This window comes from Zosterops lateralis (assembly GCF_965231275.1).
Source record: "Zosterops lateralis genome assembly, chromosome: W".
Lineage (NCBI taxonomy): Eukaryota > Metazoa > Chordata > Aves > Passeriformes > Zosteropidae > Zosterops > Zosterops lateralis.
This window is the reverse complement of record NC_139801.1, coordinates 14,308,058-14,596,415: the sequence shown is the minus strand read 5'-3', so window position 1 is coordinate 14,596,415 and position 288,358 is coordinate 14,308,058. Positions and strand designations below refer to the sequence as shown.

The 288,358-nt window shown below is 41.1% G+C and overlaps 1 protein-coding gene and 1 long non-coding RNA gene across 7 annotated transcripts; one reads left to right on the top strand and one right to left on the bottom strand.

Annotated features, from left to right (window-relative positions):
- Positions 1-30,824: 30,824 nt before the first annotated feature.
- On the bottom strand, positions 30,825-43,746 carry LOC310922230. Of its 2 annotated transcripts, none has more exons than XR_014592352.1 (3): positions 43,452-43,746; positions 34,111-34,288; positions 30,825-32,315 (listed from the first exon to the last, which is right to left on the bottom strand). It is a non-coding gene; the product is annotated as an uncharacterized lncRNA (long non-coding RNA). The 2 variants fall into 2 exon arrangements; XR_014592353.1 differs by having other exon boundaries at positions 34,111-34,209; positions 43,452-43,741.
- Positions 43,747-113,196: 69,450 nt separating this feature from the next.
- Positions 113,197-266,939, top strand: LOC310922087 (nipped-B-like protein). 5 transcript variants are annotated; one of them, XM_083882406.1, is made up of 47 exons: positions 113,197-113,550; positions 138,491-138,634; positions 140,294-140,459; positions 141,580-141,710; positions 148,217-148,316; positions 149,253-149,404; positions 150,472-150,632; positions 157,254-157,347; positions 177,975-178,607; positions 200,473-201,975; positions 216,546-216,728; positions 219,047-219,244; positions 219,391-219,462; positions 219,547-219,636; positions 222,319-222,422; positions 223,927-224,013; positions 225,166-225,397; positions 225,682-225,833; positions 226,189-226,269; positions 227,342-227,442; positions 230,770-230,908; positions 231,116-231,198; positions 232,225-232,357; positions 234,167-234,310; positions 237,735-237,824; positions 238,069-238,283; positions 238,380-238,482; positions 239,245-239,343; positions 239,444-239,590; positions 241,331-241,465; positions 242,889-242,987; positions 244,187-244,240; positions 245,393-245,501; positions 246,068-246,204; positions 247,511-247,651; positions 247,978-248,071; positions 248,201-248,355; positions 248,620-248,710; positions 254,411-254,584; positions 255,120-255,310; positions 257,093-257,200; positions 261,401-261,601; positions 262,009-262,155; positions 264,075-264,370; positions 264,684-264,858; positions 265,490-265,716; positions 266,234-266,348. In XM_083882406.1, the coding sequence occupies exons 2-47, from the start codon at positions 138,571-138,573 to the stop codon at positions 266,238-266,240; spliced, it is 7,998 nt and encodes a 2,665-aa protein (XP_083738532.1). In that variant the 5' UTR covers positions 113,197-113,550; positions 138,491-138,570; the 3' UTR covers positions 266,241-266,348. The 5 variants fall into 5 exon arrangements, with proteins under 5 accessions (XP_083738532.1, XP_083738531.1, XP_083738529.1 ...); XM_083882403.1 differs by having other exon boundaries at positions 113,199-113,550; positions 265,490-265,675; positions 266,234-266,939; XM_083882404.1 differs by lacking the exon at positions 113,197-113,550 and adding an exon at positions 134,746-134,767 and having other exon boundaries at positions 265,490-265,675; positions 266,234-266,939.
- The last annotated feature ends 21,419 nt before the right edge of the window (positions 266,940-288,358 follow it).

Genomic DNA, 288,358 nt, shown 5'->3' with positions numbered 1-288,358 from the left:
CCATTGGGAAAGGGAGTGATAGAGCAGCTTAGTGGACACCTGGCATCCAGCCGAGGTCAACCTGCTAGTCATTTTGGCGCCCAAATGTGGGATGAGATAAAAGTAGTTTTATATATATATATATGTATGTATGTATGTATGTATTGCATGCTCTAGTAAACTGTCAGTAGTAGTTCTCAAATAGTAAACTACTGTGTGGCACAAGGCATTTGGCAGCCACACTGCTTATCTTTATTTTGCTGAGCTCAGGAACATGTTGAAACAATGACTATGAATGAATATAACTCCTTATCCCTACCCAGGGTGAATTTGAATATGGATGATTTTTTACTGCAGATTCCCACAGTCATTGCCAATCATTATATAAATTGTCTGATACTGTTAATAATATTAGCCAATACCGTTGTTATGCTATGGAACTCGTGGAATTTGTCATCCTGGTGCAAGAGAAAACAGCCTTTAGGTGAGGAGCTCTTAAAATCTGCCCTGAGGCATCTAGTTTCTGGGTAGAAAGGTGTGTGGAGGGATCATGGCAGATTCCTAGGGCAGTTATCACCTCCCGTTGCCTGAGACTTTACTCCTGAAGAGGTAAACAACCCTAACAAACTGGCCCATCACTGGGGTCTGGCCTGGGCCTACTGAGCCTCTGTTCAATACTCTCAGAGGACTGTAACTGAGGCAGGAACCCAGACTGTGTTTGAGGGCACTGTGGCTGAGGCAGGGACTCAAACCACAACAACTATGGCTGAGATGGGGACTAAGACCACAGCAACTACAGTAATTGCCACAGTAGTGAAAAAGAAAAAAAAAAGGCACAAATCAAGTTACAGGCCCATACCACCAATTAGTAAGGGAGGAAGATGGAGGAGAGGAAGTAAAAGTAGGAAAGGAGGGGTTAGATCAAGGGGAAGGCCCTTCAACAAAGAAATCTAAGGGAGTGAGGCAAGTCAAACATGAAACTGAAGTTACTCAGTCCCTGTCATGTCATAAGTTTTAGTTGTCATATTTTTCAGATTCTGTACTGCATTAGTATATAACTCTCAACTTCATATAGAGTGTTAGCAAATTCTCTTCACAGTTTAGTTAGACAAACCAATCTTTTTGAAGCCTGAGAACCAAGGTCACCGTCACATCTTCAAGCCCAAGAAAGTATAAACAACAGTGAATTGAGGAGAGCAAACTGGGAGGAGAGGACTCCATTACCTGAAGTTGTAATTGGACAATTAACCCCAATATGTAAATGGACCAAACTTATAAAAGTGTGAAAACTCGTGACCCATTGTCCATCTTGGGTGTAGCCTCACCCAGGCTCCTGTACTGCCCAAGGTGTATCCCTTGAAGGCCTTTTACTAAATACCTACTTTATTCCTTTAACTCTGTCTAGCCTCTGTTCTAGGTAGCCTCTCAAGGCATCACCTGACCTCATCAGAACTTTGAGACTTGCAAAAAGATTAGAGCCGCCAGCCAGGTGAGTGGATTTCTGCCTGGCTGCTTTGATGGTGGGATAATGGGGTCGACAGTCAGCAGTTAGAAGGTCATGAAACCCAACAGCTGTGGTCCCTTGCTAAAGAACAGGAAATTGAAAGACTAATTGGAAAGGAAGGGGCAATTTTCAGCCTCTGGAGATATCCTCTCTCAAGCATGAGGGCAAGATATACATTTAAGGAAGATCTAGTGAAATCCTCATGGAAGTGGACCACTGCAGATGAAGGTATCCAGTACTTGAGAAAATTAGCAGTGCTGGAAGTTGTCTATAGTGATCTAAAAAATAACAGTCTCTAAAGATCCAGAGAACGTCCCTTCCACACATCATGAGGAGGAAGGCGATTCAAAGTGCCCCTGCATCATATTCCAGCAGCTTGGAAGCACTGTATTGCCTGTAAATGGATACACCAACTGTAGAGATGGCATCCTCCAGGCTCTGAAATGTAGAAGAAATTCTGGGTACTTCCTCATCCCTATGCCAAATGTTATGAATGGATATGGGAGCTTAAAAAAGTCTCTGCCCTTTTCCTAGGCCTTTAGCAGCAGGCAATAGCTTTATTGGGGTGGCCAGCATCCCAAGACCCACTCTCATTTGCAAGTTCTTTAATAATGGCTGATTAGGTCTATTACAAAATGAATTATTTATTTAATAGACAAAAAAATTAACAGACATAAGACTTTAAACAGACTATTTACTACACAGGAATGAAACAAAAAAGAACTACTAGTAGATTACATACAGTGCACGATTAATCAATTCCTTTACATGCCTAGCTCCCCTCAACCATTGCTGGGAAGGGACTTGCTAGAGAGATTGGAAGCAGAAATTAAATTTAAAAAAGGGGGAGGTGTACAAGTTATAATTTCTGAATCTAAATTTGTCCAAGTTGCTGCACTTTTTATACAGGAAAATTTTGATTAAATCCCTGCTGAAGTCGGAAATGTGGTAAATCCGATAATATGGGCCAGTGATATCCGAAGAAGATCCAAATGAGCAGAACCAGTGAGTATTGCACTCAAACCAGGAGCCACACCAGTAAGGCAAAAACAATAGCCTTTGAAATTAGAATTTAGAAAGGGATTGGCATCTGTAATTGAAAAATTCCTGCAACATGGTCGATTAGTGCAATGTGAGTCCAAATTCAAAACTCCAATTCTAGCAGTTAAGAAAGCAGATGGCAAGAGTTATCGATTAGTACAAGATTTAAGAGTGATTAACAAAATTACCGAGGACATACACCCAGTGGTAGCCAATCCCTACACCCCCCTTCTGACCGCACAGACAGACAAATTAGGGTGGTTTACTGTGGTAGACCTGAAGGATGCCTTTTTCTGCATTCCTGTGCATAAAAGCAGCCAAGAGCTCTTTGCTTTTGAGAGGGAAAATCACGAGACAGGGACGAAAACTCAGCTCACTTGGACAGTTCTAACCCAAGGTTTCCACAATAGTCCAACAATATTTGGAAACCAGCTAGCAAAGGAATTAGAGGACTGGAGAAGACAAGGAGCCAGAAGGAATTATTCTTCAATATGTGGATGACATCCTGGTCACAACCAAAACTAGAGATAATTGCATACAACTTACCATAAGTTTATTAAACTTTTTGGGATTGAGTGGGTACAAAGTTTCTAAAGACAAAGCACAGATTGCCAAAGAAGCAGTAGTTTATTTGGGGCTTGAGATCTTCTGTGGACACTGATGGCTCAGCAAAGAACAGAAAGAAGCCATCTGTCGACTCCCAGAGCCCTATACTGTGAGAGAGATGCAAGCTTTCCTGGGAATGGTGGGTTGGTATCGTTTGTGGATAGCAAATTATGGACTGCTGGTAAAACCACTGTATGGGGTACTAAAAGCAGCTGAAAAAGGAATTATCATATGGACTGAAAACGCTACACCAGCTTTTAAACAGCTGAAACACTCTCTAATGTCAGCCCCAGCACTGGGACTACCAGACTTAACTAAGCCTTTTAAACTTCTTACATATGAAAGACTGAATATGGCTTTGTGGGTACTAGCACAACACCTTAGGAATCAACGGAGAGTTGTGGCCTACTTTTCCAAACAGCTAGACAGTGTTGCCCAGGGCTGGCCAGGATGCCTGAAGGCTGTGGCAGCCGCTGTCCTCCTGATCCAGGAAGCCTGAAAACTCACCCTTGGGCAACACATTGTAGTATATGTACCCCATGTTGTGGCAGCTGTACTGGAACAAAAGGGGAGGCATTGGCTATCTGGTAACCAGATGCTTAAATATCAAGCACTGTTATTAGAACAGGATGATGTTACCCTGAAAACAACCTCTGTTGTTAACCCTGACATGTTTTTGTCCTCCACCTTAATTGACAATGAGCCTGAGCATGACTGTTTGCAGACAATTGAAGAGGTCTATTCCAGTCGACATGACCTGAAAGACATGCTCCTGGAAAATCCAGATTGGGAGCTTTTTACAGATGGGAGCAGCTTTATGAAAAATGACAAAAGGATGGCAGGTTATGCAGTCACCACACAAGATAAGGTGATCGAGGCAAAGGCCCTGCCAGCATGTGTGTCGTCACAGAAAGCCAAACTGATTGCACTAATGAGAACCTTAGACCTGAGCAAAGGGAAAAAGGTAAATATATGGACTGACTCTAAATATGCATTTAGTGTTGTCCACACCAATGGAGAGATCTGGAGAGAGGCCCTCTGCACACTCAAGGTAATCAAATCAAACATGCTGAACAAATACTTGCCCTCTTAGAGAGCATTAAAAAACCTATAGAAGCAGCTATCATGCATTGCAAAAGTCACCAAAAAGGGAAAACCACTCCAGAATTAGGAAATTGCTTTGCTGATAAAGCAGCAAGAGGGATTGCAGAAAAAGGTATACTCGCAGTAATTACACAAAAGGAGATTGATTTGTAGGGATTCACCCCAAAATATGACCAAGCAGACCACAGACTAGTATGCTTCTTAAAGCTGAGATCACAGAAAGTGGGTGGACTGTTACGCCAGAAAATCAAGTTGTAGCGCCACCACCAATCCTGCGAGAAGTAGCCCAAAGACAACATGAAAACACGCACTTTGGGGTGGAAAACCTCCTAAAACATCTAAAGAAGGTAGTAATAGGAAAGGGAATGACTGACATTATGCAATCAGTGGTGAGCAAACATGAAATCTGCTGTAAAAACAACCCTTACACGAGGAAAAGAGTTGTATTAGAAGTAACAAAAGCAGGGGATCTTCCTGGAGATTACTGGCTGTAGTAGTTTCCGTGGATGGTGGGGACAAGGAACTCTGCAGACCTGAGATGTTCTAGAAACACGTGGCTTTATTACAAGGGTCGTGGGCAAAGAGGGCCTGCCTTCAGCCACCAGCCTCTGCTGAAGCAAAGCCCTAAAGAGAGAAGGGGGAGAGAGAGAGTAGAAGAGAACTAAGGGGTAGAAACGGAGTAAGAGCAGGGGAAAAGTGTGGGGAGAAAGCAGGAGCAGGAGAGAGAGAGGGGAAGAGAGGGGAGAAACAAGAGCAGGAGCGTAAGCGTAAGAGAGGGGCGAAGCAAGAGAGCGATCACCTTGTTACAATACATTTTATCTCTTTTTGTGTTGAATATTCTAATTTACAGTGACCAACCCATGCAAGATACAAAACCTACAAACTTTGCATGCAGCCTATAAGAACTACTACATTACCATGTCATTTTATATTCTAAACTCTAAAGACTACTTTTCTTATCTGTTTTCTCCCTGATGCCTTTGACAGGGTGGAAAGGCAACATTCTTGAGTCCTTTTGTTTTCCTGTCTTTCAACCCATCTTCAGCTAATCACCGTTTTCCTGCCAGCCATGCTTACATCTCAAAGCTGGCTTTCATTTCTATTTCATTCACAGGTTTTACATCTGCAGTATTTCTTACCATACAATCATATCCATAAGTCCTTCCTGTCCCATCTTTCCCAACAACTGGCAAATAGATTTTGTGCTGTTACCATGCAAAGAGGGATAACATTAGTCCCAATGAAATACTATATAGCAGACCATATCAGATCCCACGTATTTTTGGTGAAATTCACATAAAGGGGAAATGATTTATAGAGATGTCTAATGATTTTAGATTCTACTGTCCAGAATATCCAGACTTACATCATGCTAACCACACCCATAGGACTCGACACACCTGCGTATCCATACCAACCTGGAGACTGGGTCTATGTTAAGTGGTGAGACAATGATCCTCTACAAGCTAGGTGGAGAGAACCATTCCAAGTTCTGTTGACCACTCTCACCATGGTCAAAATTGCTGGGAAAGGACCCTGGATTCACTATTCCAGAGTTAAGAGAGCTTCTGCTCCTGAAACAACTGTGAAAACAGAAACTGAGACTGATGCAGACAAAAACATGCTTTAAGTGATTTCTCCTCTGTACTTAAAGAACTGTGCACAATAATCATTATTCTTCTTTGCATGAAACCTAACTGTACAAGACAATACTACTGTTAGATGTTTATTACTGGTGTTTAGTATTTTTTTGTTGCTAGATATTTATCTATGGTTAAATGTTCATTACTGCTTGCTGTTTACTATTGTTAGTTACTTATTTGTTATTGAATACCTATTATTAGTAGATATTTAGGTGTTGTGGTTTGAAAGCAAAACGAGTGAGAGGCTCCAAGTCAGAGATATAATTTAATAAGAAGAAAGGTAAAAAGGTAAAAACAAAATAAAATAAATGCAATAACACAAAGGATCACTGACAAGGTCAGAATACAACCTGAGCAGGATGGTGGAAGCAGTCCAGGTGAAGTGCTCTTCCTGAAGCAGTGATCCTGTAGAAAGGTCTGGGAGCTCTGGTCCTCTGGGAATCCAGTGGGTAAGTGCTACCTGCACTGTCCCACATACCAGCTTATATCCAGGTGAGAATGCTTGGCTCCTCCCCCTGGGCAGAGCATCTCACAATAGCATGAGAAGTGTGAAATGGGTCCTTGATGGCCCATTAACAGAGATAACCCCTGGAGGGAGTTACCCGTGACTCATGGGCCATTAGCAGAAGACACCCCCAAAGGCGTTAATGGGCCATTAGCAGAAGCCACTCCAAAGGCCATTAGCAGAAAAGGCAGGGGGCTTGGGAAAACACTAGCCCACCTGGTTTCAAAAGTTCATGAAGATGGTGATAGAATAAATACTTTGTGTACATCCTACACTGCAACCCAGGACATTAGGATAGAGACTTGACAAGGAAAAGGCCTTGTCAAGCCTCTAAAGGGGTGAAATGATGCCTTAAGTTTTAGTTTTCATGTTTGCAGATTCTGTGCTGCCTGGGGATGTAGTTCTGAGTCTCATATTAAGTGCCAGTAAGCTCTCTTCACAGAATAGGTAGACAAAACAAATCCTTTTTCTGTGGAGAACCAAGGACACTTTTCAGGCCCAAAAGCATAAACAACGGTGGACTGAAGGGAGGAACAAGAAGGATGAGACCTTACAGCTTGAAGATGTAATTGGACAATTAAACCCCAATATGCAAATGGACCAAAACTTATAAAAGTGTGGGATCTTGTGACTGGAGGACCACTTTTTTGTAACTATTCTTGGTCCACCTGGGGTGCAGCCTTGGTCGGGATCCTGTCCTGCCCAGGGTGGATCCTGGAGGCCTTTCAATAAATACCTAGTTTATTCTCTAGCTCCGTCCAGTCTCTGTTTCAAGTCAGCCTTCCAGGCAACATTTTGCTGGCTGGTTCAGCATTTTCTGCTGACAATAGGTTTTGTTTCTCTTATCTTGACAAGGTGCATTCTGTTTCTCTTATCTTGATGCCTTGGGAAGGCAGATCTGGAACAGAGACTGGACAGAGCTAGAGAACAAAGTAGATAATTATTAAAAGGCCTTTATGGATACACCTTGTGCAGTACAAGAGCCTGACCAGGGCTATACTTAAGATGGACCCAAAATGGTCACAAAATGGATGACTGGTCACGAGGTCTCACACTTTTATAAGTTTTGGTCTATTTGCATATTGAGTTTAGTTGTCCAATTACAGCTTCAGATCATGAGGTCCCATCCTTCTTTTTTTCTCTCTTCAGTCCTCCTGTGTATATGCTTTTGGGCATGAAAACTTGTAACCATTTTCCTTGGTCTCCAGCGGGAAAATGACTTGTTTTGTCTACCTACTCTGAGAAGAGAGCTTACTAACACTTAATATGGGGCTCAGAACTATACCCCTAGGCAGCACAGAATCTGAAAAACATGAAAGCTAAAACTGAAGACATAAATCTTGAAAAGGCTAAGGCGCATCCTGCTTCTTAGGCTTGTGATTAATATTTGCTGACTCTTAATAATTAACTCATGCTAACATGAGTTAACTATTGATCAACTCCTTTCTCAACTGACTCTACCAGCTAACAAGAAGAAAACACAAGCTTTCCTAGGCCTTGTGGGGTTCTTCAGAATGCACATTCCAGGTTATAGACAGCTTGTGAACCCCTTTTATCAAGTGACCTGGAAGATAAACCACTTAAAGTGGCCTTCAGCAACAACAGGCCTTTGAGCAGATCAAACAGGAAATAGCTTGTGGAGTAGCTCTTGGGCTTGTTCGGACAGGACCAACCATGCAAAATATACTCTCCACTGCAGCTGGGGAACAGGGTCTCACCTGGAGCCTCTGGCAAAGGACCTAAGGAGAAACCCAAAGGTCTACCAAGATCGTACAAGGGTTTTGGAGCAAGAGTTATCAAGGATCAGAAGCCCACTATACTCCAACTGAAAAAGAGATACTAACAGCTTATGAGGGGGTTCCAGCCACCTCAGAAGTTGTTGGGACAGAAGAGTGTCTCTTTGTTGGGGTTTAGGACTTCTCCTTGTGTTTCTTTCTCTTAAGAGAATTTTCTCCCATTTTTTGTTGCTAAGAGACAATAACGACCAAGTACTTAGGAGACACAAAAGAAGTTGCTCCAGGAAGGGTGAAGATGGCTGCCCTCTTTTCTGGGGGGGGGACAGACAGAGATACCGCAAGAATTGGGCTGGGAAAAGGGGTTGGGTGCAACTCCTAGGTCTCTTTTGCTCTCTCAGCATTCAGAGGGGAAGGAGGCTGCAGTCGCTGTGGGAAGAATTCACCACCACCATGGGGAGAATTCACCACCACTGTGGGGTTCTGTCTTATGCTGCCTTCTCCTACCATGAGTGGAGCTCTGCTCATAAGAATGGCCATTGCACTGGGACCTTTTTAACACCCTACCTCACTGAACAAAGGACCCCTCACCATCTGCTTGGGTCCCTCAGGGGAAAACCCTGGGATCACTGAGTCCCTTTCTCCTCTCAGGGAGTCTCTCTCTTTGCTGTGTTCCAAAGCCAGGCTACTGCTGCCCAGCCCTCCTGCCATTTTCTTCAGCACTGCTCTGGGTTTTTGCTACACTGTAGCCCCTGCACCCCCTGCCTGCCTGTCATGTGGTTCCAGCTACAGCTGCCGAGTTTCTGCTACAGCTCATCTACCACTCCAGGACTTTGCTCATCCCTGCCTTCTCAGCTTGCTACTCCGAGGTCCCTGCTACATCTCCTTTTGCTCTCCAGAGGGGGCACTGGGATCAACTGCCCCTGTGAGTTTGTAAAGGAAGCCCTCCGTCCCTCTCTGCCAGCTTGTCTGTCATTGTCCATGTGGAGAAAGATGGCTGGACTCGAACCACAGCACCCGCTGCAGCTGAGGGGGCATCATCACACCTGCCCTGCCCAGCCAGGAGCCTGCCAGCACCCCTGCCGGCTGTGACCATAACTACACCAAAGGGGAAACTGCTTAAAGAGCAGGAAGAAACTGTTTTTAGGGTTTCTGGTTGTGTTTGTTGTTGCTGCCACTGTTGTTGTTTGTTTGCCCTGTTATACATACTAGTAAAGAACTGTTATTCCTTTTCCCATATCTTTGCCTGAAAACCCCTTAATTTCAAAATTATAACAATTCTGAGGGAAGGGGGTCATATTTTCCATTCCAGGGATGGTCCCTACCTTCCTTAGCAGACACTTGTCTTTCAAATCAAGACACTCCTCTTGGCGCCACGACTGCCCATCCTACACTGGATGTTCAAAGGAAACTTCCCCTCAACACATCACGCAACTAGCGCTACATAAAGTAAGTGGGTAGCATTAAATATACAATGAGTCTGAATGGGAAAACCTAATTTCCCAGGAATCCTAGAAGAGATTTTGGACTGGCCAGAAGCCAGAGATTTTGGAGCACTGCCTGAGAAGATGACTCATGCCCAAGAAGCACCACCATAAAATGAGTTACCAGAAAACAAGAGGCTATGCTTTATTTACTGATATATCCTGCCAAGTGATAGGAAACCATCAGCAGTGGAAGGCTGCTGTGTAGAGTCCCACACAACAAGTCATTGAAGTTGCTGAAGGGAAAGGCAAATCAAGGCAATTTTCAGTGGTGAAAGCCATTCAACTAGCCCTAGGGACTGCTGAGCGAGAAAAGTGGCCCGCACTTTATACCGACTTGTATAGATGCTCTCCGTCCTCCTCCGGGGGCTTTAGCTAGCTCAGTTATTAGGAGGATTTGGAGAGAATTATACCAAGGATGAGATAAAGATATCAGAAGAGACCCTTTCCCCGGGACGTTTGTCCCAGGCATTTATTGTTCAAAATTCCAGGGGGGAAAGAGAGAGAACAAAGGAGGGGGAGGCATTATATAGCCCCCTGCTCAGGGAAGAGATAGCTGGACCACAGCCAATGGGGTCAAAGAAGGAAGGAAGGAAGGAAGGAAGGAAGGAAGGAAGGAAGGAAGGAAGGAAGGAAGGAAGGAAGGGTCACTCTATGTGGTAAGGAACTCCAGGGGGTCAGAAGGGAGAAACCATTCCCCAGGAGAGTTACAACAATTCCCCCTTTTTTGTTTAACAAAGTTACAAGAAAAACATTAGGTTCATTTTGACAAGGGATGTGAGCTTTCCCATCACTTACGATTGGTGGGGAAGTCAGACTGCTTTAGGTTTGCCAACTCTATGTGGTTGACTTCTGAGGTAGAAAGTATGAGGCCATGGATAGCCTTGAAAGCCAAATGACGTAGGATCCCGAACGCAATTGTTACAAGGAAAGGAATAACAAGAAATAACAAAATTGTTTTAACTATAGAAATCCACCACCCTGTGACTCCTCAGCCCTTGAACAGTTCTTGGACCCAATCCTCAGATTCTTGTTTCACTTGTCCGATCAAGCTGTTCATGCTCCGAAGGGCAGCACGGACATCTGGAGCCTTCAAGGTCAGGTTCATGCAACAGAGTCCTTCAAATTCCTGGCATTCATGTCCATGCAGGAGCAAGAGGAAGTCGATGGCAGCACGGTTCTGAAGTGTGACCTGTCTGGTAATTTTCTCATCCTCTAGGAGAGAACTGATGGCGGTGGACATCAAGTATGCCTGTTTGACCACCCAGCACTCTAGATGGCCCAATTCACCTAGAGCTTTGGCTGCTGCAACCCACGGAAGGAACAGGAACACAGCAACTCTTTTTGACTTGGCCCAATGAAAAATTTCTGAGTTACAATTTGGGTCAAATTTGTCAGCACTCCTCTTCTGAATTTTGGTTGTCAATTTGGTTTTGTGAGTCCATTCACCAATTAGAGTTTGGTTGGGTGTCAATACGGACAACTGCCCTATGGTACATGGCCCTCCTAGAAGTCGAGATGGAATTCTTGCCCACGCCCAATCCCCACAAATCAAGAACAACCCCTTAGGGAGGCTTTTGGGACTTGAGTGAGATGGGTTAGCTGCAATATGGCTTATATTATGACATCACCTTCTTGCAGTGAACTCCCCATGATATTGTCTTATATAGTGATACTCGTCAGTGCTATGAGGTTTTGGGACAACAGAGAAATGTATGCACTAGGACACAGGGGAGGAACCCAACAACTCTAACTCTTGGGGTTCCTGAGCTACCTTTGGCAAACTTCGCAACCACTCCTCTAAGGGGTTCACGATCACCACAGCTTGCTGCTGATGATCTTTGTGTGGTCAGGGCATGCGTGATTCTGGGATTTCATTGGACCTATATTTGTCCAAACCCGCTGGAAATTCTCCACCCTGCAATGGAATTCCTACCAGACAGGTGGACATAGGATTCTCTGCTGCTGCAGTGGACAAACATATGTTTTCCTGCTGAAGTGTCTGTGCCAGGGTCACCCAGACGTTTTGACGCAGCTGAGGCACGATCCACGCCGTTACCAGATTGTTTAGCATTACCAAGGTGGTCACATGGATGGGGTTCATCACAGGGTTGAGTGTGAAGTAGGTTTTCTCTAAAAGGGAGAAACAAACTTTTTTAAAAACATGTTTAAAGCTTCTGTTTCTGCTGGAAGGAATCCACACCTAGGAAGATTCTTTTTCCTTCATCCAGTGGCATCTTCTTGTTGAAGCAACAGCTACGTGCCTCTCATCCCCTTCTGTTGGAGCTGGATTTTTGGAGACAAAAGGTTTCACCCACTTCTGGGGAATCCACCAAGGGCCTGAGGGAGTAGCCACACATGCATAGCCATGACTCCAGGTCACGAGCTCATAGGGACCTTTGGTTTCCCAAGTTTCAGGGTCCCTAATCAAGACTGGCAGACAGTGAGACAATTTGAACTGATTGCCACTGTTAAAATGGCGTACCACAGGTGGACTCGTGTTTTCAAATGAACAGTTCAGAAAACTGATGGTAAACATGGCTTTGCAGAGCTTCTGCTGTGGAGACATCCACGCAGTTGAATCGCTCTGTCTAGCCAAGACCTGCTTGAGCGTCTGGTGTGCACGCTCAACCACAGCTTGACCTGTGGGGGAGTGAGGGATGCCAGTTTTACGTTCCACTCCCCACTGCTGGATGAATTCCAGGAACTCCTTGGACACATACGCTGGGCCGTTATCAGTTTTGATTTCTTTTGGAATCCCCAACACTGAAAAAGCTTGCACTAGGTGCTTCTTGGCATGCGCAGACTTTTCTCCTGTGTGGGCAGAGGCATAGACTGCACCTGAATATGTGTCAATGCTCACATGAACATATTTGAGGCAACCAAAACTAGGAAGGTGTGTGATGTCTGTCTGCCACACTTCACAACTGCCAAGGCCCCGGGGGTTAACCCCTATGCCCATTGATGGTATGGCCTGGAGCTGGCAATTGGGACAGGTGGCGACAATGGCTTGAGCCTGACTCCGTGTTAGCTGAAACTGACAGATCAGACCTGGCACATTTTGATGGTATTGTTGGTGACTCAGCTTTGCCTGTTGGAAGACGTCAGGGAGACGTGCCTTTTCAACTGGGGCAGCAAGGGTGTCGGCAGTACAATTCCCTTCTGCACTTTCACCTGGCAAATCAGTGTGTGACCTTACATGCATCACATCGAATGGATGTTCTTGATGAGAGATTAAATAAATTAGCCTGGAAAGCAACCTGAAGAGATGCTCATTCTCTATTTCTTTGAGCACAGCCTGCTCCGCTCTGGACACTACCCCCACCAGGTAAGCAGAGTCAGTCACCAAGTTCATTGGCTCTGAGAACTTCTCAAAAGCTCTTACCACGGCAGCTAGTTTAGCCACTTGGGGTGATCCCTCCACAAACTCAACATCAGCTTCCCAAAGCTGTGTTTGTGGATTTATCCATGTCATCAGTGACTTGTGGGAAGCCTCAGATGCATCTGTGTACACTGTGAGAGCCTTGAGTGGTCTTCGACTCCTCACAAGGAATGAGGTGGAATTCCTCATTGAACAACTTGTGGGATGAGGCATGGACTGATATTTGCCCCTGTAGCTGTCCAGAGATAACTGGAGACTGGCATTGCCCTGAAGCAAATGCTCAAACATCTCTTTGGTCAATCTCTCAGGAGAGTTCCTTCCCTCCTCAGAAAGTTTGACTGGGAGGTGGATACATGCAAAATCACAACCCGCCAATTCACACAGTCTCACCCTGGCCTTCCAAATCAGCTGAGCTATCAACTCTTGTGGCTCTGTGATGGTCTTGGATCTTTGGTGAGAGAGGAAGACCCACTCTATGATCAAGAGCGAATCTCTCTGCCCCTCGATCCATTGGAAAACCAAACCATGCAAATGTGGCAGCTTTCCTAGAACAATGAAATGGAAAGGCACGTTTGGCTCACACCAATGAGCCTGCCTCTCTGACAGGGCCTTCTGTACCTTTTCGATTGTCGTCTTTGCCTCTGGGGTCAGTTCCCTGGGAGAAATCAGCTCCCTCTCCCCCTTCAATAAATTGAAGAGGGAGGCTAGATCCTCATTTGTGAGGCCTAGCCAGGGTCTTACCCAATTCAAAGACCACACAAGGAGTGGAGATCTGCTAGGGTTTTGAGATTGCACTGAATTTTCAATTTCTGCGGAACAACAGTCCTTGCAGTGATTTCCAAGCCCAGGTACTTCCAAGGCAGCATCCTTTGAACTTTATCTTCCTGCAATTGAAATCCAGCAGAGGTTAAAACCTTAACCACTAGGTCAAGCGTGTGTTGGAGTATTGAGTCATTGGGGGCACACACAAGCAAATCATCCATGTAGTGAATGATGATGGCATCATTTCTCTTGGCATGTACTGGGGACAGCAATGAGGCTACAAATTGTTGGCATATAAAAGGACTCACTTTAAGACCTTGTGGTAAAACTTTCCAGTGATAGCATTTCATTGATGCTTCTCGCTTAATAGAAGGAACTGAGAATGCAAACCTTGGGGCATCTTCTGGGTGTAAAGGAACTTGGAAAAAACAATCTTTGATATCTAGGACAGCCAATTTCCGATCTCAAGGAAGCATTGTTGGAGTAGGCATCCCTGGTTGGAGTGATCCCATGTCCTCTATAACTTTGTTTATTTCTCTGAGATCATGGAGAAGTCTCCACCTGTCCTTCCCTGGTTTCTTTATTACAAAGACTGGGGAATTCCAAGGACTTGTTGTCTCTTCTATGTGTCCTTGAGCCAATTGCTCCTCCACAAGCTCCTCAAGTGCCTTGAGGTTCTCTTTGCTTAGCAGCCACTGTGCTACCCATTTTGGGGTATTATCCAACCAGGTTAACTTTTGGGTAGGGCGCTCCACAGTGGCTATTTTCAAAAATCCTAGGGTGTCTTAGGAATGACAAATTGGACTCCCCATTGGGACATGGTGTCTCTCCCCCACAGGGGGGCCTTGTATTCAGCAACGAACGGATGGACGCTTGCCAATTTTCCATCAGGTCCCTCAATTTGCACTATGTTTTTTGAAATTTTTGCCAATGTGATTCCTCCTATGCCCTGAAGTTTGCCCGCTACAGGTTGCAATTCCAAATGCGATGGCCACATGATCTTAGGTATAACTGTGAAGTCTGCTGCCGTGTCTAACATGTCGTCCACATAGAGGCGCTCTGAGCCACAGGCTATGTTGCACGACATAGAGGGTCTATCTTCTCCCACCACCTCCGTCCAGTAGACTTCTGATGATTTTCCATCTGCTGTGATCTCTGCTGGAACAGGAATGGCCTGGGCAAAAATTTGCCCCTCTGCCAGGTAAAATGATGGGTGCATGTGATTTATTAAAAAACTATGGATATTGATCTAATACCAATATCCAACTATGACGGACAAAGACTCTCTAACAGTTTAAAGTTAGAAAGTGTATGTTTATTACGACGCCGGGCAGCGTGCGGGATAGCTCCCAAAAACACACGCGCCATTTACAGATCATCACAGGGTCTTTTATGTACAGGAGTATTGAATACACAAACTACAAATGCATATTCATAGCTCTGGTACCTCCCATTCCCCGCTTCGTATGGTAATTAGCCCAAAAATCCATCAAGCATGCGTAGTTTGTTCTTTGAAATGGGTCGGTGGTCTTTTTTATAGGGTGGGGTCCCAAAATGATGAAGTAAGATGGGTCTTCCTCCCTTGACTTTTTAACCTTTAGTGTTCGTGACAGCTAAATCCTGTTTTTTCCAGGACTGTTTGATTTATGATTGTATTGTATTCATGGGGTCTATTGATTATTCAGGATGCAAAAGCCTAGTTTGACAGCTTCCCTGATTTATCAGTTCCTTATCAGTTCCTTCAGTCTGGCTTCTGTTAGCAAAAGGGAAGTCCTAGCTACATTATCTCAGCACTATCTATTTTGACTACAGTCTTTAATTCTTCTAAATCAATGCCTCATTTTCCCCCCTTCTCTTTTTTAAAGTGAGTAAATTCTTTTACTCAAAAGAGTCTTCCTCATCAATCTAATCTGTACAGCTATTGTCTCTCAAGACCAAGCCATACGCTTTTGATAATGAGGTTAAGGCTGCTATTCGTCGTAGCATCCTCCAATTCCAAACAAGCATCACAACAGGTAAAACTAAACTTATACTAACCAGAATAAGCAACACAACTATAGGGTGGACTAAGGCATTTAGTATACCAGTTGCTGTTGGAGACCACCCAAAAAGCACATCCCACCAATGATGGGACAAATGTTCCTCAAGCCTCTTAAATACTCCTTTGATGGTTTCTGTGTCATGGTGAATTGTAATTAATGTCTTTCTTCCCCTTTCTTTAATTTCCTTTAAGATCTCTTTCAATCTGGGATGTTTCATCAATTGAGCGACTAAAGTCAAATTCATTCCTATGGGTACAGGCAGTATATTCTGCACGGTAGTTAGGTTAGCCTTTATATATTGATGTGATATTACAGGTGCTTGATAGGAAAAATCACATCCCTTAATTCTGACATAATTGCAAATACACAAATTGAATTTGGTCTCATTTACAATTTGGTTGTCTATTTTTATGATGCGGCATGCTGTCCTTAGACAGACACAACCTTGCCCTGTATACAACAGTGAAGTTTTCTGTTTGCCTGGATGCGTTTCAAAGTGACAGATATTCTGGTCTGTATCCAAGCAAGTGTCTTTGTCACCTTCTAATGTCCCTTCACATATGTATCCTAACTGTCTTCTCACAGTACAGGGCTCTAGATTAACAGTTCGCCATTTTCCTTCAATTTCTCGTGCCCACATCCGGTGTTCAGAAGGGTACAATACAGTTCCCTCATGATTTAATCCTAAGGGGACGATTGGATGTATTAGGTCCACTGAGGCATCATGTATAGTTAAAACAAAGGCTGTCACTACACTAGTCACAGGGTTATAAATGAAATTGACCATCACCCACCAAGACTGGAGTTCCCTCTCCATATCAGAGGCATTATCCCAAACAATTTGGCAAATTTCAGCAGGAAATGTTCCCTCTCCGCCTTCCCTGATAACTGCGGCAGCCATTGATTGCATCCACAATTGTGCCTGAGTACATCCTAGAGCCAGAGAAATGTTTTCACTAGCTGTACCTAGTGCATTAATTATTACCTCATGATCTCGCTCTTCTGTGTTTTCCCATTCTGGTAGTATTTGGGTCAATTTCCAATGATTGTTACCCAATGCAAGTAGAGAGGATTGCAAAGGTTGCTGTAGTTGGACTAGATCATTCCCTACTGAGACTAATTTATTCATCAGTACCTCTGAATCTATTGTATTTAGTACTCCCAACCCTGTTCCTAACACCCCAGTGAGATCTCTCTTACTTCTAAAATTAGGAGGCATACTTTTTTGGAGCCAAGTGGTCCAGTCCATAAAGGGGTTTTTGAGAAATGGAGCACATTCTGGACGAACGTGAGAAGCATTTACCTGTACTCCCATTTCTACTCGTTTTAAACACCACTTTGGGTTAATTATCAGCCTCTGAACTCCTGTCTTTTTAATAGCATATGGCCCAATTTTGGTAATTACAGAAGTTATGTGTTCCTCTACTTTTCGGATAGATGGCACCTGGGGGATCACGGCCTTTCTTGGCACTGGTGGAATAATCTTGGTTTGGTTCTTATGGAGCTCAGTACATACTTGAGTAATGTTAAAGTTGATGTCATACCCTCTTATTGCACACCCCTCTATTTTGAGTCTAAATTGAGGACATTTACTCAAGCATTTGTCACAGCATTCAGGACTAATCCGGATGGGTCTCATGGGCGGGTGGTAAGCCTCATGGAACCCATCCTGTACGAATGCATACTTACACCCCCAAACATTTCTTCCTTCCCATAAGCTTGCATTCGTAACTCTTAGCATCTTATTCAAAGCCTTACGAGAGTAAGTATCATAAGCTTTTCCTTGACATCTGTTTATCTCAGTCACATTGTACCTACGTGGTATTGCGTTGACCCTTGCTATAGTTATTACTGCAATAATTACAACTTTCCACATAATGTCCATAATAATTATTAGTCCTTCTATTCGTGGTTCCGAGTGAGCTTCAGTTTCAGTTCGTCATCACCTGGTGTGATCTTCCAGATTCCTTCTGGGGCTTTCTTCACTCGGGAGTGATGGATCCAGGCCTTTTGTTCTTTAATTTTGATTGCAGTGAAGGTGGTGAGAAGCACCTGGAATGGTCCTTCCCACTGTGGTTCCAAGGTCTTTTCTGCAAAAGACTTAACATATACATAATCCCCAGGTTGTATATCATGTACTGGCCCATCTAATTCCCTGTTTTGAGCTCCAGCCACATATTTCTCAATTTCTCTAAGTTGTCTATTTAGGGCCACCATATACTTGTGTAGGATTTCCTCCCCTACTTGCATGGGTGCTGTTCCATCTTGAACTGCATACGGCCTTCCGTACAATATTTCAAAAGGACTTAGTTTTTCTTTTGCCCTTGGTTTTGTCCGAATTTGTAATAATGCCAATGGGAGAGCCTGGGGCCAGGGCAAATTAACTTCTTGTCCCAACCTCACAATTTGTAATTTAATCAAGTGGTTCATTTTTTCCACTTGGCCACTAGATTGTGGATGGTATGGAGTATGCAATTCCCAGTCTATTCCCAGGTGGTTACTTATTTGTTGTACAATTTTTGAAACAAAGTGTGGCCCTCTATCTGAGGATATGGTGGCTGGAACTCCAAACCTCGGTATTATTTTTTGCAACAGTGCTTTGGTCACTTCTCGGGCCTTAGCTGTCCTGGCAGGAAATGCTTCTGGCCATCCTGAAAAGGTATCAGTTAACACCAATAGGTAACGATATCCCCCCTTCCTGGGCAGCTCTGTAAAATCAATTTGCCATTGTTGCCCAGGCCCACAGCCTTTTCCAATTTGTCCCATTTTTGGCTTTGGGGTATTTTTGGGATTAGTTCGGAGGCAAAGACTACACTGACGGGTTACCTGTATTACTGTACCTTGTAATTTTCTGGCCATAATTCTTTCTTTCAAATAACTATACAAGGCATCTATTCCCCAGTGTGTTTTCTCATGTTCCCTTTGCACTAATGACCATAACAAATAGGAGGGTACTACAAGTTTCCCTTCCTCTGTCACAGCCCACCCTTCCTGATTATAATTTGCTTTCTCTGCTTTAATAAGTTTCTTATCCTTCTTATTGTATACTGGTTAACCTTCAATTTAAATTTTTCCATCTGGGATAAGTGCTGCCTCAATTGTCTCATTGGGCACCTCACCTTTAGCTGCGTCTTTTGCCTCTCTGTCTGCCAGCATGTTCCCTTCCTCTAATTCAGAGCTCACTTTTTGATGCGATCTGATGTGCATGATTGCTACTCTCTCAGGAAGCTGCACAGCATCTATCAGCTTTAGGATTTCTTGTGAGTGTTTAATGCTTTTCCCATGGGAATTTAATAGTCCTCTCTCCTTCCAAATGGCTCCGTGTGCATGGACTACCCCAAACGCGTATCTTGAATCCGTATAGATGTTAATTTCTTTGCCTTTTGCTAGCTCCAAGGCTCGGATCAAGGCGATGATTTCAGCCTTCTGTGCAGAGGTGTTGATGGGCAATGGTCCGGACTCTATTACCTCTCTGCTGGTGGTAACTGCATACCCAGCATGCCGCTTTCCACTGACAACGTAGCTGCTTCCGTCAGCAAACCAGGTCTCAGCATCCTCAATAGGAGTGTCCTTCACGTCCGGGCGACTGGAATAGGTGGCTTCAATGGTCTCCAGGCAATCGTGGATCACTGATTCTCCCATACTCCCACTGAGGAAGGAAGCTGGGTTCACAATGTTAGTTACCACAATCCCAACATCATCTTGTTCTACCAGTATAGCTTGGTACTTTAGGAATCTCTGTGGGGAGAGCCAATGCCCCCCTTTTGCTTCAAGGACTGCAGACACTGTATGGGACACTAGCACCGTCATCTTCTGGCCTAGGGTGAACTTGCGTGCTTCCTGAATATTCACAGCCACTGCTGCAACAGCTCTGAGGCACCCTGGCCATCCTTTAGCAGCCGTGTCTATTTGTTTGGAAAGATAGGCCACTGCCCTCCGATATGGGCCGAGGTTCTGTGCCAATATTCCCAAGGCAATTCCTTGCTTTTCGTGAGAGAACAAGAAGAATGGTTTGCTCACATCTGGAAGTCCTAAGGCTGGAGCTGACATGAGGACTTGCTTTAGCTGGTCAAAGGCTCGAGTAGCTTCCTTTGTCCACTGAAGTTCTCTGATTCCATCCATGATCAAGGCATATAGAGGTTTAACAAGCAATCCATAATTATAGATCCACAGTCTACACCACCCCGTCATGCCCAAAAAGGTTCTAAGTTCTTTCACTGTTTGAGGCTTTGGAGTCTGGCATATCTCCTCTTTGCGGTCCTGCCCCAAAGTCCTTTGTCCAGCGCTCACTTCATAACCCAGGTAAATGACTGTTTGCCTCACCAGCTGGGCTTTCTTTTGGGATACTCGATACCCCTGTAGGCCCAAGAAGTTTAGGAGGCTTACCGTCCAGTCCACACATGTTTCCTGGGTCTGTGTGGCTATCAGCAGGTCATCCACGTACTGGAGTAGCTGTCCTTCTCCTGGTGGGGGTTCCCAAGACTCCAAATCCTTTGCAAGCTGTTCCCCAAATATGGTGGGGGAGTTCTTGTAACCTTGGGGAAGAACGCACCATGTGAGCTGAGTTCTTCATCCAGTTTTGGGGTTTTCCCACTCAAATGCGAAAATTTTCTGGCTGGCTTCATGGAGAGGGAGGCAAAAGAAGGCATCCTTCAAATCTAAAACGGTAAACCAGGTTAACTCAGGTGTTAAGCGAGTCAGCAGTGTATAAGGATTGGCAACTACTGGGTACAGATCTTCAGTTATTTTGTTGACAGCTCTTAAGTCCTGTACTAGCCTGTATGACCCGTCAGGCTTCTTCACTGGCAAGATAGGAGTGTTGAAATCAGACTGACACTCCCTCAATAGTCCTATCTTCAAAAATTTTTCAATAATTGGACTAATCCCTCTCCTATCTTCTCTTTTTAGGGGATATTGTTTAACCCTTACTGGCTGTCCTCCTTCCTTAAGTTTGATCTGTACTGGTAGTGCATTCTTTGCCCGGCCTGGTATGTCAGAGGCCCACACTCCTGGAAACACCTGATCTATTATTTTACTGAAATTCTTTTCTTTATTTGCAACTTCGATTTCCTTGGTTACCATCATTAAACTTAATAGTTCTACATATTGTTGATCCTTTACCTCCAAAATAATTTCCCCATTCTTAAATATTATTTTTGCTTCCAGCTGCTCTAGCAGATCTCTGCCCAAAAGTGCAGATGGAGCATTAGGCATATATAAAAATCGATGGATTCCCCATTGTTTCCCCAATTTAAACTTCAATGGTTTGCAAAAGTAAGCCCTCTCAGGTTGGCCAGTCGCTCCTCTTACCATAACACAGTCATTGGTTACAGGTATTAGGGCCTTATTCAGCACTGAAAATGTTGCCTCTGTGTCTATTAAGAATTTCACCTCCTTTTCTCTGTCCCCTAGTTTGACTATAACCAGAGGGTCCCCTAGGGTGGGGCCCTCCGGTCCTCCTCAGTCCTCTTTGACATGAGCAATCACCTTTTCCCCTTTTTGACCGCCTTTTCTATGTTCATCACCCTTTCTTAATTCTGGGCACTGGTTCTTCCAGTGCTCAGTTTTCCTGCAGAAGGCACACTGGTTCTTTCCCAGTTGGGATGGTCCCTGTTTCGGTGGACCATGTCCATGTTTTCCTTTTTCCCTCTCTTTTGCTTCTGCTACTAATTTTTTCATCCCTTGTTTATATCCTTCTTCCCGATTACTAAAAACTCTCCAGGCCTCATCCAGTAAAGCTTCTAAATTCCGGCTGTCTGGACCCTGGATCTTCTGGAGTTTCCGCCTGATGTCTCCTGTAGACTGTCCTAAATATAAATTTATTAATTGCTGTGTTCCTTCATTAGATCCAGGATCCAGGGTGGTGTGTCGCCGCATTGCGTCTCGCAGGTGATCTAGAAATTCAGAAGGTGTTTGGGAGGGGCCTTGTTTGACAGCATATAGGGCTGACCAATTTATGGTTTTGGGGATGGCTCTTTCTAGCCCTTTTATCTCGGGGTTTAGTCGGTTGTTTCCTCACCCGAGATTCCAAGGCTGGCTGGTGGTTCGTGTGGGCACGAAGGGAGGGATTTTCCCTCTGGACCTCTGAAGGATTTAGGGTCTGCTGTCTGACTCTGTGTCTCTGTGTTCTGTGCTGAGCTCGGTGCTCGGTGTTCGGCACGAGAATGATGAGGAGTCTCAAGGTCTTGGTTTTCTGGTTTCTCGCGTTGTTTATTAGTTCTTATCTTACAATTCTCTGTGTCCGGCCATGGTGTTCACAGCAGCCTGGACACGAGGTGACTCCCCTTCCCCTGTGTCCTGCCATGATGTCCACTGCAGCTCGGACACAAGGCGACTCCCCTCCTGTGTCCGGCCATGGTGTTCTCAGCAGCTCGGACACAAGGCGACTCCCCCCTGTGATGGGAGGTCGCTACCTCTTATACAGATAACTACGTACCCATTGTTTACAATTCTGTGCCAATGCCTATCACCTATACTAACACGGTCATTTCTACTTTGATCCAATCCACTGAAACTATTTTGTGCCCACGTCACTGCAGAAGATGGATGCCAAGGGAGAAGAAGAAGAACCCAGGGCACTGCCCTAAAATCACCATCTTGTCCCTTTGCATCTACATTCTAAAAATCCATAACTACAAAATCTTCTGCACAGTGATAACTACACTACTCTCAGTAACACCTTTGTGACTTGCAATTCTTCTCTCTGTTGGATGTTTTTCTCATGGACCAAAATCAAAGACTGTGTCTTCCTGGGCTCTGTGCCAGGCAAACCCCCCTGCACAGACCCCAGACCCTCTTTTTTGGGTCCCAGGCCTCTCTACCGAGGTCTGTGACTTCCCAGGGCGCCCAGAGGGATGCCCTGGACTCCAACATCTCCCCCCTTTGTTTTCACAAAAAACACCTCTTTGGCTGCTCTGTCCATGGCTTGCTGTATGCATTAAAGCAAACACGACTCGATCATGAGAAGAATTACAAGTCTCAATAAAATACATACAATTGTTTTCAAAATTTTCTTCCACAACCGTGAAAGGTTGAAGAAATCAAACATGCCATTTATCCGTGATCTGGTTTCTTCTCTGAGTTTGTTCACTCCATTTCCCAACCGCTCTGTGCTCTCGTGAATTGATTCTGAACCATCTGACAAATTCATGCAATACAGAATGAAAAGAAAACCCAAGCCATAACTCCTTGCACGCAGATTGAAAGACGTCTGCAGTCTTGACACTGGTTCACATCTGCATGCTCTCTTTTCCACTCTTGAAGCCGTCAGAGCTTCTGCGCTTGACATGATGTCCCCATTCTTTGCAGAAATTCACTTATGTTCTGTATCTGCAGAAACAAAAGCTACTTCTTTGCCATAGGTTAGTTAAAACTGTACTTTGATGGAAAATGCACAACTCTTGTTAAAACCTGAAATCTATCAGGAAGTTTCAAATGCAACATCTGTGCTTGTTGATGAACACATCTCTCCTCTAGTTAAAGTCAAGGTGTGGCCAAAACCCTGACCTTACCTAGAGTAATATCCTTTAATACATTTTTGGAACAAAGCTCTTAACAACAATTATGAAATGCTTAAACAACTAAAGAACATAAAGGAGAATTTTGAAATGTATCATGATACAATTAACAATACTTATTACTTAAAACTTATTATCTTAAACTTATCTTATTTTACCAACTTATCTTACTTATTACCTTATTATTTTAACTTATTTATTATCTTAACTTTAACTTACTTAACTTAAAACTTATCTTAAAACTTATTTTCTTAACTTATTTATTTTATCTTAAAACTTAATATACTCAACTTATTTAACTTATCTTAACATAAAATACACTTAAAACTTACATACAATAAAACTTTAAATTTATAAAATATAAATCTATCACTTAAACTTTATCAATCCTTATCTTAAATTCAACTTTACTTACTTAACAAATCTTGAACTTAAAACCTCATAGAAATCACTTCTAATGTCAATACAATACTAAAACACAAATCAACTTGGATCCAAATACATCAACACTATAATCAAAAATCCTTTTCCATGTCATGACAATAAGTCTTTTGCTCCTGATCATGCAGCTGCTTTGCAAACATCCAATGATTTCTGGATCTCTGCTTCTGAATTCAGAAAACCTGTAACTTTAACTGAATTATTATTTTGCCTGAATGCAGCCCCTCCTAACCCCGAGGGTTACTGCCTTCCCCGGCATCCCTCCCTCTCCTGGATGAGGAGTGGAGACTTTAAAACTCTTGTTGCTGCACATGATCCCTGTGCAGCACTGCTTAAGAAAAACCCTTCCCTCTCCTGGATGAGGAGTGGGAACCTTAAAACTCTAAGAAAAGGGTAAAGCCAGCATGTAGCCGAAGGATAAATGAAGAAAGGGTGTGTGCAGTGAATTTAAGGGAAACCTGGCTACCTTTTGCTGAAAGGAAAAGTTGAGGGAACTGGACTGACAATATCGAAATGCCGCTTGTGGGCGGGGTCAGGCTCACAGCGCTCGCTCTGAGGGGGTGGCGCCTTGGAGAAACTCTCCGCCCTGGCCACGCCTCCTCCCTGCTTGCTCTGCCTTTGCCTGCCCCGGTCCTGCCTGCGCTGGCACCGCCTGCCTCGGCACTGCCTGTGCCGCCCCGGCGCTGCCCGCGTCTCGCTCTCTGTCGGGGTTTGTCCCGCCTGGAGCGATCCCACTGCTCCAGCTGCATCCCACTCGCTCTCTGCCTGCCGCAAGGCCTTCTGGGATTTGTAGTTTCTAGCTTTGCACTTGCGCCGTCCATCTTGGCTCTGTCACTGCGCATGCACCAACCGCAAGGCTTTCTGGGGTTTGTAGTTTCCAACTCTGTACTTTCTTTGCCTGTCCCGGCTCCTCATTCGCGCTCCGCGACACAGGCCCTGCTCCGCCCGCGCCGCCCCCGCAGCCCGCGCTGTCCCGACACGGGGCACTCCCCGGCTGCCCCCAGTCGCGATCGCTTTCGTGCGCACACGCCGCAGTGTTATCTCTCACCACTGACGCGATCTGGGCTTGTTTTCCCTGTTTTCCCGGTGTCTCCTCCACTCCCCCTTCCCCCCTCTCTCTGTCTGTCCCTGCGCTGAAGGGGAAAGGGCAGTGGAAAACTTTCAGGCTGTGTCTGAACGCGCTGTATCTGAGGGGGGCTGCAAAGACTCCTGGATGCACTTTGTCTCACCTCTCCCTCCCCCACTGCTGCGGCAAGTGTCCCGTGCTCACGGAACATGCCTCAAAAACAAGCATGTCCTTATCTCGGGATGGATTAGAAGTTTTGACTTTCCCGAGACGAATTTCTGGGACTGAATTCCTGAGGATTGTGGCAAACCCAGGGAAAGTTGTTGGCTTTTCTGTGCTAAACTCAAGGAGACCTGCTGACTCTCCTGTCTCGAGGGTTTTTTTACCTCCCTGCGGTAATCCTGAGGGTGCTGGTATCTCTCCTTTCCTATTAAATCCCAGAGGAGGCTGATGGCTCTCCCCTTCCCCACCTCCTGTAAGAGGTGTATGAGACCCGTCTGCTGATAACAGACGACAGGACCTGCTTGGCTGCCGGCCAGCAAAAGAACCCGCTGCTCGCTGCTGGCCACAGACAAACCCGGTGCTGGCTGCAGGCCAGCGGGTAAGGTGTTTCTTTCCTCCCTCCCCGCTACTCTGCTGCTGCTACGGAGAAGGTTTTTCCCTTATTTTTCCCGGGAGAGGGTCTCCTCCCGTGTTCTAAATTTAACTGTTCTTACCAAAATTGAAGAATGCAGTGCAGGTGTTCTCAAATTCAGTTCGGAGGTTTCCTGATCACCGACCTGCAGATTTCAGGAGACGAGTCCTGGGCCCTTGGAACTCGTCGGTCCGAGGTGAATTTGCAATCAGCTGCCGTCTCTGGTTAGAGATTTCTTCCCGTCTTCTCAGCTTGTCTTCTTTCCTTCAGAGGTCTTGCTGTGTCCACTGGAAAGCACCGATTCTGCCCACACCGGTGTCCATTCGTGCCCGTTCGTGCCCATCCATGTGCCCACTCGTGTGCCCACCCAGGGACGCCAATTCTCGGGGTTTAGTCGGTTGTTTCCTCACCCGAGATTCCAAGGCTGGCTGGTGGTTCGTGTGGGCACGAAGGGAGGGATTTTCCCTCTGGACCTCTGAAGGATTTAGGGTCTGCTGTCTGACTCTGTGTCTCTGTGTTCTGTGCTGAGCTCGGTGCTCGGTGTTCGGCACGAGAATGATGAGGAGTCTCAAGGTCTTGGTTTTCTGGTTTCTCGCGTTGTTTATTAGTTCTTATCTTACAATTCTCTGTGTCCGGCCATGGTGTTCACAGCAGCCTGGACACGAGGTGACTCCCCTTCCCCTGTGTCCTGCCATGATGTCCACTGCAGCTCGGACACAAGGCGACTCCCCTCCTGTGTCCGGCCATGGTGTTCTCAGCAGCTCGGACACAAGGCGACTCCCCCCTGTGATGGGAGGTCGCTACCTCTTATACAGATAACTACGTACCCATTGTTTACAATTCTGTGCCAATGCCTATCACCTATACTAACACGGTCATTTCTACTTTGATCCAATCCACTGAAACTATTTTGTGCCCACGTCACTGCAGAAGATGGATGCCAAGGGAGAAGAAGAAGAACCCAGGGCACTGCCCTAAAATCACCATCTTGTCCCTTTGCATCTACATTCTAAAAATCCATAACTACAAAATCTTCTGCACAGTGATAACTACACTACTCTCAGTAACACCTTTGTGACTTGCAATTCTTCTCTCTGTTGGATGTTTTTCTCATGGACCAAAATCAAAGACTGTGTCTTCCTGGGCTCTGTGCCAGGCAAACCCCCCTGCACAGACCCCAGACCCTCTTTTTTGGGTCCCAGGCCTCTCTACCGAGGTCTGTGACTTCCCAGGGCGCCCAGAGGGATGCCCTGGACTCCAACACTTTTACTATCAATTCCTGGTATCTCCTTAACTGTCCCAGCTCCTCATCCTCATTAGGATCCCAGCCTGGGTCCTGCAGGGGAAATACATCTTTGGCATCTTCCTGTGTTGTTCTACAATCATCCTCGGCTAGATCCTTAGCTACTTTCAAAACTAATTGCTTTTCAGTTTCTCTTAAGGCATCAAGCAGCAATTGGAGATCTGCCCAATCGGGTAAATGCTGCTTGATTATAAACTTCATTTTCTTAGCAACCCCTATTGGATCACTTCGATAGCCCTTGGCACTCTTTTCCCAAATCTCTAAATCAATTGAGGAAAAGGGGACCTTAATCAGTTTTGTCTCTCCATCAGAGGTCATTGCTTGTCTTAGAGGTGCTTGTATGACCTCTGTGGTTTGTTTTCGGGTTCTTGATGCTATAGGCCCTTGTGGGGGAAGTTTGGGAGCTGACAGGGGAGGTTCAGGTTCATCCCACTCACTGTCACTACTAGGTAGTGGTGGATATAGTTTAGTTGCTGTGGAAGATGAAGTGAGGGAGGTTGGAGTCAATGGTGGTCCTGAATCTGCATTTTCCACCACCCTCCTCCTTTCCTGTCTTTTTGGGGGTGGTTTAAGTATGTCTGCTGTCTCTTGTTCCAAAGCCTCTACTTGGTATATCTTGTTGGGATGTGTGCACCTCTGATTTATCGAGCAGGTGCTGCAACAACGTTTTGGTTTCCCTTTAGTAGCTTTATTGTCCTTTTCAAGGGCCAATACTAAAGGATCAGATGGTGGTCTCATTCCACAATCCCTTTGCCACTCAGGGTGATTTCGGAGGCTGAAAAACATATCTGCATAAGTCACCTCTGACCACTTTTGTTCCTGCCGCAGGAAAAGCATTAACTGTAATAGTGTCTCATAGTCCAGTGTACCATTCGCTGGCCACTTCACTCCCTCATCAAGTTTATAGAGTGGCCACCACTGTGTACATAACTTAACCAGCTCTCTCTTGGTTTCTGCACCATCATAGCCTGCCAGCTCTTTCCAGTGTGTTAAAATGCACCCCAAAGGGCTCCCTTTAGGGACCTCTTTACTCTCATTTGCCCCCATGCTTAGAGGTTTGTTTTTTTTTTTTTTTTTTTTTGTTTTGTTTTGTTTTGTTTTGTTTTTTGTTTTTTGTTGTTTTTTTTTTTTTTTTTTTAAAGTTTCTGAAATTCTGTCCCTGGGCAGAGGGAGCTCTCCTGAACCAGCTTTTCACTTCTTGTGCTTCCTATTCCTGGGCATATAGTTTAACCAGAAAAAAGGAAAAAAAAAACCCAGCTTGTTACTCTTAAAACAAAAAGTTAGCAATATATATTCTTTAAAACAAGGCCTGAAGCACCAGCTGTTGAAGAAAGAATTTATGTTTACATAAAAAAGAAAAATTATTTTTATTTAAAAGAAAAACCCTACACAATTACCCAGACACTTAATTCAAATTACTGGTTATTAATTTTTAGGGTTTCTGAAATTTCATCCCTGGGAAGGGGAACTCTTTGAACCAGCTTTTCAATTCTTGTGCTTCCTATTCCTAGGCATATAGTTTAACCAGAAAAAGGGAAAGAACATCTTGTTAATCTTAAAACAAAAAGTTAACAATTGAAGAAAAATTGCAATCAACTTCTTATACACTGTAGTAAGGTGTAGCCGAGAACTAGTCTGGGTTCTCTGCTTTTCTTGCACAAAACTACCGGACTAGGTCCTTTCCCCCTTCACCAAAACCTGTTTGTGTGATAGCAATTTTTTAAGCTCACAAAACAATGGGTTCTGACGACTTCAAACTCACTTAGTTTCTGCACTGAGGAAAAAAAAGGGGGGGTTTTCCCGATCAGGCAGTTCTGGCTCTTTTTACAATTAAAACTGCATTCCACAAACAAACAACAGTTAAAACAAACACATCAGGCTTTTTCAGAATTTCAAAGACACAGCCTGAGGCTACAAATCCCGGCTCCCTGCCGGTCACCAAGGCAACTCAGATTCCTGCCCGATCCCTGTGATATGTCAGGAATAGGCTTGCAAAAAGCACAAAAGAACACCCAAAACTCTTTTACACTTGCTTGTTTTTCTAATAAACAATAAACAGTTTATTCACCCACAGATGTTTTTCTATTGAACAACACACTGATTAAAATCACACTATCAGTTATGCAGTCAGAACTCACAGCACCCTCCGTGACACCCTCCAGTCACGGCCCAAGCACATCTCCCCGAATTCCTCTGCTTTTCAAACAGAGGTATTTTCTGTGGATCGGCACGGGGGTTTTAAAATCTCTTACAACTTTAAATTTATAACACTTACAAGGGTTAGTAACACACTTTAAAAACAAAAACACTTACAACACAAACTTTCACAATTCACACACATACGGTACACAAATTATTCTCTTTGTAAGCACGCAATTACAAAGAAAACCCAAACAGACACAAATACCCACACACATCCAGCGCTCGCGACCGCAACTCAAAACGGGACCCTGTTCACCTCAAAAATTCAGGCTAGCCTCTCAGATTATGAATTACTAAAGTGCACCTTTAAACTACAAACCAAAATTGGAGCCACTATGCTCCTACAACCAATACAGCAGCTCTGTGCCGCTGCTGCTCCCCTCCCCGGGATGCAGCCAACAGTGACCAGCGTTACCTGGACAAACCAAAATTGGAGCCACTACGCTCCCAATACCAGCAGCTCTGTGTCACTGCTGCTCCCCTCCCCGGGATGCAGCCAACAAGTGACCAGCTTTACCTGGAACACAACAACCATACAACACTCCTCGGAGATTCCAAAACCCAGTCAGGCCTCTGCTTTGCATAAGATGTCTCTTATGACTTATAAGCCGCCTCTATTCAAAGGTACCTGCATTCAATACGTTTTTCTTTAAACATACCTTTTGTCCGTAGTTCCAGGAGGTTCTGGTCTTTCCCCGGGTGGACGATAAGGTCTTAGGAGCCCTCACCCTGAAAACTTCGGGCAGGCGCCTCGAGGGGGTCCTAGACCCCACCAGCCCCACGGCCAGAAAGAGCAGTTCTCCTGGCTGGCTCGCCAAAATGATTTATTAAAAAACTATGGATATTGATCTAATACCAATATCCAACTATGACGGACAAAGACTCTCTAACAGTTTAAAGTTAGAAAGTGTATGTTTATTACGACGCCGGGCAGCGTGCGGGATAGCTCCCAAAAACACACGCGCCATTTACAGATCATCACAGGGTCTTTTATGTACAGGAGTATTGAATACACAAACTACAAATGCATATTCATAGCTCTGGTACCTCCCATTCCCCGCTTCGTATGGTAATTAGCCCAAAAATCCATCAAGCATGCGTAGTTTGTTCTTTGAAATGGGTCAGTGGTCTTTTTTATAGGGTGGGGTCCCAAAATGATGAAGTAAGATGGGTCTTCCTCCCTTGACTTTTTAACCTTTAGTGTTCGTGACAGCTAAATCCTGTTTTTTCCAGGACTGTTTGATTTATGATTGTATTGTATTCATGGGGTCTATTGATTACTCAGGATGCAAAAGCCTAGTTTGACAGCTTCCCTGATTTATTAGTTCCTTATCAGTTCCTTCAGTCTGGCTTCTGTTAGCAAAAGGGAAGTCCTAGCTACATTATCTCAGCACTATCTATTTTGACTACAGTCTTTAATTCTTCTAAATCAATGCCTCACATGCAACGTGCCAACAGCATCAGGCCTGTTATCTTTCCCTTAAATCTGTAGGGGTGTGTGTGCTGTGTCCCCAATAACAAAATACTCACTGTCCAGTCCCATGTCGTGAACCGTCAGGTCCTGTGAGGTATTTGACAGGTCCACTGTAACAACAGTCCAATAAGTAGACCTCAAATGAAAACCTTTGGTAGTCACGAGTCTAAATCGGCTTCGTGGCTGCCAAAGCTTGATAGTTGAGCATTTGGCATTTTTTGGTTTTTGCACCCTCACACCGCGTGTCCCTTCCTCCCCCTTTTTATTTTAAGAGAGAGGCTTTAGTATGTGTAGGTCCTGCTATATTTGTATCTTTGCGCGTAAGGATATGAACTGCGGGTGCGTGCTGTTATGAATAAAAATGGGCGGAGAAAATATTAATCTCCATAAACGCCTTTATTAATCAGCTCTTATTAATATTTGCCCGAGGGGTTTTTGGCTGCCTGTAGTCGCCGTGGAGGAGGAGGGCTTTATCAGCTCTGCTGCAGGCAATTCAACAGAGCTGGAGGACTGGCCCTCGCTCGGAAGCAATCCCAGAGTCCTGACAGTTCTTTGTTTTCTCCTGTGGTCTCATCTCTGGTTTGGTCTTTTTAACTTACGGCTAGTAAGCAAAACCGGAGAAATTAGCTCTTCTGATTCTCTAGGGTCCACACGGCTGAGCATTAGTTCTTATCTGTTTTAATTTTACTTGGTTTTTATTTGATAAGGGTTTTTTTATGTTAGATTTCATCCCGAGACGCTCTCGGAGTTCTTAATTTGCATGCGGGATCACCGGGGCGGGCGCTTGAAGCTCTTTACGGCCGCGTGGTAGTCTTTGCCGCAGCAATGGCGTTTCGGTCTCACGCTGCTTCACAGCGGCGGCAACGTTGTGGGGGTTTGGGCCGGGGCTTGTGCGGTGGGAGGTGGAACGTGGCACGTGGCAGGCGTGGGTTTCTTTCTTTTGAAACGGTGCAGCTGCGGCGGCCCGGGGATGCGTCATCTGGCCGAGGCGGCTGACCGCGTGGCGGCTGCGGGCGGACGGGCGGCTGGGGCTCTTTTCTCCGCTCCGGCACGGGGAACGGCTGGGGCTTGGGGAGAGGCTGCTCCGCGGCTGCGGGCGGGGGCGGCCGGGGTTTCTCTGCGCTGGACCGGCGGCGCCTGACTGCGGGCGGCTCCGTGGGCTGGACGGCCGGGGAGCATGGCAGCTGCGGGCGGCTCCGCAGACCCTGGGTTTTCCCCCCCGCCGGCTCCCGGCCGCGGACGGGGCTGGAGAGGGGCTTTTCCGCGGCGAACCGGGGTGGGGACGGGACGGCCGGCTCTCTCCTCTCTCCCTGTCGGTGGCAGAGCCGGCGGCTCCGCCGCGGCTCCCCCGCCCCGTCTCCGACCTGGGATGGGGGGGCGCGGCGCCCGAGAGTTTCTCTACGGGAACGGGCTCCCTGTTTTTAAGGTGGTCTGGGAGGAAAGGTGCCATGTGCCACTGAGGTGGCTTTTTACTATTAAATTTTATTTTTATCACGTGCTGTGAACTCAGTTTTTTTGTTTGTTGAATTTCTTCTGCTTCTGGTTCTGTGGACAGGCCCTGGCAAAGTGTCCTGGCTTTTTGCAGCGAAGGCAGATGATGCACTGCAGCCGTTCTGATGACATTGGTTGCTTCCTTGGTCCTGGCACTCCAGCTGCTGCAGTCTGTGGCTGTGCCAGTCCTGCATTCCTTTCAGGTGCATTAAAAAATTCTGCTTTTCTCGTGCATGCTTCTATTATATATGCAAGGCTGGGGGCTGGCTCCAGCGGAAGACTGAGGATAATTCTACAACACGTTTCATTGGCATTCCTCTGAGCCATCTCTTTTATCAATTCAGCCTGCACCAGTGGGTCTTGCACATGTCTTTCCACCTGTGTCCGTAGCCGATTGAAAAACTGTAAGAAAGGCTCAGAAGGAGACTGAGTTACATTGACATAGCTGCCTTTAACTTCAATTGTTGGTAACTGGTAAAACGTTTTCTCTGCAGCATTACAGATCTTATCTAAAACTGACTTGCGTAATAATCGAGTTTGTTGTTCTGGGCTGTAAAAGGCACTCTCACCACAATGATGGTAATGAGTTATATCATAGCCATCGTTGTCTTTGGTTTCACCAGGTGCTTGGTGGATCTCATGTAATAGTGTATCTAAAGCTCTTTTCCACCTACTGTCCCATAGATCATATTCTGAGGGGGTTAACAGGCATCTGAATAAATCATTTATGTCAGTTGGTACCAATTCATTAGAATTTAAGGTTGCCCTCATAAAGCCTTTAAAAATCTCACTCGATCTTCCAAATTCTCTCTGTATTTTGCAAATTTCCTTTTTATCTTGGTAGGATAATGGCTGATAAATTCTCTTGGTATTTCTCCTTCCAAGATAAACAACGAGAGTTACAGAGGGGATGCTCTCATCCACATTGGTCTGAGTTGTTAGAATTTCTGCAGCTCTTTCAGTGCCCAGGGAAGGAGGAAGTATCTGCTCTCCCACCCCCTGGGGTCTGGCAAGGGGCAGCCTCCCCGCTCCGTCCGAGATCTCACGGGAAGCCGTTCCTGTCCCCCCGCCGCGGGGGAAATCCACCCCCCGCCGGGGCTGTGGGCTGCGGAGGGCCCGCCCCTGTTACCGTAGTAACTCGGAGGGAGAGGTAGGCAGTGGGAGGAAGGATGGGGCGGGGCAGGCAAAGGAATGCATGGGTTGGGTGGGGGATATGGGGTAAGGGCAGGAAATAGGGAGGAGAAGGGATTCTGGGGAGGGGGAGCAAGCACGTGGATTTGGCCATGGTTCCCCCCCACGTGTTTCTGTGGGTGAGTCAGCAGTTCTGTGCCAATATGGTCTATACCAGGGTCCTGATTCTGGGAGAGGGGCTTAAGCCCCTCCAGGTCAGCCACAGAGGAGTTTGGAAAAAAAGAAGGGTTATTTGGATGGTTTATCTGTGGCTTACTGCTGTTCTCTGCATCCAGCAACTTTTTTTCCTAGTTTGTAGGAATACTGGAATAAGTAAAGAAACCTTTTTATCACCATTTTCAACTTTTAGAGTTAGTAATTGTCCAATATTATCCCAAAATTAAACAGAATTTAAATCCTGCAAATCAGAATCTGGAATTTCAGTGATTAGCCAGCGGACAAATGTTATTAGTAGCTTTTTAGGTATTTTAACATCGCCTTAAATATTTCTAAGGTGTGATAGTGTTCTCTTCTGAGGGACAGATAGCCACATGCCCATATTTCTTGATGTTTTAAAGGCTATTTGTCCGAAATATCGACCTCCTGACACAAGAAAAACACAGCACAAATGTCCCAATCCCGGCTCTCTGCCGAGAGAACGGAGCCGGGCGGGGGGGAACCCACGGTGCCGGGAGACAGCATCAGCGCCGCTTCCCGCCAGCTCCGTGGGCATGGGGGGGGGGGGGGGGGGGGTGTCTCAGCTGCCTTATTCTTGTTTCTGGGACCCGCTCTGTGCTGGCAAAACTTAGGAAACGCAGTCAGTGCCGGTCAGGGCGACCCTGCGCACCGCGCAGCGCTCCAGCCAGCAAAAACCCAAAGGAAAAAAAGAAAACAAAACGCGATTTATGCAAAGAGGCGTCTTCCAGGTCCTAGCGCCCTCAGACAGCCGCCTTCCCTGATCTAGTGGCAAGGACTCCATCCAGCTAGGAGCTCTACCCTTGTCAACCGCGACACGGTGGAGTCTTACCTGTCCCGTGGACCGTGGGGCAGTGTCAGGAGTTCTCGTCCTGGGGCCGCTCACATGGCGTGGCACGAGTTCTCAGCCCCTTCCCCCAAGCACTCACAGCTGAGAGAGGTGTGGGGGTAGTTGAATCATCTCAAAGGCTTTTGAGACCCTTAGAAAAGGGCTCCAGCCATAGCGTGGGCTTTTAATATTTCAAAAAAACCAGCGATGAGTGCCAACTGTATAGATGCTCTCCGCCCTCCTCCGGGGGCTTTAGCTAGCTCAGTTATTAGGAGGATTTGGAGACAATTATACCAAGGATGAGATAAAGATATCAGAAGAGGGCCTTTCCCCGGGACCTTTGTCCCAGGCGTTTATTGTTCAAAATTCCAGGGGGGAAAGAGAGAGAACAAGGAAGGGCGGGGCATTATATAGCCGCCCAGCCGCCCCCCCCCCCCCCCCCCCGCTCAGGGAAAAGATGGCTGGACCACAGCCAATGAGGTCAGGGAAGAAAGGAAGGGTCACTCTATGTGGTAAGGAATTCCAGGGAGTCAGAAGGGAGAAACCATTCCCCTAGAGAATTACAATAAAGCATTAAGTATACCGGTTGCTGTGGGTGACCATCCAAAAAGCACATCCCACCAATGATGAGACACGTGTTCTTCAAATCGCTTAAAGACCCCTTTAATGGTCTCTGTGTCATGGTGTATTGTGATCAAAGTCTTTTTCCCTGCATCTCTAATTTCTTTTAGAATTTCTTTCAGAATTTCCTTCAGATTTTTTTTCAATTCATGATTCTTCAATAATTGAGCAACTAAGGTCAAATTCATTCCTATGGGCACTATTTCTTGCACAGTATCTAGGTTGGCCTTTATATATTGATGTGATATTATAGGTGTCCAGTAGGAAAAGTCACATCCTTCAATTTTAACAAAATTATAGACACACAGATTAAGATGACTCTCATTCATGATTAGATTGTCATTATGGTGGGGCATGCAGTCCTGAGACAGACGCAACCTTGTCCTATATACACAAGCAAAGTTATCTGATTGCCTGAATGCATTTCATAGTGGCAAATGCTTTGGTCCATATCAAAGCATGTCCATATCCCCTTCTATTTTCCCTTCACATATGTACCCTAGTTGTTTCCTCATGGATCAGGGCTCTAGGTTAATGGTTTGCCACTTCCCCTCAATTTCTCGTGCCCACGTTCTGTGTGCAGAAGGGTACAATACAGTCTCCTCGTCATTTAATCCTAAGGGTGAGGCATAGATTTAGAAGAATTAAAGACTGTAGTCAAAATAAATAGTGCTGAAATAATGTAGCTAGGACTTCCCTTTTGCTAACAGAAGCCAGACTGAAAGAACTGATAATCCTTGGAAGGAACCAATCAATCAGAGGAGCTGTCAAACTAGGGCTTCTGCATCCTGAATAATCAATAGACCCCATGAATACAATACAATCATAAATCAAACAGTCCTGAGAAAAACAGAATTTAGCTGTCACAAACACTAAAGGTTAAAAAGTCAGAGCTGAGGAAGACAATCTTACTTCATCATTTTAAGACCCCACCCCATTAAAAAGACCACCGACCCATTTCAAAGAACAAACTACGCATGCTTGGTGGCTTTTTGGGCTAATTACCATACGAAGCAGGGAATGGGAGGTATCAGAGCTATGAATATGCATTTGTAGTTTGTGTATTCAATACTTCTGTAGATAAAAGGCCCTGTGATGATCTGTAAATTGCGCGTGTGTTTCTGGGAGCTATCCCGCACGCTGCCCGGCGTCGTAATAAACATACACTTTCTAACCTTAAACTGTTAGAGAGTCTTTGTCCGTCATAGTTGGATATTGGTATTAGATCAATGTCCATAGTTTTTTTAATAAATCATTTTGGCGAGCCAGGCAGGAGAACTGCTCTTTCTGGCCGTGGGGCCGGTGGGGTCTAGGACCCCTCAAGGCGCCTGCCCGGAGTTTTCAGGGTGAGGGCTCCTCAGACCTTACCGTCCACCCGGGGAAAGACCTGAACCTCCTGGAACTTCGGACAAAAGGTATGTTTAAAGAAAAATTTATTGAATGAAGGTACCTTTGAATAGAGGCGGCTTATAAGTCATAAGAGACGTCTTATGCAAAGCAGAGGCCTGGGTTTTGGAATCTCCGAGGAGTATTGTTGTTGTGTTGTTGTGTTCCAGGTAGAGCTGGTCACTTGTTGGCTGCATTCCAGGGGAGGAAAGCAGCAGCAGCATAGAGATGCTGGTATTGGGAGCGTAGTGGCTCCATCTTTGGTTTGTCCAGGTAAAGCTGGTCACCTGTAGGCTGCATTCAAGGAGGAAAGCAGCAGCAGCACAGAGCTATTGTATTGGTTCCAATTTGGCTTGTAGTTTAAAGGTGCACTTTGGTGATTCATAATCTGAGAGGCTAGCCTGAATTTTTAAGGTGAACAGGGTCCCGTTTTGAGTTGCGGTCGCGAACGCTGGATGTGTGTGTATTCGTGTCTGTTTGGGTTTTCTTTGTGATTGAGTGACCGTATGTGTGTGAATTGTGAAAGTTTGTGTTGTAAGTGTTTTTGTTTTTAAGTTTGTGTTGTAAGTGTTTTTGTTTTTAAGAGATTTTAAAACCCCCGCCGATCTGCGGAAGGATATCTCTGCTGAAAAGCAGAAGAATTCAGGGGGGATGTGCTTGGGCCGTGACTGGAGGGTGTCACGGAGAGCGCTGTAATTTCTGACCGCATAACTGATAGTGTGATTTTAATCAGTGTGCTGTTCAATAGAAAAACATCTGTGGGTGAATAGGCTGTTTGTTGTTTATAAGAAAAAAAAAAAAAAAGTTTTGGGTGGTTTTTTGTGACATATCACAGTGATCAGGCAGGAATCTGGGTTGTCCCGGTAACCGGCAGGGAGCCGGGATTTGTCGCCTCCGGCTGTATCTTTGAAATTCTGAAAAGCCTGATGTGTTTGTTTTAACTATTGTTTGTTTGTAGAATACAGTTTTAATTGTAAAAAGAGCCAAAACTGCCTGACCGAGAAACCCCCCCGCTTTTTCCTCAGTGCAAAAATTTGTGGAGTGTTTTTGAACCCATTGTTTTGTGAGCCTAAAAAAATTGCTATCCCATAAACAGGTTTTGGTGAAGGGGGACAGTGTATAAGAAGTTGATTGCAAATTTTCTTCAATTGTTAACTTTTTGTTTTAAGCACAAGAATTGGAAAGCTGGTTCAAAGAGTTCCCCTGCCCAGAGATGGAATTTCAGAAACCCTAAAAATTAATAACCAGTAATTTGAATTATGTGTCTGGGTAATCGCGTGGGTTTTTCTTTTAAATAAAAAAAAATTTTCCTTTTTTATGTAAACACAAATTCTTTCTTCAACAGCTGGTGCTTCGAGCCTTGTTTTAAAGAATACATATTGCTAACTTTTTGTTTTAAGAATAGAAGGAACAAGAATTGAAAAGCTGGTTCAAAAAGTTCCCCTGCCCAGAAACGGAATTTCAGAAACCCTAAAAATTAATAACCAGTAATTTGGATTAAGTGTCTAGGCAATTGTATGGGGTTTTTCTTTTAAGTACCTCTGATGGAGAGTGATTTAGAGATTTGGGAAAAGGGTTGCTAAGAAAATGAAGTTTGTAATCAAGCAGCATTTACCAGATCCCAATTGTTGCTTGATGCCATAACAGAAAAAAAAAAGAAATAAAATTCTTGATAAGACACCGGGGCAATAAAACCCTAACACCTGTAACCAGTAACTATGTAATAATAAAAGAAGCGGCTGGCCAACCTAAAAAAGGCTTACATTTACAAACCATTGAAGTTTAAATTGAGGAAACAATAGAGAATCCATCGATTTTTATATGCCTAATGCTCCATCTGCACTTTTGGGCAGAAATCTGCTAAAGCAGCTGGAGGCAAAAGTAATATTTAAAAATAGAAAAATTATTTTGGAGGTAAAGAATGTAAAACTGTTAAGTTTAATGTAAAAAAAAAAAAAAAAAAAAAAAAAAAGAAAAAAAATAATAATAAAAAAGAAAATAGATTAGGTGTTTCCTGGAGTGTAGGCTCCTGACATGCTGGCAGGGCAAAGAAAACTTTTTAAAGATACTGAAGGAGTGTCAGTTTAATTTCAACACTCCTATCGTGCCAGTAAAGAAGCCTGACAAGTCATAACTTAGCTGTTGACAAGATAACTGAAGGCTTGTATTCAGTAGTTGCTAACCCTTATATCTTAACTCATTTACTGTTTTAGATGTGCAGATGCTTTCTTTTGCCTCCCTCTCCATAAAGCCAGCCAGAAAATCTTTTCATTTGAGTCCTTTGAAGTGGTCCTTGCACAGGAGAACCTCAAAGTGGAAGATATTTGGGGAGCAGCTTGCAAACAATTGCTCCAGTATGCAGAAGACCTCCTAATAACTACCCAGATCCAGAGAACATGAGTGGACCGGACGGTAAGCCTCCTAAACTTTTTGGGCTTGCAGATCCCAGAAGAAAGCCCAGCTGATGAGGCAAATAGTCATTTACCTGGGTTAAAAAAGCTATTCAGGCCTTTGACCAGCTAAAGAAGGCCGTCATGTCAGCTCCAGCCCTAGGACTTCCAGACGTGAGTACACGGCTCCTAAAGGATGGCCAGAGTGCCTCAGAATTCACTCTAGGCCAGAAGATGCCTATGCTAGTGTCCTATACAATGTCTGCAGTCCTTGAAGAAAAGGAGGACATTAGATCTCCCCACAGAGATTCCTAACAAGACGATGTTAAGATTGTGGTAACTAACATTGTGAACCCAGCTTCCTTCCTCAGCGGGAGTATAGGAGAACCAGTGATCCACGACCGCCTGGAGACCATCGAAACCACCTACTCCAGTCACCCGGATCTGAAGGACACTCCGATTGAGAATGCTGAGACCTGGTTTACTGACAAAAGCAGCTACGTTGTCAGTGGAAAGAGGCATGCTGGGTATGCAGTTACCATCAGCAGAGAGGTAATAGAGTCTGGACCATTGCCCACCAACACCTCTGCACAGAAGGCTGGACATTTACTCAAGGTATGCCTTTGAGGTAGTCCTTGCACACAGAGTCATTTGGAAAAAAAATCCTAAAGCTGCTAGATGCTGTGTAGCTACTTGAGAGGATGGCACGGATCGCATCAAAAAGTGAGCTCTAATTAGAAGAATATGCTGGCGGACAGAGAGGCAAAAGACGCAGCTAAAGGTGAGGTACCCGATGAGACAATTGAGGTAGCACTTATCCCAGATGGAAAAAATTTTCAATTAAAGGTAAGCCAGTATATAATATAAAGGGTAAGAAACTTATTAAAGCAGAAAAAGCAAATTATAATCAGGAAGGGTGGGCCATGACAGAGAAAGAGAAGCTTGTAGTACCATCCTATTTGTTGTAGCCATTAGTGCAAAGAGAACATGGGAAAACACACTGGGGAATAGACATCTTGTATAATTATTTAAAAGAAAGAATTGTGGCCAGAAAGTTACAAGGTACAGTGATACAGGTAACCCGTCAGTGTAGTCTTTGCCTCCAAATTAATTCCAAAAATACACCAAAGCTTAAAATGAGACAAATTGGGAAAGGCTGTGGACCTGGGCAACAATAACAAATTGATTTTACAGAGCTGCCCGGGAAGGGAGGATACCGTTACCTATTGGTGTTAACTGATACCTTTTCAGGATGGCCAGAAGCCTTGCCTACTAGAATGGCTAAAGCCTGAGAAGTAACCAAAGCACAGTTGCAAAAGTACTGGGGGTAGAGTTCCAGCCACCATATCCCCAGATAAAGGACCACAAGTATATGGTGGCCCTAAATAGACAATTTAAGAAATATGTCGCTGGAGCTCAAAACAAAAAATTAGACAACCTAGAAATTAAGTCTTTTGCAGAAAAGTTCTTGGAACCACAGTGAGAAGGAGCATTCCAGATGCTTCTTACTACTTTCACTACAATCAAGATCAAAGAACAGAAGGCCTGGATCCATCACTCCCGAGTGAAGAAAGCTCCAAAAGGAATCTGGAAGATCACACCAGGCGACGATGAACTAAAAGACCACCGTGAAACTCACTCGGAACCACAAATAGATGGACTAATAGTTATTATAGACACTATGTGGAAAGTTGTAATTATTGCTGTAATAAGCTTAACCATAACAAGGGTCAATGCAATACTGCGTAGGTACAATGTGACTGAGATAAACAGGTGCCAAAGAAAAGCTTATGATGCTTACTCTCGTAAGGCTTTAAATAAGATGCTAAAGGTTATGGGAAGGAAATGTCCTCCATTTAGACTCAAAATAGAGGGGTGTGCAATAAAAGAGTATGACTCAAATACCTGTAATAGAAAGGCTGTAATCCCCAGGTGCCATCTAGAGATCTCTCACTGGGGTGCTAAGAACAAGGTTGAGAGTATTTCACCTATAACCCTGTGTCTAGTACAGTGACAGCCTTTGTTTTAACTATACATGCCAATAGTCCCCTAAAGATTAAATCATGAGGGAACTGTATTGTACTCTTCTGAACACCGAATGTGAGCACAAGAAATTGAAAGAAAATAGCAAACTGTTAATCTAGAGCCCTGTACTGCAAGAAGAAACTTCACTGGTGTATACAGGGCAAGGTTGTGTCTGTCCAAAGACAGCATGCTGCATTACCCAATTCAATTTGTGTGTTTGCAATTTTGTCAGAATTAAGGGATGTGATTTTTACTATCGGGCACCTGTAAGATACTGCCTGTACCCATAGGAACATCCCAGATTGAAAGAAATCTTAAAGGAAATTAAAGAAGAGGGAAGAAGGACATTAATTACAATTCACTATGACACAGAAACCATCAAAGGAGTATTTAAGAGGCTTAAGGAACATTTGTCTCATCACTGGTGGGATGTGCTTTTTGAGTGGTCTCCAACAGCAACTGGTATACTAAATGCCTTACTCCACCCTATAGTTGTGTTGCTTATTCTAGTTAGTATAAGTCTAGTTTTATCTGTTGCGATGCTTGTTTGGAATTGAAAGATGCTACGACAAATAGCAGCCTTAACCTCATTATCAAAAGCGTATGGCTTGATCTTAAGAGACACTAGCTGTACAGATTGGATTGATGAAAAAGACACTTTCGAGTAAAAGAATTTACTCACTTTAAAAGGAGAAGTGGGGAAAATGAGGCATAGATTTAGAAGAATTAAAGACTGTAGTCAAAATAAATAGTGCTGAAATAATGTAGCTAGGACTTCCCTTTTGCTAACAGAAGCCAGACTGAAAGAACTGATAATCCTTGGAAGGAACCAATCAATCAGAGGAGCTGTCAAACTAGGGCTTCTGCATCCTGAATAATCAATAGACCCCATGAATACAATACAATCATAAATCAAACAGTCCTGAGAAAAACAGAATTTAGCTGTCACAAACACTAAAGGTTAAAAAGTCAGAGCTGAGGAAGACAATCTTACTTCATCATTTTAAGACCCCACCCCATTAAAAAGACCACCGACCCATTTCAAAGAACAAACTACGCATGCTTGGTGGCTTTTTGGGCTAATTACCATACGAAGCAGGGAATGGGAGGTATCAGAGCTATGAATATGCATTTGTAGTTTGTGTATTCAATACTTCTGTAGATAAAAGGCCCTGTGATGATCTGTAAATTGCGCGTGTGTTTCTGGGAGCTATCCCGCACGCTGCCCGGCGTCGTAATAAACATACACTTTCTAACCTTAAACTGTTAGAGAGTCTTTGTCCGTCATAGTTGGATATTGGTATTAGATCAATGTCCATAGTTTTTTTAATAAATCAAGGGGACTATTGGGTGAATTAAGCTTACTGATGCGTTGTGTATAGGTAAAACAAAGGCTGTCACCATACTAGTCATAGGGTTATAGGTGAAATTGACTCAAACCCACCAGACTGAAGTTCCCTTTCCATATCAGATGCATTATCCCAAACAATTTTGCAGATTTCAGCAGGGAATGTTCCTTCTCCACCTTCCCTTATGACTGGGGCAGTCACTGATTACATCCATAGTTGTGCTTGAGTACATCAAAGAGCCAGTGCGATGTTTTCACTGGCTGTGCCTAGCACATTGATTATTACCTCATGATCCTGTTCTGTGTTTTCCCTTTCTGGTAATATTTTTGACAACTTCCAATGACTGTTACCTAGGGCTAGTAAAGAAGATTGTATAGGTTGCTGTAATTTAACTAAACCACTCCCCACGGTGGTCAATTTATTCATTAACACTTCTGAATCTATGTTACAGATTTCCTCAGGGCAGGAGGTCATAATTTATATCAGGACTTTGAACTACCCTGACCTGAGGCCTGACTGAGGCCTGACCTGAGGCCTTGGTGAGGCCTTGAAGCCATGACGCAGTTAAAATTCCTTTAGGTTTGTGGCGCAGTTAGAAATAGCTATTCAGGTGTTTGGGAAAAGTACTGGAGTTTGAAGGTCACTGAGTAGAGTAGTTAACAAGCACATGATAAGCCACCTTAACTGTAAGTTAAATAATGTATGTTTGCATTCTTTCCCTCGCTGTGTGCCAATGACTGAGCTATCCAGAGTGTAAACTATATAGAAATATATAAAAGACGCCATTTCAGTTGAAATAAAGGAGTTGCGCAGTTTTAATCACGCTGATCGAATCTGCGTGTCTCTGTCCAGTCCTCTCTTTTATCTTGGTAGCCCTGGCAAGATCTGGTGCCTGGATCCCAGGGATAACCTTTCACTTAAATGGTTGGGGGTTTTTTTGTCGCGACAGAATTTTGCTCAATTTTGAAAACGTCTAGACGTGGTGCGGGAACCCCGGTTTAAATACATACAGGGTTCTCAGAGGATTCTAGCCTAAACGCATGTGAATCCTCCGGACGATTCTAGCCTAAACGCGTGTGAATCGTCCAGAGTCCTAGCCTGAACGTGTGTGGACTCGGGAGTCCTAGCCTGAACTCATGTGAACTCCCTTGGAAGACTCCGTGCTTGGATCTGCCTCGGGATCAGTGTGAGACAGGACAGACTGAGCGACACAGAGCGGAGGACTGGGTGTTGTTTGACTCGTGAGCAAAGCGTCAGCGTCACCCCATGGACAAAGGTAAGCCGCATCGGAGAGAGAAAGAAAGACAAAGAAAAATGGTATTGATTTAGGCGCAGCGGTGCGGCTGCTTCTGAATATACTCTCCAAGAGAGGTGAAAAAATTAAGGAAAGTGAGCTAGAGCAGTTGGCCCTATGGGCGAGAAAAAAAGGACAGTTGCAAAAACCTTCCCTGATGTTTAGTACTACCGAATGGAGAGAAATCAGTGATTTACTCTGGAGCACAGTAATACCCGGAGGGAAGGAAGGGAAGATTGCCCAAGAGCTTGGTGCAGTGTGGGAAAAGGTGTTCCGTACCTTGCAATTTGTCTCGGCAGAGAAAAAAGCGGCTGCGGCAGCCATCCAGGCTTTCGAGGGGTCAGCGCAGGGAAAACCAGAGCCCCCCCCATTGCGAAAGCCCAAACCTGTGAAAATTCTCAGTCTTTGTAATCAGGCGATTCGTGGTTTGAGCGCGTTCGTCAGCCGTACTCCCCAGGACATCCTTAATCAAGTGACCCAGGCAGAGGACTTGTCTCCTCCGCCTCCGACACAGACTGAGAGCGAACCAGAAGTGTCGCGGTCGCCTCGCTTGGTGGGCGTGGAGACAGGCAGAGACTCAGGCGGAGCCGAGGGCAGGGATGGGCAGAGCCAAGTGACGTAGAGCCGAGGCGGAGCTCAGGGCAGAATGAGAGGCGGAGACCGAAATGATGTGGCAGTGCAGGCAGAGCCCATTTACTGTCAGCGCGCGCGGGTGCATAGCGACCCGGAAATCAACGTCATTTCTTGGTGCGCGGCGGCGCCTGGCAACACAGCGCAGTTCCCGTCCCCCAGGGGGGAAGAGCCAGCATCGCATCGCCTGGCAACCACGGCTCGCATGGCAACGGTGGCAAGAGCGGCTGCAGTGAATGATATACCAGCACAGCCACGCAGCCTTGAACCAGCGCAGCATCCACTGCCCCCTGATTCTGATTCAGACTCATAAGCCGTGGACAACAATCAAGTATCAGCTTTTGCAGCCCGTGACAGATGACAATCACAAGAACAGCCACAGCATGTCACTGCCTCACAAAACAAACAGCATTCATCAGAATTGCAGCAAATAATTTCCAAACTTCTTCAAATGTCCAACAGACAAGAACAACAAACATTTACAAGTCGTCAATCCATTCCTTCAGCAGGAATGCCACCAATTTCTGATGTTCCAATGCCAGCTTTTTCAAGTAATCCAATTGCAGAACGTAAGGCTGCAGCAGTGAGAGCGGCAATCATGGATGGGAACTGGGATGCAGCCGGTGCCGTTTCCTGCCCTGTTGTAATTGAGAACAACTGCAAGGTGGCAGCCTTACGATTGGAAAATTTGACAAAAAGCAAAAGACACTGTGACAAATTATGAACTCAGGTCAGAGGCTGCAAGAAACATTTTATAGTACATCTACACTGCTGATCTGCTTTGTCCATCTGACTGTTCAAACATTGCTACGTTGCTTCTCACACCATCACAGCTTCTCATTTTTGAGCGAGAATGGAAGCGTCTGGCTGCAGAAGAAGCCAGCAATCATCAACAAGTGGGGGATCCATTTTATGCCATCCAGCCCAACATGTTAACTGGGCATGGCACATATGCATCATCTGCTGTTCAGCTCACCTATCCTGTCAAGATGCATCAATTATCGCAATCACTGGCACTCAAAGCTATGCTATTGATTCCAGACAAGAAAAAGGCATTACCCTATGCCTCCATCAAACAAGGCCCAGGTGAATCATACTCTCAATTTATTGATAGGTTGGCAGCAGCTTTGAAAGATGCTCCAGACTTGACAGAATAGGTGCAAGATAAACTGTTTTGTACCTTGGCTTTTGACAACGCCAACTCATGCACCAAAACCATTCTAACTACACTTCCCCAGGGAAGTCCTGTTGATGAGATGCTTGTGAGAGCAACTCGGGCAGAACAAAATAGCCAAAATGCAGCTTTCATGGCGACCATGCACAATGCCATCAAACAGCAAGGCCATATCCTTGCTGCTGCTTTGACAAAAGGTAAATCAAAGGACAAGTCTTCATGCCGCAACAAGCCACACAACGTGACTTGCTTCCGGTGTGGTCAGACAGGTCATGTCAAGCAGTCATGCCAAAAGCCTGTGTGGTGCCAAAGGTGTAACATTGACAATCATGCCACCGAAGCTTGCAAAAAGTTGTGAAACTCCAAGAACAGCGTGTCGCGGCAGCGCGCGAAGACACAAGTTGATGCCTTGTCCCAAAGGACGCCAGTGATGGATTTTTAGTTAAAAACAAACCTGCCACTTGAGGGAGTCTTGGTGTGGACGTGGAAACAGCTAAAGAAGTTACTCTACATGACAAAGAAGTTTCCTTGATTCCCACCAATGTCTGTGGCCCATTGTATAGTGTCAAGTCTCTCGTGGGAGGTTTGCTTCTTTGCTTCTCCACGAGCAAACGAGGAATGATTGTCATTCCAGGACTCATTGATGCGGACTTTACTGGTCAGGTTCAGATTCTAGCGTATGCCCTGCAACCACCTGTGACCATTCCAAAGGGCAGCAGAATCGCTCAGATTGTGGCTCTTGAAAGCTTTTTGCCACATCGCTGACAATCAAGGGAGCCACACCAAAAAGAGAGACTGGATAGAAGTTTTGGCTTCACTGGCCATGAAGTCTTTTTTACTGTGGATTTGGATGATCATCCAATCAGAACTGTGATATTACGACGTGGTTCTCAGCAAATCCAGCGACAGCTTCTTCTTGACACAGGATCGGATGTTTCGATTCTGAACCAATTGTATTGGCCTTCTGACTGGCCTTTGCAGACTCCGACCAACCACATCATCGGAGTGGGCGGAATGAGGATTCCTTCAATCAGCACGGATCCCATTTGCATCACTTTCGAGGATGGTCAAGTCATTGTGGCACGACCGTACGTCATGCCCTTACATGTCAAGATTCGAGGACTGTTGGGCAGAGACGTACTGTCCCAGCTTGGCTTGGTGTTGACCACGGATCAGCATTTTTCTTAGTGGCCACTGCAGAGCAGCCACCCATCCTGAAAATCACCTGGTTGACTGACAACTCTGTATGGATCGAGCAGTGGCCCATGACTGGCACAAGACTGCTAATTGCAGAACAGCTGATCCAAGAAATACTTGATGCAGGACACATTCGACAATCTGTTAGTCCATGGAACACATGCGATTTTCGTCATCCCAAAAAAGTCAGGCAAGTGGAGACTGCTGCATGACTTGCGGAAAGTGAATGCGCAGATGCAGTCCATGGGTGCCTTGCAACCAGGTCTGCCAGCACCAACCATGATTCCACAGGGATGGAGCATTGTTGTCATCAATTTGAAGGACTGTTTCTTTACCATTCCGCTCCACCCACAGGACACTCAACGTTTTGCCTTCACAGTTCCATCAATGAATCAAATGGCTCCAACGAAAATATATGAATGGGTGGTTTTGCCACAAGGAATGCGAAATTCTCCATGCATGTTTCAGCTGTTTGTTGACTGGGCTTTGCAACCAATTCATCGACAGCTCTCTGATGCATTGATTTACCATTACATGGACGACATTTTGATTGCGAGAAAGAGCCCATTGCCAAAGACAAAAATTGACTGGTTGATTTCACAATTAGAGCATCAGGGACTGAAAGTTGCACCTGAGAAGATACAGCGATCAGGTCCTTGGAAATATCTAGGATGGCTGATCACAGATGCGCAGATTCGTCTCCAGAAGATCACTTTACATGACAACATTTCCACCTTGCATGATGCTCAGAAACTTTTTGGTGACCTACTGTAGATATTTTGGAATTAGGTTTGAACTACCCAGCCTGGGCCCCACACCAAGGCCAACTGTGAAATCTGTGGCACAGCTAAAAATTAGATGTTAAGGTGTTAATGGGAGATAGTGGGTTTTCCAGGTGTTAATAGGTATAGTTATTAGTGTGAATCTTTTAGCCACCTTAAGAAACAAGTGAAACAATATCTATTTACATTCTTTCTGTGCTGTGTGCCAATGGAAATGTGTCTGCATTTGTAAACTATCTAGAAGAGTATATAACCTGCCATTTTAGATTAAATAGAGGGACTTCGTAGAATTAACCATAGTGGTCGTATCTACGTCTGTCTCAGTCCAACCTGCTCTTATTATCGGTATCCCTGGCTTCAACCTACAATGGATTAGAACCATTGTTGACATCACCAATGATGACTTGCAACCGTTCCTGCCATGGCTTTGTGGCAGTGATGCTGACAGTTTGCGAGTTTGTACCCCTGAGCAATGGAAAGCTTTGTTGACAGTGTCAGAAAAGCTTCAACGTGGTTGGAGTGCATGTCGTGTGGAACTTCTTCCGTTGTCGTTTTTTCTGTCCAATGCTGAAGCTTTTCCGCTTGCCATTGTCTTTCAATGGCAAAAGAAAAAGGGAACCGCTCTGAACAAAAACTTGACTCTGACCAAAAAATAGACTCTGATTCCACAGCAATTGTCATTGAGTGGGTGTTTCTGCCTGTGCAGCCAAAGTGTCGTGTCATGAGCAGGACAGACGCTTTTGCTGCCTTGATAAAGAAAGGCAGAGACAGAATTGTTGAAATAGACGGGAGAGAACCAGCAGACATCAGCATTCCCACAAGAGATGAAGACTTGGAATGGCTGTTGAGGCACTCAGTTGCGTTGCAGGAAGCATTGTTGGGATTTGCAAGTGTGGTTCACAACAGACAGCCAAAAGGTCCAATGTGGCATCTGATCACGCATCACCGTTGGTTGGAGAGGCCTTTGTGTTCACTGAAACCAGTGAAAGGCGAGACGGTGTTCACAGATGCTGGCCAGAAAATGAAAAAGGCCGCGTGTGTCTGGCAGCAAAAAGGAGAATGGCTGCAACATGTAATTAAGGGTGAAGTAGGAGATATGCTGCAAAACCTTGAATTGAAAGCCCTCTGTTGGGCTTTGCAGACCTGGAACAAGGAACCACTCAACGTTTTGTCCGATTCTTTGTATGTGGTTGGAGTTGTGCAGAGAATCGAGGATGCACTCCTCAGGCAAACCCAGAATCAACATCTTGGAGAACTGTTCCTGCAACTGAGAAACGTGCTGAGGCAACATCGTCATGTATTCTGTGTGATGCACATTTGGAGTCATCAGTGCAACAGAGGCTTGGGAGAAGGCAACGCACGAGCTGATGCTGCAGTCAGCTGAGTTGTCCATGTTCCTCCCGAGAACAAGTTTGAAAAGGCTCGCAACAGCCATGAGACATTTCATCAAAATGCACGAGCCTTGCACCGACAATTTCAGATTACTTTGAGTGATGCACAAGGAATTGTGCCTGCCTGCCCTCAATGCAGTCATCACGGGCCCGGACTGGGGCTGGGCACAAACCCAAAGGACTGAAAGCTTTAGAGTTGTAGCAAATGGACGTAACTCATGTCCCAGAGTTTGGGAGATTGAAATACGTCCACGTCACTGTTGATACTTATTCAAAATTTATTTGGGTGACAGCACAGCCAGGGGAAAAAAGTTTGCATGTAGAGAGGCATCTGTCTGTTTGTTTTGCAGTCATGGGTGTGCCTGTGGAAATCAAGACCGACAATGGTCCGGCCTATGTTGGTCAATGAGTTGCTAGATTCATGCAGAAATGAGGGGTGAAGCATACCACAGGGATCCCTCATTCTCCCACAAGTCAAGCTATTGTTGAAAGAGCAAATCACACCCTGAAAGAGTATCTCGCAAAACAAAAGCAGACCAATGACACTGATGTAGTTAGTAGATTGTTGAAAGTATTGTTTACTTTAAATTACTTGTGTTTAGCAGAAGGTTGGGAGGAACCTGCGGTCGTGATACATCATCACGCAGTAAAAGAGGGAAGGCCGCAGACAATTCCAGGACTTTATGTTTACTATAAAAATATGCGGACGAGTGAATGGCAAGGACCGAGCCAAGTGTTGTTTAATGGTCATGGAAATATGTGTGTATCCACAGAAGCTGGTCCTGTCTGGGGGCCAAATCAATTTACCCGTGCGTGTCCTCCGGCAAGAATGCCGTCGGACAGTGAAAATAATCAAGAGGACAACGATCTACCTGGAACACCTTCAGACAATTCTGAACCTTCTGAACCTTCCGAACCTTCCGAACCTGATCAAAATTAGTTTTAAACTGTGTGAATTTAGTAGTTTGTATAATTATTTGGCAGAAGTTATTTTAAGTTATTGTTATTTTAAGTTATTATAATTTAAGATTTTTTTTACAGAGAAACTGGAAAAGGGGACCAAAGGTACCAGCGAAATGTTGTGGATTGAACTGCTTGTCCTCAACATTGTTTTGACACAAGGTGTGAATGGAGTGCTCGACGTTGACCAAAGAGAGAACATGTGGGTCACATGGGCCAATTAAACTGGGCAAGATTCATTCTGTTCGTCTTTAGCGACACCATCCAGTCCGTTTCGCACCTAATTGGAGTTCCATTGCTTTTGATGACAGAGTTCAAAAAGTGGACTCAAGCAAAAATCTATTCTAATTTGTCGGAAACTTGGAACGCATGGTGTGATCGGCCCATTGGGTCCACTTGCATTCACTCTGAAAACTGGTGTGAAGTCCATGAAATTCAACGAAATGATTTAGGAGCGCAAGTTGTTGCCATCGCACAAGATCTAAAAGTAATAAGTATTGAGCCACAAGAATTCAATCTCCTTGTCTCTGTATCAGGCAATTATTGTCTGATGTTTGGACATGCAAGACAGTCCAAGGCAGGCAACACTTGGTTGTTTCCTAAATCCCCATTGTATTATAGTTATGCAGAGTACTGCAACAAATGGACTCAACTTATAGCACCACCACAAGATGCTGCAAGAAAATTACCACCAGGAATTTTCCTCATCTGTGGGGATTGAGCCTGGTCTGCAGTACCCAAGAGAGCTGCAGGGGAGCCATGTTATTTTGGGAAATTAACCCTGTTTGCTCCTTCTCTTCATCAAATCACAAGATTCTCAAAAGCACCCCGACAATCTAAACGCGATGCTCTTGAATTAGGTCCCAGATGTAAATCCACAGTATCACTGTGGGGACCTCAAACTGTAATAGTAGCATCGATTTTTGCCCCAGGAGTTGCATCAGCACAAGCTCTCACCTAGTTACGAACCTTAGCATGTTGAACATCAAAACAAATTAACATAACATCTAACTTGTTAAGTGAACATGCTGTGGATGTTGGAACTGTCCACCATACGGTGCTTCAAAACAGAGCTGCCACTGACTTCTTGCTCCTTGCTCAAGGGCATGGATGTGAGGAGTTCAAAGGCATGTGCTGCATGAATTTTTCAGATTGCTCACGTTCAATCTATGAACAACTCAACCAGCTAAGACGTAACATGGGACAGATTGTGGTTGTGGATTCTCCTTTTGACAAGTGGATCAGTTCATTTGGTTTTGCTGGTTGGATCAAAGATTTGATTCGTTTTGGGACCATTTTGCTCATCATTATCATAGTTGTATTAATAGTAGTGCTTTGTGTGTTGGAGTGTATGCGAAGTGCAATTAGTCGCGCCTTTGACTCAGTCTGGGTAGTTCAAAAAGAAAAAGGGGGATATGTAACAGATTTCCTCAGGGCAGGAGGTCATGATTTATATCAGGACTTTGAACTACCCTGACCTGAGGCCTTGAAGCCATGACGCAGTTAAAATTCCTTTAGGTTTGTGGCGCAGTTAGAAATAGCTATTCAGGTGTTTGGGAAAAGTATTGGAGTTTGAAGGTCACTGAGTAGAGTAGTTAATAAGCACATGTTAAGCCACCTTAACTGTAAGTTAAATAATGTATGTTTGCATTCTTTCCCTCGCTGTGTGCCAATGACTGAGCTATCCAAAGTGTAAACTATTGTCGTGGTTTGAAAGCAAAACGAGTGAGAGGCTCCAAGTCAGAAATATAATTTAATAAGAAAAAAGGTAAAAAAGGTAAAAATAGAATAAATGTGCTAACACAAAGGACCACTGACAGAGTCAGAATACAACCTGAGCAGGATAGTGGAAGCAGTCCAGATGAGATGGTCTTCCTGAAGCAGTGATCCTGTAGAAAGGTCTGGTAGCTCTGCTCCTCTGGGAATCCAGTGGGTAAGGGCTACTTGCACTGTCCCACATACCAGCTTATATCCAGGTGATAATGCTTGGCTCCTCCCCCTGGGCAGAGCATCTCACAATAGGATGAGGAGTTGTGAAGTGGGTCCTTGATGGCCCATTAAACAGAGATAACTCCTGGAGGGAGTTACCTGTGAGTCATGGGCCAGGCGTTGATGGGCCATTAGCAGAAGACACCCCAAAGGCAGGGGCTTGGTAAAACACTAGCCCACCTGGTTTCAACAGTTCATGAAGATGGTGATAGAATAAATACTTTGTGTACATCCTACACTGCAACCCAGGACAACTATATAGAAATGTATAAAAGACGCCATTTCAGTTGAAATAAAGGAGTTGCGCAGTTTTAATCACACTGATCGGATCTGTGTGTCTCTGTCCAGTCCTCTCTTTTATCTTGGTAGCCCTGGCAAGAAATCTATTGTGATTAACACTCCCAATCCTGTCCCTAGCAATCCAGTGAAATCTCTCTTGCTCCTGAAATTGGAGGGCATACATTTTTGGAGCTAAGTAGTCCAATCCATAAAGGAGTTCCTGAGAAATGGGGCACACTCTGGCCCGATGTCAAAGCATTTATTTGCATTCCCATTTCTACTCGTTTCAGAGACCATTCTGGGTTAATCAATAGTCTTTGATTTCCTGTTTTCTTAATAGCATATGATCCAATTCTAGTAACCACAAGAACTATAGGCTCTTCTTCCTCCTCTGGAATAGCTGGCATTTGAGTGGTCACAATCTTTCTTGGCACTATTGGGGTAGTCTTAGCCTTGTCCTCATGATACTCAGTACATACTTGAGTAATGTTAAAGTCAAGATCATACCCCCTTATTGCACACCCCTCTATTTTGAGTCTAAACTCAGGACACTTGGTCAAGCATTTGTCACAGCATTCAGGACTAATCCAGATGAGTTTCATGGGTGGATGGTAGGCCTCATTAAACCCATCTTGTATGAATGCATAGTTGCAGCCCCAAACATCTCTTCCTTCCCACAGACTTGCATTTGTGATCTTTAGTAACTTGTTCAAGGCTTTACGAGAATGAGAATCATAAACCTTCCCTTGGCACCGGTATATCCCAGTTACATTACACTTGCGCGGTATTGCATTAGCTCCTGCTATGACTACAACAATGACTACAACACCTACAACTTTCCTTATCATATTCATGACTACTATAAGTCCATCTATTCACTGTTCCGAGTGAGTTTCAATTTCAGTTCACCATCGCCTAGTATAGCTTTCCAAAGTCCTTCGGGGACTTTCTTCACTTGGGAGTGATGGATCCAGGCTTTCTGTTCTTTGATCTTGACTGCAGTTGTAGTGTTTTTAGGTTTGCTGAATTCAGTGTTTGCTTTTTTTTACTTCTGGGAGATAGGATTTTGGAGAAAAAGGCAAAACAGGCCCCAACTTAAGGTAAACAGTTTATTAACACACACTAAGGAAAAAGAGAAAAAAGAGAAGAAAAAAAAAAACAACTTTCAAAACCATTCTCTTCCTACAAGTGTTTACTTTTTTACGAACAACATAGACACAAAACTCGTGATTTTTAGTCAGTTTTACTATTTAAATACAGTCTTTTATTAATTTTTAAGGAGAGGAGTCTCTCTTAGTTTACTATGGAATTTTTCTCTACTGGCAACTTAGAACAGTTTTTGTGGGTTGGAATTCTCACAGAAACAGCCACCCAGGGAAACCTGCTTCCATGTGGTCTTTTTTTATTAGCAGTTTCCCAAGCTGCTTATGGGTCATGAGAACTCAGGCATCTGGGGTGTTACCTTTTAAAAATGTGTAACTTCAAAGGCAAAGGATTCTTTATTTCAAGGAACAGAGATGGTTTTTTACTTTTTTCACTGGTGCAGGGGGGGTTCCCTTTTTTTTTTTTTTTCTGTTCAGGCATCTCATGGGACTACAAGAATCACAGATTCTAATGCAATATTATTCAGTTTATTGCAAACACTTTAGCTCAAAACTTTACAAATCATCTCCTCAAATGGATTTTTTTAATGCTTTAAAGGATAATTTATTTATAGAGTTTATTTTTATAGCTCAAACAAGAAAGTCCAACCAGAAGGCAACTCTTTTATCCTTCCTCTAAATTATTTTTTTACTCTTTTTATCTGATTTGTATGCTGAATCTTTTCTATGTTTAATTACTTTGTCTGTTCTCACTTTGAAAGTTCCATTTGCTGGCAGGAAAGAGTCAAAACTTGCCCAGGCCTGCGGTGATCATGTGATCTCTGCCAGGCGGCAGCTACGAATATTTCAAAGCCATGCCAGTGGGGGGAAGGCTGGTGGATGTTTTTTTTTTACTCTCGATCTCATGGCCTGGGCTGCTCAGAGCTGCTCCTGGGAGTGGAAGCAGGGGAAGAAGGATCCCATCCTCCCCCGGGCCAGCAGCGCTGGCAGCCAGGGCTGGGCCACGGCCCAACCATGGCCTGGTCTTCTCCGCCCCATCCCATGGCACTGGAGCACTGCTGCCGGCTGCCGGGGGAAAAGAGGCTCAGCCAACCTGGATTGGTCCTCTGTGGGCAGCGGTTCCCAGAAGCCCGGCCGGGCCTGGCCGCCCTGGGGCAGTGGGACCTAAGCCGAGCCCTCCTCGGCTGCTCATGATGTTACTTGGTAGCCAGCTGGGAGGAAGAGAGGACCCTCTAACTCAGGCTCAGATTTATATGGATATTGCCAAAAGTAGCATTCAACTTTCTCAGTGGTCAAACTACTTGCCAATCTAAGAACTGGCCCCTGATAGGTCCTTGTCTTTTCCAAACAATTCTAAGGTTCTGGCAGGACAATATTCTATTAACCAAAAACTAAACTGTGTTAACCTATGACAGCAGTGAAGGTAGTAAGGAGCACCTGAAATGGTGCTTCCCACTGTGGTTCCAGGGTCTTCTCTGCAAAAGACTTAACATATACATAATCCCCAGGTTGTACATCATGTACTGGTCCATCTAATTCTGTTTTGAGCCCCAGACACACATTTTTCAATTTTTTTCAGTTGTTTGTACAGGGCCACTATATATCTGTATAGGGTTTCCTCTCCTACTTGAACAGATGTTGTTCCTTCTTGAACTGCATATGGCCTCCCATATAATATTTCAAAAGGGCTTAGTTTCTCTTTTGTCCTTGATTTTGTCTGAATTCGCAATAATGCCAATGGGAGAGCTTGAGGCCAAGGTAAATTTGCTTCTTGTCCCAATCTCACAATTTGTTGCTTAATCAAATGATTCATCTTTTCCACCTGGCCACTGGATTGAGAATGATACGGGGTATGCAGTTCCCAATCTATCCCCAGGTGGTGGCTAATTTGCTGAACAATTTTTTGAATAAAATGTGGCCCTCTATCTGAGGATATAGCGGCTGGAACTCCAAAACGTGGTATTATCTCTTGTAACAGGGCTTTAGTTACCTCTCGTGCCTTAGCTGTCCTAGTGGGGAAAGCTTCTGGCCATCCTGAAAAGGTATCAGTTAATACCAAAAGGTAACGATAACCCCCCTTTCCTGGGTAATTCCGTGAAATCAATTTGCCACTGTTGCCCAGGCCCATAGCCTTTTCCAATTTGTCCAATCATTGCTTTTGGAGTGTTTTTAGGGTTAGTTCGGAGGCAAAGACTACACTGACAAGTAACCTGTATCAATGTACCTTTTAATTTTCTAGTCATAATCCTTTCTCTCAGATGGTTATACAAGGCATCTATTCCCCGATGTGTTTTCTCATGTTCTTTTTGCACTGACCATAACAAATAGGAGGGTACTAAAAGTTTCCCTTCTTCTGTCACAGCCCATCCTTCCTCTTATAACTTGCCTTCTCTGCTTTAATAAGTTTCTTGTCCTTATTGTATACTGGCTTACCTTCAATTGAAATTTTTCCATCTGGGATCAGTGCTGCCTCAACTGTCTCATCAGGTACCTCACCTTTGGCTGCATCTTTTGCCTCTCTGTCCACCAGCATGTTCCCTTCTTCCAATTCAGAGCTCACCTTTCGGTGTGCCTTGATGTGCATGATTGCTACCCTCTCAGGTAGCTGCACTGCATCCAACAGTCTCAGTATTTCCTGTTGTCCTGGGTTGCAGTGTAGGATGTACACAAAGTATTTATTCTATCACCATCTTCATGAACTGTTGAAACCAGGTGGGCTAGTGTTTTACCAAGCCCCTGCCTTTGGGGTGTCTTCTGCTAATGGCCCATCAACGCCTGGCCCATGACTCACAGGTAACTCCCTCCAGGAGTTATCTCTGTTTAATGGGCCATCAAGGACCCACTTCACAACTCCTCATCCTATTGTGAGATGCTCTGCCCAGGGGGAGGAGCCAAGCATTATCACCTGGATATAAGCTGGTATGTGGGACAGTGCAAGTAGCCCTTACCCACTGGATTCCCAGAGGAGCAGAGCTACCAGACCTTTCTACAGGATCACTGCTTCAGGAAGACCATCTCATCTGGACTGCTTCCACTATCCTGCTCAGGTTGTATTCTGACTCTGTCAGTGGTCCTTTGTGTTATCGCATTTATTTTATTTTTACCTTTTTACCTTTTTTCTTATTAAATTATATTTCTGACTTGGAGCCTCTCACTCGTTTTGCTTTAAAACCACAACACCTGTGCATGCTTAATATTTTTCCCTTGTGAGTTCAGTAGTCCTCTCTCCTTCCAAATGGCTCCATGTGCATGAACTACCCCAAATGCGTACCTTGAGTCTGTATAGATGTTAATTTCTTTTCCTTTTGCCAACTCTAAGGCTCGGATTAAGGTGATTATTTCAGACTTCTGCACAGAGGTGTTGGTTGGTAATGGTCTAGACTCTATTACCTTTCTGCTCATGGTAACTGCATACCCAGCATGCCTCTTCCCAGTGATGACTTTAACATCTTCTAGCATTGTTCTACAATCATTCTCAGCTAAATCCTTAGCTACCTTCAAAACTAACAGCTTCTCTGGTTCTTTTAAGGCATCAAGTAGTAACTGTAAATCAGCCCAATCAGATACATGCTGCCTAACCATAAACCTCAACCTCTTAGCAACCCCTATTGGGTCACTCTGATAACCCCTAGCAGTCTTTTCCCAGGCCTCCAAATCCATTGAGAAAAAGGGGACCTTAATTATCTTTGATTCCCTGTCAGAGGTTATAGCCTTGTTTATGGGTATTTGTATGGCTCCTTTAGTCTGTTTTCTTGTTCTTAGTGGGGGAGGTTTGGGACTCAGTGGGGAAGGTTCAGGTTTATCCCATTCACTGTCACTACTGGGCAATGGTGGGTAAAACCTTGATGGTTCCCTTGATCCAGGAGTTGGTGGGGAAACTTCTACCTCAATTGCCATTTTTTCAAAGGTAGATGAAGTAGAGGATGAGGAAGGGGAGGCTGGAGTCAATGGGGGTTCTGATTTTACTTCTTCTTCCACCCTCCCTCTTTCCTGTTTTCTAGGGAGTGATAGAAGTGCCTCTACTGTTTATTGTTCCAGGCTCTGCTTGATACTGATTTATTTAAAAAATATGGATATTGATCTAATATCAATATCCAACTGTGACGGACAAAAACTGTCTAACAGTTTAAAGTTAGAAAGTGTATGTTTATTACGATGCCGGGCAGCGTGTGGGATAGCTCCCAAATACACACTGCAATTTACAGATGATCACAGAGTCCTTTTATTTACAAAAGTATTGAATACCCAAAACACAAATGCATATTCATAACCCTGGTATGTCCCATTCTCCACTTTGTATGGTAATTAGCTAAAAAAAGGTATTAAGCATTCGTAGTTTGTCCTTTGAAATGGGTCGGTGGTCTCTTTCAAGGGAAGGGTTCCTGAAAAGAAGAAGTAAATGAAGTCTTCCTCACTCTGACCTTTTTACCTTTTCAATGCAAATGTGACAAATGAACCCTTGGTAGAACTCCCATTTCCTGGCTGCATGACTTTCAATGGGTTTCTGGGCATGGGAGGTTCTGTAATTGTCTTGTGTTCCTAAATCTATTTATCAGATTCTCTATTCCTCATTACAAACACAGCTAAACAAACATAAAGTTGACAAGCAATCAGTTATTCAGATCCAGGAGGGCTAATCCAAATCCGGTTTCTCTCAACTACTAACTTTTAATTTTAGCAAAGCCTGTCTATCTAGTTTAATTAATTCCAGCAAAGCTTATCTTTAACTAAAATCCTAACTTCTCTAAAATTCTTAATTCTTTGAAGTCTATGTCTTCATTCCCTGGTTGTCCTGCACATGTCATGTGATCACACTCAAAATGATTCGTTCCATAACCTTCCCAGGTACTGAGGTCAGGCTGACAGGCCTGTAGCTCCCTGGAACCTCCTTTTAGCCCTTCTTGTTTATGGCTGTCACACTGGCAGCTCCAGTCACCTGGGACCTCCTCAGTTGGCCAGGACTGCTGGTAAATAATGGACAGTACCTTGGTGACCTCTTCTTCCAGCTCTCTCAGTGCTTTGGGGTGAATCCCACCCGTCCCCATAAACTTGTGTCTAAGTGGCTCCACAAGTCACCAACTGCCTCCTCCTGGATTGCAGGGGGTCTATTCTGCTCCCTGTCTACCAGCTCAGGGGCCAGTTGCTCTGAGGATAACTGGTCTTTCTCTTAAAGACTGAGGCAAAGAAGGTGTTAAGTACCTCAGCCTTTTTCTCATCTCTGTTGACAATGTTCTCCCCTGCATCCAATAAAGGATGGAGATTTTCCTTGGCCCTCCTTTTGTTGTTAATGCATTTATAGACACTTTTTATTATCTTTCACAGCAGAGGCCAGATTAAGTTCTAGCTGAGCTTTTGCCTTTCTAATTTTGTTTCTATATGACCTCACGACATCCCTGTACTCTTCCCAAGCTGCCTGCCTCTTCTTTGAAAGTTTGTACACGCTCTCTTTTTGCCCTTGAGTTCCATTCAAAGCTCTCTCTTCAGCCAGGCCAGTCATCTTCCCTGCCTGCTCATCTTTTGGCACATGGGGATAGCCTGCTCTTGTGCCTTTAACGTTTCCTTCTTAAAGCACATCCAGCCTTTCTGGAGCCATTTGATTTTCAGGACTGTTTCCCAGGGGAGTCTGAACCAATGCTCTGAAGAGGTGTCTTGGTTTAGAAAGACAGGTGTCCACCAGGGAAAGCTGGAGCTTTCCTTGGAATGGAGAATGTAACCCCCTCTCCCTCCAAATTATTATAAATTTTCAATTAGGGGCTTTCAGGCAAAGATATGGGAATAGGAATAACAGTTCTTTACTAGGAATATTAAAAATACAAATGTAGTGGTACAGAAAAAACAAGCAAACAAACAAAGATCTTAGAAACCCTGACAGTCAGAAATACGACCTGACACCCTGTTGGTGAGGATGTTGATAGCAGTCCAAATAAGTCCTCCTGGAGTAACAGATATGGTTCTGTTGGAGTATAGATAATCGTGTAGAAGGGTCCAGTGGTGGCGAGAAGGGTTTGGTCTTCCTGTGGGAAATCCAGTGGAAAAACAGGCTGCCTTGGTGTTGTGAATTGCAAGTTTTATACAGGTAGAAATGCTTGGCTCCACCCACTGGGTGGAGCATCTCACAATGGGGTGATGTAATTTTATCAGTCATGTGGTGAGCCTTAATGGCCCATTAACAGAAGATATCCCCCAGAGGAAGGATGGGCCGTGGAAGAGAAAAGGAACATTGCTCCACCTGGTTTTAACAGCCAGTCCATTAACAGAAGGCCCCTGCCCTCTCCCCGCTGGAGTTATGCCCCATGGCCTCTCCCTTTATTCAAATAAAGTTACAGGACTCTTCTGTCTCCTTTTTGGACATAAATCTCTGACATCACGAATTTTTCCACACAACCAAGTTTTGAAAACTCCATCATTTCATGATCACTGTGCCCAAGATGGCTCTGACCACCTCACCCCCTATCAGCCCTTCTCTGTCTATAAACAGCAAATCCAGCTGGGCACTACCCCTGGTAGGCTTGCTTACCAGCTGTGTCAGGAAGTTCTCTTCCACACACTCCAGGAAACTCCTAGACTGTTTCCTTTCTGCTGTGTTGAGTTTCCAGCAAACATCTGGCAGGGTAATTTTTTGAAGTTGTACAGCATGTTAAATTCAGAATAAGCTATTGTTTAATTATTAAAATATTTGGTTCAGGCTTAAACTATTTTACAAATTCAGTATATGCTTGTTACAAACAGCATTGTAAATACAAAAATTACAGAAACACAGATGTAACAACAAATATTAGCTATTAATCTTATTTTAGAGACACTGAACTACTGCAGAGTAGCATCTCACATGTTCTTGCCCATGACTTGCAAAATTTCTGAGATTCATTTGAAAAAAAAAATATTATGAATGCTATCCTTGTCTCAGGGACAACTATAGTGCCCTTTGACTATAATAAGCTCTCAATTTCAACCTGTATTTAGAGATTTCTCCTCTACTTGGATTATTTACATAGATGCAAGATTCTCTTTCTGGCCCAAACCCCAATCTTTCCAAACTATTTTTATTATTCTATGCTCCTATATACTATGTTATATTTTCATGGGTGTAGCCTGCATCTCAGATAACCAAAATCCTTTTAGAAGTATTAGGCCCTGAGAATAAGCACTTAGATAACATGTAGAGGATCAGAGGAAGGAGAAGAGAAACTATTGGGGAATAAGAGCTGTGGAGTAAATCTTTTGTATGCAGCCCACACTTATAAAAGTGCTCAGGTGAAGAGGATTTTTGTCTGTTTATTTTAAAGAAACTGAAGTTCCACATGAGAGAAAAAAGTGTCATGTTTTGAATTGTTGCCAGTTACTTTCCATATGTACCATTACTTTCCCACAGTTCTGTAACATCCAGTTGCCTAATGTTTATACTATATTTTTTTTGTTGTCACAAATGCCTATCTTTCTAAATATACATTCGTAGCTCCAGTTTCTGCTGCTGTCTTGACATACCTAAGTCCCTGTATGACAAGCAGTTCCACACACTGCTCTAAGTCCCTTTCATGCAATCATTCATGCCGCATGGGCTGATAGATTGCTATGTGCTGAATGAAGCCATTCTTTTTTAGTTGGGCAAAAGATTATGATTGATGTAATTTATATTGTCAGATTTATAAAATATATCTTCCTCCAGTGTCTCAATATGTTCTACACATTAGTATTTTCATCACACATATTTACACATTATTTTATTATTCAGACTCAAATACCTCCTCTCTTGAGCAAGTTTATCCTTCTTTATAATCTTATAGATTGCTCTTTCTACAAAACAGGAAAAAAGTTTGTTTGAAAGTACTTTTAATTGTCTGCTTACATCCAAGAGACTATGCATGAGTGAGAATGTATTGCTTTTTGCTAGCCCATAGATTAACCAGCTGTCTTACAAATAGGGAAACCAGAGCTTTTCCTCTATCACCATCTAGTGGAGAAGAAGCAGGAAGGACTGGAGGGCTGTCCGATGGCTGTTTACCAGCAGTCAAGCGATTACTTTCTATTGACTGCTCCTGTGAAGAGCGCTTGGGAATACGCTCGGTTGCCCACTTTCCACAGACATGCACATAACATATCTAAATTTCATGAGTATTAAAGCAGGTTCTTGACTGAATGCCCTAACTGATGGATTACACATTACCTGTTTTATCATAATCTTTATATCCTGACATCGGATAATTCTCAAATAGGAGATTGAACTGAACAAAAAGACCCAACAACTCTGGGTACATCACCTTTTTAACCTTTTTACCATTTTGGACAGCAGCAATCAGAGTATTTTGGAATGCCATAAATTCCATGCATGTATATTAAAAATTACAAAGTGTTCCCTAGTTGTTATGGGGAGTAAACATTCACTACAAATAATGGGTTTCTTGAAAAATAATGATCCATAAAATTGACATGATAATTTTAAGGAAATAAAACAACTGGACATAATTTGCTTAATCCAGGAAAAAAGGACGAGAGGAAGACACTATGAAAAAACATGTGTTTGGAGTAAAAATTCAAAGACTAGAGGAAGACTTGCAATGCTTATTTCCCTTTTTGTAACTTTAAAGCAATAACTCTAACAAAGTGGTAAAGGAAAAAATGGATTTCAGGACAAAATTTATTTCAAATGGGGCTAAGAATTAAATGATTTATTGATATTTTCATAGATATTAGAGGGACATGATAATTATTCAGAAAACTTTACTTGGGTTAGGGGGATTTTAGTGAACACGTTCCAAACTAGATTAAAACTCTTAAAAGGGGTCATTTCTCTCTTCATATGTCAATATAGAGTTGAGAGTTCCTTTTCTGACCTAGCTATGTATTTCCAGACCTAAATTTCTTTCAAATTTATTCTTAATTCTGAATTTCTTGACATGAGAATGAGACTGAAGCTGACAGATGCCATAAGGAACATTCGATGTAAACCACTGCAAAAAAGCATTAATATGGACAACCTTAAATATCTAGCAATGCCAAAGGTGGCCTGCCCAAATTTCCCTCGCTGCTACAGTCTAGCCCTGGCTAGCTGTGGACCTCGGGGGAAAAGCTGGGCTAGGATGAAGGTAAAAAACAAAAAGATGCTCTTAATCCTCACGGGACACAGTCCCACAGTTTTAATGTAGAACCTACACCATTGAGCCCAGGAGGAGAAAGAGAGCGAGACCCCCCTGTGCGGGGAGTTTTAAGCCCTAGGGAAGAGGGGGATGGGAGGGGAGGGGGTCTGTTGAGCAATGGGGACTGACCCAGGGGGAGGGGAGAGATAGGGGGTATCAGATGAAGGAGATTCAAAGATCCATGGGAAGGTGCAACCAAAAAACACCCAGTGCAATATAACAAACAAACTAACTATTTAGGGCAATACAACATCTCACCCTTGTGTGTTATAATAAAGTTGAAAGAAAGGCGTCAGGCCTACTCGGATGCAGACTAAGTATTTGCCTACCACTTTTGATTTGCAGGCAGTTTTGGCTGGTCTTGGCCTGTAAGCTCTGCATGGCAGACTTCTGAGGTAGTAGGGATTAAACCATTGAGGGCTTTTAAAACTAAGCAGCGCAGGATTATGAACGCAAACACAATTAAAAACAAAACAACAAAAAACAACAAGATTGTCTTAATTATCGAAGTCCACCACCCCGAGAGTCCTCAGCCTTTGAACATTCTGCCGAACCAGTCCTTGGATTCTTGCTTTATCTGTCCAACCATGCTTTTCAGTTCTTTGAGGGCAGTGTGGACGTTGGGTTCTTTTAATGTTAAATTCATGCAACAGAGTCCTTCAAATTCCTGGCATTCATGTCCATGCAGCAGCAGGAGGAAGTCTATGGCAGCATGGTTTGGGAGGGTTGCCTGCCTGGTAATTTCCTTGTCTTCTAGGAGGGAGCTGATGGCAGTGGATGTTAAGTTTGCCTGTTTGACTACCCAGCACTCTAGATGGCCCAATTAACCTAGAGCTTTGGCTGCTGCGACCCAGGGAAGGAAGAGGGACGCAGCGACTCTTTTTGACTTCAACCAATGAAAGACTTCTGAATTACAATTTGGGTCCAAATTGTCAACGTTTCTCTTATGAATTTTGTTAGCCGAATTGTTTTTCTGAGTCCATTCACCAATCAAGGTTTGGTTGGGTGCCAACAGAGACAACCACCCGATGGTATACGGCCCTCCTAAAAGCCGGGATGGGATGCCTGCTCATGCCTGATCTCCACAAATTAGGAACAGACCTTTAGGGACGCTTTTGGGGTGTGAATGGTATGGATTGTCTGCTGTAACATGGCTCAGAATATTACACCAATTTCTTGCAGTGAACTCTTCTTGATATTGTAGTATGTTGTGAAAAGCTTTAATGCTAGATAGTGGGGTGAAGACAAAATGAATGCAGTATGGTGCTGGAGAGGAACCCAATAATTCTAAGTCTCGGGGTTCTTGAGCTGCTCTGGGCAATTTTGGTCACCACTCTTCTATGGGATTTTTTATCATTACAGCCCGCTGACGGCAGATTTCGTTTGGTTGTGTGTTGTGTGATTTTGGATTTGGATAGGGCACATGTGTGTCAAACCTGTCTGGATACTCTCCAGCTTGCAGGGGAATCCCTACCAGGCAGGTAGACATTGGGTCTTTTGCTGCTGCTGTAGACAGGCATATATTTTCTTGTTCAAGTGTCTGTGCCAGGGTCACCCAGATATTTTGGCGTGGCTGAGGGACAATCCATGCAGCTGTCAGACTGCTCAGTGCAAAAAGGATGACAATTTGGACAAGGCTCGTCGCAAAGCTGAGTGGGAGGTAGGGGTTTTTTTTCTCTAAAAGGAAACAAACATGTTTAAAGCATATTAACAATCTGAGGCTCTGTACCAGGCAATTATAGGGGCTGTGGGGCAGCCGGGGCTAAGCGCCTGGCAGTGCCTGACCCCACCACCTCTGGGAAGGGGTGGCAGTAGCTGCTGGCTCCCATGAGACTGCGGGACCCCCTGGCCACCTGTGATGCTGCTGGCTGTGCCTGTCGGGAGCACCAAGGGAGTGGGAGAAGCCACATTTAGACACTGTGGCAGGACAGAGACTGACTGGTATATGGTGTGTGATAAAAAGAGTGAGCTCAAGGAGGAGGAGGAAGACCTGTCTGGGAAATGCAGATTGTATGTGGAAGGATTAGGATTTTCTTTTAAGGATTTTGTTTAGTTCACTGGAAAAAATGAATCATTTTAAGCTGTGGGAAAATGAGTACCCACAGGCAGTAGCAGAGGGGACTAGAGGAAGAACAGAAGTCCTTAGACAAACTGGTTAGAAAGATACGGCAAGTGTATGTAAGAAGGGATGAGGAAAAAGTGAAAGCAAAGGCAAAGGCAGAGTTTTTACGGTCCCAGACAGATAAACCGCAGGACCCAAGGGGTTCCCCAGGATAGAAGGGACAGGGTCAGCCACAAGGATGTGGTAGAGACATTCCCTCCTCAGCAGGGGAGAGCCAAATCAAACAGAGGATGGGAAGGAATCAGTGTGCTATCTGCAGGGCAGAGGGATGCTGGAAGCAGGAATGTCTGCAGAGACATCTGGATCCTCAGGAGGAGGAAGTCCAGAGGATAATGGAGATGGATTGTTAGGAGTGTCAGGGGCTCTCATTATACCAGGGACCCACCACACTGGAGCCCTTGGTAACTTTTAAGGTGGGTCCAGATTGAGAGGAGGCGTGTTTCCTGATAGACACAGGGGCCTCTCGAGCCACCTTGAATTTTATCCCTAAGGGGGGAAAATTGTCAAAAAGATCTTTGATTATTCAAGGGGTGAGTGGAAAGGATGAGCAGGTGCATTTTATTCAACTGCTATTAGTAGATGTGGAGGATAGGTTTGAAATGCATGAATTCCTGTTTGTTCCTAATTGTGATTGTAATTTACTGGGAAGGTATTTGATGGCTAAAGTGGGAATGCAAATTAGTATTGTGAAAAATGAAACAGAATCTAACACTGGTAACTTTGTGAAAAATGTCTGAGAAGGTTTATGCTGAAATAGACCCAGAAGTTTGGACAGCTCAAGGGAAATATAGAAAATTAGACACAGAGCCTCTACAAATTACTTTGAAGCAACCAGGACAAGTGGTGTCTAAAAAGCAATACCCTATTTCAAGGGAAGGAAGGGGTTACAGCCTGTCATTGAGTCCCTGCTAAAGGCAGGTCTTTTGGAGCCATGTATGTCTCCCTATAACACTCCTATCCTGACAGTTAAGAAACCAGATGGAACCTACAGAATGGTGCAGGATTTAAGAATAATAAATGAAATTGTCAAACCAAGACATCCCTCAGTTCCAGATCCCTATACCATCCTGAATCAAATCCCTTATTCACATCAGTATTATTCAGTACTGGATTTGAAGGATGCTTTCTGGGGGTGTCTGATTACAGAGGACAGTAAACAGTATTCTACCTTTTGAGTGGGAACAGGAGGAAGGAGGAAAAATGGTAAAACAACACTTGACATGGACAGTCCTCCTGCAGGGATATACAGAGTCACCAGTTTTGTTTGGGCAAGCCTTGCAGAAAATATTAAGAGAGATTACTCCATCCTCAGGAGTCAGGTTGTTGCAGTATATGGATGATTTGCTTTTATCAGGGGAACAGGTGGTTGAAGAGGCTACTGTGAAGCTGCTTAATTTTCTTGCTAAAAAGAGATTTAGAGTGTCTGAAAAGAAAGCACAGTTGGTAGAGAAAAAGGTAAAATATTTGGGACACATTTTGACTGGAGGGTTGCAGTGTATTGATCCAGAAAGAATACAAGGAATTTTAAATACCATTACCCCAGACAAAAAAGGATTTACAGCAGTTTTTAGGGTTGGCGGGGTACTGCAGAGTATGGATTGAGGATTTTTTTGTCTTAGACAGACCTTTATATGACTTTTTAACCCAAGACAGTCCTAATGTTGTGGTATGGACACCAGAAGGACAGCAAAGCTTTAAGAAATTAAGACAAATTGGTAAATGCCCTAGTCTTATCTCTGCCAGACTCAGAAAAGGAATTTGAGTTATATGTGGATGTTAAGCAGGGCCATGCTAAAGGAATTTGGGTACAAGAGCAAGAGGGGACACGGCAGCCTGTTGCTTATTTTTCTAAGCTCTTAGGCCCAGTGTCCAGAGGCTGGCCCCATTGTCTGCAGATCTGTGCAGCCACAGCCTTGATGGTAACAGAGGCCTGAAAACTGACAATAGGAGGACATCTGATTGTTAAAGTTTCACATCAAGTTAAAGCTTTGTTAACAGAAAGAGCCTCTAAGTGGATGACCAGCGCTCGGTTATTACAGTATGAATCTTGTTTAATGGAACAGGAGGATTTAGAATTGAAAAGTGGGGAAGGGTTTAACCCAGCCTCCTGTCTGAACTGCCCTGAAGAGGGGGGCCAGGAAGAAACCCATGACTGCATTCAAGTGATAGATCTCCAGACCCGGGCTAGGGAAGATTTATGAGACACTCCCTGGCCTGAGGGAGAAAATGTGTTTGTTGATGGGTCTTCAAGGGTGGTAGAAGGGAAGCGATTTACAAGATATGCTATCATTAATGGAGGGGAATTAAAGGAAGGGGGGAGATTGCCACCCACATGGTCAGCTCAGACAGCAGAGCTGTATGTACTTGTGAGAGCCTGTGAATTATATCGGGACAAAATAGTGACTATTTTTACTGGTTCTAAATATGCATATGGAGTGATACATGCATTTGGGAAATTATGGGAAGAAAGAGGTTTATTAACCTGCAGGGGGAAAACATTAGCTCATGAGAGCCTAATTTCCCTCCTATTTGAGGTGGTGAATTTACCAAAAGGGGTGGCAATAATTCACATTAGGGGACACCAGGCGAGGTGCTCAGAAGAGGCAGTAGGAAACCGACCGGCTGATGAAGAAGCTCGGAAAGCTGCATTGTTGCCAGAAATCTCTAAGATCCTCCCTTTGCTCCCAGTAGTCCCACCACTGCCAGAGAAACTGTCTTTTCCACCAGAGGAGGTTCAGATAATTAAAAAGAGTGGGGCAGAGGAAAGAGGGGATAACTGATTTACAAGGGATGGTAAGCAGTGGATACCAAAAGCTCTGGCCTTACAGATATTAAAACAACTTCATGAAGGACATCATTGGGGCTCTCGAGGATTGGCAGAAGCCTTCTGTTTGTAGGAATAGGGTAAAAGCTAGACTGTCATTTCTTCTAAGTGCTGCTAACAAGGAATCTGTAAGTTCCCATATGAAGTTATTTTGAGAATGAGTTCCTTTAACACAACCATCTATTCTGAGGGTGAAAAATAAGTGCACCTGTAATAACAAGGGATTTGTCCCATGAGAATCAGTAAAGAAAATATGTAAACAATCTGAGAATACATCGATTTGCTGGACAAGTAAAACAGCTTTTACTAACCAATAGAATAATTAACAAGAAAGCTATTAACCAATTAGAAGTTACCCTCGAGGTTTGTAAAAACTGTATAAAAGACAGCATGCAGCCATAATAAAGAAGCCTTCTGAACTTTTATGGTGTCACTCTGTGTCGTGACCATCCTAAACACATATGCTACTGTGTGTCTTTTTACTTTGGCAAAGCAAGCTATTGAGGATTGTTTGATTTGTGCTAAAACCAATAACAGGGTTACAAAGAAAACTGCCAGGGGAGGAAGGCCTTGGGCTGTGCATCCCTTACAGAGATGCCAGGTGGATTTTACTGAAATGCCCTGAGTGGCAAGGTTTAAATATCTTCTGGTCATAGTATGTCAGTTAACAGGGTGGACAGAAGCATTTCCAACTGTTTCAGCAACTACAGGAACAGTTATTAAAGTATTTTTGGAACAAATAAATCCAAGATATGGGATTGTGGAAGCAATAGACTCAGATAGAGAAACTCATTTTACTGGAAATTTTTTTCAAGGGGTTATGACTGCTTTAGAAATACAATGGAACCTCCATGCCCCCTGGCAACCCCAGAGGTCGGGCCAGATTAAAAGAATTAATGGAGAAATAAAAGAACTCACACCTTTTGAAGCTGGCGATAGAAACTGATGCCATGGGTATCGCTCTTGCCATTAGTTTTGGCAAGAATAAGAGCTAGACCAAGAGGGGATATTCAATTATCTCCCTTTGAATTGATGTTTGGAATTCCTTAAACTTATAATTCTCAGTCTAGTGGAGGGGTGGAAATAAGTGATGTATATTTAAAAGAATATGTGTTGGAGTCCAGGGCATCCCTCTGGGCGCCCTGGGAAGTCACAGACCTCGGTAGAGAGGCCTGGGACCCAAAAAAGAGGGTCTGGGGTCTGTGCAGGGGGATTTGCCTGGCACAGAGCCCAGGAAGACACAGTCTTTGATTTTGGTCCATGAGAAAAACATCTAACACAGAGAAGAATTGCAAGTCACAAAGGTGTTACTGAGAGTAGTGTAGTTATCACTGTGCAGAAGATTTTGTAGTTATGGATTTTTAGAATGTAGATGCAAAGGGACAAGATGGTGATTTTAGGGCAGTGCCCTGGGTTCTTCTTCTTCTCCCTTGGCATCCATCTTCTGCAGTGACGTGGGCACAAAATAGTTTCAGTGGATTGGATCAAAGTAGAAATGACCGTGTTAGTATAGGTGATAGGCATTGGCACAGAATTGTAAACAATGGGTACGTAGTTATCTGTATAAGAGGTAGCGACCTCCCATCACAGGGGGAGTCGCCTTGTGTCCGAGCTGCTGAGAACACCATGGCCGGACACAGGGGAGTCGCCTTGTGTCCGAGCTGCAGTGGACATCATGGCAGGACACAGGGGAAGGGGAGTCACCTCGTGTCCAGGCTGCTGTGAACATCTTGGCCGGACACAGAGAATTGTAAGATAAGAACTAATAAACAACGCGAGAAACCAGAAAACCAAGACCTTGAGACTCCTCTTCATTCTCGCGCCGAACACCGAGCTCAGCACAGAACACAGAGACACAGAGTCAGACAGCAGACCTAAATCCTTCAGAGGTCAAGAGGGAAAATCACTCCCTTCGTGCCCACACGAGCCACCAGCCAGCCTTGGAATCTCGGGTGAGGAAACAACCGACTAAACCCCGAGAATTGGCGTCCCTGGGTGGGCACACGAGTGGGCACATGGATGGGCATGAACGGGCACGAATGGACACCGGTGTGGGCAGAATCGGTGCTTTCCAGTGGACACAGCAAGACCTCTGAAGGAAAGAAGACAAGCTGAGAAGACAGGGGAAGAAATCTCTAACCAGAGACGGCAGCTGATTGCAAATTCACCTCGGACGGACGAGTTCCAAGGGCCCAGGACTCGTCATCCTGAAATCTGCAGGTCGGTGATCAGGAAACCTCCGAACTGAATTTGAGAACACCTGCACTGCATTCTTCAATTTTGGTAAGAACAGTTAAATTTAGAACACGGGAGGAGACCCTCTCCCGGGAAAAATAAGGGAAAAACCTTCTCCGTAGCAGCAGTGTAGCGGGGAGGGAGGAAGAAACACTTTACCAGCTGGCCTGCAGCCAGCACCGGGTTTGTCTGTGGCCAGCAGCGAGCAGCGGGTTCTTTTGCTGGCCGGCAGCCAAGCAGGTCCTGTCGTCTGTTATCAGCAGACGGGTCTCATACACCTCTTACAGGAGGTGGGGAAGGGGAGAGCCATCAGCCTCCTCTGAGTTTTAATAGGAAAGGAGAGATACCAGCACCCTCAGGATTACCGCAGATAGGTCAAAAAACCCTCGAGACAGGAGAGTCAGCAGGTCTCCTTGAGTTTAGCACAGAAAAGCCAACAACTTTCCCTGGGTTTGCCACAGTCCTCAGGAATTCAGTCCCAGAAATTCGTCTCGGGAAAGTCAAAACTACTAATCCATCCCGAGATAAGGACATGCTTGTTTTCGAGGCATGTTCCGTGAGCACGGGACACTTGCCGCAGCAGTGGGGGAGGGAGAAGTGAGACAAAGTGCATCCAGGAGTTTTTTCAGCCCCCCTCAGACACAGCGCGTTCAGACACAGCGTGAAAGTTTTCCACTGCCCTTTCCCCTTCAGCCCAGGGACAGACAGAGAGAGGGGGGAAGGGGGAGTGGAGGAGACACCAGGAAAACAGGGAAAACAAGCCCAGATCGCGTCAGTGGTGAGAGATAACACTGCGGCGTGTGCGCGCGAAAGCGATCGCGATGGGGGCGGCCGGGGAGTGCCCCGTGTCGGGACAGCGCGGGCTGCGGGGGGCGGCGCGGGCGGAGCAGGGCCTGTGTCGCGGAGCGCGAGTGAGGAGCCGGAACAGGCAGAGTTGGAAACTACAAATCCCAGAAAGCCTTGCGGTTGGTGCATGCGCAGTGACAGAGCCAAGATGGACGGCGCAAGTGCAAAGCTAGAAACTACAAATCCCAGAAGGCCTTGCGGCAGGCAGAGAGCGAGTGGGATGCAGCTGGAGCAGTGGGATCGCTCCAGGCGGGACAAACCCCGACAGAGAGCGAGACGCGAGCAGCGCCGGGGCGGCACAGGCAGTGCCGAGGCAGGTGGTGCCAGCGCAGGCAGGACCGGGGCAGGCAAAGGCAGAGCAAGCAGGGAGGAGGCGTGGCCAGGGCGGAGAGTTTCTCCAAGGCGCCACCCCCTCAGAGCAAGTGCTGCAGAGCCTGACCCCGCCCACAAGCGGCACTTTGACATTGTCAGTCCAGTTCCCTCAAGTTTTCCTTTCAGCAAAAGGTAGCCAAGTTTCCCTTGAATCCACTGCACACACCCTTTCTTCATTTATCCTTCGGCTACATGCTGGGTTTACCCTTTTCTTAGAGTTTTAAGGTTCCCACTCCTCATCCAGGAGAGGGAGGGTTTTTCTTAAGCAGTGCTGCACAGGGATCATGTGCAGCAACAAGAGTTTTAAAGTCTCCACTCCTCATCCAGGAGAGGGAGGGATGCCGGGGAAGGCAGTAACCCTCGGGGTTAGGAGGGGCTGCATTCAGGCAAAATAATAATTCAATTAAAGTTACAGGTTTTGTGAATTCAGAAGCAGAGATCTGGAAATCATTGGATGTTTGCAAAGCAGCTGCATGATCAGGAGCAAAAGACTTATTGTCATGACATGGAAAAGGATTTTTGATTATAGTGTTGATGTATTTGGATCCAAGTTGATTTGTGTTTTAGTATTGTATTGACATTAGAAGGGATTTCTATGTGGTTTTAAGATTTGTTAAGTAAGTAAAGTTGAATTTAAGATAAGGATTGATAAAGTTTAAGTGATAGATTTATATTTTATAAATTTAAAGTTTTATTGTATGTAAGTTTTAAGTGTATTTTATGTTAAGATAAGTTAAATAAGTTGAGTATATTAAGTTTTAAGATAAGATAAATAAGAGAAGGAGTTTTAAGATAATAAGTTAAGTTTTAAGTTAAGTAGGTTAAAGTTAAGATAATAAATAAGTTAAAATAATAAGGTAATAAGTAAGATAAGTTGGTAAAATAAGATAAGTTTAAGATAATAAGTTTTAAGTAATAAGTATTGTTAATTGTATCATGATACATTTCAAAATTCTTCTTTATGTTCTTTAGTTGTTTAAGCATTTCATAATTGTTGTTGTTAAGAGCTTTGTTCCAAAAATGTATTAAAGGATATTACTCTAGGTAAGGCCAGGGTTTTGGCCACACCTTGACTTTAACTAGAGGAGAGATGTGTTCATCAACAAGCACAGATGTTGCATGTGAAACTTTTCCTGATGGATTTCAGGTTTTAACAAGAGTTGTGCATTTTCCATCAAAGTACAGTATTAACTAACCTATGGCAAAGAAGTAGCTTTTGTTTCTGCAGATACAAAACACAAGTGAATTTCTGCAAAGAGTGTGGAAATCATGTCAAGCGCAGAAGCTCTGACGGCTTCAAGAGTAGAGGAGAGAGCATGCAGATGTGAACCAGTGTCAAGACTGCAGACATCTTTCATTCTGCATGCAAGGACTTATATCTTGGGTTTTCTTTTCATTCTGTATTGCATGAATTTGTCAGATGGTTCAGAATCAATTCACGAGAGCCCAGAGAGGTTGGGAAATGGAGTGAACAAACTCAGAGAAGAAACCAGATCACGGATGAATGGCATGTTTGATTTCTTCAATCTTTCACGGTTGTGGAAGAAAATTTTGAAAAAAATTGTATGTATTTTATTGAGACTTGTAATTCTTCTCATGATCGAGTCGTGTTTGCTTTAATGCGTACGGCAAGCCATGGACAGAGCAGCCAAAAAGGTGTTTTTTGTGAAAACAAAGGGGGGAGATGTTGGAGTCCAGGGCATCCCTCTGGGCGCCCTGGGAAGTCACAGACCTCGGTAGAGAGGCCTGGGACCCAAAAAAGAGGGTCTGGGGTCTGTGCAGGGGGATTTGCCTGGCACAGAGCCCAGGAAGACACAGTCTTTGATTTTGGTCCATGAGAAAAACATCTAACACAGAGAAGAATTGCAAGTCACAAAGGTGTTACTGAGAGTAGTGTAGTTATCACTGTGCAGAAGATTTTGTAGTTATGGATTTTTAGAATGTAGATGCAAAGGGACAAGATGGTGATTTTAGGGCAGTGCCCTGGGTTCTTCTTCTTCTCCCTTGGCATCCATCTTCTGCAGTGACGTGGGCACAAAATAGTTTCAGTGGATTGGATCAAAGTAGAAATGACCGTGTTAGTATAGGTGATAGGCATTGGCACAGAATTGTAAACAATGGGTACGTAGTTATCTGTATAAGAGGTAGCGACCTCCCATCACAGGGGGAGTCGCCTTGTGTCCGAGCTGCTGAGAACACCATGGCCGGACACAGGGGAGTCGCCTTGTGTCCGAGCTGCAGTGGACATCATGGCAGGACACAGGGGAAGGGGAGTCACCTCGTGTCCAGGCTGCTGTGAACATCTTGGCCGGACACAGAGAATTGTAAGATAAGAACTAATAAACAACGCGAGAAACCAGAAAACCAAGACCTTGAGACTCCTCTTCATTCTCGCGCCGAACACCGAGCTCAGCACAGAACACAGAGACACAGAGTCAGACAGCAGACCTAAATCCTTCAGAGGTCAAGAGGGAAAATCACTCCCTTCGTGCCCACACGAGCCACCAGCCAGCCTTGGAATCTCGGGTGAGGAAACAACCGACTAAACCCCGAGAAATATGTGGCCAGGATACTGTCTCTTGTGAAATCTCTTTGACAGGAAGCTCAGCTGGCAGACCCTGCCTTTGGACTTTGCTGTTCACAACATCCAACCAGGAGACTGGGTCCTAGTTAAGGAGTGAGAAAAAAAAAAAAAAAGAAAGAAAAAGCACCAATAGTGGCGAAGTGGCGTGGACCTTTCCAAGTGTTACTGACCACAGAAACAGCCGTCAAAACACTTTGTGATAAATTTGGTGTAAAAATTCGTGTATAAAATAATAATCCAATGTATAATAAGAATGATGTTAATAAAATGTAAAGTCTAGTAGGTAGCAATCTGCATCCCCAGCCTGCACGGCTTCAGTTGTGAAACAGGACAAGGACCATCAGACTGAACAAAGACGCTAGCCAGCCCCGATAAGAATCGCACCCTTTCCAATGCAAGGAGAATTCCTTCTTGACGACAATGCAGATTTCATCAACGCCCTGGCACAATGTGCACACTGAAATCAACATAAGACTGACTGGTACAATTGGCATAAGAAAAGACCTTCCCGGAATGGATCAACGGGACTTAACAAGATCCGAGAAGGCCATCGAAAAGAAATTTGGACTATTTGGCCCACCCTGGACACCTGGAATGCCTCAGGGCAGAAAAATCCTATAAAACGGTGGACTGAGGACCGTTCGGCGTGGATTTGGGTGTCCTGTACCCTGGCATGCAGACCCCTATCCACCCGGCGCGGCGCTGCTAATTTCCTATTTTGTGGTTTTCTCTTTTTGTTGATGATCGATATTGTGTTATTAATAAATTGTTTCTTTATTAATCCGATATTTGCCATTGCATTTATAACAGATTTGGTGCCGTGACTCGGATTCGGAGGAAGCTGCGGAGACCTGCGATCCAGGAGGGTACCCCCGCTGATTTTGGCAGCCTGGTGAGTGAGGAGACCCCGCAGCTCCACCCGAACCACCGAACCAAATTTAGGACAAGAAAACCACAAAAAGGACAGGGGAGAGGACGGATCCGGGGGCAAAGAGAGCTCGGGAAGGCAAAGGGCCTTCAAAAAGCCGCGGCTGACATTGCTCATAAAACGTCTATGTGCACGAAGACATCCACGCAGGAAAAGGAGCTGTAAGTACTGCTGGTTGAGCGGGTGATCGGGCGAGTGTGTGAGACGTGATCTGATCACGAAGCGAGTGTGGACTTCAAGGTCGCATTTCCGTCTTCCCGCGAGGGGAACGGTCGGCCGCGAAGGAAGCGATTTCGTGTGAAAACTCTCTCATATTGCTTGTCAAAACTGGGACTAGGAAAGTCACAGGGACCGATCACGGAGTGGGCAAAAAGGGGAAGGATACGTCCTGTAGAGCTCGGGAATTGGTAAACCCTTTTTGCCAGCGGACCAAGGTAAGGGTCCAAATAGAATCCAGGAAAGGATTGAGTACCAATCAGGGACCCCTCGGCACAGCTCGCTGGAGGGGTGAGTGATCGGAAAAGCCCCCATCCCCTGAGAAAGAACCAGAGACACAACGCACAGGCAGAAAGTCGACTTGCAGAGAATTTTGCAGACTTGGTAAGAAAGATTTGTGAAACATGGGACAGAGGAAGAGCAAACCCCAGAAAAAGACCGCAGAAAAACTCCTCTCTAGTAAGGGAAAGGGAACTATGAAAATCCTTCGAAACAGTCCTTTAGGGTGGATGTTAGAACATTGGGGAGATTGCCCTCAGAGAAAAGGGAAATCCAAAGAAAAGATGGTGTACTATTGCATGGATGTGTGGGGTGGTGAAGAGTTGAGGAGCCACCTTACGTGGCCAGTGTTAGGATCATTTGAAAGTTGGACATGCAGTGAACTGAATTGCTATGTGGAAAACAAGAGCCCCTCAGACCCTGAAAGGAGGGAATATGCTCGGCTCTGGCTGAACACTCGAGCAGGATTATTCCCGATGAAACAGAAAGGGCAGCCCGGAACTGGGACTGAGCCCTGGGACCCTCTAGACCATCTCCCACCCCCTTACAATGGGCCAAACTCACCACCCTTTTCGGATCAAGTGGTGCCCACGGCTCCCTTGGACCCCCAAAACCAACTTATGGGGGCACAAGCATCCCAAGTAGGGAGCCCTATGGCTTCCCATCCCTTATCCCGCTGGCAGTCCCTCTGCTGCCACCCCCTCTCCTACCTCTTCCGTCCGGTCTGGGTCCGTCAGCGGCGCCCTCGTCGATAGACGCTATGACCGCGGGGACCCCCTCTGAGATCCCGTCTGCGCAAACATGGGAACGGCCTCACTCACCCTTTCCGCCGCAACCAGGGTTGGCACGGGCGGAGGAGAGAATCCCCTCTGCCGCACAGGCGGCAGTTCCACCCCCGCAGCCTGCAAAAGGGAGACAACCCACTGCCACCAGTTCTCCCCCTGCTAGCAGGACCCGTTTGAAAGCAAGGGTGATGGGTGATGAATGGAGAGAGAATGAAAATGAGGGACGGAGTTTACTTCCATTAAGGGAAGTTCCGACGGCCCCCGGGGTTATCGGGTTTGTGAATGTTCCCCTCAACACAGGAGATGTAAGAGCTTTTAAAAAGGAAATGGGACGATTGTTGGATGATCCTTTTGGTGTGGCAGACAGGTTGGATGAGTTCTTAGGAAGTAGTATCTATACCTATGAGGATCTGATGGCAATCCTAAGGTCTCTGTTTAACAATGAGGAAAGAGAAATGATAAAGCAGGCGGGTATTAGAGACTGGGACAGGCGCAATCCACAGGGGACACCTGGTGATCAAAAATGGCCCAGCTCTAGTCCGAGCTGGAACGCTCAGACAGAGGACGGGAGAAGGAGCATGATAGACCTGAGGAATATCATAATCCAAGGTATTCGGGAAGCCGTCCCAAGGGGTCAGAATATCAGTAAAGCCTTCAATGAATGTCAAGGGAAAGAGGAGTCCCCCACTGAATGGATTGAGCGATTGAGGCGAAGTCTGCAGATATATTCTGGGACGGACCCTAATTCCCCTGTAGGGGAAGTGTTGCTCAAGACACAATTTGTGGCAAAATCTTGGGAGGATATCCGGAGAAAGTTGGAAAAGATGGATGGCTGGCAAGATAAGAGCTTGCAAGAGTTGCTAAGGGAAGCACAGAAGGTGTACATGAGGAGGGAGGATGAAAAACAGAAAGTACAGGCTAAGGTTTTGGTAGCAGCTGTAAAGGAGGTCCAAAGACAGGAGCAGGCATCGGGTAAGTATAAAACTTTACCCCGAAAGCCTCAGGGCCCCCGTAAGACGGCCCCAGTCACAAGGAGGGAACTGCCGGAATGTTACTATTGCAAAAAGGCAGGACACCTTCGGAGGGATTGCAAGAAAAGAATGAAAGATGAAAAGATCTTCCAGGAGGATTAGGGGTGTCAGGGGCTCTTCACCTTGGGGACCAGAACATCTAACAAGCCCCTGGTAAAATTGAAAGTAGGTCCCCAGCGACGAGAAACAGTTTTTCTGGTAGATATCGGGGCAGAAAGGAACACTTTACAGCATTTACCAAAGGGGTGTACAGCCTGTGAGGAGAGAGTTATGGTGGTGGGTGCAAAAGGGGACCCCTTTAGAGTGCCGGTGATAGAGAATGTGGAAATTGAGTCGGAAAACAAAGTCTGTTTGGGAAACTTGTTGTTAGTGGAGGAAGCTGATTACAACTTGTTAGGGAGAGATATGATTATCGCCCTAGGAATTAGCATAGTTGTAAAAAGTTCCGATCTGGTGGTGAAAATGTTTAAGCTCACTGAGAAGGACGAAGCAGACATCAATCCGGAGGTATGGCACTCTAAAGGAGAGGTGGGGAGACTAGAAATTGACCCCATTCACATCGCAATTGAGAACCCCGAGGACCCTATACGGGTCAAACAGTATCCCATTCCCCTGGAAGGGAGAAAGGGGCTGAAACAGGTAATCGATGACCTCTTGAAGGGAGGAACCCTAGAACCATGCATGTCCCCCCATAACACCCCTATACTGGCTGTGAAAAAGGGAGATGGAAGTTATCGGCTAGTTCAGGATTTAAGGGCGGTGAACGCTTGAACCAGGACTAGATTTCCGGTAGTGGCCAATCCATATACTTCATTGAATCGGCTCACACCCGAGGACGTGTGGTATAGTGTGATTGACCTAAAGGATGCTTTTTGGACTTGCCCCTTAGATGAGAAAAGTAGAGATTACTTTGCTTTTCAGTGGGAGGACCCTGATACCAACAGAAAGCAACAGTTAAGATGGACAGTGCTTCCCCAAGGATTTGTGGAATCCCCTAATCTGTTCGGACAGGCTCTGGAACACCTATTAACTCAATTCACCCCGAAGGAAGGGACAAAACTTTTGCAGTACGTAGACGATCTGCTAATAGCTGGGCCCACTGAGGAAAGAGTGAGGGAATGTACTGTGGCATTGCTGAATTTCATTGGAGATAAGGGTTTGAAAGTTTCTAAATCCAAACTGCAGTTCACGGAGCCCGAAGTGAAATATTTGAGTCATTGGCTAACCCAGGGGAAAAAGAAATTAGACCCTGAGAGGGTGGCGGGAATTATAGCATTACCCGCTCCAAAAACTAAAAGACAGATACGTCAAGTGTTGGGGCTCCTGGGATACTGTAGGCAATGGATTGAAGGTTTCAGTGAGAAGATGAAATTTCTTTATGAAAGGTTAAACACCGATAGAGTGAAGTGGACTGATCAGGATGAATTGGACTTGCAAAAATTAAAAGACGTTCTCATGACTGCCCCAGTACTGACCCTCTCGGACGTAAATAAAGAATTCCAGTTGTTTGTAGATATTAGTGAGCAAACAGCACAAGGAGTCCTAACTCAGGAATGGGCAGGAAAAAGAAAACCCATAGGTTTTCTATCAAAAATCCTAGATCCTGTGAGCCGGGGATGGCCTACGTGCTTACAGGCCATAGTAGCGGTGGCGCTCCTGGTAGAGGAGACGAGGAAAATTACCTTTGGGGCCTCTTTGGTAGTTTACACCCCTCACGATGTGAGAAATATTCTGCAACAAAAGGCAGAAAAGTGGTTGACTGACTCTCAGCTTCTGAAATATGAAGCCATCCTGATCAGGTCCCCCGGCTTGGAGTTAAAAACCACCTCTGCACAGAACTCTGCTCAGTTCATGTTTGGAGACACCTCCGAGAAATTGTTGCATGACTGTGCTGAGATCGTGGAACTCCAGGCAAAAGTAAGACCTGATTTGGAGGATCAGGAATTGGAGGGGGGAGAGAAATGGTTTGTGGATGAGTCTGCAAAGGTAGTAGAAGGGAAGAGAAAGTCGAGTTATGCAGTGGTGGATGGTGGAACGGGAAAGGTGGTGGAATCGGGCCCTCTGAGACCCGAATGGTCGGCCCAGGCTTGTGAGCTTTATGCTCTCCTAAGGGCTCTCAGAAGGTTGAAAGGGAAAAGGGGGACCGTGTTCACAGATTCCTGTTATGCATTTGGGGTGGTCCATACGTTTGGGAAAATTTGGGAAGAAAGAGGTTTGATAAATACGAAGGGAAAGAGTCTGATCCACGGGGAAATAATTCGGCAAATCTTGGAGGCAATCAGGGAACCCAAAGAGATTGCGGTAGTCCATGTGAAAGGACATCAGGCCGGACTACAATTCCAAACCCATGGTAATAACCTGGCTGATCAGGAGGCAAAAAGGGCAGCATTGCTCACGGTGAGCGTTCCTGAGGTGATCGGGGAGGAGGACCCCGAGATCCAAATATGCCCCTCCAAGAAGGACATTGAGGGATTCAAAGAGATGGGAGGGGTCTTGGAAATGGGAAAATGGAAATTACCCGATGGGAGGGAATTGGTTCCAAAAAGTGCAGCCAGAGGAATCCTGAGACGTTTGCATGAACAGACTCACTGGGGAACACGGGCATTGGCTGACCAGTTCTTGAAGTTTTTCAGGTGCAAGGGAATTTTTGAATTAGCTAAACAGGAGGTACAGGGGTGTGTGACTTGCCAGAAGGTGAATCGATCTAGATCCAGACAAACGGCCTGGGGAGGCCGTCCTCTTTCATATAGGCCGTTTGAAAGGATCCAGATGGACTTCACCGATTTACCAAAAGTTGGGAGGTGTAAATACCTATTAGTAATAGTGGACAAATTAACGCATTGGGTAGAGGCATATCCAAGGGCAAAAGCTACAGCCCAAACGGTTTCCAAAGTGTTATTGGAGGAAATAGTCCCTAGATATGGAATTGTGGATTGCATAGATTCGGACCAGGGGACTCATTTCACATCAAAAATCATAAAACAATTATCAGAGGCTTTGGGAATCAGATGGCAATATCACACCCCCTGGCATCCTCAAAGTTCGGGACAAGTGGAGAGAATGAATCAAACCTTGAAATCACAACTGGCAAAACTCATGCTGGAAACAAAAATGTGTTGGGTAAAATGCCTCCCCCTTGCTCTGCTTAATATAAGAACCATGCCACACTCCGAAACCATGCCACACTCCGATTCGGGGCTGTCCTCCTTTGAAATGTTGTATGGAATGCCATACAAGCACGGAATGCTGGTGGGACATCCCCGAGTCGAGGATGTGCAATTACAGCCTTACTATAAACAAAAATTTACAGGAGCTCCGAAGGCATGGACTTATTCCCCAAAGTGCCCCTCTCGGATTTGCAATCCATCAGATTCAGCCAGGAGACAAAGTGCTGATCAGGACTTGGAAGGAACTTCCTCTCGCCCCGCATTGAGAAGGACCATTCCTAGTACTGCTAACCACCGACACCGCAGTTCGAACCACAGAAAAGGTTTGGACTCACTCGTCAAGGGTGAAAAAGATCGAAGATCCAAAAACCTCGGATTGGAAGGTCACCACTCCTCCAGGAGAACTAAAGATCAAGCTTTGGCGTCAACCTAAATGACCAGTCAGATAAATTGTATCACCCCAGACTGCGAATGTTTTCCTTTTATTCATTTTGAATGAGTGTACTGTAAGCAAGTTTGGGTCACCCATTGTTGGGGAGGGAATCGACCAAGGGGTCTGTGTACTAACTGTTTGACTGAGGAGCAGGAGAACACAAGCCGTCTCTTAATACTTGCCACTCGGGCCGGACTTTTGGAGTTAGATTCTCCTGAGTGGTACCAAATTTACAAAAAGGGAATAAGGGGAAAATTGGACGCTAAAGCAGAGGCTTTGGCAATTGAGTTCCGGAGGACCATCAAGGTACCTTGCCGAAGGGACACAATCAAATTATCCCGGTGGGCAACCTACAAAAGAAGGTTTGCCATCAGGACTACACGGGCCCCTGAAGCACACCCTTGCTGCCGAGAAGATGGTTTACCCTGCCGTATGTTCACATACAGGCGAAGGGCAAGGCAGAGGGGTATATCGGTGGGGAATCCTGATAGTCCTGAGTCTAGCCGTGTGCTGGACCAAGGGGGCCCTTCCAGGGGCGCCCCTGGGGGAGAATCCTCCCGCAAAGTGTGAGTGGTGCTTAACAGCCTCAGAGACCGGACCGATAATGAACTGTCCCCTGGAGAAGCAGCTAGGTGATTGTTGGGCCAATGGCACTCGATTTCATCTCTGTAAATTGGAAGGAGGGGTCCGGTGCCAACACTCAGGGGCAAGTTTTAAGGACGGACAGTTCAGGGTCCCTGCTAACTCACACATTAGACAAAGGCGTGAACTTGAGATTCCGCACCCGGAACAAACATGTGGTCAATGTAATAAAACTGTCTGGGTTGGAGGAAAAAGGCAATCTACCTTCCTCGCCTATTTTAAAGTAAATTCTCTGTGCTACGACAGGGCAAAATTAAGAATATGCAACATGGGTGGAAAGCTGTACTGGGAGGGAAGGAACCTCAAACACGAGGAAGTAGGTTCCTTTAATAGCGAACCCATTGTTTTCGACCTATTGCCACAGGGTGATAATCGTGTGTGTTTACAGTTTGATCAGACCTTTTGTTTTTCAAAGGACGAGGAGGGGATGGACCCTGAGAGTAAAATGAAGCAGGTAACTTTGGAACTAAGGAGACAGGAAGCGGAGGCCAGAAAGAGGAGGATTGAACAAGAAAGATTGAAATCGCTTAGTGAGCAGTATGAACAATTGGAAAACCAGTAGGGTGATGGGGGATTTCCAGCTCCTAACCAAAACCTCTTTATAGAATTAATGCAGGAAATAGCCACTGAACTAGAACTAACGAATTGTTGGATCTGTGGGGGATTGAAATCAGCTGAAAGGTGGCCTTGGAAAGGAGAAGGACTAGCCCCGGAACAACTCCTAACATGGGAAGGTTCAAAAATATCAAAAATTATAAAAAGGCCGGAGGGATGGATTCTAGAAAAAAGAATAGTCGGCACTATATGTATTAGCCGGGAAGGGAAGGAGTTTACCAATCTGGTAGGTTATACTCCATGTATAAACACCCTAACGGTAAATGATAAATCAAGGATCTGGCAACCTGAGCCACCCTCCGGATATTGGAGTAAAATTCGAGAAAAGAATTGTGAGTGGTTCAAGACCATGGAACTTTGCTGGCACAAGAGTCCCGGGGCTAATCCTTTCCAAGCCTTAGTAGGCCTGAAAGAATACTGGGATGAACCATGTAGAACAAATGTAGGCTGGAAAGCACCAGATGGAATATATTGGATTTGTGGGAAGAAGGCATACAGTGAACTTCCCAGGAAATGGAAGGGGTCCTGCACCTTAGGCATGATTAGGCCCTTTTTCTTTACCTTGCCCAGAGCCAAAAGTAATTTGTTAGGGGCACCTCTCTTTGAGACATTGAACTGAAAGAGAAGGGAGATAAGGCGAGAACTACCTGTAGCTGGAGGCAACCAAAAGTGGGGGGAGGAGGAGTGGCCCGCGGAAAGAATCATTAAGTATTATGGGCCGGCCACCTGGGCAAACGATGGTAGTTGGGGATATCGGACGCCCATTTACCTCCTGAATAGGTTGATACGGCTGCAAGCAGTGGTAGAGGTGGTTTCAAACCACACCTCGGATGGCTTAGAACTCCTAGCCAAACAACATTCACAGATGAGGGCTTTTGTGTACCAAAATCGGCTTGCCCTTGATTATCTATTGGTGGAGGAAGGAGGGGTTTGCGGCAGATTTAATGAATCAGAATGCTGCATTGAGATCGATGACTATGGGGAAACAATCAAAGGACTAGCCCAAGAGATTAAAAAGGTGGCTCATGTACGGGTCCAGAAGTGGAATTCCATTCTTCAAGCCTCATGGTGGGATCAGCTATTCGGGCAAGGGGAATGGTGGAAGAAATTAGTGTTCTTCATAACCTGTTCCATTGCAGGCATTATTTTCCTCCCATGTTTGATCCCCTGTTTCATCCGACTGATTCATTCAGTCGTCCAAGGGACGCAGATAGCCTCCCTTCCCATAGACCCGGAAGCCGCACAAGGGAAAACAGTGTCCAAGTTAATGAAGCTAGAGGAGGAAAAAGGGAAAGGGAGAGCTGCAGCAGCTTAGAGGAGATTTGAAGAGGGACAAAAACTTCAACCAGGTGATGAATCCTCACAAGAGGACTGGGAAGAATGTGACCTCAATTGGAGTTGAGGTCAAAATAAATAAAGGATACGAATTTTTAATTTGATGAATTATTAGGCGGGGGACTGTGATAAATTTGGTGTAAAAATTCGTGTATAAAATAATAATCCAATGTATAATAAGAATGATGTTAATAAAATGTAAAGTCTAGTAGGTAGCAATCTGCATCCCCAGCCTGCACGGCTCCAGTTGCGAAACAGGACAAGGACCATCAGACTGAACAAAGACGCTAGCCAGCCCCGATAAGAATCGCACCCTTTCCAATGCAAGGAGAATTCCTTCTTGACGACAATGCAGATTTCATCAACGCCCTGGCACAATGTGCACACTGAAATCAACATAAGACTGACTGGTACAATTGGCATAAGAAAAGACCTTCCCGGAATGGATCAACGGGACTTAACAAGATCCGAGAAGGCCATCGAAAAGAAATTTGGACTATTTGGCCCACCCTGGACACCTGGAATGCCTCAGGGCAGAAAAATCCTATAAAACGGTGGACTGAGGACCGTTCGGTGTGGATTTGGGCGTCCTGTACCCTGGCATGCAGACCCCTATCCACCCGGCACGGCGCTGCTAATTTCCGATTTTGTGGTTTTCTCTTTTTGTTGATGATCGATATCGTGTTATTAATAAACTGTTTCTTTATTAATCTGATATTTGCCATTGCATTTATAACAACTTTGTTATAAATGATTAGAAGACAATCCAAAATAAAAGAATTTATTTAGCAATTTTCCAAGATTAATTTAAAAAGCCACAATAAAATCGTACAACATCGATCGAATGCTGGGTGGACAGGTTAACAGCAGCAACAGTGCCATCCAACCTTGCCCAAGAATGCTGGGTCTCGGAGTACAGCTTTTATACAGTTTTTCTGTCCAGAGGCTAAGTCTATTGAAAAGTCCGAATATTCATGTATTTCTTTATTCCTGAGTAAGGTTTTGAAAGGGTTTCTCCCATAAGTATGAAAGACATCTCAAGAGTCTTCCCGGACTCTTCCTTTGGGGTGCTGATTTGATCATCCTCTGGATCCTCCACCAAGATTGATATCAGGTCTTGAGTAGCAGTGAAGTGGAAGTCCATCCTTGATGAATGGGCCATTTCCAGTCCAGCCTTGTCGTTTCTGTTGCAAATTTTGTGGTTTCACAGCTGCACAATGGGCCTTGGAATCCCAGAGACGCCCTCGAGTAGCTTTTAATAGTCCAAGCTTTTAATACAATATTTTATACATGAATTTATACATTACATCTATCACAACTTGAACACGGGTGGACCCATCACACTTGGGTCAAGGTCTCTGAAGCCCCAAAAATTTGGACATCTCAGCTGGAGGAGGACAGGAGGCCGCGACTGACACTCCGCAGGAGTGGACCAGAGCAGTAGCCAGTGCGCCGACACTAGGGGAAGCCTCATGTGCCTACTCACAGACTGGCTGCTTAAATAGTCTTTATGGGCATCCCTCCTTTTGGATCTCCAGTCACTGAGGGGCCAATCCTTGCTGTCATTGTTTTCTTTATGTTGTTTCTGTGCCTTCGCTTGCCACAGTGGTGTGAAAGACAATGTGAGAATTAGATTAGGAAATCAGATTACAGCATTAGAATTTTTTTCTTAATGATCTTACCTTTATATTGTCAGTTAGGTTCGGGCCAGAGGTGGGAGAATCATTTTCTAGTCCTAGGAGAAGTAGCTGTCTTGTGTTTGCCTTAATTGAGTCTTTTTGGTAAAGAAAAGGAAGTGACCTTCCCTGTGGAAATATTACAGTTTCTTCCGTGGCTGACAGAACCAATAGCCAGCTAGAATCGCCCTACGAATCTATATATTTAAGAAAAGAGGAGCGAGAAAAGCTCTTTCTTGCTTCCAGCTTTTGAAGAGAGAAGCTCCCCCCCCCCTCCCCCCCCCACCCCGGTCCTGGTACGACGGAGACTGGGCAAGGGAGGGGAGGCCGCGGCTGCTAACATCCTGCTGCCACTAAGCCCTGCCCCGCCGCCGGCCCGGGCCGAGTCGGGCCCCGGGAGCAGCTTCGGGCCGGCCCGGGTTGGGCCGCGGCGCGGGCTGCTGAGATTCTGCCTGGCCGTTTCTTGCTTCCGCTGGGTTCCCGCGCAGCCCCCTCAGCGTGGCCGCCGGAATCATGCTGCTAAAAGATCCATCCAGGTGCCGCAGGAAATTATGCAGCCGAAATGAACGCAGCGAGCCTCGGTGGCCGCTACCAGGCAGAGATCATGTGACCAACAGCAAAAGGGCATTACCTAATGCAAGGCCCGGGTAAAATTAACTCTTTCAGTGCTGTAGAATTCCATTTAAAAACAAATAAACCTGCGGGCACAACTTCTTCCGAATCAGGGAAAAGGAAAGGTGAAGGCACGTGAAGAGAACAACATAGAGACACCAATGTCAGTAAAGAAGAGCCAAATCCCAGATGGGAGGAGAATGAGGAGATGCCTTAATCTTGGACTGAAATTCTCTTAAAAGACCATGGTAATGGACTTTAATACACTAAAATCTCCCTGTAATTCATTAAAAGCATGGGGGGATGGAGTATTCAAATTGTAAATATGAGCAAAGGCATTCATGCTGAAACAAGCAGATGTTGAAGTAGCTGTGATCCGATGAAAAGTTTGAACAGAGAGAGAAAAAAATGAAGACCCTTTGCACCCAGGGAAGAAGAAGATTTCTGTTCCCAGAGATGAAGATAATTTCAGAGATGTATGAAGAGAACCTCTGCTTCTGAACAGCTCATCCTTAAAAGTGTACCCAATTAGCTAAAGATTGGGCCCTTGAAAACAGTTGTGGGGAAATCTTTAGGTCGAGGGGAGGGACTTTAACACTGCAAACAGATTTCCATCTCCTGGGCAGCTGCTTTGCTGTGACACTGAAGCCATGAGAGAACTGTTTCTTGTGGAGGTCTCCATGGCATGGCAAGATTGACTCCTCTCCCTAAGTGAACTGAAAAAAGACTATTCTAGAGGTGGTAAACTGACTGAAAGTCCCAAGTTTTGTCTCTACATTGTCAGTGGGAAAGAAAAGAGTTGGGGAGAGAAAAAGTGTTTAAAAAGTTTAGTCTGATTTATTATTATTATTTTTCTTTTAGTTCTGTTAATAAAGGTTTCTTTATACCTTTTAAATTTCTGAGCCTGCTTTTGCCCTTCTCCTAATCTTTATCTCACAGCAGAAAATGAATAAATAATTCTAGTAAGTGCATTGGCATTTGGCCAGCGTTCAACTCACCATATGGAATTGGTGCCGTGACTCAGATTGGTGAACCAAAACCACTACAGTAGCAGAAACCTTTAACCTTAGCAATTGTTGGATCTGCAGAAGGCCAGGAGGATCTGACGACACACCATGGGTGGCCAACAGGCCTATTGCAGGTTACCTCCAAACTAATCAGGGATATGTTATGTAAAGTGTATTAAATCATTGTTCTTTCTTGCTACCACATGTTCAGGGAAGTCAGTTAGGATTCAAGATATATAATGATCTAATTAAAAAAAAAAAAAGCAGTCAATTGATGCATCCCTGGTTGGAGGGAGCACCCAAAAGTAGGAAAAAGATGAATGGCCACCTGAGAGAATCATACAACACTATGGACCAGACACTTGGAATCCTAATGAATCAATATCAGGTGCCAGATAACCCATTTATAATTTAAATTGGATAATTAGGTTACAAGCTGTCTTTGAAATAATAACCAACCAGACAGCTACAGCTCTTTATGTTCTTGCTGACCAGTCCACTCAGATGAAGAATGCAATATTTCAACATTGGATTGTATTAGATTATCTATTACCAGAAGAAGGGGGAATGTGTGGAAAATTAAATTACCTAAACTGCTGTTTGCAAATAGATGACAATGGAAAAGTGGTGAAACAAATAACAAAGGGAATAAGAAAGTTACCTCATACACCAGTCCAAACAGGGAAAGGATGAGAATGGGACACGTTTTCATGGTTCCCTGGTAGACTATGGGTTAAACAAATGCTTTTTCCCCCAATTTGTGCTGTAGCAACTCTAATCATTTTACCATACATTATCCTTTGCTTAGTGCAACTTATTCAACATGTGATCAAGGGGATGCAGGTAGTAGCCATGCCTACAGATCCGGAAATGGCTACAAAAGGACAGAAAATGATGTCACTGTGTCCTGGGTTGCAGTGTAGGATGTACACAAAGTATTTATTCTATCACCATCTTCATGAACTGTTGAAACCAGGTGGGCTAGTGTTTTCCCAAGCCCCCTGCCTCTTCTGCTAATGGCCTTTGGAGTGTCTTCTGCTAATGGCCCATTAACGCCTTGCCCATGAGTCACAGGTAACTGCCCCCTGCCTCTTCTGCTAATGGCCTTTGGGGTGTCTTCTGCTAATGGCCCATTAACGCCTTGCCCATGAGTCACAGGTAACTCCCTCCAGGGGTTATCTCTGTTTAATGGGCCATCAAGGACCCACTTCACACTCCTCATGCTATTTGTGAGATGCTCTGCCCAGGGGGAGGAGCCAAGCATTCTCACCTGGATATAAGCTGGTATGTGGGACAGTGCAAGGAGCACTTATCCACAGGATTCCCAGAGGAGCAGGGCTAGCAGACCTTTCTACAGGATCACTGCTTCAGGAAGAGCACCTCACCTGGACTGCTTCCACCATCCTGCTCAGGTTGTATTCTGACTCTGTCAGCGATCCTTTGTATTATTGCATTTATTTTATTTTACTTTTACCTTTTTACCTTTCTTTTTTATTAAATTATATCTCTGACTTGGAGCCTCTCATTCATTTTGCTTTCAAACCACAACACACTGCAAATAATTGCAAAACCAAAAAAGACCCAGGAACAGAAAATTAAGTAGATGATAGCTAAGGTTTATAAAGACAGTTATTGAGAAAATAAGAATAGGAGGGATTGAAAAGAATGCGAAGGTGTCTTTAGAAACAAACCGTGGTCCTGATGGTAGATAAGGCCAGATACAGAGAAGTGAAAGAAGCAATGGAGAGAACTATGAATTCCATAGGAATTCCACTGATTGACACAGACTTACTCACTCAAGACTGGGCTAAATCTCCAGATTTAGAGAAAAAGAACAAAGACATAGGGTAAAAGAAAAAGGGAGGGAGGTATACAGTAGAAGGGGATCTCAGGTATTAGGCGTTTAGGGAAGTCTGTACCTCTCAAGTACCTCAGCCAATGGGGGAAGAGAGAGGGAAACATGGCCAGGAAATCAGGATAAGAAGGAGGCTGCATCCTCTAACAATTTGAGAGATGCCATGGGGAAATGCCCCATGGCCTCTCCTTTCATTTGAATAAAGTTAGAGGACTCCTCTGTCTCCTTTTTGGACATAAACCTCTGGTGTTTGTGGATTAATTTTCCTGACACCTCGTGTCCGCCCAGACTCCTGCAGTTTCTGCACAGCTTCGGAGTTTTTGCTATGCTTTGTTTGCCACCCCAGGTGTGCTCACCTCTGCTGTTCCAGCCTGCTGCTCCAAGGTTCCTGCTACAGTCCATTCAGCTTCCCGAACGGCAGTGAGAGCAGCTGCTTCATGTGAGTTTGCAAAAAAAGCCCCTCCTCTCTCTCTCTCCCACTGTCTGAGCTGCCATTACCACCTGAAGAGGAGGCTGAGCTCGCACCACAGCACCCACTGCAGCCATGGGGGAATCATCACACCTGCCCTGCCTGGCTGGGAGCCAACAGTGCCCCTGCTGGCTGTGACTGTAACTACACCAACGGGGAAAGTCCTTGATGGCTGAGAGAAGGCTCATTTTGGGGCTTTTTGTTTGTTGATGCTGCCGTTGTTTTTGGTTGTCTTGTTATACATATACATATATATCAGTAAAGAACTGCATTTCTTTTCCCAATCTTTGCCTGAAAGCCCTGTAATTTCAAAGTTATAATAATTTGGAGAGAAGGGAGTAATATTTTCTATTCCTAAGGAAGTTCCTGCCTTCCTTGGCAGGCACCTGTCTTTCAATCCAAGACAGTATCTTCTTTGCATCTGTTTCTATGGCATGTTATTTCTTTTTTTCTCACACATGCCTATCCTCAATATATTTAGTAAAACACATGCCATGTACATATGCCTTTCTTTTGGATGGTGACATGTATCTATGTTCTCATGAAGGCTGTTCTTGTTCCAAGAAGTTTAACAATTTATAGTGATTTTAAAGAACATTGTCTATGATAATTAGCTGTAATATGTTTTCTCTAACAACAAATTATGGACAACAGGCCTTCTTATTACATTGAACTCTGCATGGAAAACATACTAGCAAAAGCACAGGTATACATATTACAGCCTCTTTAAAAGAGTCACTATATGATCTTTCATGAGTACTTGCACTGTATTGAAATATTTACTGGAAATACAGTAAAGGATGTCGGCAAACCTACAAAATGTTCAATAGGTAATCTATATATTAACATAAATTAACAATGCTGTGCACACTACTGTTCTTTTATTATAGTCAAGATTTGTAAACAATTTCTACTTACCTATCCAAAACTAAGAAAACTGCTCAGGTTTATTCCATTATTTCTCAAAATATATACCTCTTAGGCCAAGGTTTTCTATGCTGTTCTTTTCGTCAAAGGTTAATTATGTTTAGGGAATCTGAGGGAAGTCATGCAGGATTTTAAATCAGTGGGAGGACAAATAGAGAAATTTAAACATCGAAACCTAGACTTTAAATACATCATAGTACAGAAAAGGTCAATTTTCATTAATAGATCATTTTGATTTGATTTTTAAGTTATGGTGTTATGAGCAAAAAGCAGGTGCAGTTTCCCCAGGGATGAGGCACAACACTCAGCAATTGAAATCATTGGCTTTAATGAAAGTGCAGCATTACCATGGTGGGAGCCCTGAGACACTGATGCTAATCAAATGTGGATCTGTCACAGTGGAGCCCTGCTAGGAAGTGAAGCTCAAAGGAAATCACCACAGGGGTGGATAAGAAAACTTGCACTGATTAACATATCATATATATGCAATGTCTTTTTTTGCTCATTAGCAAACTGATGTAATGCAGGTGCTGTTGTCCAAATTCCAAGATCCCCAGCTGGCTGCCAGGTTGGCACCCATACAAGGATATTGTTGTGGTTTGAAAGCAAAACAAATGAGAGGCTCCAAGTCAGAGATATAATTTAATAAGAAGAAAGGTAAAAAGGTAAAAATAAAATAAAATAAATGCAATAACACAAAGGATCACGGACAGAGTCAGAATACAACCTGAGCAGGATGGTGGAAGCAGTCTAGGTGAAGTGCTCTTCCTGAAGCAGTGATCCTGTAGAAAGGTCTGGGAGCTCTGGTCCTCTGGGAATTCAGTGGGTAAGTGCCCCTTGCACTGTCTCACATACTAGCTTATATTTAGGTGAGAATGCTTGGCTCCTCCCCCTGGGCAGAGCATCTTACAATAGGATGAGGAGTGTGAAGTGGGTCTTTGATGGCCCATTAAACAGAGATAACCCCTGGAGGGAGTTACTTGTGACTCATGGGTCAGGCGTTGATGGGCCATTAGCAGAAGACACCCCCAAAGGTCATTAGCAGAAGAGGCAGGGGCTTGGGAAAACACTAGCCCATCTGGTTTTAACAGTTCATGAAGATGGTGATAGAATAAATACTTTGTGTACATCCTACACTGCAACCCAGGACATAATCCACCCCTTATTCTATTACCATCTACATCATATCCAAATCAATACATTCTTACAAAGATATGCATACACATAGAGAATAAAATATTACACACTGTTCTTACTTTAAATTAAGTCTCTTTGTGGTACACAATGGGTTTCTTTATCTTTCTGCATTACCCACCAAGTGTGACCAGGTCCTTGAGCAAAGACAATCCCACGGATGGGTTTGCCTTTTCCTGAGGCGGGATTAATCCAAACAGTCTTCCCTAAAATACTTTTTATATGTACTGCAGGGACTTTATCTTCATCTACTGTGTGCAAGGGTTCAGACTGGGCAGGACCACTTTGATAAATAGACTTTCGGGTGTTGACCATCTAGGTAGATTTGGCTAAGTTTATTTTTTAATTCTTGAAGGTCCCCTGGCCAAGTGCCTTCAGGGTAGTCTTTAGTAGTCTATTGCATTGTTTAACTTTTCCGGCAGCTGGTGCATGATAAGGAATGTGATATATCCATTCAATACTATGTTCTTTGGCTTAGGTGTTTATAAGGCTGTTTTTGAAATGGGTCTCATTGTCTGACTTAATTCTTTCAGGGGTGCTGTGTCTCTACAGGACTTGTTTTTTCAGGCTCAGGATGGTGTTCCGGGCAGTGGCATGAGGCACAGGGTAGGTTTCCAGCTATCCAGTGGTGGCTTCCACCATGGTCAGCACGTAGCGCTTTCCTTGGCGGGTTTGGGGAAGGGTGATGTAGCCAATTTGCCAGGCTTCCCCATACCTGTACTTCAGCCATCGTCCACCATACCGCAGAGGCTTCACTCGCTTGGCTTGTTTGATTGCAGCGCAGGTCTCACAGTTGTGGATGACCTGTGAGATGCTGTTCATAGTAAGGTCTACTCTATGGTCACGGGCCCATTGGTATGTTGCATTTTTTTCCTTGATGACCAGAGGCATCATGGGCCCAACGAGCTAAGAACAGTTCTCTCTTGTGCTGCCAGTCTAGATCTACTTGTGATACTTTCACTTTGGCAGCTTTGTCTACTTGCTCGTTGCTGTGATGCTCTTCATTAGCCCGGCTCTTGGGTACGTGCGCGTCCACGTGTCGAACTTTCAGGGTCAGTTTCTCTACTCGGGCAGCGATGTCTTGCCAAATGTCAGCGGCCCAGATGGGTTTTTCTTTGCGCTGCCAGTTGATCTTTTTCTAGCGATTCAGCCATCCCCACAGAGCATTAGCTACCATCCATGAGTCAGTGTGTTGCCATTTGATTCAATAAACTGTATTTAGATAGTAGTAAACCTTAATAGTTAACATTTAATTGACATTAGTAGTAGTCATGCTAAGGCTTGGTAGGCCGCATGTAACCTGTAGATGAACTGTTATAGCAGATTTTGTAATGTAAGCAGTGTAGCTAAGAGATAATCACTTATCTAAGGAGTGTATCCATTTATCTAAGGAATGTACCTTTTGGCAGAAACTTAAATGTCAGAGAGATTATTGTACCAGGTAATGAAAATGAAGTAAGAATTTGTGATGATGAAGAAATCATGTACAGAAACATATAAAAACCCTGTGATTTTTCTGTGAAATGGGGCTCTGTCTTTGGACGCTAGTCCATAGGCTCCTGGGCCCTCAATAAAGCACCGCATAAACGACTTTGGTTGTTTGTGTCTTCTTCGGATCAGGCAACAGTTTTCTGGCGACAGCGGCAGGACTTCGAAGGTGGCTGGGGCGGTTCGCGTTCTGATCCACTCCACGCCGGCACCGAGTAATTCTTGGGGAGTCATCGGTTCGTGCCCGACCCCTGCGCCTGGCGGACGACTGCAAAAGGTAAGCCTGAAGGTGCTTTATTTTCTGGTTCTGGTTTGGGTGCCTGCCCATAAGACGAGGCGGCGATCCTCGCAGGGTTGGGCTAAGATGTCTGGTTGGTCTGGTAAGCCTAGGCGCCGGCTGTCAGACGCGGCGAAAGCTGCGCAGGTCCGGCACTTGCCCCTCGCGGCGTCGAGAAGCGGCAAGTTGGATTGGTCTGGTATTTATCTGGTATTTATTTATTTTTGTTGTGTAAGTATGTGGTATGATTGATTCTGTTAAACTGTCAATATTGATTGTGGTTATCATTGTTTTGTACGTCGCTGCATATTGGTTGTTGTGCTGTTGTACAGTTGTAAGTGAAACCGGTTCAAAATGCCATTCAAGGCACTTAAGTCTATGGTTCAGTTCAATAAGGGTATACCCGGAAATACTCCGCTAGGATGTTTATTGAAGAGGTGGAAAAGTGAAGGGTTTTTCCAGGAGATGAGTAAGGATAAGATGATTGATTATTGTAATCATTGGTGGCCAGAATATGAGCGAGAAGGGCCGTCATGGCCAGAAAATGGTACTGTGGATTATGATACCCTGAATTCATTAATGCAGTATTTAAAGGAAAATGAAAAATGGGATGAGGTACAGTATTTAGACTTGTTTTATTTACTGCGCCGTAAAAAGGAGTGGCAGACTGAATGTGGAATAATGGTATTGAAAATTCCAGAGTGCGGGGGTTGTAAAGAGAAATCTAAATGTGTTCAGTGCTTAGCCTTGACCTCTCGACCAGAAGAGGATTTGTCTTTAATGGTGTCACCCGGTGCGCCTCCCGCTTCACCCCCTCCTGCTGTTTCACCCCCTCCTGCTGTCTCACCCCTCCCCTCTGTCTCACCCCATTCCTCTTTGTATCCACCGTTACCAGAAAGCAGTACAGAGGAGGAGGAGGAGGAAGAGGAGATGGCAAACATAACAGTGGCATCAGGGAATGCTAAAAAGGTTGTTATGCATCCTCCAACCCCCTCCCCTGTTTCTCCCCAAAATCGGCGAAATACTCCACTCGCGGCACAAACCAGACAGGGATGTAAGAATCATGGGGAACCCCAGCTTATTGCCCCTTTAAGGGAAGCTATGGGACCCCAAGGAGAGAAAGTGCTTGTGAAAGTGCCTTTCTCCCCAGGAGATTTGGTGATTTGGAAGCAGTCAGCAGGCAGTTACCGTGAGAATCCTGAAAGAGTGGCGCGGGTGGTCAAAATGATCATTAAAACCCAAAATCCAGATTGGAATGACATGCAGGTTTTGTTAGATACCTTAATGGATTCCACTGAAAAAGAGATGGTGTTGCGGGCAATGAAAGAACGTGCTCGAGAAATGATTAGACTGCGTTTAGCTGGAGGGACTGTGAATGACTTGGTACCGACTGATGATCCGGGATGGGATCCGAACAGGGGTGAAGGAATGGAATCTATCAGAGAATATCAGGAGTTGTTAGTAGAAGGAATCAGGACTGGAATGCCTAAAACACTAAATTGGTCAAAATTGTATTCAGTTAGACAAGATAAGAATGAATCACCTTCAGCGTTTTTAGAGCGACTTAAGGAAACTGCTAGACGCTTCACTGATTTGGAAATCAACAGTGAAGCAGGAAAATTGCAGCTTGCTTTAATCTTTTTAGGTCAGACACAGGAAGATATACGTAAGAAACTGCAGAAATTGGAGGGACAAGATACTCGAGATTTAGATAAAATGTTAGAAGTGGCTTGGAAAGTTTATAATAATAGAGAAAAAGAAACTGCCAAGAAACAGCAGGCGAATATATTAGCTATAATGCAGCAAGCCGGTGATAGAGGAAGGGGCAGAGGTGGCTTTGGGCGTGGTCGTGGCTTTGGACGCGGTAGGGCAGGATTCCAGAATGTTGGATTTGGAGGACGGGGGATGGCCCCTCCCGGTCCCCAGCAAGGAGGGATTGCTCCCAATCAGTGCGCGTTCTGTCGTCAGATAGGACACTGGAAAAATGAGTGCCCAGTGAAAGCTGGACTGGGAGGAGTGCCAGGAGGAGTACCAGTGAATAGCCCAGCAGGTTACCCCATGAATCCAGAAGGTGTCGCCCAAGCATTAGTTTTGGGAAACTATCAGACTCAAAGCTGACTAGAACAGGACTTGAAGGTTAGAATTGATATTGATGGGAAAGAACAAGAATTTACTGTGGATACGGGGGCAATGTATTCGGTTTTAAATAAAAGATTTGGACCTATTAGTAATACTACCATACAGGTAGTAGGGGCTACAGGACAATTGGAAGAAAGACCCTTTTTACAACCATTAAATTTGAAATTTGGAGGGAAGGAATTAGACCATCAGTTCTTGTATATGCCTAATTGCCCCAAGCCATTGCTGGGCAGAGATTTATTGTCATTATTGAATGTCAAAATTATATTCGAACATGGAAGGGTAAAATTAGAAGTTCCGGGAGAAGAAATTGCTAAATTGTTTGTAATAAAGGAAATTGATCCCTCTCCTATTCCCATCGAAGTGGATCAAGCTGTAGTGCCTTGGGTATGGGAGACGGGGAACCCTGGTAAATCAAAGGCTGCCCAGCCAGTGGTAGTAGAATTAAAAGAAGGGGCTCAGCCAGTCAGAATAAAACAATACCCAATTAAATTAGAGGCTAAGAAGGGTGTTGCTCCTTTGATAACTCAGTTTCTAGCACAAGGGATTCTGCAGGAATGTGAATCAGAATTTAACACTCCTATTTTTCCAGTTAAGAAATCAAATGGTAAGTATCGGTTAGTGCAAGATCTAAGGGCAATTAATAATATTGTTAAAGACATTCACCCAGTGGTTGCCAATCCGTATACTTTATTACATCTGTGTCAGAAAAATTTAAATGGTTTTCTGTTATTGATTTAAAAGATGCTTTCTTCTGCATCCCTTTGGCATTAGAAAGTAGGAAATACTTTGCGTTCGAATGGGAAAGCCCTGATACTGGAAGAAAAAGGCAGCTCACCTGGTCTCGGTTGCCGCAAGGTTTTAAAAACAGTCCTACAATATTTGGAAATCAATTGGCAAAAGAATTAGAAGAGTGGAAGACTGCTGAGGTAAGAGAGTCACCTTTCTCTTATGTCATTCTCCAGTACATGGATGATATCTTTCTAGCAACAGAAGAAAAAGGAATGTGTCTGAAATTGACTATTGCTTTGTTGAATATGCTGGGTCAGGCTGGCTACCAAGTGTCAAAAGAAAAAGCACAGTTAATAAAAGAAAGTGTAATATATTTGGGATGTGAAATCACCCAAGGCCAGAGACGGTTGGGAGTCAATCGAGTGGAAGCTATTTGTGCTATTCCCCTTCTCAGGAACCATCAGGAATTAAGGTCTTTTCTGGGAATGGTGGGATGGTGCAGGTTGTGGATTCTGAATTTTGGACTTCTAGCTAAACCATTATATGAAGCTTTGAAAGAACCGCAGCTGAACTGGGATCGACAAAGGAAAAAGGCCTTTGAAGACTTGAAACAGGCCTTGAAAGAAGCTCCGGCATTAGGCCTTCCAGATTTAAATAAAGACTTTCAGTTATATGTGAATGAGAGACAGAAATTAACACTGGGAGTGCTAGCTCAGAGACTTGGTTCTTGGAAACGCCCCGTAGGGTATTTTTCAAAGCAACTAGATGCAGTAAGTGCTGGTTGGCCGTCATGCTTGCAGGCAGTTACGGCCACAGTGATCCTCATCCAGGAGGCCAGAAAATTGACTTTGGGGAGGAAAATAGAGATATTTGTGCCTCATATGGTACTGGCAGTTCTGGAACAAAAGGGGGGTCACTGGCTTTCATCCAGCAGAATGCTACAATACCAAGCAATTCTGAGAGAACAGGATGATGTGGATCTGAAAATAACTAATCATGTTAACCCAGCAGAATTTCTCCGCAGTGAGCAGGAAGAAGGAGAACTAGCACATGACTGCATGGAGGTGATTGAACAGGTGTATGCCAGCCGAATTGATTTGAAAGATGTCCCAATGGAAAACCTGGATTGGGAACTGTTTACCGACGGGTCCAGCTTTGTGGAAAATGGTACCAGGTATGCGGGATATGCAGTGGTGACAGTTACAACCGTAGTAGAGGCAAAGGCCTTGACCCCTGGAACTTCAGCTCAGTGAGCCGAGATCATTGGACTCACCAGGGCCCTAATGCTAAGCTCAGGAAGGAAAGTGAATATATGGACTGATTCTAAATATGCTTTTGGAGTTGTGCACATTCATGGCGCCTTGTGGAAAGAACGAGGATTGCTGAACTCTCAAGGAACTACTATCAAATATAGAACTGAAATTCTAGCCTTGCTAGATGCAGTACACCAACCTGAAAAAGTTGCTGTAATGCATGTGAGAGGTCATCAGAAGGAAGAAGGAAAAATATATCAAGGAAACAGGTTGGCTGATATCACAGCACGAGAAGTGGCCAGAGAAGTATGGACCCAAATGGCTTTGATACCCACTAAGGTGAGTCCTGTAACTCCACATTTGATCCAGGAACTGAAGTATTCTCCAGATGATGAAAAACTAGCATCACTACTGCAAGCGCAAAAGAATGCAACTGGATGGTATGTAACAGCCATGGGACAAGTTGTAGTTCCCACCCGAATCATGAAAGCTATCTTAGAAACTGAACATAATAAATGCCATTGGGGAGCAGAAGCATTAGTAAAATTTCTAAAAAGAGAAGTAATTTCTAACCAGATGTTAATGTTGGCAAAACGGGTGAATGCCATGTGTTCAACTTGTTTGAAGAATAACCCAATAGTTAGGAAACAGATCCAGTTAGGGAAATTACAAGTGGGGCCCGAACCAGGAGATTACTGGCAAGTAGATTTCTCAGAATTACCGAAAGCACAGAACTTTAAGTATCTTTTAGTGTATGTATGCACTTTTTCAGGCTGGCCTGAAGCCTTTCCTTGTCGAACAAATCAAGCAAAGGAAGTAGTCAAAACACTGTTGAAGGAAATTATTCCTAGATTTGGGGTACCGTTAGGATTGTCATCAGATAGAGGCCCACACTTTATAGCAGGAATAGTACAAGAGGTGGCTAAGATGTTAGATATATCTTGGGACTTACACACCCCTTGGCGACCTCAATCGAGTGGTCAGGTAGAGCGGATGAATCAAACAATTAAGGGACAAATTAAGAAAATTTGCCAAGAGGCAAAAATACAGTGGCCACAGGCATTGCCATTAGCATTGCTCAGAATTAGAATCAAACCCAGGGAGCGATTAGGAGTTAGCCCATATGAAATCCTATATGGGAAGCCATACCATGCTAATGTGTTGAAAGGGGATTTGCATGTGCAAGGTGATCAGACAATATTTGGTTATGTCATGTCATTAAACAAAACTCTTAATGCCTTAAGGGGAGCCCTGCAGTGGAACCGACCTATGCCACTAGAAAATCCGGTGCATGACATCCAACCAGGAGACCGAGTGTATGTGAAAAATTGGTCCACCCACCCCTTAAAAGAAACATGGGACGGCCCACGTCAAGTGATCCTGACAACCTACACTGCTGTAAAGGTCGAAGGAATCGATTCATGGATCCATTATACTCGGGTCAAGAAAGTCCCTGCACAATGGGAGACTCAGTCTCTCCAACACGGATGATTTTTCGCGGAAAGTAGCATTTTTAATTATATTGTTACTGGTAATAACGAAACCAATTCTTGTTAATGGTTCTGTTGTAGTTGCAGTTACCGAACCAGTGGTTGGTGTTATGGATGGAATGGATGTGAATCTGACCTGTTTTATAACGAATGACCAGAAAACTGAAATCCAGAATGTACGGGCAACCTGGAAGAAAGGTGCTGATTATCCAGAAGCAAATATTGTCACAGTTTGGGATAAGGATGCACAAAGAGGAAATACCACATTACAACTGAAGCAAGTCAGGCAAGAGGATATGGAAGGATACATGTGCATTGTAAAATCCCAAAAAAACTTTGATTATAAGCAAATTAAATTGAGAGTAGTGCCCTGGAAATTGAGGAAAGACACTCCATCCCAGGAATCTGTAGAGATAAAACCCCCCTGGACTGTACAAGGTATGTGGGATGGACTTCCTTTGCAGGTAAACTGTTCATTTGTGTTAAAACAAGAATGTAATCAGACATTGCAAGTTAAATGGTGGAAAGAAAACAATCAGAAATTATGGGAGAAAATAGACCAAGGAATTAGCTGGTGGGAAAAGTCTGGAAAAGGTATAGGATGGTTGAATATTAGTAACCCTCAAATTGGCTCTACAGAAGGAAAATACTTGTGTTTAGTGATATGTGAATTCGATGCTGATTATGGAATAAGAATAGTAGAAGTTGGACAAGGAACCAGGCCCACTCACATAGGATCCCTAATAGAAAAGAAGCATAGAGAGCTGAGAGATACAGAAGTAGCTGTACATCAAAGTCACGAACAGGAGAATTTGGTAGTAGGATTAATTAGAGATTTTGGGATAGTGCAAAACGTATCCCGAATCACAGCATGCTTGCCACTCCCACAAGCGGCAGGAGAACCAATTCCGTGGGGAATAATTCCTATTCCATTACCGCCTAAAGCGACAGAAAATACATCTACTGTATGTCAAATTGAAAGAAAAGAAAAAGAAATTGTGACTGATAAAAAAGAATACTCCCTGACACCGCAATATTCATCCATTTGGAAATGTAATGAAAAAGGTGGCAAATATGAAGCAAAACCTGGGCTATATGGAGGACTCGGGAATTATGGTTGGTGCTATGAAGCTACAGTAACAAAAATTAAAACAAAACAACCTTACCAGGAAGTTAAGTGTCAAAACATAAGCCAGCAGCATGTGATTTGGGATGATTGGAAAACCGTATGGGGTCCGAGCTTATTGGAACATTACAGCTATATTGGAACAGTGAACTGGTGTATGCAATGGACAGGAAGTAAAAATCAAACCCTGGTGGAAGTCTATAAGACAGAAACCTCTACAAGAGAAATTAAAGCAACTAGGGAAAGCTGGAATTGTACTAAAGTCATTACATGTGATACCCCTGAAAGTCAGATCAGTCTAGCTCCTCTTAGAGTATTACTTAAGTGGGGATGTGAATGTAGGAAAATTAATCATACAATTATGGGAGAAGTAGCCGCACTGAGCAGAAACAATGGAATTAAAAGAGCTGTAAGTTGTAGAGATACTACAATCAGAAGTCCAGGAAATCTAGTTTGGGTAATGGGACATGGGCAATGGACTACACATATTCCTATAGATGGGCCTGTGACACAAATCACTCTAGGAGTCCCCACCCTTTGCCCTCTGTGGAAACAATCAAAATTAAAATATAACCAAAAGAAAAGAGAAGTAGATGCATTCACTGAGCTAGAAAATGAATGGCATGAGCCTGATGGTGGAGTTAAATTTGGGTGGGCTTTGGAATCACTATTTGCACCTGTAGCCACCTATAGGAACAGAGAAATGCTGTACAAACTGCTAGGGCAGACTGAGAGATTAGCAGCAGCCACTAAGAAAGGATTCAAAGATATGGATTTGCAATTGCAAGCCACATCCCGAATGACTTTGCAAAATAGAATGGCATTAGATATGCTATTGTTAAAAGAGCATGGTGTATGTCAGTATCTAAAAACAAAAATTGACCATTGCTGCATCCATATTCCAAACATGACTATTGAAGTGGAAAAAGACATCTCTCAATTAGAAACAATTGAATCCAAAACAAAAGAAATTGAAAAAAGAAGCACAACATAATTGGATCGGAGAAATTTTTGAATCTTTAGGACTTCAGGTTTCTGGATGGGTTTCGTCAGCAATACAGTACATTCTGTTGTTTGCAGTTCTATTATTAATTATTTGGTTAATGTATAAGTGTGTTTTAAGAGTCATCGAAAAGGAAACAAACCGTACCAGAAGAGTGATGAAAGCCTTGACAAGAACTAACGAAATGTACCTGCCTCCTCCGAAATATGAAGTAGCTATCGGGCAAGAAAATCCAGCGTATGAAGGACCCGATGATAATTAAGAGTTGAGCATCCTTGCAGAAGACTGAAGAATGCTCAAAAGAGGGGAATTGTTGCCATTTGATTCAATAAACTGTATTAAGATAGTAGCAAACCTTAATAGTTGACATTTAATTGACATTAGTAGTAGTCATGCTAAGGCTTGGTAGGCCGCATGTAACCTGTAGATGAACTGTTATAGAAGATTTTGTAATGTAAGCAGTGTAGCTAAGAGATAATCACTTATCTAAGGAGTGTATCCATTTATCTAAGGAATGTACCTTTTGGCAGAAACTTAAATGTCAGAGAGATTATTGTACCAGGTAATGAAAATGAAGTAAGAATTTGTGATGATGAAGAAATCATGTAAAGAAACATATAAAAACTCTGTGATTTTTCTGTGAAATGGGGCTCTGTCTTTGGACGCTAGTCCACAGGCTCCCGGGCCCTCAATAAAGCACCGCATAAACGACTTTGGTTGTTTGTGTCTTCTTCGGATCGGGCAACAAGTGTAGAGATAGAGCCTTGGCCATTTCTCTCGTTCAGCAATATCCAAAGCCAGCTGGACAGCTTTAAGCTCTGCAACCTGACTTGACTTACCTTGTCTTTCGGTAGCCTGTGCAACTTGTCGTGTGGGGCTTCAAACTGCAGCTTTCCATTTCCAGTTAGCGCCTACAATTTGACAGGAGCCATCAGTGAAGAGAGCGTATCGTCTTTCAGTCTCTGGTAGCTCATTATATGGTGGGGCTTCCTCGGCACGTGTTACTTGCTTTTTTTTTTCTTCAGATGATAATCCAAAATTCTCACTTTCTGGCCAGTTTGTTATAACTTCCAGAATCCCAGGGCGATTTGGGTTTCCAATACGGGCGCGCTGTGTGATGAGAGCAATCCATTTGCTCCATGTGGTGTCAGTGGCGTGATGTGTGGAGGGAACCTTTTCTTTAAACATCCACCCCAGCACTGGTAATCGGGGTGCCAGAAGCAGCTGTGTTTCAGTGCCAGTTACTTCTGAGGCAGCTTGAACTTTTTCATAGGTGGCCAAGATTTCTTTCTCTGTGGGAGTGTAGTTGGCTTCGGAGCCTTTGTAACTTTGGCTCCAGAATTTTAATGGTCAGCCTCAAGTCTCTCCAGGCATCTTCTGCCACAGGCTTTAGGACAGATCGTTGTTCCCGGCTGCAGAGTAAAGCACATTCTTCACATCTGGTCCCGTCTTGACTGGGCCAAGGGCTACTGCGTGAGCAATCTCTTGTTTGATCTGAACAAAGGCTTCTTGCTGTTCAGGGCCCCAGTGGAAATCGTTCTTCTTGCGGGTAGCTAGATAGAGAGGGCTCACGATCTGATTGTACTCAGGAATGTGCATCCTCCAGAAGCCTATGGCACCTAGGAAAGCTTGTGTTTCCTTCTTGTTGGTAGGTGGGGACATGGCAGTGATCTTGTTTATTATCTCTGTGGGGATTTGGCGACGTCCATCTTGCCACTTGACTCTTAGGAACTGGATTTCTTGAGCTGGTCTCTTAACTTTACTTCGTTTAATGGCAAAACCAGCTTTCAACAGAATTTGGATAATTTTCTCTGTTTTCTCAACGACCTCCCCTGGGGCGTTCTCTCATACGATGATGTCGTCGATGTACTGCAGATGTTCCGGAGCCTCACCTTTCTCCAGTGCAGCCTGGATCAGCCCATGGCAGATGGTGGGGCTGTGTTTCCACCCCTGGGGCAGTCGGTTCCAGGTGTACTGCACGCCCCTCCAGGTGAAAGCAAACTGGGGCCTGCACTGTGCTACCAAAGGAATGGAGAAGAAGGCATTGGCAATATCAGTGGTCGCATACCACTTTGCTGCCTTGGACTCCAGCTCATATTGAAGCTCTAACATGTCTGGCACAGCAGCGCTCAGTGGTGGCGTGACTTCATTCAGAGCACGGTAATCTACCGTCAGTCTCTATTTTTCACTGGACTTACGCACGGGCCATATTGGGCTGTTGAAAGGTGAATGAGTTTTACTGACCACCCCTTGGCTCTCTAGTTTACGAATCATCTTATGTATGGGAATCACAGAGTCTCTGTTAGTGCAGTATTGGCGGCGGTGTACTGTTGTTGTGGCAGTTGGTACCTGTTGTTCTTTGACTCTCAGCAGTCCCACAGCAGAGGGGTCATCTGAGAGACTAGGCAAAGTAGTCAACTGTCTGATGTTTTTTTTCTCAACTGCGGCTATCTTTGAAATATTCATTCTTGAGATAGTCCATGCCGAGAATGCATAGCGCCTCTGGACTAGTTGCGATGGGGTGTTTTTGCCACTCGTTCTCAGTTAAACTCACTTCAGCCTCTAATACAGTCAGTTTCTGGGACCCTCTTGTCACCCCAGAAATAGAGATGGATTTTGTTCTTACATACTTTGATGGCATCATGGTACATTGGGCCCCAGTGTCAACCAACGCCGTATATTTTTGTGGGTCAGATGTGCCAGGCCATCAGATCCACACAGTTCAGTAGATTTGATTATCCCTTTTTTCTTCTTGGCTAGAGGCAGGGCCTCCCTATTCCTGGTCATGGCATATATTGTTCTCCTCTTGTACGTATGTTTCTGAGGTCCTTTCCAGAGGATCAGTCATATCATCATTCCTGTACCGTCTGGAGTTCTGAGAGACTGGGGCAACCTTGATTTTAGATGGGCTTCTTGTGGTAGGTGTTCCTCTTTTCAGTTCACGTACCCGGGCTGCTAAGGCGGAAGTGGGTTTTCCATCCCACTTCTTCATATCTTCTCCATGCTCTCGAAGAAAAGACCAGAGGTTACCCCGTGGTGTGTATCCTTTCTCCCTGGCTGGGGGACGCTTGCTCCTAATGGCAGAGACTCTCGTTGGCTCTGGTGAGATATAGTAAATTTCTTTTTTAAGTTCTTTTAATTTCTGATGGCCTTCTTCAATCAAGCTCCAGACTTGCTCACCTAGTCGTGTTTCCACAGATGAGACATGGGTGCGAACTAGGGCGGTGACAGTGTCCTCGTAAATTCTTAATTTATTAGCCAAGACACCCACTTTGTCTTCATCTTCCCTCCATTGCAGTGTTGCCAGGTAACGTGAGTGCATCTCTGGTCTAAGCCGTGCAATTCTTACCCACATCCATGATGTGCACTGGACATCATCTGGGCTTTTAGGAAATTTCTCGTCTTTTGAAAAAATGATCTCCAGCACAGCCAATTCCTTCAGGCGTTGGATACCTTGTTCTATTGTGCTCCATTTGCCTTGGTGCACTTGGAGGTCTTCTTTACAAAGGTATCTGTCTTTCACACTTGTTAGCAGTCGCTGCCAGAGGCTGAGAGGTTCTTGGGTTTTCCCAATCCCCTGGTCAATGACCACATCCCGGGACAGCGATCTCAGTTGCCTGGCCTCAATTCCATCCAGAATGGTGTCATTGGCTGCAGCGTCCCAGATGCGGAGCAGCCAGGTCAGGATGGACTCGTTGGTCTGGTGAGTGAATTTCTTTTGTAGGTTACGCAGCTCACTCAGGGATAGAGAGCGAGTGATGATCTCTATCTCCGTCTCTTCTGCTGGCTGCGAAGGTCTTGCTGCATTTTCGTCAGTCACTACGTGGACTGATTTGCTCCTTGACTTCTTCTTCTGAGTGGTGGCAACTGCTACTGGTTTAGGTGATTCTAGTTTAGTGACGGTTTGTGTGGAGATGCTGACAGCACCTTTGGTTTCTTTCTCTTCTGTGACAGTCTGCGTAGATGTGGACACTGTTGCCTCACTTTTGGCTTCTTTCTCCTCTCTGATGGTCTGTGTAGATGAGGACACTGTTGTCTTGCCTTTGGTTCCCTTTTCTGTATTGGTCTGTGTAGACGTGGACACTGTTGATTCACTTTTGGCTTCTTTCTCCTCTGCGATGGTCTGTGTAGATGAGGACACTGTTGTTTTGCCTTTGGTTCTCTTCTTCTTTGTGATGGTCCGTGTAGATGCTGATGCTGTTGTTTTGCTTCTCTTTCCCTCTTCCTTAAGAACACGCTGTATCACACCATGTAGTGTTTTGATTCTAAGCATGGTACGGGCTGTGCAGAGGAGAGAAAGCAGGACTAACAACAACATCATACTGTCCTTGGTATCAAGATGGTACTCAATATTTTCAAAAACTGCTGTGTGATACCTGAAAAGCTGGAAAAAATCATTCTTTACTCCTCCCCACAGGGGCTGGGTAAGATTGTTGAGGCCTCAGATGTAGCATCCTAGACTAGAAAACGAATCCAAAACTGGGTATATATTTTGAATGCTGTTCATTGCCTCGGAGTTTATCAAGCAATGGACATAATAGACCAATAAGGCAATTTTAGTACCATACTCTGGTCTATGCAGGAGCATTAAGACTGGCAGATAGTACCCCATGTGTGGAAAAATATAGAGAGATAGGTATAAGACACATGTAAGCATGTTGAGCATCATAGCAAACAGGTGTCTTCTCAAATACAAAACTGTAGTTTTGACTTTTCTCAGTGCCTCTGCCCCACGTGGGGCACCAAAAAAATGTTGTGGTTTGAAAGCAAAACAAATGAGAGGCTCCAAGTCAGAGATATAATTTAATAAGAAGAAAGGTAAAAAGGTAAAAATAAAATAAAATAAATGCAATAACACAAAGGATCACGGACAGAGTCAGAATACAACCTGAGCAGGATGGTGGAAGCAGTCCAGATGAGATGGTCTTCCTGAAGCAGTGATCCTGTAGGAAGGTCTGGGAGCTCTGGTCCTCTGGGAATTCAGTGGGTAAGTGTCCCTTGCACTGTCCCACATACCAGCTTATATCTAGGTGAGAATGCTTGGCTCCTCCCCCTGGGCAGAGCATCTCACTGTAGGATGAGGAGTGTGAAGTGGGTCCTTGATGGCCCATTAAACAGAGATAATCCCTGGAGGGAGTTACCTGTGACTCATGGGTCAGGCATTAATGGGCCATTAGCAGAAGACACCCCAAAGGTCATTAGCAGAAGAGGCAGGGGGCTTGGGAAAACGCTAGCCCACCTGGTTTTAACAGTTCATGAAGATGGTGATAGAATAAATACTTTGTGTACATCTTACACTGCAACCCAGGACAGATATATACAATTGTGGAGGGCTGGAAAGTGAACTCTCTTAGGTTACCGTGACGATGAGATAGGATGTGCTCGGGACTCTTACATACTTGTGCAGGGGAGGCGAACTATCCTGACCTACCATAACAAATCTCACACCTGACATATGGCTATTTGAAAATTTCATGCTAAGCATTCCTAAAAGGTGTATTCTTGACTCAATCCTTTTTTTTTTTTTACACTATAACTGAGTTGCATCACCCAGGCAGAGACATTTATCTGTATTTAATTGCACTGTAAAACCATGGGCAGCTTCTCTGAGTCAATAATTCAATTTTATGGACCAGTTATTGTCCCTATCAAAAGTTTTTTTAAAAAAGGCTTTGTGCATCAGAATACATGCTATTTCAAGTCTGTAAGAAATTAAATCACAATACTGGTTTCTGGCTCACTAATGGAGCATCCACACATCTGAAGTGCTGACAAAGTAGATAGACTGATGTTTGTCCCTATGACCACACTGAGAAACAAGTTGTAAATATGTGTCCAGGTAGAAAATAGAATTTTGTTTTAAGAAGTTATAAGAGGAGTACTCAACATTTAGAAAACATCCACTGATTTTATATTTATCCTTATTCCTATTCTATGGGAATGCACAAGACAGAGAGTAAGACAGACTTAATTAGCACGTCTGTTTTGATAACCAGGATGCCATGGCAGGAACAAACAGAACTTTGAAGATTACAGAAGATGGGATTAAACTTGCTTACAGGAAGAAGAGAGATTCGCTCAGTCCCCTGTGAGAAAGATGTTGTAAAATGGATGAGTTGTTTGTATGATCTTTTAACTTAATTATTGTAGTAGAAATTATTAACCTTCCTGAAATGGTATATAAGCTTTTGAAAAACCTGAGTAAAATCGAATTCTGATCACTGAATCAGTCTCTATCAATCGTCAATACTATTCTTTTTTTATTTGATAATCAATAAATTACATTTCATTACAAATTTATGTTAACAACCATAATTTAAAGGAGTTACTTGTGTTTATTTCATTTTATTGCTCATGTATTTTCTGTTTTCACTGTACTATCTTTTCATGAGGGCCACAGGATGTCTAAAAGAAAGAGGGCTATCTGCTGCAGGTTAGAAGGCTGGTTTAGCCACTATAGAGGACTTTCTAAAATGTTTTCACATGGAAAAATATCTAACTTGATTGGAAATTTCCAATCAACTTTCTTTTGTCAGGTTTCTGGATTTAAAAAAGGTGACTAATTGCTTCAATAAAGAATTAATTTGAAATGTGAATGCGATTTATCTCTAGGTAGGTGTGTTGGTTTTGCATGGCCTGGTTTTTGGTAGCGAGGAGGGGCATAGAGGTGGTTTTCTGTGAGAATCTGCTGGAAGCTTCCATCATGTCTGGCAGAGCCAATCCCTGATGGCTCTGAAGATGGACATGCTGCTGGCCAAACTGGGCCAATTAGAGAGGTTGGCAACACCTCTGTGATACCATATTTAAGAAGAAAATCAGAACAGTGGGCACAGTTTTTTTTTCTTCTAGTCAGAGAAGAGGAGGAGGTAAGAACATGTGAGGGAAACAACATGGAGACACCAAGGTCAGTGGAGAGGGAGGGGGTGGAGATGCTCCAGGTGCCAGAGTCGAGGTTCCTCTGCAGGTTGTCGTGATGACCATGGTGAAGCAGGTTGTGCCCCTGCAGCCCACGGGTCCACTGGGGATGCAGAGATCCACCCGTAGCCCATGCAAGAGGTGCTCACGCCAGAGCGGGTGGATGTCTGGAGGAGGCTGTGGTCCGGTGGGAGACCCAGTGGAGAGAGGGGGGCCTGCTTCCAGGCTGGAGCAGCCTCTCCTTGGAGGACTGCACCCCGTGGAAGAGTGACCCATGCTGCAGCAGTTTTGGTAGAACTGCTGCTCGTGAGAGTGGACACATGCTGGAGAAGTTCATGGAGAACTGTCTTCCATGGAAGGGACCCCATGGTGTAGTGTACAATGCGTGTGCAGTAACACAGTCCTAAAGAGCGACTCCACGTCTCTAAGCCCAGAGCACAGGACTGTAATGGCACTGACAATACGGCAAAGGGACAGGTTCTCGTTTGGATATCCAAAGACTTTATTCAGGGACACAAACAGGAATAGCGAAGGGGTCCTGGGATGCAGAATAGAGGTTCAGGGATGAGAACAGCTTCAAATAGAATCGGGGATGAGAACAGCCTCAAATAGGATCAGGGACGAGAACCAGGATCAGGCCGAGGGCATAGGGTTATATACGAGACAAAAGGGGCAGATCTGAGGGTCAAGGGCCAATAGGGATAAAGGGAAGTGGTGCAGGGGTGAAAGAAATAAAGTTAAAAAGATTCCTGGTTATATGTTGAAAGTTTAAAGTGTTAAAATCCTCTTAATTGTTGTGCAATAAGTATATTAATGTTTCAAATAGTTTGTAATTATAAAACCCTGTGGTGTGGCAGTGGGGGCCACCTCCGTGGTCTCCCTGCAAAGGCAGGGAGCATGTTTGCTTTTTGAAAACCAACGGCCCCGCTCCCCACGGGAAAGCAGCGGGCGCAGGTCCTCCAACCACTGCCGGCCACCACGTGCGCTCCGTCTGCATTTCTACCTGCGTGCGACCCGTTGGCATTTCCTGCTGGCATGGAAATTAGTAGAACACCCATGAATCCTGCTGTAAGCCAGAACATAATCGGCACCAAAAATCCCCAGCCGAGACAAACCGATGCAAAATCCGGACCCACAAAAGACAGTACTGAACTTGCTATGCTCTAAAGTGTTGGCAAACAGTTTTTTTGTATCTCGCTGTAACTTAAAGAGTGCCCGAGAAGGGGGGGATACCCCTGGATCGGGCCGGCCTGGGTGAGCTCTAGGAATACCTGCGAGGGCGGGCTCCCGGCTCTGCAGTGACCAAAGCTGCAAAGTCGAATCGCACCTCCTCCTCAAAGGTGAACCAGGAAGAGCAGCGAGGGCTCAGACCATCCCTCGAGCTACCCCTTTAAGAGCTGATCAATAAAGGCATTTTAAAGATAAAACATTGTCTCCTGCCCATTTTTAACAGGGGGGTAAATCGGAACCGGGGGGAACCAACAGGGTAACAGGGGTGGAGTACTGTGGCAAAAATAAGCCAATGGGGGGTTAAAGGAGGGAAGAACAATCTGGAAAGGGTACATACATGGTGAACAGGGGCTGAACAGGGGTGACATCAACTAACCAATCATGTAACAGAGCTTAAAAGATATTATCACGTGGCTGCAAAGGCCCATGGGAGGGAGGCTTTTCTCACCATAACCTAGAGGGGTTTTTCTGCCTGTTTGCATCAGCCCCTCCACAGTTGTGGCATAGCTGCCCTGGTGGTAGGCCCCTGGGCCCCCACAGCGTAGCAGGGGAAGGACTCCTCTCCCTGAACAGTGGAAGATCATCTGGGGTGGCGAACTGACCAAACCCCCACGCCCTGTCTCCCTGCGCTGTTGGTGGAAGGGAAGGGCTGGGGTGAAAAAAGGTGTTTTAAGGGTTTATTTTACTTCTCGTTATCCTCCTTTGATTCTGTTAGTAATAAATTCATTTTGTACCTTTAAGCTGAGCTTGTTTTGCCCTTGGAGTGTTTTCTCCCAGTCATTATCTCAACTCATGAACCCTTCCTTAGTTTTTTTTTTTTTTCCTTTCTTCTGCTCAGCTGTGGCAGGGGAGGGTGAGCGAGTGACTCTTTTGGGTGCCTGGTGTTTGGCTGGTGTCCAACTACAACAGTAGGGGACCAGTTTCCTCTTACTTACCTTCCTTTTGGCTAATTGCTCCAAGAAGACTATTAGGTGTATCTGTAAAATGGAATGCAAATGTTTTGTGGCGGTTTCATTCACAGAGAAATGGAAATAATTTGTCTAAAAAATGTGTATTAAAATGTTCAAACAGACCTTGACACAGGCTAAAAGCATGCCAGCTAGCATTTTCTCAAACAATTTCTGGGCATAGCTTGGGAGTTTGAGTCAGGAACCATTCCGGATAGGCAGTAGATGCATGTGACTATCCTGTTTTGAAGAATAAAAGGTTTTAAGAATAAAGGAATAAAACATTGTGTGACTACCAGCCCCAATGCCAGAGAACAGTCCTAGGCATGGACTGTTTATATGTGGCTATTGAATCTTTTAGTTAAGATGGTTAATATTTAAGTATCTGAAAAATGGAATGGAAGCTGTTTTTAAAGGAAGCTCTTTTAAAAGGCTTAAGCCCAAGAAGCTCTTTTAACATATATGATTTTGATAATTCTCAGTCTTAAATCTTCTTTTTACTGGCAAGTCCATTAAAAAGGGAGTGACAAGGCATTTTAAGTATGATATGATGTTTTCAGGTTTCTTTAATCCATAGAAGTATGGCTTTCATCAGCTTGTGCTGAATGCAGCAGTCCATTAGGCCATTTTTAAATTTCTGTCCTTTGCCAGAAGAATGTTCAAATTAACTTTCTGGCCTATGAAGCTGTATCAATTTACCTTTACACCTTAAAAACTGAAAAATAAAAATACCCAAATACTTTTATATTGATCTTCTAAATTAATCCATAGCGGTCCTCCCAGCTCTTGTATGAAATTGCACAGCATTTGTTATGTAACTGACATGCAGTTCTATATCTGTATTATAAAACATGACAGTAAGTTGCTTTCCCAGCATCTGTCCAAAAAAAGACTTTTGAGAGGATAGTCATATGAGGCTCAGATTAAATACAAAAATAATTGTGGGAAGTTCAGGGAGTTATAGTAGGAATAGTACCTGCTTCCTTTCTGGAGTTCACCAATAGTGAACCTGTAGAAAAGAGCCTAAGGAGCATCTTTAGCCAGATTTCAAATTTGTTTCAATTATAACATATAACTCATAATTTATCTTCTCTACAAAAACAATTGTTATTAGGTCTGTTCTTACAGCCCTTATATAACAACACTAGGACAATCTACTTGCCCAGCAGAGTAATCATAATCTATCACTGATTTCTTTTCCTGTTATATAATGTATTTCATTGTTATTTTATAGCCTAAATTAATTAATTCAAATTTTCTATATTTTAAATTTACTCAGAATCCCTAGTGCCTTGCATAATCAAAAACTGACTGTAACATTTAAATGAAAATACTAGAGCTTTGCCTTCTATAATTTTTCTTCCAGAGAACTGTTTTTTACAAGTATACATTTTAAAAGATATATCTGCCATAGAATACATATCCCTTTTTCATACAAACAGAAGCACATTTTTAACATAGTAGAGATAATGCAAGTTTATCACTTAGCAAAAATTAAATTAAATAGTATAATTTCATTCCATATTAAATTCTTGTTGCTAAAGAATTAGAATAAGAAAAAAATCCACAAATCTCCATCTTGCTTACCAGGGAAAAAAAAATCCATAGTCACCATCAAGTTGTAAACTTAGAGCAAGTACCTATACAAATATTTTACTCCTTAATCTTCAGGCTTCCTCAGCTTTTTTTTTTTTTTTTTTTTTTTTAATTTTACCTATACCACTGAAGGCTTCATCTGATAGTTAGGTTGCTTTCTTTTAACAATGAATATTCCCCAGTGAATTAATTACATGGTGTTATTGTTTGTTCCTTTGAACTAAAGTCAGTGCAGAGAACAACTTTCATCTTGTTATACAGCATTCATCATTACATTCTTTCTATTCACTGTTGTAGTTCAGGCTTAACACCAGATTCCCAGTTATTTGAATACTTTAATTTAGGATGATAGTTAAATGTTGCATTGCTATATTACATTCAGATAAGAATCTGATTTCCTTTCAATTATTTTGAAAAACATATATCATCATGATGTTAATTTTTAAAAATATTTTACTGACACATCACTTTTATTTTAAAATCCTGCACAGAAGTACATACTGCCTATAAATTACTAGCGGGCAAATAAAAGATTGTGCATCCCATTAACAAAATTACAGGTACCTGTATATTATACCAGTCCTTATGAAACAAGCAACCTCTAAGAAAACATGGTGTCAGGTGTGAAGAATTTGCACTTTGCTTCTTAAAAGCGGATTACAGTAATACCTAATGGAGTAAAACATATGAAGTATTTAATTTCCCTTAATGAAAAAAAAATCCCGATTTGCTCGTGTGTTATAACACCAACTTCTAAAACAATTAATGACTTAAATGAGTTGTTTTCTTGTGCAGGTAATAATATAATACTCAGACAAAATAGTCATTTCTACAAATTCTTTTAGTTGAACAAGACTTTAAAAACATAAAATGGTCCAGTGAGGTTTTCATTGGAAAATTCCAACAGAAACAAAGTAGTCAAATGTGTTATGTTTTACCATGATGTTTGAACTGAATAAAGCATATTTGATATAGAAGACACCTAGCATTTGAAAAGCAAAATTTCAGTATTTACATTTTATTTACACACTAAATCATCAATTAAGAAAATAAATTGTTATATAAATAAGTTACTAAAATCACCTATAGACTCCATCAACATGAATTGGTAACAATCAGTTAGAAGCAGATTAAGTAGTATCCCTAGGCAAATTTTGTCATTTTAGAATCCCATTTTCCTTTGAATTCATAGTTGTATATGTCCACATACATATAGGTATGTGAACCCTAAAAAGGTAGTTTATTAAACGTCAGTTTTTTACCAAAAAATGATAAATATTTTCCCCCTTGACTTACAGAGTTGCACTTTATTAAATTAAGCACAAAGACTTACAAATATACTTCATTTACTACATCAATTATTTATCTTTATTTCAAATTGATAGCTTGAAGTTGTGAATGAATAAATAATTATAGGATTTGGACCTTTTGCATTAACTTGGAACAGGGGTATATAATACATTTCTTTCAGAGCCTAGTTTACTCTGTCTTCATCAAACTTACATGACTATGTATCCATTAGATATTAATATCTCCAGTACTGAATTACTGTATTCTCCAGTACTATCTTCATTTCTGTGCTTTCAAAAAAACCCACATACACTTGTAAAACAAACTTTCATTCATCCAACATCATAGATTTAATAGCTCTTTAAGCTTGAGAGAAGCATTTTAAATCTGTATTAAAGACGGTTATTCAGGAAATCTTAAGACTTGAAAAGATTTAAGTGCATTGGTGCAAGATATTATCCATTTGTGCAAATAATATCGATCCAACGCTAAAAGAGTGTGTTTATATGTCACAGGGTATTTAAAGCTAGCTGTGTTTAACTGTATGGCTGAATCCTGAAGTCCACAGATAAGGAAGGCATCCACTAAAAATCAAAGGATTTTTGTCCAAGTACTGATGAGAAAAACGAGTAGGAAAAGACATAGTTAATTAATCAGATAGAAATGCTATTAAGCCGTTTTGTCACTGTTCACAGTTTTACCTGTACAGAGAAAAACCAGAAACTTTTAGACTAGGACATTCTCTTTCACCAAACACTTCTTCACAATACACAATTAAAATATTTTCAGTAGGTCTGGTGATGGCAGAGAGCATCAGCCTCCAGCAAAGGGCCCTTCATCCAAACATCAGCATTTCCCCCTGTGCTGGTCCAAAAAGGTTGTTTTTAAAAGCCACTCCACTTCGGTACGTCCACTTGTAAATTCCTCACCCCGGCAACGTTTTCAGCATCGGGTGTTTCAGTTCCTGCGATATGGCCTATTTACACCCACACAGACGAACACGAGCGGTAACAGTAACTCCAGGAAGCGTCTCAGGTCTGACACATCCGCGGGGGCAAGGAGATAAAGGAGGACGGGACTGCCACCTTTGTGAGTTCATTCTAAGACGCCTTTTTAAGCCCGCCTCCTAGGTGGTGTTATTTTGCAGTTCTCCTTCATATCATCCTTAAGGAAGGCAAAAATAAAACCCAAACCGTGTTTTTTTTCAACAGTCAATTCATCACAAATCACTAGCTGCCTTTCCTCTCAGTGCAAGCTTAACCATAAACTCCGGTTTTCTTTACCAGAAGGGGAGAGAAGAAAGAAACTGAGGCAGTAGTTGAAGCGGTGGGGAAGGGGAGAGTCACGCAGCGGAGACTCAGTTGTGCCCGCTGCTGCTAGGCGAAGCAAGGCGGAGGGCACCACTCCAGCTGTAGCAGAGCTAGGAAGGGAGCGGCAGGCAGCAGCGCAGTAACGGCTGCGGAAGCGACGCTAGGTGAGTAAGAAAGGGGAAGTTGTTGGTGTTTGGCGCCGGTGGAGGGAGTAATTCCTGCAGCTGCACTTCCGGTCGGCATTTTGTTCTGAGGGAGCGAGAGACACACAGGATCCTTTCCTTTTCTTTCCCCCTCTCCTCCTCTTCTTCTTCTTCCCGCCCCTTCCCCCCGCCCCCCCCCCCCCCCCCGGTACCGGTTCACGGCTTACTCCGCTCAGGCCGTTCCCTCCCCCATCCTCCTGCACTCGCATGTACAGAGGGAGCAGCGGCCCCTTGGCAGCTGCCCTGCCCTCCCCTCCCCCCACCCCTACCCCGCGGCTTGGAATGTGTCTCGGAACCGGTTTGGTTCGGCCCGTGTTGATGCTGTGAAGCAGACTCGGGGAAAAAGGGATTTGTCTTGGCCGCTCACCCCCTGGCTCTACATGTTCGCTGCACTGAGGAGACGGAAGAGGAGACAGCCCCCCTCCCGGCCCGGATTATTGTTGTTATATTATCTCCCATCCTCCTCCTGCTCCGCGGTGGCGGCGGCCGCGGCCTAGCAGCGGCGACAGCTCCTCTGAGGAGGGAGGGGGCGGATTTTTCCCCCCTCTCTCGGATTCTCGTCGGATTCGGACGCCGATTTGCTCAGGTAATCCCCCTTCATCTCCCCTTCCTCTCTCTGCCCTCTCTAGCAGCGGCCCGGGCCTCCCGGCCCAGCACTGCCGGGAGCAAAGGGGATTACCTGTTATCCATGATAGAGGGGAATAAGTGGTGACCAGAGGTATTTATTTAGCAGCCCTCCTTCCTCCTCGGTCGGGTCTGAGGGAGGAGATTAGTCCTTTTCGGGCTACCGGGAGGCCCAGGCCCGGCGGAGGGCGCAGGCCCGTCGGCCAGCGCATTTACTCCAGTTCGGGGATTAGAAAGACGAAGCGGTTTCTCAGTAACAGGCCTCAATCTGGAGAGGAGCAGCAGGAGGAGGAAACAATACAATTAACCGCAAATGTGCACTGATCCTTTGCCATATTTACAACTTCTGAAGTCGAGGGCGAAGTAAGTGGAGGAGCAGGGAAAGAGAGGCAATGTAAATACCCAGGAACAAAAATGCTAGCTCTCTTTGCTATTACCTTCTCTTTTTAACCATCTCTGTTCTGAACATTCAAAACTTCGAAGGCACATGGATTTATAATGTAGAGGTTTAATTTCTACATAATGTAGCAATTGATTAGTGTGTTAATCACTGACTATTTATAGCATAAAACTAGCGCTTGTGACATGATTGACACAACACGGATGCCCGCAGACCTAGAAAATAGAGATAGACAAGCATATTGTGTCAGGTACTCCACACATTCTCCATGTGCGTGTGCTGTATACATTACAGGAATATGTATTAAATGCAGATTAAATACTATTTTATACTCTTAACAAACAGAAAATGGGAGAGGGGTCATGTGTAGAGTGCTATGTTTATGACGTTTCAGGGGTCAAGGTGAAGATGAGATCTTAGCCTAAGTATTTGAGAATCAGTAGTAAATTTAATTAAGTGAAACGTGAGGAACGTTTAAAACGTGTCATTATTTCTTATCAGGCTATATTCCTTTGAGATCCTGAGGTCGTTATTGGCTTTTTGTGTCCATGATGTTTAAGTATGTAATTAGTTGTCATTTTAACAGGTCAAATGTGTTTTGTAAATTACGATTAAGTGTCAGCTCTTTATTTATAAACGGTATCTAATTTAGAGTAAGGTAAATCTTGGACTTACTATGTGGTAGAGTTCAGAGTGTTATTAAAAGTTGAGGTAGATTTAAAATAAACACCCTGCGAACTAATAAAAATAGTCATACAGAAATTACATAATTGAGAAAAATTTTAGGATACCAAGTTTCATATAGAAAAGAAATTTGTAAATGGCAAACAAGTATCAACATTACAGAATTTTTCTATTTTTCAGTAGTTCTTTTAGTTGTTTAGACAGATCTTGTAATAAGTGGTAATGAATTTCTGGTATATTGTGTTTAGAGTCTTATAAACTCTGCTATCCTGTCTTTGAGTGCCATGATACTTGTTTAAAAGGCTGAAGTCAGTATAGCTGTCACGTAGAAGGTGTGTTTTTAATGCTGTAGATCCGTGTACTACTTAGTAGCGTGTCCGTGATTTGTATTGGTCAGGGAGCAGTTTGAATTTTAAAAAGCCTGAAGATCCTGCTGAGCCCCAATCCTTTTCCTTCCTTCCTTCCTTCCTTCCTTCCTTCCTTCCTTCCTTCCTTCCTTCCTTCCTTCCTTCCTTCCTTCCTTCCTTCCTTCCTTCCTTCCTTCCTTCCTCCCCTCCCCCCCTCCCCGATCTCCCATTCCTGTCTTTGTGCTGCCTGGTCCTGTTGAACACTGCTACAGGGCCTCAGGCCTATGTGTGTGGAGAGGAACCATTTACACTTTGAAAAAGCAGCTTTTTAATTTTAAACTTTGTGAATTGCAGAGGGAGCCATTAGTCGTCTCTAACCGCCTCTATCTCTGTGTGTAGCCGCATTGCTATTTTCTTTTGGTCCGTGGCATGCATAGAGGCCGAGTGTAACTGCTTTACCAGAAAGAAAGTAGTTGTAGTTCTTGGGTAGTTTCAAGAAGGGATATGAGCTCATTTGTTTCTTTTGTCCACCCTTCATTTTAATAAAAATAGGTTAGCTAAGCCATTGTTTGAACTTTTCTGACTTATGACGTTTGCTTTAAATATATATAAGAGCAGGAAATAAACTACTGTAGTTATGCAGTTCCTGTCAAGTTTATCTTGCCTGGGTTATGTTTATGATGTGCTCTTTTTTTTCTTAAATCAGAAAACATGCACTTTTCTGGTATGAAAAATAGGTGCATTTGTAGAGGGAAACCTAAGATGATGCCTATTTGTAATGAGGGATTTTTTTTTGTTTGTTTGTTTTATTTGTTCTGAGATGTGATTAATCCTGAATTAGTTGCACCATCACAGTTTATGTAGTTGTAAATTTTTTGTCATAAAATATATTTAGCATGCAGAAATACTTAATGTGGAAATGTTTATGACTTACTTTTTGTTTAGATCATATTTTTAGCACATTATAGAGTGTGTGTGTATCAGAAGCAAGAGCCATCACTTTCATACTCCTTTTGCCCTAGTGTTAGGAGTTTATATTGGTCTACTGTTTATCACAAAAGCTAACTGCTTAAGGAGGATGTAGTTATTTTATTCATGTTATGGAAATAAAAAGTAATTATTCTTAAGGTGTTAGTTGTAGCAATTATTTCAATTAAAAGAGGAAAATATTTTCTTGTAGTTATTTTTAATTTATGCTTTTGACTACCTTGTACAGTTTGAATGTTTCCTGTGTACAGATTTTATTTCTTTACTTTTTTAAAACTTTCTTTTGAAGCTGTTTTTATACTTCTTTTTTTTAAAATAATTTTTTAACATTTTGATTTCGGAGAAACAGAACAGCATTAGAGAAGCAAAATTACACCTCTAAATAACTAAAAAAGTAAACATTGACAAACTTTTTTTCAAATTAAACTCTCTAAGTTGGGAAAATTATAGAAAAAAAATTATTGCTTTTAGTATGTGTATCAGTCGATTCTAAGTGGTTTTCCAATTGGAAATCTCACAATTCTTTAAATGGTTAGATATTTTCTTTTTCAGATTATTTCTCTGTCTTGATTTGAAGCACTTTATTTCTTGAAGGCGTGTATATGTGTAGACAGGCAATGCATTTTACAAGAGCAGTTAAAAAATGGTGGGCTGCAGTCAGGGACTCTGATAAGGAAGCAGCAGACTAAAATTGCAGAAACATTTAATCCAGCTCCCTTCCCCATAGACTAGGCTTTTAATTACATTACTGTATTTCCCCCTCACCCTTCTGGTCCCAATTCAATGCTTCATACAGTGCATGGGAAATCATAGCTGACTGATATACTGTTATAACCCGCTTGATATATTTGTTTTTCTTCGTAATTATGCAGCCTACTGCTTTACCTGCTGTATGCCATCCAAATAGTTCATGAATGCTGAAGTGTTTAAATCTATGAATTTGTAGGAATTATCTCAAAATACATATCTGTACTTTACAAACATTGGAGGGGTTTTTTTGCACATCTGTTAAATATTTTCATTTTGCAGATGGAAGATGAAACTGAGTCAAATAGCAAGTTAACACAAGATTTATAAGCAATTTTCAATTTGATATGCTTTATTCTTGAGATTTGTAGAGTTATTTTACAGCACTTAGAAACTTCATAGCATTGTTTTCTTTGACTTTGTGGTTGTGAATGCCCTGCATTTCAACATATCAAGCTCATTGTTTCTCATGGTGGATTCCTAAGAAGTAGAGAATGGGTTTTTGCCAATGGCCTTAAAACATCTATTCAGTTTCAGCTGTCTTGATCATGACAAGAGCTGGACAAGAATAGATTTTCTGTCCTGAAAAATTAAAAAGAATCATCTTCCATATTATGAAGAAACCAAAATCTCTTTAAGTTTATCAGTAAAAACAGAGACAAGAACTAGATAGTGACCCAAATCCCACAAGTAATTAAACAGCGTGTCTGCAATATTGAAAGCGATTAATTTCCAGCGGGAACTAGCAACCCTGGAGAGTATCCTAAGCATTGTTTATTGGCTGTTAGGAAAAGAACTCTGCCTCTTAAATAATTGTTGTAGTTGGCGTAAACTGGTTGAATGAAAACCTCTGCAGCCTAGTGGTCAGACCATTTCATTCTGATGCCAGTTTGTTGTCCAACTGCTGCATGGCTCTGTTAGGAAAGCAAGACTGTTCACAGATATAGTAAGCATGTTCCTAACCAGAACATAGCTTTTGGGATGTAGGAAGTTCAGGTTCAAATGTCTGATCTGTATCAGACAGAGAAGTTGTTGAGCTTTTCTTCCACCATATGTCTTTTTATCTTCTAATCATGCACTCCAGGCATGACCCAGAGGCTGTAGGTATATTATGGAACAGGTAGGATTTTTATTTCTTTCTTTCTTTCCTTGTGATAGATTTTTTTTTTAAAGAAGAGTTATTTTTTTTACAAATTGTCAGTTTCCAGCAAAAGTTCTCTTGGATAGGAAACTTTTAAAAATTGATTTGATCTATTAGCCATTTTATTCAATTTCCTTAGTAAAAAATGTAATGTCCTAAAGAAAGCATCTCCTTTTTTGTGTAATTCTGATTTGTTTAACGATATATATGTCATGTGCCATATATGAGGCAGGGATCCTGTGAATAACAAAAACAATATATGATCATTGAATGAATGACTATTATAATGCACAAGGGACTGAATTGTAGGTGTGAGTAACCATAATTTTCACATTTCTTAATACTTGAGTGCTTGGTTTTATAGTTCTGACCTTTTTTTCTATCTTTTTAAAAATAATGTAATTTATCAAGCTTCTTGAATGTAAACACATCTGTGATAGGGGTTGCACTATCTCTCATGTTTGAGCTAACAGTCTCTCCTCTGTGTTGACCAGGCACTCAGAGAGGATTGGGTAATGAGTACTTTGTTTTTGAAATTTTATTTTCAGATCTTGGGTTTTGATAGAGACTGTTCCACTGTCTTGTATGTTATTTTCCATTCAATTATGTTGCTTCCTCTTTTTCTCCAGATATGCTTTCTGGATATTAATGATAGGGGGTGTTGTGGTTTAAGCCCAGCTGGAAACTAAGCCCCACGAAGCTGCTCCCCTCCCTCCACCCCTTTGGGTGAGAGAGACAAAAGGCAGAAATTCTGAGTTGAGATAAGGACAATTTACTGGAAACAGCAATGAGATAAGAAAATGAACAGTGACAGCAACAATATTAATAACAAAAGTATACAAAAAGAGGGTGATTTGCATCCAAAAAATGCTCACCAAGCCTGAGCTGACCCAGTACTGCATGCCCCTGAGACAGAACAAAATTGCCCCTAGACCTTCTGCATCATGTTTTTCCCCCAAGCCTGAGACAATGACAAACAACGACTGACAAACCCTCTGGTTGGGACCAGCATTACCCCACCGCTCCATTCGCTCCTCGATTCCCTTGGAAGAGAAGGGCTACAGACCCGCTGTGTGCCACCTTTTTCTTTCCCCGAAGTCACGCCTCCTTCTTGGAAGTAAGTCCTTTACTTCTGGCCCTTAGCGATGATGTGCATGGTATAAAATAACAGCCTAGACACGCCCACATGGCTCCAGGCTTCGCCAGTCCTTGGCCAAAACTAGGACGGGAAAAATTTAGAGATCCCTCATTGGATGCTACATACAGTAACTACCTTTACATATGTACAAAAAATAAGCTAAAACATGCTTTTTGCATTCTATAAGCTGGGAAAATTTTGATGACTCAAATAAGACTGTGGTGAGAACTCATGGACAGTGCCTTGTGCAGATCTAAAATCAGTTTAACTTTGATTTTTCATTTTTTTTTTCCTGAAGAGAAAATTAAAAATCTGCCTGATGATTTGTTTGTTAAACTAGTTCAAACTGAGACTTTTTTTTTTTTTTTTGTTTGTTTAGGTTTTTTTTAATAAAAGGAAATGATTCTTTTTTTTCTACTAGTATTCCCAGTGATGATTTGTTATTCCTGGCAGGTTCCTTAAAAACTATTATTGAGGCATAATCTGTAATATAGAAAAACTTCAGTATATCCTATGAAAATTTTGCAGTTATAAGCAATTCCTAGAATCATCTGTTCTATTATACTAAACTTTCATAGCATAATAGAATGGTTTGGGTTGGAAGGGACCTTCATGACCATCTCATCCCAATCCCCCTACCATGAGAAGGGACACCTTTCCACTAGACCAGATTGCTCCAAGCCCCATCCAGCCTGGCCTTGAACACTTCCAGGGATGGGGTGGCCACAGCTTCTCTGGGCAACCTGTGCCAGTGCATCACCATTCTAATAATGAAGAATTTCTTCCTAATATCCCATCTAAACCTCTTTCAGTTTGTAGCCCATTCCCCCTTGTCCTGTCACTACATCCCCTTGTAAAAAGTCCCTCTCCAGCTTTCTTGTAGGCTTCCTTCAGGTACTGGAAGGTTCTCTAAGGTCTCCCCAGAGTGTTCTCCAGGCTGAACAGCCTCAGCTCTCTCAGCCTGTCTTCATAGAAGAGGTGCTCCAACCCTCTGAGCATCTTCATGGCTGCCCTCTGGACACACTCCAACAGGTGTGTCCTTATTTGGGGGCCCCAGACTGGAAGGAGTATTCCAGGTACAATCTTATGAGAGTGGAGTAGAGGGGCAGAACCATGGAATCATTTAGGTTAGAAAAGACCTCTAAGATCATCAAGTCCAACCATTAACCCATCACTGCCAGGTCCACCACTAAACCATTTCTCTAAGCACCACATCTATACCTCTTGGAAAGCCCTCCAGGGATGGTGACTCTACCACTGCCCTAAGCAGCCTTTTCCAGTGCTTGATAACACTTTCTGTGAAGAAATTTTTCTAAATAAGCAATCTAAACCTTCCCTAGACCAACTTAGTAATTTCCTCTTGACCTATTGCTTGTTCCCTGGGAGGAGAGCCTGACCCCCACCTGGCTCCGCCCTCCTTTCAGGGAGTTGTAGAGAGTAAGAAGGTCCCCCCTGAGCCTCCTTTTCTCCAGGCTGAAAACCCCCAGCTCCATCAGCCACTTCTTGTGCTCCAGACCCAGCTCCGCTGCCCTTCTCTGGACTCACTCCAGCACTTCAATGTCTTTCTTGCAGTGAGGGGCCCAGAACTGGACACAGCACTCGAGGTGTGGCCTCACCAGTGCTGAGTACAGAGGGACAATCACTTCCCTGGTCCTGCTGGTCACACCATTTCTGATCCAAGCCAGGATGCCATTGGCCTTCTTGCCCACCTGGGCACACACTGGCTCATGTTCAGCTGCTGTCTTTCAGCACTGCCAGGTGCTTTTCCTTGTGTGCAGCTTTCCAGCCACTCTGTCCCAGCCTGGAGCTGCATGGGGTTGTTGTGACCCAAGGGCAGGACCCGGCACTTGGCCTTGTTGAACCTCATACAATTGGCCTTGTCCCATTGCTCCAGCCTGTCCAGATCCCTCTGCAGAGCCTTCCTGCCCTCCAGCAGATCAAGACTCCACCCAACTTGGTGCCCTCTGTAAACTTACTGAGGGTGCACTTGATCCCCTTGTCCAGGTCATCAATTAAGATGTTAAATAGGACTGGCCCAATACTGAACTTTGGGGAACCCCACTGGTGACTGGCTGTCAACTGGATATGAGTCCATTCCCCACAACTCTCTGGGCCTGGCCATCCAGACAGTTCGTAGCCCACTGAAGAGAGCACCTTTCAAATCCATGGGCTGCCAGCTTTTCCAGGAGAATGCTGTGGGAGACAGCATCAAAGGCTTTACTGAAGTGCAGGTTGTCACACACACAGCCTTTCCCTCACCACTAGGTGGGTCACCTGGTCATAAAAGGAGATCAGGTTGGTCAAGCAGGACCTGCCTTTCCTAAACCCCTGTTGACTGGGCCTGATCCCCTGGTTGTCCTGCACATGCCATGTGATCACACTGAAAATGATTCGTTTTATAACCTTCCCAGGTACTGAGGTCAGGCTGACAGGCCTGTATCTCTCCGGATCCTCCATTTGACCCTTGTTATAGATGGCTGTCACATTTGCCAATTTCCATTCACCTGGGACCTCCTCAGTTGGCCAGGACTGCTGGTAAATGATGGAAAGTGGCTCGGTGAGCACTTCTACCACCTCCCTTAGTACTCTTGTGTGAATCCTTTTCAGCCCCGTGGCCTTGTGTGGGTCTGAGTGGTGTAGCTGGTCACTGATCATTCTCTCCTGGATTATGGGGTCTTCATTCTGGTCTCCATCTCTGTCTTCCAGCTCTGAGGCTCAAGTACTTTGACAACTGGTCTTGGTATTAGACTGAGGCAAAGAAGGCATTAAGCACCTCAGCCTTTTCCTCATCCTTTGTCAGTATGTTTACCTCCACATCAAGTACAGGATGGAGATTCTCCTCAGCCCTCCTTTTGTTGCCAATGTATTTGTAGAACCACTTTTTGTTGTCTTTTACAGCAGTAGCCAGATGAAGTTCTGGCTGGGCTTTGTCCCTTTGAATTTTATCCCTGCATGACCTCACAATATCCTTGCAGTCTTCCTGCACTGCCTGCCTCTTTTTCCAGAGGTGATGCACTCCCTTGTTCTCCCTGAGTTCCATTCAAAGCTCTCTGTTCAGCCAGGCCAGTCTTACCTGTCGGCTTGTCTTTCGGCACATGGGGACAGCCTGCTCCCGCTAAAGTGCATCCAGCTTTCCTGGAGCCCTTTGCCTTTAAGGACTGCTTCCCAAGTGACTGTCTCAACCAGGCTCCCAAACAGGCCAGTCTGCCCTCTGGAAGTCCAAGGTGGCAGTTCTGCTGAACCCCCCTGCTTACTTCTCTGAGAACAGAAAACTATCATTTCATGATCACTGTGCCCAAGATGGCCTCCAATTATCACATCCCACACCAGCCCTCCTCTGTTCACAAACAGCAGGTCCAGTGGGCCACAGTTATATGGTAATTTTTAGTTTAGTGGTGTGGACAGGCTGCTGTCATTTAAGGCAGGGTGCGATCATTTAATTTTGATTGCTCTATCATTTGTTAAATGTGAGATCACTTAGCTATTTAGGTGTATTGACAAAACTAGGAATAAATTATTTACTTAAAATAGCTTTTTCTTACTTCTGACACTAGTGTGGCTTACAGCTTTGATGGTTTTAGACAGAGAATGCGAGTAAAATTCTTTTAAGAAAAAAAGGTATGAATATAAATAGCCAACCTAGACACATTAAATTTTCTGTTATGAATGAATTATATATTTTTTGTATATTTATTTGGCTTTTCCTGTCATTGTTATGTTTAAATTTGATTCCCCCCCTTTTACAATTCTTACTGACATAGCCATGTCATGTCTTCTACGGCTTTTTTGAATTATAAGAATTTGAGGTTTTTTTCATATTTCTATATTGCAACTTTTAGATTGCATATGTTGTGTTCAAAATTATCCCTTTGTAATCGAGTGGAAGAAAAGCAGCAAAACCAAACCATGTCAGAAATGATAGAATTTTTAAATGCTTGTTCATAGGAAATTTGATCATACGTTTAATTTTGTAAAGTCAGTTTTTAAAAAGATGGAAAGAAAAAAGAGGTTTAAGGATGCTGTCACTGAATTAACCTTATTCCTTGTTCACAGAATTCAAGCATTTTGCTAAAAGCTGGAAACAATTACTGCAGTTTAATGGACAAGTGTTTCTCCCTATCTGCTACATTTTATATTGATTGAGCATCTTTGCTTATTACCTTCTAATACCCAGATAACTCTCTATTCCCTGACAGGGCAGTGAAGAAGTCTGCAAGACCCATAAATATTTCTGAGAAGTACTGCTACTGAAGCCTGGCCCTCTTCATAGATGTGCTACTTATTTTCTAGTATTTGCTAGTGCTGTTATTCATGAGTCATAAATCATCGTGGGTCATTAGGCTTTTTGAAGAGGATTACCTGACAGCGTAGGAGACATTGCCCAAGTATTCCTGAAGTTTCACCCAGAGGTCCTTATTGCTTTGAAGGCATGTACGCATAATTTGGATTAGGAGATCAGGATGTTCACTAAATAGAATTCAAGTTAGAGAAGAGCTTGCCCTTAATATCTGAAATAGGGACCTGTACAAAATGAACCATTTTCATTGGACAGTGAGGATTCAATTTGAAGTATGCAGTGTATTCATGAGTGCTGTCTACACAGTGTTGCATAATGGGTTAATAATCTACATCTATACAGATACTTTAGTGGTCAGCTAGTGAGTTTTGTTTTTTTTTTCCAGTCAGTGTATTCAGTAGACGAAAACTTTCAATGAACTGGTATGGATTTGATGGCAAGTGAAACATCAGCTGGAGTTTGGTTCTCCAGAGAACAATGGGGTGATTTTTATATGGTATAAAAATAGAAATATTAGTAACTTCTTTAAGTCTTAGATTTTTTTTTTCTGCAGTAGTACCAGGGAAAAAAGCCAGAGCTTGCCAGTGTTATGCTGCTGTACTGCAGAAGGTGTAAGGTAAGGTTTTGTGGACTGCACAACATGTTAGAAATTCTTAAGTCAATTTGAATAGTGGATGTTATAGTAACCGTATATCTTTATTTTAAAATGGATATCGTATATGGTTTTATTTAAAATTCAGCTTATTTTACATTGTTGTTGCATGTGATGTTTGGCATATTGATGCTTGTCATTATAAAATTATCCTGCTAGAGGTATGGATATCCCTAGGACTGGGCTATAATAGCTGAAGGCTTTTGTCTGGTACATGGGACCAGTAGGGTTTTTAACAATGGCCTGAAAATTTGGATGTGAGTGTTTGAAGTGACCAATTTTCCCCTGTAGACCAACTCTTGATAAGATGGTAGCAACAGGTGAAACAAAAAAATCTACTTTAGATCACCAGATAGTCTCTATAGTACTTGGAGATGAGATGCCTTTCATTAGCGAATAATTTTCATAATTGATGATCAAGTTCCTGTGACCTTTCCTTTTCTCTTTTTTTTTCCCTCCTTTTTGTTTTTGTTTGTTTTTTTTTTTTTTTTTTTTTTTTTTTTTTTTTTTTCTTTGTAGCTATTTGCCCATGTGTAGCTGGAGTCAGGTACACACCTCAAGTTTAAATTATTACTGTATAATATTTAAGAATTTGGAAATACTAGCAGGCTGGACAGTAGAATTCAGCACATCTGTGCACTCAAAGATTTCATCACTTTGTCACCACTGTTTCTACTAATACTTATGTTGGGTAAACCAGTGTTGCCCTCTTGTCCTGAGAGAGCACAAGGAGCAGGATTAATCCTAGTTTTTTCTTGATCTTTGCATGAAGCAGTGGGGACAGTGTGGAAGGAAACCTGGCCAATGAATAGAACTGAGAGAAAAGGAAAACAGAAAGACAGAATATGTGAATTTGAGGAAAGATTTTTGCAAAATAGTATTTTTGAACAGTTGGCAGTAGCAACAGTAGTAGGAAAGGAGGCGTATTTGTTCTTGCTTTAGCAGTTGCAAGTGCACAGAAAGTAGCAAAGAGAGATAAAGAAATTATTAGTGCTTTTTCCTGTTTCTCAGTCCAACCCTTACTTGCATGAGAAATTTAATATATAGATTTCTTTTTGAGTGCCCCCCTTTCATAATAAGATTAGGCCATCTCCTTCTAACCCTGCTATTTATTTACTATATTATCCTTTCTCATTGAAATTAATAACAAATCAGTGCTGTGAAAACAATAGGCTTCAGTGTCAGTAAGCCACTGAAACAGTTCAGGTGTTACATTAAATTTTTCCTGTGCTTTATGTCAGCACCTGTAGTGCTATTACTTTCACTCAGCATCTCTGACTCTCAGGTTGTCCTGCATTTATTGTTTTTTATATTACTTTTTGTTTGCTCTTTCTATTTCCTGATGCATTAATTTAGAGAAAGTCTTGGGACTTTTATCAATTGATCACACAACTTTTGCTCCCACTTTTCTGTTTATGTACACAATATATTAGAATATTTAAATTAATTTATGTTGTGAATGGTCTAAATTAAAATAACAGTGAGGTGATTCAGACTTCTGTGTCTCTAATTTAATCCAAACTTACTATATGAAATACATATTTCAGAGCCAGTGCTCTTTAATGTTTTTATAAATTATCTGGATGCAGGAGTTGAATATATGTTAAGGTTTCCATTGATACTAAACTAGGAGGAACTGTTGACTCCCTTGAGGGTAGAGAGGCCTTACAGAGCGATCTAGATAGTCTAGAGGGCTGGGCAACCACCAACCATATGAAGTTTAACAAGGGCAAGTGCTGGATTCTGCACCTGGGATGGGGCAACCCTGGGTGTATGGACAGACTGGGAAACAAGAGGCTGAAGAGCAGCACCATGGAAAAGGACCTGGGAGTCCTGGTTGATGGAAAGTTGAATGAGTCAGCAATGTTCCCTGGCAGCCAGGAGGGCCAACCGTGTCCTGGGGTGCATCAGGCACAGCATCACCAGCAGTTCAAGGGAGGGGATTGTCCCACTCTGCTCTGCACTAGGGTGACCTCACCTCAAGTCCTGGGGGCAGTTCTGGGTGCCACAATATAAAAAAGATATAAAGTCATTAGAGAGCATCCAAAGGAGGGTGACCAAGATGGTGAAGGGCCTTGATGGCAAGGTTTACAAGTCACAGCTGAGGTCACTTGGTTTGTTCAGCCTGGAGGAGACTGAGGGGAGACTTCATCCAGTCCACAGTTTCCTCGAGGGGGCCAGCATAAAGTAAATGAAATTGAAAGCTTGCTGATGTATAAAGCAGATGTTTTCTAGTGCGGAACTTCCATTGTCAATGTGTGGTAGCATAATAGTTTTGAATATTGACAGAGGTATATTTTTACTTTTGCTGTTTTTCAGTTGCAAAGCTTCAGGAAGTCACATGCAGTTACCTTAGCTTACCTGATGCACAGTAGCCTGAAGAGCAGCCCTAAGCTAGAATATTGACAATATATGGATAGAGAAAATCTTGATGACCACAGTTCTTGTACCAAGCTAAATTAAAACTCATTCAGCAATTCATCAGGAAAATAATAAAATCAATTCCTGAGTTTAGCAGTTTTTGAAAATGATGAGACAGTAGGTCATTACTTCAGCTGTGTAACTGCCTTTCAAACCAAAAGTTGCAATAACCTTTCAGTCTCAGGAAAGATGGGATAATTTGTGGATACATGAAGTAGGTAAGTATAGTTATGTTTACATGTTTTATATAAGTAGGGTATACAAGTTGTACCTTGTGTATGACAATCAACAAATGTTCCATGCTTTTCAAAGAGAATACTGTTCACAAGAGATTTCAGGGTGGAGGATTGTCCTGATTTTTTGCCAGGACAGAGTTAATTTTTCACAGTAGCTGTGAGGAGGCAAAGCCTGGAGCCATGTAGACGTGTCTAGGTTGTTATTCTATACCAGTCAGATCATCACTGGGGGGGTGGAAGTAAGGAATTCTTACTTCCAAGAACGGTGTGTGGCTGGTGGTTGGGAGAAAAAGTATGGGTGCAGAGGGTCTCTCTGCCATTTTGTTTATTGTCTCAGGGCCCACTTCATGGGTTTGGGCTGAGTGAGAATTTTTTGGATGTAAATCACCCTCTTTTTGTATACTTTTGTTATTAATATTGTTGCTGTTACTGTTACAGTTTGTTTTTTATCTCATTGCTGTTTCCAGTAAATTTTTCTTATCTCAACCCATAATTTCTGCCTTTTGTCTCTCTCACTGGTGGGGCAGGGGGATGAATGGCTTGTAGTTTTGGAGTGCCATTCCTAAACCACAACAAGGATGCAAAGGACTTGTGGTAAATCTTGGAAATGTACTTTGTATACAGAAGACAGAACAAAGCTTTTGGCTGTTAATGTGAAGGGGGCTAATCATGGAGGGAACCGGCCTTATGGCATGGAGGAGGTGGAATATGTAGCATGTTGTGAGACAGCGTGTAAGTGTTAAGTAGTATCAAGTGGGGAAAAAGCTATGCCAAGTCTTAAAGCTGTAAGATAGTGGGGTAGAAATGGAAGCTGGTTGAAGGGAAAAGATGAAAAAATGGACTCAAAATGCAGAGAAGACAATTGTAACAATGAAGTATGCTGTAGCCTGTGAGGACAAAAATGGTCTGAAACCAGAATGTAAATGACACGATTAGTTAAAAAAAAAAAAAAAAAAAAAAAAAAGGATGCCGATGAACTGGAGGGACTGTGGCAGAGGGACACCAAGATGGTTAGGAGTCTGGAGCATGAAATGTAGAAGAAGAATCTGAGTTAGCTGGGTTTGTTTACCCTGGTGAAAAAAAAAGCTAAGAGGGCTTGAAATGTTGCCTTTAACTAGCTAATGAGTGTTTATACAGAGGATGAAGACAAGGGCCTCTGAGGTGCATAACAAAAGAAGCTACAGTTGTTGTGTGCAGTAAGGGAAATACTGATTGGATTTAAAGGGAAATAAATTCTCAGTGAATTTCCATCCTTGGAGATTCAGAAATAGAGAATTTTCCATTGGCATTTATTGCAGATCTTTAAAGGAATGTTATAGTTGTGCATCGGCTTTCTTAGTGTGTATTAAAGAAGTTTAGAGGTGTTTTAATTGTTTTTCAAAGCCCAAAAAGAGGCAAAAGTTATGTGATGTTAAGTCTTGTGCAAAATCAGCTACTCAATCAACAGGTATATTTCTTGCCAGTTTTATTTTATAAATATTATGAATCATCTGAGAATATTCAAAGACAGAAGGGCAAGATTAAAAGTTGAAAAAGACTGCTGAATTGAATAGATTTTGGTCCAGTGTTTAGTCACTAAGTTTTCAGCCTGGTTAAGATCCAACCTAATTAAAAGTCTTTAAAATGTAAGTAATTTTAATACAGTTGCTTTTAGAAAAGGAAAATGCTACTACCAGCTAACATAAATGACAGTCAAAGAGTTGAAAAAAACCGCACGTTACTACTTCCTCTCTGTCACAACTATTTCATTAACAAAGATGTGTGCTGCAACCTAAAATGCTTTCCATTTGATAGAGCTGACCTACCAAACCCTTTTAATAGCTCTTGCTCTTCTATACATTTTTGAATACAATGGACTGTATCTAATATCAGCTGCTGCTTGAAGCATTGAAAAAGCTGTGTTCACCAAAAAGAGCATCATTATAGATATACTTTTTATTGCAATGGAAGTTGCATGAGGAATATGTAGTACAGATGGGAAATAATAAATGTATGAACTGCTGAAGTAGCTTGGGGTTTTCCTTTTATGTTTGAATTTCTCAGTTATGCTTAATATCATGACTACTTCCAAGCAAAGTTAAAATTTTACAGTTTAATTCTATGTTTACTTCTGCAGAATAAAAATAATTCAGTAGCTCTCAATGGTGTCAGAATCTTTGATGTTGAAAGGCTCATAAAGAAGATATTTATTGTGCAAAAAGATGTAAAGGAGCAGTAATAAATTCCCTGAATAACTGAATTCTCCTTGACAGTTTTAGCTGGTTTCTTTTGCAGAACTGGTGAACATAACTGCAAAAATAATGTGTATTTTATATAGTCTAAGTTTTTGAAACATACCAATTTTTGGTTTAGATTTTTCTACTTTATCAGTGGAACATGATCTGGTACCCCTTTTTTAATGAGAAGGAGCCAATAGTATCTTATTTTGAAACCAGGTGCAAGGTTTCTTTCCATTCACCTAAATTTAATCCCCATGTTTTAAGACAACAACTGAGCTGTCTCAACAGTAAGGCTTCTAAAACAGATTCTGTTTTGCATTAGTTCTCTAATGAAATAGCAGGAAATACACTTTCCCGTACAACAGTGGGATTTTTTGTTTTTTTTTTTTTTTTGGTATAGCTTCAATGATGCATTGGGCAGTTTCCCTGAAAATCAGTAATTCTGAGATTTGCATTTTCCTCTTTGCCTGAAATAATATACACTTGCTGATCATCATAATATTTTGTAAATATAATTTTGTTTTCTGCAAATTTTTGAGACAGGTTGTGTTGCCTTAATGAATAGGCTTTTTCTTGATGCATAACTGATTTGTGTATGAAGGATGTGATATGGCCTCATTTTAAAGAGTTCTTAGTGCTAAGGCACCTGAATTAAATATTTGAGATGCTATTTTAAAGTGGAGAACATTGTTTATAAGTGTTTTTTAATTTTTATAGAAAATAAAATTAAAACCAAAAAGCTTCCCTTCCTGTGCTTACAAGAAGGAAATGGCTTTAACAGAAAAAAGATACTAATGCTGTTCATTCTTTTTGGGAAACTGTGTTCTAATGAATTTTCACCCTTTGGGATTCCAAGGTAGCAAGAAAAGTAAACATTTCCTGCTAGACATGAATGTAGTATAGGTCAGGGAAGCTGCATACTACCCATAGGTATCTGCTCCCTGCACATGGCTTACTCTGGCTTGGTTTTGTTTGTTGTTGTTTGCTTGTGTCAATTCCTCGCCTCCTCAGGGAAGGGTTATTACAGGTACAAAGCACAATTATGCTTTATGTTAGTCTACCCTTGTAGAAACTGTGGATGCACACCTGTGTTAGGGGGCATCTTTCCTTGATTCCACAGACCTCATTTTTTGTATGCTTCCACCACCTTTATTGTGGCTTCTCTTGCCATTTACTGTGGTGTCACTGCCACTACTAGCACATAGGCGGCAGAGGCATCAGTGTCATTGTTATCGAATAAAACAGCAGAGACCAAATAAGTGTGACAATAGCCACAGAGGAAGAAGCTGTTTGCTCTAATTTTTTTTTTTTCTAAAGGTTGCTTTATATTCAGAAGCAACTCTCATTTGGCCCAGTACAGTACTTTTCATTAAAATTTTTTTTGTTACAGTAGTGAAACGCCGCGGAAAGAACTCCACAACTAATAGTAGTTGTTAGAGCGGTATGTATTTATCGACGTCGAGATGCATGGGGAATAATTTCACCAAAGACACGCATACTCACCAGGGAACTTGCCCTCCTTATTATTCCCTGAGGTCTTACATATGCATGACATTCCATGGTCCCTCTTCATACATATTAATTCCCTGACCCCACCCATCTGCGCTCGGTATGGTAATTACTCCACGTCCTTCTGGGCATGCTCAGTCCTTAGTGGTGGTGGTCTCCAGGCCGTGGTAGTGGTCTTCTGTCATTCACCTCTTCACCTTTATCTCTCCCATGTGTGCTTTGGCCCTCTTGGCACGTTTTCAAGGGAACATAGCATCTTAGAGTCCGTGTTCTTTTTTTTAATCTGCGCCCTTACCCCTGTTCTTCTGCTGTTTAGGCTAGTTTTTCTAGTTCTTCTTCTGAGTATGCTGAAGGTTTCCCATACTTGTGATGCTCAGATATATGTGAAAGGGTAACAGACACAGCATTCAGTGTTCACTAAATGTCTTCTAAAGTGCAATCTCATATATTCTAAAGTATTACTTGGAATACATTCTAACATACAGTATATGTTCTTAAATCTACTATAAAGGATCAACTGGGATTTTTCAAATTTATGTCTCAAGTTGTAGTGATTTGAGCAGCTACTATTGGAATAGCTTTAGGAAAAAATCATTATGCTAATACTGATTTAGAAGTTATCCTAAATAACTTTTATCTCAAGCTTTTTAATTTTTCACTCGCTTTGTCAGCATTATTCAGTCTGTTGGCTGATCACTTTTTGAACTAAACATTAATTTCACTAGTACACTGAATTTCATTTTTTGTGCTTCTAGGATTTCTGTATCTCTCTTTTCAAACTTAATTTTTTACAGCCAGTATTGTAGGTGAAACTATTCTGTATAAGCCATAAACTTTCTCTTTTTATAAATGCTGATGTGTTTTATGGGATTTTATCAGTAATAATGAGTCTTCTCGATTTCTGATAATAGCTCCCCCCTGCTTTCTCTCTGCCTCCCCCCACATGCTGCCCTCCTTTTTGGTTGTTCGAGTCAGCTTCATATCAGGTTTCTTGCATTACTATTTTAACCTTAGGCAGCTGCATCAGTGATTGATTACTGCTCACTTCCAATACCGACTTTTTCTGAGATAGAATTAGTGTTAAAATGCTTTATATTGTGATTGTATGTGCTTCTTTTTTCTATGTAACTTAAGTGTTAGACTATGTTTTGGCAACCCTATCTCCTTCCTTAGTATTTTTAAAAGTATTTTTAAAAGCATTTCATTCAGGAAACTTGTAGCAAAAGTACTGTCATTGTATCAAACTGTAGCTCTGGTATAGAAACCAGAAATTTGCCCTCTTGTGTCTAAATCTGTCTGATGTACTCAGTCATGGCATCTTATTTGAATGAGAATGAGAGGATAATAATTCATTCTCTTTCTGTCTCTCTCATTCTTTAAGCATGGGGGTTTTAAATTTTTTAAAGGATAGTTTATGAACTTATAACTAGCTGAGCTTCATGTAATAACTAATAAGAGTAGTAGTTTATTGCAAAATGTGGAACCTTAAAACTGGTTGAGGCAAGGCTTCTTAAATTTATAATAGCATGTTTGCTGTTTTAAAAAAAGAGTTCACTGCTCACATAAATTATAAAGTAGCTAATAAATGAGTTGTACTGGTTTGCTTTGTGCAGCTGCAGAAATCAACTTTGAGCATCGTGCTGTGATTATATCAGTACAATGCTATTCAACATATAAGAAATTAAAACAAATTTTTAAAGTAGTTTCATTTAAACTAAAGATTTGATAATATAAACTACGTAAAGCAGAACTATCTTTAACATGTTCTATTTAAAACAATGCTTTAGAAAAAGAAAGCCATAGAGATTTGATATTTTAGCAGCTCTTTAAAATTTAATTTTAATCCATCTAATTTTATCTCTTTTTTTCTCAGAAATGTATTAAGTTAGTCATCTAAGGTAGCCATGGTCAACCCACTAAAAAGTTACTGTTTAAAGATATAAGTTAAAGAATACTATGGAGTATGGGGAATGAAACACTAAAATGTAAATACTAAATTTCTGAATCCTGAGGTGTTACTTATCTTTCCATTACTACTGAGCCTGTGTATTACTGCACATAAACAGATTTTTCCTTTTATTTTGTTTTCCAATGTTCTCGTGAAGCCATGGAAGAACTGCTGTTTTTGTTGAGGGGACAAGAATGTATTTCAACCAAGAGGAAAAGAGAAAGGGGAGAAAATAAGATGGGGAAAAAAACCCTTGTAGGTCAAGATAAGGCAGTTTACCAAAGCAACAGCAAGAGTCCTGTGTGCAAACAAAGGGAAAAAAGGACAAAGTATTTTATTCTCTACTTCTCATCATTGAGTGATGTTCAGCCACTTCCCAGGAAGTTGGGCTTCAGCATTCATAGTAGTTGCTCCAGAAGGCAAACATTGTAGAATAATGAATGCCCTCTCTTCCTCTTTCCCTTAGCTTTTCTATCTGAGCTCAGGGGGGATGTTGGAGAGAGCGTTGATGCAGTGCCAGTGCTGCTCAGCAGAAGCCAAAACACTGGTGTGTTTTCAACACCTTTCTAGTTACCAATGCAAAGCTGAACTACAGTTTAGCCAGACCCCATACGCTTTATCTCAACCCATGAGTTTTACCTTTTTTCAGATACTCTCTGCCATCCCACTGGGGAAGGGGGAGTGAGGGAATGGCTTTATGGTGCTTAGCTGGGTTAAACCACAATACACTTTAAAAAACCCCAACCAATTAACAACATTTAAAATTTAACATTTCAGTAGGAATTTTCTTTGGAATGTTAATTTGCAGTAAATGAAAATATATATAATTGACAAAAAAAAGGGGAAGAAGATAACATAGAGAAGTAGTGCTTTAAATGTGTAGTTATTACCTGTAGCATAAAATTTTTTCAATATTACTGCCCTTGCTTTCTTGGTGTCCTAGGGTGATTATGATGCTTGTATCCCCAATCATCTGTTCTGTGTGTGCTGTATGTTGTGTTCTGTACCTTCAAGACTGGTTCTGAGAGTGAAGTAGGGAAAGAAGAAGCGCCCAGTTTGTTTTGAGAAAACAGAGTTCACTCCTACACATTCTTTTCTCTGGACCCTGTGTTTTGGTTTTTTTGAGGCACAGACAGCAGTGGGACAGAGATCTCCTGTGCTTTTAGTTAGTTTAGCTAGCTGAGGCAGAGAAGTTCCCTGGACTTTTTTTTTTTTCCTTTTTCTTGGGACTGTTTAAATCTGCTCTGGACTGAAAAATCCAGACAAGGACCAAGGGCTTGCACCTGTGGCCGACCAGGGCCTAGACTTTCAGAGGGACTGGGACTGGTGGGAGACAGTGAGCTGAGCTACTCCCACAGCAAGGACTTCCTCAGTTTTTCCATCTCTCTTTGGAGCGGCAAGAGGTTTTGTTGTTTCATATTGTTCATTCTTTATGCTTGTGAGCATTTTGTTTGTTAAATAAATATTTTTTTCCACTTTTCTCCAGGGAAGTTCTTTTCCCGAACTGGCTGGGGGGAGGGGCCATTTGGGTTTGCTCCCCAGAGGAACCCCATTTGGAGGTTTCCTCCCAAATTTGCCCTAAACCAGGACACTTGGTTTCATTTTTTTAAAATTGTATATTACATTATGATGATAGGTTTTCATACATTATTCTCAATATCTGCTGCCCTTTCACTGTTTCCCTTTCTCACAGGAGTTCTTTGTATCACTTCCTTTGTGCACTGTAGTTTCCTCCTCCCTGGAATGTCTTTTAAAATATCTGTTTTTTCTTATAAAGCAGCAGGATTATATGTATATACTGAATATGCAAGTCTATCTTTGCATATATGTAAATTTGGTTTCTACTTCTCTGTTTGAACTGCAAAAATGATACATTGTTCAAAAGCTTTCCAATGCAACAGTTCTTTGATTTCCTTAATTCAGTGACTATTAAGGTGTCCTGGTTTAAAGGACAGGTGTCTGCCAAGGAAGGCAGGAACCTCCCTTGGAATGGAAAATATGACTCCCTTCTCTCCAAATTATTACGACTTTGAAATTACAGGGCTTTCAGGCAAAGATATGGGAAAAAGAATAACAGTTCTTTACTAGTATGTATATGTATAACAGGAGAAACAACAACAGCAGCAGCAACAACAACAAAAAAGCCCCAAAATGAGCCTTCTCTCAGCCATCAAGGACTTTCCCCGTTGGTGTAGTTACAGTCACAGCCAGCAGGGGCACTGTTGGCTCCCAGCCAGGCAGGGCAGGTGTGATGATTCCCCCATGGCTGCAGTGGGTGCTGTGGTGCGAGCTCAGCCTCCTCTTCAGGTGGTAATGGCAGCTCAGACAGTGGGAGAGAGAGAGAGGAGGGGCTTTCCTTTGCAAACTCACATGAAGCAGCTGCTCTCACTGCCATTCGAGAAGCTGAATGGACTGTAGCAGGAACCTTGGAGCAGCAGGCTGGAACAGCAGAGGTGGGCACACCTGAGGTGGCAAACAAAGCATAGCAAAGACTCCAGAGCCATGCCAGAAGCCGTGAGGCGTCTGGGCGGGTACAGAGTGTTGGGTTAAAGTGTAGCAAAAAGCCCTGAAGCAGCAGCAGAAAACGGCAGGGCTGGCGGGGGATTGCTCCCTTGGATAGCTTACCAACTATGGCTGGTTCCAGGGTTGGGCCGCTGCGCAGAGGGAGTGCAAGCCAGCAAGCCCCAGTCACAGTGCTGAAGGAAAAGGGAAAAAAAAAAAGAAACAGGCAAAAACCACAGGGCAACAGGATATCCAGTCAGATGCTCATGCTCCGTGGCTCCTGAGTCGATCACCCCCCAATGTAAGGAAGCAGCAGCCCCTGGCCCCCAACCCTCGCAGGATTCTGGGCTGCCTCTCACCCATCGCGATACTCCCGGAGCTGGGGGAGGCAGTGACCATTCTGGACACAAAACAAAAACAATAAAAAAAGGATATGGGATTGAAACCATCCCCAAGACATAAAGTAACAGATTTATTTTTTTAGTCTAGAGGTAGAAATGCTTCACTACTACTGGTAGTAGCTATTGCACAAAGTTGATTATACAAAAGTTTCTAAATATTGATAAATGACTCGTTAGAGTTGGGAATGAAAAAGCAAAACACAACACAACTTGTGTGTTTTGACTTGTCTGGCTTGTCAAGCCCTTCATTGTTGCATGATATTTTGATATTTTGTGTAAAAGAACATGTCTTGAGCTGTCAACTTTATTCCCTAACTGCTTGATATTTTGAACGTTCTTCCTTTGTAACCTTCTTTGACTGCCCTAGACAGAGCAACCACATCCCCTCTTGACCATTGTTTTGTTAGCTGAACAAACCAGCCCCTTCTACTCTCCTGGAAAACTTACTCTTTCCCTGACCATCCTAGCTAGCTGTCTGCACTTGTTCCACTCTTGAATCTGGATCTTGCCAGTTCATGTTTCCTATGCATCTGTGGAGAAGGTATCTAATTTAAGTGTCTACTTTTGGAGGGATTTTTTTTCCATTTAATATCTGTATAATTACTGTAGCAGTAATACCAAGAAAGAATTTGCATTATTAGTGACTGTCTCTGATGTTTACAGCTTTTCAAGGTGAGCAGGAAGGCAAAGTAAACAAATTCCCTCCCTCCCCCCCTTGTCTTTGTGTTACATATGGGATTTCCAGTAATACTGAATAGTTATGTGACCTTAATCAGTTTTGATGCAGTTTAAGTCAGGAGAGTTCATTGGACATGGTCTTTTTCTTGTATGTACAACTTATGTGTGAAACGTGTTCTTTAACTTACCTTTAAATGAAAACTTAAGTTTTAAAAGTGTTGTTAGCTCTTGTGCATTTGCTGTTGCAGAATCTTTGTGGTAAAAGTTAGGTCCCTTTTTTTTTTTCTTTAAGAATTGCTTATTTATGGAACTAAGAAACAACTGAAATTCTTTGTATATTGGTACTCATTTCAGGTAAAGAAGCTTCAGTATCAATTAGCATTTGAAACTGCTCTGTGTGTTTGAAGGCTGTTTTCTCCTGGATTAAAACACCCCAAACACAGCAACCCACACACCATATATCTATCTGCAGCAGTTTCTTTAACTAGATTTCTGCACCTGTAATGTATTATATTTTAAACAAACAAATGTAATTTAGTGGTGGGAATGAGCCTGTGGCAGGTGCAGCAAAGGAGTTAACTCAGTGTTGGGTGGCAATTTTTTGTGTATTGGTTGTGTTGTCCCTTGTCACACCACACCACACCCACTCTCACCCAAAAGAATTTAGTTGTGTTTAGATAGGGAAACACTGAAAAGTTAACTTCACTAGTTCCTGAAAATTTTGTGCAGGAAAAATACTTAGAACATTATTTCTTTGTTTTGCTTGGAATCTGTACATATGTATTAGCAGTGGTATTATGTGTTGTCATTGGTGTGGCATAAGAAAGAATGAAATAAAGATTATTGAGGGAATGCTAGTGATATTTTGGTTTATATGTATTGTATATGTAATTTGCAAGACTCTTGACTTATAAAGTAAGTATAAATAAATCACTATTTCAGAATCTTAAGTAAACAACATAAATGCTGACAGAAGTCTTACTATTTCATGAATTAACATAGGAGCCTATTATAGGTAAATGTATATACAAGTTCCTTTATTTTGTCTTCAGAAAATATCATGCTCAATTTTTTTAATTTCATTAGTATAAAAATGGATTGTAATGTGTGGTGTTTGTAAATTTTTGTTGTTTTGGAAATGCAGTTCAAATTATTGTGATGATTTTTTTTGGGAGGGTTGGTGGTGGTGGGATTTGTTTTGTTCTTTTGTTTGTTTGTTTTAAATAGTGTGGACTTCCTTACAATTGGGATCTTTATAGTGAGTAAAAGCTAGATGAACAAATTCCTTTCCAGTAGTTGAATATAAACTATGCTGTTTTACAGGAAATAAACTAGTCCAGTGGTGACTAAACCTTTTCTTTCTGTGGAGAGGGGGGGAACAGTTCCTGGTAATAGTTTGACCAGAGAGTGTTTAATATTAAAGAGATATTTTCAGATAAATTTTGAAATACTACTATTTTTTAAATTGTCCTGGTTTGAGCTGTAACAGAGTTTATTTCTTTTCAGTAGCTGGCCCAGCACTGTGATTTGGATTCAGTACAGAATAATGCTGATAACACACTGATGTTTTGGTTTTTGCTGAGCAGTGCTTACCCTGAGTCAAGGGCTTTTCAGCATCTCAGGCTCTGCCAGAGAGGAGCTGCACAAGAAGCCAGGAGGGAGCATGGCTGGGACAGCTGACCTGAACTGGACAAAGGGATATTCCACACCATAGGATTCATGCCCAGTATATAAACTGGGGGAGTTGGCTCGGAGAGGCTGATCACTGCTCAGGAATGGGCTGGGCATTGGTCAGTGGGTTGTGAGCAATTGTATTGTGCATCACTTGTTTCTCTTGGGTTTTATTCCTCTCTCTTTTTTTATCTCCCTTTTCATTACAATTAGCGGTACTAGTAGTATATTTTACTTTATTTAAATTATTAAACTGTTCATATCCCATAGATTTTTGCCTTTTTCTGATTCTCTTCCCCATCCCACTTGGGGTGGATGGGTGGTGGGAATGAGCAGCTGCATGGCAGTTAACTGCTGGCTGGGGTTAAACCATGACAAAAATATACTAAGATTTTGTATTTGTCACTTTGCTTACTGTTTGACATTTGCACCTGTAAATTATTCCTTTTTTTTTTTTTTTGCTAACTTCTTATATGAAAAATATCTCCTCCAACACTGGGAAGTGAATATAGTAGCTAATTGCTTAAACTGATTATGGATTAAGTGCTGTCCACTGCATTATGAGCCAAAAAAAGTTTTGTTGACAATTTTTGCATTGGTATCGTATAACCTGAGCAAATTGTCTTTTGATTGCCTTATGTTGCATCTTTTTTGGTGGCAGACTCTGCTTCTGAAACTGGAAGCTTGCATTTTGATTGCTTAATGCCATTTGATATTTAAATTCTACATTGCTCTATCCACTTTTGACAAAATTTGCTTACTATGTGTCTGAGATTATGGTCTATGTTTAATTTATGTTATTGAATTTAAAATTATTTTAAGTAAACTGAGAGTTTTAATTTGGTTTTTTTTTTTCTTTTGTGTGTGTGTGTGTGTTTTTGTGTTTTGTTTTTTGTTTGTTTTGGTTTTTGGTTGTATTTTTAGTGCTTGGGAGATGGGAAGTAATGATAGCTGGCACCTGAACTAAAATATCTGTGTAGTCGCTACCATCCCAGAACTTCAGGATGAATGGGGATATGCCTCATGTTCCCATCACTACTCTTGCAGGGATTGCTAGTCTTACAGACCGTAAGTACTCTTTTTTTTTTGTCTTTGCTATGTTCCCTTCTACCTTTTCACAAAAATATACCTGCATTTTCAAAATACTAAAAATAGTTTTATTTTTAAAGTTCTTAAATGTAAATTTGTTCAAAATTAGATTTGGTATTAAAGTATTTATTGTCCTTTCTAGAATATTAAAAATATATTCAAACAAAATGTGCTAATTGAAACATGTAGGTTAAAAAAAGTGCCTTTAAGTAAACCCAAACCAAAATCAATAGGAATTCATTGTTTGGAATATCATTTGGTAACATATCTGGGAACCTCACTAATAAAGAAAAACATATAAATTATGAAATACTTCTCTAAAACATACATATCATCATCTTCACTGGAGAGAGAGAGATGATTAGACTGATGTTCAGATAGAGAGGTGTGGAATGTTCTGAATATACTTGAAACCTAGTTCCTTAGTTTTGGACAAAGTACAAAAAAGTTGCTCTAATTAACAAGTGCAGAGTGGCTGCTAGAAAGGAAATAAGCAGCTGAACCTATGAGGCTTGTTTCTTGATTGTGAGTAGATGAGGTGTGTGTACTGTCTTTAAATATGTCAGGAAGACAAAATGCAAGGAAAGAAAAAGAACTATTTACATTAAAAGCTGATGCTGGCACAAAACCAAATGGTTATAATCTGACCAAAAATAAATTTCTAGTGGAAACTTAGAGGAGATTCATCATTACTATAATGATGTCCTAAAACAGCCATTCCAATAAGAGAAATCAAGACAAAGATGCATCTTTTTTTCTAAAGTGTAAGCAAGAGTTTATAGCTCAGATGCCTGTCTGAGGATAACTGGACTCAGTGATCCAAGTGCTTATTCTGAGCTCTTGTTTTATTATTATGCTGTTGAAATTTGAAGACTTTTCAAGAGACACTGAAAGTATATACTCAGCAATTGAATTTAATTGCCTATAGTAAAAAAAAAGCAAATGTATTCAATGGGGGGGAAAAACACTTAATGTCTTTCTGATATTCTGAATTATTAAATTGGAAGATGCTGCTTATGTATTTATATGTGTATATATGTACCATTATGTATGTATAATAACGGGCCATCAGGATGCAAATCATAAGTTTCTGGGCTATGGACAGTTTTCCAGCACTAATTATTTGCAGGTATGGTTCTCAAGTCAAAGTACTTAACTGATAGAAGTTACTGGCCAGACTCCTGGTGCAAGAGTTTCTTAAAACACTGAATTACCTTTGGTGGGATTAGCCCTTGTGTTAGGTGTGTTTGCTTCTTTTTCTGTCATATTTCTCTGATGTTCAGAAAGTGAGGAGTGCATGAAAGACAAAGGCATGTCACTGCTTCACCTTATTTCTCTCTATGTGAAAAGAAGGTACTGGAAGTGGCAAGTCCTGTTGCCCTAAAAACATGGAGGATTTGATGAATAGAGGCAGTAGAGTAGTCTCAATAAACTAGCTGAATTTATACTGTTGTAATAAATGTTTTGCTGATCTCGCTAATTTTTCCAAGTTTCAAGGCACATTCAAGGAAATTAATGCAAGTAATGAAGTTGTCAGATTTTCTTTCTTAATCACATGAGGGAGAAAGAAGGTGTCCAGCTTTGTATGGTCTTGTTTCATTAAATGATTCTGAACTCCTTTCTATTTTCTGATAACAGTTTTGAACCAGCTGCCTCTTCCATCACCTTTACCTGCTACCACAACAAAAAGCCTGCTTTTCAATGGACGGATAGCTGAAGAGGTGAACTGTCTTCTGGCTTGCAGGGATGAAAACTTGGTTTCACAGCTCATCCACAGTCTCAATCAGGTGTCGACAGATCACATGTATGTATTTTGAACTTCAACTATATCAGATCACCATCCTTATTACTTTAAATTAAACTGAACTGAATTGAGAAGAGTGCTAGTATCTGAAAATTAGAACATGCAGGTTTTTTTATTAGGCTAGCTTGGCAGATTACTGCTGTATAAGGATCAGTTGTTTCCGTCGGAATGCTAGTAATTGTCCAATGGCCCTTATGCATAACTAATTTTATTTTTTTATAGGTATGCTTCATGTTCCATTCTTGCTAGTTAGGAGTGCAAACTTTGTGGTATTGATTGTGCAAAAGTCATTTGTGTTCCACTTTTGTTAGTTATGTACACTGTCAAATTTTATACCCGGTATTACACAAAAAGATACTTTTTTGAGACACCCATGCAAGTTCTATGTCAGTTCTGATTAGATATTGAACTTAAAATATTTAAGAATTGAACCCAGCAAGTATTTTGGTTTTTTCATTTTTCACTGGTATTCTTTGAATTGTCTTATGTGGACAGCCCTGTCTTTTTCCTACATGTTCCAATCTATTATTTTGATCAAATGAAAGTAGCTCTTCAAAGTCATCAATGCAAAGAAAAAGTGAAAATATGCATGCATTTACAGAAACTTTTTGAAGGTTCAAAGGGAATCCTGTGATGTCAAAGATATGCCAATTTCCCCTTCGAAAATAAAAGATATTCAAAGTGTTGGGCTGCAATGTGAATGTTATGCATTTATGCATATCTTATTTTCACTTCTACAATAGTACTTTCTGGATGTTATGAAAAAGCATTCTTCTTTTATGAAGAAGATCACAATACAGAAATGGACATAGGAAATATTATAATAGTCTGAAACTGGCAGCCATGTATATATAAGTGCTTATTAACAGAAAATAAGTTTGAAGACAAGAAGGAATACCTTTTCTGCCATTCCTTTAGCATGAGAGGAAAAAAGTAGATTTAGAGAACAGTGGTGCAGTGCAGATTTGGTGGGATTTTTCTGTATTTTAACAGTAAAATGCTGTTGTTTGGTTTGGTTTTGATTGGTTTTGGTTGTTTGGTTTTTTTTTTACTTGACTCATGGTTTCTTATACTTTGAAAATGCATTTACCTCTTTATTTGCTTACTTCCACAATTCCAGAGAATTGAAAGATAACCTTGGCAGTGATGATCCAGAGGGAGATATACCAGTCTTGCTGCAGGCTGTCCTGGCAAGGAATCCTAATGTTTTCAGGGAGAAAAGCATGCAAAACAGATATGGTGTTCAAAGTGGTAAGGATTTTTGATTGATTATTGATTGGGTTTTATGTTGTTCTGTAAGTTTAGGGGGCTGATACTAACTACAAATATGTAGGGAGCACAACTGTGATATTTATGCCTTATCTTGTATTTGATAATGATATAAAGCTATGTGTCATGGCATCCTTTAAGAGTGATTGTATTAGAATAAGCACAGAAATATACTCTACTAGGTCTTTTTGTAATGTTGAATTTCTCTACAAAGTTTAATTTCTAGGATGAGTGATTGGCTTTTATTTTAAAGTAATTTTATTTGAATTGCTTTATAGGTAGGTTTATTTATTTGCCATAGTAAATTGAAGTTGGGAAAAGATGCCTTGTTCTATATTAAAAATCTGTACAATTAAAGCATATCATTGTAATAGTAGTTTTTAATAGTTTTGAGGTAAAGAATAAGGTTGAATGAACCATATGTAACATCTCCTCCTTGCCATTCCTCTTCTCAGCAATTTGTGATGCCCTACAGATTTTACTGTTTCGATAGCTAATTCTTTTCTGAGGTTTAGTGAGATATACTGCTGGATAGCAAAGATGGAGATGGGGAGAGACCAAGCACAGGATTAATCGGACAGATTCTACTTGTAGATCTGGAGACTTCATTTGCACCTGAAATATTTTCTTTAAATACTAAACTATTAAATGAGTAGGGGGATTTTCAGAGTTTTCACAATGGGAGGATAAAGCTTTAATAGCATTGTAGAGATATAAATAGAAGTGTTACTGGAATCCACAGGGAATAGGAAGTGTTAGGGTGTTTTTGGAGGGGGAAAAATAATAAAATTTGATTATTAAGTTCATTCACCTAGGCTAGTGAGTAAAAAGCAGTACAACATTTGAAAAGAACTTGCTAAGGACAGAACACATAATGTTCCTTGAAAGAATGCAGAAATTTCCAGGAATGAAAATGTAAAAGGCAGTGCTAAATATTTAGTAGGTCATTGTTACATATATCCTGAAATTCTAACTATGAAAAGAGTCTCCAGGTTCTCAGTTTGGAGGTAGCTCTTGCAGAGTATAATTTTTCCAGCTGCTGGAAGAGTGGTGACTGTCCTGACAGTTTTTGCATAGTGGTTCCACAAAGAACATAGACTTGTCCTGGTTTTGGTTTGGATAGAGTTCATATTTTTTAATAGCTGGTACAGTGGTGTGATTTTTTGATCTAGTATGAGAATAATGTTGATAACACACATTTTCCCACCAGTTTTGTAGAATAAAATAATTCTTTTCCAGTGCAAAAGGGAGGCATTATTTATGAAATTATTTGTTCCAGCAGAGGCTTTTGAAAGAAAGAAGATAAAGCACGTTAGTTTCTTTCTAATTTTTGCTAATTCCATGCTTCAGAGGGAGAAACACTTTTGCTGCTTAATTCAATAGATTAAGAATAATTCTTACTGAAATAAAACCACCTATCTTTAGTAAATGTGCTTTTGCCTATGCTTGAAGGGAGGTACTAGTACAGAATTAAAAACCGATTAAACATAAAACTTAAAAGAATAGTTGATGCTATTTTAATAAAGTTAACAAAATGCTTTCAGAGAACCAAAAGAGATCAGACTTTAAATCCTCCTTGAATATTTTATTTTACATAATTCTGAATACTTGTACCAGTGCAAACATTGCAATGTAAGTGTGAAATTGGAAACATTGAAAGAAAGGAGGAAGAGGAGAAAAGTATAGCTGTACACAAAGTATTTTGAGAGGAAGAAGGCCCTGTAACAAATGTTTGGAAAAGCTAGGTTAAGTGTGACTTTATTTTCTATGGAAAAAGGCCATACTCTTACCTGGAAATAGGAGGATCTTTAGGCTAGATGCTGGCAAATTGTGGCAGACATGTTATCTGTTAGTCCATCCCATTCAGATCTCCAAGGCCAAAGGAGGGTATACTGGTGTATTCTGGCAGCAAACTTGGGCTTTCTTTTGCTTTCTGAACATATTTTGTAATCTCTGTGAAGTCATGATTTGTAGAGCACTTGAGAGTTTGGTTGAGATCTTATGTAATGCATTTTGTCAGCCATAAGAATGAAATTTAGGTTCTTTTCTAGTATTTCAAATTAATCTCTTCTGTTTTCCTTACTGTCTTATTTCTGAATATTGTCCTTTTGCCTTCTGTTGAGTCCAGCATGTGGTGAAGTCAGTGCTGGGTACTGTGATCCAGTATTTCTAATGCCCAGAACTGAGAAGGAAAGAAGGCACTGGGACCCCATGTCTATTTACTCTGCCTGGGGTGGGCCTCTGCACCATGATCCCTTGAGCATCAGTTCCAGCATTAGTATGGACAAACTGAATTTAAATTCATTTATTCTAGCCTTCTTTTCTAATGGAAGAACAGAAAGACCACCTGGCTAAAGAATTGCATTAAATGTGGAATAAAATTCTTGGTTCAGTACAATTTGTCAGGAAAAAAAGGCCTCTTCAGAAACCTAAATGTTATGTGTTAAATACATGTGAATATAAGGTAAAGCACAAGCAGAATGCTGTGCTGATGTTTTTTCCACAGTCATATTGATTTGTAGCTCAACTGTAAGTTTAGAGCAAGAATTGTTTTTAGTTATGATTAACAAATAATGAAAGAAAGATGTATTAGCTGAATACCTATTTTGTATCCTGGGTGCACCACCCTCCGCCCCTCCCCCCGCCCGCCCCCCCCCCCGCACCAGTTGCTGGCATATTTTGTTTCAGATAAAGTAGCAGCAGTGTTCAAACTTTTATTCCATGTCTTTTGATAATAGTCCCTTTGTTAAAACAGGGTTCATACAGATAAGATTTTTAATTAGATTTTTCAGACTGTTTTCTATTACTAGGTTGCCTGAACAGACTGCGTCACATCACTGTGCAGCATCAGTACAAGGACAACATGTTAATTTTATTTTAGACCTTTTTAATCAAATGACAGAGAAAGTTCTGGGTGCTATCATAATTATTTATTTAAAATTATGCTATTATTTAATTTCAGTTTTCATAATATCTTTGTCTCTTCTCAACACTTTGGCTTTGGCTTTCAGCAGATATCTGTTAGAAGATCAGCTAAAATACCATATTGCAATAGGTTAGTCTTCATAGCATAGCTTAGGATGCAGAAAGGACTTAAAATTCACTTTAAACTATTTACTTGTGCATTTTTGAGGATTAAAATCTTATGCATCTTTCCCTAAGCATCAGTTGCTTTGATTTTTTTTTTTCATCTATAGAAGAATTAAAATGCACATGTGCCTGTAAAAGGGAAAAACTTTGTAGACATATGCTTTCAATAAGAGTGTATATTTAACTGAAAAATTGCCTGTTGGTGAGCAATCCTTGCTTAAGCATGCATGATGCTGTAATACAGTTTAATCATACAAGACTTTTTCTGTGATCTTGAGCTGTGTTTTTATATTCATTGGCAGTAGGAATGCTAAAATGGATTTACGCATATCCCTTTTTTTCTGAGCCAAAAAAATTACATTAGAGACTGGGAGTATATGTTAAGGATACAAAGCTGGCCAATACCCCCAAGTGCTGTGCAGCCCTTCAGAAGGACCGCAACAGGTTGGAGAGTTGGGAGAGAAGAACTGTCTGAAATTCAACAAAAGCAAATGCAGGGTCCTGTGCCTGGGGAAGAACAACCCCAGGCACCAGTACAGGCTGGGGGTGACCTAGGGCTCCTGGTGGACAAGTGTGTGCCCTTGTGACGAAGAAGGCCAACGGAATCCTGGGATGCATTAGGAAGATCATTGCCAGCAGGTCAGGGAGGTGATCCTGCCCCTCTCCTCACCTGCAATGCCGTGTCCAGTTCTGAACTCCTCAGGACAGGAGAGACATGGAGCTCCTGGAGCAGGTCCAGCAGAGGCTGTGAGGAGGATGATTAAGAGACTGGAACATCTCTCTTATGAAGAAAGGCTGAGGGAGCTGGGACTGTTCACCTCGAGAGGAGACAGCTGAGAGGGGACCGTATCCATGTCTGTCAGTGACTTCAGGGAGGGGTTAGAGAATGGACCAGGCTCAGCTCAGTGGGGCCCAGCAATGGGACAAGAGGAATGGACAGGAACTGATGCCCAGGAGGTTCCACCTGAACTTGAGGAAGAACTTCTCTGGGCAGTGACCGAGCACTGGAACATATTGCCCAGAGAGGGCGTAGAGTCTCCCTCGCTGGAGATATTCCAGTCTCATCTAGGCACAATCTTGTGCTGTGTGCTCTGGGATGACTCTGAGCAGGGAGGTGGGACCACATGACCCACTGTGGTCCCTTCCAACCTGACCCATATCCTGTGATTGTGTGAATGTTATTACTAGGATGATGTTTTCTCAAAACTGAGCATTACCAATAATCAAAATTAAAGTTGCATTTAAAAGAAAGTTTTAAGTATTTAAAGATATGGAAATGCACAGTGGAATCATAAATCTGCTGCTCAGTGATATGAACAACAGTGTAAAAAAAATGTACAAGAAGATATTTTAGTGTTAATGACCACAGACTAATTTCTACTCCTTTTTAGACTAAATGTTTGGGCTTATTTTTACTCCTTCCTCATTACGTTATTACTAGACAGACTTGTTATCTGTCTGAAAACTTTAGAGACACTGTTGTGGTTTTTTTGGTTTTTTTTTTTTTTTTTTTTTTTTTTTTTTTGTTATTGTTTGGGGGGTTTTAGTGGGGGGAGGGGGATGGGCACTGGGGACTTTGGGTGTTCTGTTTGGTTGGTTTTTTTGAAGTTATCTAGATTGTCTCCCCTATTAGAGATAAAGAGGTGAGAACTGCCTGTCACAGAATAAGTTTAGGGTTTTATAAATGGCATTAAAATGTATTACTTTTTATATTTTCTGTCATACTTTTTTTAAAACAAAAGCATGTTTTAAATTTATGGAGGAGAAAAGAGATATATTTTTCAAGTATTTTAAAAGTGCAGTCTTTGTTTTCAGCATAAAATGAAACTTCTGCATAGTTCATACTCATACTGGCACATTCTGTCAGCTTTCTGTACATGAATGTTAAGGGTTAGTAGTTTGACTACTACCTAGCTGTGGTGAGAGTGGCTGTGAGAGGTGAGTAGGCAGTGAGCATGCCAGATGCTGCCTCGAACACCTCTGGAGTTTCCTCCTTACTTGCCTCTGTGCAAGGCAACCAGTGTTCATTTAATCAAATTTTGCAGGAGTTGAGGAGTCCACTTCTATTACTCTGGACAGTGAAATGTCCTCTTTACTAAAGTATGGAGGTCTCTTATTTTTTTATTTATTTATTTTTCAGCACAATATGAGAAATTCACTCCTGCTCTGGGCTAGTTTGTCTGGGCTAATATACTTGGAATGCAGCACTTCATACCTACCAGGAGGTAGTAATGGCTTAATTCCTGGGGGATTATTCCATCACTTCTTTGTTGGGGAGAGGGGAAGAGAAAAGAGGATGACAGGGAGGATTTCTGAAACTAGCTTTGCTTGTGTGAATATTGCAGTAATTGAAATCAGTGAAAGTAATGCAAAGATTGATGACTCCCAAGCACTCTGGATTAGTCAGCCATTTATCTAAACTTAGGTTTAAATATTTGCATTGCTGATGTGCTTTTACCCATGGCTTTGGATCAGTTGCTGTGGCTTCCCAAGCTGCAGTGTGTATGTGAATTCTGATGCTGTTTTAGCTGCAAGACATTCAATTTTATCATTAAAATCACCTGGTTAAAAGTCATATAAGTTCTTGTGTACCTGTACCATTTCAACTTCCAGTGTTACGTGGTGGTTAGAAATTCTTTATATCTGTATGGAAGAGAGAAAACAAAAAAGATTTGTTTAAATTCTTCCTAAAAAAAGATGCAAGTTAGTTCCAGGCCCATTGGTACTTGTGGCTTGCCATCTAGTACAACTGAATTTTCAAAGCATGACTGTGGGAATCTACAGGCTCTTGGAGACTACAGATGGGATGTTGGTGGTTCTTTGCAACTGAAAATATTTCAGCACCTTCTTTGATAACATTCCTTTTAAGTGTGGTGGAGGTGGAATAGAAAGCTGTTGTCCTTGGGTAGAAAGGAACCACTAGGGCATTAGGGGAGCAGGGAGAATATCTTGCACCACCTAGCCCGAGATGATTGTTGGTTGTACTTGATCTAAAAATGCGAGATAAGTTTTCTGTATTCTTCTGACTTGTGAAGTTTCCAAATCTTATTGGCACATTGAGTACTCCACACACAAGTCTGGGGTGTGGAGTATATGGCTTGTTATAAAATGTTACTATTTACTAGCAGGTTTTTGGCTGAGGAACAGAGGAGGGAACTGCCGTTGATATTTATTATTGAATTAATACTCCTTTAGGGAACATTCTTTTTATGTCATGGTGTAAAATGGACATCTTACATGAAATCAATCTTTAAAAAATGTTTTCTAACAGTTGTAGGTAGAAGATGTCAATGTTTGTAAAGTTTATAATATCTTTGTATATAATAATTTCTGAAATGAGAGACTTCATTGATTAAAAAGGAAATGCATGTAAAGTAATGCTGCTATCTTCTTAATAGGGATGATGATGTCGCAGTTTAATATTTCTCAGAATTCCATGAGAGGTAGTCCTGCATCTTCTAATTATCAACAAACCACTATCTCACATAGCCCTTCCAGGTAACATTGTCTTTTAAATGGGGTGGGATGGGCAGCAAACTGCAAATTCTATCTACAGTGACAGTCAATTCTTGTTGCAAGTATGTGAATGGAAGGTGATCAGTGTCAGTATATATTTTGCATTTGTCTGACAGCAGGGTGAGTTTCTTCAGCGGACAAAGCAACATCTTTTTGCTAGTGAGTAATCTTTGTATTCTGATTAGTCAGGATTCCCTGCTGTCCCTCCCTCACATAATTTTGGCAAAGTTTCTTTCCTGCTAAAATAATACCCCTGCCTCCTGACACCCCCACAGCTATTCTCTACCTGCGGCAGGAGGACAGGAGAGAAGAGACTATGTGTTCCAGCATGTATAACATTGCCAATGTGACAGAAGGGTGGGAAAGAAGGCTTGTAAAAACATGGAATACTGCTGTAACAGTTATACAAAAGGCTGCTCAGAGGAGGATAGGCCCAGTAATTTGTCCAGTCTTCCATCAGCTTTCTCATCAACTTTCTGGTTCCTTTTCAAACTTTGAGCGTCATCAAGTAGCATGTACCTATAGAATCATTAGGTTGGTAAAGACCTCTAAGATCATCAAATCCAACCGTTAACCTAACACTGTCAGGTCCACTACTAAACCGTGTCCCTAAGTGACACATGTACACACCTCCAGGTTGGTGACTTAATCACTTTCCTGGGCAGCCTGTGCCAGTGCCTGACAAACCTTTTGGTAAAGAATTTTTTCCTGATATACAATCTACACCTCCCCTGGAATAACTTGAGGCCATTTCCTCTTGTCCTGTCGCTTGTTACCTCCTTTCAACAACAGTGTCCCCTGAGCCTCCTTTTCTCCAGACTATAAACACCCCCAGCTCCCTCAGTCTTCTAAAAGAAATAAGAAATTTGTATAAATTTCCTTTTCCAACTTTTTCAAACTTTTTCATTTTATTTTTAGCCGATTTGTGCCACCGCAAACAAGCTCTGGTAACAGATTTTTGGCACAACAGAACAGTCCAGTGCCTAGTCCATATGCTCCTCAGAGTCCTGCAGGATACATGCCATATTCACATCCTCCAAGTTATACACCACATCCTCAGATGCAGCAAGGTAAGTGTGATATTTATTTTATTCTCCTATCTCATGTCAGCTTTACCTTCATGTGTATGTTTCACAGCTCTCTAATTTCTTTGAAGGAGTCACATGCTTAATACAAATCTTGGAGTTGGTAGGGAATTTTTTGGGTATGCTTAAGCTTTGCTTTCCTGATTGTACAGTGGTAGTATTTATTTTATTTCAAAAAATCCCAGAAGGATCATTGAGTCCAACTCATAAGTGAATGGCCCATATAGGGATTGAACCAGTGACCTTGGTGTTAATGCTTCTCTATGTACACTGATTTTGCATAGTTGTCACATATACATGACAATAGAAAAATAAAAAAAAGCCAAATACTTTTTATTTGTTAGCTATGGCAATTATCTGTATTGGTGAAAACATAATTTTTGCCAGTGTAATGTAAGTTTTGCTGCCAGCTTATTTAACCTTACCAAACCTTTGCATTGTAGGCTAGGCTAAGTTGGCTAGAATTATACTCAAGGTATGCAGTAACTGGCAAAGATGACCTTCAGAATGAATGGATTTCTTTGTTCTTCCCTTTTCTAAAAACAATCTTGAACAGCATGAACACTTAAGTATCTAGGCATTATCCTTTCCTGGAAGTAGAATTCTTGTTAGACTCTTAAATCATCTGTTCCTAAAGTTTAGCAGTGTGCTTAGAATTTATATAGCTGTTCTGTATGTAATGTTATATGTATCATGGAAGTTACTAACCTTGGAAGTTACTAAAGGTAGCAAATGCATATTATATAGAGGAAAATAAAAGTTTTCTATAACCTGAGTATGATGCTGACTCTAATTAGGATAGATGCGAAGTGTGGCTAATCTGTAAATGGAATTTAGTTTTAAGAGTCTCTTGAAAATTCGAAACTTAGATACTAATTTTATTCAAGGTATTTGTGGAAAAAGGATTCAGTGAAGAAAGTTGGGATTCTTGTTCCAATCCTAGACCTATTGCATCCAACTCATTAATATTATGGCCTTTTCTGTGAGATATTTTAGAGTTAACGATTGTGTGAATATATTGGTATAGTTATTTTTATTTTTCTGTATTTCAGCTTCAGTATCCAGTCCCATTGTGTCAGCTGGGATGAGGAATCTCCATGAAAATAAAGTTTCAAGTCAATTGTCTGGAAATTCAGCTAATCATCATGCTGATAATTCTAGACATGGCTCAAATGAAGACTATCTACAGATGGTGCACAGGATAAGTAGTGATGTATGTTACCTAGATCAGTTTATGATGATAAAACAAATATTTACTATGATAAAGCAAGTATGTGTTTAGCTGCCTTAAAAGTCAGATATTTTATGAGGATGCTGTTGATGAATAAAACCACTGAAAATATATTTTGGTTTCAGATGTGTGCACTTAACTGTGCAATTTTAATGTGCAAGTTTTAAGGTTTTTCTAGATCTCTACTTTGGAACAGTTTGTAACATTGATTCTGATGAAAGTATGAAAAGTAAAAAGTCTTACTCATGTGAGTTTATTATAAAGAGATGGTAGAGTCTCTCTGCAATTATTGCATCAATATATTGATGTAAACAATACTAGATTCTAAATAGGTTTATAGTTAACATGTTTTTCTGAAGATTCCCATAACTGTCAGTTAGATGAGAAAACTGCATAATTTATTCAGTAATATAGTAGTGTTGTCAAAGGCAAAAAATCCTTTTAACATTTTTTCTTACAGGTCTGTTATGTGCTTTTATGGCCTGGTTTATTTATATGTTTTCCCAGTGACTTTAGTTCATGTGGGAGAAATTCTTGCTAAAGTATTGAATATAAATGAAAAAAAGTCAGCAACTTTCTCCCATGGTGTTTTCAACTTCTTCACTTTCTTAATGAGTATCTCATCCTGTGGATGAAGCATGTTGTGACTACAAGTTTGGCAGTCTCTTAACACTGCTTAAGGGGACAGCACTTAAGTTTCATTTTTATTTTTTGATTTTAGTTCTTTGGACTGTGTGGTCTTAGTGATGCCTACAACAGTTACAAAACTTGATCAAAACCTGGTGACAAGCAGGCCTTTTTTTGACCTTTTTTAAAAAATATATTTATTTTACCTTATGAAAACTAGTGGCAACTCTTGTTTTCCTAAATTAGCTTGTGGAAGCAAACAACTGTTGTATTCAACAAGTGTATTGATAACACCAGGCTACCTAAATTCCTTACAGGGATTAGTACACTGGAACTCCAAGAAAGTTATTAGGTTTATTAGTCTTCTCTTTTTAAATGAAAGAATTATGCTGATGAAAAATATTAGCTAAGAAGCAATATCTTAAACAAGAGAGTTTTGTAATGAAGGAATCCATCATAATACACAATCTCATCAGGTATTTTTCTCAGTCTCTGCTTCAACAATGCAAATTCTTCAAAATAAGAATCTGTTCTTGGCATTAAATGAACATATATCCCCCAACTACTACCTCTCTAGTAGGTCACCTCCAACCTGTGCTGGTACTTGGGGTTATTCCTCCCCAGGTGCAGGACCCTACACTTGCTCTTGTTGAACCTCATTAGACTTCTCTCCACCCAGTTCTCCAGCCTATCAAGGTCCCCCTGAATGGCAGCACAGCCTTCAGGTGTATCAGCCACTCTTCCCAGTTTTGTATCAACAGCAAATGCAACTGAAGTGCATCTACACCAATGCATGCAGCATGGGCAACAAACAGGAGGAACTGGAAGCCATGGTGCAGTAGGGAAACTATGACATTTGCAATCACAGAGACATGGTGAGATGACTTGCATGACTAAAATGCTGCAATGGATGGCTATAAACTCTTTATAAGCGATCAGCAAGGAAGGAAAGGCTTTAGATACCTCTCGTATGTTAGGGAGTGTTTTGATTGTCTGGAGCTTGATGATGGTACTAATAGGGTTGAGTGTTTATGGGTAAGAATCAAGGGGAAAGCCAACAGGGCAGATCTCCTGATGGGAGTCTCTTATAGACCACCCAGCCAGGATGAAGAAGACAAAATGTTCTATGAATAGCAAGGAGAAGTCTCGCGATCACTGGCCATTGTTCTCATGCGGGACTTCAATTTACCAGATCTCTGCTGGAAATACAGCACAGCAGAGGGAACAGTCCAGGAGGTACCTGCAGTGTGTGGAATAACTGACACAGCTGGTGAGTGAGCCAACCAGGGGAGGTGCCCCACTGGACCTGCTGTTTGTGAACAGAGGAGGGCTGGTGTGGGATGTGATAATTGGAGGCCATCTTGGGCACAGTGATCATGAAATGATAGTTTTCTGTTCTCAGAGAAGTAAGCAGGGGGGTTCAGCAGAACTGCCACCTTGGACTTCCAGAGGGCAGACTGGCCTGTTTGGGAGCCTGGTTGAGACAGTCACTTGGGAAGCAGTCCTTAAAGGCAAAGGGCTCCAGGAAAGCTGGATGCACTTTAGCAGGAGCAGGCTGTCCCCATGTGCCGAAAGACAAGCCGACAGGTAAGACTGGCCTGGCTGAACAGAGAGCTTTGAATGGAACTCAGGGAGAACAAGGGAGTGCATCACCTCTGGAAAAAGAGGCAGGCAGTGCAGGAAGACTGCAAGGATATTGTGAGGTCATGCAGGGATAAAATTCAAAGGGACAAAGCCCAGCCAGAACTTCATCTGGCTACTGCTGTAAAAGACAACAAAAAGTGGTTCTACAAATACATTGGCAACAAAAGGAGGGCTGAGGAGAATCTCCATCCTGTACTTGATGTGGAGGTAAACATACTGACAAAGGATGAGGAAAAGGCTGAGGTGCTTAATGCCTTCTTTGCCTCAGTCTAATACCAAGACCAGTTGTCAAAGTACTTGAGCCTCAGAGCTGGAAGACAGAGATGGAGACCAGAATGAAGACCCCATAATCCAGGAGAGAATGATCAGTGACCAGCTACACCACTCAGACCCACACAAGGCCACGGGGCTGAAAAGGATTCACACAAGAGTACTAAGGGAGGTGGTAGAAGTGCTCACCGAGCCACTTTCCATCATTTACCAGCAGTCCTGGCCAACTGAGGAGGTCCCAGGTGAATGGAAATTGGCAAATGTGACAGCCATCTATAACAAGGGTCAAATGGAGGATCCGGAGAGATACAGGCCTGTCAGCCTGACCTCAGTACCTGGGAAGGTTATAAAACGAATCATTTTCAGTGTGATCACATGGCATGTGCAGGACAACCAGGGGATCAGGCCCAGTCAACAGGGGTTTAGGAAAGGCAGGTCCTGCTTGACCAACCTGATCTCCTTTTATGACCAGGTGACCCACCTAGTGGTGAGGGAAAGGCTGTGTGTGTGACAACCTGCACTTCAGTAAAGCCTTTGATGCTGTCTCCCACAGCATTCTCCTGGAAAAGCTGGCAGCCCATGGATTTGAAAGGTGCTCTCTTCAGTGGGCTACGAACTGTCTGGATGGCCAGGCCCAGAGAGTTGTGGGGAATGGACTCATATCCAGTTGACAGCCAGTCACCAGTGGGGTTCCCCAAAGTTCAGTATTGGGCCAGTCCTATTTAACATCTTAATTGATGACCTGGACAAGGGGATCAAGTGCACCCTCAGTAAGTTTACAGAGGGCACCAAGTTGGGTGGAGTCTTGATCTGCTGGAGGGCAGGAAGGCTCTGCAGAGGGATCTGGACAGGCTGGAGCAATGGGACAAGGCCAATTGTATGAGGTTCAACAAGGCCAAGTGCCGGGTCCTGCCCTTGGGTCACAACAACCCCATGCAGCTCCAGGCTGGGACAGAGTGGCTGGAAAGCTGCACACAAGGAAAAGCACCTGGCAGTGCTGAAAGACAGCAGCTGAACATGAGCCAGTGTGTGCCCAGGTGGGCAAGAAGGCCAATGGCATCCTGGCTTGGATCAGAAATGGTGTGACCAGCAGGACCAGGGAAGTGATTGTCCCTCTGTACTCAGCACTGGTGAGGCCACACCTCGAGTGCTGTGTCCAGTTCTGGGCCCCTCACTGCAAGAAAGACATTGAAGTGCTGGAGTGAGTCCAGAGAAGGGCAGCGGAGCTGGGTCTGGAGCACAAGAAGTGGCTGATGGAGCTGGGGGTTTTCAGCCTGGAGAAAAGGAGGCTCAGGGGGGACCTTCTTACTCTCTACAACTCCCTGAAAGGAAGGTGGAGCCAGGTGGGAGTTGAGTTCTGCAGGTCAAGAGGAAATGACCTCAAGTTGTGCCAGGGGAGGTTTAGATTGGATATTAGGGAAATTTTCTTCATGGAAACAGTTGTCAAGCATTGGAACAGGCTACCCAGGGCAGTGGTAGAGTCACCATCCTTGGAAGTGTTCAAAAAATGTGTGGATGTAGCACTTGGGGACATGGTTTAATGGTCAACATAATGGTGGTGCTGCGTTATTGGTTGGACTTGATGATCTTAAAGATATTTTCCAACCTTAACAATTCTATGAAACTCATTCAAAACTGACTGACTATGAAAAAATAAAGCATACCATCATTGGTCGGTTTAATGGGGAAAAGACCAAGGGTAAAAACTATATCTTTAAAAACTGATTTTAGTGGCCATCCTGCAGAAAACAGTTTGAACAAGTTGAAGTAATTCAAGTTTTGCACTTATATATGAACAATCAAGTTCATCATAATGTTGCACCTTTTTTAAAAGTGTTACTATTGACAGAGATAGTTATGAACAAGGATTATTAAATCATAAAATCCCAAACTTTGTTTATCTTTTTTCTTAGATTTTGTATTTTGTTCTTTAAAAGTTATGAACGCCTGCAGGATAATGTGTATTTGCAATATTTGATTCTACTAAATCAGCAAGCATGTACTTGAGACTCACTGTGCATATACTCAAGGACCATTTTTTGAGAAACCTGAGAATCACAGAATGGCTTGGGTTGGAAGGGACCTTGAAGACTATCGTGTTCCAACCCCCTACCGTGGACAGGGACAGCTTCCACTAGACCAGATTACTCTAAGCCCCATCCAACCTGGCCTTGAACACTTCCAGGGATGGGACAGCCACAGCTTCTCTGGGCAACTCGTGCCAGGACCTCACCACACTCACAGGAAAGACTTCCTTCCTAACATCTAATCTAGATCTATCCTCTCTCAGCTTTAAGCCGTTACTCCTTGTCCTATTGCTATACTCCCTGATAAAGAATCCCTCTCTGGCTTTGTTGCAGGCTCCCTTTCAGATATTGGAAGGGTGCACTAAGGTCTCGCTGGAGCTTTCTCTTCTCCAGGCTGAAGAGTCCTAATTCTCTCAGCCTTTCCTCATAGCAGAGGTGCTCCATCTCTCTAATCATCTTGGTGGCCTCTTCTGGACTTGCTTCAGCAGGTCCATGTCCTTCCTGTGCTGGGGACTCCAGAGCTGGAGGCAGCACTGCAGGTGGGGTCTCACCAGAGCAGAGTAGAGGGACAGAATCACTTCCCTTGACCTGCTGGCCACTCTTTGGATGCAGCCCAGGACAGGGTTGGTTTTCTGGGCTGTAAGTGCATGTGAGAACATGCCCAGAATATAAGTTTGTGCTTACATCTCACCATTTGATGGTGTTCTGATCTAGGAAACAGTAAATGAGGACTTCTACAGTAGCTGACAAATTTTCAGGAATGGCATGTGTGTACCCGAAAGGTCATCTATGTAGTTAGTTAGTTTAGTTAATTTAATAAAATACATCTTTGCCTTTGTCCTTGGCAGTCCATTGGTAAAGGACTTCTCCTGTTCTAATCAAAAATATATCTATAAAAGTTACTAAGCTTTTGTTCCCCCTAGTATTTTGGTGCGTTTGACATTTATTATAATTCAAAGATAATTCATGTTTGAAAAAATCAACTCCTTACTTTCAGTGTACTAAATAAACAAGTAACTGTTACATCAACAAATTAATTCATTTTGACTTGCAATAAAAAATATCTAAGTTTAAGGTATAGTTCTTTTTATTGCATTGAATCAGAATATTAGATTTCTTTGCACATGAGACTTTCTCACTAGGCAACAAGTCTTTTCACATGCAGTTAGAAAAATAAGTGTAATTAATAGCACATCATGAATTTTAGATTCATTTTGCTGTGGGAGAGGAAAAAAATCTAATAAATTTGTTTTGTAAATGCCTATGTATGATGAAATTGATGAAATCTCGTTTCTTATGAATTTATATTGTTTGCCTTGTAAGCACTTTCATTCCACAAATATCAAACTATTTTCTTTATCTGTAAGCAGTGTGATCTATGCCTTCACAAGGCATAACATGCAGTGGCTGATCTACTGCTATGCATGTGGAAATTGTCTGTTTGGCCATTGTCAGAGGGAGTGTGTAGTTGCCATCCATCTCAGTTGCCACAATGGGTGTGCTACAAATTTTGTTCAATCCTGATGTGTTTATGTTGGAGGGTATGAATACAAAGTTTTGGTTTGTTTAACTGTGAAAGTAAGATGACATTCTAATAAACTTTAGGGTAGGCTAATTTAAAAAATACTGAATTTGTTTAAAAACGAGAAAAAAGTACTTCTTATACTCAATTTCTTTTAGTTCGTATTGTAGAGAGTTCATCTTTCTGTTTTTCAGCTCTTTACTATATGTAACAAAAGCTTCTAAATGAAATCTTAATGTCAACCAAAAGTGCTTATTTAGCTGGAAGACATACATGGATTTATTTTTGTGTGCATGTTCTGATTCTAAATTCTTAAGGCTGATTGGTTTTTTGAATTTTGCCTATATAGTAGTCTAATAGCAGTCCAAATGACAAAGATTTTTATATAAATAAATATTTTTCTAATATTTTTGTATACTTTTTCATCCAGTCCATTTTATCAGTATATGTACTAATTTCAGTCTTTATTTTATTGAGTGTTCATGATTTTTTTTTTTATCATGGTCACTTTAGGATGGCGATCCTTCAGTAAGGAATGCTGCATCTTTTTCCTTGAGGTCACCACAGTCAGTCTGCTCTCCATCTGGAAGTGATGGAACCCTTAAAGGTAATCTAGCAGTCATATACATCAATGTATTTTTCCCAGTTTTAAAACACAGAGTTTAAATAGGTATTTAGTTAGGTCTCCCAACTTCTATATTCCAATAGTACTAAAGAGTATGTTATTAAGTTTTGGATACAAAATTATTTTGAGCCCTGATTTAGAAGAAATTTCTGAAGGTTCAAAAATTGACTAATCATACTTCAAAACAAAGCTCAAATTCATGACGGAGAGAATAATTTTAAATCCTTTCCAATATGAGGACTAAATTCTTTAAAGGAATGATTTCAGTTGCTCTACATAAGAAATTATTTAAAGGCAGCATTTACAAGTATTGAACTCTTAACCAGCTCAAAAGTGTTTTAACATGCAATGCTTGTCTTGATTGCAATCATCAAATTTTATGAACATGAAATTAAAACTAGTTCAATGAACACAATATATACAGCATCAGTGAAGCCTGAAAACCTTAGCTGTGGAGAAGGAATAGGGTAAACTGTCAGTCAGCTGAGAAAATAATTCTTTATGGTAAAATATATAATGCATACTGCTGTTTTTAATATTCTCCCCAAGAAGCAATAACTGAGATAGATGAGATTTAGTAAGGTAGGGGTTTTGGCATATTCTTGCTAATTTAAGTTTTCAGTGCTTCTGTATTTACATGGCAATAGTAAAAAGGTGCAATAGTGTTTTCTTCTCTTTAATCCTGAAACAAAATAAAATCTTTATGAGTGGTCACATTAGGTGGAGAGGGAGAAGAGGAGATGGGGGAGATTCCAGAGAAGGTGAGGGTATTGGGGTTGTGCAGCCTGGATAAAACAAGTCTTTGAGGGGGGATGTGGATGATGATGATGACAGGGACACACAGATGGGAAGTCACACAATGGACAGACAGACCTTAGAGCAGTTTCTTCATACCTATGAGATTATCAGGAAGACTTGAGTCAGACTTTCCACAGTGTTGTGTAGAAAGGATCGGAGACAATAGACTTAGACTGAAATGAGAGGTTCTGACTAGATATAAGGAAAACTTTTTTCACTGTCAGGACAGTCGAGCATTGGAAAAGCCCAGAGAATCTGTGCATTTTTCATTCTTGGATGTTTTCAAGACTTGGCTGGATAACCCCTGCATAACATGGTGTTGTGATTTAGGATTGATACTTCCCAATTCAGTGCCCCCACCAAGACTCCCAAACTATGTGCTCCTCTCTCACCCTTCTATTTTCCTCTCCCCCTCCTGCTGTGGTGGGCTGGAGAGGAGAATTGGAGGCACAGAAGGCAAAGATCATGGGCTGAGATATGAACAATTTACTGGAAACAGCAATGAGATAAGAAAAGGAACAGTGACAGCAACAATACTAATGACAAAGGGTACAAGAAAGGAAATTATTCACATGGAAACCCCCCTACAATAGCAGATGGCTTCCTCTGCCCTTGCTTACTCCACTGGAAGGAGCCCCTTTTCCCCAGAAGACACTCCCTTTCCCCTTGCCCCCAGTAATGACTGAGGTAGTATAGAATAACCTCTGGGTCCTGGCCATGCCCCCTCACAGCTACTGCAAAAATTAACCCTGTCCTGGTCCGAACCAGGACACATGGTCTTGCTCACCCTGCTTTGAGCACAAGGATCAACTAAAGGCCTCCTGAGGTTCCTTCTTAACTGAATTATCCTATGATCCTGTGACTGCTAAATGATCACTGTGGTTCATCTTCTGCAGGCATATACTGTGGTAAACAGTGATAGAAGAAATGTGGCTCAGATGCAAGTGAAAAGTAATTGTATACCATGCCAGCATCATCAGTATTTTAGGAGATTTTGTGCTAAAGGACTTGTTGTGAGACTTGTGTAAATGACAGAGACTAAATGTGGTTGTTTTTCTTTAACTCTGTACACAAAATTGATGTTTGAGCTTATCAGTTTAACAACATTGAGAATCTAAGCTACTTCCACTCAAATATATGATTACTATTGTCACCTAAAACAGAAATAAGTGCTTCAAACAATTTTTTAATGTTAGGAAGCAAACATTGCTTTATTAGCAGCACTGGATGCATGGGGAATTCTCCTCAAAGCATGCATGCCCAGTAACCTAAGAGACCAGGTTATATTCCTGAAACTAATATATATTCATCATATGTCTAATACATTTTCATCACATTTCCCAAATATGTGCATATACGCTTGTTATTTCCATTAACATATTTGTACATGAGTAGGGGTCTTTTGAGGGTCTTTGGTGGTCGTTTGGGAACATCCCATTCCTCAAAATTCTCTTTTATGTTCCCAGATAATCTGATGAATCTTTTCTCCTTGAGAGTATCTCAAATATGTGGTCAGGTCACAATGTACTTCCCTTATCATTCTTTATTCCAGCACTCTCTCTCTGTTCTCAAAACTAAGACATCTGCTAGTACATATTAATCACTGATATAAGTAAACAAGGAAGCATTAGCTGGCATAAGACTTATTATAATGTCACAGATGTAGGGAGTTAACACAAGGCCACAGTAATCTCTGGCATTTGTACTAAGCATTGTATGGTACAAAACTAAGCATTAATCACTAATATAGAGATCCTATACTATTGTGCTAAAGTTAAAAGAATTTTCTGACATCTTCCCCCACTGCTACATAGACTTCTTCTTAAAGAAATATAAATTGTTTGGTAGCCACTCAGCCAGAAGAATATTTGAATTTTTTTCCTGGTTAAAGTTGCTGCTGTTCCAATTGGTTGTGTTGGAACTTGCTTTGAAGGTATACCTTTCATGAATATTTCTGAAAACAACCGATTGTACAATTCAGATTGTAACATTTCAACATTCAAGAGTCTGAAAAAGTGGAAGAGGAGCTTTTTTATTTACCTGTATGTTAGCTTTACTTTTCTCATTGATAAAGCACACAACTGAAATACTGTTACTAATGGTGCTACCATTTTGACTTCTTAAAGAAATTAATAAACTCTGATTGAGAGAAACAGTTCTTGATGCTGCAAGAATCTTGCCAGATGTTTACTTCCTCTAATCTTGCATTTTAGAAATGTATTGAAGGGTTGTGGATAATTAGTGCTATTTAGAATATGTGATCCCTGACAGTGAGGTTTTGGCCTATAATTTAGAGTGAAAGCAATTGGTTATGCTGATAAATTTTCCAGTGACAAACAGCAAGTACCTACACTGAGCTTTTTGTTCTTATTATCATTTGTCCTTGAAAGTTTGGTTGACAAATTACAAACTTTGATAAAGAAAGTTAGCAAAATAATTAGTTGTTTGCTTGGGAGGACAAAAAGAATGGCACTAGACATCAGTCCAGAGAAAAAACACAGGAAGGGTGTTATATCTAATCTTTCTTATATAACACAGAAATGTAAGACAATTACTGAAGGTATGTGTACAGACTGCATTTCTGTACTTCTGAGATGGAAGTAGCAAGGACTTCTGTAGACTTGAAGACTGATTGTACAGCTCTGAATTACTTCAAGACTGGTGTGTCATGTTGGATGATTACAGTCTCTTTACTAGGGATAGGAAGGACAGGTAAGGTTGAGAGAGTGTGGCACTGTATGTAATGGAGGGACTGGAATGTGTAGAGCTTACAGTTGGCCATGGCACGGTCGAGATCCTCGGGGTAAGAATCAAGGGGAAAACAAATAATGAGGATGTCATTGTGAAATTCTTCTATAGACCTTCTAGCCAGGACCATGACACCAATGAATTATTCTTTGAGGAACACCTCTAAATCAACCACCCGTGTCCTTATGGGGGACTTGAACTTGTGAGTTGTTAACTTGGAATATCACACAGCTGGTACAAACAGGTCCAGAAGATTGCAAAAACACCTGGATGACAACTTCATGGAACAGGTCCTAAGGGAGCTGACTTGGAAAGATGCCCTCCTTGATCTGCTGCTGGTCAACACAGGATCTCATGAGCAAAGTGATGATTGGCAGCCATCTTGGCCACAGTGGCCATGAAGAGATTGAATTTAAAATCTGTTGACAGGAGGAAAAGTGCCAGCAAAACCTCAACTCTGGACATGAGGAGAGCAGACTTCAGGCTGCTCAGGGAACTAGTGAGTAAGGTTCCCTGGGAAAAAACTTCTGAAGGTGCTGGGATCCATCAGTGCTGGTCACTTTTTAAACATCTCCTAAGGGCACAGGAGCAGGAAATTGCCCAATGTTGGAAGTCAAGCAGACAAGGCAGAAGGCTGAGTGTGGCTGAACAGTGATCTCCTCTTGGAAATAAGGCTAAAAAGGAAGGTCTGTGCCCTGTGGAAGCAAGGTCAGGTGATATGGGAAGAATACAGAGATGCTGCTCACCACTGGAGGGAGAAAATTTGTGTGGCCAAAGCTCAACTGGAGTTGGAGCTGCCAAAACTGTGGAGGACAATAAAAAGATTTTTTAAAATACATTAATAGTAAAAGGCAGTGAAGAAATAGCATCGGCCCATTACAGGATGAGGATGATCACTTCACAAACAGGGATATGGATGGGACAGAGATGTTTAATGCATTCTTTGCCTCCATCTTTGGCTCCTCAAAGAGCTGCTGATGTCATCACAAGGCCTCTCTCAATGATTTTTGAATGGTCTTGGGAATCTGGAGAGGCCTCAGCTGACTGGAAGCTGGTAAACGTCCCAATTTTAAAGAAGAGCAAGAAGGATGATCCTGGAAACTACAGGCCTGTCAGGCTCACTTGAGTGCCTGGTAGAATTATTGAGAGGAAGAGTAAAGTTGGGATGATGAACTTTAGAAAAGCAAACTTCCAGCTCTTCTAGGAGTCAGTCAATAGGAGCCCCTGGGAAACTGCCCTCAGGGACAAGGAAGCAGAATAGAGCTGGCAGATGTTTAAGGAAGCCTTCCATAGAGCACAAGAGCCAGTGATCCCCAGGAGCAAGAAACTGGGCAAGAAAGGCAAAAGACAGGCATGTCTGAGTAGGGACCTGCTGGTCAAACTAAAGGGTAAGAAGGAAATGCACAGGCAATAGAAACAAGGATAGGTATCCTGGGAAGAGGATAGGGATGCAGTCTAGTTGTGTAGGGATGGGGTCAGGAAGGCCAAGGCAAAGTTGGAACTGAACCTGGCAAGGGACGCAAAGAATAATAGGAAGGACTTCTACTGGTCTGTCAGCCGTCAAAGGTGTTACCCCCCTGATAAACAGTGCTGGAAAACTGTTAAGAATGGACAAGGGGAAGGCTGAGGTACTCTACAATTTTTTTGCCTCAGTCTTCAATGCTAACCTCTCTTCCCACACCTGTCAAATGGATGGACAGCAGGACGGGGACTGGGGGAGCAAAGTCCCTCCCACTCTACGATCAGTCTTATGACCACCCAAGGAACCTGAATGTACATAAGTCCATGGGACCCGATGAGATGCATCCCAGAGTCCTGAGGGAATTGGCTGATGTAGTTGCCAAGCCACTCTCCATGATATTTGAAAAGTCACGGCAGTCAGGTGAAGTCCCAGGTGACTGGAAAAAGAGAAATATTGTCCCCATCTTAAAAAAGGGTAGAAAGGAGGACTCTGGGAGCCACTGCCCTGTCAGCCTCACCCCTGTGCCTGGGAAGATCATGAAACAGATCTTCTGGGAAGCTCTGCTAAGGCACATGGAGGACAGGGAGGTGATTTGGGACAGTCAGCACAGGTTCGCCAAGGGCAAGTCCTGCCTGACCAACCCAGTGGCCTCCTCTGATGGAGTGACTCCATCAGTGGACAAGGGAAGGGCTACAGATGTCCTTTCTGTGGACTTCTGTAAAGCCTTTGATATGGAGCCCCATAACATCTTTCTCTCTAAATTTGAGACAGATGGATTTGATGGGTGGACTCTTCAGGGGAGAAGGAATTGGTTGGATGGTCACATCCAGAGGGTTTTAATCAACAACTCTGAGTCTCAATGGACATCAGTGTGCAGTGGTGTCCCTCAGGGTCTGTATTGGGACCAGTGTTATGTAATATCTTCATTAATGACACAAAGGGATTGAGGGCACCCTCAGCAGGTTTGCAGATGACACCAAGCTGAGTGGTGCAGGTGACTCACCTGAAGGGTAGGGCCATCCAGAGGGACCTGGACAAGCTCAAGAAGTGGCCCATTGGAATCTCATGAGGTTTAACAAGACCAAGTGCTGGTGCTGCACCTTGGTCAGGCAATCCCTGGGATAAATCCAGGCTGGGGGACGAACAGATCAAGAAACACAGAATCACTAGATTGGAAGAGACCTTTAAAATCATTGAGTCCAACCCATGCCTCAACACCTCAACTAAACCATGACACTGAGTGCCACATCCAATCTTTTTTTAAACACATCCAGGGATGGTGACTCCACCACCTCCCTGGGCAGATGATTCCAGTACTTTATCACTCTTTCCATAAAAAGCTTTTTCCTAATATCCAACCTATATTTCCCTTGGTGCAGCTTAAGACTGTGTCCTCTCATTCTGTCAGTTGCTGCCTGGAGAAAGAGACCAACCCCCATCTGACTACAACCACCTTTCAGGTAGTTGTAGAGAGTGAAGAGCAGCCTTGGGGAAAGATACTTGGGGGTGCTGATTGGTGAGAGGCTAGATATGCCCCATCCGTGTGCACTGGCACCCAGAAATCCCCTGTGTGCTGGGCTGCACCCAAAGAGGAGTGGCCAGCAGGTCAAGGGAGGTGATTCTGTCCCTCTACTCTGTTCTGGTGAGACCCCACCTGCAGTGCTGCCTCCAGCTCTGGAGTCCCCAGCATAGGAAGGACATGGACCTGTTAGAGCGAGTCCAGAAGAGGCCACCAAGATGGTTAGAGAGATGGAGCACCTCTGCTATGAGGAAAGGCTGAGAGAGTTGGGGCTGTTGGATGGGGCCCTGAGTAACCTGATCTAGTGGAAGGTGTCCCAAAAAGATACGATGCTGTAAAAACTAGATGTCCATGAGCAAGACCAACAAAGGAAACCTGCACCAGCAGCGTATGGTAGTTACCGTAAAAGGAAATATTGAGTGATCATAGCGGGTGACTGTTACGGGGCACTGAGGCCCCTATTTGCTGGCCTGATAGAGCTGGGAGAGCTATGCTGCCTACTGGGGGCTGATATCCATGATGTTGCCAAGAGTGCCCCAACTGGTCAAGAGTACAGACTACTACCCACTATTCCTTTTTCATGTGGGTACAAATGATGCTGCAAGCCAAAAAGTAGGTAGGATCAAGGAAGACTATAAAGCCCTGGAAACATCCGTGCCCAAGTCATCTTCTCATCTATCCTACTGTTCAGAGAAATGGGGATCGCCAGAAGCAGACATAGTGCAGATCAGTCTGGCTCTATGGCTGGTGCCATCAAGAAGATTTTGGCCTTTATGACAGTGGGTTGTGCTTTAATGATTGCAGCCTGTTAGGGAGGGATGGGATCCACCTGTCTTAAAAGAGCAAGAGAAGTTTTGGCAGCAGGTTGGCCAATTTGGTGAGATGGGCTTTAAACCAAAGGACTCAGGGATGGGGTCCAAAGTGGCAACACTCATGCCATTGCTTCCTCTTGGGAAATAGGTTATACCATTCATTGCAGTGAATGATGTTCCTTGACTGCCTCTCAAGGCAAGGATCAAAGAAAAAACCACGTTGAGGGTGGTTATGGTGAATCCTCTTATACCCTTTCTAGGGAACCTGCATGCCTGATTGCCTCTCTGAAGTGTCTGTATACAAATACATGCAGCATGGATAATAAACAGGAATAACTGAAAATCTATGTGTGGTTGCAGGGCCATGATCTCAATGCAATGACAGAGGCATGGTGGGACAGCTCATATGACTGGAATGTTGTTGTGGATGGGTATGTACTTTTTAGAAAGGACAGGTCAGAGAAGCGAGGTGGTGGAGTTGAACCTTATGTGAGAGAGCAATTGGAATGTATTGAGTTCTACCAAGGGACAGATGAATGAGGTGAGAGTTTATGGGTGAGAATTAAGGGACAGGCTGATATAGGTGACATTGTTGCGGGTGTTTACCACAGGCCACCTGATCAGGAGGAGGAAGTTGATGAGGCTTTCTATGGGCAACTGGAAATAGCCTCACGGTCACAGGCCCTGGTTCTCCTGGGGAACTTCAACCACCCTGATATTTGTTGGAGAGTCAACATGGCCCAGCACACACAGTCCAGGAAGTTCCTGCAGATCATTGATGATAACTTTTTGATGCAAGTGGTGGAGGAGACAACAAGGAAAGGTGTATTGCTGGACCTTGTACTAACAAACTAGGAGGGACTGGCTGAAGACATGAAGGTTGGGGACAGTCTTGGCTGTAGCAACCATGAGATGGTGGAACTCAGGATCCTGCGTGAGGGAAGCAAAACAGTTAGCAGAACTAGAACCTGAAACTTTAGGAGAGCAAACGTCAGCCTCTTCAGGGACCTGCTTAAAGGAATTCCATGGGATGGGCCTCTGGAAGAGAAGGGAGTCCCAGGGAGCTGGTCAGTATTTAAGCACTACTTCCTCCAAGCTGAAGACCACTGTATCCCCATGAGCAAGAAATCAGGGAAAGGGGGCAGGAGATGTGCATGGATAAGCGGGGAGCTTCTAGCAAATCTCAAACACAAGAAAGAAATTTATGGAATATGGAAAAAGAGATAGGCCATGTGGGAGGACTATAGGAATGTTGTCAGGGTATGCAGGGATGTGACAAGGAAAGCCAAGGCCCACTTGGAATTGAGTCTGGCAAAGGACATTGAGGATAAAAAGAACTTCTACAAGTATATCAGCAGCAAAAGGAAGATTAGGGAAAATGTGGGGCCTCTGCTGAATCCAATGGGTGTCCTGGTAACGAAAGATACAGAGAAGGCGGAATTACTGAATGCCTTCTTTGCCTCAGTCTACACTGCTGAGGACAGCTCTCAGGAGTCACAGATCTCAGAGGTAAGAGAGGAATGCCAAAGGAAGGAAACGTCCCCTGGTCGTAGAGGGTTGCATTAGAGATTGGCTAAACAGACTCAACACCCATAAATCCATGAGCCCATGATGCACCTATGGGTAATGAGGGAGCTGGCAGATGTTGTTACTGTTGTTACTCTGTGGTTCTCCATCATCTTTGAAAAAGTGGAGAATGAGAGAGGTGCCTGATGATTGGAGGAAGGCCAATGTTACTCCCATCTTCAAAAAGGGCAAGAAGGACAACTCAAGAAAATACCAGACAGTCAGCCTCCCCCCCATCCCTGGAAAGGTGATGGAACAGGTCATTCTGGAGGTCTGCAACAAGCCCTGTAGAAGAAAAGAAGGTCATAATGAGTAATCAGCATGGATTCACCAAGGGGAAATCATGCTTGACCAATCCGATAGCCTTCTGTGATGGCGTGGCAGGGTGGATCGATGAGGGGAGAGCAGTGTATGTTGTCTGCCTTGACTTCATCAAGGCTTTTGACACCATCTCCTATAATATCCTTGTAGGTAAGCTCAGGAACTGTGGGTTGTATGAATGGATAGTGTAGTGGTTTGAGCTTGATTGGGTACCAGGTACCCATCAAGCTGTTCTCTCACTCCCCAGTGGGACAGGGGCAAGAAAATAGGATGAAGAACAACTTGTAGGTTAAGATAAGGCAGTTTACTAAAGCAAAAAAAGGAAAAGCGAAAGTTTGCATGTGCATAAGCAAAGGGGAAAAGTTAATCTCTACTTCCCCTCATTGAGCAATGTTCAGACACTTCCCAGGAAGTTGGGCTTCAGCATGCATAGTGGTTGCTCCAGAAGGCAAACATTGTAGAATAATGAATGCCCTCCCGTTCCTCTTCCCTCCCTTAGCCTTTATATCTGAACTGACATCACATAGTATAGAATATCCCTTTGGTTAATTTGGGTCAGCTGGCCTGGTTGTGTCCCTTCCCAGGATCTTGCCCACTCCTAGCCCCTTGATGGGGGAGAATGTTAGAGAGACAGCGCTGATGCAGTGCCAGTGCTGCTCAGCAGCAGCCAAAACACTGATGTGTTCTCAACACCTTTCCAGCTTCCAATGCAAAGCACAGCACTGTGAGGGCTGCTAAGGGGAAATGAACTCTATCTCAGTCAGACGCAATACAGACAGTGAGGTGGATCAAGAACTGGCTGACTGGTAGAGCTCAGAGGGTCGTGATCAGTGGAGTAGAATCCAGTTGGAGGCCTGTAGTCAATGGCATTCCCCAGGGATCAATACTGGGTCCAACTTATCCAACTTGTTTGTCAGCAACCTGGGCAATGGGAGAGAACGTACCCTCAGTAAGTTTGCTGTTGATACAAAACTGGGAAGAGTGGCTGATACACCTGTAGGCTGTGCTGCCATTCAGGGGGACCTTGATAGGCTGGAGAATTGGGCAGAGAGAAGCCTAATGAGGTTCAACAAGGGCAAGTGTAGGGTCCTGCACCTGGGGAGGAATAACCCCAAGTACCAGCACAGGTTGGGGACTGATCTACCAGAGAGCAGCTCTGCAGAGAAGGACCTGGGAGTCTTGGTGGATGACAAGTTGAATATGAGCTGGTAGTGCAACCTGGGGCCAGGAGGGTCAATGGTATCATGGGGTGCATTGGGAAGAGTGTGGCTAGCAGGTCTGGGAGGTGATCCTTCCCTTTTACTTTTAAGGCCACATCTAGAGTGCTTGTGTCCAGTTCTGGGCTCCTCAGTACAAGAAAAACAAGGAGCTCCTGGACAGGGTCCAATGGAGAGTTACAAAGATGATGAGGGAACTGAAGCATCTCTGATGAGGAGAGACTTCAGGAGCTGGGCCTGGTTAGTCTGGAGAAGAGAAGAGAGGGGATCTCATTATTGCATATAAATATCTCAAAGGTGGGCATCAAGAGGATGGTGCCAGACTCTTTTCAATGGGGCCCAGTGACAGGATGGGGAGCAATGGCCATAAACTAAAACACAAGAAGTTCCACCTCAACATGCAGAAGAACTTTCCATTGAGAGTGGCAGAGCACTGGAACAGCTGCCCTGGGAGGTTGTGGAGTCTCCCTCTTTGGAGACATTCCAAACTCACCTGGATGCATTCCTGTGTCACCTGCTCCAGGTGACCCTGCCTTGGCAGGAGTGTTGGACTGGATGATCTCCAGAGGTCCTTTCTAGCCCTAATGATGCTGTGATTCTGTGAAAGGCCCTGGGAGCAAGACTGATGAGTAGCTGAGATCACTTGGTTTGTTCAGCATGGAGAAGAGGAGACTGAGGGGAGACCTCAGTGCAGTCTACAGCTTCCTTCTGAGAAGGAGGGGCAGCTCTGATCTCTTCTCTTTGGGGACCAGTGGCAGGACCTGAGGAAACGGCTGTGGCTGTGTCAGGAGGGTTAGGCTGGATATTAGGAAAAGGTTCTTCACATGGAGGGTGGTTGGGCACTGGACCAGACTCCCCAGGGCAGTGGTCACAGCCCCAGGGCTGCCAGAGCTCAAGGAGTGTTTGGACAATGCTCTCAGGCACAGGATGGGATTGTTAGGGTGTTATGTGCAGGGCCAGAAGTTGGACTCAATCATCCTTGTGGGTCTCTTCCAGCTCAGGACATTTTATGAGACCTGTCTGATTAACAGAATCTGAATGAGGAAGAAGTTTTGTTTGCAACTCAGGCAATTATTTGAGAGATGACAGAAGGTATATTTTTTCTTTTGGTTGGTTATTTACTTACTCAATGGAATAAAATTTCCCTGCTACAGAAATTTTTCTCTCACTTCTGTTCCAGTAAAGGTACCAGAGCAGCTGAAGTTTTAACCAAAAGTTCTCAGCTGGACTTTATCCTTTCTTTGTTATGTAGTTGTTATATTTTTTAGCTATGCAAACACAATAGTTGCTCTGTTTTCTTGCTATCATCTCCTTTCATAAAAAGAATTAGTTCTATAAATTCCTCTATGAGAAGTTAACATGAAGGATTTTACTTCTCTCGAGCTCATAAAATATTCTGTGATCTCCATTACCCTAGATCAATTACTTATCAAAATCCTTTATTCATTTGCTCTACTTTCCCAATACTCTGGATTACTAGAATTTTCTTTTTAACCTAAGACAACTTCTAAATATCTATATAGAGAAAAGTCTTCCACAATATTTTTAGTCCATTGCTTTCCAAAGAGAAGAATTCATATATTTACCATTTTGTTTCCGTATAGTTCTTCTAAGAAAACATCTGTAAGAAATAGTAACAACCTTTATGAAACTAAATTATTTTGTACTCTTTTCCAGAAATAAGTTGTATTTTTTCCAGAAATTATTAATGGGTACTTGATTATTTTCTGAATAATTTGGAAAGATTGCTTTTATTTTCTTAGGTATTTATAAGACCTCTCCATGGAGATTTCTCTACCCTTGGTCCTTGCATGTATAGTGGTTGGCAAGAAGAATTAGTAATCTTCTCAAATCTGTAGTACAGACTTCAGTGCTCTCAGAGGTACTTGTTAAGAAAAATTATCATCTCACTCTCTGTCATTCAGAACAAAGGTGGAAGAAATTTATTCAAAGATATTTTCTGACATGGCCAAAATAAGCATTCATTCTTGTTTCTTTCTTCAAGTCTTAACTTTTTTTATGCAAGGATGCTTGTGAATGCAGCAGTTTTAAGCTGAAACAGCCAAAGCTGAGGTTTTTCATGAGGTGATTGAAACTCTGGAGAAAGTGGTGGGACCCTTCCCTGAAAAATATTGAAAGGATATTTGGAAAGTAAATATAATCTGTCCTGAAAAACCTCACAAATGTATGTTGTTCTTTGTCTCATATGCTATCCCTTTAAGTTTGAATTTCAAGCTATGCTCTTTGAAAATGAATGTCAATATAGTCTATTAATCAAAAAAAGTAATAATTTCTTTATATCTAGTACAAAAGTTAGGAAAATTTCCAGAGAAAGATTCTGTGATTTTAGAAAATACAACAGTAAAGGGCTTGGGGGCTTCCCATCTTCTTAATCTCATGTTGGATGAGATGTACCAGTATCACTCTGAATTAACTTCCATCTCTTTTTTTTTGGTTAAAATGTCAGTAATGGGGTTTCCTTAGTCTTGCCATGCAACCTGTTCAAATTCTTAGTGCTACAAAGGTTTTCCTCTAATGCTTAGCCTGAATCATTTTTGTTGCAGTTAGGCATGACACTTCTTGACTTCTTTCCAATGGGCAAGGACAAACAATTCACATAGATTTTATTTTTTTTATTTTTAGCAATCATTTATATATGAAATAATGTTATTGTGTCTTGCACCTATCTAATCTTCTACAGACTTAATAGTACCATTTCTTTTTATCATCTTTGTATAAATAATAATTTCTGAGCTTTTGTTTTTGATGTTTTTTATCTGAATTCTAATTGATCTGCATTTGTCTTGATGTTGTACCACCCTAAGTCAGATACAACTCTATTTAAAGACTTAGAAGGATGAGTAGTCAGAAAAGAACTGTACATGACATTGCATACTACTGTCATATGAATATAGCTGTTCCTTTGGTGATAATTTAGATTTGTGTTGCAAGCTGTTATAAACATATTGCTGTCTTTCTGTAGAGCTTACCTCTCTTTTCATATTGTTACAGTTGCTCTTTCTCAGATAGATAAAAAATTTGTGCTGCTTCTTACAGAATTTCTTTTGTTTAAAAAGATTATTCCACTTAGTCAAGAAAAGTGTAAATTTTGATTCTGTTTTTAAAAGCAGTTGTTGGTCTTAAACACTCAACTCCAAAAGCTCATTATGATCTTTAGATTAATAAAATAATTATTTTACATTAAAAGTTGTTAATGACAAATACTTTATGGTACTATTCTTAAGGCAGTGCTCTGAAAAGCTGCTTTTGTTCACCTCTGTTCTGTACATCCATTTTTACCAAGAACAACTGATATTCTGAACAGTTTTACAATAGGGTATACTGCAGTCTTGCAGTATTTTTGTCTAGACCATACTTCTATACCTTGTTAGTGAAATTGTTATGAGAAGCTATATAGAAAATCATTAAAAAGTTGAGACATGACACTCAGTTCTTAATCTGCAAGACATTGCTTTATGGAATAAAATTGTTTGGATTTGGTGGTACTTATTCTTAGCAAATTCACTTTGGAATGCTGCCTCTTTATCATCTCAGTCCTTATAGAGAAATTGTTTTTCTAGTATGTACTTAAGTCATACAGACAATACATTATACTGTGGGCAGCCCTTTACCATACTTTTGAAGGAACTGTATTTCACTTTTTAAATCTGCTGTGGATTCAAATTCTGAATGTTATTATCAGTTCTGAGACTGATTTAGCCAGGGTTCCAGGGTGAATTTTTCTGATCTCATTTTCATGAAAACACTCATTTTATGTGAAGATGGTAAATAGGATTGTATTAAATTAAAAAAAAAAAAAAAAAAAAACAAAAAAAACCAAAAAAAAAAAAAAAAAAAACCAAAAACCTGTACACATTGTAGCTTGAAGTCTCTTAAAATATCTAGCAGTAGTGTGTGTATGTTTCTTAGGAGCTGTCATGACCTCAGTTTTATCCAACACACCAACCATCCGTGAGTGCAATATGCATATTCTATTATTTTCTTTTTCCAGCTTCTGACTCCAAACAAATATTTCATGGAATCATAGAATGGTTTGGGTTGGAAGGGACCTTAAACATCATCTAGTTCCAACCCCCTGCCATGGGCAGGAATACCTTCCACTAGACCAAGTTGTTCCAAGCCACATCCAGACTTGGCCTTGAACACTTCCAGGGATGGGACAGCCACAGCTTCTCTGGGCAACTTGTGCCAGGACCTCACCACACTCACAGGAAAGACTTCCTTCCTAACATCTAATCTAGATCTATCCTCTCTCAGCTTTAAGCCGTTACTCCTTGTCCTATTGCTATACTCCCTGATAAAGAATCCCTCTCTGGCTTTGTTGCAGGCTCCCTTTCAGATATTGGAAGGGTGCACTAAGGTCTCGCTGGAGCTTTCTCTTCTCCAGGCTGAAGAGTCCTAATTCTCTCAGCCTTTCCTCATAGCAGAGGTGCTCCATCTCTCTAATCATCTTGGTGGCCTCTTCTGGACTTGCTTCAGCAGGTCCATGTCCTTCCTGTGCTGGGGACTCCAGAGCTGGAGGCAGCACTGCAGGTGGGGTCTCACCAGAGCAGAGTAGAGGGACAGAATCACTTCCCTTGACCTGCTGGCCACTCTTTGGATGCAGCCCAGGACAGGGTTGGTTTTCTGGGCTGTAAGTGCACATTACCAGCTCATGTTTAGCTTCTTGTCAACCAACACCCCCAAGTATCTCTCCCCAAGGTTGCTCTCAACCCATTCTCTGCCCAGCCTGTACTTGTGCTTGGGATTGCCCAGACCCAGGTGCTGGACCTTGCACTTAGCCTTGTTGACCTTCATAAGGTTCCCAGAAGCCCACCTCTAGCCTCTCCTGGTCCCTCTGGATGGCATTCCTTCCCTCCAGTGTGTCAACTGCACCACAACTCCATGACATCAGTGAACCTGCTGAAGGTGGCCTTGATCCCACTGTCCATGTCACCAGAAAAGATGCTAAACAGTGCCGGTCCCAATACTGACCCCTGAGGAAGGTCACTTGTCACTGGTCTCCACTTAGACATTGAGCCGTTGACCACAACTCTTTGAGTGTGACCATCCAGCCAGTTCTTTATGCACTGAGTAGTCCATCTGTCAAATCTATGTCTCTGCAGTTTAGAGACAAGGATGTTGTGTGGGACAGTGTCAAATGCTTTGAACAAGTCCAGGTAGATGGCATCAGTCACCCTTCCCTCATCCACCACTGCTGTAGCCCTGTCATAGAAGGTCACCAAATTTGTCATACATGATTTGCCCTTAGTGAAGCCATGTTGGCTGTCACCAGTCACCTCCTTATTTTCCATGTGCCTTAGCATAGTTTCCAGGAGGATCTGCTCCATGATCTTGCCAAACACTGAGGTGAGACTGACTGGCCTGTAGTTCCCTGGGTCTTCTGCTTTTCCATTTTAAAAAGGGGGCTTATGTTTCCCCTTTTCCCGGCAGTGGGAGCTTCACTGGACTGAGATGACTTCTCAAATAGGATGGATAGTGACTTAGCCTCTTTCTCTGCCAGTTCCCTCAGGACCCTTGGATGTATCTCATCAGGTCCCATGGACTTGTGCATCTTCAGGTTCCTTAGGTGGTCTTGAACCAGATCTTCTCCTACAGTGGGTGGTTCTTCATTCTACCAGTCCCTGACCTTTTGTAACTCGGGCAGTATGGCTGGAGCACTTGGTGGTGGAAACTGAGGCAAAAAAGTCATTGAGTACCTCAGCCTTTTACATATTCTGGGTAAGCAGGTCTCCTGTTTCCTTCTGGAAAGGTCCCATATTTCTGTAGTCTTCCTTTTATCACCAATGTACCTTTAGAAGCTTTTCTTGTTGCCCTTGATGTCCTTGGCCAGGTTTAATTCTCTCAGGGCTTTGACTCTTCTAACCTGATCCCTGGATGCTCAGACAATCTCTCTGTCTTCCTCCCAGGCTACTTGTCCCTGTTTCCACCCTATGTCGGCTTCCTTTTTGTGTTTGAGTTTGTCCAGGAGCCCCTTGTTCATCCATGCAGGTGTTTTCTGGCATTTTTGCCTGGTTTCCTCTTCTTAACCATGTATCACTCCAGAGCTTAGAAGAGGTGATCCTTGAATAACAACCAGCTTTCTTGAGCCCCTCTTCCTTCGGGGACTCTGTCCCATGGGCCTCAACCAAGGAGTTGCCTGATGAGACCAAAGTCTGCTTTTCTGAAATCTAGGGCAGTGAGCTTGTTGTGTGCCCTCCTTCCTGCTCTAAGGATCTTGAACCCTACCATTGACCTTCACATTCCTCACCAGCCCCTCCTTGTTGTCGAGAACAAGGTCTAGCATAGCACCTCTCCTTGTTGGTTCCCCTGTCACTTGGAGGAGGAAGTTGTCATCAACACATTCCTGGAACCTCCTGGATTGCCTGTGCCCTGTTGTGTTGTCCCTCCAGCAGATGTCAGGGTGGTTGAAGTCTCCCATGAGCACCAGTGCTTGTGAATATGAGGCTGCTCCTATGTCTGTAGAGGGCCTCATTGGCTCAATCTTTCTGGTCAGGTGGCCTGTAGCAGACCCCCACTATAAAATCACCTGTCCCTGTCCTCCTTTTAATCCTGATCCATAAGCTCACAGTCAGCTCCTCATCCGTCTTCAGGCAGAGCTCCATGCATTCTAGGTGATCATTGACATAGAGGGCAACACTGCCTCCTTGTCTTCTCTTTCCATTCTAGTACTCCAGTCATAGGAGTCATCCCACCATGTTTCCATGATGCCAGTAAGATCGTAGGTGTGTGCATGTCTACCATTCCTCCTGTTTATTCCCCATGCTGTGTGTGTTTGCATAGAGACATTTAAGTTGGGCCCCTGATGAAGCTGGCTCACTGGCTGGAGTGCCTGGAATTCCTTGGTGTTGTCCTTCAGCTGCTCTCCTGCTGAGCTGAGATCTGTCTCCAGGCTTTAGGCATCTCTTGCTGGCATTAAACTGGTATGAGTGGGATGGCATGTTGTCCCACACCTTATCACTGTTCAACCTGATGATGCCCTCTTCCCTCATCACATCTAGTTTAAAGTCCTATCAATAAGCCCTGCTAGCTCCTGGCCGACAATCCTCTTCCCCCTTTGAGAGGTGAATCCTACCTTATGCCAGCAAGCCCAGTGTCATGTAGGCCACTCTACTGTCAAAGAAACCAAAATTTTAGTGGTGGCACCAGCCATGGAGCCATGTATTAATAGACAGGGTCTGTGTTTCTTCCAGTGTCTGTCTGCAACTGGAAGGATATAGGAGAAAATGACCTATGTTCTACAATCCCTCACCAACCATCCCAGGGCCTTAAAGTCTCTTTTGATCACCCTCAGACTGTGTTGCTACTTTATTGCCACTCACGTGAAGGACCAGTAATGGGTAGTAATCTATGGGCCAATCCAGGCTAGGAACTTTCCTGGTGACATCCTTCAACATCCAGAGCCTCACACCTGTGTTCCAGAGGCACCTGGGAGGGTGAGGGGCAGGAAGGGCTTTCACTTGTTTCCCCAAGGAAGGGCTTGCCTCCATTAACCCCTTTCTTTTGATCTACTGCCTTCAGCCTGGCAAGGGGAGGATACAGGACTCTCTTCGTATCTGGTTCATTTTCTGGTGGCTGCTCCTTTCTCAGGGAGGCCAGAGCATGGTTCCACCAGTCGAACTCCTCCTCAGAGTCTCTGATACTTCTTAATCTTTCTACCTCCTCTCTCAGCTCCACCACTAGGCTGAATAGATCGCCCACCTTGTCACACCTCACACAGCTGTTGTCTACTGCTGTCCAATGACAGTGCCAAGCTCTGGCTCTCCGTGCAGCCTGAAACTTGGACAGCTGCATGATTTTGTCTGTGTTGTGACATCCTTTCTGGCGACTTCAGAGGGCATGAGTCCTCACTGAGTGGTTACCATACCCAGGCTCCTCCTGAGAGGGCGTTTGACCACCACTTCAGCTCTGGAACCAGTAGGGAGACTGAGCCCTTCCTGCGCGCCCTGCTGTGCAAACTGCTGCACCCTGTCCTGTTTGCCCACCTTGTTTGAATCGCTCCCTGGAGCTGTTTGAATATGCCAAAGTTGTGGCTCCTGCTGTCACCACTTACCATGCCTTCTGACTTCCTCAAGTCTACCCAAAGATAAAAAGAACCACCTTATCTGTTGATGCAGTGTTATTTTTCAGCATGAGAAATACCAAATGACTACAATTAATAACAATCTTGTCAAATTTACTTAAATGTTTTTGACAAGGGAGAATCAAATGTCTCCTTTATTTGAAGTGCAGCTGTGAAAAACAGTAAATGTTCCATTGTTGCAACTTCTTAAGTATTTTTTTAGCAGATAAATCAAGAGTAAGACGCCAGTAAGATCTCTGAAAAGTTTTGAGTTGCCTCTAATATTTGTATAAACAAAAATGCAGCCTGTATTTACAGTGAGTGGTAGTCATTGCCTTAAAAAAATTAATAGCAGTTTCTGCTGTACAGTATACTGAGATGATGTAAATTATTGTCTAAAGAGACAGTAATTAGAAGTGTGTGTGTGTGTGTGTGTGTGGAGAGGACATCACAAGAATAGGAATCTGGTTGAAGTCAAGTGAGAGATCTTCATAGGGTGTAGCCAGGTCTTCAGTACTACTATTTGAGTATGGTATCCAATCTGAAAAGGGGAAATTGAGTAGTGAAAAGATCTTGGAAATACACAGGATGAATCAAAACAGGGCTTCCCAAAATTGTGGATTTAATTAGCATAATATGGAGTTGTTGCTGATGATCAAGAAAAAGGGTAAGATAAACCCATTTCATACCCTGCTCTCTACATGCAGAAGTTATAGGACTTTCATAGAACGTACTAGGGAGAGAAAATAAGCATAGTATATGCAAAGAAGTCATCATTAAAGGCACACCTTTTATATGAATTGAAGCTTTGCTAGAAGTATCCATTCTTCTTTTTATTTACAGGTCAGTACATTGCTTAATGATTCTTAATACTTCTTAAAATATATGATAAAAATTTGAGCTTCAGAATAAACTACTTTCTTGTTTAGTGGTATATCTTGAATAAAGCACATGGGGACTTGTATTTCAATTAGTTTTTGAGTGTTGTTAGAAGCATTGACCTATGATGACCTAAAACAGAATGACTAATAATAATCTCAGTCACTGCTTTCCGAAGATCAGTATTCCTCAGTGGATGAATGGAATTGGATAAATGTTTGTTTTGTTTAACAAGAGGAGGCTGGCCCTATTGGTCCAGGCAATAGACAGGGTTTTTGGGTTTTTTTTTCCATACCAGTACTCCTTTTTAAGCCAAAAAATATAGCTCAGTTATAACTGAGACATGTTTAAAAGCTTCTCTGTTTTTCAAAGCTTTTTCTTGCTAACAGTTATGGGGAGCTGGTTTAATTTGAGGAACAAAAAATGCCATGTGATTAATTGAAGGCTGTTTTTAACAAAAAATGTTCTCTTAAAAATTTCCCTAGATGTACTCAAAGCCTGAAGTGGGTGCATGTAGAAATAAAAATTCATATGTTAAAAAAAAAAAAAAAAAAAAAAAGAGTGGAGAAGATAAGGCAGGGAATGATAAAAAAATATTCTAAGACAGTTAGTGGTTTTTAGATAGCAATGAGTGGGGAAGGTTGGAATGAGTTTACCTGAAATTTAAAAAGAACCCCCAAAAACCAGAAGTTGAAAATGAACTGTCAGAATGAAAGTTAAGGAGGCTGTGTATATTTTGATTTTATATATATATATATATTTGGTTATTTAGAAATGTGTGGCTGAAATGACTAATGCCTATGCACTGAACATTGTCTTCATCACTGGACCTTATTAGGAATCTTTTTAATATTTCTTTTTTCTGTAGTCAGCATGCTTTCATTGACTATTCTCTAATAGTTGATATTCTAAACCTGCAGGTTTATGTAGTCTTTTTTGGTGGTGTGTTTTTTGTTTCATCTTCTCTGAAATGATCCCTTATCTACCTGCAGCAGACTGCTACAATTCCTAGGAAATGCACTCCAACTATCTGAATTACATCTTGATCTAGGAATGATGTGCTTCCTGCCAATCTCACTTAGACTTTTTGTGAACACAGATATGTGTGCAAATACATATTAAAATTATGTAGGTTATATTTAGTGTGTTTTTATATAAACATGGAACAACATAACTGTTCAGTTTTTCTGAATTATTATTCTAGGATCAAGACAACCTTTAATCCAACAATCTCAACCTCCACCTTATTCATCACCTAGAGATGTTCCCCCTGACATATTGTTAGATTCTCCAGAAAGAAAGCAAAAGAAACAAAAGAAAATGAAGTTAGGCAAGGATGAAAAAGACCAGACTGAAAAAGCTGCAATGTATGATATCATTAGCTCTCCTTCCAAGGACTCCACTAAGCTTACATTAAGACTGTCTCGTGTAAGATCTTCGGATATGGACCAGCAGGACGATATGCTTTCTGGTTTGGAAAACAGCAGTGTGTCAGAGAGTGATATTCCTTTTAAGGTGCAGTACCCAGGACAGACTTCTAAAACACCCGTTACTCCACAGGATGTTAATCGCCCATTAAACACTGCTCAGTGTTTGCTGCAGCATGAACAGACAGCTTTCCTTCAGGCACAACAAGTGCCTGTTTTACAACAGAACACTTCAGTTGCTGCAAAACAGCCTCAAACTCCTGTGGTACAGACACAGCAACAGGTTTCGCAACAAGGAACTATAACGTCATATGATGAAGTAGAATTGGATGCATTGGCTGAAATTGAGCGGATAGAACGTGAATCAGCTATTGAAAGGGAGCGATTTTCAAAAGAAGTGCAAGATAAAGGTAAAAGGATTGTGTGTGTGTATATACTATATATATTATAAAAGTATATATATATGCATATAGACCCCATATATAAACTTTCCTGTCATTGTCACATAGTACAATTCTGTTTACTCAGTGTAGGTGATTCTACGACATTCATCACTATTCTCCTTAAAACAATGAATTGTAATATCTCATATATACATTTTTTAAATATCTAGCATTCTTTATTTGGGATCTTAATGGACGGAAAGGGAAAATCTTGTGTTTCAAAATTCTTTTTAAGCTACCCTTATTTTGAACCATGAGACTGAGTGAAATACAATTGATGTTTATAGTTTCTAAAATCTTATCAGTACCATAAGTAAAAATTTGTAGTAAGTTTTGGTAGTTGAAGTATTAACTATTTAAGAAAATTGACTAATTTAAGAAAATATAGAGAAGCTCTTTTATGCCATTTCTATTCATACCCCAATTTGAACCTTATGAGAAGGAGGTATTAGACTAAAATCATATCTATTATTTTAAAGGCACTGTAATGATTGGGTAATATATACTACTATATTGTCTCCAATGTTTGTTCAACTGGATATTCAATATTATGTAGGCTTTCCAAGTTTTAGAGATCTACCATATATCTATATATATATCTATATGGTCTCTAGCACAGAACCAGATAAGCCTGTGAAATGTTTGCTCTTCACTTCAGTAGCTGTACTAGTTGTCTTAACTGATTACATTCCATCTATCCTCTGATTTTTTTCCTTTTATTTTCTTTAAATTTTTCTCTTTTTTACTACTTTTTTTTTTGATTAACTGGTTTGAAGGTCTTAGCCTTCAGAAATATGAAAAGTGGATGCAAACCCACATGTAAATCTTGAAGATATGGTTTTTAAAGTAGATAGTGATAGGTTAGCATAAGTAGTTTTCAGAAGTGTCCTCTGCATTCTGTTTAAGTACTTCTAAAAAAATTATTTTATAGTGTAATGCTAATTTGTTAGATACTCCCAATAAAAATTTGCAGAGTGGAAAACAGCATAAATTCTGATTCTAGAAATTCATAGGTAAAAATGGTCTATTTTGGACATACTTGCATGGAGGCAACTGAATTTACATATGGTTTGGATGTTTAACCAGCAGAGAGTGAACAAGTTTTCTTCCTATTCAAAGATCTTTTTTTTTTCTGTTTTTAAAGATGCCTGAAGATAGAGAGTGAGAGAGTGTTTGTTGTGGTTGTGTGTGTAAATGTTCTTGTTGCAGTTACTTAAAAGGATTAACTTTTTAGGGATTTCTCATTTGATAACTAAATCAAGTTTTGTTAGAAAACATTGTGAATATACAAAGAAAATGGGTGGTCACCTTAAAAGAAATCTCTACTGCTTTTGATTTAAAGAAATTATGAAATTGATTACTTTGCTTATATTTCTACTAATTTTAAGTTTATTTATGGAGAGCTTGTCATTTGTCTTTTACTACTTAAAAAGCTACTTTTATAGCCCCATACTTTGAGTAGATTCTCCAGCACATTTTAGCTAAGAAGCATCTCAAAAAATGCACTGTATTTTTGATGATGCACAGCAATCTTCAAACACTTAGAGTGAGACTAAAACACTCTTTCTGTTTTGTTCTGGCTTTCAGGAGATATTTAGCTTGAGTTGTGAAGTTTGTTAACCATAATTACATAGCCATGGTCAGACACTGATTTGTTTCTTTTGGGGAAAGAAGTGATTTTTATAGAATGTGATCTCACCCTTTCACCACTCTTCAATATCCATTTTACCAATTAAGGATCCCAACCTTATGCTTTCCTTCTACCTGTATCCTCTGGCAAGTCTCAGTTCTTCTTGAGTTTCTGCAATTGCTATGGATCAGGTGCAAGAGTTGTTGCCTTATATTGGGACAAATCACCACCATTTATTCACTGGTAGTAAGTTGCCCCTTTTCCAGACAGCAGTTCTTTTCACTTTCACTGCTGAGGTTTCAGCTGTGAATTAATAATATTGAGTAAAAGGATTTTTAGCAGTCTTGGGACAGATTTCCTGAAAAATTCTTACCTTGGAGAAATATGATTCTTATTTTTTGGTAACACTTTTGCCATTGCTTGTAAGTTTGTACTATGTCTACAAGTTCATACACCCAGAGATTGTTCTAGTTATAGTAACTTGGTTTGGTGCGACTGCAGGAAGAAGCTTCCTCTATTGTTCCTATGGGAATATGTTAGAAAAATATCCAGTAACTCCTAAATATGCCATTCATTTTTGTCAAATTGCTTACTGTATTTATGCAAAAGCCTGACATTTGTGCATTTTAGTACATCCACTGCAACTTCAGATCACATTATGTCAAGCAAGGAGTGTGCTTGTAGCATGCACTCAGTCTAAATAGAACAGGAATGTATAGTGCTAGCTGATGATGTACATAGCAAGTGTCCCTCTAAAGATCTTACTCTAGGTGCCAGCACATGGTAAAATCTACATGAAAGCATATGCTTTTGAAATGCTTTTGAAAGCATTGGTGCTTCTTTAATTGAGGCATGGGAATACATATTACAGTCACACTACACTTTCTGTGTAGGCATGTGTTGTTGTCTTCCACAAATTACTTTGAGTAGAATTGTACTCACAAGTTTTGATAGATTAGTGATCTCATGTTGTTTTTTTTTTTTAGAATCGTAGAACCATAGAACCATAGAATATCCTGAGTTGGCAGGGGCCCACAAGGATCATTGAGTCTAACTCCTGGCCCTGCACAAAACACCCCAACAATTCTACCATGTGCCTGAGAGCATTGTCCAAGGGCTTCTTGAACTCTGTCAGGGCTTCTTGAACTCTGTCAGGCTTGGTGCCATCACCACTTCCCTGGGGAACCTGTTCCAGTGCCTGACCACCCTCTATGTGAAGAACCTTTTCCTGATATCCAACCTAAACCTTCCCTGACACACTTTCAGCTGTTCCCTCAGGTCCTGTCACTGGTCACCAGAGAAGAGATCAGTACCTGCCCCTCCTCTTCCCCTTTTGAGGAAGTTGTAGACAGTGATGAGGTCTGACCTCAGTCTCCTCTTCTCCAGGCTGAACAAGCCAAGTGACCGTAGCTGCTCCTCGTATGGCTGACATGAAATCTCTACAGTACTATGCTTCATCAGAGGTTTTCAGATGCTTCTTTTTTAACAGTAAGATTTTGCATGGATATGACATGTTCTTTCTGAGGTTGGGAACCATTAGTGTGGTGGAACTGTTTATTCCAGAGGAGAGGCGGAGATATTTTTTTGGGGAGATTCTTGCTAAAATTTATACAACTATTACACTTTCCTAAGGCAATGCTAAGGTTTTGTGTTTTTTTAATGCTGAGATGCCTTTATAATGATTGGTAGAGGTGGGAAACGAAGATTGCAGTCCTTTGGAAATTATAGTACTTTCTGTAATTAATTCCTAATTCTAACAAAACTGTTAAAATATTTAGTTCCCACCAAAGTCTCTCAAAGTAGGGAGACAGTCTCCATTCCAGAGGTGAAACTAATACAGGGCTTTTCAAAAGTGCTGACTTATTTGAAAAGCAGCATATTTTTCTGGAACCTAATTGTTATGCCTTTGGTTTCTGAAAAAAGAATTCTTAGTGCAAAAATCACTAATGCAAAATCTTTCAGATTTAATCTAATGTCTGTCTAATCTAATGCATAAGGAGGGATTTTAGAATATAGACCTTTTGCCTGAGTGCTTTTCAGAGCTCTGTTTTTATTTTATCCTTTTGATCTATTTGGATTTTGGATTAAGTGGATTATATGGTCTTTTCATCATTATAGAGGGGTGTAAAATTTGAAAATTTGGTTTTGTCCTTGTCTGTGTGAAAGGACAAGAATCCATCTCTTCCTGCTTTTTCCATCAATGAAGTCTTTCTGTATTGATTAATCTTGCAAATAATTTGTCTGTGTCTGTTAATTAAAAGAATGATTGAAGAGTTTGGAGATCAAGGCACTTAGCACTGAAAGTTACAGTCTAATGCATCTATTATGTTTAATAGCTTCAGAACAAATGAGTCCATGAAACATGATAAGACTCAGGTTTTCAATTCCCATTGCCTCCCCTCACAGTGGCCTCTATACCCTCATCAGATACAAGTTGTTAATCAATGCTAGGTCTTCTTTTTTGAAAGGATGTGAATCATCACAGATCAATCCTTGTATTGTTTATCAAGACTCAGATTATTTGAGTTTAAAAAAAGCTTTTCAGAAGGATTAATACAGAAAGGGATTATCTTTTTCCACAAGTCAACAAGAAGTAAACCATCTTCTGCCTAGGTACATGAGGAGACTGTTGAGGAATACCCTTACTGACATAGCTCAGTGTGCAGCTGCAGTGGGAGATGCGGATTGTGCTCTGGGTGGTGGGAAATGGCTGGAGCCCCAGGCAACAAGCCTTTGATTTATTAAAAAAACTATGGATATTGATCTAATACCAATATCCAACTATGACGGACAAAGACTCTCTAACAGTTTAAAGTTAGAAAGTGTATGTTTATTATGATGCTGGGCAGCGTGAGGGATAGCTCCCAAAAACACACGCGCCATTTACAGATCATCACAGGGTCTTTTATCTACAGGAGTATTGAATACACAAACTACAAATGCATATTCATAACTCTGGTACCTCCCATTCCCCGCTTGGTATGGTAATTAGCCCAAAGAGCTATCAAGCATGCGTAGTTTGTTCTTTGAAATGGGTCGGTGGTCTATTTTATAGGGTGGGGTCCTAAAATGATGAAGAAAGATTGTCTTCATCAGCTCTGACTTTTTAACCTTTAGTGTTCGTGACAGCTAAATCTTGTTTTTCTCAGGACTGTTTGATTTATGATTGTATTGTGTTCATGGAGGTCTATTGATTATTCAGGATGCAAAAGCCTAGTTTGACAGCTTTTCTGATTTATCAGTTCTTTCCAAGAATTATCAGTTCCTTCAGTCTGGCTTCTGTTAGCAAAAGGGAAGTCTTAGCTACATTATCTCAGCACTATCTATTTTGACTACAGTCTTTAATTTTTCTAAATCAATGCCTCACCTTGAACTGGTGCCAACCCTTTGCCTAACAAAGGTCATGAGGACCTGCAGAGCCAGCCAGGTGACTGCCACTCAGAGACTCAGGAGGAGCAGATGACTCAGCAGGAAGACCCCAGACTATCGGGGGCACAGACTGTGAGGGTACCAAAGCCCAGAGATTCTTTTGTTGGGATCCCTTCCTGGAGGCTCCAGCTCCAGCTGTTATGATGTCACTACAGCATGATTCAATTGCTCAAAGGAACCAGGTGTCTGGGACTCTGCTGCAGGAAGCCTGGGGTCGAGCCGGTGAGGGAAACTTGTCTGACTGTGGTGTGTTAGGGAGTCAAACAGGGCACCCATTGGTTAACTGGAATTGCCTGCTATGAAGAGACTTCAGTCCCAGCAGTGACAGGTCTCTAGTGGTGTGTGTGTGACTCCCAGAGTGGCTCCTGAATGGTCAGACAGGAAAGTTATCTTAACAATACCTTTCTAAAGAAATTAGAAATAATGAAGCTTCATGCACACTTTCTTCTAGTCACTGTCGGTAGTCACATTTTTGTTTATAGTCAAGTAATTCAAAACTAGTCAGTCACTTTCATTCTAAACCTTTTCCAGAACATTACATTAAGTTCTTGTTAATTAAGATTTAGATCTATTACTTAATTAATTTCCAGGTTCAAGGTTTCTACCTCAAGATCTTTCAAGCTTTTCTAAAACTCCCAAATACTGTGAGTAAAAAATATTTAAGATATTGATGTGTAGCAGCGTGAGAGCGATGCCTGGGTCCTAGAGAGCGGCCGGCGTCTCTGAGCCCCAGGCACACTGCTACAATATATCTGATGACTAAGCGAAGGGATGGGCTTCGCATTTGAAGATCCGAAAGCTGTTTATTCAGGAACACAGGCAGAAATAGTGAAGAGGTCCAGGGACGCAGGATAGAGGTTCAGGGACGCAACAGCCTTGAATAAAATCCAGGGACAAGAGCAAGGAGGGGTCCAAGGGCACAGGGTTTTAAACGAGACAACTAAGGTGGATCTGAGGTCAGGGTCCAATAAGAATAGGGAAAAGTGGTGCAAAGAGGTAAATATGAACTGGGGGGACAAATGGGGTCACAGGGGTGTAACACTGTGGTAAAATTAACCCAATGGGGTTCAAGGGAAGGAAGAACATTCTAGGATGGGTGCATATATGATTAACAGGGCAGAACAGGATGACATAAACTTAATAAACCAATGAAACAATGAAACCTAAGAAATATTAACGTGTGTCTGCAAAGGCCCATGGGAGGAAGGTTTTCCTCACCATGATCTAAAAGGGTATCTTTCCCCATTTGCCTCGGTCCTTCCAGGGTTGGGGCACAGCTACCTTAGGGATAAGCCTCTGGGCTTCCACATTGATGTTAAAAGGAGCTCTGAGTCTTCTAGAAAGAGGAAAAATGAAGATAATCTTGAAAATTACTTGAAAAAACAGAAAACAACCCATCTCTTTTTCAGAGACTCTTTTCCAATTTGTTTTAGTTTTTTATTTGAATTTGCTAAATTTTAATTTGAGCTCTTCCATACATAGTATTGTGTGTTCATTGTTAGATTTTAGTCTACTTCAGAGACACTTTTATATTATGCAGCTGTCCTAGCAGATTAAGGAGTTCTACTTTTACTTGTAAAAGGCACTGTTTTCTGGTGTTTGCAAGAAAAATCATGAAATCATTCATCACTTACCATTTAATTGTGAGGCTAATATATATTTTTTAAACTTAAAAGGATTAGAAGCATTTTTTAAATGAGACAAACTTACTAATTTCTTTGGGGTTTTTTCCCCTATATATTTTACCTCTGAGAATCCATTTTACCTACTTTGGAATCTTACTGTAGATTCTTTGAATTAGGGAGAAGTGAAGCCCTAATAACTTTATTTCCTATAATTGGATCAGTTACGGGGCTTTTGGATGCCTGCTGTGGGCCTTTCTGTTTTTAGTTCATTCCGATCCCATAGCAGCAGACACACCCATCCCAAGAGTGTGAATCTGCCAGAGCAAAACTCAAAACTACATTTATAGGTAAGTAAACTTTCTCTTACCTTTAAAGTTCTTATTCAGCTCCTTTCCCTTTCTCCCCATTACCCATCTCCCCCAAAAAGTCCCACAAAGAAGAGATAGAACACTATCAAGAGTTAATAGTTTGTTTACATTTAATATTATGTAGCCAATGAATGAAATGACAGAACATGCAATATAGCCAGTATATTGCCATTCATTTTCAAAAATATGTTATAGGGGGGTTATTTACTTTAAAATAGAGATATGAGTGTAGTCATTTGTATAGTAATTTTGCTGAAAATTACAGTTAGTACCAGAACATGAAATGAGACAGTGTAAAATACAAATTATTATGTCTGTGTGGTAGGACAGTGTGAGAATTGGGTACAATGTATTTTGTGTATATGAAGTTTCATTAGGTCTGCATTTTTGTAGTTATGTAATAGATCAAACTGGCACACAGTGTAGCTTTCCCAAGAAAAAGCAGATTTGCATAATCCAGTTCCTATAGATGAAAGTCTTTTTTTTTTTTTTGGTTTATGTTCAGGTGTGTTTTAAGAAAAGTAAGGGGAAGAAATTTCTCTTCTGTCTAGAGAAATTGCCATGAAGTGTTGCAGTGTTTCCAACTATCTAGGGAAAATTGCTTTCTTTTATATTTTTTAAGAATGTAATACTGAAAAGCATGTTTTTTTGAAAATCAAAGTAAAAGCATATTTTTAAATGGTGTTTCCTTTGGTGCTCTTGTGTAACATGAAAGCGAATTCCCACATTTATCCAGGTTGTGCTTTACATAGGGTAGTGCAAAAAACCTACTCTTGTAAGGAGGTGTAGAAAATAACTAAAACTTAGTTTAGTAAGCAGTCTATTTTTTTTTTTATTTATAGCATGAACTAAGATAAGAATTAAACGTAATATACGTTGTGTATGCCCTCGATTGTACCTGTTAAATGGATGGGAGGATTTATAATATTACTTACCTAGTAATGACTTTATTTTGTTCTGAAACAGTCACTTCTCTATAATGGATTTAAATTTTGATAAAGAACAGCATGTATAATTAACAAAGCTTATTAACAGTTTAAGCCTAGCATTTCTGTAGCTCATAGTCACTAAGTTCACTCCAATATCAACCTAAGATGATGACACAGACTTTTTTTCATTATCATCCTATATAAATGTTACTGGATCTAGTTAATTGAAAATACTTTTGAATGCAAGGTATGATGTCAGAATAAAATCAACATCTGGAAGGGAAATTAAAAACGTTCACCAATAAATTTTAAAGTGATTTCCTTATTTCTAAAGTTTGTTGTTCCTACAAATGAATTTGAAACTGATTGTTAATGTTAATCTGTATGTGATACATGAAATAATTAGACTTCATTAAGTCTACTGTTAGTGTGTTGCTTTTTTTCTTGTGAAGTTAGGTGCTGCATTATGTATTTCAAAGGTATTCACACTTCAGGTTTTTCTCAGATTTTTTAGCAATTGAGTTTGCACAGCTATAATTCTTCACAAAACAATCACATTGATAAAACCCTGGATTTGTTTCAGAAAAGTCTCTCTCAAAAAGAAATTGATATCATATTGTTTATAAAAACAATTCCGGGAGGTTAAATTACAAATTCTAGTCCTTAAACAAGTGGATATGCTTGATTATAATTTGCTGTAGTTCAATTCCTGTTATTATCAAGTGTAATATTTCTTTTGTATTAATATAGCTGATAGGGAATAATGATTTACTAAACATTCTTAAGCAGAAAAAATTGTAAGATCATATTTCATCCTCCAGTTATGCTGATTACATTATTGTCATATTTAAGAAAACAAACAGGACTTTACCAAAATGAAGATTATGAATTGTGCTGTACCCTAAGGCATGTCAGAGATTCTTGTAGTCCTTTCAGGGGTTTTGGTTTGGTTTGTGGTTGTTTTATTTCCTGAATGAGTTTGGACATCCCTCTTGATGGACTTTCTTTTTTGCAAAGTGACAAGAAGTTTGATAAAGTTCCTTGACAGATTGCTAAAAATTATCAGCTGTTTCTGTTCAGATTCTTGGAAATCCCTTCCTCTGAACTGCAGCAGCTAGAAGCCCTCTGGTCTCTAGTTTGGAGCCTTTGTAATTATGTTTGTTCTGTAAAGCTTCCTATACCAGGTTCATGACTTTACTTTCTTAGTTTCTTCTGTAACGGGGCAAGCAGTGAGACTAAAATTTTTGACTTATGTTTGCTGAGTCTCTCCTTCAAGGGGAGTGTGTTAGTCTGAAAACAAACCAGTGGGAGACTCTAAGACAGAACTATAATTTAATAGGAAAAATAAAATAAAGGCAGAAAACACTGGCTTAAACTGACAGAGTCAGGATACAACGTGACACCCTGTTAGTCAGGGTGGTGGTAGCAGTGCGATTAAATGGTGGCTGCAGTCCTGTTGAAGTGATAGATGTGGTTCTGTTGAAGTGGTGATCCTGTAGAAGGGTCTGGTCTTGTTCTGAAGCTCCAGTGGTGGTTCTGTAGCTCTTGTGTTCTGGGAATCCAGTAGATAAAGCTGCCTGTGGTGTTCCAAACCTCAGATTATATTCAGGTAGGAATGCTTCGTTCTTTCCCCTGGGCGGAGCATCTCACAATGGGTTGATGTAATTTAATGAGTTATGCAGTGAGACTTGATGGCCCAATAGCAGAAGATATCCCCTGGAGGGAGTTATCAGGGATGAGCGGGATGAGTCATGGAAGAGATAAAGAACACTGCCCCACCTGTTTTTAACAGCATATGAAAATCATGGTATAATACATACTTTTGGTTACATTTTATATTGTAACCTAAGACATTATCCACCCCTTATTCTATTACCATCTACATTATACCCAAATCAATACCCTCTTTAAACTCAATTTATATATATGTATACAATAAAATTTTACACACAGTTCTCACTTAAAATTAGGTCTCCTTGTGATACACAGCGGGTTTCCCCATCTTTCTGTATTACCCTGCAAGTGTAACCAGGTCCTTGAGCAAAAACAATCCCACAGATGGGTTTGCTTTTTCCTCAGGTGGGAATAATCCAAACAGTCTTATTTAAAATACTTCTTACGTGTACCACAGAGACTTTACCTCCATCCACTGTGTGCAATGGTTCAGACTGGGCAGGACTAGCTGGATTGCTGGAGCCTCGTGTGTTGACTATCCAGGTGGCTTTTGCTAAATTCACTTCCCAATTTTTGAAGGTCCCCCCACCAAGTGCCATCAGGGTGGTGTTCAGTAGTCTTTCACTGTTCAACTTTCCTGGCAGCTGGTGTATGATAGGGGATATGCTATATCCATTCAATACTATGTTCTCTGGCCCAGGTGTTTTTAAGGCTGTTCTTGAAATGAGTCTCATTGTCTGACTCTATTCTCTCAGGGGTGCCATCTCTCTACCGGGCTTGCTTTTCCAGGCCCAAGATGGTGTTCTGGTCAGTAGCATGAGGCACAGGGTAGATCTCCAACCATCCATTGGTGGCTTCCACTATGGTCAGCACGTAGCTCTTGCCTTGGCGGGTTTCGGGAAGGATGATGTAGTCAATTTGCCAGGCTTCCCCATAACTATACTTTGACCATTGTCCACCGTACCACAGAGGCTTGTCCTGCTTGGCCTGTTTGATTGCAGTGCAGGTCTCACAGTTGTGGATGACTTGAGAGATACTGTCCATAGTTAAGCCCACCCCTCGGTCATGAGCCCATCAGCATGTTGCATCTCTCCCCTGATGCCTAGAGGCATCATGGGCCCAGCGAGTTAGAAATAATTCTCCCTTGTGCTGCCAGTCCAGATCTACCTGTGATACTTTCACCTTAGCAGCTTGATCCACCTGCTCATTGTTAGGATGCTCTTCACTAGCCCAACTCTTAGGTATTTGTGCATCCACATGTTGAACCTTCATGGTCAACTTCTCTACCCAGGCATCAATGTCCTGCCAAATCTCAGCAGCCCAGATGGGTTTCCCTCTGCACTGCCAGTTGGCTTTTTTCCAGCAATTCAGCCATCCCCACAGAGCATTAGCTACCATCCATGGCCACTTCTCTCATTTGGCAATATCCAAAGCAAGCTGGATGGCTTTAGGCTCTGTGACCTGACTCAATCCACCTTATCCCTCAGTAGCTTGTGCAACTTACTGTGTGGGGCTCCATACAGCAGCTTTCCATTTTCGATTTGTCCCTACAATTCAGCAGGAACCATCAGTGAAGAGGGCATATCATCCTTTACTCTCCAATCTGGAATCACATGTACTTATTTTACTGTCCGGTGTGAGGCAGCTCAAACCCCTTCATAAGCTGCAAGAATCTCTTTCTGGGTTGGGATATAGCTGGCCTCAGATCCTTTGTATCCCCGACTCCAGAACCTGAGCGGTTATCCTCAGATCTCTCTGGGTCCCTTCTGTCAGAGGCTCCAAGGACCATTCTCCCCGGCTGCAGTGTAGAGCACTTTCTTCACATCCTGCCCCTTCTGACTGGCCCAAGGGCTACTGCATGGGCAATCTCTTGCTTAATTTGTTTGAACACTTATTGTTGTTGTTCAGGGCCCCACTGGAAATCATTTTTCTTTCCTATCACTGTCTCGGTTTGGAGACAAATTCTAGGAGAAGAATGCTCTAAAATGAGTGTTTTTCTCTAAAAAGAGACGGCTTCAATAACTCCCTTTTCTTCTGCCAGTGAGAGAAATGGATACCAGGGGATGAAAATTAAAAAAAAAGGAAAACTGTTTATTAACGAAGCAAGATACCCACAAAGCACAGGAAAAAAAGAAAATTGAACCTTACAGCCCACCCTCACCTCACCACGTGGCTGAGAGGCAAAGATGGTGACCGACTGTGTTTGTCTCTGTGAGGGGAGAACAGAATTCACAAAGCGACTGGGAACCTGTTGGATTTCTGGCGTGGGTTTTCTTGCAGCTGGCGAAATTGGTGGAGTTTAATGTCCCTTCTTTCTCTGGCTTGGTCTTTCCAGGGTTTGGACTGGCCAGAGATGCCCTCCAGGCTCCCCGGGCCGGAGAGGAAAAGAACAAAAAAAACAAAAACTGCTGAAAAGATTTGTCGGTGAAAAGCTTCCAGTCTAGGGGAAAGAAAAACCCAAAAAACCCAGAAGCTTCTTGCCTAAGTTGGCGAAAATTAATTCAGCAAAAAACGGCAATGAAGTAACAATCCGTATAGCCGCCGACCATGCTGGAGAGAGAGATTGAACAGAGTCCATGCGCAGGAGCCCAAGGCTCCCCACCCCCCCCCACCCCCCCCCCCCGATCCATCTTAAAGCTACAGTAGTTGTTTTCTGAGCATAAAGCAGACAGTTAGAGAATAAAGCATCATCATAAAATCACCCCAAGACAGTCACAAGATAAAGAGGGTTTACAATCGTGCTGTACTCTAGGATATGCATCCTCCAAAAGCCCACAGCTCCTAGAAAAGCCTGAGTTTTCTTCTTGTTAGTAGGTAGGGACATAGTGATTTTGTTGATTACCTCTGTCGGGATCTGGCAATGTCCATCTTGTCATGTGACTCCTAGAAACTGAATTTCTTGAGCAGGTCCTATAACCTTGCTTTGTCTAATGGCAAAACTAGCTTTCAGCAGAATTTGGATATTCTTCTCTCTTTTCTTGATGACTTCTCCTGCTGTGTTCCCCCATACAATTATGTAATCTATATTCTGTAGATGTTCCAGAGCCTTACCCTTTTCCAGTGCAGTCTGGATCAGTCCATGGCAGATGGTGGGACTGTGCTTCCACCCCTGGGGCAGTCAGTTCCAGGTGTACTGCACGCCCCTCCAGGTGAAGGCAAACTGGGGCCCTGCACTCTGCTGCCAAAGGAATGGAGAAAAAGGCATTGGCAATATTGATGGCTGAGTATCACTTTGCTGCCTTGGACTCCAGCTCATACTGAAGCTCCAACGTGTCCGGCACAAGAGCGCTTAATGGTGGCGTGACTTCATTCAGAGCACGGTAATCCACCGTCAGTCTCCATTCTCCACTGGACTTACGCAATGGCCATATAGGGCTGTTGAAAGGTGAATGAACCTTACTGACCACCCCTTGGCTCTCCAGTTTACGGATCATCTCATGTATGGGAATCACAGAGTCTCTGTTGATGTGGTATTGCCGACAGTGCACTGTTGCTGTGGCGATTGGTACTTGTTATTCTTCCACTTTCAGCAGTCCCACAGCAGAGGGGTTATCTGAGAGACTAGGCAGGGTATTCAGTTATCTGATTTCTTCTCTCTCTAGAGCAGCTATCCTAAAAGCCCAAAGATGTCCTTTTGGGTCTTTGAAATACCCACTCCTGAGATAGTCTATGCCAAGGATGTATGGGGCCTCTGGCCCAGTCACAATGGGTTGTTTCTGCCACTCATTCCCAGTTAAACTCACTTCAGCTTCCAGTACAGCCAGCTGCTGGGATCTTCTGTCACCCCAGAAACAGATTCCACTCCCACATACCTTGATGGCATCATGGTACATTGAGCGCCGGTGTCAACCAAAGCCATATAGTTTTGTGGGTCAGACGTGCCAGGCCATCAGATCCATACAGTCCAATAGATCCAATTGTTCCTTTCCTCTACTTGGCTAGAGGCAGGGCCCCTCTAATCCTGGTCATGGTACACGTTGCTTTCCTCCTGTAAATATTTTCCTGAGGTCCTTTCAAGAAAATAAGTCGTATTATTGTTCCTATACCATCTGCAGTTCTGTCCATGAGAGACTGGAGTAGTGTTGATGCTAGATGAGCTTCTGGTGGTAGATGTTTCTCTTTTCAATTTATGTACTCAGGCTGCTAAAGAGGAGGTGGGTTTTCTATCCCACTTCCTCATGTCTTCTCCATGCTCCTAAAGGAAAAAACAGAGGTTACCTCGTGGAGTGTATCCTCTCTCCTTGGCTGGAGAACATCTGCTCCTAATGGCAGAGACTCTTGTTGGTTCTGATGAGATGTGGTAAATTTCTTCCTTAACTTACTTTCTCAGTTTCTGATGACCCTCTTCAGTCAAGCTCCAGACTTGATCAGCCAGCTTTGTTTCCATGGACGAGACATGGGTGCATAACAGGACGGTAACAGTGTCCTCGTAAATTCTCAGTTTGTTGCCCAATGCACCCACCTTGTCCTCTCCTTCCCTCCATTGCAGCATCCCAAGGTAGTGGGATTATATCTCCGGTCCAAGCCGTGCGAATCTCAACCACATCTGTGATGCACACTGGACACCATCTGGGCTCTTAGGGGATCTCTTGTCTTCTGAGAAAATGACCTCCAGCACAGCTAATTCCCTTAGGCATCAGATACCTTGTTCCATTGTGCTCCATTTTCTTTGGTGCACCTGGAGGTCTTCTTTACAAAGATAACTGTCCCTTACACTTGCCAGCAGTTGCCGCCAGAGGCTGAGCGTTTCCTGGGTTCTCCCAATCCCCTGGTCAATGACCACATCCCAGGACAGGGATCCTAGTTGTCTGGCCTCACTGCTGTCCAGAATGGTGTCATTAGCTGTGGTGTCCCAGATGCAGAGCAGCCAGGTCAGGATGGACTCATTTGCTGGGTGGGTGAACTGCCTCTGCAGGTCACACAGCTCACCCAGGGATAGAGACTCAGTGATGATTTCCAGCTCCATCTCTTCTGTTGGGTGTGAAGATACAGTCGCTTCTTCATCAGTCGCTATGCAGACTGATTTACTCTTTGATTTCTTTTTCTGAATGGGGACAACTGCTACCAACTTAGGCTGTCCTTCTGTCTTAGTGGTGGTTCACATAGACATGGTGCTTATTGCTTTGCTTCTTTTTTCCTCCTCTTCCTGAAGATGCTGTACCATACCAAGCACTGCTCTGACACCAAGCATGGTGTACACAGTGCAGGCCATGAAGAGAAGACAAGCAAAACTAACACCAAGATTATGCTGTCCTTGATATCCAGAAGGAACTCAATATTTTCAAAAAGTGCTGTGTCTGGCCTGAAAGACTGGAAGAAACCATTCTCTACTCTTCCCCCTTGGGGCTGAGTGTGGTTGTTGAGGAGGCCCCAGATGTAGCAGGCCAGTCAAGGACAGGAAAATAAAATTGAGTATATATTCCGAATGATGTTCATTGCCTCGGAGGTTATCATGCAATAGACATAATAAACCAATAAAGCAATTTTTGTACCATTCCCTGGTCTCAAATGGAGCATCATGGCTGGCAAATAGTACCCCATGTGTGGGAAAATATAGAGAGCAAGGTACAATACCTATGTAAACACGTTGAGCATCATGGTGATTAGGTTTCTGTTAGTACAAAATTGTAATTCTGACTTCTCTCAGGACTGCCACACGTTGGGTGCCAAAATATGTGTTAGTCTGAAAACAAACCAGTGAGAGACTCTAAGACAGAACTATAATTTAATAGGAAAAATAAAATAAAGGCAGAAAACACTGGCTTAAACTGACAGAGTCAGGATACAACGTGACACCCTGTTAGTCAGGGTGGTGGTAGCAGTGCGATTAAATGGTGGCTGCAGTCCTGTTGAAGTGATAGATGTGGTTCTGTTGAAGTGGTGATCCTGTAGAAGGGTCTGGTCTTGTTCTGAAGCTCCAGTGGTGGTTCTGTAGCTCTTGTGTTCTGGGAATCCAGTAGATAAAGCTGCCTGTGGTGTTCCAAACCTCAGATTATATTCAGGTAGGAATGCTTGGTTCCTCCCCCTGGGCGGAAGATGATCCATGAGCTGGAGAGCCAAGGGGTGGTCAGAAAGGCCCACTCACCCTTCAACAGCCCTATTTGGCCTGTGTGCAAATCTGAAGGAGAATGGAGATTGACTGTAGACTATCGTGCTGTGAATGAAGTGACTCCGCCATCGAGCACTGCTGTGCCAGACATGTTGGAGCTCCAGTACGAGCTGGAGTCCAAGGCAGTGAAGTGGTATGCCACTATTGATATTGCCAGTGCATTTTTCTCCATTTCTCTGGCAGCAGAGTGCAGGCTCCAGTAAACATAGATTTGTTATTTAGGCATATGTTTATGTGTTATTTGTTGAAAATTCCTAGTCTTGACTGTTAACTTAAATAAGATAACCTCATCATTTGCCTCTGGCTGACTTGTCTTTGATGTTAAAAAATGGAAGGTTTGACAATAAGTAATAACTGCTTAGGACTGGTATAATTGAGACAAATTTATTCGCTGCTGATTTAAATAATGCAAATAAGTGGTATTTTAAATGATTGGAGGCATATCTCAATAATCTCTGAAGAGTGTTAGACCTTTAAGATATTACACTCTTAGTCGTTATGCAAAAATTTATACTGGAGTCATCAAAATGATTCACACAGAATTCAGCGTTAGAGGTTCAAACTTTGTGGTTCTAAAGAGGAGTACATTCGCATTTATCCATCTTGGATATGAAGTGTCTAACTGAATTCCTTACAAGGTGTTAAATGGGGAAGTGATAATTTATATGTTGTGTCTTCAAGATAAATCAGAAATCTCTGGATTTTAAAGTTTGCCAAACAATATTAAAAGAACAGTGTTACCATTCTACTAAAACAAAGCTCAACAACCATGCATGTGGTTCTTATTTAGACTTGTTGCCTTTTCACAAGTATTTACAAAACACCCATTTCCATCTGCTAGGACATGCATTTCTAGAGGTCTTTAGGCTATCATCCTATTATACTCATTTGTTGAAAAAGTTTAATCTGAGACTTAAGACAATCATTGGGTTTGCAAGAAAGCAGTAACATCGGAGACTTCAGCACTAGTGGTCTTCTGGCTGCTGCTTTGGAAAGATTTCAGATTAAATGGAAGAATGCAGATACTTCTTTAATACAGCTCCCCTCATCCAGCTACTGTCCCTAATACTTGCTCGGCTTCCAAGTATATCCATTTTCAGCATGGATATGCCGCAAATCACAATTGACTTGCAGTTTCATCAGAAATATATTCAAAGATATCTGTGGTTATTCCAGTGCAATGTGTTTTTGCACAGAGGTTCTGCAGTAATTAATTTCTAAATCTGAAAGTACTCATTGTTTTGACATGCAGATATTTCCAAAGATGAAGGCCACAACCTGTCTCCAGGAATACTGTTCATAACAGGACAGGTGAGACACAGCTGCTTGGAAATCCATTTCAAACTTGTGGTTCCTGTAATATTTTGTTTCTTGCACCACAGTGACCCATTTAATTTGACACAACATCTCTGCTATTTTTAGATTAAGATAGTTTATCATCTTGCTCTGAGTACCAAGGTACTGCTTTTTGGTGAGCATGTTACAATGTAAAGAGAATGTCCATACAAATTTGCCAAAGAAAACTAATGCACACATAGGAGAACAACTGGGATCAGACTGTACTCTGAACAGTCATAAATTTGTTCAAGTAATTGAACAAAATGTAGATACATTTTTGATGTCTGTGATCTTAAGAGGCAGGGATGGGGGAGGAGTGAATAATAGTTATAAAAAGAAAAGAGTCTGAGAACAACAAAATTGGATACCTGATCTATAATATAGTCAGAAAGCTCTTCTGTGGCTCACTACATATTCCTTCTATTACAAAAATTGTTGTAAAGAGTGAAGCAAAAAGATCCTGATCACACTTAATTGGTCTCAAGAGCATGCAAGCCTACCTGTTCAGAACTGTGGCAAGCTCTGAACCTAGGTCTGCAGGATTTGAAAGAAAAATGTTAGTCTGATATTTTTGCAAACTCCTAGATCCTGATAATAAATTCTGTCACATATGGAATGAAGTGGACGACGCTTGGATATGGTATCTTGAAGATTATGAAGACTATTTGAATGGATATTTTAAAGTTCCTAAGTTCATCTGTTCATTAAGACCCTATGGGGTCTTGGGACTCATGCCTTAAGAAGACAGATTTATGCAAACTTGCATATATTTGATTGTAAAAGAGAAGACTTGAAGACATCTGTTTTCAGAGGTTAAATTACTCTCCTCACTTCTCTGATACTCTATTGATTATTCTCATATAGTTCAAAGTGAGTTCAGAATTTGATTAGGCCCAATGGTGTTTTTCACCTTTCATATTTGTGCAGCTATGATGGCAACCAAAAAAGTATTTGGGCCCATTCAGTGGAGTTTTTCCATTATGCTCGATGAAGATAGTGGTAGTATGTACTTATCCTACCTTTAATGCACTACTTCAACCTCATATTTTCATAGAATATCCTGAGCTGGAAGGGACCCACAAGGATCATCAAGTCCAACTCCTGGCCCTGCACAGGATACCCCAGCAATCCCACTCTGTTCCTGAGAGCGTTGTCCTAATGCTCCTTGAGCTCTGTCAGCCTTGGGGCTGTGACCACTTCCCTCAGGAGCCTGTTCAGTTCCTGACCACCCTCTGTGTGAAGAATCTTTTCCTGATATCCAACCTAAACCTTCCCTGACACAGTTTCAGCTGTTCCCTCAGGTCCTGTCACTGGTCACCAGAGAAGAGATCAGTACCTGCCCCTCCTCTTCCCCTTTTGAGGAAGCTGCAGACCCTGGTGATGTCTGACCTCAGTCTCTTCTTCTTCAGGCTGAATGAGCCAAATAACCTCAGATGCTCCTCATACAGCTTCCCCTCAGGCCCTTCACCATCCTCATGCCCTCCTTTGGATGCTCTCCAATAGCATCATGTCTTCCTTATACTATAATGCCCAAAACTGCCCCCAGTAGTCAAGGCGAGGCCACACCAGTGCAGAGCAGGGTGGGACAATCCCCTCCCTCAACTGGCTGGTGATGCTGTGCCTGATGTACTCCGGGACTCCTGGCTGCCAGGGCACTGCTGACTCTCATTCAACTGGCCATCAACCAGGACCCTCAGGTCCCTTCCCACAGCTGCTCTCCAGCCTCTCATTTCCCAGTCTATCTGTACATCCAGGGTTGCTCCATCCCAGGTGCAGAATCCAACACTTGCCCTTGTTGAACTTCATATGGTTGCTGATTGCCCAGCCCCTTCATTTGTCTGGCTCTCTCTGCCGGGCCTCTCTGCCTTCGAGGGAGTCAACAAGTCCTCCTAGTTTTGTATTGTCTGCAAACTTGCTTCTTTTCATCTACTTGGGTCAGCTTTTTTGTCCTAAGTCCAGAACTCTCATAGAGGCAAAACTGTCATTATTAAGTCTAGTTCTGAGGACCACCCTCAAGATGCACTGGAAATATCAAGGAATCTGTGAATAATCTCTAACTCCATCTGCAATCACCTTGGCATTTAGGAAAATAAAACTTTGAAGGCACCCCTTTCTTCTCAGATAAGATATCAACAGGTTGTGGTTATAACTTACTAAACATCAGTACTGAGTTATCAAGAGAAGAAGGTGCATCAAATGAACTCTGTATTTAGAGGGAATGTGACAAATTATGATGCAATCATCTATTTATATGTTCTCAACTTACAATTTGACATTTTGGATGATGATGAAAAGCAGCATTTTGAGCCCATGGAAGTTCAAGAGAGAAAATTAGTCGTACTTGAATTGCTTTGGCTGTTTAATCATAGAGGCCTCAGCATGAGGACTCTGAAAGGTGAGTTTTCGTTGATCTAGCTACACCAGTTTAAGGCATCACATCTCCTTACCATTTGCCTTGCTCCTATGGTAGGGGTAGCAGAAGAAAACCTTTGCTTGGTTCTTAGCTGGCTTGTTCAGTCTGGTTAGGTTAATGCAAACCATCTTCACTAGTGCTGTAATCTGATGCACTAGACAGTGAAACACACTCATAGAAATGTGAATGTGTGTTCCTTTTTGCTACAGGTGATAACCTCAGTTAAAGGGACAGGGCAGATAACTGGTAACAGTAATGTCTTAAAAGCTAGATCCACCATCAGAGCTTTACAGGACTTTTTCAGTGTGACTGACATTTCTGGATTAAAATGAAAAAGCTGACTGACTTTTTCATAAGAACACAAGTTTCTCAATTTGTGTTTCAAAATTTCAAGTTTTAATTGAGAAATAAGGTAGTGATGTGTGTGTGTATGTATGTATATTAATGTATATGTGTTTAAAAAAAAATCAAATTTGAAATCTCTCAGTTTGGGAGCTTCTACTTCATGGTCATTCCTAAGACCTGCTATGAAGCTCAGTGAGGTCAAAGCCTTCTTAGTCTCAGGGAGAATTTTTTTTTTTTGTCATTGTATGAAGGTTTCAAAAAAATCCACATTTGTTTTAATAAGTAGTGTAAGGAAGTTAATCTATAGCTCTCATAAGAATCCAACAGTTTTTGTTGTTGGACAGAAAAAGGAAAAACCGCCATGCTAAAAAGCTGCACTTTCAATTCATCAAATTTGTTTTGGTTCATGTCTATCATAAAGTTGGCAAGTGTTCCTACTTTTCAAAGTTCCTTATTTGCAGTTGACCAGTTTCTGCGTGGAGCTTATTGTATTTGTCTTTACTGTCTTCCAGACATTAAATGCTATACATAATTTTTGAGTTTTAGAAAGTTAGAGATATACAAATAGATTTGAGAATTAAAATGACGGAAAAAACCCACAAACCCGTTCACAGCACTGGAGTTAACTATCTTACAGTTACTGTGTTCTAATGTTAATTTTGGAGATGATCCTTAAAATTTTTAATTCTTCTGAATCAGAATCTTCTACAAGTATAGAGGAAATTAGAAATCATAGTTATAATTCTGGTTTGCAATTGGAGAGGTTGGGGGTATTTTTGTTAAGAGTTTCATTCCTTCTTCCTTGATTGCATCCTCCTTACTTTTCCCCTGCTCCCAAAAGGAGAGCTGGCTCATTGCATCTGGTGAAAAGGCACCACAAATCTAAGCACAAAATAAGTTGTTATTCTTATACTGTATTTGTGGTCTAGACATTTTGATAGAATTTTCAACCTGTGTTTGGTCATTATTTAGACTTAAAATCATATTCCTTGATTACAGAGAAAATACTTTTTTTTATTGACAAACTACAAAATGAGAATATAAGCCTTAGTGCAGGTAGGGCTTTTGAGTTTCATGGTAGAAATTAATTATAGTTTAGAGTATCATGTTGGTGATATAAATAAATTGTATTTTAAATTAATAGATATTTTCATGTGCTTCTCATTTCTGTGAATTCTACCAAATTACAGGAGGGGGTGGTTGGCTCACTTTCTATTTTTCTGTATTCTACTTTTAATGATTTTTTGTAAAATGTAAACTGAAAGGATTATTGTAGAGTCAAGCTCTTGACACTACATAAAATTATCACTGAATTTTTTAATTTAATCCATGAAAAGCATTATGGTTGCAAGGGGAAAATACTGAAGCTTTTAAGTGTTTAGTGCCCCCCCACTTATTCATATGTGATATATGGTATAGACTCCCACTCTCGATATACTCGTTTCAAAGAGAAGCATGGAGTGTTGGACTTATTTTAATTTTGTTCATTGTTCATGTGGCTACAATATATGTGAAGCCCAACTGAATCAAGTAGGTAGAAGCTCTGTCTTAATCATTGCAGATCCTTGCACAGTTCATGTATAATGAACCAGGCTTAATCTGCAAAAGAGAATCTTTTATAGTAGTGTTCCTCAAAACTTGCTTCAACTGTAAATGATGATTTTTTTGGCCATTATTGCAGCTTCTTTATTAGATGGTTCTCTTGGGAATTGTACAGGAACTGATTTCATATGTTTTGAAGATGTTTTTTGATGAATAATTGGCATATGTAATAGATTGATAATGAACACATTAAAAAGTATTAGAGAAGTTCTATTCTTACTTTTAAATTCAATGGGTTTTGTTGTTTGTGTGCACATAGATGTGTAGGAGGATTAATTGGTGGGGGTGAAGGGGAATGGACATTTTTGCTTGGACATTTGCCTATTTCTAATATATAGCATTTGTGATTTTTTTCTCTTTTAATTTGTAGATAAGCCTCTGAAGAAGCGAAAACAAGAAAACAAACCACAGGAGGTTGGAGGTGCTACTGGAGGAAATAGAGCAGCTTCTCAGGAGACAGGTTCTGCAGGAAATGGGGCAAGGCCAGCGCTGATGGTTAGTATTGATCTGCAGCAAGCAGGAAGAGCAGACTCTCAGGCAACAGTAACTCAGGATTTGGACATCATCAAAAAACCTGAAGATATTAAGCAGTATAATGACGTGTTTGTGTGTGTTTCCCAAGAAGACACTGTTGGAGTTCTTAAATTTAAACCTGAAAACCACCCAGAGATTTTTAGGAAAATGTCAGACTTTGGGGGTCAAAAAACAGATATCCAGCAAAATGAAAACAGACAAATGGAATTTCAGCAAAATGTGAGCAGGCAGTTGGAAAGTAAACAGAATGAGAAGAAACAAGTAGAAGCTAAACGTGAAAGCAAGCATGAAAGCAGACAAATGGAAGGGAAACAAAGTGAGAACAGACAAACAGAATTAAAACAAAACCAGAGCAGGCAAATGGAGATGAAACAAAATGAGGGAAAACAAAATAATGGCAAACAGGAAATAAGGCAGAGGTCTGAAACACCGAAACAGAAGAATGAAGGCAGGCCTGAAATGCCAAAACATAGACATGATAACAGGAGGGACTCGAGTAAACCATTATCAGATAAGAAAATAGAAATATCTAGACATAAACTAGATATGAAATCTGATCCTTCAAGGATAAAATCTGAAAGTAGACCTGATCCAACAAAACAGAGGTCTGATGGGCGCTCAGTTTCCGATACACCAAGGCGTGACCATGATAGCCTCAAACAAAGATCAGAGGACAGGGAGGAGTCGGAGAGATACAGAGGAGATCCATCCAAGATCAGAAGACTTGAATATTTGCGATCCTCAAACAAAAATGAACATGATTCTAAACATGGTATTCAATCTGATGGTTCAAAACCTGAGAAATTTGCAAGAAAACATAGACATGAGTCTGGTGAATCAAGGGAAAAGTTTTCTTCTGGGGATCAAAAATCAAGACCTGACAGCCCTCACATTAAACAGGAAGGTAGAGGAGATTCTAGTAAATCAAGACCTGATAAACCTGGCTTTAAATCACAAAACAGCAAGGATGAACAAAGGGCAGATGGTAATAAGAGTAAAGTAAATAGTAATAAAGCACATGCTGACAATAAAGCAGAGTTTCCCAGTTATTTGTTGGGGGCAAGATCTGGCGCATTGAAACATTTTGTCATTCCAAAAATCAAGCGTAATAAAGATGGCAATGTCACTCAGGAATCAAAGAGAACTGAATTTAAAGGTGAACAGGGCAAAGTAGAGAAGATTGGTCTAGTTGAAGATCTAAATAAAGGAGCTAAGCCTGTAGTTGTCCTTCAAAAACTTTCATTGGATGATGTGCAGAAATTTATTAAGGATAGAGAAGATAAATCAAGGGGCTCTTGTTTTAAACCTAGCAAGAACAAGTCATCCAAATCTAATAAAGGTAAGTTGGGGTTTTTTTATGTTAATTGTATTATATCTTGTATACTTCTGTTATTTTAGATTTGCTACTCCTATGGTTAGAAATTAAACACAAATGTTTGATAGATTTTACTCTTGCTTATATGGTGATTTTGGGGAACAAAGTGAAATTTGTCTATGGGATTGTGGTTATTGGAAATCTTGCTACAGTGTAACTAAAACGACTTGCTTATTCCAATGCAAGTTCCTGATGTGGGAACACTTAAATAGTCTTAAAATGTGCTTCAGTTACATGAGCTTAATCTGGTAATTTATCTAGTTAAACGTAACTACAATATGAATGATTAGGTGTGTCTGTACAAGGGAATGGTACTACTGTAACTAAATTGTTGTAGCTGAAGTGTTGTGAAATACTATGTATAGAAGCCCTAAGATTCTTTTATGTTTTTATTTGGAAATGAAATGTGTTTTTTCTAGGGGATGTTTTTAGATGATGAAATAAGAAGACAGTTACAAAACCCCATCTGCCTCTTACACTATAAATACAGCTCTGTTGGGAAGCCTCCATACTTTAGGCTGTGTGACAATAAGATTATTAAAAAGTTCTATCTATAGGAGAATTCAGATAGTGTTGTCTCTATGGTCCAGTGTATGCAGAAAGAGGAAAGAAACATAAACAGTAGACTGGCATTATCAAATTAGTCATATAAACAGGAATTTATTCATAACAGATTGTAGGTTTGATATTTGTTTGCCTCTTCTGCAGATTTAACATTTTTTTATTCTTGGTGCTATAATTTTAGTTTCTTTCGTTTCAGACTGAAGTAGATAATTTCACATTGTGAAATCAATGCTACTAACTGGTCAGGGTTCTTTTTTACTGTTTAGCATTTAGAGCATTTAGATATCTTATGTAGCTATGTGTGTAGAGCTGTCATATCTCAAAAATAGGCAGATAAAATGTCAGAGGAGAGGATTTTAACTGTATACAAGATTATTTATGAATGCAGTTCTGGGTATATCATTGCTCATTAATTTGAGAATAAAATGTTTTCTTACAAAGTTTATCTGATAAGAACTGATTTAGAAATTTTTGTGAATGTATAGCTATGTTTATGTGCATGTGTACTGAGTTGATATCTGTATAATTAATTTATTTTGCTATGTCTGTTCTTTACTCACTTGATTGTATTGACCCTTAAATACTTAACAATTCAGCTTGAATATTGCTTATTTGTAAAATGTTAGCCTTCTTGTTAAATATTTTCTCTTTATCCAGGAAATATGAACATTTCCCCTCTCCCTTTTTGATATTCAGAACAGGCAGTTTCCAGTTCTAACAATAATAGGTATCTAGAGTCAGACAGAAAATTTTTACATCCTTGCTGTCAGCTTAGTCTAAAGATTTCAGATGAAAGTTTTATGTTCATTATAAGGTATATGGAAAACTTTCTGACGGAGTTCAGCTCCTAAGGATAGACTTTGAAATCACACGATTCTATGTGCAGAAAATCGTTAAATTTAGAGCCCTCTGAGCTATATACAGTGTATGTATGCTTTCTAAAATGTTTCTGAAGTAGGTTTTTTTGTAGTCTGTATTGCATGTGGTTGTTTATACAGTATATATTAGTAATGTGTAAAGGTTTTATTTAATTTAATGCAGTTGGCATGACTCTATCAGCAGTGTCACACATAAGCAATGCAATTATTTTAAATTCAGGTTTATAGCTTTTCTGCAGTGTTTTTGTGTATTTTGTGTTTTATGAAGTCATATATTTCTTACATATTTGGAAATAACTTGGAACATAGTTTCCAGGGAAAAAAAAATATTAAATCTGATATCAGTCTCATTGCTATTGTATCTAGAATAAGATTCTTACAATGATACTGGAAATAAGTTTCATGGAAAGAATAACTTTCTCTTGCAAATCAAGTTTTGAATGTTCATCCATGAAGATTTTGGAGAAAGTGTCTGAACTTCAGATTTTTCATGTGTATTTATAGTTTTACTTTTTTTTCCCCAACTTCCTGGTAGCCTACTTTCTAGGATATAATTAAGCAAATTCCAGTGTTCATAATTTAGGGTTCATAATTCATAAAGATATCTCTTAATAAGCCAAGGTCTATTTGTCAATAACAGATATCGAAAATATTCATGTCATTTCCACAATGTCCTCACTCCAATTCAGAGAAATAGCATCCAGTTTTACTACATGCCATTTTTACTTATAACTGTTTTACTGCACTAGAAGATGTAATTTTCATAATCATTCTTTATTTAGTTCATCATATATTTCTTAGTAGATTGTAGCAAATCTTTTCTAGGGCTGCCTTTTTGCATCATTATTCTATTTCTCTTATTCCATGTAGCTTAGTATATTTTGCTTTCTTTCCTTCTTTCACCTCCATGTATTTCTTGTCCTTTGTTTCTCCTTTCTCATCCTTCCCCAAGAAAATGTGTTCTCCTGGCTTTGTCACATACAACATCATTGCTGTGATTCATCTGAAATCCAGTTTAAACTAAGATTAGTGCACGTAGTTCAAAAACCATTTAGATAGTTATTCTGTCTTAAGGGACTAATGTCCATTGATTATAAAACTCAGTAAAATCAACTTATTTTAAGCTAAAATTAATGCTACATATGCTGAACATCTATATAACTTATTACATTGTTTCAGTAAACTTTAAAATTTAAAATCATCCTGTTATTGTGTTTATGGATAAGCCTTGCATTGTACTGTAAAAAAAACAAGTAGCATTTTAAATAAATTTTATATACAGGTTTGAAAGTTTGTTAGGCTATTATATGACTGGGATAGCTGTAGTATGCGATTTTTAAGATTGAACCATCCTAACAGTCCCTTTTGGCATTTGCAAAAAAGAAGCAACATATTTTACACTCTCCTGATCTTTGAGCATTTTTCTGAAAGATGCACTCTAGATCAGAGGAAAGTTACAGAAGTATTTTTCACAGTATTTTTGTTAAGGGGTCTTATGCTGAATTTTTATGGCCTATTTTTTGCAGGTCAGAATGAATTATAGCACTTTTTTTTGCTTCTGGTTTTAACAACTGTGAATGCCTTTTATCCTGGTTTTAATGTAAATGTATGTTTTTGAGGAATGCATTAAATTTCTCCCTTCAAGTTTGTGCCTGCAATGAAGAGGTCATGTTTGCTATGGTTTTGTTTCAGAGCTTCAACAAATACCTTCTCTGCTGCTTCTTATAGCTATACTGATCAACTATTTTGAGATTAAACGTGTTATCAGTTTTACAGTTCATAAGATCATTTAGGTTAGAAAAGACCTCTAAGATCATCAAGTCCAACCATTAACCCATCACTGCCAGGTCCACCACTAAACCATTTCTCTAAGCACCACATCTATACCTCTTGGAAAGCCCTCCAGGGATGGTGACTCTTCAACTGCCCTAAGGAGCCTTTTCCAGTGCTTGATAACACTTTCTGTGAAGAATTTTTTCCAAATAAGCAATCTAAACCTTCCCTAGACCAACTTAAAGTCATTTCCTCTTGACCTATTGCTTGTTCCCTGGGAGGAGAGCTCAACCCCCACCTGGCTCCGCCCTCCTTTCAGGGAGTTGTAGAGAGTCAGAAGGTCCCCCCTGAGCCTTCTTTTCTCCAGGCTAAACACCCCCAGCTCCATCAGCCACGAGGTGTGGCCTCACCAGTGCTGAGTACAGAGGGACAATCACTTCCCTGGTCCTGCTGGTCACACCATTTCTGATCCAAGCCAGGATGCCATTGGCCTTCTTGCCCACCTGGGCACACACTGGCTCATGTTCAGCTGCTGTCTTTCAGCACTGCCAGGTGCTTTTCCTTGTGTGCAGCTTTCCAGCCACTCTGTCCCAGCCTGGAGCTGCATGGGGTTGTTGTGACCCAAGGGCAGGACCCGGCACTTGGCCTTGTTGAACCTCATACAATTGGCCTTGTCCCATTGCTCCAGCCTGTCCAGATCCCTCTGCAGAGCCTTCCTGCCCTCCAGCAGATCAAGACTCCACCCAACTTGGTGCCCTCTGTAAACTTACTGAGGGTGCACTTGATCCCCTTGTCCAGGTCATCAATTAAGATGTTAAATAGGACTGGCCCAATACTGAACTTTGGGGAACCCCACTGGTGACTGGCTGTCAACTGGATATGAGTCCATTCCCCACAACTCTCTGGGCCTGGCCATCCAGACAGTTCGTAGCCCACTGAAGAGAGCACCTTTCAAATCCATGGGCTGCCAGCTTTTCCAGGAGAATGCTGTGGGAGACAGTGTCAAGTCTTTACTAAGGTCCAGGTAGACACATCCACAGAGAATGAGAGAAATAAGAGAATGAGAGAAAAATTTAACTGTGGTAAGGAGATGTCTGAGTTGACTTATAATATATTTAAAGGATTAGCTTCCTAAAATAAGCACCACATATGTAGTTGTAAATTTGTAAATTTCAGTTCTGGGACAAATGAGTGTGTGTTTTTTAAGACTTGTGCAGAAACACCTTTTGAGTCTTCAAATATTACCTAAAAAGGCTTAGTTGTTAAAAAAAAAAAAAAAAAAAAAAAAAAAAAAAAAAAAAAAAAGTGATAATTTCACTGCAGAATATAATGCTGAATACTACTTCTTTGTGTAGATTGTTATTTTAGGATTTCATTATCTGTACAGTGCAGAACTTTAAACACAGGTTTTTGTTGGTCACTACACCTCTGTGTTGTCTGCTGGTATAATCTGAAATATGAGTGAAGATTTGCCGTTTCTTCAAAGTTCCTCTTCATATTTTTACAAGTGCAGCTAAAAAATTTACTGCTACTTAATCATCTTAATCATCTTTATGTGACAGGGTTGAAACAGTGCTTTTAAATATTTCTGTGTTCTATGCTTGTGTGTTTGGGATTTATTTTAATTCCAGATTACTTTTTCAGAGCCTATTAGAACTATAATTAGTAGTCAGTGGCAGGCTGTAGCAGTACAAAGTTCCACGGCATTTGTGTAATGTGATGGTCCATCTTTGAGTTCTAGTACTGCTGAAAAGCTTCACTTATGAAGTAGAGGAATCAGTTAGGCCTCATCTTTTAGACAGGAGTGACAAGAAAGACTCAGTGAGCAAACTTCTGATGCTTGTCACAGTCCTCTGGACAGCACAACTGAGCTACTCACCAATACTTTTGGTGCAGCTGAAAACTCGACAAAAAAGGAGTGTAAATAAATTTTAAACATTTGCTTAAATCCTTCATGTATAGAACTTCTACAAAAACAAAATTGACAAAACTTAGAGAAGAATATCTTATGGATATTAACTCATCAAAAAAACTTTAGAGTTCAACTCAGATTTATTTCCAAAATAACAATCTCTTGATGCTGAAAGAGGCATACTGTTGTACTTACTGAAATCAGTAGGGCAAGAAGCTGTGCTGCTAGGAAATAACTGGAATAAAAGCATATTTCCTGGAACTCAGATTGCTTACTACAGATTGTCCTTTTGTAAAGATAACCATTGGGAAAGTCCTAATTCCACAAATCTGAAATTTGGAATCACTCTTAGAGTTCCTGGTAGCAATTGCATTTGCATTTGGGAGGGCCAGAGTAATAACTCACTAAGCATCTTGCATGTGCATATACTACCACAAGGATGAAGCATGTTAAAACTTTCTCTGAAGTTCTCTAGTAAATTATGCCACATTTCAGAGAAGTAAAGGATATATTTAATGGTTTACAGCTGAAGTCTCTAAAGCTTTCCTTAAACTCTAAATTTAAACTGATTTTGTAGAATAAACATCACTTTAATGAGAATTATACAATTTTCCTGATTTTCCTCTTTTCTCAGATATTGATGACTACCTCTTTTCAACTTAACTAGTCTAGAAGAGAAGCTGGCTGTTCCTTGTGACATTAGAACTATTTAAAGATATGTTGGGTTTTCAAAGGATCCATTTTAATATACTCTGTTCACTTAGCTCTAACTTTTTTTCTCCTTTCTGGAATGAATAGGTTCATAGTTTGAAAAATATTTGAGGCATAAATATTTTATATATATGTGTGTGTAAATAACATCAGTTAAATCCAATAGTCTGGAAAGATCTTAGTTTTCTAGCATAGATTGTTCCTACTTGCAAGGATTTTTTTAAGTATGGTGCATCTCTTCTATTCCAAAAAGTGTGCTGGGATGTGTGGGCATTATACATACTCTCAGGCACCTTTGGCTTTGATGTTATTTTTTCAGAAGTAGATATTGGATAAGCTACTATTGGTAGATGATGGATAAACTGATATCAGGTAGACAGAAGGAATTCAACAGTTGCACACTGGAGTCCTTTATTGTGTTGATCTGTTACCAGCACAATAGGAGACATTTTCAGCACACTGCTTTTCCTGGAAGTTGCTTGAGTTATTTCCTATTTTTGTCTTTGCCACTAAGATAAATATTTTGATTCTTGCTCTCACAGTTGTTCTTAAGTCTTCTCTTGATTCTAAGAGTGAAATTTACTTCTTGCACATCTACTTCTTAGCAGCAACAGTAAACTTGACCAAATCTAATAATTTATTTGTTCTTTGGTTCATCTGAAATAATGGTGTTTTGTTTGCAGATTTAGGAGTGCATTGTTTAGCTAGTTCACTTTTGAAAAATTATTTTGGTACATGTAAGTGATAGAAAATTATTGCCTAATTTGTCAGAGCAATTTATTGAAAGTCTGAAACTGCCTTTGGTACATGGGTATGGATGATTGATCAGGTTCCCCTTATTTTTGGGAAAAGCTGAAGTTATTTTGCATAATTTATTTTTGCAACAATACATTGCAATATGTAAAAATGTGGGCCAGCAATTTGTTTGATATTACAATATGCAGTGCTGACTTATTTATGTGCATAAGTAAGTATCCAAATATGGATGTTATTTCTTGGTATATGTGCAGGGATATGTGATCAAAATTTTTGGTTTGAATTTTCTTCTAGACAAAGGGTAAATTTGGCAAAATACAAATAAGGGAAACCCTCACATTTGCTTCGGGTAAATGAACTTTTCTGTTGCTCAATATTTTCAACCATTTTCAGTGACTATTTCTGTGTAGGAAAATTTAAACTATTTACTTGAAATTGGCAATTTATTTTTGCTTCATGGTAATATTACCAATGAACAGAAAAGAAAAAGATGAGACTTTTTTATTTTTCAAATTAACAAATTGTTGTTTGCATCAAATAAAGGTTGCTTAAATATGCTTATTGTTTAATTATCTTTTGAGTATTTCCTGTAGTATTTTATATTAAAAGCTAAAATATCAGCAATTTGTTGTTCTTGTCGTTAATGTAATTAAGTTACTTTGAAGAAGTAAAACAAGAGTACCTTCATGTGATATTTTCAGTGATAAAGTATGAGAATCTTTCCATGACAGAGCAAGGTAAAAGCAGATGATGCTATCGTCACAAAACATATATAAATCATGGAATTTGTTTTGCTTGTTCTCTGCAAAGATCTTGGTTGTATTATCTTGATTATATAGGAGTTTGATGAGAAGAAAAATTGAGGTTTGATTTAATTATATTTAATGAAAATCTTTTTTCTTAGGTGAGACCCCATGGCTCAGTTTTTAAATTAATCAGAATACACGGTTGGGAAAATGCATGTCATAACTTTCAGATTACAAGCATTAATAGTAGATTCATAAAAGTGAGGTTCTTTGTGCAGCACTGCATTGATTTCAATTGTTGATCTTGCTCCATTTTACTTTGAGTGCTGCTATATTTTTTATGAAGTATCTTGCAGAACTACTCTATCCTTCTTTTATCAATTTTTATAAAGATGAGAAGTCAGGGAATAGCAATAAGGAATAAAATAACTCATGGGTGTAGTTGCTGCAGAAATCATAGCTTGAGGAAATCATTAATATCGATGTAAAGTGAGTTCTCATGCTTCTTGGCATCTTTGGAGATATGTATTTGGTATATTCCTTGATCTTTGGATCCTTCAGGGTGCTCTTTGGAAATCTCTTCCCTCTGTCAAAAATTTCTTTCTTGTAAGAGTACTTTGAGCATTTGAAAAATCCTTTTTAAATCAGTGCTGCTTAGCCATGGGTAATGATGGCATCTACTACACCATGGAATTACTTCATTTCTGTGTCCAGATTCTTCTCTGACCCACCAACCTGACTGTGTCCCATTTCTTAAAGTCAGAGCTAAGGACTGGAATATAACCAGAGAGCTTGAACCTCTCCTTTTGCTTATCTCAAGGCTCAGAGCTTTCCCTTTGTGCCAGTATTAGGGTAGATTAGGAAAAATTATTTTGAAAAATGTGTTCAAGTAGGTTCTATGAAATGATATAGGACATATTTCCAAACAGTACTTCTCTCTCTCCTGCCAGGGGATGCTCCTGCCATACCTTCCATACCTTCCACAAACGTTAAGGCAGAGAATGGGAAAGGGAAAAGTAAATGCATGACTACTCAGATTATTTTCATCAGTATTCATCTTGGTGTGTTTCAGCTGATAATACGGTATTAAGATAAAAGTGTAACTTCTGTCTTATGAGCAGATGTACTTTCCTCATGCCTTAAATTCCATTTTGATAAAAGGATAGTGTTTTCCCTGTGTTTCCCCTTCTGTTCTTAAAACTCTCCAGGGAACAGGATTATTTGGAATAGTGTGATGCTGGTGAGCAGGGGACTCTGATCACCACGGACTGAGATGTAAAGATGTAATGGAGCATTTTAAAGGAAGCACAATGGAAAGGATGTAATTAAATTTGCACACTAAGGGATAGCTGAAAATTTTCAGCTTTAACCAGTAAGCTATTCATCAATCACAGGTAGTCATGAGGCCCTTTGCACTGTACTACCTGAGTGCTATACTGTAACAGTACTTAACTATTTTTAAAGGATGTTTATTTTCCAAACATCTTTATAGAGCAGGGAAGTACTTTTATCCCCTTTTTTTTCTGTTAGTTCTTAATTTAAAATAGAACCTTATCTGCACAAGTGGTTGTAATAGAATTAAGCTGTGAGTCTGTGCTGTTGTAGTTACAATGATATGGCTATCCAACAACAAGAAGGTGGCACTCTTGTTATGGAGTAAGAGTATATTTTATTTGATTTAGCAGAGTTTGAAGGTTGGTTGAGCTAATTTAGAAAGTAACTGATTTCCTTCCTGTATATATGTCTGGCACAGAACATTTTATCAGTTTAGTTATAGTGATGACCCAAAATGACTTGAAAGAGTTAGACAGTAACCTAGTCATCCATAAGGGAGGTAGACCTAAAACCACTGGAACATCCTCTATCAAATGCTCAGAGATGGCATGTAACGTGAGGTTGGTATCTGGAGAAGAACAGCAAGACTGGATATACTAGGCATTGGCAAAATAAGAAGAGTCCAGTAAGCATTTAATGTCTTCTGTGACTAAAAAGGAGTGAGAGAAGGGCTAAATTGAGTTGTAATATGTAAGGGGTTTTTTTAATGTCAAAATGAAGATGTGTGACAATTTATTAGTGTTGAAGTTTCAGAATGTGGGGAGTGACTAAACTTAAATTTCTAAACACTGAGAAATACGAAGTTAAGATTCATATCCACACCCCAAACAAGTGTCATTGTTCCTTCTTAATCCCTTGTGTGTTCTTTTCTATAATGTCTTGATATGTGGAAAAATTTGCACTTTAAAATACGATGTATATATAGATTACAAATATGAAATTGCATTAACTGCACCGTTGCTCGTTACAAAGTATTAGAACATAGAAATAGAAAAGAGCATTTATGAGGAACTAATTTATGCAAAAGACTTCATTAACATAATCTTAGTTTTTTAATGAACTTCAGGGGCAGTTTTTCTTCAAGTACTTGTTCATTTGTTGCAATAGATGTATGTGCAAAGAGGAAATTTTGATGTCATGGTTATTTCAAAGTAATCATATAAGCAAACTGATATGGATTGTTTCCACTGTACTAACCATCTCATGGAAGTAGCAAATTGGAGTTTAGGTTTAAAAGTATTTTCGAATCCTGATGACTTGTCAGTTAATAGGAAATTACAGCAAAATGTGTAAACCATATATCTTTCCATAGTTTGAAAAGCAAAATAAATCATTACTGAGAAGATTTGGTTTTGATTTTATGGCAGGAACAGCCTCTCTGATCCTGGAAAGTTGACCTAAGCATCAGCAAGCATCATCCCCTTTTCCATAGCTGCTTGTTTGAAGTTACCATATCAAGCCAGGTGAAACTAACATGAACACACTAATTGTTGTGTCAAAATATAGTTGTGCTTTCCATATTGAATGGATCTAATAAATGTCCAAAATAGTGCTATTTTTGGTGTTTGTTTTTTTTTTACATTCAACCTCTCTTGAAGGCATTCTGGTGATGGATGCATCTGCCTGAATCAGGGAGATCTATTTGACTTCAAGGCAAAGTGATTTTGGATCATTCTAAAGATTAGAATTGCATAAATATTAGCTAAAGACTGTTGTACAAACTTGAAACCATCCATCAAGTTATGAACAAAAAGCAATGCTGAACTCTGAATTAGATCTGTGCCTTGCCATTCTTTTTTTAAGCCATACATGAAGAAAGGAAATACTATACCCACTAGACATTTATAGAACTCTTTTCACTGTACATGGCAAAACCCTTTGAAAAGCTTCCCAGATTAAAATAGAATATGGGAGGAGGTTTACAGACCTCATTTTTAGCTGAGTTTCTCTGGCTGGTTTTTAGCTCTATTATATTTTGTCAAGGATTGCTTGGTAAGCAACAAGCATCTTGATGGTCAGTGGATATTCACTAACAGCTGAAGATTCGAGAATATCTTCTCTAAGAAATCATTTTATAATAGCAATCTAATTAAACCAAGCATATGTTCTTCTTTCAGCAAGAAACTAGTAAGTCATGAACAGCATTGCATAGATTTGGAAAAGCACTGAACAAGTGGTTGTTCATGTACGTAGTTCTTCTATATGAACTGTTCTTACAGCTACTCTGTGATTCATCCTTCAGTTTCACTAATGTGGAGTTTATCAGAATTGTGATTCCTTACAGTGGAACAAAGATTTGGTTGCAATGGCATTCTTTGTGGGTTTTGTTTGTTTATTTTAATAGTACCAGCAGCTTTGAGAGTATACTGAAGTGATGTCTGAAAAACACTGATGCCTATAGTCCATTTCAGGCATACCATATATGCTGATCACACACATTGCAAAAAACTGAGTTATTCTCTTGACAAGGAAAAATTTTCAGAAAGTAGTGTAAGAGGAAAGTAGGTACCAGCTCTTTGCAAACTTATCAAACAAATTGAAAAACTTAAATTGATCATACATGTTTTTGTGGATGCCTTCAAATGGTTTTATATTCTATTATCTTTTAAATGTTTTTGAAAAATATCCTGTAAACTGAAAAGACATTATTAGGGGGTTTTATAACCTAATGTTTGTTGCCATGTGACTGGATTCTTATGGTGAACTGGATATCTTAAGTATTTCTCTATTACTCTGTACAAATAGTACATTTATTATAAAATATGGAGCTATAAAAATGTTTCTAGTGAAGATTGGGTTGCCCTGACTCAAAATAACCTAAGTAACAAAGTAAAATATTTTAAAAATCTTGACTGAAGTTTCACAGTATATAATATCTCTGAAATTCTTCAGAAAGGATAGGGAGTCCTTTTCCATGTATATCAGAATTGTTCATACATGTGCAGTCATGCTCAACTCCTGTGTACTGCATGAGTAAAACTTTTTAGATTTGGATATTTACAATCCTCAGCTGCTAAGGAAACTGGGCATGCAGCAGACTCATTCCAGGGAACAATGTGGCAAAAACACTTTATAGATAGATTATGGAGCTCTTTGCCATAATTTATTGTTCTCTTTTCTGCTATTCCCTTCTTTATTCAAGAAAGCTTTTCATATTCCCTAATAAAAGAAAAAGGGGGAAGCTTATACTGTCATCTGAAATATCTGTAACAGGAAAGAGTACAGTTTAAGCATTAGCTGAAATTATATTGGAGAACATAGAATACTTAGAACTTTTGAAAAGGAAATAAAATTATTTTTCCAAATATTTACAGTACTTGCATTTTTATTTTTCATTTATGTATAATCAACACTGTGGTAATTGACTTCTTTTTAAAGACTGAGTAGTGTTCTACCTCCATAACAAAATCAATAAGGAAAGCAAAAATAGATATTCCTAGGAGGTATGAAAGTAGTAGCTTGAGATTTTTTTACTTCTTGTTTTGGTGAGTGGGTTTTTTGGGTTTTCTTACTTAAAATATATCATTTTTTATCTTACTGATATGTTCATTGTCCACAGTATAAGGAAAATAAGAATGAATTCTGTTATAACAGTTCCTCAAAATGTTCACAGTCTTAAAATTACATCATTAAACATTCAGGCATAGTTTTAAAACGGAATTTGAAATTGAATTGAATTAGAATTTGGTTATGGAACTCTTGCCAAGATTGATATAGAATCCATGACTGATTTGTTTCCTTTTCTTATTTCCTTCCCAAGCAATCTGTCTTACTAATTATTCTGTTTTTAAATTTGCTTTTCATTGTAGACTAGGAAGATGCTTAAAAATATATTTGTAGAAAAATACTCCTGCTAGTGTAAGTACATCTAGCCCATCTAGTTTTTAAGCATCTGTATGAATCATAACGCAACTTTTGTTCCTTTACTTGCAGCTGGTTTTTGCAGTATATTTGGCCAGATTTCCTATAGGCTTTATGCTCTTCTGTATTGTCCCCCTGATTTCAATGAAATTACCAACAGTGCATGGAGAATCCATGTTAAAATATCCCAGGATCTGAGGCCCTCTATCAATTTCACCAGTAGAAATTGTCTTGAACACATATGTGCAAATTTTCCTCTAGTCTGAGGCTGAATGTATGCTAACTCTCTTCAGACATTGCATAGGCATGCAAAGAGTATTAATGTAGGGATACCACTGCTCAGGCATGGCTGCGCAGCATCCAGATTAGACCTGGCTGACATCCAGTCAGCTGCTGATGTGCACAGAGGAACTGATCTGTCCATGCTGTCTTATTTCTGCCTACCTTTAATCTAGTGCCCAGTCTACAGACTAATCATTTCAAAGCACCATGGTAAACCACACTGTGAAATGTTTTCTAGCATTTTTAAAAGCAATACTGTGAATTTTAGAACTTTGTCAGGTGGTGACTGTCAAAGGATGGAAATTTAAAGCATTTAAATGAGTGACTACAGCATGGGGGAAGCAAAAACAACTTTTGCTATACTCAAATAACCTTTCCTACCTCAGTTTGAAAACCTCAATATTTTAAGTTAAATGCTTTTTAAAATGCACTTAAATGGGATGACTTGAATATACCTGAGAATTATAGAAAAATGATGTTCTGATCATTAGTTTCATTGTAGAGATTTGTGAAACCAGTAATATATGAGACTGAGCATTTTATTTCTGGAAACTATTTTCTCTTATTCAGGCTCTTCTAATTCCAGTTAAAGTTGTTTAAAGTGGGGGAGGAACTAAACATGGATTAGAAGATGGAGTATTTGTCTAAAAATGGAAATAAATCTTAGAAAGTTATGTTAGTGATATAGTTAATGTAATTTTAAAAAGTGAATTATCATCCAGAAGATGATTTCTTGGAGAATTTGTGTGTGTGTGTGTAGCAATTGGCAGGTGATTTTCTCTATTTCTTGGGAAGGAGAGAGAGGCACTTATGACAAAGGCATTTGTTTTTGTTATTGAAAAAAGGTTAACAGTTTAGTCCAACAATCTTGAAATCTGTGCAATAGGTTCTTTGATAAATAAAGATAAGACATCAAACAAACCCCCAAGAAATACTTTTGAATTAATTTGGCTTCCTTGTGTCACTTGTAAAATATTTTAACAGTAAATTACTTTATACTGACTATATGGACCTAATCATAGTTTCAAAATGTGCTGATAGCTAAGTATTTACCTCTGTGGAAAAGAAACCCGATATGTTTCAGCTTTCTGTTTTTCTATATTAAATGAAAATATTCAACTATGCTTTGTAACAAAATCAAGCAGAAATTTGGGTTGCATTATAAAACTACTAATAAGAGGTAAGAAAAAAATCTGCAGCAGAGATTGAAATGTCAATGATCTTGTCTGTATTTAGGGATAAGACCCCACAGATTGTCGCTAACTGCTGGAAATAGGAAGATTACTGTGTTGTGTACACTAAATAATTTGAATGAGAATAAACAGAACTGTTAATTAGGCATAATGAATCCTTTAATTACATACACTGTTAGAAAACCTGATGAATTCAGAGAATGAGCCAAAATAAGACTAAATTTTGTGGAAATAGAGCAAGAATGTCTTTTTACAAAGGAAGTTCACCAATTTGAATTTGTTTATATGCCTAACAAAATATTTTATTGAAGGAGATGTGTATGCAATGTATTATGTTAATTTCTAGTTGCGGTGTGAACAATAAATGCAACTTTAGAAAGGGCTATCAAATGCATCCAAGTATATCGCATTGCGCTAATATTTATTAGTGGATATACTTTAAGCAGTTCCTAAGAAAGGACTGTAGTGTTGAGCCTTTATTATTTTCAGGTTCACATTTGTTCTTCTTACTCTTCACTAATAGGTAGCATCGATCAGTCAGTGTTAAAGGAATTACCTCCTGATCTCCTGGCAGAAATTGAATCCACCATGCCACTTTGTGAACGTGTGAAAATGAACAAGCGCAAACGTAGCACAGTTAATGAGAAACCAAAATATGCTGAAATCAGTTCTGATGAAGACAATGACAGTGAAGAAGCTTTTGAATGTAAGTAGTACATATAAGCCCTACTGGCTGTTGAAATTCTTATATGTGCAGTAAAGTAAATTATGGAAAACTTTCACAGTAATTATATGCTTTAAGGAATTCTAGGTTCATTACATCCACTCAAGAAATCTGGTCATCTTTCTAAACAATTCATTGAGGACATCTGGGTTAAAAATAAATTATAATATTTCCTCACAGGATACTGTAAAACTGAATTCATGTAAAACAAGACAAAATGATCAAGAGAATGAAAGATCTGTGACAAGTACACTGAATAGATTTGTAGTGTTACAAATACGTATTTCAGAATTCTTTTGGTTGTCCAAAATTGAACTTTAAAAATATGAAATAGTTATTGTTATAGAAGATACATTTCTTGGAGTATCTCATGAAGAAAGGGCATTTCGTTAAATTATGAGAATTAAAAATTGATTAAATCTCAGTCAATGAGTGATAACTGTTATTGAATAAATGGCAGAATTTAGAAGGAAATTGGATGTTTATATTCTGAAAAGTCTATGTATAAAATTAATAGCAATTCTTGAAGTATTATTAGTACTTACATTTTAGTAATTTTTATCTGCTTCAAAATAAACTTTAGAGCAATAACTGATTGTGAATAGCTGTTCCCATATTCGTTATTTGCCTTGCAGAGCCAGCACAACTGTAACACATTCTATTTTGTTGTGCAGCACTGATAAACTGATCAGTTTAAATTTCTGCTGGAAAGCAATATTGGAAGTTACTTTTCTCATGGAGATATAGCTGGAGTCAGAATTTGTCCTACAGAGCATAAATTGATAATGATGATTTTTAAACTGTGGAGACAGATTTAATCTACCTCCACAAAATACTGCCTCATGGGGGAAAAGAATCAGTTGATATGTGTAAAGTCTTTTCCCACAAACCCCCTACTTTTCCTCTCTAATATGCTCACTTCAGTTATCCCAGAGACCTCTTTGTTTTTTCAGTTGCTGTTAACTCTCAAACGTTTTAGAATTGAGTGTTAGTAGCTCAGGCCTTGTGAACATGATTGTACTGCCTCCAGAAGCAAGTCTGATCCATAATCAGAACAGCTCAAAAACATGAACTAAGTTATTACCTTTAACACTTGAACCACCTCTATGCAGAACTTTTCAAAAGTGGAAGCCCTCTAGGGTGCAGTGCAGAGCATTAGTATCACCTCTCACTCAATATTGGTTTCATTAGTTCTGAGCCTGGGCTGACTATTGACTATATCCTGGTATGTTTCCTATTCTTCTCAATAAACTGGGGTTGTGGAAAGAATTTGTCAATTCTGTTCCAGTTCTATCTGAATGCTTGGAGCCATTTTGCTCAGAAACAACACTATACATTCATACCTCTCTAAACTTCAGGAAGCTTTGGTAGAGATGCAGAGATGTCAGGGCTGTTATATGCAAGTTCACATGAATAATAAACCCTTCAAGTCTAGAATTTAATGTTTTGGAACCATTTTGATCTTCATAGCAAAGTCTGCATAAGACATTTCTTTGCTTTCCTGTTACCTTAGCTAATGAAGAGTTGGCTGATTTCATGGATTAAATTACCTCATTTCTCCATATCTTTTTTCTATTACATCTTAGCACTCTTTGCCCTGCAGGACTATATTTGAAAACAAAGTAATCTCCATTCTCCTCTACATGCACACTTTATTTCCACCAAGTTTCTGTTTTTGTATAGAACATTTATCCCAGTTTTTCAACATTCACTTGTGCAAGGCTTTTTGATCCTGACTGAAAACTGATTTTAATAACCTTCTGTGGTATATACTTGCTGCCTGGCCCAGGATTGTGACTACAGCTTTCTCCTTTACACTAAATCTCCTGCAATGCATATCAAGACAAAATTTTAGTTGTCTTGGCAAAACAGAATATCTTTAAGTAACTAGGTTACTAAGTCTCATTGGAACTCACTGTGTTAGATGAGCAAAGCAATCACTGAATTGGAACATGGACACTCAATAATAGTCAGAATTTAGACAACCTTAGTGTTCTATTATAAAAGGATGCAACTTATTTTGATTTGTTCTACTTTCCTGACTTTGTATAAAATGACAAATGCCCTGTAAATTTTTATTTTTAAATGTTTGCTCATAATTCCCATTTTTAGGTACTTTTTCATGTAGTTCAAAAGAAATCGTTGGAATAATGCCATAACAGATTTTTATATGATAGTTTTGGAGTGTTTGCTTGTTTTACAGAACATCTATATGATAGTGTTTAACTTGCAAATGTATAATTTTGAGCTATTAAAAGGAAAATTTTTGTCCTTATAATTAAAATGCATTTTATTTCTAGCTTCTCGTAAAAGACATAAAAAGGATAGAGATGAAGCTTGGGAGTATGAAGAACATGATAGAAGAAGTTCTGGTGACCATAGGAGAAGTGGTTATTGTCATGAAGGAAGGAGGACTTCTGGTAGTGGCCGTTATCGTAATCGCAGTCCCAATGACTCTGAGATGGATGATTATTCTCCTCTTCCTAGCCTCAGTGAGGGTAACTGATTGTTTTAAAAAAATAATTTCTTCCATAATATTAGTGCATTTTTAAAGGATATGTTAAACATGTTAAACTAACATCTTTACATGGAATATTGAATATAAACATAAAAACTGTAAACAATCCTTTATTCTCTTAATTAGTAGCTAGAAAAATGAAGAAAAAAGAAAAGCAAAAGAAGAGGAAAGCTTATGAGCCTAAACTAACACCTGAAGGTAATTTAAAAATATTTATTTTCTATAGTTTGTATGTTTTGGTTTGTATATAAAATAATTATATATACATTTCTTTTTCACCAGAAATGATGGATTCTTCTACTTTCAAAAGATTTGCTGCTTCAATAGAGAATATTTTGGAAAATTTAGAAGACATGGATTTTACAGCTTTTGGTAATATGGCAAAAATTTTCAAAATGCTTCCCCCAATTAAAAACACAAGAAAGGAATTTGCATCTCTGTATTTTTCAAACTTCTTTCTTTGTGATTTAATAGCCTGTGAAACACACTGCAGTATACTGCATTTATATGGCTTCTATCTCTATTGGAGGCCTTTACCTTTCCAATTTAGTTTGCTACTACAGGAAAAATATCCTCATTCCTCCCTGCAGAATCCAAAAGACAAAAACCACAATGAGACAAATAATAGTCTCTTGGAGTGGAAAGGATACCTCTTTGGGACATCATTAGGGTATCTTCTGTCAAACGCATCTTCATAAAGAATGCTAAGATAAGATGGCTGGATGCCAGGCACCCACCAAAGCCTCTCTCTCACTCCCCTCCGCAGCTGGACGGGGGAGAGAAAATTTAACAAAGGGTTCATGGGTTGAGATAAGGACCCAGAGAGATCACTTATCAAATACTGTCATGGGCAAAACAGGCTTAAATTAGAGGTATTAATTGAATTTACTGCTAACAAAATCAGAGCAGAATAATGAGAAGTAAAATAAGACCTTAAAAACACCTTCCCCCCACTTTCTCAGCTCTGCCTCCTCCCTCCCAGTGGCACAGGGAAAGAGGAAGGGGGTTTATGGTCAGTCCATCGCCCATTGTTCCTGTCACTTCTCAGGGAGAGGAGTTGGAGTCCTTCCCCTGCTCCAGCATGGGGTCTCTCCCATGGGAGACAGTTCTCCATGAACTTCTCCAAGATGAGTCCTTCCCAAGGGCTACAGTTTTCCACAAACTGCTGCAACATGGATCACTCTTACATGAGGTTGGTTTCAGGCACAGCCTGCTCCACTGTGGGTCCCTCACAGAGGCACAAGTCCTACCAGGAAACCTGCTCCAGTGTGGGCTCCTCTCCCCACAGGTCCCTGCCAGGACCCTGCTCTAGCACAGGCATCTCACGGGATCACAGCCTCTTCTCAGGCATCCCCCTGCTCCAGCATGGGCTCCTACATAGGCTGCAGGTGCACCTCTGCATCCCTGTGGCCTTCCCTGGGCTGCAAGGGCACAGCTGCCTCACCATGGTCTTCCACCATGGGCTGCAGAGGAATCTCGGCTTCAGCACCTGAAGCACTTCCTATCCCTCCTTCTGCACTGACCTCAGTGTCTGCAGAGTTGTTCCTCTCACATATTTTCACCCCACTCTCCTCTGGCCCCAATTACATCTGCGCAATAACTTTTATTTGTTCTTAACTACGTTATCCCCAAGGCATCACTGCCCTCTCTGATTGACCCAGCCTTGGCCACTGGCAAGTCCATCCTGGAGCTGGCTGACATTGGTTCTGTTAGTCATGGGGGAAGCTTCCAGCAGCTTCTCACAGAAGCCACCCCTGTAGTTCCCCCGCTACCAAAACCTAGACATACACACCAAATACACCGGTAATTTCTGAGGCACATAATTTTGCATCTGTTGTGGCCTTTGGCCCAACAGAGATTGATTATTCAATTCAGCAACAGAGTGCTTATTCTCTTATGGATGGGGCAGTGAATCACTATGCTCCTTATCCATTTCAGTAGAAACTAAGCCAGTTTAGCATAAGTGTCTGATGAAGTAGTTCAGGTTGACCAACATGACTTTATTTTGAAATGGATAGCAGATCATTTGTTAATTTTTTACAACTAGAACAAAGGGAGCAACATAATAAGCAAATCACTACAGCTATGGTGTCTACAACCTTGGATTAAAAATATTTTTAATCTATTGTAGAAATTTTTCTGTGGATGGCAGGGACAAGGAACTTTGCAGACCTGAGATGTTCTAGAAACATGTGGCTTTATTATTACAAGGGTCATGGGTAAAAAGGGCCTGCTTTCAGCTACTAGCCTCGGCTGGAGCAAAGCCTTAAAGAGAGAATGGGGAGAGAGAGAGATAGAAGAGAGCTAAGGGGTAAAAACGGGGTAGGAGCAGGGAAAAATGTGGGGAGAAAACAGGAGCAAGCGAGGTGAGAGAGAGGAGAGGGGATGGGCTAAGAGAAGAGAGGTAAGGGAAGAGGGGTGAGAGGGCCAGAGAAGAGGGTAGGAGAGCCAGGAGAAGAGAGCGATCTTCTTGTTACAATATATTATATCTCTTTTTGTGTTGAATATTCTAATTTGCAGTGACTAACCGGTGTGAGATACAAAACCTACAAACTTTGCATGCAGCCTATAAGAACTACTACATTACCATGTCATTTTATATTCTAAACTCTATAGACTTCTTTCTTATGCACTTGTTCCTGGATGTCTTTGCTAAGGTGGAAAGGCAACATTTTTGGTTTTTGTTTTCTTGTCTTCAGCTAATCACCGTCTTCCTGCCTGCCATGCTCACATCTTGAAACTGGCTTTCATTTCTATTTCACTCACAGGTTTCACATCTACAGTATTTCTTACCATGCATTCATATTTATAAGTTCTTCTTGTCCCATCTTTCCTAACAATCTATGACTTTTAGTCATATTTAACAAGTAGCCATTTTAACACCACCAAAAGTTGTCATCATCAGTCTTCATCAGATGGAACTATGATATGCTAGCTATTTGGAAAATGAGTTCTTTTTCTTCAGTTGGCTTTTTCATATTGACTGTAAAATACTGGTTTCCTTGAAGTCTTATTAGAAATGTGATTGTTAATTTTTAATTAATTTCTTTTAAGGTGATGATGATGAGATTCCACAAGAACTGCTACTGGGAAAGCATCAGCTTAGTGAGTTGGGTAGTGAATCTGCAAAAATCAAGGCAATGGGCATTATGGACAAGGTACATCTTCATCGATTTAACTCTTTTTGAATATTTAATTTTGTTAAACATACAAAAACTTGTGCCCCCTCTAATATTCCACCCTCTTCAGGTGTATCCGTGACAAATACCGTGAACAGTTGTGCTTCTGCTGAAGTGCTTAAAAAGTTACCACATCTTAACTGTTGCTGTCTCTGAAGCCAAGACATTATTGTTAAATGGTCCTCTGTGTTAGGGCTGACTCAGAGCACTATATGCCAATAGGTAACACATGCTTGAGCAGTAAAATCTAATAATTAATCTACTTTCACAAAAGCACATAATTTGCTCCTTAAAGCTACTGTTGAGCAACCACAGTAAAACAGAACCTGCTGGCAAAGTCAAAAAATCCACCCTTGCTGATATATGCCATTAGTGCAATGTAAATATCTGATGTCCATCCAGTGTCACACTGAGTTGCCCACTACCTTCCTCTCTCCTAAGAGTCCTTTCAAACTTAAAAGATTTAATGCTCAAACTGATAATAAGATTCATTTTTTGTAGACTGCATATTGTGATTTCTTTGCCATACTCTTCCCAACTTCTGTTCAAGGGAACTTTCTGTTGGCACAAACTGTTGGTGTCACACCTCTAGAAACAGTATTCTTGCTTTCCTTATCTTCCTAGAACTATTGGCTTTGAGCAGTCTTGTATTAAATTCTTACTCTACCTCCTCATGACCATTTATTATGTTTATGAAGTGTCTGTGAAGCAACTTATACAAGTCACTCTGAAGGGTTTTCTTTAGTCTGAGATTTAGATGTGCTTCATGGCTCCTTCTTTGTTCTCTTTACCTTCCTTTATAGCATGGTATTAGCCTGAGTGCTTCTGTTTCCTGATAGTTCTCACCCTTAACCTCTGTTTTTTCACATACATACTTACATGTATGCATAAAATCAGAATTTTGTTGCTTCTAAAGGTGAGCACCAATAGTATCTGGATGAATGAAACTGATTCTACTGGAGTTTAGCATATTCTACAGATTATTTAAACATAATTCTGTAGAACACCAGCAAGTGAATTTGAGTTACTTTTTTCAACATGCTAGTTTTTTAAAATTAACACAGTTATTGAGAATATGTTTCCTTTTTATTAGAACTTAAGTATCAGGGAACTTTATTTCTGCTTGTCCATAGAACTTGGATTTTGTCTTAATAAAGATCTATATAGTCAGCTAGAATTTGGGATTGATACTAGGATTTGCTAAGTTTCTGATTCTAGAAGCAAATGCAAAAGCATATAACTATACAACAATAATTACAGTTATGCAATTTTAAATACATTTCTATGTATTTTTCTGGTTGAAAATTAAGTTTTCAGTCTTAGAACAAATTTTCACTAGTTTAATTCTATTATCAGCATTCTAAATCATGCTGTGTCAGAAACCTGACAAATCAAGATCCAATACTTAGATTGGACTTTTTTTCCACAATTTGGAAGCCTTTGTTCCTACAGTTGTTTGATGTGGGTTTTTTTCTCATTTTAGCTCTCAACAGATAAAACAGTAAAAGTCTTGAATATTTTGGAGAAGAATATTCAAGATGGATCAAAGCTTTCCACATTACTTAATCATGTAAGTTTTCAAATTACATCTTTTCACACCACTGTGTAGAATAGAGTTTTCTTCACTTGAGTGTCATATAGTGATATTTTCAAATAATGCTTGTGTTTGTGAAAGGAATTCCTGATTTAATATGTATGTGCTTAAAAGATTGCGAAATGTTAAGATTTGAAGTAAAATTCTATTGTTTATATTATTTGAGTATGTTTTACTATAGTAAACATGTATTTGGAGCAATTAAGTTATCTTTGGACCTAATTTTAAATATTATAGTTTCATCCTGAAATATTCATGGTAATTGGTATAACTTGCACTATTGGGCATTTTTTTTTAACTTTTCTATGTGTCTATAAAACATTCCTTCCACAGTGGAAGAAATATAACAGCCTGTGCTTTTATATAGGCAAGAAAGATTATTTTTCTCTGTACCAGAGAAGTTATTAAAAATTTCATCTGTTTTTGACATTAATAACATTATTACAATATTTCAGTAGTGCTGTGTGGTCATTATTAACCTCATGTATGTTTTATAACTTGTGCAAACACAAAAATACAGAGATTCCATACCCTGTGCTAAATCTAAATCACAGAATATGCCGAGTTGGAAGGGACCCCTAAGGATGACTGAGTTCTTATATGGTCATATTTGATAAGACATGTTTTAAACCCATTGATATAGATGAGTTGGTCTTTGGAGAAAGTTATATTCTTATGAGTTTTATGTGACTTAACAGTCTTTTTGTGTAAGAATTCTCTCTAGTGGCAAAAATTAGACTGATCAAAGCAGCAACTGGTATGTATAGGCCACTGAAGAAAACACTTGATGAATGAGTTTTGATTTTGATTAAGGTACATCATTCTTAAGTAGAGAATGTGACCGTCTTCCTTCATAGTGCTTCCCAGTGATACACAGAAAGTTTCTTTGTGTTTAACCAGAAGAACACAGTGAGATGTTGAAGACCTGTAACTTAGGGTTACAAACCTTTTGCTAGTAAAACAAACATTTGTTGATTTCTAAACCAAACTATTTTTGTATTATAAAGGTAATACTGCATTTTGTATGTGTGTGTATGTAAGTATATTAAAATAATGTTATCTTTTACTTGGTAAGGAAAAAAATTAACTTATTGTTCACACTATCTTGTTTTCTATCACCTGTTACAGAACAATGACACTGAAGATGAGGAGAGATTATGGAGAGATCTTATTATGGAGAGAGTGACAAAATCTGCTGATGCTTGTCTTACTGCTATCAATATTATGACATCACCAAATATGCCTAAAGCTGTATATATTGAAGATGTAATAGAAAGAGTTATTCAATACACAAAATTTCATTTGCAGAACACTCTCTATCCTCAATATGATCCTGTGTATAGAGTGGATCCTCATGGTGGTTAGTATGCTAAATTTTTTGCACTTTGTTGTCCTATGCATATCTTGAGGTGTGGATATTCAAGAATGGTTTTAAGAATCTTGGATCCAGAATTCAAAGCAATTATGAAAATATGAAATACTTGCTTTCCAGCTAATTTTACTCAATAGTTTTTCTTTTGTAAGAAATTTCATTTACAAAGATGTAGTCATAGACTTGTTTTGGAGGCATTTTTTGAGGAAGATGAACTTTCTAATATCTGATGTGAAATACTGAGAAAATTAAAGACATTTTTTATTTTCTAGGTGGTGTTTTAAGTTCAAAAGCAAAACGTGCTAAGTGTTCCACCCACAAGCAAAGAGTTATAGTGATGTTATATAACAAAGTTTGTGACATTGTCAGCAGTTTGTCAGAGTTGCTAGAGATACAGCTTCTCACTGATACAACTATTCTTCAAGTAAGTTTTATCAGAAAAATTTTTGTCTGAGAATTTTTTTCTTTTTCCAGAGACACTGTAAAGTGTAATTGTCTCAATGACATGAAATATGAAACCAGTACAAACTTTTGAAGTATTAACAGCAGTGACTAGTCTGTTCTGTAGTAATGTTCACATCTTAAATGTCTTTTAATTGTACGCTTAAAAAAAGTTGAATCTGATTGTATTAAAATATCCTTTAATACCTTTATTTGTAAATCATATGAATGCATGTTGTTGAATACCTTACCTGATGAATGAATAATCTACTTGTGAAAATGCATAAATATCAGTTTAATAGTTGAATATACTTACAATAACTTCTTTCTGTTGATAGATATCATCTATGGGAATAACACCTTTCTTTGTAGAAAATGTCAGTGAACTACAGCTATGTGCCATCAAATTAGTGACTGCAGTAAGTAATTTTTAATTTGCAGTAGTTTCATTTTCTTCTGAGAGTTATTAGGGCATTTACATAGGCTGTATTTTTGCTGGTAGAGAATTGGAGCTTAGAACTAATTTTATTCTTGCATGTTTTTACAGTTTGGTATCATAATCTAGGAACAATATTAAAGCTACCTGAGCTTATCCCATTTGCAGAGTACTCTATAAGAAGAAATAGCTTACTTAAGCCAAGGAATTTACCTAATTTTGGTTATGCTGATTAAGGTGTAAACAAATCCCTTCCTCTTATCTGTTCTTTCTTGTCTTAGGAAATCTTAACAATGTGGTTTTTCTTATCTCCTTTGTTAAGATTTGAGTTTATGCAAATGGTATAAGCCATATAACTAGTAGGATAGTGCTACATAATATATAACTATATAATAGAAGAAGTCCTTTTCCTCGGAAGAGGTGGCTGTGTGAAAAATTCATGGGGCAGACAAAATATTTTTTCAGGAAAACTGCAGTGCAACACAGATGTGTTTGTTCAAGTGAAAGTTTTTCATCTTTGTAAGGATTATGTACTCCAGTATTTATAAAAGTAATTCTGCCTGAACAAAAGGAGAGGCAAACTACAATCCTGACCCCATAAATGGAATTAATATTTCATGTCAGGCAAACATCAAAGCTTAGTTTTCTCAAATGTGCTCTAAAACTTTACATGTGTTCACATTTAATGTATGTTACCATAGACTTTTGCTCTATACTGGAGTCTGATAGCTTAGCCTTACACTGTTTGACTTTCAGTGTATTGTACTATTGGCAGAAAAATTTAAAACAGATGGTATTTTTGAGCTATTACACATTTATGCTATTTGAAGATTTTAAAAAAGCTATGTTTGAAAAAGGTTTTATGTATTTTATAAAGAAATGCTTGCTTTGAAAAATCAAAGCAATGCATTTAAAACAAGGTATGCATTAAAAAAAATTTACTTAAATGTCATGTAAAGAGTATGTTTCTATATATAATTTTTAAAATCTATTTTAAAAGTGATATTTTATGTAACAATAAATAGTTTTTTAACAATTCTGTTACTGTTAAATAGGTGTTCTCCAGGTATGAAAAACATAGACAGTTAATACTAGAAGAAATCTTCACTTCCCTTGCAAGACTACCAACCAGCAAGAGGAGTTTGAGAAATTTCAGGTAAATTCTGACATAGGTTGATAATTTGTAGACAGCAGCATTTACAGTTTTTTAGATGTGGGATTTTAAGCTTCAGTATTAACTGTGGGTAGCAGCGGTATAGGGGTGGGGGACAGGCAGTCCAATAGAGGCACAAGCGGGAACCCTGGCACTGCTTGGACCAGGGTGGGCGGCACGGCAGGCACAAACGGTGGTTCGGTAAGCGCTGTGTCAGGTGCTGGTGGAGCCGTGAACAGCGGCGGTGCAGCGGAGATGAGCGGGCGCAGTGGCTGCACAGCCAACACAGACAGTGATGTGGACGGGGGCTGAACCCAGCCCTCCTCCCCTTCTTCCCCGGCCTGCTCCGTCTCCGGTGCCTCTGCCACTCCAAACTTTGTCACAAACAACTCCCCTGAATTCTCCATCAACTCCTCTCCAATCCCCTCTCTCTGTGAGCCTGATTTTTCAGAATTCCATTTTGGCTTGCAGTTCCATTCTCTTTGCCATTCAGACATCTTTTATCCCTCTTTCTCTAACACTTCAACAATTCACTTTTCTAACAAAGTTAAAACTCTACAACAAGCGCACTTATCTACACACACTACCACTCACACTAAGACAACATTAAAAGATTGGTACTCTTACATTCATTCATTCACCCTTACTCAATTTTATTTCTTCAGTATGCCTTTCTCACCCACCCTCTTTCACAACAGGACAACACAAAAATAAGGTACCTTTTCCTTTCAAGTCACTTGTTAATATCCACCCATGGATACTGTAAAATCTCAAATGTTTGGCCAAACCCCCAGATGCTCTTGGGTCTTTATCTGACCCTCAGTCTGGCAGCAAGTCCTGGTGCTCTTGGGTCGTTACTTGACCCACAACCTGGCAACATTTAGGGGATCCCCTCTTTTATCCCGTTTTCCCAGTGGTTTGTGCCAAGAAAACCTTTTCTCCCTTCCTCTAAGGGGTCCAATCCCTTCCCTGGGACCCCGTCCCAGCCAGACCAGGAGGGGGTTTTCTCTCACTCCTTTTATCTTTTGCTTTGTTTCTGTACTAGCCACCTTTCTAGTGAAAGGACAGAACCATAGCTTAGGAAACTCCACATTCGCCTCATCTGTCTGGGGGTTACCCAGCTGGCATCTCAAACATACCTCTCACAAACTATCCCCCCCTCCCCCCAGTATCCCGCTCCCCTGAAAAATACTTACAAACCACTTTTCTTTTCCGGGTCTCTGTGCACAAGATTTTTACGGAGTGAAAAATACCACGGTTTTAGGGGGCTTCTTCTATTCTTCTCTTCTTCTCTTCTTCTTGCTTTTCTATCCCCTTTCTTGTCTTTTTTGGGTGTTTAACCTGCAATCCCCAATTTCCACCAGGAGAAGCAAGGCTTGGGCTGCCAAAAACCAGGCGGGGCACCCCCCTCGCTCTGGATTTCCTGGGGTTTCAGAGACAAGGTATATCCCGGCAAAGAAGCCCCAAATTGTTAAAAACGAAGTTCACTTTTTTAGAAGAATTTATAAGTTTAATAAAAAATAAAAAATAGACAATTAGGAAATAGAAAAGCAATAAGTTTTTCCAGCTGGGGTGCCTTAATAGAAAAAAAAGCACACCTATTCCTTCAAGTTCCTTGCTTTTAAGGATTAACCTTTTACATATGCATTTTTTGAACATTCCTTCAAGTTCAGGTGTTCCCTTGGTTTTTGCCCCCCCCTTTTCCCAAAACTTGTCCCATTGTACCAAATTAACATTTTAAAGTTCTTGTTGGCTGGTAGTCTGGTAGTCTTCTTCATGTTTTATTCTTCTGATACCAGGTGATCAATGAATCCCTTTTTGCAGCTTTTGGTTCACCATAATCTTGATCTATCAATTCAGGAATGCAGAAAGGATTCCCTCCCCTTATCTTCTGGTGAGGGTTTGATTCAGTTTGGTTAACTGGTTTGACTGGTTTTACAAATAAAGTTTTTACAACTCAAAAAGAAAACATGCATTCATCACATTTCTAAGACTGTTAAAAAGAAAATACAGTAAAACTTTCTACATTAAACATATAGCATTCATTTTAATACTTGTGAAACGTCAACTTTATAATATGCATTTATAAGACACTGCAAATTATTCTAAAACATTTGTTTTTAGTGTTGATTTTGTTCCTTGCTTCCAAACATCTTTTCCCTGGAGACAGACAAGTTGTCAATGAAATAGGTTGTCTGATCCAGTGTGGATGAACAGGAAATATCCAGGAAAAGAAATTAATTGAAACCTTGAAGTTGAATTCAGCAATTCTAATGTTAACATGAGTGCTTATTCATATTATTTCCTATTGTTTTGTTTATAGAACATCAGAGATCTAGTAAATAGGAAGGTGTTAGGCATAGGAGCATAAATGGTAGATACCCTCTTTGAATTGGGACCTTTACTATAAGGAAATTACTGTCTCAAGGCCATAATGACTGTACTGTTTATCTCTAGAGTCCTAGCTCTAACTTGTTGAAGGACATTCCTTACTGTGGTTATAGTCATGAAGGGTGCAGCTTGCCTAAAATTTTATAGGAAAATATTCTCTGTACAAGTAGAGATAACTTCATAAAGATAATAATTCCAATCTGTTTTGTGTCCAGTTATTATTTTGATAATTTAGGGAGAATGATGTCAGAGATTGTCACCTTTTCATATTGTTAAAGACAGCATTAAATGGTGTTGATGTACATATGGGTAGTAAACACCACACTATTTATCAGGTTAAATCACTTGGAAGGGAGAAATGTGACGTGGAGTGTATTCATGGCGGTCATTACCAACTTAAAAGACACTCTTGCATGCTGAAATTTATAGTCTGCTGCACTACCTGAGATTACCATAGGTGTAACTCTTGTAGAAGTCAGTCCAGGTCATGGTCACTAATTTCTCATTTAAAATTCCTGCACATTTCAGATACATTAAATAATATATAAGTAATACATTATTATTAAAAGCTTGGTCTATTTTTTCAATGTTGTGTTGGAAATTGATATGGCATTATACAGAATAAGCCTATTAGTAAGTGCCTTTGCATGGATGTGTTTTATTAAATATTTCTGAAGGTTTTTCTGCTGCTGGACTTCACAGACACTCTGATGTCACATCTGTGAGCTGTTTCAGTTCATCTCTCTGGCCTGAGAATAATGCTTACCATTTTTGTTAGACCAAATCTTTCACTGCATAAAAGAGAAACAAATGACAAGATAAATGTGTATAAGACAGATTCCTAGCTTTGATTATTATGTTAGAAAGATGTTATTTAGAACAAAAAAATCTGGATTTTTTTGTTGTTTAGTTTTAGTCCTAATGCTGTCTTATTAACAGATTAAACAGCAGTGACACTGATGGAGAGCCTATGTATATTCAGATGGTAACAGCACTAGTTCTGCAGCTTATTCAGTGTGTGGTGCATTTGCCATCAACAGAAAAAGATTCAAATTCAGAGGAGGAATCAAACAAAAAAGTAAGTCTTTTTTAAAGAGCCATATTTATTTTTTTTTTTTGCTACAGGAATGACTTTGTAGGTATAATATTTTATGAAGGTGCACTAGTAATCAAGCTTTTTAATTTTATGTCAGCTGTAATTATTTGATGAATGAGAAATGTTGGTCTGGAAATTATATTTCTGTGCATGCAAAAATATTAGAAAAATACATCTTGTTATTTTTAGGTGGATCAAGATGTGCTTATGACTAACTCGTATGAAACAGCTATGAGAACAGCACAAAACTTCCTTTCTATTTTCCTTAAGAAGTAAGTACTGTTGCATTCTTTAGTGCAATAATGAAACCAACTCCAAATAAAATGTCACACCTTAAGACAAACCAAACCACTTTGCAATCCTAAATGGCTACTAATAAAGTTACTTATAACAATATATTTTATAGATCTCTGAGAGAGCTACCTGTCTGGAAAAAGTTTTTTATGGAACACAGTCTGCAGAGTTTAAGAACACATTTAAGAATGTCTGATAATTTATATAGGATCCTTTTATCAGAGATCTTTTACTCATATGAAACATGGAAGAGAAGGCTGAGTAAAATATTTAAGTGATGAAACCAGATTATTTCAGTCATCAAAATGACCAAAATATAAAAACCCTACAATTATTTTCATTTAGATTAAGTTAGGAATGTCATTAGCTCAGCAGGGAAAAAAACCTCATACCTGAATAAGCAAAGGATTTGTAAGAAAACGTCCTGAGATTTTTATCATGTTAATTTCTGTGGTTAAGCCAAAAAGCTGTTTATGAGCTACCCCGCCATTTTTCGGCATACTTCTGGTATAATTAAAGTTTGGGGTGCCACATATAGGTGAAACACTATCACGTATGTTATATTTTGATTTTTTACATTCTGATGTTCCTTTCTGGAACATAATACTGAGATGACTTATCACTGTGATATAAGTCAGACCAGGTTTAAGGACACAACACCTTCTAAATACTCCACTCTAGCTTGGGCTTTAGAATTTTACGTATTTTGTTTATCCAAGTTAATGCAGAATTTAACTCAAAAGAATAAATAAAAAACCTTAGGAACAAAATTCTACTACCCTGGATTAACTGCTTTACTTGCAGTGCAACTTGGAGTGATAACTGTTTAAACTATTTGTCTGTAAATGGAAAAAGCCAATTTTTCTGCTAATATTTAGGATTTTTTTTTAGAATTGCATAAAACTGTTTTTCTGGCTAAAAATAGGATTAGTTCTTTTTGCATCAGAAGAAAAGCTTAAATGGCTCTTAAATTCACTTACAAACATGCATTTTGATTTAAACAGATGTGGCAGTAAACAAGGGGAAGAAGATTACAGACCACTGTTTGAGAACTTTATTCAAGATCTTCTTTCCACAGTCAATAAACCAGAATGGCCAGCTGCAGAGTTGCTACTTAGCTTATTAGGAAGGCTATTGGTAAGGGATACTTGTTCTTAACTATTATATTAATTTATTTCTTATTACAATGAAACTTGTTTGTTTCAGCTCAAACAACACAGGAATGTTTTCTGATTGTTGACATGCATACAGCATGTAAGGATATTCTTACATGTATCACTATTACATACCGCATAGAAAATAAAATTTAGGTCAGAAGATCATTGATATGGAACTTCGTAAAGGTCATATGTATACAGTTTCTCATGAATGTCCTCTTCTAATACTCCATGGCATTTTCCACATTAAAAAATGCTGTTCTATAGCATCTAATAAGTTTAGATATTCATAGAACCATAGAATATGCTGAGCTAGAAGGGACCCACAAGGATTATTGAGTCCAACTCCTGGCCCTGCACAGAACACCTCAACAGTCTCACCCTGTGCCTGAGAGTGTTGTCCAAACACTCCTAGAGCTCTGGTAGCCCTGGGGCTGTGACCACTGCCCTGAGGAGCCTGTTCAGTGCCTGATCACCCTCTGGGGCAAGAACCTTTTCCTGATATCCAACCTAACCGTCCCTGACACAGCTCCAGCTGTTCCCTCAGGTCCTGTCACTGGTCACCAGAGAAGAGATCAGTGTCTGCCCATCCACTGCCCCTCACAAGGAAGTTGTAGACCACAATGAGGTCTGACCTCAGTCTCCTCTTCTCCAGGCTGAACAGACCAAATGCCCTCAGCCACTCCTTGTATGGCTTCCCCCCATAACCCTTCACCATCTTCATCACCCTCCTTTGGATGCTATCCAATAGTTTCATTCATATTCATTGGGAATAAAGTCAGTCTAATACCTGTAATTATTCATAGAATCATAGAATGGTTTGGGTTGGAAGGGACTTTAAAGCTCATCTCATTCCACACCCCTGCAGTGGACAGACAGGGACACCTTTCACTAGACCAGGTTGCTCCAAGTCCTGTCCAACCTGGCCTTGAATACTTCCAGGGATGGGGCAGCCACAGCTTCTCTGGGCAACCTGTGCCAGGGTCTCACCACCCTCATAGGGAAAAGTTTCTTACCAATATCTCATCTAACCCTGCCCTCTGGCAGTGGGAAGCCATTCCCCCTCATCCTATCACTCCATCCCCTTGTAAATAGTCACTCTCCAGCTTTCTTATAGGCCCCCTTCAGGCACTGGAAGGTCTTATGGACATTCAGGTTCCTCAGGTGGTCATGAGCCTGATCTTCACTTAGAGTGGGAGGGACTTTGCTCTCCCAGGCCCATACTTCTCTGGACTATTCTTTTAGCACAGAACCTGAAAACAATTAGGTATTTTGGTCTTTTACAAGTTTGGTCTTAAAGTAAGTGGTACATTTACTTACAGATTGTGACATTTTACAGAATGTGAATATTTTCATAGTAATTTTTTTGAGAGTTGTTCTTCAGTATTACAATGCAATTAATATAGTAATGTGGGCTTTTTACTTGGAAAATATTTTATGGTCGTGTTCCTGGCAAAATGTAGCTTTCTTTGCACTTGTGTGAATAATGAGGAAGATGTATTATGGTGCTATGATATTGCAAAGGATATCTGCTCTACTAGATGTCTGGTTTATTTTAGTTTTTTAAAAATATATATTTTATAACAGGCGTATTTGTAAAGCAAAAGACTCAGTAAAGGAAAAAAACACATTGTAAAGTAGACTATATCTGTGATGTAATAGTAAATTACATAACTTTAGGCAGCATGGAAATTAGGTGGACTGTTTAATAAGGTCAAACTGTCTTGTAAGGAGAATCTCAGTTGCAGAAATAAATAATTTTTATAACAGCTTATTCTGCTTTTCTTAGGTTCACCAGTTCAGTAACAAATCTACAGAAATGGCATTAAGAGTTGCATCGCTTGACTATCTTGGAACTGTAGCTGCAAGACTCAGGAAAGATGCAGTCACTAGCAAAATGGATCAAGGTTCTATAGCCAGAATACTCAAACAGGTGTGTGAAAGATTCCAAACCAGTTGGATTGACATGTATCTATTTAAAAGCCTAAACATTTAAAAGATCTGTGCAAAACTGGCATTATGGGGAATGAGTTTTCTTTGTTGTTCAGATTTTTGAATCAAATATACTCAATTTATAAGTATCACATTTGTTAATTTATGTCTTTCTCACACCATCTTCCTAGTGATCATTTTAAGTGGTTAATTAAAATGGTAGAACAAATTTTCTGGTGAGGATATAGATGAAATAATGTAATGAGAGTTGGATTACATCTTAAGAGGCCTTAAAATATATATATGTGTGTATGCATGTATGTGCATTTGCTATTGCAAAATGGTAATTGATCTATAGCACTCATATAGAGACTTTTGAGAGTTAAACTGTTAGGCCTAAAAGGTTAGTTTTTATGTGATGGAACTGGTATTGGTTGTGTGTGTAGGGGGAGGTTGTTATTTTTGTGTTTTCTTTTTTTTACTGGAGTTGCATATATCTTTCATTAGAGAATACATATTTGCATTTCTGCTAATGCTCCTTATCAAAATGTCTCCAAATATGCAAGGTTGGCAGCAATTAACAAAGCAGTGTGTGCATTTGGGCTCTCTATAGTACATTAAGAAAATCTTGGGCCTTATGGGTCTTTTTAAAAATGTGAACTTTTACATTTCTTATGGATGCAATACTTTTCTTTCTGAACTACTTATTGTTCTCAGCATGAGATCTAAAGTTGAGTAGTCATATCAAGTTGGTTTCCCTGAAAAGACTCCATATCTACTCTATGTATTTTATTATGACTATTACAGATTTATTTTGAAGGTAAAACTCGTGCAATTTACAGGCATTCAGATAAAGAATCAAAATTCATTTACTCCTTCATGAGGCTGATACTTCCCATAACTTTTGTCAATTGGAATATTTTACTATGTATTATGTCAAATCTTTATATTCATGGCTTATTATAATTTATACTTCTATGTGCTAAGGGGTTGTAATTCTCCATTTGCAGTGATTTTGACAATTGTACATTAGACTTCATAGGGAAATATTTTAGAAGAATCTTTTTCTCTTTCCTTATCTCCAGAAGTTATATAATAGTATTGAAATATATTCTAAAAAGATACATACCTGAGTGGTGACCTGAATTTTTCTATTTGTTTTGAGTTTTTTGCAGGATCAGACAGTAACTAGGCATTGGCATCTGCAGAAAATAAAATAGCTGTGGGCAATTGAGTGCTAAAAGCTTTTTTCAGTTACTCAGGAAGCTTAACATAAATGATGGCATTGTGAAAAGTGTATACTATATAGTACAATCACTGAGGGCAGACTGTGTTGTTTATAAATGTTCTGTAACATAAGAACAAATAACTACATGAAAATGTGTACATGACACCTAAGCTTTACTTTGTTGCTCAAATGGCAAGAAAATAAGATCCATTGGTAGACATATTAAGCTTTAGTCATTAGAAATATCTTAAATTATTCTTTTCATTCAGAAATGAACATATCTCTACAGATTTTTCTTTCCTGTTGAATTGAATACTTAGGCTGTTGGATATTTCCTTCTACCCTCTGATATTACCAGGATAATCCCCAATGATCGATGAATGCTTATAACTGTCTATTGTGGTTTGGACTCATGAACTGTATTATTAGATTAGGAGAAAATCTATTCTGTTTTGACATTTTTAAACAGATTTTTTTCATAGAAATCTGTCAGATTGTCAAGTTGATTTGAACACTTGTGCATGCTTTTCATTAATTTACCTCTTGATATGATGATCTTCTGGACTTGTAATTGTACCTTTTTCCACTTGCTGTTGTTTGCAAGCTATATTATGTGCTACATTAGTGACAAGATTCTCAATCTATGCTGTTCATACAGAAGTTGATGGTTATAAGTTACAGGTTTTATTGCTGAAGAGGAAAAATGTTTTGTAGATGAAGAAGTTTAAGCCAGAAATTATTCTTCTACTTTTATTATCAATATTGAATATGATTTGTTGCGAGCTTCACAGTTTCTTTTTGTTTGTTCTGGGTTTTTTTACTTTTTAAAATAGTTAGTCAGTTAAGGTTCATAAAGCAACTTTTTCAGCCTTTTTATCCACAGAATTTAACATTGGTTGAAGGCCAGACTTTCAAATCACAGTTTGCACGTCATAGCATGCCAAATATAAGTTAATAAACCTATATTAGTATTACATCTACTGTAGATGTGTTTTGAATTCTTGAACTCATTAATTTGAGGGGAAAAAAACCCTTTCTTCTGCTGTAGCATCAGCAATTGCAAGGACCTGCACATTTCAGTATAATACTAAGGAAAAAAGAGTGTTTTATGGTTTTGGGTTTATGCTGTCTTGTAGGTGTTGAGAAAGTTTCTGATTCATTAACAAGTTAATTTATACTGGTTTGATCTCCAGCCCCTATATGGGGAAAAGTACATTGTCTGATGGTCATATACAAAATAATTGTTCAATTTGCATAGGCTAGAACTATTTAAGAGATCAGGGTATACATATTTTCTATAAAATAGCCTCTTGTAAAAAATATTCTGGTTTTAACATTCATACAGTTTAGATATTTACAAATCTGATGCATAGTTCTCAGAATAATATTTCATATGTAATCCTTTTTGTGCATCTTAAAAGTGCTTCACAAGAAAATTAATATTACCCTATTCTGTAAATAGACTTTATGCACTAAGTGGAATTTTTCTAAAATGTATGTTTGTTCTCAAGGTTTTTGACCTGATAGAAACTTAATTGAGTCTCTGAGAGTATGATTCTTTAATGCTAGAGCTCAGGGATGTTTGTGAATAACCTCTGTAAATTCTTTGCTAAATTAATTGAGCATACTTGCTGCACTTTCTCTGTATCGATGCTTTAAACCTGAAAACAGTTATACCAAATATTTTACAGAGGGATAAGTTATTTTTATTTCTTTGATGTTTCCCATATGTTTTTACTGTTGTCTGTTTCATATTTATGTTCATTTGACTTTTTTGCCTTTTATCCCTTGTTCACCTATGAAGTCATTGTTTCAGTGTTTAATATTGTTGAGGAAGCTAATGATGCCTTTTATAGGTTAAATCTTTTTTCAGTCTACTATATGTGATTTCAGCCCTTTGTTTTTCCTTGGGAACAGAGGGTCTTCACACAAGATCATAGAATTTAAATTAATTAAATTGTTCAGTCTGTTTTAAAACAAGTCTTATTCTGCTGTTAATCTTTTTTGACTTTGGAGCTACAGTCTAATTTGATTGTCTCTATAAAGTTTAGAAGTAATTGATTAAAAAATTGTTAGTTGTATTGATAATTGCAGAACATTAACTTCAGTGTATTTTATATGTGGACATACAGATTTTCATATGATAATCGCCACTATGCAATATTCTATTTTAAAACTATCTTTCTATTTCTGATAGGTTTCAGGAGGAGAAGATGAAATTCAACAGCTGCAAAAGGCTTTGCTAGATTATCTGGATGAGAACACAGAAACTGATGCATCATTAGTGGTAAATTTCAGCTTTCTGATGTCAAATTTATATAAAAATTATTTTAGTTACATACACTGAATAAAATGATTTTTGTTCATGCATATTAGAGATTCAATTAAATTGTCACCCTAACGTATAATGTTGATTGTGTTTTCTGAAATATGGTTGATGCATTAAACTTACTTAATCTCATATATCTGTTAATTTCACTCTTCTACATCTGTTGTTTTTGTTTTCTGTGTATCCTGCTGTATTTCTCCAGTTTTCTCGGAAGTTTTATATAGCTCAGTGGTTCCGTGATACAACTATGGAGACAGAGAAAGCAATTAAGTCTCAGAAGGATGAGGATTCATCTGAAGGAACTCATCATGCAAAAGATGTTGAGACTACAGGGCAGATCATGCATAGAGCAGAAAGTCGCAAAACATTTCTTCGCAGCATCATTAAAACTGCTCCATCTCAGTTCAGTACATTAAAGTACGTTTGAGCACCACTGCTTTATTAACCATGCATTTGACATTTTTTATCATTTTTCATAAACATGTCCTAATTAAAACATTGAATTTTTTGCAGAATGAATTCTGATACTGTGGACTATGAAGATGCATGTTTGATTGTTCGCTACTTGGCCTCTATGAGGCCATTTGCCCAGAGCTTCGATATTTATTTGACACAGGTAAACTTTGCTGGAAATTTTAGTAGAGCGAAATGCAATTGGTTTCTGATTCCAAACACTTTTGTGGTAGTATGCCATATCTCTTCATTGTTGAGCACGGGTATTTAACAGGCCATGATAGCACCATGTGCTTTCTGTATTAATGACATAAGTGCTTATATTTCTTTTTCTTGCATACATTTTATATGTCATATTGTACATGCATTATTTTATTTGTCCATGGATGTAGATGGCAAAATCAATATCTTAGATGTACACAGTAAAAAAACAATTGCAAAATGTTGAAATCTCTTTCACAGTTTCTGCCAGATGCGTGCCAATCTGGTGATATTAACTCATTAAATTGATCCTAATTTGAAAATACAAGTCAGGTTATTTACTTGCTTGCAGTACATATTACTGTCACTTTGGAAGCTGTTGTTTAACCAGTGTGTTTTCTTTCCTTTTTCTGGGAGAAGAGCACTAACATGTTGTCATGGCAACATGTTTGGACTCCGGCACTGGTTTGGTTTAGCTTAGTTTAGGTTCTGTTACTTACAGTGATCTGCATACAGAGCCATTCATAAAATGATAGTGCCCAAATACACTTCTTCCATTGAAAGAACTATGATGAAGTCCACAACTGAATGGCAAAAGTAGAGTTTAAAATGGACTTCCTATTTTAGTTACTTCATTTGCATGTTATTCTCCTGCATTGTTGCCTGTTAAACAGTTTGCTACCTTCCCAAAGCAAATGAATCTTTGTTTTTGTTCTCTTATTAGATTCTGCGTGTACTTGGTGAAAATGCAATTGCTGTTCGAACAAAAGCCATGAAGTGTCTGTCTGAGGTTGTTGCTGTAGACCCCAGTATTCTAGCCAGGGTAAAAAACTCTGAAATAACCATCATGTATATGCATTCTTCTATCACACTTAAATCTTTAATTCTTATTTTGGATTTGTGTTCTATTTGTTCCTCTTTAGCTGGATATGCAACGAGGAGTTCATGGGCGGCTAATGGATAACTCCACTAGTGTAAGAGAAGCAGCTGTGGAGCTTCTTGGTCGATTTGTGCTCTGTCGTCCTCAGCTTGCTGAGCAATATTATGATATGCTGATTGAAAGAATATTGGTACGGTGACTTATTTATGATCAGTGTCATTGGGAAATTTCTTTTCAAATGAGTTTAGATGTTTAACAATATAGAATGATGATTCCAAGAGTAAATGATATGTTATTATTTTAATGGGGAGCATCATGCTTTTAAGACCAACTTTCTAACATGCACTGCTTATTTTCAGTGAGGCTTTGTTACATTGTTGTGGTTTCACTCCAGCCAGCAGCCAAGCCCCACGAAGCCACACACTCACACCCCCACCATCAGGATTGGGGAGAGAATCGGAAGGGTAAAAGGCAGAAAACTCCTGGGTTGAAAGACAGTTTCACAAGGAAAGCAAAAGCATCACACACAAGCAAAGCAAACCAAGGAATTCATTGAGCCCTTCCCAAGGGCAGGCAGGCATTCAGCCACCTCCAGGAGAGCAGGGCACCATCCTGTGGAACAGTGACTTGGGAAGATGAACACCATCACCATCACTCCAAATTCTTTCCCCCCCTTTACATACTGAGTATGATGTCCTATGGTCTGGAATATCCCTTGGGTCAGTTGGGGTCACCTGTCACAGCTGTGTCCCTTCCCAACCTCCCATGCACCCCCCAGCTCCCTCCCCAGTGTACAAGGAGCAGAAAAGGCCTTGGCTCTGTGCAAGCTCAGCAACAACAAAAACATCTCTGTATTATCAACTCTGTGTGCAGCACAAACCCCAACACAGCCCAATGCCAGCCTCTGGGAAGAAAATTTACTCTACCCCAGCCAGAACCAGCATATACATCAATAAATAAATATACATAGAAAGTCGTATTGCAACAGAACCAGGATTATATTCCTTTTGGTTCCTTTACTGAGGCACAGATTAGATGAAATGAGGAATTTTGCCACATCTCTGAAGTATCAGATGTGGGTTATTGAGGGCAGTTCAGTAGTGTGGGTGATGAAAAAAGTCTATAACACAGTAATTTAAAGTTGCCATTTGTAATCCAAAAGAAAAAAAAATAACTACTTTGTTTTTTTATACTATGTTTTAGTGCTTTAAAAGGCTTTTTATTAGAGTTTTTGTATAAAAAGTGGATTTTGGCTGGATGTTCAGTTAAAATACAGTGTTAATTTAACTGTAAAATAACACTAGCTTTTAGCATTCATGTTAGGTTTTTAGTCAAATACTACTCATTTGCTATAGTTATATGATAAAACATGTTTGTAAAGTGTTTTGGAGATGTCGATATGAGTATGCATAAAGGCGCTCATCCTGGCATTTAGATTAAACATATATTGAATTACGTAATATGAAATGAAGCTGCTCATCCTTCTCCTTCGATGAAGCCTAGGAAAATGGAAAATATTTGCTGCACATATCGTCCATAAGCTTTATTCAAAGGCTTTTGAAGTATTGCAGTCCAGATTTACAATGTGTCTTGGGTGTTCATAAACAGTAGCTAAAGCATCATCACATCCAGCTTGAAAGATCTTGAATTAAGAAGTGGCGTTATACATTTGCAACATCATGGCTTCCTAATTGGGATGATATAAATGGAGGAAGTGTTTCAATGTTCTGAGGACTCAGCCCAAACCTTTAGAATTGTTGCAAATAAAGTTATGCTGACCTTTTGTATAAATTTACTCCAGAATATTTTAACTGCGTTTTCTGACTCCATTTTTCAGGTCAGATTGTGTGATCTTCAAATATAATTTATATAATACATTAATTAATATGTCTGATTTCTTTTCAAGAGCATAATGTTTTTCTCCTCACAGGATACTGGTATCAGTGTCAGAAAAAGAGTCATAAAGATACTTAGGGATATCTGCATTGAACAACCAACATTTCCCAAAATTACTGAGATGTGTGTAAAAATGATTCGGAGAGTCAATGATGAAGAAGGCATTAAGGTAGAATGAAACATATCCTTAAGGATTTAAATTATCACAATTGGTTTCTATATTTTGATGCAAAAATAGTAAAAAAATATTTTGTTGCTCCTTTGTAATTTTTTATTATTTTTATTCATTTTTAATTTTTAAGAGCAAATAGATTTCTACATTGCTGTCTGACTTGATTTTCTTTTCTTTCTTCTATTTTCTTCAAGTTCTTGCTGACAATCAAAGGATTTTAAAATGTTGTTATTTAGAGTTTTGGGGTCTTTTCTCTTTGCAAGTATTGTCTCTGAGACTTCTCATTCCTAACAAGTAAAATTAGTATATAAAATTCCTTTCTAAAAACAAAATAAACTTTAAGTCAAAATTAAGTACTTGATGTTAGTATATGCCAGATTTATAAGTTCTGCATATAAAAAATATAAAGTATTAATCCTTGAAAATTTTGCATTAATTCTGAATGTTTAATGAATCAGTTATTCCCACTAAAATGTTACTTATGTGATCATATCCTAATCTTTGTGTGATATATATGCAGAAGGGCAAAAACCTAAGATTATGTGTTGAATCATAAACCTGACACTGATGTTTTTTGTTTGATTTGCTAAAAAGAATTTTAAAATTGTTGGGTAATTAAGAATACACTTGTAATAATTTTGTATCACACTTTCAGTGAGATTTGAAATCTGGAATTTTAAAGCTGCAACATATAATTTTACCACTTGAGATATGTTAATACCAAGTGGCTTTCAGAGAAGACTGTTAAACAAGAAGTAGATGAACAGCTGGATCTAAGGTGCTGCTAGGAAAGGAGGATGACCTTTCCCTTGACTTTCCAACAACCTCATAAAGATGAGGCAGTATCTGCAATGTATTTTTTTAAGTCTCCATGGATGAGGAATGCTTCCTACAAGCATATGCTTTATAAGTAATTTTGGAATAGTTCACTTTCATTACATTCCATCTTTTCCTCTACAGAAAAACATTGTAAGGGAATCAACTTCCTGTTTGGGTAGAGAGACTTGACTTTTCTCTCTTCCTTGCCTTGTCACAGCTGTTCTGAAAATGCCAAAGTAATCTACAATTGCTGCTAATTCTGCTGTAGAAATTGTAGTCTTGTGTCCAGTTGTCAGCTTCTCAGGGGTACTATGCTTTCCTGAGGAATGCAAATTAGTGCAGGAAAATGGTAATTCCATTTCCTTGTAGCATCACTTCCTAGTGATCATTTTAGTGAAGCTTGCTTAGAGACCACTATAACTGCTGTAATAGTAATCTGGGTCTATCTCAGATAACATTCTCTACAACAGTATCACGTAGGTTGAATAATTCCTTATGGAAGTGCACATATTGTAAAAAAATTTATTGTACAGATGTATTAGCAATAATACCTACCTGCCAAGATAAAATTATTTATTTATGCTATTTTTTTTTCCTTCAGAAATTAGTAAATGAGACATTCCAGAAGCTCTGGTTCACTCCAACTCTACATCATGACAAAGAAGCAATGACTAGAAAAATACTAAACATCACTGATGTGGTATGTTAAACAAATTTTGATTAAGTTGCATGTAAAATTTCATTTTGTTTTTAGTATCTTTGGAATATTGTCTCTAGTCTTTTAGAAATACACAAGTAATTTAATTATCAGATTATTTTTTTTATATATCTCCTGACATTGAATACATGCTAGAATTATTAATCTGATGGAACAGGCTATAGGAAACTTTAAATGCTCACTGATCTGCTGGCAATGATAACTGAGACCACATTATATTCAGGTTGTGGAAAATACTTGTTCAGTTAAAACACCACAAGTTTCTATTATATTTAACATTTTCCAGGAAATGCTAGTCACAGCATTTAATTAAGCCTAAGAAGTTGTCTCTTAAAAGAAAAATTTCCTCAATTGATAACATTTATTCTGAAAGGTTATCAAGCTGTTTCAACAAATGCAAGGTCATGTTCTCACCCAAGGTAAACTAGTGTCTGCATAATGTTATCTACTTTTTAGGAGCAGCTAATTAAATTGTATGTCTCAAAAATCTGTTTCAAATAAAATGCTTTTACATTTGTAGTGAAAATATATTGTGTAAAGCCACTGTACTGAAAAGGTATTTTAATCTCAATTATACCAAGATGTAAATATCAAATAAAAGTACTCTCCTCATGACTTAAAATTATGAGTTTAAACTGCTTTTTAATTTTTTTACTGAACTGTAGTGTATTGTGCATTTTTCCAGAATGACCAGTCAGTTTATTTGACTTCAGTTTAATTCTCAGTTCTCTTGTCAATTCTTTTTTGGAGCATCTGTTAGCTGTTCCTGACACATGATACCAGTGAAGGCTTAGTTTGTTTATATAAAAATATGTACATGCATATATATATATATATATATATATATATGTTCATTTTTAATATGCCAGACTTGTATTTGTGCTTTAATCTGTACAAAATGTTGTTCTATTAACCCAACATTTGGTTGTCATTAGAGGTAGCAATCTCCAGTAAATTGTGTAGGCCTTGTGTTGTATGGGATACAAATTCTGAGATCACTTAAATGGTGAGGAATGTTTTTCAAATGCAGGAAAAAGTTTCCGGTCTCCAAAGATATTTTACCAAATATTTAGGAAAAAATATCTGCGCATGTTTACTGATCTTTTAAGATGACATCTGTATTGAAGTAATTTTTCTTCGTATGCCTTTTTTAACCAGTTTATTCTCAAAACTACTTTTAGGTTGCAGCTTGTAGAGATACAGGCTATGATTGGTTTGAACAGCTTCTTCAAAATGTAAGTAATGAATTTTGAATGTATGGCACAATCATTGTAAGAATTTTAAAATTTGTTTTGTTACTAAAACATATTGAAGGGAGACTGCAAGACCAGTCTTTTCAGTAAACAAATTCAATCCATGCCCTTTAAACATCTGACCTTTCTTTAATTCTCCATTGGTGTAACTTTCTTTGTCTCCAACATTATTTTCTTTCTTTCCATATACTTGTTTTAAAAATACTTCCCTTTTCATTTTGGGGAATGTTTTTGTTTGTTTGTTTTTTAATTTCATAGTCTCTTAAATAATGAGTGACATAACATGAAGTCCACAGCTGTGATATATAATTCTGAAATGAGGCTTCTAGTGTAATGCAGATTTTTTAAAAATGATAGATAAATGTATTTTCACATCCAATGTATTTGTTACACAGTTTATAGAAGCAGTGAATCTTCAGCCCATAGCTTACTTCCACATTATATTTTACTCTGATTTTTCTAAGAAATAAGATTGATTTGTTTATATGTCTTAGCCTGTGTTATCTTTCTCCTCTACAACTCATATGTGTTTGTTAATTTTCAAGTAAAATTAACAACATCATGCATGGGAGAATTAGAAGTCTCCAAAGATTTTACTTTAGCCTCAAGTGCCATGAAAATTGCTAGCGAAGTAAATCAGTGCCTCAATGCCTGCACTGAATAAAAAGCTATAGTACAGGCTCAATTAAATTAACTGATTAAAATGTTCATAGAACTATGTTTCACCTTAGTTTGTTTTTTTTTTTTTTGGTGTCAAAAAACGACATTACTTTTGTATTTTTTTCCTAAGTGTTTTTAAAAGCCATCTAACTCCTGTTACTTCTGGCAATTATGACTGCGTTATTGTTTTCTGTATTATTTCATTAAGCACAAAGTTAGCTTTCATCCCAATGCAAAAATCAGTAGAACTCTGTCTTTTTGTCACAGTTAATTTTTTTTTCTTTTACATTTTGGTTTGATTTTTTCTTACTTCCCTTAATTTTTTCTTCACCATGTAACTTTTATGGAGAAGTTAAATATTTTTGTAGTGCAAAATCCTTGTGTATCTGTAGTAATTGTTATTAAACCAGTACATATCCAATGTAAATGAATGCACCCTGAATACTAAATAATTTTCTGTTTCATTTGCTATAGCTGTTGAAGTCAGAAGAGGATGCCTCATATAAACCTGTGAAGAAAGCCTGTACTCAACTTGTTGACAATTTGGTTGAGCACATTCTTAAATATGAGGAATCCTTGTCAGGTAATAGTGTTTACAACCCAGTAGCTTTGAATTTCATGATACTGTAACAGTGGTGGTTCAAATGACTATTGTGAAAAGTTACTGTTACAGAATTCCTATTACAAAACTGATGGTAATGAGTTATTGCATTTATTTTGATTATGAACCTTTGAGCACTGTGTAATAATAAAGCTTCCCTAATTTTCTCTAGCTAATCACAATAATAGATCTAATTTTAAAATAACTTGTTCAAACTTTTAGATCACTAAAAACAAAACAAATGTGTCAAGGTTTATTTGTATTAATACAATCTACAGTTGTAATAGGAATCATTGGCTAGGCCAGTGCTCTGTGTACAGTAATGAGGTTAAAAACTAGTGATATCTTTGAAGCATCTTTGCTTCTTATTTTACATGTGTTGTGATCACATACAAATGTTAGCACATTATGTTCTCATCTCTAATCTAATAAGAATATTCATATTGATCTTGAAAGATATGTTATCAAAGAAATATTCATATGATGTTTTGGCCATATGTTTTTCATTGCTCAAACTTTAGTTTGTGTATTTTCTAATTTTTTTTCAGATTCTGACAACAAAGGTGTGAATTCTGGTCGCTTGGTTGCTTGCATAACCACTTTGTTCTTATTCAGCAAAATCAGGCCCCAGCTTATGGTCAAACATGCCATGACCATGCAGCCATACCTGACCACTAAATGTAGTGTAAGTAGAGAAAATTGGAAAATCAGTCTTTTCTTTTTCCCAGATAATTAAGCATGGAAATTAATGGCTGTCTTGTATGCTTGATGAAATTGAAGGTAGGAAAAGAGAAAAATTATGTTTCTATGATTTATGATCATATCTTCTAAAGATATTAGGTCCTTTTATGATCTCTATCGCTTCCAAGATGCTGTTCCTCACCCTCTGCCTTCACATTTTACACTCAAATGAAACTGAAACCTATGCTGCTTCTTTCCCTTAAAGACTAAAACACAGTTTTCCACCTGTTATGAAATGATTTCTTAAAATTGTTTTATTTTGTAGTCACAGTCTTAAAAGTAGTTAAGATTTAACATATGAATCTTAAGACTAAAGGTATGGTTCCATAAGATAGTGATCTAACATATATCATAAATATTACAAGGAAAATGTCCTGCTTTATCCTCTTCAGCAGTTCACTTCTTTCTACCCTAGCTCTGGTGTTTTCTCTATAAGACAGTTTAGCTCACAGAAATTATAGAGCTACAGTGTTGAATCCCCCCAGTCTGGGAAAATGGCCCCCTCCTCTGAAACACTGCATTGCTTTCTGCCATTTTGATTAGCACAGTTGGCTCAGTGAAGGTTGTGATGAACCTCTCATCTGGCAGGAGCAGAGCAGGATCATGCAGCCATGGCTCAAGGAAGAGCTTGACTGAGTGAAGGGCAGCAATCCATTACATTAGGTCAGCTGCACAGGGAAGAGCAGGCCTGAGAATGCTTGTTATCAGCTTAGCTTGCAAGTATAGCCTAGAATTTTAGTTTCAGCCCTAGAGCATTCTCTAGGCATATCTATAACATATGTTGAGCTGCTTCTGATCAAACAGTATAGGAAGAAGTTATCTGATTATTTACTTGCTGCCAATACCTGTTGCCAGGTGTTGTGCATTCTCTACTGTGCATGTGTCAGGAAGAGTTCCTAAATTTGTTTTAGGACTCAAAAAAATTTTCATGACCAAAAGTTTTCAGGTCTGTCACAGCCTTGATGATAGCTGAATTCTGTTTCTACAGATTTTTTTTTTTTTACAAAAATTCTGTAGAAAACAAGAACTTGCTTTCAAAATAATATGTAACTTAAAAGCAGATGTAAACTATATATTCTTTTAAATCTAAACCAAATAACTTGCAAAAGATACATAATTGTATCATACTATTATGTAATTGTATTATATTAATATGTATTATATATGTATTGCATAATACATATTAATAATACTTAGCTTATAGGTAACACAGCCAGAAATGTTAAATGCTATAAATGCTGTTGTTTCAGACTCAGAATGATTTCATGGTGATCTGCAATGTTGCAAAAATCTTAGAACTTGTAGTGCCACTAATGGAACACCCAAGTGAGACATTTCTTGCCACTATTGAGGAAGACCTCATGAAACTCATCATCAAATATGGCATGACAGTAAGCTTTTAATTGCTACTATTTGGTTAATTCTATTTCACATTTTGAAATACATAGTTTTGGTTTAAAGAAAGTCTGTCTTCATTATGAAGATAACTTTTGAGCCATGAAAAATCAATGTTCTTGGTTTACTTGTGTTTGTATGTGTTGTTGCTATATTTTAACAATTATAAATTTGGGAATATTTTCAGAGCAGTCTAGGAGATGGACATTACATCTGTTAGATCATTACTTTTAGTTCTACATACCTTTTTCCTGCATAACATCACAAAAATCTCAGGTTTAAATTCTAAATATATATCTCTTTTGTTCTTTCTTGCACCTAGGTTGTTCAGCATTGTGTGAGCTGTCTTGGGGCTGTTGTGAACAAGGTCACTCAGAACTATAAATTTGTGTGGGCCTGTTTTAATAGATACTATGGTAAGTAAAATCGCAACATGTAATTGTCACTCTTCAGTTTTCCCTACAAGTCTTGTCTTAGGGATACACCATTATTAAATACCGTGATCATGATTAAATACTGTGATCAAAACTTCTATCTTACTTTAGGTGCACTTTCAAAATTAAAAAGTCAGCACCAAGAAGACCCCAACAGTACAATACTTACTGCCAACAAACCAGCACTCCTTAGATCACTTTTCACTGTTGGAGCACTGTGTCGGCATTTTGATTTTGATCAGGAAGATTTTAAGGGCAACAGTAAGGTAAAATAATTTGTATTTACTCTCCATGTCTTGTGTATATTGAATGCTCCACTTCAATTTGAGAACACAGTATTCCTAGGCTCCAAAGCTATGCATTTCTTCGTAATGCATTTGACATAGTTTTTTGGGTTGTAAATACATGGGTTTGCAAAGACAATGCAGTAAGATTGTGTTTCTCCATTTTGATATATATGCTTTTTATAAGAGATTAAAAACATCTGATTCATCTTCAAATAGCTATTATTTGTGTTTTAATTTCCTCAGGTTAACATTAAAGATAAAGTACTTGAACTGCTGATGTATTTTACAAAGCATTCAGATGAAGAAGTACAGACAAAAGCCATTATTGGCCTTGGTAAGAAATATTAATAGTTTTTATTAATCTGCTGTAGTAGAAATCCATGCATTTATTTGTGTAGTGGCAGGGAAGTTTGTTTAAAATCAAAGTTTGCTACATGTTTTATTTGAAACCTGGCTATAGAAATGTAGTCAAAGGGATACTTTGAAGTTGTATACTTCTGCAACAGAGTGGATGCTTTTGACAGTGAATGCCTTTTTGATGTATGGCTAAGTCTTAAAAAGCATCAAGTTTCCAAAATAAAAAGCATCGAGTTTTCAAAGTAAATGGAGACTTTTTTTTTCCCCACATGCAAATATGTTGTAACTCCAAATGTTATTCAGTCCTCAAGGTATGGTTAAAGAATAACTAGAAAAAATTATGGAAAAACTTAGAATTTTAAGTGTAGGGGCAAAAATTCCACAGGAGTTGAGGAAACTCTGGCAGTTTATACCAACTGGGGGATGTTCTGTGAAATTTCACGAGGCACTGAGATGATGCCATAGTCTAAATATTACAGTATATTTTGGGTCTTTGGCAGTATTTCAATTTTAAATAGATTCTTTGTCTGAAGGCATTAGTATAGTATCTCAGTGACTTTCAGTAATACATGAACTGCCACTGAGTGATTTGTATCATGTTCATCCTCTGCTCAAGGTCCAAAACTGTACATGTAAGAGCATCTTGTTTGGACAGACAGGCCTTGGTTTCTGGAAGAGTTCAGTTCTTCCTTGTTGTTGTCTCCTATGTGTGTGAGCTTGCATTGTATGGTTTTACTGTGTATAAGAATTTTCCTCCTTATGCTGCTGTTTAGGTGGCTTTTTAGATATCCTGGTATAGTTTGGGCTAGGGAGGGCTGAGGTTAAGGGCTGAGACTGAATCTTGACTTGATATTCTGTGAGGAAACCATTGCAGACAGCTGAGTGGGATTAATGGCTTTAGAGTTGCCTCTGTTGCAGGAACAGTGCTATGGTGTTAACAACTAGCTGGAGGTTTTTCTAGGCATTGTACCAAGATGCACAACACTTACTGTAGTCCATTCTAATTGTTCTATACAAAATATTGCACATGAGATAGGGGTTGCCTTCCTAACCATAGACATGATTGCTTTACTCATGGAGGCTGTGTGTTGCATTCATCAGAAATGTTCCTGAATTGCAGACTGAACTGTGATCAGTTTGGGGAAGAGGAGAAAACAGGAGTGGCTATCAGTAGGCATTCTTCAGATTTTTAAAATTCTTTTTTCTCTGCCTGTAAACATGTCAGTCTTTATCTTAATTAAACCTCGGACAACTGTTTTTAGTGATACATTAGTCTCATTTAAGTACTGGTTCCACTTTGAAGGTAGCTGCTTGGGTGTACAGAGATGTAGTAGGCAGTGCAAAGCTCTATTTTACAGGCTAGTAATTGAGTCAAGTTGTCACATCTATTCAACATTTATGTGCAGCAATAAGATGAAAATTACTAACAAGCTAATTCAACATTTATACACAGTCAAGGGATCAAATGAAGAGTGTGTACTTTCCTATTGGTAATTATTAGTGTGTCCTTACAGTAAGGACACTCAACAGTTTTAACCTTTGCTTTGGGATGTGTCACTGCTGTTGAGAGATTGAGTTTAACCATAAGGTTAATGGTTATGGTTATGCTTCTCTTCCAGATGTGTACTTGCAAGGCAGATTGAGGACAAAAAATTTTGTTAGTATCTAACAGGCAATGTCTTACTCAGCCAAGTTCAGTGCTTAAACTTAACAGTGAAAACAAAAGTATGAAGAGAAGTGTTGTGGTAGCAGCCCCGAGATGCGAAGTCAGTCCTTAAAAGAACACAGCAGTTGCCTTTTTTCATCCTCTATGAAAAATTCTTATGCCAAGTAAAATTTCTTCCCTGCTTACAGGGGATAGTAAAATAATAATTTCCCTAAGAGTACTGATGGTTTTAGATTCTTTTAAATAAGTGAATGAATGAAAGAAAGAAAGAGTTATGGATTGTTACACATATATGCAAGTGCTTTCCATTTTCAAAATTAAACTTAAATGGGTTGGACTTTCTCAGAGGTGATCAAGTTATAAACATCAATATACACCTGTATAGAGTGGACAATTATACTACCTACTTGAAAGAGGAGCATCATTCCTTTTTCTTTTACCTCTTTCCCCTCCATCTCTCCTGCCTTCTTTCCTCATCCTGTTTTGAAATTGAAACGAGATATTAAATGCACTGAGGTCTTGCCCTAGACGTAGCCTTTACCTGTCATTTCTGTGTGCACAGAGCCACTTTTAAAAACCTGACTCAGTCTTCCCTTTGTTGCACCCACTTTTATACATTGCTTTCACATAATTTTATTTGCTTTCATTTTTTTCCCCATTCTTTTTATGTTTATGTTTTCTGTGTGTTCATTCAGAATCTTAGTTTCCTATGGTTGTGAAAAATACACTTAATGTTTGCTTTTCTCACAGTCTCAAAAAATTAATCAAGTAGTTAAATATAGTTTAAACTGGGAAGTTATGTTCCCATTACCATTTTTTATGATACTCTGTAAGAGTCTGTTGGCAGAACTCCTAAATCTAGATATGTGATCTAAAATTATATATGCTACTACTTATTTAGATCAAACTTTTTATGAAATAAAGACTTCCCTGACTAAGAATAACCAGTTCTTTGTCAAGGGTAAGGCTGCAACTAAAAGTAGTTCTATAGTCTGTATCTTCTAACAGATGTAGTCTTGGGAATGCTTCACATAGTTTTCAATACACGACCTTAATAGATATATGAATAATAACATTGAGAGGTCTAAATTTTATTTTATTGTGTTCACTATGATGCCTTGGGAAGGCTGACCTGAAACAGAGACTAGACAGAGCTAGAGAATAAAGTAGATATTTATTGAAAGGCCTTTAAGGATTCACCTTGGGCAGCACAAGAGCCTGACCAGAGCTAGACCCAAGGTGGACTTAAAATGGTCACAAAATGGACGACCGGTCATGAGGTCTTACACTTTTATAAGTTTTGGTCCATTTGCATATTGGGGTTTAATTGTTCAATTACAGCTTCAGGTTGTGAGGTCTCATCCTTCTTGTTTCTCTCTTCAGCCCACCATTGTTTTTACTTTTGGGCCTGAAAGTTGTACTCATTGTCCTTGGTCTTCAGCAGGAAAAGGATTTGTTTTGTCTACCTACTCTGTGAAGAGAGCTTACTAGCACTTAATATGAGGCTCAGAACTACACCCCTAGGCAGCACAGAATCTGCAAACATGAAAACTAAAACTTAAGGCATCATTTCCCCCCTTTAGAGGCTTGACAAGGCCTTTTCCTTGTCGAGTCTCTATTCCAAATATCTTCTAATAATAGGTATTCAATAACAAATAAGTATCTGTAGTGGTTTCACGTTCGCCAAATTTCTGTTTTGCCAAATTTAGTGTAGTGGTTTGAGTTTCTGCTCTCTTTTACCTCTGGGAGATAGGAATTGGGAGAAAAAGGCAAAACAGGCCCTAACTTAAAAGTAATCAGATTTTCTTAACACACACTAAGAAGAAGAAAATAAGAAAAGACAAAAGAAATGAAATTTCTAAACCAACCCTTTATCCCACCACAAACTGTTCATTTTCTACCAGCAATGTAAAGAGGTAAAACTCAGAACTCCAGGTCAGTACCACTTATAAGACAGTCTTTCATTCAATCTTTGAGAGAGAGAAGTTTCTCGTTTTGTTTGGTAACTTTCCACAAGAGAAATAGTCTGCTTGTGGCTTCTAACTCACACAAATGCAGCCTGCCCAGGGAACCTCCCATATCACATAGCCTTTCCTGTGACTACATATGGGCCGTAGACTCACACATATAATGGGGTGTCACCTTTTAAAGGTAAGCAACTTAAAAGGCAAAGGATTCTTCATCTCAGGAAACAAAGATGTCTTCTCACTTCTTTCACTGGCACAGGGGGCTTCTTCTCATCACTCTCTGTTCAAACCTCTTATGGGATCACCAAATAACACCTTCTAATTCAATATTCACTCAGTTAATCATAGATACCTTTGCTCAAAAATCCACAAATCATCTCCCCAATTCATATTGTCCACAATTTAAAGGATTATTCTAGCATATTCATATTACAGTCTGTTACCATAACTCATAGGAGATTTTTCAGCCTAGAACCAAGGCAACTTTTCATCTCTTCCACCTAAGAGGTCACTCTTCCTTTACTGACTTTGAGATCTCCATATTGTCCCTTTACATGTTTTCAATTTGGCTGTCTCTCTCACTAAGGAAAAAGTTAGGGCTTGGGAAATTTCATCTGTGCCAAGAAAGAGTTAAATTTTTCCAGGTCCTCTTCTCTCTGACTGCAGCAGACTTCAAGGCCCCGGCTGTGCTGATGGGGGAAGAGGGGGAGAAACTCTGCCAAGAGACTCTGCTGAGAGATCAGAGCAGCTCAGGCAGTCAGGGATCTCAGCAGCCAGGATCATAGGGGACTTCCTGCCAACCTCTGGTCTCATGGGGGTAGAAAGGGAACATCTCCCCGGGCCCTGGCCAGCTCAGGGGTAAGCTTTAAAAGTTCACTAGATGTTAAGCTGCAGCCTCCACCCCCATCCCCAGCAGCAATGGAGGGCTCGGAGGCATGACCAGACCAGGGCTGGCTCCCCCCCTACAGGGAGGGAGCAGCAGGGCCTGGCCAGCCTGGGCTGCCCCTCAAAGCTGTGTTACCTTCTCTTCTGGCCAGGAAAAAAAAAGGGTGTTGGCTTGGGCACACTCAGCTTTATATGGATATTACCAAAAGTTGCTTTCAACTCTCTCAGTGGTCAAACCACTTGCCAATAGAAAGAACTGCCCCCTGATAGGTCCCTGTCCTTTCTAAAACAAAGTGCAAGGTCCTGGCAGGGCAATATTCCATTAACCAAAAAAACCAAACTGTGTCAACCTATGACAGTATCTAACAATAGTAAACAACTAACAATAATAAACATCTAACAATAAATAAATATCTAATAATAGATAAATATCTAGCAATAATAATAATAAAAACAGTAATACACATCTAACAGTAGTAATGTCTTGTACAGTTGGATATCATGCAAAGAAGAATAATTATTATTATGAACAGTTCTTTAGGTACAGAGGAGAAATCATTTAAAGCATGTTTTTGTCTGCATCGGTCTCTGCTTTTACAGTTGTTTCAGGAGCAGAAGCTTTCTTATCTCTGGAATAGTGAATCCTGGGTCCTTTGCCAGCGATTTTGACTGCAGTGAGGGTGGTCAGCAGAACTATATTTGATCTTTTAAGATTTTATTGTTTAAATACTCAGGATATTTAGCAATTTTTCCACATTTTCTCTGTCTCTATATGAATAACTCTTCATAGCTTTGGCACAATCTTTTTCTCCAAATGTATAGGAAAAACAATGAGCAATTTTTTAGCAATGTTCCTCCCTTGCTCTTAGGAGACCTCCGAGTCACTGAGATGCAAACCAGTACACTGGACATGCCTCCAGACCTATATAACTCTTAGTTCAACTGCCCTGGATCAGGACTCCATCTTTATCTATCAGACAGATAATGGAATTCCTTATAAACTTAGAATGGTGTCCATATGAAAAAGAAATACTGTTTGTTAGTACTACACTTGGGAGGAGATAAATTTCATGCCTCTATTTTGAAGAAAGACTTAAGAAACAGAAATACAATTTCTAGTTAATAACATAGAATATTTCCTCTTTTCTTCCACCCTTAGGATTTGCATTTATACAACACCCAAGTTTAATGTTCGAACAGGAAGTGAAGACCCTGTACAACAGCATTCTTTCAGACAAGAACTGTTCAGTAAACTTAAAAATCCAGGTGTTAAAAAACCTCCAGACCTACTTGCAGGAGGAAGATACACGTATGCAGCAGGCAGACCGAGACTGTAAGTGCTGAGTTCTTCTGTGCTGAGGCAGGCAAACTCTAACTTTCTTGCATACAATTAATATATATATGAACTGAGTAATTTAAGATTTTTATCTAATTAATAATATTGTACACAAGATATCTTAGAATAATTTTCAAAAATTCATTATGTGCATAGGTATATTGGCATGTGTATCTTATTATTTACTTTCAGGATGTATAAATCCTGAAAGCAATCCAGAATGCATAATTGCTGTAATGATGGTAGTAATATTTTATCAAAATATTCTCTAAGGTTAATTAGCAGATACAAAATAAGAAATTGTAAAAAATAAAACCTTTATCAAGGAACAAGACTTTAAATTTGTGTGACTTTAATTTTTTTAAGTGTATTTGCTATCAGACTATTCTATGTTTCATAAGATCATAAACCCATTCTAAGATGGCTGAAATGTCTTTGTATTATAAAGCTTAAAGATAAGTATGCATCAAATAATAGCAAAGTAAATGATTATACTGTGGTGAGTGTGCTATTGCTCTCATCCTTTTTACAGGGAAAAAAGTAGCAAAGCAGGAAGACCTGAAAGAAATGGGTGATATTTCCTCAGGGATGAGTAGTTCCATCATGCAGCTATATCTCAAACAGGTCCTTGAGGCTTTCTTTCATACCCAGTCCAGTGTACGCCACTTTGCTCTGAATGTCATTGCACTGACATTAAACCAGGGTCTCATCCATCCTGTTCAGGTATGGTAACCTTTTACAATGGTGGTTTTTTTGTTTTGTTTTGTTGTTTTTGGGTTTTTTTTGGTCTTCAGGTTTCAAAGCTTTTTACACTTACTAGATACATTTTTAATTTTTCTCTTGCAGCTATGTTACAGTAATCTCTTACTGTAGCAAGGGGCCTTTACAGAAAGCATATTTTGACATTTAGATTCCAAATGCTGTATTTTCTTGTCTTTGGATCAAGATCTAAAAGCCCAGCCAGTGCCTAAAATGCATGTGCAAATGTACATTAAATCATATTTCTCTTATGAATTTCAGGTGTATGCCAAGCTCTTTTCTTTAATTCCTTATCCTGAAAACTGTGGCAGCTTGCCTCCATGTCCTCCAAACACTATGGAATTCCAGAGTCAATGTCAGAACTTTAGTTATTATCTCCACTATTCTTTGCTTACATAATATTTTTGTAATTATTTGTTTATAACACAGCCATTGTGCATGTTCAGTCATAACTGCTGGTGTGATTTGGGTTTTTTAAAAGGCATTTTTTGTAGTGTAAATTGACTTTAGAGATTGAGAGAACTGGAAATACTACCTGAAACCTCGCATAACTTCTATCATTTATAATGCCTCTGAGTCTCAATGGATATCAGTGAACAGTGCTGTCCCTCAGGGGTCTGTATTGGGACAGTGTTATTTAATACCTTCATTAATGACACAAAGGGATCGAGGGCACCCTCAGCAGATTTGCAGATGACACCAAGCTGAGTGGTGCAGGTGACTCACCTGAAGGGTAGGGCCATCCAGAGGGACCTGGACAAGCTCGAGAAGTGGCCCATTGGAATCTCATGAGGTTTAACAAGACCAAGTGCTGGTGCTGCACCTTGGTTGGGCAATCCCCCGGATCAATCCAGGCTGGGGGATGAACAGATTGAGAGCAGCCCTGGGGAGAGATACTTGGGGGTGCTGGTTGGTGAGAGGCTGGGCATGCCCTGTCCGTGTGCGCTGGCACCCAGAAACCCCCTATGGACTAGGCTGATCCCACAGTGTGGGGAGCAGAGGAGGAGGGGATTCTCTCCCTCTGCTCTGGTGAGACTCCACCTGCAGTGCTGCCTCCAGCTCTGGCGTCCCCAGCAGAGAAAGAACATCAACCTGTTGGAGCAAGTCCAGAGGAGGCACCAAGAAGATCAGAGGGATTGAGTACCTCTGCTATGAGGAAAGACTGAGAGAATTGGTATTGTTCAGCCTGGAGAAGAGAAGCTTTGGGGTGACCTAATTGTGAATTTCCAGGACCTGAAGGGAGCCAACAAGAAAGATGGAGGGACTTTTTACAAGAGCATGTAGTGAAAGGATGAGGGGAAATGGCTTCAAACTGACAGGGAATAGGATTAGATTAGATATTGGGAAGAAATTCTTCCCTATGAGGATGGTGATACACTGGCACAGGTTGCCCAGAGAAGCTGTGGCTGCCCCATCCCTGGAAGTGTTCAAGGCCAGGTTGGATAGGGCTTGGAACAACTTGGTCTAGTGGAAGATGTCCCTGCCTATGGCAGGGGGTTGGAACTAGATGACCTTTAAGGTCCTTTCCAACCCAAACCATTCTGTGATTCTATGATAACACTGGTTTTTTGTGTATTTTGTACTATTTGCTTAAAAAAAGTAGTCAGGTAGTAAGTTGCATAAAGCTTCCTATTCTAGTTTCTGCAGTAGTCATAATATAACATAAACAGCACTAATAAAAGAGCAAGAGTGAGAAAGAAAAGATAGAATGACTCTAAATAATCATTTAATTTGTTTTTTTTCAAGTGTGTGCCATACTTAATTGCTATGGGCACAGACCCAGAGCCCTCTATGCGAAACAAAGCTGACCAGCAATTGGTGGAAATAGACAAAAAATATGCTGGGTTCATTCACGTAAGTAATTCTAATTTATCATTTTACAAAATACTGTTACATTCTCTGGTGACTCAACACTTGGATAGGCCTCAGCTGCAGAAAAATAATATAAATAACAAATAAACAATAACAATAAGCAGTTGTAAAGAAGATCCCAACTCTTTCCCCTGTTTGGAGATTTCTGTTTGTAGAAATAGAAAAGATGTAATAATTTGAAGCATCTCTTCCAGTCTAAAAATTCCTTTAATTTATAATCCACAGTAGTGTTTTCCTCACTGAATATGTTAAGAGCATTTATTTGATAAGAGGTAAGGACAACTGTTTCATAATGTTTAGCAATGATTTTCCTGTACTAACAGAGAGCACTTTGTAAAAGTAGAGGTCAGTATATATGTATTAGAATGTTAAGACATCAATGCTTTATAAATTGTAATCTAAGCAGGAGGCACATAGGAAGGTTCAAAGAACTGAGGGATCTTGCTGAAAGGAAAATCTGAGGGCTAAGTGAAGACTTGTGGAGTTGTGGCATAGTGACAATAGTTCTGCTAAAGATCTGAAACCGAGTTGCAGCACCCCTTCTTTATTTCAGGCAGCCTCAGTCTTAGTTCAGTGTGTGTACTACATTGTGGGACTTTATAAATCTGATTGTATTCCACTGAAATTTGAGGATTGCACTGTTCATGGCATCCAAAGAGATATCTAACTGAAGTCAGACCTCATCACAGTCTACAACTCCCTCATGAGGGGAAGAAGAGGGGCAGGCACTAATCTCTTTGTGACCAGTGACAGGACTCAAGAGGACAGCTGCAGCTGTGTCAGGGGAGGTTTAGGTTGGATATCAGTAAAAGGTTCTTTACCCAGAGGCTGGTTGGGCACTGAAGCAGGGTCCACTGGCAACTGGTCACAGCACCAAGCCTGACAGAGTTCAAGAAGCATTTGGACAACACTCTTGGAACATAGTATGATTCTTGGGGGTGATGCTCTGCACAGCCGGGAGTTGGATTCAATGATCCTTGTGAGTCCCTTCCAATTCAGCATATTCTGTGATTCTGTGAATGAAGTGATTGGCAGCCATTTTGGCCACAGCGACCACTGAGCAATTGAGTTTAAAATCTCTGTTGCCAGGAAGAAAAGTGCCAGCAAAACCTCAACTGTAGTCATGAGGAGAGCAAACTTCAGGCTGCTCAGGGAATTAGCAAGTAAGGTCCCCTGGGAAAATACTTTTGCAAGTGCTGGGGTCTATCAGTGCTGGTCACTTTTTGAACATCTCCTCTTAAGGGCACAGGAGCAGGCAATTCCCAGATGTCAGAAGTCAGGCAGGCAAGGCAGAAGGCTGGCTTGGCTGAACAGGGATCTTCTCTTGGAAATAAGGCTAAAAAGGAAGGTGTGTGCCAAGTGGAAGCAAGGTCAGGTGGTATGGAAAGAATACAGAGATGCTGCTTGCCAGTGGAGGGAGAATATATGTGTGGCCAAAGCTCAACTGGAGTTGGAGCTGGACAGTTGTGCTGGTTCTGGCTGGGGTAGAGTAAATTTTCTTCCCAGAGGCTAGCATTGGGCTGTGTTGGGGTTTGTGCTGCACACAGAGTTGATAATACAGAGATGTTTTTGTTGTTGCTGAGCTTGCACAGAGCCCAAGCCTTTTTTGCTCCTTGTACACTGGGGAGGGGGCTGGGGGGTGCATGGGAGGTTGGGAGGGGACACAGCTGTGACAGGTGACCCCAACTGACCCAAGGAATATTCCAGACCATATGACATCATACTCAGTATGTAAAGGGGGGGAAAGAAGGAGAAAGGGGGGGACATTTGGAGTGATGGTGTTCATCTTCCCAAGTCACTGTTCCACAGGATGGTGCCCTGCTCTCCTGGAGGTGGCTGAATGCCTGCCTGCCCTTGGGAAGGGCTCAATGAATTCCTTGGTTTGCTTTGCTTGTGTGTGATGCTTTTGCTTTCCTTGTGAAACTGTCTTTCTGTTAGCCTAGGAGTTTTCTGCTTTTTACCCTTATGATTGTCCTTCCCATTCCACCAGGGTGGGGGTAGAGAGGAGGGTTGAGCAAGCAGCTGTGTGGTGCTTAGTTTCCAGCTGAGCTTAAAACACGATTGTGGGAGACAATAAAAAGAGCCTTTTTAAATATGTCAGTAGTAAATGGCAGTGCAAAAATGACATTGGCCCATTCCAGGATGAGAATGGCCACCTCACAAACAGGGACATGGATGAGACAGAGATGTTTAATGCTTTCTTTGCCTCTGTTTTCAACACTAATGACAAACCAAGGGGGTTCCTGTGCCCTGAGCTGGAGGATCATGACTATGAGAACAATCAAATCCCAGTCAACCCTGAAAATATGTGGATTCTGCTGTTCCAGCTGGATCCCTATAAGTCTATGGGGCCTGATGGGATTCATCCCAGGCTACTCAGAGCTGCTGATGTGATCACAAAAACTCTCTCAATGATTTTTGAGTGGTCTTGGGAATCTGGAGAGGTACCAGCTGACTGGAAGCTGGGAAATGTTGTCCTGATTTTCAAGATGGGCAAGGAGGCCTCCAGTCTCGCCTATCAGTCTCGCTTCAGTGCCTGGTAGAGTTATGGAGGAGATTATTCTAGGAGGTATTGAGAAACACCTGAAAGACAATGCAGTCATCAGTCACAGCCAGAACAGTTTCATGAGGGGAAAGTCCTGCTTATCAAACCTGATTTCCTTTTATGACAAGGTAACCCACCTGGTTGACCCACCTAGTTGATCAAGGGCAGCCAGTTGATATTTTTTTTGATTTCAGCAAAGCTTTCAATACTGTCTCTCCCAGGATCCTTCTGGACAAACTGTCCAGCCCCCAGCTGGATAAACACATTGTGTGATGGGTGAGCAACCGGCTCATGGGCCAGGCACAAAGGGTTATAGTGAATGAGGTAACACCAGGCTGGCAACCTGTCACTAATGAGGTTCCGCAGGGCTCTATCATTGGCCCTGTGTTCTTCAATATCTTCATTAATGACCTGGACACAGGACTGGAAGGGATACTGAGCAAGATCGCAGACAATACAAAACTGGGAGGAGCTGTTGACTCCCTTGAAGGCAGGGAGGCCCTGCAGAGAGACCTCGACCAATTAAAGGACTGGGCAATCACCAACCATATGAAGTTTAACAAGGGCAAGTGCCAGATTCTTCTCCTGGGACAAGGCAACCATGGATGTACAGACAGACTTGGTAACAAGAGGCTGGAGAGCAGCTGTGGGAAGGGACCTGCAGGTCCTAGTCAATGAGAAGTTGAATATGTCAGCAGTGCTCTGGCAGTCAGGAGGGCCAGCCGTTTCCTGAGGTGCATCAGGCACAGCATCACCAGCAGGTCAAGGGAGGGGATTGTCCCACTCTGCTCTGCGCTAGGGCGGCTTCACCTCAAGTGTGGGGGCAGTTTTGGTCACCACAATATAAGGATATAAAGCTATTAGAGACTATCCAAAGGAGGGCACAAGGATGATGAAGGGCCTTGAGGGGAAGCCATATGAAGAGCAGCTGAGGGCACTTGGTCTGTTCAGCTGGAGGAGACTGAGGGGAGACACTGCAGTCTACAACTTCCTCATGAAGGGAAGAGGAGAGGCAAACACTGATCTCTGTGGTGACCAGGAACAGGATCTGACAGAACGTCTGGAGCTGCGTCAGGGAGGGTTAGGTTGGATTGTAGGAAAAGGTTCCTCACCTAGAGGGTGGTCAGGCACTGAGCAGGCTCCCCAGAGCAGTGGTCATGGCACCAACACTACCAGAGCTCAAGAACTGTTTAGACAAACTCTCAGGCACAGTGTGGGATTTTTGGGATTTCCTGTGCAGGGCCAGGAGGTGGACTTGATGATCCTTGTGTGTCTCTTCCAATTCAGGATATTCTATGAATCTATGATTCTTGAAAATTGTTTAAATTTGGGTAGCTGGCTATAGTCGGTACACACATCATCTATATGTTTCTAACAGAAGTTATTTTGAGAGCAGTTCACAATACATTTTGATCTCTACCACAAATTCTGTTTTAATCTATATGTTTACTCAAAAGGTAGTAGTGCACCTCAGTGCGTGTTTAAAAGTTAAACTTCAGATGAGGAACCACTTAAAGGAAAAACAGATTTAAAAATAGCTAGAAGTTTCTGTTGACAGGCATTTGTTTAATTTTCACTTTCAGTGTTACTGCTTGAAAGCAATGATTTAAATAAAAATAAGTACTTTTCCATTTCAGATGAAAGCAGTGGCTGGTATGAAGATGTCTTACCAGGTACAACAGGCAATCAATACCTGCCCACAGGATCCTGTAAGAGGTTTTAGACATGATGAATCATCCAATGCATTGTGTTCACACCTATACTCCATGATTCGAGGGAACCGTCAACACAGACGAGCATTTCTAATTTCTTTACTCAACCTCTTTGATGATACTGCAGTAAGCACCACATTTCCTTCACTTATAAAGAAAATAAAATATACAATTACAAGCTTAAATTCTCCTTTGCAATATATTTTTATGACATAATTATTGATAGCTTTATTTCCCTAAAGTACTTTGTTTTGCTTTATAATATAAGGTATTTACCTAATAGAATGCATTAGTCACTTTTGCATCATTCAGTACCTTTCTGTACTCAGTTTGGGTTGTTTAGGAATAATGTTTCTTTAGGTATGACGAAATTCTGTGTGTGTATATATATATATATGTTGTTTAGAGTGCATTTGGGGGGAATGTAGAATAAAATTTGTGATTTTTTTTTTTTAAACTGTTGGGAACACAGGATAAGTGTATAATAAGATATTTGTATGTATATTAATATGTACTTTTTTTTTAACTTCCAGAAAACAGAGGTGAATATGCTCTTGTACATAGCAGACAATCTAGCCTGTTTTCCTTATCAAACACAGGAAGAGCCACTGTTTATAATGCATCATATAGATATTACACTATCAGTTTCTGGTAGCAACCTACTACAGTCATTTAAAGAGGTATGTGCATTTATATTTTAGTATATTTATTATATTTAGTATATTTATTATGGTGGCAGCATAAGCTTCTATATAATTTGGTCGGTTTTTCAGTGAATATAGTACCATTATTATGATATGGATCAGTATTGTTAGTTTGTAACTGGTAGTTAGAAAACAAACAACCCTTTCTGTTCTGACCTGTATCTGGTAGACACTAGTTAAAAACTTTCCTTATATTGCTGCTTATGTTATTATAAAAGAATGACAATTTTTGATATATTAATATTAAATCTATATAATTTCCTAATATTACTGAATTAATTGGAATTAATATTAACTGCATGCATAATTTTAATAACAGAATCCCATTTACTTTTTCTTTTGTTGTCAAGTAGCTGATGGCAGGTCCATGTGTGTCACCAAGGAGAATTTAAATACATTATTTATTGCAAGAATAGAGTGTCTTTTCTTAAGGTAGCATATAAGAACCCCAGTAATGGTATAGTATCTGTTGCTATGGCAATACACAACTGTGTAAAAAGAAGGTCTTTGTTTCTTGTGCTGTGTCCAGTTTTGGGCTGCTTAGGACAGGAGGGACATGGAGCTCCTGGAGCAGGTCCAGCAGAGGCTGTGAGGAGGATGATTAAGAGACTGGAACATCTCTCTTATGAAGAAAGGCTGAGGGAGCTGGGACTGTTCACCTCGAGAGGAGACAGCTGAGAGGGGACCGTATCCATGTCTGTCAGTGACTTCAGGGAGGGGTTAGAGAATGGACCAGGCTCAGCTCAGTGGGGCCCAGCAATGGGACAAGAGGAATGGACAGGAACTGATGCCCAGGAGGTTCCACCTGAACTTGAGGAAGAACTTCTCTGGGCAGTGACCAAGCACTGGAACATATTGCCCAGAGAGGGCGTAGAGTCTCCCTCGCTGGAGATATTCCAGTCTCATCTAGGCACAATCTTGTGCTGTGTGCTCTGGGATGACTCTGAGCAGGGAGGTGGGACCACATGACCCACTGTGGTCCCTTCCAACCTGACACATTCTGTGATTCTGTGATTCTTAAAGACTTCAGTGTCTTCATTTCCTGGACAACTGTAACAGTAGAAGGTCCAAACTGTCAGGAAATAAACCCATTTCTAGAATTTCCAATCTGACTAGTAAGTACAAGTCAGAGTTGATACCTGGAAAGTATACTGCTTTAAATTCTCACCCTACCAAAGTAAATTTTTAATCTGCTAGGAAGAGACAGCACATTCTTTAGATGAGGGACCAGAATGTAGAGGATGAGATCCTATTTGGGACATCTTAAATTCTGTGTTATGAAAAAGCATACTATGTGCAGTAATAATGCAGGTATGAAATTCTGTAGCTCTACAAGTAGTGGAACTGAATATTATTAATACTATATCCGCTGATTTGAGGGGTTCTCTGGTCAGCAGTATAATTAGTGTCATAGGATTTTAACAGAGACAAGGATTAAAACCAGCTTGGACTAGTTTGTACCAAAGTACATATGGAAATCTATGTAACATGCAAAAATTCTATGCAGGTGAAATAAAAATTAAATTTTCTTGCTGATTTATTGTATTTGGCTTTTACTTCATTTTACTGTCTCTGATAATAAACTTGAGCAATCTTTTTAAGAATAACATGCCAGTGGAGTACTTGCTTCAGTTCTTCCTGTAACCACCTTGCAAAAAAAAGTGGACTTTGGATCAATTTTTCAGGGACCTTGAGTTTTAATTCAGCATCTTTTTTGTCAGATACAATTTTAATCTTTGAATATAAAGTTATGAATATCAAGTAATGAATTAATAATATTGTTCAGGGAATTCTTCCTAATTTAAGTCAATAATGATTTTTTGAAAGATTTTTTAGGAACGTATGTGATGCTACTAATCCTAATTTTGGAATGTGTTAACTTCTCTATCTCGCAGTCTATGGTGAAAGACAAAAAAAAGGAAAGAAAGCCTTCATCAGACGAGGAGACTGAGAGTGACAGTAACAGTGGTAGTGAGAGCAAAAGTGAGGAGGAAGCTTCTAAGCCTCGGAGGTTACGGAAACGAGTAAACTCTGATTCAGATTCTGATGAAGAAAATGATATAAATGCCGTGATGAAATGTTTACCGGAAAATTCAGCTCCTTTAATTGAATTTGCAAATGTCTCCCAAGGCATATTATTACTTTTGATGCTGAAACAGCATTTAAAGAACCTCTGTGGATTCTCTGATAGGTAAGGATATTTAGGCCATCTTGTTATCTAGTGAGTTCTTTGTAAGGATTAAGTTTGGAGGGGGGTGTTTAGTTGATTGTTAAGAATTGTTTCAGCAATAGATTTGTACAAGAGAAAAACATAAATAGAATAGGTTGAATGTAATGAAACTGGGTTAGAAAAAGTAATGATTTAATTTCTAACCAGGATGTCTATTATATATGGAATGGTTAAAATATAACTACTTATACTGAATATTTTTAAAAGCTTTTCCTTGAAATTGTTTTGGACTTTCCTTAAAAGCTCTTTCTTCCCTTTTGTTCTCTTTAAACAGTAAAATTCAGAAATATTCTCCCTCTGAATCTGCAAAAGTGTATGATAAAGCTATAAACAGGAAGACAGGAGTGCATTTCCATCCAAAACAAACTCTGGATTTTCTGCGAAGTGATATGGCTAATTCTAAGATCACTGAAGAAGTGAAGAGGAGCATAGTAAAACAGTACTTAGATGTAAGTAAGATTGCTTTGCAGAAAATCTGAAATCCTTTCAAACTAGGTAACAGTGTAAACTTGAAAGTAGATGCTGATGTATTGGATGAACATTTCAAAATGTTAAGTTTCTGGTAATCTTATGTGATTGATATATAACTCACAATTTCCTTTCAGGGTGTTTAGCAGTATTATCTTTCAAAGTATTCTAATAAATCTAAACACAATAAAAATTAATTTCAACTGAAGGATATTCAACTTTGCAGAGTATTTTCTAATTTCTCGTATCCATCTTGTATAACTCTACCATATATCTTGTTCACTTTATCCTTGACTGTTTCTGTCAGGAACAGAGACTAGATCTAGTGTACTTACCCTTTTTCTTTTTTTCCCCTATTCTTTAAAATATTAACTAGTGAAAACTTGGAATTTTGGAAACACAGGAAGAAACCTTTTACATATCTACTAGAAAATGAAAGTAAAATGTTTGTAGAACAAAACATAAGCTGTTGAAGTTTGAAGTTTTCTGCCATTTGTTTTACAGTTTCTTTACCTTTTCATTTGTTTTTTCATTCAATGTAGTGTGATATGAATGTTTGTTTTTAAAGTTTGAATGTAAACCGATCTGGGTTTTGGGGGGTTTATTTAATAGTTCAAGCTCCTTATGGAACATTTGGATCCTGATGAAGAGGAAGAAGATGGAGAGGTGTCAGCTAGCTCAAATGCTCGGAACAAAGCAATTACCTCACTTCTTGGAGGAGGCAGCCCTAAAAACAATGCAGCTGAGACAGAGGATGATGAAAGTGATGGGGAGGATAGAGGAGGAGGCACTTCAGGGGTGAGGCGGAGGAGGAGTCAACGTATTTCACAGCGTATTACGTAAAATTATTTTTATGCGATTATAAATGTCAGTCTATTATATTAAATGTACACCAAGTAATGTAATCGACATGAAAGAAAGCATTTTGTAGATAGAGATTCTCTACTTAACCATTTATACAACTTTTGTAGAAAGTTTAACAGAAAAGAATAAAAAAACACAAACTAGAAAATGAGATTTATCCCATATAAAATTTATTAATTTTCCTTTGGAATGTATTGTGTGTTATCCTTTTTATTGTTGCCAAGTTTTTATGTAGCTTTATGATTCGTGTGTATATATAATTTTATATATCAATAAGAGATAAAGACACGGGTACAAATTAAGAGTATGTGGTTTTACAAGGATATGTTAACCCCTTGGCGCTGGCGGTCGCGGTGCGTCTCATTGCCGGCAATGGAATGTGTGCCGGGGAATCCCAACTCCCGGCGTCAAGGGATTAAAAGCAATAAAAGCAATAATTTCACTAAAGTTCTTTTGTGTAACACTTGGTCTTTTTTCCCCCCAATGTTTTAGTCATTGAGAAGGTCAAAACGAAATTCAGACTCTACAGAGTTGGCAGCACAGATGAATGAAAGTGTTGATGTCATGGATGTCATCGCTATTTGCTGTCCAAAGTACAAAGACCGACCACAAATTGCAAGAGTAGTACAGAAAACCAGCAATGGCTTCAGTGTTCAGTGGATGGCAGGCTCCTACAGTGGCTCCTGGACTGAGGCTAAGCGCCGTGATGGCCGCAAACTGGTGCCTTGGGTAGACACTATTAAAGAGTCAGACATTATTTACAAAAAAATTGCTCTAACGAGTGCTAATAAACTGACTAATAAAGTTGTTCAAAATTTACGATCGCTGTATGCTGCCAAGGATGGAACTTCCAGCTAATGAATTTGTACACACAGCCAAATTTACAGGAATTGAAATAACAGAAAAACTTGAGATATCAACTTTCTGGCAAAAAAAAAAAAAAAAAAAAATCAGTTAAATGAAGAGTAAGAATGGAACCTGGGACGCAGGAAAAAAGGAGGAAATATTTGGTAAACATTTATGTGGGAGCTTCCTTCGCTGTTGTGCAGCAGAAACTTCTCAGTTCATTTTTACTCCCACTGTATTATAGTTTAAAAAATTGTTTATACCTTGAAAAAACTTTCTGTTAAAAAAATAAACAAGTGAATGTTGGAAATTAGTCTGTTAATGTTCTTAATAAAGTGTTCTTGGAGTTTAACCTAGCAGCGGATGGCTTTCTTTAGCATAGCCCAGTTTCCAGGGAAGCATTGTTTTTACATGCTGTAAAGTGGCAGAATCTCCCAGATATATAATTTTTTCTGTTGAAGAAAAAAAAAAACCAAAAAAACCCGCATGCAGTATCTATGACCTATCTGCAGGAGGAGTTTTTGTAAATGTAGATTTTGATGTATTAGGTCACCCTGAAATAATACAAGAAAAGGGATCCCCAGCAAATCTGGTGGAATGAATACTGCAATAAATTTTTTTACTTCTCTTTGTTACTTGTCTGTTTCCATTTGAATTTCTTATTGTAAAGGTCTGTTTAAATCCATTTATATTATTTTGCAGTCTTTTATGTAAAATTTACTATATTAGTGGTTTTCAAAACAAAACATAAAATATTGTTTATACAGTTTTATAGGCTTTCTGAATAATTGGTATCTTTTTATTTTTATCCCTTAAAGGGTGTAAACACAAGTTAACTCCAGGGGTTTATTATATCCTGCAGTATTTAGTATTAACTATATGATTTAGCACTGTGCCAAACACATTTTCAAGAGTACATTTTGATATAAAAAGAAAATATAGTTTATTCCTTGTATGCTTCAATTTCTTTCTAATGCTGTCCAAATGGTAATTTATGATAGTTTAAATTTGGGGGAAGCTGAACGACTATTTTGCTTGGGCTAACTGGCCATGTATGCATTTCTCTGGGTTAATATAGAGAGGCTTGTGTCAAGAGGAGCTAGCTACCAGTCTCTGAGGAATGCATGGGTATGAGTCTGGGCAATTATGCTACATTCCTTCATGAATGAATTTTTTTTAAAATGTTTGTATATTGGCCAATTTTTTTAACTAATTGAAAGATGTTTTCACATTTTGTAAATTGAAAAAGTACTACTGAAAGCTTTCAGAAGCATTTGTTTTGATTACATTGCCACAAGCCTTTCAAAAGCAGTTTGCCTTTCCAGAGAGTAACAAAACCAGCAGATTTGCAAACAGAAAAAAATCTAAAACAACTGAACTTTTTAGGGACATATAACCTCTGCTATGTTTTCAAATATGTTTATCTAAAACAGTTGTTCCTTATTAAGTAATTCTTTCTCCTATGTTTATTTTTTTATGAATTTAATTTATGATAGGAGGTTGTTTTTACGAAACTAGCTTGCAGAATTCTAATACGATTCGATTTTTGAGGAATAATATCAGTATTCCAAAATATTCTCATGTACAGAAAAAGCATTAAACCAAATTGATTAATAACTCCTCAGAATCTAGTTAGTAATTGTTCCCATGGCAAATGCCTTTTTATTGTTTCGTGCAAAAAGCCACATCTTATGCTAAAATGGGTGTTGTTAAAGTAGGGATAAGCAGAAAAAGCAGAAGCCACCCCTGCAGTTCTGGAAGCAGGACATTTTTGTACCAAATGATGAAATATTGTATTTCTCAGGGCCAGGAGCAGTTTTTATAGTGGGAGTTTGATATTTTGAGAATATGTTTTATGATATGTCACATTACTAGTAGAAAGAGCTAAAAATACTTCAAAAGGAAACTACTGAATGATTAAGAAAAAGAATTTCATACAGATGCAGTCTAAAATGAAGTTGTCACTAGTCTGTTAAAAAATTATGATGCTATTTATATTACAGAATCTTATTTTTAATAGGTAATACAAATGTTTCCTTGTTCATAAAAAATGTTTCCTGGACATGTGACTTTCCCAATAGCAAAGAGTGGCTTTTTATTTCAAATTGTTTGCTATTTATTAGGATAAAATTATCAGAAATAAATTATAATTAAACAATAGAAACCTGAAGTCTAAAGCTGTCTTAGTTGAGAGGATTTGGACCATTACTATATCGTGTAATATGTCAAAGGGCATACATGCTCCTTGATGGTATCTGTTAGCTATACTAAATAATATAAACATATAAAATTATTATAGATTATTGAATAAGATTTTCACTAGTTAATTGAATTTTCCCCTTCTGTACTACCCAGAGTAATATCTAGTTCTGTTTTGCCTATCACAAGCATTCAGATTACTTGCTGTGGGAAAAAAAAAAGGTAGAGTTCATTTTTTGGAAACAAATTCCTGATAGCTATGTATAACATGGGCTGATTATTTTCAGACATTTGAAATAGAAAGCCCAAGGCTGCAGCTGTAATCTATGCAATGCTCAGTCTCTGAGTAGAAGTCAGGAGTTTTACCAACTGTCCTGGTTTAGGGTGTATATGGGAGAAAACCCCTGAAATAGGGTTCCTCTGGAGAGCAAACCCAAACGGCCCCTCTCCCCAGCCAGTCCAGGAAAAGAACTTCCTCAGAGAAAAGTGGAAAAAACTATTTATTTAACAAAGTGCCCACAAGCATAAAGAATGAATAATATGAAACAATAAAACCTCTTGTTCTGGAGTGACATGGCAAGTTGAGAAAGTCCTTGCCGTGGGTGTAGCTCAACTCAGTCAATCCTTTATTCATCCTTATGGAGGTCCAGGCCCTTGTGGGCCGCAAGTGCGAGCTCCCCGTGCTCCTCTGGGTTTTTCAGTCCAGAGCAGGTTTAAACAGTCCCAAAAAAAGGAAAACAAAAACAAAACAAAAAAAAACACCCAGTCCAGGAAGCTTCTTTCCCTCAGCTAGCTAAGCTAACTAAAGGCAAAAATAAGATCTCTGTCCGGCCACTGTCTGTGCATCCGACGAACATCGTCCCGAGAAAAAATGCAGAGGAACGAATGCTATTTTTCAAAACAAACTGCGCGCTTCTTTCCCTGCTCCGCTCTCAGAACCAGTCTTAAAGGCACAGAACTCAATATACAGCACAAACAGAACAGACGATTGGGGATGCAAGCATCATAAAGTCACACTAGGACACCAACATGAACCACGTTATTGACAACAGCACATACCAAGACTGGGGTTTTTCTAATTAAAAAAAAGTTTGTAAGAAAAGTGCTGCATTGCAGAAATTGACACAACATTTTACCCCTTTGTGTTTACATAGCCTTAGGGTATTTTTTTCACTGTATGGCTATAGATTTTTACGTACATCACTATAAGAATTATTGGGGTTTTTGTCTTTGAGTACAGGTTCTGTACATGGAAACTTGTTGCAATAGCTTACCTAACAAAGGGATATTTTTAAGCTTTTAGAATTAACGCTAACCATATTGTACTCTTTAAGAAAAGACAGAAAATTCTACAATCTAAATAAATAATAATTATTATCTTAAATCTTTCACTTCAGTGCTGTAAAATTGCAGAATAATTAATATTTTCATTATCTGCAGCTATTAAAAAAATCACAATTGTTTATGACAAAACTTTAATTACAAATATTTTTCTAAATGATTCAGTATGCCCTTCTGTATTTTTTTAAGTTCTCTATTGCTTATATTAACGGCTCCCAACATGTATAAAGGTAGGTGTGGACAATATTTTGCATAAGTATTTTAGTGAGGTGTGGCCTATAAAACGCTATTTAAAATTTAAATCAAACTGGAGCCTTTGTTTTGCTGTTGTGTCACCAGTGAGAATATTGTCACTGTGAAATGATTGGATTGTGCTAAACATTAGCTCTAACACAAAGTACCTTTTAAGACTGAAATAGTTCTTAAATGTATTTGTGGCTCATGACAAAAAACAAAATTGTGATCTGGTCTGACTCATCTGGTGCTAGTTAAACAGAAGGATGTTCTGCATAAATGCAGGTGTTAATGCTTTAGGGTAATGAATGGATCGGTTCAATTGATCCTTATTCTAAAGATAAAACATTGTAACTGAGCGAAAGACATGTTAATGGAGGTTAACTCAAACACCTAATGCTTTTTTTTATGTGCCCAGCACTCCTAAGTTTCATGTGATAGATAGTAATAGCAAGAACCCAAGGCACAAATTTTCTTCCACCCACTGAAGAGCCACACTCTCATGGTTTAACTAAGCACCAATTGGATGCCACTCACTCTCCCTTGGGTGTAATGGGGAGAAAATCATAAGGGTAAAAAGCAGAAAACTCCTAGGCTGACAGAAAGACAGTTTCACAAGGAAAGCAAAAGCATCATACGCAAGCAAAGCAAAACAAGGAATTCATTGAGCCCTTCCCAAGGGCAGGCAGGCATTCAGCCACCTCCAGGAGAGCAGGGCACCATCCTGTGGAACAGTGACTTGGGAAGATGAACACCATCACTCCAAATGTCCCCCCCCTTCCTCCTTCTTTCCCCCCCTTTACATACTGAGTATGATGTCATATGGTCTGGAATATTCCTTGGGTCAGTTGGGGTCACCTGTCACAGCTGTGTCCCCTCCCAACCTCCCACACACTCCTAGTCCCCTCCCCAGTGTGTCTGTACAAGGAGCAGAAAAGGCTTGGGGTCTGTGTAAGTGCTGTTCAGCAATAATGAAAACATACCTGAATTATCATCACAAATTCAAAAACGGAATGGCAAGTCTTCATCAGTATTTCAGTGACTATTTAAAAAATTGTTTTGACTTCAAAAGAGCTTTTCTCCATAACTACTTAGTGAAGCTGCGTTGAAATGCAGGGATTGAGAGACATGGACTCTGCTATGCCAGCAAAGCAAAGCAAAGCCCTTTCATTACACAAGTTCACCAGTACTTATAGGTCTCTATGTTCTGTACAAAATTTTCCACTCGGACCCCTTTGCCCTTGTTCCCTTCATAACAGTCTTTTTGGTTATCAAGTCCTTGTTACATTCCTGTGCTAGCAATGTCCTTGTTACATTCTCTCTCATCAGAGCGGTCAGTGTGACCAGACATGGTGTCCTCACTTCTGTTCTTGCTTTGAGTTTCTCTCCCACGGTTTTCACTGTACCAGGGCCAAAAGATCTGCAGTGCTACCCAGCTCAGCTTCTGTAGCTGTCTGGTCTTCCACTAAAGGTTCATAATTTTGTTTTGAAACAAAACTATCCTAGTTTCTAAAAGCTAGAACAGTGATTTATCTGATTTCCATCTCCCCATGGATTGACTATTAAGCAGAATCCTACTTCTGTGTTTGTAAGGTAGCCTGTCTTTTGGAAGCTGTAGTTATGAACACTAAACCATTTCACATGGCTTTGCCAGTTTTCGATGTAACCCCCACCCCCCTCTTTTTTTGGTCAGTTAATTTTCAATGCACTTCCTTCTTACCCTTCCTCCAAAATACCTTCTGCTTTTTTTTTTTTTTTTACCTTTCCTATATTTGCAATACTCTACCTAATTACAGAGGACTACAAAATTTGTTGGAAATAACCTGTCACTACAGTTACTTTTGAGAAACCATACAGGGAATCATTTGTTTCTTATTTTGACTTCATAAGTACAGAAGTACAGACTGAAGAATTATCCATTATTTGGACAACGGCCTTCTCTCTCTCTCTTTTACTTGTTTACTTCTCTTTTAAGGGTTTCTGCTAGTACAGAAATAATACAGAACCTGAATTGCACTTAAATGACTATAAGCCAGAAATACATATGTGGAGAAGAAATTCAATGGATTTGTGCTTCCTGCTTAGACTAAATGTGCTCTTTGAGCACAGGCAAAGTGTAATTCCCTGAGAAAATCCATTTGTTTCATATTCATGAGAATTTTTATTCTGAAGTGTTCTATTTGGAGATGAATTTTCAAATTAAACATCGGCCTTGAACATTTCCCATCTGATTCATCCCTGCGGTTCTGAACAGTACCACTTAATCTACATAGAAAACAACAGGTCAGATTCATGTAATACTAAATTCTTCATGTTTTGGATGACTCATCTGTTCCTTTTATCTGCTGTCTGTTACAAATGGAGAGGGGAGAGCTTGGACAAGTCCCTGCCTCTATCCATGCTTCTGGAAGTAGACAGTAGCTTTATTGAGGTGGCCAGCACCCCAAAACAATTCTCACTCACAAGTTGTTAATAATGACCTATCAGGCCTATTACAACATGAATTATTTATCGAATAGACCAAGGAAAACAGACATAAGACTTAGACAGACTTACTACACAGGATAACACAAAAAGAACTACTAGTAGATAAAGATAGTGCATGATTATAGAGGTACCTTATGTTCCAGATAATAAAGAAATAGAGATTAGGAGTCAGTGTCACTTACCAATGAATGATAGTGGTGTGCAGAGAATCTCCTTAATTTCTCTCAATCCCCTGGGGAAATAACTTGATGTGAATATCTTTGTCATCGAGGAGAGCTCTCTACACACTCAGAGAGTATATAAGAGATTTCTGATTTTATGAAAATCATAATGGTCTTTTATAGTCATAAAACTGCTTGTGTTCTGCAGTCACTAATTTTAGTTTTTCATTTCTCACCATTCAAGTCAGGATGTGTATTGCTGACTAAGGAGGTTCTTAGCTGAGATAATTCATCACATGATAAACCATCCCGGTCTGATTTTAGCCATATGTGGTGGGGAGATAAGGTTTTGCTGTATCAGTGGGTGAAAGGTCCTGCCACACTGTCTAAAAGTCCTGGTTGGAAATAAAAATGCACATAGGGATATTTACACATTTTATAAAAATTTTAGTTCCAACCAGCTTGTTAGTAGGTCAGAAAACTCAAAATTAAAAAAATAATAATTTTAGAACTCATCACCATTTGTGACTATTTGATGTGAGAAATGAAGCCCACTCCTCAGTTGAATTTTTAAAAATTTAATAAAGGACAATAGGGGACAAAATCAATAAAGCAAAAGTAACAGCGCTGGGTGTGTAGCCATAGCCAGAGGTGCCCCGGCTAACAATAGCAACTATTCTTATATACCCTTTCTATTGTGTGGGGGTGCTGGAATAGTATCATAAGTTTCTTAGTTGTAGGTTTGATGTGATTTGGACTTTAACCCTAGCCAGGTAAAGTTACTGTCTTGGAATGTGCTTATCAGAGGTTGATAAGAGTTGCCAAGACAACTCTAATCCTCTGCCCTGGGTTTCGATCGTCCTATTGTGTTTTCCCCCATCCCATTGTACTTCTCCCCCACATGTCCACCATCCCCCAGACCCCAGACCTTCAGGAGAGGTGTCTGACAGGGATTGGTGAGTCTCCCAGGGCCACATCCCAAATCCACCTGATTTGTTAATGTTGTGTATTGCATTTTGACCTTACCCACCTGGCTTTGTGTGATTGGTCTCTGTAACTTGTGTCCACCCCTGAGATTTTGGGGGAACAAAAACCCCCTGTAACCGAGGCCCGGGGTCACTCCCCAGAGGCACAGGCCTGGAACCAGGGGCTGCCCCCTGAGTTACCCGAATAAAACCTTTTCTCCCTGAGCCTCCGGAGTGTCCCCTCTTTTAAACCACGGCCGAGACAGCTAAGGCAAAGGGGCTGCGGAGCCAAAAACCCACGCAAAAGTACTGTTGGGCGTATCACAGCTAGCAGGGTGGCTCAGCTGACGCTGAGCTGACCTGAGAGACAGATACGCGAAGCAACAGATTGGTGCCCAACGTGGGGCCTGCAGACGCCTTTTGACCCGCTGTGCCGTGGGAGCTGACACGGAGGCCTGAGGAAGACTCGGACCCTGTGACCCAGAGACCTTCTGAGAGGACGTCGCCTTGTGTCCCGAGGTCTTCAGCATTTCACGGAGCCACTGGGGTTGCTAAAAAGCACCCCTGGTGGAAGAAGGGAACAGCTCCTGCCCAGAGGAGTCCCCTTCCGGCTTGTGGTTGCCCCAGCAACGTCTCCAGTGTCCCGAGGGCTTGGTGAGTATATTTCCTCTAAGGGAGGGGAGGATACTCACCACAGAGGCTTGGGAAGCCTCAGGGAACCCTAGGAGGGACGGGACAGGGGGGGACCGGGGGTCCACCCGAAGGAAGCCCTTACCCCTAGGAAAGGACGCCCACAGGGATTTGGGGGGTGGTTTTGCTGGGAAGGGGTGGTGGAAAAGGATAACAGCTAGTCGGAATGGGAAACGGACTAAACACCACCCAGAAAGAGGTTTTTAAAAGTTTAATTGGAGTTTTAATTGTTGCCAAAGTTAAATACTCAAAAAAGGAACTGAAAAAGTTTATTAGGTATTTGTTTTTGCATTTTCCGAATGTTAATTCGGACCAAGTGAACAGCATTTGGTTCTGGGAAAATGCTTCTAAAAAGTTGGAAAAATTAGGGAAGTCAGGAGACGTCCTGGCTGCAAAATTTGCATTCTGGCCGTGGCAAATAAAAGCTGCCTTAAAAGAGATCACAGGAATGCAAGATAACAAAGTTGCATTCTCCCAGAGCATTCCCTCAGTCCCTTCCCCCCATACCCCTCCCCCTGCCTCTCCCAAGTCCCCCCAACCCCCCCGGTCCCATCCCCCGGCCTCCCCGAAATCTCCCAAACCCCCCAGGTCTCCCCTTTTTCCTTCCTCCAGGTCACCCAAGCCCCCTAAGTCCCCTAAAACCCCCAAAACCCCCCCAGGTATTTTAAAAAATGCTCCGGCCCCCCACGGTTCCCCCTCGCCAAGCATTTTGAGAATTCCTGGATCCCCCGCCCCCCGCAGCCACGGCCGGGTTGCGAGAGGCTCCCGGGGCAGTCTGGCTGGCCAGAACGCCCAAACCCCCCCCACTACCCCCCCGATTTCCCCAGCCAACAAACCCAGAGTCCGTTTCTCATTCGCCGAGGAAGACCGCCAGTCCCCAACTACCCCGGTTGGGTCCGGCAGCGAAAACGGCTGTGAGAAACCCCCGAAGGGAGACACAGAGACCCCCCCCTCCCCAGAGAACAAAGGAAAAGGCCTCCATAATGGCGGCAGCCACGAGGTGCAGCCTCTTTGTGCCCTTCCCCCTTCTTCTTGTTCCCAGAATGCCTTTCAGCCCCCTCCTACTGGCCCTTCCCTGTACCCGCCCCCTTTTTCCTCACAAGGCTTGCCTCCGCCCCTTCCCCCGCCCCTCCCCACGCCCCTTCCCCCGCCTCTTCCCCCGCCCCTTCAGAGCCAGGGGTGGGGTTTACCCAACTCCTACTGTGAAGGCACTGCCCCTCCCCCGCCGGCACTGCCGGCCCCTCCTCCCCCGCCGAGGCTGCCGGCTGCCCCGCCCCTGCCCGGGCTGCCGGCGCCTCCCCCAGTGCTGGGACCGCCCAGTGCTGGGACTGCCTGGGCTGCTGCCTCCCCCCCCCCGGAACCGCAGCCGCCCGCTCCCCTCCCCCCACCGAATGCCGGCGCTGCAGCCGCTTTTGCCGGGTTACCGGGACAGTGGCTGAGCGGACCGGACTCCGTGGCCCCCCCTCCCTTTCTCCCCCCGCCGCAGCAGCACCCCACAGCGCCGTGGAGCCCCTTCCCTCCCCCCCACGGCGCGAGCGAGGCGCCGCCCCTGCCCCAGCCCGCGTTCCTGCCGCCCCCCCACGGCGCGGCCGGGGCGCCCCTGCCCCAGCCCGCCCCCCCGCAGCCACCTCCCACAGGGGGAGCCCCACCGGCACCGCCCCCGCCCTACCCCCCACTCGGGAACACGGTGTCCCCGGCTGCACCTCCTTTGGGAAATGCTTTTCCAAGCTTTCAGCGGCCACAGCCGCCCGTGCCACAGGCAGGCTGGCAGCCGCCCCCAGCTTACCACTGGGAACCTGAGGCAGTGGCTGGGGTCCGGGAGGGAGAGAAGCAGGAGCTCGGGGGTGCCAATGCAGATGGGGTACCCACAGTTACTCCGGTGACATACCGAAGGAGCAGGGGGCAGGGAACCACGGTAGCCACCTGGAAAGCGTTGTCACAGACGCTTGTTAAAGACCTCATGAAGGCATTAAAGGAGTATGGGAGACATAGCCCTTATTTCGAAGGCTTGTTGTTTACTTCTTTTGGTGGAATCACAGTTGTACCTTTTGATTTGAAGCAGATTTTCAAGTGCCTCTCAAGCAAAATGGAATTTGAGCTATGGGAGGTCACTTGGAAAAAACTGCTGAAAGCTGCATTGCCAGGTTTGCTGGAGGACCCAACCACAGCAACTGATAATGCAGGCAATCCTATTACCCTAAACCACCTGTTAGGGGAAGGGGATTGGAAAGCAGCCTCAGACCAGGCCACCAACATTCCCCAAAATGTCCTTGAGTTTGTAGCTAATCAAGCATGCAAAGCCTTTCTGAAAATGCGGCCCGATGGCCCCTCACAATATTACTTAGACATTTTTCAGGAACCACAAGAACCCTATGTCAAATTTGTGGAGCGACTTGCTTCAGCTGTGGAACAGCAATTTAATGGAGAGGAGGCACAGAAACAAGTGATTCAGCAGTTGGCTTTCTCTCATGCGAACGAGGAGTGCACTGCTGCAATAAATCTGATACCCAGAGAACCAGGCTCGACACCTCCTCTCAAAGAGATGCTACAAGCTGTCAGTGCCGTCGTCCCACGCTGCAGGAAACCAGCCCTTAGAGAGGGGAAAACGCGCCATAAAATCACCGCTGCGGCTGTGGAAACACCTAAAACACCAGAACCACACAAGAAGAACGCTCCTGCACGTGCTAACAGCCAGTGTTTTCTGTGTGGAAAAAGCGGTCACTGGATCAATCAGTGTCCATTGAAGGGACAATTTGACAATTTCTTAAAACAGGAAAGGGAACATGAGGGGAGGGAGAACAAAAAGAACACCAGGGTGTCAAAAAACTGATATCCCCGTGGTTTGTCCAGTTGTGAAGTGTGGCAGACAGACGTCACGCACTTTGCCCCCTTTGGGAGGCAGAAATACGTGCACGTCTCTGTGGACACATTCTCAGGAGCTGTTTTTGCTTCTGCCCACACAGGGGAGAAGGCTGGGGATGCTATCAAGCATCTCATCCAGGCTTTCTCTGTCCTGGGCATCCCAAAGTCCCTGAAAACAGACAATGGTCCAGCATACAGGTCCAAAGAATTCTGCAGTTTTCTGCAACAATGGGGAGTGGAACACAAAACTGGGATCCCCCACTCTCCGACAGGCCAGGCGATTGTAGAAAGGACTCATCAGAACCTCAAAAGAGTCCTCAGCCAGCAGCAACCGATTCTCAAGATTGAGCCACCGTCTGTAAGATTAGCCCGTGCCTTGTTCACGTTAAATTTTCTTAACTGTTCCTTTGAAACCATGAACCCGCCGGTGACAAGGCATTTCCGTGGGAGCTCACAGTTGGAGCCCCGGGAAAGGCCAAAGGTCCTTGTCAAGGATCCAGAGACTTTGAGGATACAGGGTCCCCATGATTTAGTAACCTGGGGACGTGGATACGCCTGCGTCTCCACTCCCACCGGTTTGCGGTGGATCCCCTCCAGAAATGTGAGACCCTATGTTCCCAAGGGTTCAGAAATGAAAGTACCCCAGGTCACTGTGGCCTCCTGGAGAAGGAGGAAAAAGGAGGAAGAGGATGCGGGCCCAGAGGCAAGTCCTCCCAGCCCAATTACTCTTCCCTCCTGGGTTTTCTGTCATGAAGTGGAAGCAGAAGAGCTGTTTCCCCCAGAGGAGTGTTTTCGATGGTTGTTTAACTGACCCCTTTCTTCTAAGTTACAGAACCGCAGTCCAGATGATCAGCATGGAGGTCCGCAGCACAGCAGTTTGTGCCCTTGCAGTGCTGCTCAGCTTCCTGTCGATAACCACCCCCTGGATTGTTCCACAGCCCAAAACCAATGTATGGAAAACGCTCGCAAAGAGTCTAGGTCAAGATCACATCTGCCTAGCCTCAGCAGCAGCCCAAGATCCCATGTCATCCTGCCTGGTAGGAATCCCTGTGAAAGAGAAGGAGTTTCCATTCTCACTCCTCCAGATACAACAAAAATACAACCGAAAACCTGTTGAAGCTAACCACTTTACAGAAATTGGTGATGCCCCTTCTGCCTTTGTTATAAATCCCCTTGCTTTTTGGAAAGAGTGGTTGCAGACACTCCCGCGTGCCCCCCAAGAGCCCCAAGAATTAGACCTTCTTGGGTCCTCAAAAGCTCCTTTTTGTGTTCACTTTCGTTACACCCCCCAAGACGAACACACCAGGTCATTTTATCATTTGTTGCAAATTAAGGATTCTTATATAGCAAAAAACTGGTGCACAAAAATTGCACATGTTACCACTCCTTCCACTGATGCTCACAGTCCCTTTCCCCGTTCCCTACCCAAAGGTTTTTTCCTTATTTGTGGTGACAGAGCTTTTACAGGCATTCCTGCTCGGCTGATCGGAGGTCCATGCACTTTAGGCAAGCTGAGCCTGTTTACTCCAAACATGACTCAAATCCTCAATTGGCACAGAAAAAATTCCTCTCTCCATGTACCCATCCAGAAAAGAGACCTAACAAGTCTCGACCCAGATTGTAATTCGGAAATCATCCACTGGTCCAGGGCAAAGGCCACAGCCCTGACAGTTTTTTTACCCTGGGTCTCGATAGCAAAATCCATGGGAGAATTAGGCCGTTTAGAATGTTGGGTGGCCAAACAGGCAAATTTAACAACTCAAGCTATAAGTGACCTCCTATCAGACGAACAGATTACCAGGCAGGCAACCCTTCAGAACCGCGCCGCGATTGATTATTTACTTCTACTGAACCAACATTCATGTGAGGAGTTTGAAGGACTGTGTTGCTTCAACCTGTCATCTAAGGCTGAAAACGTCAAAAAATCAATCCAGCAGCTGCGAGGAATGGTCGAGTCCATCAAACAAGAAACAGGGGACTGGTTTGATAACCTCTTCAAAGGTGTTGGACTCTAACATCGCCAGCTCGTGGATCAAAACCGGACTGTTGTTTCTGTTCATCATCTTAATTGTAGCCATTGCTTCTGGTTTGGTCAAAAGCCTGATCATGAATGCAATTTTCCCCACTACTGCCCCCTCAGTGCATTCAGTGACACCTGCCATCGAATTCCCACCAGACTCTGACTCCAGCAGCGAGTGTGACTCAGATATATACACTCCAGACCAGTGACACAAATAAAAGAAAAAGGGGGAGGTGTGGGGGTGCTGGAATAGTATCATAAGTTTCTTAGTTGTAGGTTTGATGTGATTTGGACTTTAACCCTAGCCAGGTAAAGTTACTGTCTTGGAATGTGCTTATCAGAGGTTGATAAGAGTTGCCAAGACAACTCTAATCCTCTGCCCTGGGTTTCGATCGTCCTATTGTGTTTTCCCCCATCCCATTGTACTTCTCCCCCACATGTCCACCATCCCCCAGACCCCAGACCTTCAGGAGAGGTGTCTGACAGGGATTGGTGAGTCTCCCAGGGCCACATCCCAAATCCACCTGATTTGTTAATGTTGTGTATTGCATTTTGACCTTACCCACCTGGCTTTGTGTGATTGGTCTCTGTAACTTGTGTCCACCCCTGAGATTTTGGGGGAACAAAAACCCCCTGTAACCGAGGCCCGGGGTCACTCCCCAGAGGCACAGGCCTGGAACCAGGGGCTGCCCCCTGAGTTACCCGAATAAAACCTTTTCTCCCTGAGCCTCCGGAGTGTCCCCTCTTTTAAACCACGGCCGAGACAGCTAAGGCAAAGGGGCTGCGGAGCCAAAAACCCACGCAAAAGTACTGTTGGGCGTATCACAGCTAGCAGGGTGGCTCAGCTGACGCTGAGCTGACCTGAGAGACAGATACGCGAAGCAACACTATTGCATCAGTCAAATATATATTCATAAATTTTATACATATTCAAACATTTCTTCAAACTAGTTTACATGTTCCAGGAACTTTTTAGCATGGCTCTTCCTCTGATCTGCCTTTTTAGAGCATGTGTAGTAATCATGGATGTGGTTTTGAGGGTCATGTGTCATCCCCCACAACGGCCCCCATTCCATGGTTTCAGCAGGTGGCAGTTGTTGATAGTCAAAGCAGGGGTCCACGTGTTATAAATACATATTATATTATTGGCTTTTGGCAAATATTAAGATGAATGCTATATGTATAATGTTAAAATAACTTTGCTGTATGGATATAGTTTTTATTTCTGCTATTAGCGAAACTTATACATAGTAGTGATAGCTGATATAGTTTTGCTTGAACTGTCTGCTTGGTTGGGATAACATCCAGTGAACATATGATGAGGACCCTGCTACTGATATGCCAACTATCAGCACCTGCCATCTGAAGAAAGTATAGACCAAGACCGAAGCTGGAGGTGATAATGAAGATAGACTAAAACCACAGACAAGGAACATGCATGCTCTAAAAAGGCAAACCCAGGGAGGGCCATGCTAAACAGTTCCTGGAATATGTAAACTAGTTAGTAGAAAAGTATGAATATGCATAATGGTTTATGAAGATGCAACAGGATGATGCAATAGAAAAGGTATTTAAAGAGTGTCTTTGTAAGGGATTTATTGAGCCGTGGAAGACAAGCCCCATGCTATCATGGTCAGCAAATCTCGTTTTATTTTAATTGTCTTACATTTTTATACACTTCATAACTAGCTCATACATATTGCAAAAGTATAGCTCCTTATTGGCTCTCAGCCAATGACGCACACGTTGCTAAGTACTAATCCCACTGTTAGTGTTATCCTTATCTTTATGGCTTACTCCTTCATTCCTCAGGAAGTTTCTGCATTTTGTTAACTAAACCAGATCTGCCTCAATGACACTTTGACCTTTTAAACTTTTACTATCTGCATAGTATGTTTCCTTTAGCACGTAGCCATTCTTCAGTCAGGCTCTCTACATCTCCCCCGTTTTCTTTTACAGCAAGTAAGGCAACATTTTTTGATGTAAATGCTGACATTAACATACGCTGCAAACATTGCAAAATACAAGGCAAAAGTAACAATAACATAAACAGAATAACTAGTCCTACAAGTATAAATTGAACCAAACCCTTAAGCCATCCTGTAAGTCCCCAGTCCCCAAGATTAAGTCCAAAGAATGTATCATCCCTGCGTAACAGTGCTGTATGTTGCTGCAATTGTTTTATCTTGGCATGGATGGACTCAGAGTTATTTTTTAAGTTCATACAACACATTCCTTCAAAATCTTCACACCCATGGCCATGGGATAGGAGAAGGAAGTCTATAGCTGCTCTGTTCTCCAATGTAGCATGTCTAATACCGTCTACATCACTGGCTAGTGCAGACAAAATTTCCGATGTAGTATTAGCCTGCTTAGCAATCCAGCATTGCATTTTTTCTAATTCAAAAAGAGCATGTCCTACAGCCAGATGCGGAAGAAAGAGCGAGGCCGCTATCTGCTCTCCTCTGTTAAAAAGGTTGACGTTATCATTACAGGAGGAGTCGACGACCGCTCTTTTTCGACGAACTGTGACCTGTGTAATATTCGAGCGTACAGCTTTTAGCATTTCTTTAGAAGGGAGAGCAATCACCAATTTCCCAAATGTACAGGGTCCCCCTATACGCTTCTGCGGTATACCAGAAAAGGCACGATCGCCACAAAGCAAAAATATACCCGGGGGCAGTTTTCTAGGGAAGGTGGTCCCCGGGGCAGGATGTGTCTCATCCCAGGCCAGGTCCCTACACCAATTACTGCTGTTTTTCCAAAAATTTTCATTAGGGGACACATCAGTGGTGAGTGTCAAATTACACCGCAAGTTGGAGCCTTCATTACATTTATACAATGAGCTATTCACAAACAAACAAGCTGTCGTGTTTAAGGTTCCCAGAATTTCAAGCTCATTAGGGGCTCCGCCTATGGGGTGTCTATCATCCCAGCTATCATAATGCTCTAAGCAATATAATATTCCTGTTCTATTATGGTTAGAGGAGTTGTAATTTTTGCAGTGCCAAGGATTCGAGCGGGGGTCCAGAATTGATGTGTTATTGTCACCCAAGGGAACTCCAATTAAACAGGTATGAAATGGAGATTCTGGCCTAGCGAGTGATACACAAAAATCTGTGCGGTTTAAAGACTTTGCTAGGGTAACCCACATGTTTTGCTTAGGGAAGTGTTTAGCTATCGAAGGGATTTTATTTGTGGTGGCGTCGCTGCTGCTTAAAATGACGACAAGTAAAATCCCAATTACGGGGTTCAACTTGCCACATGACTGGAACTCCCACATTTTAATTTAACCCAAGCAAAATGGTAGTCCCCACAACAGGCGAAACACCACACGGGTAGGATATGCCGAAAGCGCAATTCCTGCAACAGGGGAATGACGTGGAGCTGCACGTCCTCCTCAGATTCGATGTGGAAGGAGATCCCAAACTGCTTCTGTATTGTTAGCAGCAATGGTGCAAGCGTTGTCTGAAGCCTGTGACGCCTTCTTTCCTCCGGACTGCTCTTGTGGATTTGCAGGACGTGTCCATTTAGCAGGAATCCATTGGGAGCCTGTAGGGGTGAAAACACATACATAACCTCTTCCCCAGTAAAGAACCTGAGCAGGGCTTTGCCACACACCAGTTTTGGGGTCTCTATAGGTAACATATACAGGAGGGACGGGCGCGGGGTCCTTCTGAAAATGCATCATGACAGGGGGCACATCCCTGGCAGCAAACAGGCAAAGATGATTTAATACAAACAAAGCCCTAAGCAATCTTTCTGCTGGAATGTGTAGATCGGTATATTTTTCTAAGTACCGCTTCAGGGTGCCATTGGCTCGTTCTACTACTGCCTGACCTGTAGGGACATGAGGGATTCCCCTAACATGTTTAATGTTCCAAAAACTAACTAATTTTGCAAATCTCTGACTGGCATAGGCAGGCCCATTGTCTGTTTTGATTTCCTTAGGAACACCCATAACTGCAATACAGCTGTGCAGGTGTCTCTCAACATGCTTTGCTTGTTCTCCTGCCTGTGCGGTTGCCCAAATGTAATGACTATAGGTATCAATTGTAACATGAATATACTTCAGTTTCCCAAATGCTGCAAAATGAGTTACATCCATCTGCCATAATTGATTAGACTCCAAGCCTCTGGGATTGACTCCTAGGCCGATTCCTTGGCCTCCATTGTGGAAACTACAAGTGGGACATGCTTTTACTATTACTCGAGCTTCGTTAAGTGAAATTTTAAACTCGCGAGCAAGTCCTTTGGCATTCTGATGAAAAATGCTGTGACTTTCTCGTGCGGCCGTCGTGCGCGGGAGAGGAGCTGATTGTTGTATTGCTACTAGTTTATCTGCCCTGGCATTGCCTTCTCCTAAACCTTCTTCCAGTTTATGGCTTCGGATGTGTAATATGGAGTATGGGTGCTGTCGATTCCGTAGTGTTCTCTGTAGCTGCATGAAGAGTTTTCCTAGCCGTGAGTTGTTGACCTCCTTGATGCTCGCATCTTCTATTCTTGACGCAACTCCAACAGTATACATTGAATCTGAGATAACATTTACAGGCTGTGCAAAAGTTTGAAAGGCCCAAATGACCGCCACTAATTCCAAAGTTTGCAGGTTGTCTTGTGGAGTGGCCTGAATAATGTGATGATACCACTGTTCTTGGATCTTCCATGTGACAGCTGCCTTTCGTGATCGTCGTCCAGCATCAGTGAAAACAGTAAGCGCATTCGGGATAGGCTTATCCTCCCGAAGGGGTTTAACAATCCACTGCCATTGTCCTAACCATTGCAAATGCTTCGGGGCCAGCGGTGCTGAGGTGATGTGGCTAGGGGCATTAAGCAGGGCTTCCGCAAGTTCTGAAGAGTTAAGAAGATACCAGTCCACTGTCGCCTTGTCCATTGGCAACTGAATGACTGCTGGCTCTGATCCACTCATAGCAACAACACGTAGTCGACCTTTCATGATCAAGCTAGCAAGGCATTCTATTTTTTGGGTTATTGTTTTTCTTTGTTGTAATTGAGGGCTTAACCACTCTAACACCTTTGTCTCTACAGGACCGTCCTCCCCCATTTTCTTTAACTGTGTGACTGCTCCTAATAAGTGTTGATCACTACTCCATATAGTCAAACAGATGGGAAGGGAGGGGTCATAGCGAGTAACAAAACCAGTAGAGATACACCACAAAATTTGCTGCAATGCTGCTGATTGTTTGGACGATAGCACCACGGGAGTACAAGGGTCTGTGCCTTTTAATAATGGTCGCAGAGTGTCCAACAGCATGTTGGGGATGCCAACGATGGGCTTCAACCATTAAAGGTCACCAAGTAGCCTCTGTGCCTCATGGAGGGTGGTCGGCGTGGCCTGAATTGTAAGTTTCTGAGGTCTAACTTGTTTATCTGTAATTGTCCATCCCAAATACTTCCAAGGGGCCTGTCGTTGAATTTTCTCTGGCGAAATTTGAAGGCCATGCTGGTGAAGCAAGGATGTGATCATCTGCATCTGTTGATCTGAGAAGGGGGACTGTTGAGCAAACAAAATATCGTCCACATAATGATATATAATAGTTTCAGAGAGTGCTTTTCTAATAGGTTGAAGAGCCATATCAACATATAACTGACAAAGAGTCGGAGAGTTTCGCATGCCCTGTGGTAATGTAGTCCATTCAAATCGCTTATCTGGCTCACCTCTATTTAAAGATGGTAACGTGAAAGCAAAACGCTTAGTGTCCTGGGGATGTAAGGGTATTGTAAAAAAGCAATCCTTCAGATCAACAATCAACACGGGCCAGTCTTGGGGCAGCATTGCTGGGTTGGGGAGACCAGGCTGAAGGGCTCCCATTGGCTCCATTTGTTGGTTTACAGCATGCAAGTCTTGTACTAGGTGATAATGTCCAGACTTTTTCTTAATAACAAAAATGGGTGTATTCCATGGGCTACTTCTCAGGGTTTAATCCGGTTGTTTCCACCCGAGATTCCAAGGCTGGCTGGTGGTTCGTGTGGGCATGAAGGGAGTGATTTTCCCTCTTGACCTCGGAAGGATTTAGGGTCTGCTGTCTGACTCTGTGTCTCTGTGTTCTGTGCTGAGCTCGGTGCTCGGTGTTCGGCGCGAGAATGATGAGGAGTCTCAAGGTTTTGCTTTTCTGGTTTCTCGCGTTGTTTATTAGTTCTTATCTTACAATTCTCTGTGTCCGGCCATGGTGTTCTCAGCAGCTCGGACACAAGGCGACTCCCCTCCTGTGTTGGGAGGTCGCTACCTCTTATACAGATAACTACGTACCCATAGTTTACAATTCTGTGCCAATGCCTATCACCTATACTAACAGGGTCATTTCTACTTTGATCCAATCCACTGAAACTATTTTGTGCCCACGTCACTGCAGAAGATGGATGCCAAGGGAGAAGAAGAAGAACCCAGGGCACCGCCCTAAAATCACCATCTTGTCCCTTTGCATCTACATTCTAAAACTCCATAACTACAAAATCTTCTGCACAGTGATAACTACACTACTCTCAGTAACACCTTTGTGACTTGCAATTCTTCTCTGTGTTAGATGTTTTTCTCATGGACCAAAATCAAAGACTGTGTCTTCCTGGGCTCTGTGCCAGGCAAATCCCCCTGCACAGACCCCAGACCCTCTTTCTTGGGTCCCAGGCCTCTCTACCGAGGTCTGTGACTTCCCAGGGCGCCCAGAGGGATGCCCTGGACTCCAACATCTCCCCCCTTTGTTTTCACCAAAAAACACCTCTTTGGCTGCTTTGCCATATGCATTAAAGCAAACACGACTTGATCATGAGAAGAATTACAAGTCTCAATAAAATACATACAATTTTTTTCAAAATTTTCTTCCACAACCGTGAAAGGTTGAAGAAATCAAACATGCCATTCATCCGTGATCTGGTTTCTTCTCTGAGTTTGTTCACTCCATTTCCCAACCGCTCTGTACTCTCGTGAATTGATTCTGAACCATCTGACAAATTCATGCAATACAGAATGAAAAGAAAACCCAAGCCATAACTCCTTGCACGCAGATTGAAAGACGTCTGCAGTCTTGACACTGGTTCACATTGGTCTGCTTTCCTCTCCACTCTTGAAGCCATCAGAGCTTCCTCGCCTGACATGATTTCCACACTCTTTGCAGAAATTCACTTATGTTCTGTATCTGCAGAAACAAAAGCTACTTCTTTGCCATAGGTTAGTTAAAACTGTACTTTGATGGAAAATGCACAACTCTTGTTAAAACCTGAAATCCATCAGGAAAAGTTTCACATGCAACATCTGTGCTTGTTGATGAACACATCTCTCCTCTAGTTAAAGTCAAGGTGTGGCCAAAACCCTGGCCTTATCTAGAGTAATATCCTTTAATACATTTTTAGAACGAAGCTCTTAACAACAACAATCATGAAATGCTTAAACAACTAAAGAACATAAAGAAGAATTTTGAAATGTATCATGATACAATTCACAGTACTTATTACTTAAAACTTATTATCTTAAACTTATCTTATTTTACCAACTTATCTTACTTATTACCTTATTATTTTAACTTATTTATTATCTTAACTTTAACTTACTTAACTTAAAACTTAACTTATTCTCTTAAAACTTATTCTCTTATTTATCTTATCTATCTTATAACTTAATATACTTAACTTATTATCTTAAAACTTATCTTAAAACTTATTTACTTAATATAAAATACATTTAAAACCTACATACAATAAAACTTTAAATTTATAAAATATAAATCTATCACTTAAACTTTATCAATCCTTATCTTAAATTCAACTTTACTTACTTAACAAATCTTAAAACTACATAGAAATCACTTCTAATGTCAATACAATACTAAAACACAAATCAACTTGGATCCAAATACATCAACACTATAATCAAAAATCCTTTTCCATGTCATGACAATAAGTCTTTTGCTCCTGATCATGCAGCTGCTTTGCAAACATCCAATGATTTCCAGATCTCTGCTTCTGAATTCACAAAACCTGTAACTTTAATTGAATTATTATTTTGCCTGAATGCAGCCCCTCCTAAACCCGAGGGTTACTGCCTTCCCCGGCATCCCTCCCTCTCCTGGATGAGGAGTGGAGACTTTAAAACTCTAAGAAAAGGGTAAACCCAGCATGTAGCCGAAGGATAAATGAAGAAAGGGTGTGTGCAGTGGATTCAAGGGAAACTTGGCTACCTTTTGCTGAAAGGAAAACTTGAGGGAACTGGACTGACAATGTCAAAGTGCCGCTTGTGGGCGGGGTCAGGCTCTGCAGCACTTGCTCTGAGGGGGTGGCGCCTTGGAGAAACTCTCCGCCCTGGCCACGCCTCCTCCCTGCTCGCTCTGCCTTTGCCTGCCCCGGTCCTGCCTGTGCTGGCACCGCCTGCCTCGGCACTGCCCGCAGGAGTGTCTTCTCTCAACCCGCCCCCCGGGGCTCCCCGTCTTGCTCTCTGTTGGGGTTTCTCCCGCCTGGAGCGATCGTGATCCTCGAGCTGCATCCTACTTGCTCCCTGCCTGCCGCAAGGCTTTCTGGGATTTGTAGTTTCCTGCTTTGCACTTGCGCCGTCCATCTTGGCTCTGTCACTGCGCATGCACCAATCGCAAGGCTTTCTGGGGTTTGTAGTTTCCAACTCTCTGCTCTCTCTGCCTGTCTCGGCTCCTCACTCGCGCCCCGGGACACAGGCCCTGCTCCGCCCGCGCCGCCCCCGCGCTGTCCCGACACGGGGCACTCCCCGGCCGCCCCCAGTCGCGATCGCTTTCGCGCGCACACGCCGCAGTGTTATCTCTCACCACTGACGCGATCTGGGCTTGTTTTCCCT

What these genes read in the sequence shown, in the direction of transcription:
- LOC310922087 (XM_083882403.1), top strand. Translation starts at nt 138,571, where the DNA reads ATGAATGGGGATATGCCTCATGTTCCCATCACTACTCTTGCAGGGATT. An exon ending in AGGAGTTTGAGAAATTTCAG is followed by an intron (nt 227,443 to 230,769) that starts GTAAATTCTGAC and finishes TCTTATTAACAG; the next exon opens with ATTAAACAGCAGTGACACTG. An exon ending in TTGAACAGCTTCTTCAAAAT is followed by an intron (nt 244,241 to 245,392) that starts GTAAGTAATGAA and finishes CATTTGCTATAG; the next exon opens with CTGTTGAAGTCAGAAGAGGA.